At 36.5% G+C, this 244,834-nt stretch overlaps 12 protein-coding genes across 26 annotated transcripts; 7 read left to right on the forward strand and 5 right to left on the reverse strand.

The window, feature by feature from the left end:
* The first annotated feature begins 3,830 nt into the window (after window positions 1-3,830).
* On the forward strand, window positions 3,831-8,436 carry LOC121380137. 4 transcript variants are annotated; one of them, XM_041508919.1, is made up of 3 exons: window positions 3,831-3,897; window positions 4,956-5,109; window positions 7,150-8,436. In XM_041508919.1, exon 3 carries the CDS (start codon window positions 7,303-7,305, stop codon window positions 8,314-8,316), a length of 1,014 nt encoding a protein of 337 aa, XP_041364853.1. In that variant the 5' UTR covers window positions 3,831-3,897; window positions 4,956-5,109; window positions 7,150-7,302; the 3' UTR covers window positions 8,317-8,436. The 4 variants fall into 4 exon arrangements, with proteins under 4 accessions (XP_041364853.1, XP_041364854.1, XP_041364855.1 ...); XM_041508920.1 differs by lacking the exon at window positions 3,831-3,897 and adding an exon at window positions 3,934-3,988; XM_041508921.1 differs by lacking the exons at window positions 3,831-3,897; window positions 4,956-5,109 and adding an exon at window positions 3,944-3,988.
* Window positions 8,437-14,600: 6,164 nt separating this feature from the next.
* LOC121379001 (serine/arginine repetitive matrix protein 2-like) lies at window positions 14,601-36,540 on the reverse strand. 2 transcript variants are annotated; one of them, XM_041507433.1, is made up of 4 exons: window positions 36,405-36,539; window positions 32,613-32,740; window positions 29,863-30,379; window positions 14,601-18,567 (listed from the first exon to the last, which is right to left on the reverse strand). In XM_041507433.1, the coding sequence occupies exons 3-4, from the start codon at window positions 30,365-30,367 to the stop codon at window positions 16,169-16,171; spliced, it is 2,904 nt and encodes a 967-aa protein (XP_041363367.1). In that variant the 5' UTR covers window positions 30,368-30,379; window positions 32,613-32,740; window positions 36,405-36,539; the 3' UTR covers window positions 14,601-16,168. The 2 variants fall into 2 exon arrangements, with proteins under 2 accessions (XP_041363367.1, XP_041363366.1); XM_041507432.1 differs by lacking the exon at window positions 32,613-32,740 and having other exon boundaries at window positions 36,405-36,540.
* Window positions 36,541-45,474: 8,934 nt separating this feature from the next.
* LOC121378352 lies at window positions 45,475-55,011 on the forward strand. Its single transcript, XM_041506481.1, has 4 exons — window positions 45,475-45,611; window positions 46,139-46,374; window positions 46,832-47,037; window positions 54,497-55,011. Exons 2-3 carry the CDS (start codon window positions 46,140-46,142, stop codon window positions 47,011-47,013), a joined length of 417 nt encoding a protein of 138 aa, XP_041362415.1. The 5' UTR covers window positions 45,475-45,611; window position 46,139; the 3' UTR covers window positions 47,014-47,037; window positions 54,497-55,011.
* Window positions 55,012-58,258: 3,247 nt separating this feature from the next.
* LOC121378883 (WD repeat domain phosphoinositide-interacting protein 3-like) lies at window positions 58,259-74,303 on the reverse strand. Of its 2 annotated transcripts, XR_005958770.1 has the most exons (11): window positions 74,183-74,303; window positions 73,041-73,115; window positions 72,019-72,120; window positions 71,290-71,377; window positions 70,860-70,954; window positions 69,585-69,775; window positions 66,678-66,763; window positions 66,068-66,169; window positions 62,610-62,731; window positions 60,674-61,460; window positions 58,259-60,598 (listed from the first exon to the last, which is right to left on the reverse strand). XR_005958770.1 is itself a non-coding variant. In XM_041507240.1 (10 exons), exons 1-10 carry the CDS (start codon window positions 74,247-74,249, stop codon window positions 61,354-61,356), a joined length of 1,035 nt encoding a protein of 344 aa, XP_041363174.1. In that variant the 5' UTR covers window positions 74,250-74,303; the 3' UTR covers window positions 58,259-61,353. The 2 variants fall into 2 exon arrangements, 1 of the variants encoding a protein (XP_041363174.1); XM_041507240.1 differs by having other exon boundaries at window positions 58,259-61,460.
* A 188-nt stretch (window positions 74,304-74,491) lies between these two features.
* On the forward strand, window positions 74,492-85,077 carry LOC121378856 (enoyl-CoA hydratase, mitochondrial-like). Its single transcript, XM_041507198.1, has 8 exons — window positions 74,492-74,616; window positions 75,729-75,923; window positions 78,362-78,489; window positions 80,030-80,129; window positions 81,689-81,793; window positions 83,154-83,273; window positions 83,664-83,731; window positions 84,175-85,077. The coding sequence occupies exons 1-8, from the start codon at window positions 74,502-74,504 to the stop codon at window positions 84,238-84,240; spliced, it is 897 nt and encodes a 298-aa protein (XP_041363132.1). The 5' UTR covers window positions 74,492-74,501; the 3' UTR covers window positions 84,241-85,077.
* Window positions 85,078-89,858: 4,781 nt separating this feature from the next.
* LOC121380172 lies at window positions 89,859-97,235 on the forward strand. Of its 2 annotated transcripts, XM_041508973.1 has the most exons (4): window positions 89,868-90,074; window positions 90,731-90,804; window positions 92,798-92,947; window positions 96,904-97,235. In XM_041508973.1, the coding sequence occupies exons 1-4, from the start codon at window positions 89,945-89,947 to the stop codon at window positions 97,204-97,206; spliced, it is 657 nt and encodes a 218-aa protein (XP_041364907.1). In that variant the 5' UTR covers window positions 89,868-89,944; the 3' UTR covers window positions 97,207-97,235. The 2 variants fall into 2 exon arrangements, with proteins under 2 accessions (XP_041364908.1, XP_041364907.1); XM_041508974.1 differs by lacking the exon at window positions 92,798-92,947 and having other exon boundaries at window positions 89,859-90,074.
* Window positions 97,236-102,843: 5,608 nt separating this feature from the next.
* On the reverse strand, window positions 102,844-177,013 carry LOC121379210 (tuberin-like). Of its 6 annotated transcripts, none has more exons than XM_041507710.1 (39): window positions 176,906-177,013; window positions 176,004-176,171; window positions 169,395-169,563; window positions 167,922-168,008; window positions 165,471-165,581; window positions 165,015-165,094; window positions 157,905-157,969; window positions 156,384-156,516; window positions 155,944-155,998; window positions 155,383-155,508; window positions 153,972-154,045; window positions 152,964-153,090; window positions 150,242-150,385; window positions 148,257-148,400; window positions 144,720-144,823; window positions 142,381-142,462; window positions 138,541-138,696; window positions 138,207-138,341; window positions 136,423-136,545; window positions 134,923-135,035; window positions 134,386-134,512; window positions 132,575-132,700; window positions 131,575-131,715; window positions 131,035-131,224; window positions 130,343-130,436; window positions 129,814-129,916; window positions 129,451-129,566; window positions 127,765-127,917; window positions 125,730-126,145; window positions 122,035-122,340; window positions 121,106-121,146; window positions 119,350-120,288; window positions 118,639-118,725; window positions 116,617-116,800; window positions 116,021-116,160; window positions 112,214-112,292; window positions 111,192-111,224; window positions 103,865-103,956; window positions 102,844-103,327 (listed from the first exon to the last, which is right to left on the reverse strand). In XM_041507710.1, exons 3-39 carry the CDS (start codon window positions 169,524-169,526, stop codon window positions 103,127-103,129), a joined length of 5,559 nt encoding a protein of 1,852 aa, XP_041363644.1. In that variant the 5' UTR covers window positions 169,527-169,563; window positions 176,004-176,171; window positions 176,906-177,013; the 3' UTR covers window positions 102,844-103,126. The 6 variants fall into 6 exon arrangements, with proteins under 6 accessions (XP_041363644.1, XP_041363643.1, XP_041363646.1 ...); XM_041507709.1 differs by having other exon boundaries at window positions 176,811-176,915; XM_041507712.1 differs by lacking the exons at window positions 176,004-176,171; window positions 176,906-177,013 and adding exons at window positions 171,851-171,909; window positions 172,634-172,708.
* Window positions 172,796-182,246, forward strand: LOC121379213 (thiosulfate sulfurtransferase-like). 3 transcript variants are annotated; one of them, XM_041507718.1, is made up of 2 exons: window positions 172,796-173,505; window positions 182,054-182,166. In XM_041507718.1, exons 1-2 carry the CDS (start codon window positions 172,929-172,931, stop codon window positions 182,062-182,064), a joined length of 588 nt encoding a protein of 195 aa, XP_041363652.1. In that variant the 5' UTR covers window positions 172,796-172,928; the 3' UTR covers window positions 182,065-182,166. The 3 variants fall into 3 exon arrangements, with proteins under 3 accessions (XP_041363652.1, XP_041363651.1, XP_041363653.1); XM_041507717.1 differs by lacking the exon at window positions 182,054-182,166 and adding an exon at window positions 176,918-177,329; XM_041507719.1 differs by lacking the exon at window positions 172,796-173,505 and adding an exon at window positions 178,197-178,507 and having other exon boundaries at window positions 182,054-182,246.
* LOC121379214 (P2X purinoceptor 7-like) lies at window positions 182,152-185,708 on the forward strand. Its single transcript, XM_041507720.1, has 3 exons — window positions 182,152-182,281; window positions 184,859-185,104; window positions 185,445-185,708. The coding sequence occupies exons 2-3, from the start codon at window positions 184,874-184,876 to the stop codon at window positions 185,559-185,561; spliced, it is 348 nt and encodes a 115-aa protein (XP_041363654.1). The 5' UTR covers window positions 182,152-182,281; window positions 184,859-184,873; the 3' UTR covers window positions 185,562-185,708.
* On the reverse strand, window positions 185,642-190,832 carry LOC121379856. The gene is made up of 7 exons (XM_041508509.1): window positions 189,292-190,832; window positions 188,342-188,410; window positions 188,058-188,120; window positions 187,761-187,880; window positions 187,429-187,497; window positions 187,160-187,218; window positions 185,642-185,910 (listed from the first exon to the last, which is right to left on the reverse strand). The coding sequence occupies exons 2-7, from the start codon at window positions 188,374-188,376 to the stop codon at window positions 185,642-185,644; spliced, it is 615 nt and encodes a 204-aa protein (XP_041364443.1). The 5' UTR covers window positions 188,377-188,410; window positions 189,292-190,832.
* Window positions 190,833-193,691: 2,859 nt separating this feature from the next.
* On the forward strand, window positions 193,692-210,305 carry LOC121379211 (3-mercaptopyruvate sulfurtransferase-like). The gene is made up of 3 exons (XM_041507716.1): window positions 193,692-196,006; window positions 200,710-200,868; window positions 209,402-210,305. The coding sequence occupies exons 1-3, from the start codon at window positions 195,430-195,432 to the stop codon at window positions 209,533-209,535; spliced, it is 870 nt and encodes a 289-aa protein (XP_041363650.1). The 5' UTR covers window positions 193,692-195,429; the 3' UTR covers window positions 209,536-210,305.
* A 7,402-nt stretch (window positions 210,306-217,707) lies between these two features.
* Window positions 217,708-242,433, reverse strand: LOC121378511 (acyl-CoA desaturase-like). Of its 2 annotated transcripts, none has more exons than XM_041506714.1 (5): window positions 242,263-242,433; window positions 230,954-231,184; window positions 230,306-230,436; window positions 226,455-226,660; window positions 217,708-225,748 (listed from the first exon to the last, which is right to left on the reverse strand). In XM_041506714.1, exons 2-5 carry the CDS (start codon window positions 231,165-231,167, stop codon window positions 225,328-225,330), a joined length of 972 nt encoding a protein of 323 aa, XP_041362648.1. In that variant the 5' UTR covers window positions 231,168-231,184; window positions 242,263-242,433; the 3' UTR covers window positions 217,708-225,327. The 2 variants fall into 2 exon arrangements, with proteins under 2 accessions (XP_041362648.1, XP_041362647.1); XM_041506713.1 differs by lacking the exon at window positions 242,263-242,433 and adding an exon at window positions 241,972-242,148.
* Window positions 242,434-244,834: the final 2,401 nt, after the last annotated feature.

Below are 244,834 nucleotides of genomic sequence, written 5' to 3' on the forward strand. Positions count from 1 at the left end.
TTTTTACTGTTAGAGCCGGGTTTTTATCATTGAATTTATACATTATTTGCATTTTATTGTTTAGAGTATCCATGTCCGTACATCCAAAGTGTTTCTGGTCATCTTACAGGGTATTTTACCGTTTCAACATCTCTGACTCTCGCCTCACGCTGTTGTAACTTTATCCACCATGGGCGTACATAGGATTTTGAAAAGGGGGGTTCCAATACATAGGATTTTGAAAAGGGGGGTTCCAAAATAGATTGCAGAGATATTGGGCATATATTTCTATGTTGAGTAAATATAATAATGTCAGATATATTAAATTATAAAAAAAAGCGATTTCGGGGGGGGGGGGGTGTTCCGTCGAACCCATCGACCCCCACCCCCCTCCCCATGTACGCCCATGTCCACATGTGTTACAGAGTTCATTTTCACAGGTTGAAACTGCGACTTGAATAGCCTTGAATAACCAACTGTCCAGTAACAACGCACTCAGGATGGTCATTATAAAGCTCATCAGTGAAATATGTCCGATAGATGTGCATTATGATTAGTATGAAAGGTGATGCATCTTTGGGCTGGCTATTGTCCGCGGTAAGCAGGTGTCCATTATACACAGATCAGTTAAAGAACAAATACACTGAGCGGATTTTATAGTTGCTGTTATGTTCAGCTGGTCGTTATTTCAGCCTTGACTGTATATTAATAAATGTTGTACTGTAGTTAATTAGCTAGTTGTATACTGATAATTTTATTATGTATTTTAACCTACGTACGTTTCATCTTTGTTATTGTTATAACTAGTTGTATGTTCACTTGTATTGCGATAATTTTTCCATAACCAATGTAACCATACAGACGTTAAAATAAATGTATTGTATTGATTCTTGTACTTGAATAAAACAAACCATTTATTTGTACAAGTGAAAATATTGACGGATAAGTAAATTTCTAGATGCATTTGTCCGCTGGACTAGTAAAACAATTCTGCATATTTCTGTCACTGGGTAGTATAAAATTATATCCATGATGTTTATGTCGATTGATGCGCTGCAGGTAGGATCTTTAGCCACATATATTATGCTACTATTTTTGTCTATGGAAGTTGATTTGGTGGTATACCCCCTTTACCACTGGGCTACGTCTCGCGTCTATAGCCACCAACGCCTTTTCATTCAAATATTGAACAGTGATTGTTTTTGAAAATGAATGCACGTCTGTTAAATATTCACAGGTCTTGTATATGGCCTCAGATTACAGTTATCTTCCCATTTGGTTGTCCAAAATCCGGAAGTTTCACCGCGCAAGTAGTCTGCTGTTTGACTGTGATTATTTCATGGCAGACAGCTATGAAGTGGCAACTGTTTGACTGAAGTGACAGGGGATAGCATGTAGTTTGTAAACATGTGTAACTTGTTGACATTGAAGACTTGTTTGTGGTAATTCCGGCCCATGCAAAAGTAGTGCTTTTTGTGTAAAATGGGTGTACTCCGGCCTGGTTTAGAGGGTGTGTCTGTTTAAACCAATATGCTGGGAGAAAGAGCTGGACAACAGGGGTTGTCCTTTTCAGGGTATGTGTCCCCCATGCAGGCAAAGGTACATACAAAACTTCACGGGCCTGCTGATATTAATAAAAATGTTATAGCCACTAAGGCTATATAGAAACATATAGCGAAATTAATTGTGGTCTGAGGCCTGATATAGTTCACACATTACACCGGTTAAATGCTTGATTCTGATGAAAGTATTATAACCAGAGAGGTGAAATTACACAGACTGATTGTGCATACCACAAGGAATATGAAAACTAATTTATTTATTTTCTAAATATTTTATTAAATTAAAAAACATTTTTTTTGAATTTATTAAAAATTAAAATTAAAATTTTCAACTTTTAAATTTCAGTATCCTCCAAAATAGCATAAGATGACCTCTGATGTTACTACAGGTTGTTGCAATATTTTTTAACAGTTTTGAGCTAATAATTTGGTAAAAAAGAGCAAAAGTTGGATTTTGTTAGTCAATATTGAGATTTTAATTTTTTTTACATATTGAATTTTAATGAGTTTCTCAATTATTGCAATTGGACAGAAGATCTAAATATAATGAATATATCACTACTAAATGTAATTAAACACTTTAAATAAATAGTATACAGTTTTTTAACAAGATTAAGTACTCTAATAATACATTTCACCTACATTTATGTAAATTACACACTTCAGTCATTTTTCAAAAATGGTCTTTTATCCTTAGAAAATCTAATAGGCTAATATTCTATGCTGTCTGAATGTATTTATTGTGTTCAGTAATCAGATGCTGGTATACTTGTCAAGTTTATTGCAGAAAATGTGCCAAAAAGGTTAACATTTGGCTTGTAATACATATGGCAGAATAATCCATAATGCATATTCAGTGGTCATTACTACAAACATCCTTCCAATCAAGAAATACTACACTGAGGTATCCCAGACACTGGCACATGACTACACTTATTAACAGTTATCACTGGAAACTGAAAAATATGGTGCAAGTACCTCTTGGTAGGATTTATATCAGCATTTTGTGACAAAATCTTCATTTTCAAAGTAGTCGTCAACAAAAAAAATATTATGGTGTATACCTAAGTAATATCTGTAGGGCATATTCATTTAATATGCATTTATATGGACTGTTTTGCCTTTTACAAAGTGGCTACATGTCTAATACAGTAAATGAAGTAGATTAAGTAAATACAGCAGGTCAAAATTGAATATGAGGCCTATCATGTCTAATTTTCCCCTGAAATTAGTGTGTAAACATTTGTTGCAAATGGCCCCAATTTTGTGACTTTCACCATCCCTCTGACACATTTCTAATAATGTATCATGAATTCAGTCACCATATCTTTACTAAGCCTCCACTTATCATATCTAAAATGCAAAATTTTACAGTTTTAGATTTTTTTGTTTCTCAAAAATTTAAATTTAAGTTTAATATTTAATTAAAAATGAAGTAAAATCTAATGATTGATTTTTTTTTCCTATAAATATTTCAAAATCTTTCCAAGACAACACTGTGCAGATAGAACATATGTAGAAGAAAAAATAGCTGCTCATTGTATGAAGAAATTCCAAAATTTGATAAAGTTATTACATTTTGAAGTTGGTGTCCCTCAAGTTTCCATTGCTAAAATTGGCCATGGCAAGGCACTGTGGTAGGTGTTTTAACACAGCCTCTGTATACTCTCAGTTTAAAGGTGACATACCGATACTTACCGAGCATTGCTTTAATATGTATATCATTGGAATGCATTAGTGTGGGCCAGTTTTTAGGGGAAAAAAATGGACTGATAGGCCTCAGATTACAGTTATCTTCCCATTTGGTTGTCCAAAATCCGGAAGTTTCACCGCGCAAGTAGTCTGCTGTTTGACTGTGATTATTTCATGGCAGACAGCTATGAAGTGGCAACTGTTTGACTGAAGTGACAGGGGATAGCATGTAGTTTGTAAACATGTGTAACTTGTTGACATTGAAGACTTGTTTGTGGTAATTCCGGCCCATGCAAAAGTAGTGCTTTTTGTGTAAAATGGGTGTACTCCGGCCTGGTTTAGAGGGTGTGTCTGTTTAAACCAATATGCTGGGAGAAAGAGCTGGACAACAGGGGTTGTCCTTTTCAGGGTATGTGTCCCCCATGCAGGCAAAGGTACATACAAAACTTCACGGGCCTGCTGATATTAATAAAAATGTTATAGCCACTAAGGCTATATAGAAACATATAGCGAAATTAATTGTGGTCTGAGGCCATATGTGTGTAATAAAACCCAGGCCATTATCCGAGTATAACCTCGACCTGCCTCTGGGTTATCGATCGATAGTGCTCAGTGTTGTGCGCGTGAATTCTCTATCAGCACGAGTTTCCTGTTTTCATATCAGGTAATATTAATGAATTATAGTATTCACACGTGGCAATATTTCTCTACCTGTTTACATCTCAACGTCGTTTCTTTACCCGTTTATATATCAGGTAATAGCAATGGTGTATACTATTCACACATGGCAACGTCTCTCTACCTGTATACATCTCAACGTTTCTCTACCTGTTTACATCTCGGGTAATATTAATGAATTGTAGTATTCACATGTGGTAACATTTCTCTACCTGTTTACATCTCAACGTTTCTTTACCGTTTAGATATCAGGTAATAGTAATGGTGTACAATATTCACGTGGCAACGTTTCTCTACCTGTTTACATCTCAACGTTTCTCTACATGTTTACATCTCGGGTAATATTAATGAATTATAGTATTCACACGTGGCAACATTTCTCTACCTGTTTATATCTCAACGTTTCTTTACCGGTTTACATATCAGGTAATAGTAATGGTGTACAATATTCACGTGGCAACGTTTCTCTACCTGTTTACATCTCAGGGTTTCTCTACCTGTTTACATCTCAATGTTTCTCCACCTATTTACATCTCAACGTTTCTCTACATGTTTACATCTCGGGTAATATTAATGAATTATAGTATTTACATGTGGCAACATTTCTCTACCTGTTTATCTGAGGTACATATTAGGTAATAATAATGAAGTACAATAGCACGTGGCAATTTTTCTCTACCGGTTTACATCGCCCAATTCCACAAAACATCGTAATCCTAGTTTTGGACGTAAATGTAAATCTACGACTAAACCACAGTTCTTGTTACTATTAACAATACAACAAATACAGTTTGAAGTACACATATTTAAAAACAATTTGTCCTTATAATGCTTCATCTTCCGTAATGGTGGAATTGTCTTCGGTAAACAGATGTCAAAAACTTGGAAACATTTCCCCAGTATAACTGATAATAGCAGTCGTAAACGTACGATGTTTTGTGAAACTGGGACCAGTCCTATCTTTAGGTGTGTTTGCGATAAGATTTATAATCCTCTGTATTGAACGCAGCACTGTTGAGTCGAGCTTGCTTTCATTTATATTAGCACCGTCCGTCCGTCCGGCGACATCAGCGACGCGACAAAGAAGAAGAAGTTATATTAATTATAATATCTACACCAGATGCGACAAACAGGCAGTAACCATTGTTGTCTGCCATTTCTCAGAATTATTGTACAACAAGTATATCTCGTAATCACTGTAAGTACATGTATGTATTAAATAGTGTATTATAATTTTGTGATAATCACCAGTTTATAGTTGTCAGAAGAACTTGCTAATAAAGGCTTATATAAATATTACTATGGCACTGGAGAACAAAAACAAATTGTGAATTGAGAAGTTTAACTGAATCTTGCGAAGTTTAAAAATATACATGTATATTGTGAAGTCAACTGCATGTTGCGAAGTTTAAATATACTCTTCAAAAAAGTAGGGGAACTCTAATAAGAATTTACAATTGCCAAAATTGTAAGGTATATTAGCTGTGGGGAATGGTTATATGATAATAGTGAATTAATTGGGCAAACATTACAACCAGTAGTTCAGTATTACAGTAGGTTTTATGACCACCAAAGAAAGATCTTGAAGAACAATTGGGGTCAGAAGTGAAATTTGAAAGTTGACGCTTTTTATCAGTAAATCGCAAATTCAAACAATAAAAATGACTAAAAACAAAACAATAACAACTGTATGATCAACAGAATGAAAAAGATTTACAGAAATAATGTTCCACAGTGATTAATCGACCTTCCTGGAAATTGTCAAAATCGAGAATGACACCCCACGCACGTGTACGGGGCAACTGTGTGATGCACATGCAAACTATGGAATGTGTTTCGGTGTGTTGATAAACAGACCTGAGCGTTCTTTACTAGGATGTATGTTTGGTCTAATAGTTGATATTAACAATATATTTCTGGTTCCCCATCTTTTTTTGAAGAATATATATACCTTGTGAAGTTCAGACAGGCTTTCGACTGCTATGGGATGCCATGAAGGAATGATAAAATTGGCTTGCCATTTCTACGATATGATGTAATTTATGTCAACTACACAGTGGTGTGGCGATGGGGGCCATGGGGGCCATGCCCTCCCCCCCCCCCTCCCCCCTCCCCCACCAGTTAAACCTTTTTTGTTAGTTTTTCCTGTATTAAATTTTATAAAATCATACATACATACATACATACATACATATATGCATACAATATACAATCCTGGCTACGTCAGTGCAACTACATTACCCACTAGACGTCTCTCCAGGCAAGTCATCTACAGTAGACCGGTATCTTTATATTAATTGTTTTATTGTATTATACCTGAACTAGATGGGCTTCTTTTTCTTGACTGGTCCGTTTATGTTTGTCGCCGACTCATGTCTCCTCTGAAAAATAGTGTGCACAGAAAGGGTTAACCAGTCCGGGTTTCCCGGGGATTTCGGAAGATAAGGCAGGTACATACAGCATCAAACAGGCATTGTATTTACAGAGACGGCAATATTCGGCTCGGCATGTGTGCAAGTTATATCATACATCGATTAAAACTTAAATAATCACGCCCAGTGTTACGGATTTGATAGATCACAAGTGACACAGCAACTAGTAGCAAATAGTTTTAACACACATCGTGAGTCATTCATTTCATTTCGTTTTATTTTCGTGCTTATATCTAATTAAGTTTGAAGCACGCTGTTCTGTTCTCAGCTATCTGGGCTGTCTGTCCAGGACAGTGGGTAAGTTATTAGTAGTTAGTGGTTAGTGAGAGAGAAGAGTGTAGTGGTCTTACACCTACCCATTGATTCGATAAAACTCGCTCTGGGTGGGAGCCGGTACCGAGCTGCGAACCTTGTACCTATCAGTCTTATGTCCGATGGCTTAACCACGACACCACCGAGTCATAAACAATAGTACACATGTAAATCGCAACAGGTTTATTTGTTTTGCGACAGGTGTGCAAGCATCTACCTGTCCAGAAAAAAAAAACCCGTCATGCACACACGTTCATACATAAACCCATACATGTACACACATGCATACATATACAAATTGTATAAATTTATACACACATATATACATACATGCATGTATACATACATACATATATACGTACGTACCTACCTACCGACCTACCTACCAACATACATACATTATTTAGTTATTTGTTATAATATTTCAGTGTTGATTTTGTTCATAGTTTACAGCTTTTGTCACCGAGCATTTTTCCTTTTCTCTTCCTTCACAGCCACAGTTTGCCGCACACCGCCAGTACTGCGGCCATATGCAAGCACAGACTTCAGACCTTTTGAGAGAAAACGAGGATAGACTTCAGAATTAGCAAAATATTTTTTATTTGCCCTGAATTCTTTTAACTTAGGAATTCGTACATTCGTTTGCCATGCAGCGTTTGTCAGTTTGCAAATGGCGGCCCTTGTTACTATTTATAGTTTTAATTGTTGGTGTTCTGTTGATTCTACACTTTTGGAGTATGAAGATAGCCGACAACAACGGGTTAGCGGCCTGGAGTCGGACACTGCAACTCATCGAGGACGATATGTCATCTTCACAAACACAGTCTAATCATTGTGGCTGCACTGTTCTTGTCCGACGCGACGCAAAATGGCAAGACAAGAAACTAGGTTGTCCTAGGAAGGACACAACTGTGCGAGTCTATCTGAAAACTCCAGCCGGGAGTGTCCCAATGTATGTGTATCCTAAAATAACTGACATATGGGTTTCGAAATCCATAATAGAAAAGAACGAGTGGGAACCCAAGCTGACTAAAATAGTGACTGATATCATGTCAAGAGATGTCACGCTTGATTTCTTGGACGTCGGGTCAAACGTAGGCGCCTACACCATGACACTAGCTAAGATGGGACGAAGAGTAACGGCCATTGAGGCACTTCCTCTAACCGCCAAGCTGCTTTGTAAATCGGTACAAGATGCTAAATTCCCGAAGCCTGTTCCAGTAATAATTAACAATGTTCTTTCAAATAAAAGGAGCCAGTTTCTGTTTAGATTTGATCCCAACAACATTGGTGGAACTTACGTTGTGGAGAGCGAAAACAAAAGCGCCATCTTGAAAAACGCCGTCGACTCCATTCTGCTTGATGACGTGTTGGAGATATTTCGACCTAAAAATCTGTTTATCAAGATGGATACTCAGAGACACGAACTAAAGATCCTCGAAGGGGCGAAACAATTTTTCAGAGACGTCAATGTGAAATATATTCTCATGGAGATGATGTTTATTACAAAAGACGACTTTGTCCGAGCCAGCCAAGTCATTCAGTTCCTGACAAATCAAAACATGAACCCATTCATGCCCAACAATTTGGATGTGCCAGTTGATAGCGATATTCTGATAAAAAGCACTCGAGAACAAAACATCTTATGGAAAAAGTCTTAAAGGCATACTGTCACGGATTTAAGGACCTTATTTCTCTAAAAATGAATAATAAATAAAAAATACATTAATTGTTGGAAACCAAATCTAGCTATCGCATCACCGTAACTGAACCATGATGGAGTGAAATCCATGCCAACCCTCTCGGCAATTTTAGGTTTTGAATTATGGACCATTGCCATAATTCAGTTATTTTTACGAAATATCATTAATAAATGGAGTATGGTGGTTATGAAGATGGTTGAATAAAGTACATTTAGGGACAAATCAAATTATTTTTGTTCAGGTAATACTTTATTAGGTCATTAAATAGGTCAGTGATTTGTGATAATATGCCTTTGACAGTCACAATCACTCGCACGCATTTATAAACGTATCCACACGCACATAGAAACTGGCTGTGTGCCGAGTTAGTGATGAGAGGGTGCTGACAAAAAGACAAAGAAAATACAGAACAAGAAAGAATGTGGAAGAGCGAAAGAGGGAAAAAGGGAAGAGCAGTAAAGAGACGGAAGGAGAAAGAGACAGAGAAACAGAATGTTACAAAGAGAAAAGAGATGGACGGGCTGGGGAGTCAATGTAGTGGTCTTACACCTCTTCATGAGCCGGCTTAGACTGGATACTAAGTCAATACCTACAGAGTAATCATGAAACAACTACCTTACAGATTGTGCAGCATTTGTAGTGCCCAACGTCGTCAAATAAAACATGCCTTCCATCATTCCTTCATTTTTAATGTCCGACGTTATATATAACCGTAATTAAAGGTGTTGAATGCGTCGTTAAATAAAACATTCCTTCGGTCATTCATTGTCATTAATAATGTATTAATTTATACTTTTTGTGTATCATAAAATACATGCCCTCAGGCGGGCCCCAAGACATTTTGCTATCTCCTAAGTTCAAGGGTCATAACTCTGTCAAAAATGGGTATAACACCATGGAGGTTAAGCTTGATGTGTAACAATACATGATGAAACTATACACAATATTTCAGCTCAATATTATGATGCATTGTGAAAAAATCCCGGAATTATATACTATGGGACAGACAGACATAGACAGACAGACGGACGGATAGATACAAAACCTATAATTCCCTACTGTTGAACCGATATGGGACTAAAATGAACACTGTTAGCTCAGGGGAGTTGGGGTGGGTGATACTGGTGCTTTAGTTTGGTGTTAATATATTGGTCAGTTGTAAGCAGTCATATATTCGTCGGAAGATGCCGCCATCTGGGCGTGGTAGGTCAGTTAAAAACCAATTTGCTTTTCAACCGAGGCGAGGCAACACAATGTTTTTTTTCAAATATGTATTGGATTATTACATATAGGTTCACCTGTGGTATTTGAATAAGCCATTGTTTTGAAGTTATTTGTTATTTTAGGGTTGGGTTTTTTTAAAATGAAAACAATGCAAATTATATGCTACCACGTATATAGCAGCAAAATGAGACGGCGTTTTGGGTTTTTTTTTAAAGGATACTCCAGTCAAATATGACCCTCATGGGTTGGAAATATGCATACCCGGACCACCATCACATACTGACAGTTTGACAAATGAAAAACGCGTATATCATATTCGAAATGATTTTCCCCCCAATTAACTATGCGTAGCCATCTTGTGTGTTCCTTGTCGACTCCTCGCACTCCACCTTTACTGGAAGTTACGTCACCTTCTGTATTGGTGACTTACTTGTGTAGGTACAGAGTAGTTAACGCGGTACAGAAAGAAGTCACTAAACAAGGATGGAGTGCGACTGCGAACACGACGCATAACGGTTATTCTCACGATCACACTTACTAGAACTAGAACACATTGATTTACTGACCATCTGCTATTGGATGGCAAACATTTGGTAACTTTAAAACATAGTCTTAGAGGAAACTCGCTACATTTTCCCATTAGTAGCAAGGGATCTTTCATATGCACCATCCCACAGATAAGATAGCACATACCACGGCCTTTTATATACCAGTCATGGTGTACTGTCTTGAACGATAAATAGCCCAATGGGCCCACCGACGGGAATCGATCCCAAACCGACCGCACATCAAGCGAGCGCTTTACCACTGGATTACGTCCCGCCTCACCACACGTAGAGATACACATCTGGGGCCTAATTCACAAAGGCCTCTTAGGCTCTGCTAGACAACAAAGCCGCCTCTTTGCATCTTTTTTTGCACTGCACTGCGAGATGGCAAAGTTACGAGAGTTTAGGCCCCTGATCCATAGCGAGATGACAAAGTTACGAGAGAAATGAGGCCCCTGATCAATAGCAAGACGAACGCGGGGTGTTTGAATCAGCACACCTGTATCGATATAGATCTGTCTTATTCACCTACAGTAACGTGGCACACCTGTTACATTATGTATTGTTAGGTGTTCAAACGGTCATTACGTTGTGGATTACAGGATAAAATGATGGGTGGGGCAGATCAATTCTTGGAACGAACGAGCATGAATGGCGCAAGATATTAGGAGGTCCGGGGACATTTTTAAATCTAGAGGCTCTGAAATACCATTTTGCAGACATTTAAAACGCCAATATCAATAACCAGCAAACAAACAAAATTGGGGGGTGGGGAGGGGGGCTATGGTCCTGATAAAATGTTATTCTGTCTTCAATTTTTGTTGTTAATAAAGACATCTTACGCAAGCCTTTGTAGTCTTATTTGAAATGTTTATGCTCTGAAAACAACTACAGTTGTTGATATAAGTAGACAGGAGAGGATCACGAAGGTACAACAACCACAGTAAGACAAAACAGCAAAGAACACCTAACACAAATAATTGTGTGTGTGAGCGAGTTTTAACGACTCAATGGGTAGGTGCAAGACCACTACACCTTCATCTCTCTCTCTCTCTCTCTCTCTCTCTCTCTCTCTCTCTCTCTCTCTCTCTCTCTCTCTCTCTCTCTCTCTAAACAAGTGAAAGTTGTTGAAGTTAAAACTATAACTACAGTGATGATCAATAGTTGCATATGCCTAATCACTCATGCTTAATGCCCGTGTCACGAACAACAAATGTAGCATAGTTGCGCCCGCGACGTTACTAGTATTTGTGCCCAATCATTTTGCATATGCAATACAATGTGTTTTCAGTCAAGCTATTTACATGTATAACAAAATGTATTTCTTTACAACACCCTTCACTGAACGATTTCGCCATAAAGATTACACAGAGGGACTAGCAAGCAGATACATGCTATTACAGGCCTATTGAAAACAAGACTTCCGTGAAATTAAATGTCTCATTTAATGTTACTCAAACTTGCATCCATGTGAATGTTTATCTGACTGTGTGGGGTTTGGGGGGTTTAACTAAACAATAAAATAAAATGTTATCAATTATATAAAAGCAATTTGTAATGTCCAACTCATTATTAATCTCGTTCAATCGTTTTCGCTTTAAAAAATATTTTTTATAAATAACAATTCAATTTACTAAATTACTACAAAAACAAATGGGGACGAGACGTAGCACATTGGTAAAGCGCCCGCCTGATCCCAGTCGGTGGGCCCATTTGGCCATTTCTCGTTCCAGCCAGTGCACCACGACTGGTATATCATAGGCCGTGGTGTGTGCTATCCCGTCTGTGGGATGGTACTTATGGAAAAATGTAGCGGGTTTCCCCATGAAGACAATATGTAAAAACTGCATCGCCCTACTTTACATTAATGTTGCCTACCATCATAACCACCATTTGCTGCAATTTGTAACGGGTTTCCGTTTAACAGAATCAAATACTAAAATTATTTAATACGTGTATCTTAAATATATGTTTTTGTTTAGAATGTGGGTGTCCGTGTATCCAACGTGTTTCGAGTCGTTTTAGTGTTTGTAGTAGCTCAAACTTCATTGTATTTTCAATAATATACGTTTTCTTGGAAACGTTGAGAAATGTACGTATAAGATTATCATTAGCGTTGTAAAAAGGTTTAAGTATAGATTATTAGCGTTGTAAAAAGGTTTAAGTATAGATTATCATTAGCGTTGTAAAAAGGTTTAAGTATAGATTATCAGAAGCATTGTAAAAAGGTTTAAGTATAGATTATCAGAAGCATTGTAAAAAGGTTTAAGTATAGATTATCATTAGCGTTGTCAAAAGGTGTACGTATAGATTATCATTAGCGTTGTAAAAAGGTTTAAGTATAGATTATTATCAGAAGCATTGTAAAAAGGTTTAAGTATAGATTATCATTAGCGTTGTCAAAAGGTGTACGTATAGATTATCATTAGCGTTGTAAAAAGGTTTAAGTATAGATTATTAGCGTTGTAAAAAGGTTTAAGTATAGATTATCATTAGCGTTGTAAAAAGGTGTGCGTATAGATTATCATTAGCGTTGTTAAAAAGAATACGTATAGATTATCATTAGCGTTGTAAAAAAGAATACGTATAGATTATCATTAGCGTTGTAAAAAGGTGTAAGTATAGATTATCATTAGCGTTGTAAAAAGGTGTACGTATAGATTATCATTAGCATTGTAAAAAGGTGTACGTATAGATTATCATTAGCGTTGAACGATGTACGTACGGACCATTCTCAGCAAATGACGTCGAAGTTATTACGTTGTAAACACTGAAACTACAACGCAATCACTAAGGCTTGTGAGGTTATTAATCATCCAGCAGTTGTTATTCTCCAAACGGCAGTGTATATTATTATTACTACTACATGTACTGGTAAGCATCGCGCATCGCTTTGTCGCCGCATTTAATACTAAACCAGAGTCGTAGCTGGGGGGGGGGGGGGGGGGGGGGGTAGGCGGCAAGGGGGCAGATGCCCCCCAACAAAAATAATCTTTAACTTTTTTTTTTTAACCGTTTAAGGAGTTTTAGACTATTAACTACTCAGTTGATTCCCCCCCCCCCCCCCCCAAAAACAATCCTAGCTACGGCCCTGTAATCAGCTGGTACATGAACAATCCCGACGATACACTAGCAGCTAACATCATTCTGATAAGCAACAACAAGCGAATACCACAAGTGAAGTGAACAGCACTTCTTTGAACGCTAATTCTGATTATTGTGGATGCACTGTTCTCGTTGGACAAGAAGGCAAATGGCGAGACAAGAACATAGCTTGTCCTATGGGTAATATCACTGTTAGAGCCAGTTTGAAAACACCGAGCGGAAGTTCCAGTATATGTATATATCTAAACATGTTGACGCTGCAATCCCAGGTACAATAACTGAACAAGGTGAGTGGGAACATTATTTCGTTAACGCAGGTAGTCCAGTGGTAAAGCGCTCGCTTGATGCGCGGTCGATTTGGGATCGATCTCCGTCAGTGGGCCCATTGCGCTGTTTCTCGATCCAGCCAGTGCACCACGACTGGTACATCAAAGGCCGTGGTATGTGCTATCCTGTCTATGGGATAGTGCATATAAAAGATACCTAGCGGGTTTCCTCTCTAAGACTGTTTGACATCCAATAGTCGACGATTAATAAATCAATGTGCTCTAGTAGTATCGTTAAACAAAACAAACACTAAACTTCAGGATATTACTACCACTGAGTTCCATGACACAATTTGACAATATAGACCGGATTATAATTTTATTTTTTACATTTGTTGGAAGCTGGTTTTAAAAGCTGCAAGTTGGACAATTTTCTATTGACATGTGCTATCACAGCAGTTTGATATGACTGAATTATGACTGAAAAGATAAAATTAATTTACAAATGGCGTTCCATTGCTGGAGTGCCCACTTGTTTAGATAACTTTAACGACTGGCATATATTTCATGGTTTAAATGCTACTGTATCAGTTTTATAACATATATTTCATGGTTTAAATGCTACTGTATCAGTTTTATAAATATAATAAAATTAAAGTTTGCTTTGTTTTTACGGCAGCACTAGAGCACTGATTAATTAATCATCGATTATTGAAAGTCAAACATTTGGTAATTCTGACACAGTCATCAGAGGAAACCTGCTACATTTTTCCTAATACAGCAAGGGATCTTTTATATGCACTTTTCCACAGACAGAAAAGCATATACCATGGCATTTGACCAGTTGTGGTGCTATGAACAAGAAAACACTCATTCAGTTGAATGGATACACCGACACGGTTCGATCCTGCAACACAAGAACCTCAAGCGAGCACTCAACCGACTGAGCTAATATTATAAATCTCTGTAAAATGTCATGTCTATCATTCACGATAATCAAGGTAGATTAAAAAGCTAGAGAAGCAAGCAAGCTATAAATGGAGAAATCGGGAACACTCGATGTGAAATGACTTTGTTAAATTAAATCAAACAACAACAGTGTGGTCATTATTTTTATGAAATAACACAGATGACAAAGATTTGAACAAAACTAACAAGAACACCAGTGAGGTCGAGTATTTGGTTATTATACTTCCTTGGTGTTTAAAGACAAGCCATCACCAATGTGACAGCCTAAACTAAATCTGTGAGAGGTCGAGTATTTGGTTATTATACTTCCTTGGTGTTTAAAGACAAGTCATCACCAATGTGACAAACTAAACTAAATCTGCGAATCACTACCCCTGCTGGGGCTAAAGTCAAAACCTGTAACAGTGAAATATTCCTCAATTAAAAACCTGTGATAAATTCTGCAACAGGTCTACTAGTACCTTTCAAAATTACATGGACCACAACTCCCAACAATTCCACCCTGCATGAATATATATTTGCAGATAAATTGAAATACTTTCTTTAATTTTACGATAAAGCATTAAATAAAATTTCTTAAAATGTCACATTCAAAGTTCACAATTTCTAAATCTGAAGATAGTGAGACCTTTAATAATCGTATAACATTTTCTATGATTTCAAGTCTTCATAGTTTAATAATGGTACAATGTTTTCTTGGATGTCAAGTCTTCATAGTTTCCAGTAATAATCGGTTTTGGCGACAGATATACAGGGCGACATGACTACACCACATGACTACGTTTATCAAACAGACTCGAGTAATGTTTTAAAAGGTGAACATACTTAGGTTAAAATGTTCAGCAAAATGGTATTTAATTTGTCTCGTATCTGGTTTTTAAATTTTTATATGTTTATTTATTATTTTTTGTTAACTACGAATCTGCTGTCCAGCTTCTGTCAGACTCGCCATCGTCGACCATTTCATCAATGATCTGCATCAATGGTTTTGGTACCTGAACCTCGTAACTTGAATCCGACCCACTGGAGTCGTGATCTGACAGAGATACATCGGACTCCTCGTTCAGACCATCGGGAGTCCACGAGGTGTCACTGTCTTCGTCCAAGAAGTACGACGGAAGGGCTGGACTGCAGCGTGAATTACATGGTTTTGCTTGTCGTCGGGACGATCTCCTTGTACCTTCTCTGCTAGTTTCTGGAGGTCTATCTGAACACTGAGCTAACACCTTCTCTATTGTAAACCTCCTCAGTGAATAAGATCGAGATAGATTTGATGGACTATTTGTACTGCTAGAAACCTGCTTTGTCACATTTCCTAACATGGTAGTCTGGTCTTCATTGCTTGGGGAGTCCAAGGCATTATTACTTTCATTTGTTTTCTGGGTACATTCGTTTGACTTTTTACCTTTAACATCACTGGAACATTTTGTTGATGAAGGCAGACAATTTGTCTTAGTGATAGATCGTGATTTTCCAGTACTAACACTTGATTGTTCAAGACTTGAGGCAGATGACTTGGCGTGCAATTCTCCAGAACAATTTAACAATGAAAGATTTTTTTCAACATTCACTTTTTTAGTATCACCAATGTTACATTCATTCTGTATAGTTAACCCTTTCACTCTTTTCGCTTTTTTTGCTTCAGTTAAATCATGATCTATACCTTTCTTATGTTTTCTTGGATTACTAATGGCTGGTTCAATATTTTTTGGCACAACTAGTGAATTTTTGGCAAACAATGAATTTTTTTTTTCCACAATTTATATTACTGTGTAACGGTTCTGTTGTTGAAGTTACTGTTGCGGGATGACTATTTTCAATAAGACCAGCAGTAGTTAAAACAGCAGAAATTCCTGGCAAGTTTCTATTTGTATTCACAGAATCATTATCAGAAATGTTGTTAGTGTCAGTGATAACATTTGTGACGTTTCGAGCAGATTTTTTCTTTGAATTAGAAGGCAAAACTTTCCTTGCAGACTTGTTAGAATTCTGTGAACTGGGACAATTTTTCAACAGGCAGTTTGCCAATTCTGAAAGAGAAGTTTTCAAGAATGGAAGGACTGACTGCTGTTTTGTAGATTTTAAAGTCTCCAAATTTTGCCTGGCTCCACCAGATCCCACATTTGGTGACAGACTTGATCCTACCACTGTGCTGTTGTCAGAGGAGGAAGAACTACAACCACGTTTCTCAGACCTGTATGGTTTTTTCTCGGACCTGGAATTGTTACTGGAATTTGACTTAACATCAGATGCAGATTTCCAGTTTCTGCTATCTCTTCTTAGTGCTGACCTAAACCTTTTTTTAAAGCATTTTGATGACAGTCTGCTACCATTGGAACTGGATTCTGATGAACTTGAATCGAGTACTGTCCTTGAAATCCTTCTACGTTTATCTGGAGAACGAGATCTACGTTTTGCAGAATGTTCAGAATGGAAGGATCTGGACTTAAATTTGCTGGAATTGTCACACTCAGACCTGCTCCTACTGGAATATTCTGACAATGACTTGGTCCTGCCAGAATACTGAGATCTGGACCTGCTTCTTGAATAATGTGACCGGTACAGTTTTCTATGAGAAAGTCTCGATGATAGTGATCTGTTGCTGGTATTATCTGATAGATTTGAGTTTTCAGATAGCCATGACCTTCTCCTGTCAGAATCTTCCGACCTAGATCTGCTTCTTCTACGATGAGACGATCTGTACATGTTTCTGCCTGAATGTTCTGACAATCTCGATCCACTCCTGGTGTCCGATTGCCGTGATAAGCTTTTGTCACTACATTCAGATGACCGTGACCTGCTCCTATTCTTCAAAGATTGTAACCAACTCCTAACAGAATGTTGAGAGGATCTTGACCATGAATGTTCAGATGACTTAGATCTGCTTCTTGTAGAACGTTCAGACCTCTTTGATCTGCTTCTAACTGAACGTTCAGATGACTCTGATCTACTTCTAGCTGAATGTTCATATGATTCTGATCTACTTCTAGTGGAACGTTCATATGACCTTGATTTGCTTCTGGAAAAATAATCTGATGACTGTGTGCTACAAGACATAGATCTGCTTCTGTCACCATTTTCCGACGACTTTGTACCACTGTGAAAAGAATGTTCCAACGATCTTGACCTATCTGACTCTGCTCGACTTCTGGCATCAGATTCTGATGATACTGATCTGCTACTAACAGAGCGTTCATCTGACCGTGATCGTCTCCTTGACGTACGGTCTGATGATCTGCTAAAATAATGTCGATTCAACGAGTTCCTACTTCTTTCTGATGACCTGGATCTACTTCTTGAGTGATGGACCCTAAAAGGTGATATATAAACAGAGTGTTCAACTGGTGACGATGGATTACTTTTAAATATGGTGTGTTCAACTCCAGCAGAAGACCCAAAGGTTAGAATCGTACCTCTTGGTGCGGATGGTGCATTCCATGCTTCATTCACAGATTCCTGTGGATGGCGAGACTGTGGCACACTCTGGGCACTATTACGAAATGCTTCTTCCACAGCTGTCCCAAAACTGGTGTACACGTCAAGAAATGATCTGCCTTGACTGGTGTCCGTGTGTGGTCTTTCACTGACGAGTCGTTGATTCTGTCGCCGCCTGTGTCTGTTCGAGTTGTCACTGTTCTCCGAGGCAGAAAGCGTATCATCCTGAGAATGGCTGGTCATCACTCTGGTATTGGTAAAGCTTGGTAACACAGTGGTGCTTGTCGACACAGAAATGCTGGGTAACCCTACATCAAACACATCTCTATTCAGGGTGTTGCTCCGAGTGGTCGGAGTGAAGCTGGAGTTGAGACCGAGAGGATCTGAAGCATGGAACATAAAGGATGGGGATGCGGATGGTAACAGATGAAGATGTTGGAACGGACTGTTGTCCTCTGCATTAATAGACCGGTCATCGTCGCTGTATGTGTAACTCCCACTGAGGTCTGTATGAGAGTCCCACGACTGCCAGCTCGAGCTGCTGTCCCAAGAATCATCAAGAGCATGCCATCTCTGCTCCTCCAATTTCTTAGTCAAGTTGCTGACCTCTTCCTTGGAGGCTTTTAAAACTTTGTTTAGTTCCTCTATAGTCTTCTTGAGTCCTGAAGAGAGAGGGAGAGAGAAACAAAATAAGGTTCATCCACAAAAATAAACTGTCTAACAATAAACCAGAACTGTCCAAGAAAAGTAAAAGTTTTTTAGGTTTTTTTAGCAGGGCTTGTAGATGATGGTAGTCCCACTACCATGGTTAGAGATATCAATGTTGGGCTAGTAAATAACTACTACTGTCATGCCCGACAGGTAGTGAAAAGAAGGTATTCAAATGCTACATTTAAGTCTATTTTGTAAATATGAATATCTTGCACCCAAACCCTGCCATCTTAGTGTTTTTAATCGCTCCCTCTTTAGGTAACATATCTGATTATTACTATTAGTAAAATTGTATTAAGTAAAGTAGGGCTAGTAAATTTTTAATCATGGCTAGTAATTTTTAAAATCACAGATCCCATGGCTAGTGAATTTTGTAAAAATTCTAGAAGCCCTGTTTTTAGTGTCCGACAACCCGTTATATTATGTTACATATAGACATACATCGTAGGTAAATATACAAAAATCTTTAGATTGTTATTGTATGATTTGGGAATTATCAAAAATGTATACCCGGTACATAAATAATAAATAAAAATAGAATATATAAATAATAATGATAATAATAAATAAATAATGAGGGGAATGTAAAATGTACACTACGAAGAAGAAAAAATAATAATAAATAAATAAATGTGCCACTCAGAACAAGCTATATTTAGCAAATAATTTTCAATTAAAACGATTGAGCCAGTGTCCATTTTTTTATTAAAAACTTCATAATTACAATTTTTATATAAGATAAACCTTTCTATTCCAAACTTGTTTCGCTATATATTTTTAACTCCACTGATATTTTTTTTTAAAATTCTGTACTTTCATACTATAAGTATAATATTTAATATTGATAGTAAACCAATTTATAAAGTTACTATGTTTATTAAATCAATCATACCGAACATAACAATATCACAGCTGAAACGGATATCAATTCCAGTTTCAGTCAATATCCAAAGTTGTATTGCTTCCCATATGTTGTTTGCCTCATTATTGTCAAAGAATAGATGTTGTAGTGTGCCAGAAGAATTGTTGCTTAAGTCACAAGCATTAGAATGTACATAATGTATCATGTGTAAAAGTGTATTTGGAGTAAGATTCTATGCACTATTGTGTATTGAAAGCATGGTAGATTTGTGTCTTTGACACCGAGAAACGTCAACGTTACACCTGGGCTACATCCCTACCCTTCAATCAGATAAAATGCTAAAAGTTTGTTTTGTTTAACGATATCACTAGAGCATTGATTTATTATTCATTGGCTACTGGATGTCAAACAAATGGTCATTTTGACATATTATAGTCTAAGAGACCCTCTTATGATCTTTTACATGCACAATACCACATACAGGATACCATGGCCTTTGATATACCAGTTGTGGGACAGGGATTGATCCTAGACAACTGCTCAACAACCGAGCGCTTTCCAACTGGGCTACATCCCGTCCCAGATAAAATGAAGTGTTAATATTCAAATTACATTACTATGCATATCCATATATAACTTGGCTATGACACTTTCAAATTACATTACTATGCATATTCATATATAACTTGGCTATGACACTTTCAAATTACATTACTATGCATATTCATATATAACTTGGCTATGACACTTTCAAATTACATTACTATGCATATTCTTCAAATAATAAATAACTTGGCTATGACACTTTCAAATTACATTACTATGCATATTCTTCCAATAATAAATAACTTGGCTATGACACTTTCAAATTACATTACTATGCATATTCTTCCAATAATAAATAACTTGGCTACGACACTTTCTGTATAACAATGCTAGAAAACTTTCAGTGTAAAATTGCTACTAAAAACTTGTTGGTTGATGATTACAATTGCATAGCACCACATATAAAAAATACTGCAATTGGAAAAGTATACCATTTACCAAAAATACTGAATTGAAATTGCAGTGCGACATGTGATTATCTGTTTATGCTTGGATGAAATGTTTCCATTCTCAATTTTATTTTACTTTACTTATTTTTTATAAATTCATAAACCTTTTTACATTTAGAAATCATGAAATGGAAACAAAAATGGTGAAATGGAAAACAAAAAGGACATGAAAAGCCCAGAACCTGTAGCAGAACTCGGATTGTACACTTCTGACTTTTGTTTTTAATGTACCAGAATTTTTATTTCACTTACTGGTGTATTCAGGCTTAAAACTGGGTACACAATATGCAACAGTTGGATGGGTATGTAAGGTCTGTAACCACTCACCATGCTAAATATTAAACCAATTTAATTTGTATGAACATTCAGGTATTTAAAATCACCCGGGACCGAAAACTAACAGAGGACTGATGTACACTGACACAACTATTCAAGTAAAGAGAACTATGGTGAAACCACGTTGGTTCATCGTTGTCTATTTTTGTGTAATTTATGGATTAGTGCAACTAAAATATTTTAAAAAAACAATGAAAAAACAAGCATTCTGAGAGTACTGCTGGTAGCACTAAACCAAATAATTTCTGGCTGGTCAAAGTTCAAGGTGCACCGAACTTTTGATAGAGAAATTAACACCACAAGTCCTGTGATTGGTTATAAATGTGAGTGTGTTGGTTGTAAAAAAAAATAGTTTCATCTGGACTGAAAATGTATGCAATTTTATTTCATCTAGTCCCACTGTGTCAAGTAGCCTTGTGCTTGGAACATGTATGGGGTACCTGCAAAAAAAAGTACTCAAATTTTGTGCGAAACTAGGGGTGTTGTAAAAACATCTGGTTATACCGAAAATGAGCCATGAAAGGTACAGGGGTGCACAAATATGAAATTCCAATAGTTGCCCAGTGGGCAACCAGTAGCTGAAGTTTGGTTGCCCAACATCATCTCTTGGTTGCCCACATAGTATTTCATAAAAAGTTTTATGAATATAATTTTAAACGGTCTTTAAAATGAAACTGAAATCTAAAATGTTTTTATTATTATCATTACTTATCAGTTTAGTTTTATTTCTTTTTAAACATTATTTATCTACAGCTCATCTTCGCTTAGGCTGAAAAAAAGTTTGTTTTGTTTAACAACACCACTGGAGCACATTGATTAATTACTCATCGGCTATTGGATGTCAAACATTTGGTAATTCTGACTCGTAATCATCAGAGGAAACCCGCTACATTTTTCCTAATGCAGCAAGGGATCTTTTACATGCACTTTCCCACAGACAGGAAGGCACATACCTTAGCCTTTGTCCGGTTGTTGTGCACTGGTTGGAACAAGAAAAAACCTAATCAGCTGAATGGATCCACAGAGGTGGTTCGATCTCGCTTGGGCCGTCACAGTCATAATACTTTAATGAACTCAGGGCTTATCCAGGATAAAAAATACCTGTAGCCTTAAAAATTTCCAAATGGGATTTTTATTTGCCATAATGAAAATGTTTTAGCCAAAATTGTTTTGTGTAGTACTGTTTAGATTATTTATATATGAATATGAAAATGTATCTTTTTCAGCTAATTATGTACAAACTGGAATACATCTGAATAACAAAATTACCCCCTGATCAAAATCAAAGACAGCAATGGGGGTAGGGGCAGTTAATATATTACTTTGATTTTTCAGTGGGTGAAGGAGATATGTAGAGTTGGAAGCCAATGCCCTCTGCAAACACACCACAAATTCTAAGGCCTATGGCATCAATAAAAATCTGAGAGCCAATACTCTTCTTTTTTTAAACAGTGCTCATTATTTCTGTAAAATAGCAATCTTTATTTTGGTTTGAACTGCTTTTAATTGTATTTTAAAGAAACCCATCTATTCCACACCCCAACAATTTCGTAATTTGCGCCATTTTGTTGATTTCCGCATTGTGTTCAATGCTTATTGTTGATTTCAGCTTGTACAATATGTAGCCTAATAATGCTGACTTCACGTTATGACTTCTATCCATTTAGGTCAAAAGGTTTTGATTAAAAAGATTATGAATTAAAATTTTACAGTCTTTTTAAAATATAGCTAACTTTTGCGATGTCACCTCACAGTCAACAAATTTATATAATATTTTGTCTAACAAATATCATGATTCTTTTTAACTAATTGTATTCAGTGTACGTTTAACCACAATTTGTATAAATACTGCATGTTCCTTTCCCGCGATCACGAAATGCATGAGTGCGAAATTAACAAAAACAACGGAAATAAACAAACGAAACAGCAATTAAGTATTCATTGACGTGAACAACTATTTTGTGGTGGGGTTGTTGTTTTTTTCTCAAAAATCTACATCAAGATTTACTTGCGTGTAATCGTATTATTTAATGTCTGCAACAATGTCTTGTGATACGTGCAACAGTCTCGGCTGACTGTCAAGCGTGACCTATATGCACACTGAGAACTGCCAACGAACATTTTCCAAACGTTTGCGAACTATGTGATTGGTTCCCGACGTGGACATTGGGTTTAATGTGAAGTGCATAAACCAGTTTAGCAGACATTTTTTTTTTTGGCTCAGTCTAGCTGAACTCGGCCCTAGCCTACTTGTCTTTGGCCCTGAACTAGCATGTATATTGAAACTGACACACAATTTCGGTCCGTTTTTATTACTTTGGCTCAAAGACTTTACAGAGTTAAAATAACACGCTACAGATTTTTCAGACTTTTCTTGCATACATGTTGCCATTAAAATTAATGACTGTGATTATTAAAATAAGCAAACATTGTTATGCTGAATTCTTTTCTTTTTTTTTCATTTGAATATTTTATTTTCATTTTTTGTCACATTTTCACAGTATATATATATATTTTTTTATACATACATACACAGATCAAAATTAATATACTATGAAATAAAACAACAAATCTATTGCCAACACGTCATTGAACCTCGCTCAGTACTAAACACTCAACATTTTTGTATACCGTATATCTTCGCCTGTAAGTCGATCTCGGCTATAAGTCGAGTCCCTAATTTCAAGCCCTGAAAACGTATTTTTTTATTGACCCGTTTATAAGTCGACCCATGAAAAACAACTTATAAATATTGAAATATTTCTTATTTTCAGCACATGAGAACAATAATGTACAATATTTGAACAAAAGAAAATTATTTTACAAACTTCGGTTTTCACGTTTTGTACATCGCAATATAATCAGACTATTCCAATCAAACTATCATTATTACATAGCATCAAAACGAAATATTCTCTTAGTAGAGAGTGAAAGCTGTTTGACTGTTACTGTATGGTACTGTACAGATGGTTTTGTGCACAGACAACAACTTTATTTATAAACACTGCCAACAGATCACTACGATAAAACTGAAAGTATCACGTTTTGCCGCCATATTAATACATGTAAGGAGGATAACTCTGGAAAGTACACTGGTTTTTGTACCAAATGATGTGTGTCCCTATTGCTCTAGATAGTGAACTGCAGAGATCAGTCTATTTTAAGGGAAAGCTCAGTAATATTCATGAAGTTAATCACCGCCAAAACATTGTTTGAACAACCATTAATGCCAGTGACCAGATTTCAAAATAAACTCAGGCAACAGGTAGTTAGTATTGTTTACATTTTTACTATTAGTGATGACTGTTAATTTAACTAAGTGGACTGTTGTCTTGGCATGTGAGTGAGATCGTACGCCTTTTCGCATAACCAAAACCGTTCTAATGCCAAAAAAAAAAGGTTAGAAAAAAATAAATGTGTCAAATTAACATATTTGAGTATAAATACATGGCATACTTCAACAATAAAATTTGTTAAATAATCCCCAAAACAGTAATATTTTTTGGTGAATTTTTTTTACCCTCTTATAAGTCGACCCCCCAAGTTATAAAATAATTTTTGGGTGAAAAAAATTCGACTTATAGGCGAAGATATACGGTACATGTATATATATGGTAATAAATACTTAAGATACTGTCAGTGATGGATGACCTAGAGATATTTATTCAAACAACTTATGGTATACACTCCATCTTTTAATAAATTCATTATATTTGATTTTATTGGAATACATTTTTTTTTCTAATATATAATAAGAATGTATATGAATTTTTAATATTTTAATATCTAGTGATTTCTTCAGAAATTTTGAACTATATATAAATTGCTTTGCAAAAGAGCAATAATGTCAATTATGATATTGTTCTTTGAGTGGCCAAGAAGAAAACTGGTACGAGAGAAGCTAACTATAATGTCTGCCGATTCTTTTATCCATTGCTCGACTTGTTTAATTAAATTTTGGACGTGTACACAATCAAAAAATAAATGCGTATACGTTTCAATAGACGCATTACAGAAGCTACAATTTGGGCTGCTTATCATTTTAATATTATAGAGAAACTTGTTTGTAGGGAGAATTCTTTGGATTATTCTATATTGGAACCATCTTAATTTGGTATTCTTAGATATACTGAACACATTGCTGTTGATACTTTTCCACCAATTGTATTCTTGTTTAAAATTTTATTCTCTTCCCATTTAGATATATTTTTTGGTGGAAAAAAAGACGACTTTATATAGGTGTTATATATATGTTTTGACCCCTGTTTGTTTTGTATTATGGTATATATATATACTTAGGCCAAAATAGAAAGTCAGCTGAAAGTGGTTTGGTGGATAAAAATGGCCATGTATGTAATATTGCAGCCTTTAGCCCTTCAAATGTAGTAAATGGTGGATGAAAGCCATAAAATTCACAAAATCCATCATATTTAAATAAGTTGCCATCTGGGTCATACATATCATGTACGTTTGTTATACCTATTATATTCCAATTTTGGTAATGAACAGTTTTGTTACCAATTTTAATTAGGGAGTTGAACCACAGTGGTTCAGAACTTACATCATTTTCGTTAAGTTCCACTTTCTTTTTGAATAATGCTAGTATATTGAATACCTGTTTCCAGAACATATTTGTAATTTTTTTCCCACACAGTTTATGGTAATCATCTCCTATATTAGTAAATAAAATATTTTTGTTTGGGAGGTAACATCTAAGGATATGATACCATAATGAATTATGTCCATTTATCGCTCTTCTAATCCATGTTAATTTTAAGGAATTCATAAAATATTCTAAGTTTACCATTTTTAAACCACCATTTTCTATATCCTGCATTAGCGAATTCCGAGAAATTCTATCTATGGAACTCTTCCAAATATATGAATAAAAGATCTTGTTGATTGTTTTTATTATGCCCTTGTCTGGATTGGGAATACTGAGAATAAGGTGAACAAGTTTAGATAGAGCCAAGGATTTGACAACGGTAATTCTACCCAGCATAGTAAGATGACGTTTAGACCAGGTATTCAGTAACTTTGAAATCTCTTCAATTTTGTCAGTATAGTTTAATTGTACAATTTGATTTAACTGGACACTAAATTTAATTCCCAAGAAGGTAAAATTCTTTTGTGACCATTTTAAGATTTTATCTTTACATAGATTATGAGTATTATTTGAATTTGATCCGATCCAAATAGCAATAGTTTTTTCAATATTTGGTTTCAATCCTGAGAATTTAGAAAATTGATCTATTAAATTTAATGTGTTCCTTAGTGAAGCTTCTGTCCCATCGAGTGTTATAGCTGTATCGTCTGCATACTGCATTATTTTATATTCTCTTTTTTCTATTACTATTCCTTTAATTGACTCCTCCTTTCTAAACAAATTTCCCATGATCTCAGCACACAATATAAAAAGATACGGTGCTATTGAATCACCCTGTCTACATCCCCTCCCTACTGGAAATTTTTTTGTGAAAACACCATTTTGAATTACAGTTAACATACAGTCCTTATTTAATATATTGACCCATTTTATAATGTCCTCGCCATAGTTAAAAAAAATTAAGGTTTTGTTAATAAATCCCTAAGATACTGAATCAAAAGCTTTCTCAAAATCTACTAACAAAAGGAGTGCCGGAATATTATTTTCACTAGTGTAATGCATCAGGTCATATAATAATCCGGTATTTTCGGCTACACACCTGCCTGCTAGGAAACCCTTTTGATTTTCATGAATTAATTTATCTATAGATTGCTTTATTCTATTGGCTATACAGCCAAAAATGATTTTATAAGTGGTATTTAGTAAAGATATTGGTCTCCAGTTTTTTAGAACATCACGGGGTTTATTTCCTTTTGGCAACAGAGTAATAATGCCTTTTTTTTTTGTTATTGACAGCTCGCCAATTTGAAACGAATAGTTAATGCTTCGAAGTAAATATTTTCCAACGTCCTGCCAAAAGAATTTTAAAAATTCGACTGAGAACCCATCTGGCCCCGGCGTTTTATTATTTTTCATATTTTTTAATACATACAATGCCTCACTTGCTATTATTTGACCTACATATTCGCTAACATTTTCAACTTTGGGAATATTTGTATTTCTAAAAACCTCATCTAAATCAATATCTATTAGATATTCTTCCTGTGACATATATAGTTTCGAGTAGTACGATCCGGCTTCTTCCAATATTTGATTTTGTTCAATAATAATGTCACTATCCTCACAAACAAGTTGGGTTATTGTTTTATTTACATAGTTTCTTTTTTCTAGATTTAAGAAATATTTTGATGGCTTTTCTCCGTCTTCTATCCACCTAGCTCAGCTTCTCAAAATTAAACCCTTCATATATTCTTTTCTATCTAATTCCTCCTGTTTTTTCTTTTCTTCCAACCATTCAACAAATATCTTTGATTCAGGATTTTTAACCCACTAACTTAGTTAAAAAATTAATTCAATTTTCCAGTTGTTTTCTTTTTAATTCCTTTTCTTTTTTAAGAGCTGCACTAAAACTTATTGATATGCCCCTTATTTTTGTAAGGAGGATTTCCAAAAATAGATGGTCACTTATCATAAAGGATATAAGATATGGGTCTGCAGACAACAGGTAATTTCTATCATAGGGAAGTAAAGCATACTCCTCTATTACTGTATAAATAACCGATTTCAAGCGTTCGACATACTGAGTATTATTTAATAGGGAGTTGTTAAATTTCCAAAAACCTTTGCCTTTAGTAAATTCAGAAAGATTTATAAAGATCTCTATGGCATTATGGTCTGTTTTATACCCTGGAACAATACTAGTTTTTAAGATACAAGATAATAATTCTTCCGTTATCAGGAAAAAATCCAGCCTTGCTTTTTTTAATGGTGATTTCCTTGACCATGTATATCGTCTACTTTCTGGGTTATTTATTCTCCATGGATCACATAAATTAAATGTATTCATAATTTTTAGTATCTCATTACGGGCCTGAGGGTTATTTCTGTGTTTATAATTATAAGTATCCAACTCTTGGTCAAGTACAAGATTGAAATCCCCACAGACAATATTAAATTCATTATCAAATTCTTCAACAGATTCAGAAACAGTTTTATAGAAATCAGGAGTGTCTTTGTTTGGGCCATATATATTTACAATAGTTATTCTGTAGAAGCTCATTTCTATTTCAATAACTAGTAAATTGCCCTTATCGTCACATTTTGTTCTACCAATTTATATTCAAAGTTAGGCTTTAAAAGAATTGCTACTCCCCTGGAGCTGCTATTAAACGAATTAGTAAGGCATTCATAACCCCATTGTGCTCTGATATATGCTTTTTGACTGTTTTCGAAATGTGTATCTTGTAAACAAAAAATGGAAGAGTCTAGTTTTCTAAGATAATTAAAAACATCTCTACGTGTATCCAGGTCACAAAGTCCCTGACAATTGATTGAAAGAATTTTAAGAGCCATGGCTAACTTTATCTAGAGACATGGATACAGAGTCTTTACCTGAAGATAGGCTATACTTGTAAAAGTGAGGTAGTGTTCCAGTGAACAGTGTGTGTATGACAATTTTGATTTTGAAGTCACATGAGATCTCAGACGTGTTGGCATGAAATACTACTATTTGTACATAAATAAAATATTCGTTTATGTGAAAATGGGGAAACCCCCAGCATAAATGCATAAATCAAGCTAATTCTCACTCAGAATGCTGAATTCTTGATGACACCGCTTCTCGTTACTGTCGCGAGATCCCTGTTAATATTTGGTATTATTATTATATGTTAGGTATCGGATAGATTATGTAACCGATTGTTCACATCGGAAGATAGAAAATGTCACAGCCAAATTTTTCGCTCAGACTGGATGCTTGTTGGTGTAGTTTGTGGCCTTTCACATGTCTTGTGCCCTTTGCTAATAGCCACCATTCTGAAACGTATTTGTCTGCATTGAACTCGTCAAAATCATGCACGGTGGACGCTGAGAGAATGGCAGCGTTAGGATGGATATTTATATCGCCTGTCAGTTATCAGTTTTGTTTTTCATTTTACTTGTTTTATGATTTTCTTGGTTGCCCGTTGGGCAACTGTTTGACAAAAAATGGTTGCCCGCAACATATTTTAGTTGTCTCGGGTGCGCGGACATTTTCTTCAGTTAATACTATGAGGTAGGGGTTGTAGTACTGATATTTATGGGCCATAGTTTGTTGATATATTGCATATAGTGTTTTTAAACACAAATGTTAACATGGTCACCTATGGGATTTTATTTGGTATAGTCATACCTGCTAAAGCAATACATGTCCCCTACTTACGTTCAAGGGCTATAACCCTGAAAAATTGGTAATCGCAATAAAAATTATACTTGGTCTGTAACAGTACACGATAAAAAATTTATATATACAAAATTTCATATCAATATCTTTAAGCATTGCTAAAAAAAAGTCTGAAAAACACATTTTCTTATATCCTAAGATCAAGGGCCATAACTCAGTGGAAAACAAATGTGTCAATTGCCATGAAAGTCAAACTTGATCTGTAACAGAACACAATAAGTACAAAATGTCAGCTCAATATCTTGAAGCAATGCCAATGCCAAAAAAACCTCTGAAAAACTAGGACAGAAACCTATAGCCCTCTCTGGTTGGCCCGGTACGTTACTAATAACACATGTATACACATAATACAAATTTTTCACACGACCTTTTCAATCCACAAATTTAAGTAGCCAATGAAATGACAGGGAATATTTTGTTCAGTATCGTGTCATGATTTGCTATGCAAGTTTGACAGATCACCACACAATTTTAAACATTAAACAGTAGTTGCTATCTTATACATTTTCAGTTGACTAGAAATATTGCTAATCAAAATTTTTAAAACAAAATGTTCCCTGAATGAGTATTTTAACAAAACCATGAAAATTTAAGTCCACTGAAATTAAGGATTTCACAGTAAATTAAAATTAATTTCACAGATTTCTATTTTTGCTAGGAGCATACCTTTCAAACAGGTCTTCAGTGCCACAACACAGTCATGTACGTGCATCTCCTTGACGGGGACGTCGAGTTGACACGAGGAGCAGGTGATCTCCTTGAAGTCACAGTCTTCGTCCTCGTGACTGCGGATGTCTCGCTTGAGGAGTCGCTTCAGACAGCGGTCGTACCGGCACGTGACCATCTCGAACTCGCACTCCCTGATGTGTCCGTCAAACTGCTCCATGTTGAGCACATGGTCACAGCCATTCTCTTTGAAGTCGCACACCATGGTGAGTCTGTTGAGCATGTTCCTCACCAGGGGCAGCACTGGGCGCAGCTCGTCCTTGGTGAGGCGGGTCCGGCAGGTGGGACACGTCTTCTTGCGGTCGAGCCAGGTCTGGATGCACACCTTACAGAACACGTGCTGACATGGACTCACCAGGGGCTTGTCGAGGATACACGTACAGATGCAGCACACAAGATCGGGGTCAGGGGTCGGATTAAACTTGTCAACATCATAACGCGACATGGTTGACAGTCACTGAAAAACAAGACAAAAAGAAATTACATATATACATTACAGGCATTAAATTTGGGGATTTTGTTTTAGGATTCTGCCAGAATCGTAAACATGATTTAGTATAGATATTTTTGGGATTCCCTCTTATTATCTTTCGCTTCCGACCCAAAATCTAGGATTTGCGAAAGCACAAATTCCTGACCTGCAATATACACAACTGTTCATTTTTGGGGAATAATTATTTTGTATTTTGTTAGTGTAGACTTAAAGTGTACCAGTGACATGAAATGTATAGTCATACCAGCATTAAAATACACAAATTGTAATATAGAACATAACCAACTTCTTTTTAAATAATAATTTTCTGAAACAGAGCAGTGTTAACAAAATCCTGGTCACCTTTTTAATAATTATAGTGTGTGAAAATTCCAAAATACTTTTCATGTATAAAACAACTTACTTAGAATTTGGTTGCCCTGATTTCATCCCTGTTTTGAAAATAGTTATATAAAATTTATATTCCAATATAACAGCAACCAACAGGTTTGGAATTAATATGTTGTCACTGTAAAATGTAATATGTACTGTCTGAAATAAATACATCACTTTTTAATATTGTAAAAGGTTTTATATTAGAAATTTAAAATTTGGAAACGCCAAATTTTTGGGAATGATAATGACCAGAATAAAATTCAAAACACACAATTGATCCACACATCAGTTCTTTTTTTGTTTTGTAAGTCCAAATGCGAATTAAAAAACAGAAGAGATAAGGTGGATGAATCCAAAATGGAGTCTGATAAAAGAAAGCACTGGGTACTGAAACATCAAAAGCAATGTCATCAACATTAGAAACTGTCAACATTTATAGTTATACTTATATATTATCAGTTTTGTCTGATTCCACATAAAAAAAATTGTAGTTATACACATGTACACATAGGCCCTAATTGCTTAAGATTTTTGTGATTTGGTGGCAAGTCAGCTATTTTCCAATTGAATGCACTAGAATGTTTCCTATTCAGAATACTTCAACCGATTACGATTTTTTCCATTGTCTCAGAGAATCAGCCGAGGAGTTCCAAGTGGCAAACAAACCCATGTGATTTTGACTGATGGACACTTTAGATATCGACAGTTTAAAAGCGATTGTGGGCAAGGAAACTGCACATTATTATGGGACACAACTCGCTGTTTGGCGTAAAAAAAAACGTTAGTCGTCTGATGGGCAACTAGTATCATAGAATTAAGTTGTCCGACTAAATATTAGGTCGTCATGGACGACCGGATGACCGTAAAAATTGAGTGCTGGTGTTACTAATGGCCATTGGTGTTACTCAGTATCTGGCAACACCAATGACAAAATGAGTAAATCATTAATTCATGCTTTCTAAAGAAACAGATGAGAAAAGTGAAATGTTCTTTATACATGACAGTGCCAAAGGAAAGTACTACCAAAAAAACCAACAACATTAAACAAATTATTTTGGGATTAGGAGATGGGTGGAGGTAACGACTCGGTCATTTGTGTACCAACAGACCAGATGGTCTGTATCCTAAACAATCGAATTCCGTCCCATATCACTTCCGCACTCTTTCTAATCACACTGCGCAAGCACGAACTTTAATACCACTGCATATGTATCAACTAACCAAGCCTCGATCAATCAACATTGAAAATGAGGATGGAAAATGGTAAGATTTTTATTCTCTCCCTTGTACAGTACCGGTGATTCTATTATTGCATGCACGAACCATATCCAAAGGTTATAATATATTAAAACATTTATAAATGAAGAGACTAGATTTGACAGATCGGTAATGACTGTCGTCTGCATGAGTTTTGTCTATATTTATTAACAAGTCACATGACTGACACTCTAAATTCTTAGTGTGTGTGTGTGTGGGTGGGGTGTATGGAAGATAGTTTGTGTCTGATCCACAATTGTTACTGAGAGACAACATTAGTAGATTTTTTACTGTTTGTAGAAGGAAGCTTTTACTTCTTTTTTCAGCCACCTATAAACGTTGTTACCACAAGAAACCTATTTTCCTATATTCATGAAAATTTATTGACTACTTGAAAAGCCTTTAAGAGGCATGATCTTTTACAAAACATCTAAAAAAATTCAAATTCTAAAACAAACTCTAAAGAACAAAAAAGCAAGGGGAACTTTCGAATCTCGAATACAGTGGTGTTGGTCGACAACCAATGTTCACCAAATACATGTAGATATTTTCATAATTCATTTACATTTACTTCGTTGACAATCTGTTGTGTTGTTGTTCCCTCAATTTTATGATGGGTGTGGCCTTTCATACATTCCACGTTTGTGAAGTTCACATGGGACGGATTACAGGTGATGCGCCAGTTCCGGATCACTTCAAACAAAATTGTGAATTCTGTCAACATGCGTGCGTATGACTTTAAAAGAAATTCTTGGTAATAAAGATAACAAACCATATAAATAAACAGTGATATAAAATGTAAATTTAGGTAAACATTTGGCACCAAAAATAGTGTTGTTCGAGCTGGCGTACTTACACCAGTTGCGGATCACTTTGTCCAGTTCCGGATCACTTTCGAAAAATAGAGGCTTACGCCTTCAAAAACACTATTTCCAACATGTTAGCACTTTCAGCACGTTCGTGGATCCTGCCGGACATATTTTATGATCATTTGCAACTCCATGGGGTTCCCACCCCCCTGATTACGCCCCTAATTAGCAATTTCTAAAATCGATTGAAAATCAACGATGGCGCCCCATGACGTCAGATATACGGGGCGTGTGTCAAAAGTAAAGGTGTGCGATCCTTATTATTTTCGTTGTGTACTTTCATTGTTTCAACAAGTTGAATTATATTTGATTTCTGGCATTCTAGTATATAATAATAATAATTAATATTATTATTACTAATAATAAATAATTGTTTTCATTTATTATCGTATATATCAATAATAATAATAATAATTATTATTATTATAATTATTATTATTATATTGATGACTTTTAAAACTGAAAGGAACAAAGGCTTGAAAATAGAAAGAAATGACATATCAGCAAAATATAAACTTTGGGACTGTTTAGTATTTAACATAATACAGGGGCGAATTATGCTTTAGGTTGGGGTCCGAAACAATATGTAAATGTTTATAATTTGAAATTATAATTTTTACAGGTTATCTACGTGGTGGGGGTGGGTTTTTTTTTTTTAGCCGGATATAGGCTAATCTGCCCCTGTTTAAATATTAAAATCAAACAAATAATTTTGAAGCAGAACGGTTAGACCCCTTGTTAATAATGATACATTTTAATATAGTGACACACACTAAACAGTCACAAAAATGGATCATTAATTATTATTTTTGACGTGTTGTTCCATTTGCCCTTTTCTGGTTAGTCTCCCACCCCCCGCAAAATAATTCCTGGATCTGCTCCTGAAAACAGAATTATTTTCAACGACGGTGTAAAGGCTAGGGCTAGCTCAGATTGACCGTGTGAATACACAGATCAGTGGCCGACTGACTCCTGCATCAGAATGCGATTGTGTAAAACAAAAATTCCACTGAAAAAAATAATCCACCCTATTGTGGTACAGGCTGTTTAAATGCGAATTATAATTAAGCCGAATAAGAGATTTTCACTTCGTTGACAAAACCAAATAGAGGACCCCTTCCCCCTCTTTCCCAAAGTCGAGCATGCGAAAAGCACGTGCAATGGCACATGCGAAACAGACCACTGGCGGTGGCATGGTTTTATAAAGGTCCTCATGTCAAACTTGTCTAGGGCTACTATGACATGGGCCCCGAGACATACAGAGTCGAATTATTATGAACTAGTGGTTAAAATGACGAATCAAGAGAGGTTTAAGAAGAAAATAATAATAATAATTATTATTATATTATTATTATTATTATTATTATTATTATTATTATTATTGAGAAAAAAATTCCACCGTGTTCAACGTTTTTGAGTCTTGAGATAAACCCTGTGTTCATCGCCCCATCTAGCGGCAATTACAACGTAAATACCTCCGTTTTGCGAGATATCCGCAACTGGCGTATCAAGTGTGTCCCCTTTGAGGAGTTACAGTAAGTCGTTTACAGCATCACTTTTCATAAAATTAGTCGTGCACAATCTATATATGTTTCCCCTACTCTAGTTCATCAAGATTAACTTTGGCTACAAGTGCAAGCACTACCAAAGGTTAATCCTGGGGACGAACAACGCCATTCCGAGCAATTTTGCTCGGAACGGAATTCAATCCGAATTGCGGTCAAACTAAAAGAAAAACGACTGTCATCACGTTTCTCCACCCAAATCGTGTACTGTGATCTATTTGGAGCATATGGACACTAAGAAATACTTACTTTGAAACGATCTTCACTTTGAATTAAAGGAAAAACGACCGACTGTATGACTTGTTTTTAAAACGCGCAGTGCATTATGGGAGGAAAATGAAACTCGGAACAATCTTGTATGTGGAAAAGGATAGGTGAAGTCATTTCTCGTTTCATAATGAATAAAATAAAAACCATAAAACTAAAAATTAATTAAAGTTAATAAAATAACTTAAAAGTAAAAATAAATTAATGTTAATCAATTAAAATAAAATAAATGAAATTAAAGTTAATAAAAAAAAAAACATTAATTAATTAATAGAAATTAAATAAAAATTATGTTTTACACACACACGCACATATATTATATATATATATATTTTTTCTTTTTTTAAAGAAAAAAACAGTTCATTGATGTCTCTAAAAATAACTAAAACATAAGTACTAAGTTTTAAACTTACTAACCTGTCTTTTTTCTGAGTTTTCTTCTAAAATCGTCCGGGTGTGTGTGTGTGTGGGGTGGGGGGGGGGGGGGGGCAATGAAACATATTTCTCTCTTGTTTGCCAGTACGTAAAAACGTTACTGTTGCCCCTTGCTCGCCACGAGGAGGCCAGAGAGTTGAACAAGATATACCAAATTTGATGTGTGCCCTGTTCAGGATTTTACATAAGTTAAACAGAAATGATTCCTCATTAAAAGGAGAGAGAAATATGTTTCATTGGCAACCCCCCCCCCCCCCCCCCCCCCCCCCCCCCCCCACACACACAGACACACACAGACACACCCGGACGATTTTAGAAAACTCAGAAAAAAGACAGGTAAGTAAGTTTAAAACTTAGTACTTATGTTTTAGTTATTTTTAGAGACATTAATGAAGTTTTTTTCTTTAAATATATATATATATATATATATATATAATATGTGTGTGTGTGTGTGTGTGTAAATCATAATTTTTATTTCATTTCTATTAATTAATGGGGTTTTTTTATTAACTTTAATTTCATTTATTTTATTTTAATTTATTTTTACTTTTAAGTTATTTTATTAACTTTAATTAATTTTTAGTTTTATGGTTTTTGTTTTATTCATTATGAAACGAGAAATGACTTCACCGATCCTTTCCCACATACACGATTGTTCCGAGTTTCATTTTCCTCCCATAATGTACCGCGCGTTTTAAAAACAAGTCATACAGTCGGTTGTTTTTCCTTTAATTCAAAGTGAAGATCGTTTCAAAGTAAGTATTTCTTAGTGTCCATATGCTCCAAATAGATCACAGTACACGATTTGGGTGGAGAAACGTGATGACAGTCGTTTTTCTTTTAGTTTGACCGCAATTCGGATTGAATTCCGTTCCGAGCAAAATTGCTCGGAAGGGCGCTAATGGCGTTGTTCGTCCCCAGGATTAACCTTTGGTAGTGCTTGCACTTGTAGCCAAAGTTAATCTTGATGAACTATCCCCTACTCGTACTATAAAATTTCAAAGGATATAAAAAGAAAAACATCAAAAACTTCATCTCTTTTTAAACGTCTTCTTTTTTTCATGTCGTCTGCTCGTGTAAAGTTTTAATAGTGGTTATGTATCGCCGTCGGACGGAATTCGATAGGTCCAGGATATACGAAATTACCTGTATATACTAATAAAGTTATCTGCCCTTTCCTGTTTCAACTTTTACAAGCAATCTGTTACATTTAGTTTTTACCTGTATACACGTATTTGACCTTAGATCCATACAACGAATACCGATATGAATAGTTTGCATACACGCGGTCATCTTTTTCTAATCTCTATGTGAAATGAGATTAATAGAGCTTCCCGAATGCCAATCGGAATTTGCATCCATTCAGAATAGAAATAGAGTGACTTGCCCTTGCCTAGGGTATCAGGTCGTTTCGTAACCATACCGGTTCGTACCATACCGGTTCGTACCCAAAAACATACCAGTTCGTACCCAAAGGCGTACCATTTCGTAACCAGAGGAACATCGGCATACCAGTTCGTACCCACATTTGTACATGTTATTTAATGAAAAACAAAACAAACAAAATCCAAGCCAACTGCATTTTAATAATTAGCGATTAGAAATTGTCACGAAGAATCATGTCAAGCGAAGTCAGCTTATTTGTTGATATATTTCAAACACATTATGATTACTTTCTACGTCCTTTGGGACTAAGCAAAAAGCAGATTGGACGTGTTGCGACAGATACTAAATATGTGCTAAAGCAAATGGATAAATTAAAACAAAAAGTTGTATTCTTCTATCAAAAATGTATTATATCGGACAATGGGTATGCGGTCAAAACGGCCCCATGATGAAACGGCCCTGAACATGTAAGTCAGAACGGCCAAAGAAAAAAGTCAAAACGGCCAAACAAAAAAGTCAAAACGGCCAAAAGAAATGGTCAGAATAATTAGTAATCAATATAGCCTATATCACAGGCAGTTCAAAAATATGTATAAAAACAACCAAAACAAAGGAATCCAATCAATCAAATAATTTATTTCCATATATGCATCATACAGAAATGTACATAAACATAAACTAGTAGTGCTAATAATCAATCAAATCATTTATTTCCATATATGCATCATACAGAAATGTACATAAACATAAACTAGTAGTGCTAATAATGATACTACCATCATGAACATGTTATAATGTTACATAAAACTCTAAAATGAATTGCCTTTATGCATGAATATAAAATAACATACAGATATAAATGCATACATGAAAGAGAATAAAAGTATAGTTATGTGGTTTTGTTTTTAATTTGTTCTAGACTGTGGTAGGGGGTCTAGAGAGTTCTGTCCTTCTGTGATTTAACATTTCATAGCACGTCTGACCTATTATTACGGATATATTCCCTGGGCAGTCTAAGAGAAAAAACGATTTCTCTTTGTTGGTTAGATGTTGAAAGTCTGGGCAGAGTTGTTGTATTTTATTGTATAGGATATTTCGTATGTGGGAGTTTGTGGGACATGTTGTCAAAAAATGTATTTCGTCTTCTACTTCTTGGTTACACAGTCTGCAAAGTCTGTCTTTTCTGTCAGTGTTCCTATATCGTCCAGTTTCAATTTCAAGTCGGTGAGCGCATATTCTTAGTTTTGTAAGTGCCTGCCTAAAGTTTACATTTTTAATTTGGTTTAGATATTCGGCTAATTTATATTCATCTTTAATATGTTTGAATATTTGGAGTTTTTCAGATTTTTCTAGTTTTATTGTAAAGTATTCTTTGAAATTGTTGTTAAGGGTTTCAGTTATGGCTTTTGCATTTCTTTTCATGCAGTTTTTGTTATTTTTTAGTTTAAGTGGGTCGATATTGTTAATTTCAAACATACATTTGCAATATGCATGCCAGCCTATGTTGTGTTGTGACTGTAGTTCTTTACTGCATTGTATTGCGTCATAGAGAATTGTTCTCGACATTTCTATGCGTTCTAGGTATGCCCAGTATTTATATATATATTGGTGTGTATGTTATTAATCAGTGGATATCTCCCAAGTTCGCTTTTGCATGCAATATTGGTGCTATTCTTTCCGACTTGGAGGTTTAACTTACAAAATTTTGTGTGTATTTTTTCATATGGCTCGTTTTCTAATGTGTCCAAAAATGTGTGTTGGTTGTGCTTTTTTAATCTGCCGTAGAGTTCGCTGCCCCATACCTCACAGTTATATAGCAGGATCGGTTTAATAAGAGAGTCAAAAAGCTTATTATAAATATATGGAGGAGGGTTTGTCCCTCCGAAAGTCATATGTAATTTAAAAAGGGCCTTTGAGCCCTTCTTGCTTAGTTCTAGTTTTGTTTGTGTGAAGTTTCCGACAGAGTTTATGTTGCATCCTAAGTATGTGTAGTTGTTTGTTTGAACTATTTCATCTTGTTCCAGGTATAATTTCAGATTAGTGGGGCTTTTTCCTTTTTGTATTATCATAGAATTTGATTTTTCTGGGTTAATATTAAGGTGCCATGATTTGCAAAAGTTACTAAGCGTGTTGAGGCATTCTTGTAGACCGTTGGCGGTTTCAGATATAAGGACTAGATCGTCGGCCCATAGCAAATGTGATATTGTTTGTTTCTGGAGCGTTACTGGTGTACATATATTTGTTGGAAAGGTAAGGTCATCTATATATATGTTAAACATAGTAGGACTTAAACTATCCCCCTGTTTTACTCCAATGTTAGAAGGGAAGTGGTCTGATACCCCATTTGAAAATTTTACTGCCACTTCTGTCTTATTGTACATGGACTTGATAATGTTATAAAACTTTCCGCCAAGACCAAGCCGTAGTGTTTTGAGAAGGAGTCCTTCTCTCCACACCGTGTCAAAGGCTTTTTGGAAATCTATAAAGCATACGTATAGTTTCTTGTGTTGCTTTTCTACATATTTATTTATAATAGTTTTTAAAATGAAAATGTTATCAGTTGTTCTTCTGTCTTTTCTGAAACCTGATTGATTATCTGATAGCAGTTTTTTCTCTTCTAAATGACTGGTTAGACGGTTGTTGAGAATGGTAGAAAACAGTTTACCTAGGCAACTTGTTATAGTTATTCCTCTATAATTTTTGGGGTCCATTGGGTTTCCCTTTTTATGTATCGGCGTTATATATCCGTTAGTCCAGCTGGATGGAAATGTCCCCTGTGTTATATACTGCATTAAACAGTTTGGCTAATGGGGAGCTTATTATGTCATGGCCAAATTTAATCATTTCATTGGAGATGGTATCAGGGCCACATGCTTTGTTAAGTTTTAGTGTCTTTATGGCTATTGTTATTTCTTTTGTTGTGATGTGACTATCTAGGCATGTCTCATGTTTTTTATTTTCCAGTGTTTTGAGTTCTTTAAGCAATTCTTGTGAGTTACTGTTTGAGTATGAATTAAGGTCGCTATTGAGTTCCTTAAAATGATTGGTTAAATTATTAACCATTTCATCAGGTAGCTCAGCACTGTTAGATGCGTGTTTATTGGTCATTTTATTTATTATGTTCCAGTATTCTTTTGGGTTGTTTTCATTTAGATCTTCTAATTTTGTATATAGTTCCTCTTTTAGTGTTCTTTCAAGTTTTTTATTGCTTCTATGTAGTTTTTTCTTTGTTTTCATTAATGTGTTACGTAGTGTTGTATTATGTGGATTTATTTTCAATTTTCTTGCCAAGCTCCGGAATTGTGACTGGAGTGCACTTATATTTGTTGTTGTTTTTTGTTTTTTCCTTTTGTGTTTTGTGGTTTTGTGTGTGTGATGTATGGGTGATACTTTAGATGCTGCCAACAGCAGGATATTGTTCAGTGTTTCAACACTATTATTAATATTGTCAGCAGAGATGTTGGAATTCATAAAGTTTTGTATTTTTTCCAATGATTTTAACGAAAGGAGCTGTTGTTGATAGGCTGTTTTATTTTCTGTGTTGATTCTGTGTTTTGAATTCAGTTGTTGTAGTTTAGGTGGCTGTACTTTATTGTGAGATACTTTGCCTTTAATGATCACTGATATGGGGGAGTGAATGGAATTTGGGGTGATATTTTTAACGTTTAGGCTGATGATATCGGACAGATAATTACTCTGACAGATGATATAGTCTACTGCACTTGTGCCTTGGGTATTGAAACAGGTTAATTTTCCTAAATAGTCGCCAGGAGTTCTTCCATTAAGTATTCGCATACCGGTCGTTATGCAAAAGTCTGTTAGTTTTCTGCCATGTGTGTTAATGGTTGTGTCCTGTGATTTTCGGTTGCGTGTGATATAGTCTGGTATATAGTCTGTTGGTAAGGGTATGAAGTCATTTGTGTCATGTGGTATGTAATCATTTAGTATGGTAGTTTTGTCTGCTGTTCTGCCATTTGTGTCTCCCATTATGAGAACAGACCCTTTTATGCTATATTCAGCTACCTCAGCTTCTAAAGTGGAATACTGATCTTGGAAGTAAGGCGAGTCTGATGGTCGAATGTAAAATGAACATAATAAGGTGTCTTTGTCCCTCCCCAGTACCTGTCCAGAGATTCTCAACCAAAGTGTGTAATCGTTGTTGTTATTGATTTCAGTTATATGTTGGTGAAGCTCGTTTTTATATAGGATAAGCAGACCTCCAGACCCTCTACCACATGAACGCTTCGAGTTTTTCTGACAATGTTTTATTTTAGAGGTATACCCTTCTATCGTGGTTGTAACACTACCTATGTCTATTTTGTGTGTGTTTGTGTGGGTCTCCTGTAGACATATAATATCATGTGTGGAAAGTTGTTCCATTACTAGTGGGCAATTTAATTTGTGTTTTAAGCCATCAATGTTCCATGACAATATTGATAGCAATTTAGCTGGGTTTACTGATGTGCCTTTCATAATATGGGGAGAAAGAGCTATGTTTGCAAGGTAGACGAGAGAAAATCCAACATAGATGAAGTCACCCTAAACTTGTAGGTTTGTATGGTGATGTGAGTGAACAGAATGAGTTGAGTTGATTTGTTACATGTTTAGTTATTGTTATTAGTTAATATAATTATATCGTTATAGTAAGATCAGTAGATGTATAAACATATATGGGTAGTACAAGTATAATAAAAGTCATTTTCATTTAAAATACTACAAATAATACTATATATATATACATGTCCACACCTGCACACACACACCCACACACTCACACACACACACACGCACACACCACATACACATACACCCACTCATTCACACATATAAAAGTACAGTGATGCATACACAATGTTTCTATAGCACCAATATGCATGGGTTAGTCTCATTAGTCATATAATATAGTTAAATAGCACATGAATAATAACATCAGATATGATGTACATACCTGTTTGGCACAAAAACCTGTATGGGTGTTATCCTGATACAAATGGCTGGAAGTATACTAGTCAAAATGGTTAAGTAAATATTGCATAGTAAAGGGTACAATATTAATACATATTCAAGCATGGTTAGTTGTTAACTGGATATGACACAGAATCTTCTTCTAGAGATTAAACAAGAGATTCTAGTGCCTTGAAGTAATTGGAGAGTGGTATGTTGAAGTCTGAGTTACGCCTAGGGTGGGGTCCTTGTGCTTGATTTCTGTTGGTCGTATTGTTGTTGATTGTATATGATTGTCCTTCGTGTACAGATTGTTTCCAAATTGGTCGTGTGTATTGTAGCTGGGGTTTTCTATAATAGTTTCTTCTCCAATCATCTTCTTGGTCTTTGTAGTGTCGTGTAGGTGGCAAGTATGAAGGTGAATGTGATGTGGAGGGTGAGTATACAAGGCCAAATTTTGGGAAGAGAATATGTTTGTACACTGATATCACCCTGCTGATACCCAATGAGTTCAGATGTTGAGGGTCACCTTGAATGAAGTTGTTTTTGTTTGTACTCACTGTAAGCATGCTTGCATATGTGACTGAGCTGTGTGTGCATAGTGTGTGAAAATGATCGTCGAGGCTCCGTTTTTTCGATTCAGGGATGTTCTGGTGAAATGTTACGCTGATGTATCCTTGTGTATTTTTCAAGTTTTTCATTGAGCTTATGAGTTCTTCAAATTCCTTTAATAATGATGCTACCATCATGAACATGTTATAATGTTACATAAAACTCTAAAATGAATTGCCTTTATGCATGAATATAAAATAACATACAGATATAAATGCATACATGAAAGAGAATAAAAGTATAGTTATGTGGTTTTGTTTTTAGTTTGTTCTAGACTGTGGTAGGGGGTCTAGAGAGTTCTGTCCTTCTGTGATTTAACATTTCATAGCACGACTGACCTATTATTACGGATATATTCCCTGGGCAGTCTAAGAGAAAAAACGATTTCTCTTTGTTGGTTAGATGTTGAAAGTCTGGGCAGAGTTGTTGTATTTTATTGTATAGGATATTTCGTATGTGGGAGTTTGTGGGACATGTTGTTAAAAAAATTATTTCGTCTTCTACTTCTTGGTTACACAGTCTGCATAGTCTGTCTTTTCTGTCAGTGTTCCTATATCGTCCAGTTTCAATTTCAAGTCGGTGAGCGCATATTCTTAGTTTTGTAAGTGCCTGCCTAAAGTTTACATTTTTAATTTGGTTTAGATATTCGGCTAATTTATATTCATCTTTAATATGTTTGAATATTTGGAGTTTTTCAGATTTTTCTAGTTTTATTGTAAAGTATTCTTTGAAATTGTTGTTAAGGGTTTCAGTTATGGCTTTTGCATTTCTTTTCATGCAGTTTTTGTTATTTTTTAGTTTAAGTGGGTCGATATTGTTAATTTCAAACATACATTTGCAATATGCATGCCAGCCTATGTTGTGTTGTGACTGTAGTTCTTTACTGCATTGTATTGCGTCATAGAGAATTGTTCTCGACATTTCTATGCGTTCTAGGTATGCCCAGTATTTATATATATTGGTGTGTATGTTATTAATCAGTGGATATCTCCCAAGTTCGCTTTTGCATGCAATATTGGTGCTATTCTTTCCGACTTGGAGGTTTAACTTACAAAATTTTGTGTGTATTTTTTCATATGGCTCGTTTTCTAATGTGTCCAAGAATGTGTGTTGGTTGTGTTTTTTTAATCTGCCGTAGAGTTCGCTGCCCCATACCTCACAGTTATATAGCAGGATCGGTTTAATAAGAGAGTCAAAAAGCTTATTATAAATATATGGAGGAGGGTTTGTCCCTCCGAAAGTCATATGTAATTTAAAAAGGGCCTTTGAGCCCTTCTTGCTTAGTTCTAGTTTTGTTTGTGTGAAGAATCACTGGTAACAATTTATTAGCCTACACAACGCAATTTACTATTGTAATTAAGACCACCAATTAACATTTTATTTAACAACACTGATAGACCGACCCGGCCGTGCCCCTCCCCCCCCCCCCCCTCCCCCGGACGAGTTCCATGTGGCGCTACTCGTCGGGGTGTCGTGCGTGCCCGCCCTGTAATTCATTATTTTAATAATTCAATCTCAGAAAGGGAAGGGGGGGAGGGGTAGTGGACCATCTAGGCTTTCCGGGTGAGTGCGTATCGTCTGAACGAGTTCCTAGTGGCGCTGCTCACCCGGGGGCCACAACGGGCCTGTTCCCCAATTTACTAATATAATTAAGACCACCAATTGACCTTGTATTTGAAAAGACCGATAGACCGATCTTTGATACCGTCATGATCAACACACATCCTTATTTTGAAGGACGCATCAAGTCTCTCCTGCATTTCTCGACACTTGTGTAGATGAAATACATTTTTAAAGTATTATATCTAAAGCTGTCTTGACTTTTTTCAAGGGCCGTTATGACTTTTTAACTTTGGCCGTTTTGACTTTTGTTAAGGGCCGTTTTGACTTTTTCACTTTGGCCGTTTTGACTTTTTTCGGGCCGTTTTGACCAATTATTGTTAAGGCCGTTTAGTACTGGGGCCGTTATGACTACGATCCGGACAATGTAGGCATTATTAGACCTAAAAAAAAGTCCACATTCCAAAAACATGGGATATCAGATCTTATTATATTTTGTTTTATATGTGCGTGCGTGCGTGTGCGCACGTAAGTACGTGTGCGTGTATGAATGTTTTTGTTTTGAGCATATATACGTACGAAGAGAGGATCGGTCTTGCGAAATATTCCGATCGATATCTCGGAACGGTTATGCATAAAAATAAACACCATCGCTGCATGTGGAATCGACACCAAATTACAAGACACAATAATTGCTCTTTGGCTACGAAAAGGTATGCTTTTTGGTTACGAAACGGCATGCTTCAGTGATGCACAGCACATAATTGCTCATTTAATGCTTATAAAAGATACTGAGTGATTATTACAACAAATGTTTTGCTAAATGTTACAATATGTTTGTAATATAACATTATAATTGTGTATTTAAAAATATATTAATGTTAGGTGTAATGTATGACATTAATAAATTGGTTACGAACTGGTATGCTAGTGGTTACGAAACGGTATGGTACGAAAGGGTTTGGGTACGAAACGTCTAGAAACCCTTGCCTAGTACTGTATTCAGTACTATTAAATCTGGTGTTTGCTGGGCACAGTTGAACCGCCTAGTCTTACTTGTGAAATTTGTTTTAATGATATATTAGTTTTGTGAGGTAGCGATATTTGGAGGGGCACAATCTCTAATGTGGCTGGTACAGACTTTAGTGGGGAGGGGGCCATTTTTATCTTTATAGAGTAGAACCAACAAAAAAAGACACGTATATTTTCGTCTTCAGGCGGCCTATTCCTAAGCGCTTGGTGTATTGTCCTTCATTCCCTGTTTTGGTTCCAGATATCCCTTTGTTTTTTATCATGTCTGTGGGAAAGTGCATATATAAAAGATCCCTTGCTACTAATGGAAACGTGTAACGGGTTTCCTCTCTAGACTACAGATATATATTACAATTACTAAATGTTCAACAAATGATGATTAATAAATTATTGTGCTCTAGTGGTGTCGTTAAAGAAACAAACTTTTAACTCTGTTTTGTACAAATATATTATTTTGCACAAGGCAAGTGTGTAATGTCTGAATCCTTATCTAATATCAACACTCAGCCACTGTACCAAGTCATTAATGATACTCTCCCCCCCCCCCCCCCCCCGTCTCTCTGTCTCTGTCTGTCTCTCTCTGTCTCTGTCTCTGTCTCTGTCTCTCTCTCTCTCTCTCTCTCTCTCTCTCTCTCTCTCTCTCTCTCTCTCTCTTTCTTTCTTTCTGTTCCAACAGTTCCACTAACGGTATTAATGAGCCATATACGAATGTAGTTGAGATTAGTACGTTAATAATTGACCCTGACCTTCACTAGCGACTCGACTGGTGTACTGATTATGTCTGTTGTTAGCGCAATACGAAAGAAATATTTGTTGGTTAAAGATTAGCAGAAGAAAACTAAAAATTCCTGTGTTAGAACATTTTATATAGTTCAAACTGGTTCAGAACACAAGGTAAATACTAGAATTTGGGAAGAACTTTCGTTTGGCGCCGTCACTAACCCTAATCCTAACTATTTATGATAAGTATTTATAATGTTCTTTATATGTGACAGTGCCAAAGGAAAGTCCTATCCTTAAGACTTAACCACACTTACTACATCCTAAAGGGTAGTCCATGAAGTGGGGGCAGCTGGCTTTTGTAAATGTATGTGTGATGACAGTATCAGTAACTGGGTCTGTGTGATAGCTTTAGGCTTGTGTTCTGTTAGTGCAATTCCTCTTGTGATTTCTCATGCACACATCCATCCACAGAAATGTGCATTTTTCCATTTGCATACCTGCATTTTCGCAAATGCATTCCTTGTATTATTGGATTTATTATTGTTAATAAAGTACTCATTAGGTACTAAGAACCAATGCCCTCCATGTCCCTTTTCCCAGACGTTTTCTTCTATGTGTTGGTAACTTGGTTATTATTACTATTTTATTTCTGTGATCCCTATGTATAATGGTAACAGATGTCAACTACTACTGTTTAGGATGCCGGTCTGTCAAGACGGGGAGGAAGATATCTCCACCATGGTTCGGTCGCTAAGTGAATACCTGGAGCTGGACAAGAGAGCAAGTGCGGCCAAGGATTACGCTCTCGATCATCCAGTCATAACAGTGTTCTGGATTGTCACCACGGCGATGTGTGGAATTCCGATCATCTGTTTTTTCACATTTGTGTTTGCTACTATCTTGTTCTCTGTGGCCGGGTTTGTCCTAATAGAAGGTAAGTTGTGGGGTTTTTTTTCTTTTTTAACTTAAATGTACACTTCCAGTAGTTTTACAGTCGGTGACAAATTTTGTGCTAGTGTTTTTATACAGAGGACTCCGACAAACGATGTCAGAAAAATAGAATACGGTACACAGGCCTCTACAGAACTACATGTGACATGTCCATTCACCTTAACTGGTACACACACACTCCACCTAGTAATACAATGACATGTAAATCATAAAATGTGTGACACCCTTTACCTTTTATACATGGATAACTTTTGTATGGTCCATGAGACCAATAAAACAAATTTCATTATATTGTTCAGAAATGTGGTTTTGCATTTTGAAGATCCTCATAATTTTTGCACCCATAATGATGCAGTTATTATTTATTAGATGTTCGGCATAATTTAATGTTTATAGCAACTAGTTAAAACTATTTAATTATTATACTGCATTATTTCCAGGTACCATAGTGACAATTGCAGCACTGTTGCTAGGTGCAGCTCTGTTGATTGCTGGCTTGCTCTCCCTGGGCTTCAGTCTGACAATCGTCATGGCATTCCTTGCCATACAGTACAGCCAGAAACTACTGGAGCAAGTCAACAGTAGAGTGAAGAGTCACAAACAACTGGCAACCAGTGAGTGAACGAGTCGGTGTTCTCTAAGATTGGTTAGTACGTCAAGAGTTACCAGCCACCAGTAATACGAACAGGAAGACAAGAGCTCACCATGTCATTAGTCAAGTTACAAAAGTCTGTCTTTAGAATGATTATGGTCTATTTTAACAAGTCAACAATCATAAGACAAAATTGTGGTTCCTATGGAGCTTGCATAAAATCAAGAATAATTTAATTGAGAAAATGTGTTAATATTTAAAAACATTTGGTAATAATGAAGCCACGAAATAGATCTTGTTATAATAATTAATATTTTTATGAAGTTATAAAAATGGCAAAAGTTGTTGCTCCGTTGTTAATGTTTGTATATTTTTTATTGCGGTGTGGTGATTATTTTGTGGATATCCAACACATCGATAAGTGTACTAAAGAGTTGTGGATCTGTCATTGATAATTGTATAAAAACACACTATTTGTAAAACAATACAGGGGTAACAATTGAAAGACAGATTTCCATTGGTCTTTGGAACTGATGACATGTATAAAAGTTATTAAGTCTCCAGAAAAATTACACTTCCTACAACTTGAGATGTTTGCATGCCAGGCATAATTGATTCAGCATTATCAAAGGGCTTTGTTATATTTTGGTCTGTAAGTTAACCATGTGTTGATGTCAGCACATTAAAAATAATATCTTTGGTTTCATCACTTGTTTAAAGGACAAAGCACAAAACATTGTATTGCTTGACGTTTTGTTATTTAGCATTAATAACGTGTAATCCCTGTGAGTGTGCAAAATGTGTGTTTTTGTGTATTTTTAATATTGCACAATACAATGCAAATATGCATATACAGGGTGATTGAAAAATTGCACATTCATTTGACTAGCACTCCAAGTGCTTTGGAAAGAAATACCTATCAAAATATATTTGTTGTTGGTAATGAAGGAGAGGCAATAATTTGGCAAAAGAATGTGTTCATTGAAATATTCCCTAGTCATAACTTTTATCATCAGACAGATGCATTTTGATGCACATCATGGCAAATAGAATTTTTAAAAATAATAATGACACCTATATAAAAAATAGTTTTTTCACAACTATCTCTGAGTCAGTAGAATTTGCAGCTATCAAAATAAACAGTCTGATATACAGTATTAAATGTGATGCAGCTGTTTGATATATTACATGTAATTCCGCTGTTTGATATATTAAATGTAATGCCGCTGTTTGATATATTACATATTAGTGATTGCCCTAGAAATTTGGCAAGGCATGGTAGACCAAACACTTTTGGGGCATTTTCACCATTTTCAGGGCACTTGTTTTTCATTAAAAATACACAAAAATTAATTGAAATAAACATTAATGTAATTTATGTGCTTGCTTTAATAAATGAATGGCAAAAGATATAAAAGGCATATTTTATTAATTAATAATACCTTTTTATGTGTTTTATAAAGACAATTTTAGAATTAATTACTGAAAAATGCTTGTTTAATCTCAGGGCAGCATGGTGCTGATTAAGGCAAGATGGTGCTAGATTATTGAGGCTTGGTGCTGCACCATGCTAAAACAAGCTAGGGAAAACACTACATATGATGCAGCTGTTTGATATATTAAATGTGATGCAGCTGTTTGATATATTAAATCAGTGTTTCTGCCAGAAAGAAATATTTGGGTATAACACTATGGAATTGAATGCAGCCACAGTCAACAGGTGGTATGGGGGAGCCTCCCCCAGAAAGAAAATGGGCTATGTTTAGGGTTAGGGTTAAGAAAATTATACAGTAATTATGAGTCATTAATTTTGTCAAAAGGTGAACTTAAAAAAGTAAAATTGCTAAAACGTTTGCGTATGGCAGAAACCCTGCAAATATGATGCAGCTGTTTGATATATTAAATGTGATGCAGTTGATTGATGTATTAAATGTGATGCAGCTGTTTGATGTATTAAATGTGATGCAGCTGAAACATGCTTTAGACTGTCCACATTTTGTCAGTGTTACTAATTATCTTAATTTTGAGATGATTTTGATACAAATTCTTGGCAAGATTTCTATTGTTTCAAATTTAGAGATTTAAGCTGTCATTTGTCAACTATTGATTGATTTTGGAAAATGTATACATGTCAAGACTAAATTGTCAAGAACTTAAATTAAGAATTAACCTGTTTAATGGACCTTTATTTTATTGCATTTGTTTTGTCAAAACAACTTAAATTAAGATTATATTTGCAAGCTCAATATGCCAAATAATGATATTTTTTTGCCAGCATAATTGTTTGGGGTTTTTGACAGCTTAACTCAACAAATTGTAATAATAGATACCAAGCTCTCAGTGATTTATTTTGTTTTAGGTTTTAGTAATGGTATATGTTGGTACATCATAATGTACAGAATTTGCAGGGCCATAACTAGTGGGGGAGTTGCCTCTTGCTTAGAACAGAAAATATAAAAATATTCACTTTTAGTTTAGAATTGTCTGTTTTCCTTTTTGGAGACCATTTGTTATAGTGCCCCTATTTGTTTGTTGTAGTTGGTTGGGATTTTGTTTTCTTTATATGTGACCCGTGTTTTTAAGGCTAGTTATGGCACTGATTTGTAATTGGTTTCAATGTTTACCAATGTACCACACTGATGGTGTTGTCGAAAAGAATTAAGAGTGGATTTGGTATCCACTACTTCTATCCAGTGTATCATGTTTAATATCATTGTTAAGTTTATTTCTTTTGTGTTAGTTATTAGCTATGTTAACTAATTTGCTGCAAATAGTGGAATCATATATTTTTGGGTGAACTTGAAATAGTTGTTGGTTGTAGTTGACAGCAGATATTGTCAGATTTGTAAATGAAAGATAAATACTGCGTATGTTTTATCTATTAAATAATAAATTACATGCAGCAAGAGAATGTTTGTCATTTTCTTATACATGTAGTTATATCACCAGCCTCGGTGTTGTCTTTGTTAAATCATCGGACACAAGGCTGGTAGGTACAGGGTTTGCAGCCCAGTACCGGCCTCGGTGGTGTCGTGGTTAAGTCATCGGACACAAGGCTGGTAGGTACAGGGTTTGCAGCCCAGTACCGGCCTCGGTGCTGTCTTGGTTAAGTCATCGGACACAAGGCTGGTAGGTACAGGGTTTGCAGCCCAGCACCGGCCTCGGTGGTGTCGTGGTTAAGTCATCGGACACAAGGCTGGTAGGTACAGGGTTTGCAGCCCAGTACCGGCCTCGGTGGTGTCTTGGTTAAGTCATCGGACACAAGGCTGGTAGGTACAGGGTTTGCAGCCCAGTACCGGCCTCGGTGGTGTCGTGGTTAAGTCATCGGACACAAGGCTGGTAGGTACAGGGTTCACAGCCCAGTACCGGCTCCAACCCAGAGCAAGTTTTAATAACTCGCTTGGTATGTAAGACCACCACACACTTCTCTCTCACTAACCAACTAACAACTGTCCCTCTCACCTGGACAACAGCCCAGTTAGCTGAGGTGTGTGCCCAGGACAGCATGCTTGAACCTCAATTGGATATAAGCATGAAAATAAGTTGAAATTAAATTAAAATTTAGTCCTAACATTATATTCATAGCTAAAATGTACTGGTATTGCATATTAGATACTAACGTTAATTTTTTTATTATTATTTAAAGTTTTTTATTTTCATTTTTAGTCACATTTTCACACAGTATATATATTTTTATACATACATACACTTATTAAAATTAGTTAATATAAAATAAAACAATAAACCTCTTGCCAACACGTCATTGAACCTCACTCAGTACTACACTCAAAATGTCTTCTACTTATGCATGATACTAATATTAATATTCTCTGTAACCGATAGGATGCTATTTACAGAATATATCATTATTCTCATTTTACAGCTGTATAATATTTATATTTATAAAATATACATTTACACAAATGCATGTCTTCTGAGTTATTATTTCAGTAAAGTAATAGCTGTCCATGAAACATGCAAACCATGACATCCAAACATTAATCTTGGGTGAAGGCATGTATATGTTGATTAAGAATTCAAATTGTTTTCAATGTTTATTAGGTCTGAAGGACAGTTCATGATGACCACTATTCCAGTGTTGTTATTAATACTGTACACAAACCATCCTCTAGTAGAGAATGGTCTGTATGGAACACAGTCACAGTTCAGTCAAACCCGTTTTAAGCAGTCACCCAGAAGAGCAGGAAAATATTTGTTCTAAGTCAGATGGCTGGATAATAAAAAAAAGAAAGTTTGTTTGTTTTGTTTAATTATACCACTAGAGCACATTGCTTTATTTATTAGATGTCAAACATTTGGTAATTCCGATATATTGGAAAGGAAATCCGCTGTTTCCATTAGTACCCAGGGATCTTTTATATGCACCCTCCCATAGACAGGATAGCACATACCACAGCCTTTTATATACCAGTCGTATAGCTCGGGGATCGATCCTAAACAGACAGTGCATGAGGTGAGCTCTTTACTACTGGGCTGTGTGCCTACCCCTGGATAAAACCAAGACTAGGAGATGATTCGACAGAATAGTACGGTAGCTCTTTACCACTGGGCTGTGTGCCTACCTCTGGATAAAACCAAGACTAGGAGATGATTTGACAGAATAGTAAGGTGAGCTCTTTACCACTGGGCTGTGTGCCTACCCCTGGATAAAACCAAGACTAGGAGATGATTTGACAGAATAGTAAGGTGAGCTCTTTACCACTGGGCTGTGTGCCTACCCCTGGATAAAACCAAGACTAGGAGATGATTCGACAGAATAGTGAGCTGGTCTTATGTGTTGAACAGTATAAACTGTTCCAGCAGACATATTTTCATCTGTGATAATATTTTGTTATTATGATTACACAAACATTCTTATGTTACAAATTATTCAAATCTTTTTCTTTTCTTCCAAATATAAGGTATTTTGTGAATAAATTTTTGTGAAAAATATATTTTGTTTGTCTTGCCTTGGAACCTGGTTGGTGTGTCATGTCAATAGAAAGAAAGAAATGTTTTATTTAACGACGCACTCAACACATTTTATTTATGGTTATATGGTTAAGGACCATACAGATTTTGAGAGGAAACCTGCTGTCGCCACTACATGGACTACTCTTTCTGATTAGCATCAAGGGATCTTTTATTTGCGCTTCCCACAAACCATGGCCTTTGTTGAACCAGTTATGGATCACTGGTCGGTGCAAGTGGTTTGCACCTACCCATTGAGCCTTGCAGAGCACTCGCTCAGGGTTTGAAGTCGGTATCTGGATTAAAAATCCCATGCCTCGACTGGGATCCGAACCCAGTACCTACCAGCCTAACCACGACGCCACTGAGGCCGGTTGTTTTGTCAATAGATCTATATGTAAAATGTATCTTAGCTGCAAATTGAGAACTAATTATGGGTGCCATCTTGCAATTAGGACTATTCCACAACTGATTAAATGGGATGGTTGGGAGGCACTTCTTTTGTTTGCTTACCAGTCGTAAAATAACATTTTATTCATAGTGTGAAAAAGCATGGAATACTAATCTTGGTGTGTCCCGTCATAAGAGGTTCATTCTGGTATGGTTCTCAGCATTAATAAAGCACATCAGTGGACAATCTAATGCAGTTAGAACTATTCTCAGAGTTCCACCAATTAACAAAATTTGAACAAAAGCCCAATTATTTGTTATATTTAGTAGTTTTGGGAATTGGTTGCAATTTCATAATCAATCATCGGTTGTAATCAGTTAGCACCAATCGATTGACTTTCGATTAGAATGTATAGGAACTTGGAGAGGATTGGACAAATTCGGAACTATGCATCTATTTAAAAAAAATATACAAGTATATATATAAAATGTCTCCAGTAGTAATTTTTACTTCTAAATGTTACATTTCCCAAACAGATATCTTTTACATGAGATGTGAATTTTGTTGCAGGTTTGTAGAATATTTTGGGGAACAATCCTTTTATTCTTTATGGCAAATGCGAAAATAAATAAATGTCAATGAAAAAAAAAAAGATGTTTTATTTAACAATGCACTCAACACATTTTATTTACGGTTATCAGGCATCTGACATGGTTAAGGACCACACAGATATTGAGAGAGGAAACATGCTGTTGCCAGTTCATGGGCTATTCTTTTCGATTAGCAGCAAGGGATCTTTTATATGCACCATCCCAGACAGGGTAGTACATACCACGGCCTTTGATATACCACTCATGGTGCACTGGCTGGAACGAGAAATAACTCTATTGGCCCACCAACAGGGATCAATCCCTGACCGACCGTGCATCGAGCGAGCGCTGTACCAATGGGCTACGTCCCGCCCCAAATTTCAATGAACACACAGATTTACCAGTACATAGGGGCATAGTCTTAAAAGGTTAGAAATCAAGAAACGTACACAATAATAGCCTACAAATACTGGATTTGATGAATACAAATTCTGACAATGAGCAAGGAAATATTTACTTTCAAAATCGATCATCACATCGCTAGAGCCACAACCGATCAATCTTCAATTATAGTCGATCATCGGAACACCACTAACATTTAGAGCCCTGCATAAAGTGTGTAAAACCCTGCTTTTGCATGTGCATATGTATATAACATCTGCTTGTGAATACAGCTTGCAGGTTGGAAACTGTCCGAATCACGTCGTAATGAAATTGTGTGTTCCGTTTGGGATTCCATAATTGTCAAATGATGACGACTAACATCTCGAGCAAACTATACTCACTGACCTAGATCTCCCAGCCCATCTTTTTAAAGAGCAAGCGACTAGAAAAGTGTTCCTTACCCCGTAGTTGTGTTCTTAAGGTCCATGGCACACCTCGGCCATCAGAGGGTTAGTTGTTCATGGTTAGTGAGAGAGAAGTCTGTATAGTGGCCTTACACATACCCATAACAGTCATTAAACACTCTGTACCTACGAGCCTCATGTCTGATGGCTTAACCACAAGACCAGAGGATCGATTGATTTGTCACTTTACATTTCAGAACCACAAGACCACAGAGGATCAATTGATGTGTCACTTTACATTTCAGAACCACAAGACCACAGAGGATCAATTGATGTGTCGCTTTACATTTCAGAACCAGAAGACCACAGAGGATCGATTGATGTGTCACTTTACATTTGAGGACCACAATACCACAGGATCGATTGATGTGTCACTTTACATTTGAGGACCACGATACCACAGGATCGATTGATGTTTCAGTTTACATTTCAGGACCACAAGGCCACAGAGGATCGATTGATGTGTCACTTTACATTTGAGGACCACAATACCACAGAGGATCGATTGATGTTTCAGTTTACATTTGAGGACCACAAGGCCACAGAGGATCGATTGATGTGTTACTTTACATTTGAGGACCACAATACCACAGAGGATCGATTGATGTTTCAGTTTACATTTCAGGACCACAAGGCCACAGAGGATCGATTGATGTGTCACTTTACATTTCAGGACCACAGAGGATTGATTGATGTGTCACTTTACATTTCAGGACCACAGAGGATTGATTGATGTGTCATTTTACATTTCTGGACCACAAGACCACAGAGGATCGATTGATGTGTCACTTTACATTTCATGCTACGTTTTCAATCACATAAGAGTCATTTGAAGCACATATGAAACTAACCATGGGCCAGCGGGTAAGGTAGGGTCCAAGGAAATGTCAATTTGTCGTCACTTCTCTGTGGCTACATTTTACTGAATCAAATACAAAAAACAACTGAGAAATAGTTTGTCATACATTAATTTTATCAACTGTCACTGGCATGTTTGCGAGTTTGGACAAGGACATACATTTTGTCCATTACAACATAAACAACAATGCATATATTACAAATATTTGACACCTGTACAGTATGTTATATAAAAAACAAATCAGTTTAATTGCCGTTTCTGAATGTGTAGCACTGAGTGAGTTTTCAACTGTTACAGGGTGCTTTAACTGCATGGTTAAAATATATTGTCTACATGCCAAAACTTTTGTTTTTCTTAGCTAAACAAACTGCAACAAAGAAATGCTCAGTAAATAAGATAATTCAAAAATTTGCTACATGTACTTACTGAATTGTTTATAGCACTCGAGTGACTGTCATCATTAATTTCTTATACAAAACACAGAAGCACATAAAAGATAATACATTTATAATGACTACAAAAGCCTTGAGACAGTCTAATATAAATAAGTTCTCCATTCTCTATGTCAAGGGGTTGGATGAGAGGGGCCCACATGATTGTTTTTAAAGGTAAAATATCAGTTACAAGTGCCATATTTGGCTAGTGGGTTTTTCCATTTATTTGTGATAAATAACTACAATTTTAGTTTGTTTTGTTTAACAACACAACAAGAGCACATTGATTTATTAATCATTGGCTATTGGAAATAGTCTTAGAGAGGAAACCTGCTACATTTTTTCATTTAGTAGAAAAGGATCTTTTATATGCACCATCCAACACAGGATAACACATACCACATCCTTTGATATACCAGTTGTGGTGCACTGGTTGGAATGAGAAATAGAAAACTACAAATTAATTGAACCCACACATAATCTTTGTATAAATAACAAACTTGTCAAAAACATGAGCCTAACATAAAAATATGAAGTTTCTGACTAAATGAATGCACTCAATTCCATCGGTCATTCATTAAGATTCTTAAATAAAAAAAATTCTCAACTAGTAAATAAAAATGTTTGCTTCAAATCTTTTATGGGTATATAGTTGAAATCTTTAATAAGTCATTTTTGGGGAAACAGCCATTAGTAACCTTTAAGCATGTGAACAAAATGATAATACTAAATAGTAACATGGTTTGTAAAATCAAACTTGAGATGAACACAAAAACAAAACAGAAAACTGCGTGGAGGGGGGGATACTAGGCCTTATTGTTCATAAACTTGGGGCACTAGACTTCTTTATACAGCAGAAGTTTTAAAACAATTCTTACTAGTATTAAATCTTTATACAGCAGAAGTTTTAAAACAATTCTTACTAGTATTAAATCTTTATACAGCAGAAGTTTTAAAACAATTCTTACTAGTATTAAATCTTTATACAGCAGAAGTTTTAAAACAATTCTTACTAGTATTAAATCTTTATACAGCAGAAGTTTTAAAACAATTCTTACTAGTATTAAATCTTTAAGCACCATTAATTGTAAACACTTACAGGGACATACCCTAGTTTTTAAACACTAACGCATATGTCGGACTATTATAAAAGTTTTTGGTAACTTAAATCATACTTTACTTAGATTTTATTGTTTATATTATCAATTTCCGTACATTCGAAGTGGTTTTGGTCATCCTGGTGTTTTTATTATCACAAAATGAATTTCTCGTATTTTTAAAAACGCACGTGCGTTTGAGAAGTAACAGTTATGGAGTCGAGTTTTAGTCTATTTTTAGAGGGTATTTCACCATTTCAAAGTCACAGACTCATGTTTTACTCAATTGTAACTTTATCCAAATGTGTTACAGGTTTGTAGATTAACTAAACTTAGTGTTAATTTTCACAGGTTGAAACTAGGGTATGTCCCTTTAATATGAGCAGAGAATGACTCAACTCTCCTATAAACTTTGATCGGCAGTCTAGACCTTTCTGTTGAAATTCCTGCACATTCGTCTGTTTATAACACACTTGCATAAAATTACATTTTTTGTACAAGATTTTTGATGCATTTGTATCATACTTTCAATCATCTTCCGATTTTTTCACCAGAATTCTCAAACTTTCAAACCACCCATTATCAACAGGTAGGACTATATTGAAAGTTGATCAGTTGGGAAAAAGAAGACATTTTCATTCTAGTTCAACTAACTGGTACAAAGGTGCTAGAAAGCCATGCTAGCTGCAGTACATATGACAATTATGCTAAAGAAAAAAAAAATTGCTGCAAGAGAGAATACTGGCAATGAAAGACCAGTAAATGTGACGAAGCATAATCAGTTTCCATATGCAAAACAAATGTGTTACTAAATTAACATTGGTGGGGCTTTTACTTTTGATTATTTTACTGGAGTTTTATAAAGTAACTAAGGTACATTGGCCAAACGTTGATTTTCCGAAACTGTTGATAAGAATTCACCGAGAAACTGACTGCTGAAAGTCAGTGTCGTTGACTAGTCCCCAGTGGGCTGTCTGGTCAATGTGATGTTATCTGAAGAATTCACCGAGAAACTGACTGCTGAAAGTCAGTGTCGTTGACTAGTCCCCAGTGGGCTGTCTGGTCAATGTGATGTTATCTGAAGAATTCACCGAGAAACTGACTGCTGAAAGTCAGTGTCGTTGACTAGTCCCCAGTGGGCTGTCTGGTCAATGTGATGTTATCTGAAGAATTCACCGAGAAACTGACTGCTAAAGTCAGTGTCGTTGACTAGTCCCCAGTGGGCTGTCTGGTCAATGTGATGTTATCTGAAGAATTCACCGAGAAACTGACTGCTGAAAGTCAGTGTCGTTGACTAGTCCCCAGTGGGCTGTCTGGTCAATGTGATGTTATCTGAAGAATTCACCGAGAAACTGACTGCTGAAAGTCAGTGTCGTTGACTAGTCCCCAGTGGGCTGTCTGGTCAATGTGATGTTATCTGAAGAATTCACAGAGAAACTGACTGCTGAAAGTCAGTGTCGTTGACTAGTCCCCAGTGGGCTGTCTGGTCAATGTGATGTTATCTGAAGAATTCACCGAGAAACTGACTGCTGAAAGTCAGTGTCGTTGACTAGTTCCCAGTGGGCTGTCTGGTCAATGTGATGTTATCTGAAGAATTGCTATATGTACCAGCAACTTGATTTTTCACACACAGCTCTCATGACACTTTGATTTTCTTTGTGTGAACACTTTGATTTTCTTTGTGTGAACACTTTGATTTTCTTTGTGAACACTTTATTGCATCAAAAGGATCCTATTTCAACTAAGTCAAAATACAAAATAAATAAATTGCACTGCAATTAGTAAGGTACCACATTGTTGATATAGTAATTAACAGACTCGTAATACATGTATTATTATACATATTAAGTACTACTAGTAAGTGCAAAACAGATATGTCTTAATTGCATATGCTTGATTCCATCCTTCACTTTAACTAAAGTTAACATAATGATAATAGTGAAATTTTAAATAAAGCTTTATATATTTTTTTAAAGGTATACTGGTACAATATTCACAAATTACTGTTTTTTTATTTTATTTATGTCAATTTTTTCAAAATGATAAACAAAATAAATGTATACAAATATAATAGAACGATGTACAAACATACTTAAATCAACAGTTTAATACATTTCATCAACATGGATACATTCATTCATACAATATCCTACAAAAATAGGTTTACAAAAAATATACAGGCATAATCACAAATGGATCCAAAAAGCAGCCATTTTGTAACAACAATCTATGCTTGTTCTCAGATACTGTTCCCCCATGAATGCCCATGAAATGTACAAGTGGACAAAGAATTTGATTTTAAAACTTGAGTATTGTAATTTGTCCATATTGTACAAGTCATGTATGAAATGTCATAAAACTCACTACTATATATATCAGCAAACTAATAGGTACAGAAATTTAGAATTTGCTTAATATTTAAATAATAATAATAATAATAATAATAATAAAAATAACAATAATTATAATAATAATAACAATAATAATAATAATAATAATAAATCCTAAACAAAGAGTGTCTAAAAACCCTCTTAACCAATTCATACCATTTGGGGAAAGAGGGGGGGGGGGGGGGGGGGTATGAAATTATCTCGCTATTATTGTTGTAGGAGTGTTGAAACAAGTTTATTAAAAAAATGTGCTAGAAGTAATACCCTGAATGTATACGTTGTTGTATAATCGTAGTAGCTACTTCTGCTGCTAAGTTATTCTTTGAACACAAAGAGGGTGAACATTTTAAAATTAAGCCAAGAAAATGTTCAGCACAGAAACTTAATATTAGTGTAAAGTAAAAAAAAAAAAAAAAAAAAAAAAAAAATAAATTAAGGAAAGGAGTACAACTATTTTTAATTTATTAAAGAGCCACAGTAAAGGCACATTTTTATTAGATGCATGCAAGGAAATAGTCTTTATATTATTATATCACATAGTTAATTTTAAAAAATGCGACCCATTTTCTAATAGTAAATTTAATGAAAAATACAAAACAAATAATCATGCATGAGTGAATAGTGGAGACAGAAGTACAGCAATGTTAAACATATTATTTTTTTATCCCTTTGGCTGAAATTTCTATATTTCCATAAAATACACTACAACTGTTTTTAACTCTCTGTAATAGGTCATCCATTTCTGTCATGACCCCAATAAATCGATTCAAAAACAACTATGTCTTGTGATAACTGACTCACAACTTCAATTTTTAAATTAACGAGGTAAACACCATGACATCATACATGGAAACTTAAAGCGGTCAAATCAGCTGACCATTAAAATTTCCAACAGAAGCACCATATTTATCAAATTAAGAATTTTGTAATGTAGTAGCTAACAGAAATTTTATGATGTAAAAACATCAACACCAAAATCAAGAACAAAAATGTAACTTTATGTCCAGTTTATTTGGTCTACTGTTATCAAAAGTCATTTCCCGTAACAAACTCTTGTGCAGTCAATGCATGCAAGGTTTCCATAAATATCAAACAGCTTGGAGAAAAGTTAGCAGAATCATAAAGATCCAGAAACAATAACCAATGATTAACATAGGAGAGAAATGTTTTAAAATAAAACTACAGAAGAAATTGCATCCACTGTACATGTATATGGTGAGATAACAGCCGAATTTATAGAACTTGTTCTTAGACGCAAGGTTTTTTTAGAAGCATTGTAAATGTGTGTTGTTACACACTTGTAAAACATAAATAGGCTTTGTATATTTGGTCCAGTCTGTTTAAAAACTAAATTTAAACCGACACCTTGCTAAATAAACAATACCGGGTAGTACAGTTAAGCCTGCTCTAGTGGGCACAAGTATTAACCAGCCACCTGTGTTAAGAGGCCACATTTGTACTCTCCCAAGTCATCTAATGCAGTACAAACTGACCTGTATTAACCAGCCACCTGTGTTAAGAGGCCACATTTTTTCTCTCCCAAGTCATCTAATGCAGTACAAACTGACCTGTATTAACCAGCCACCTGTGTTAAGAGGCCACATTTTTTCTCTCCCAAGTCATCTAATGCAGTACAAACTGACCTGTATTAACCAGCCACCTGTGTTAAGAGGCCACATTTTTTCTCTCCCAAGTCATCTAATGCAGTACAAACTGACCTGTATTAACCAGCCACCTGTGTTAAGAGGCCACATTTTTTCTCTCCCAAGTCATCTAATGCAGTACAAACTGACCTGTATTAACCAGCCACCTGTGTTAAGAGGCCACATTTTTTCTCTCCCAAGTCATCAAATGCAGTACAAACTGACCTGTATTAACCAGCCAACTGTGTTAAGAGGCCACATTTTTACTCTCCCAAGTCATCTAATGCAGTACAAACTGACCTGTATTAACCAGCCACCTGTGTTAAGAGGCCACATTTTTACTCTCCCAAGTCATCTAATGCAGTACAAACTGACCTGTAGTAACCAGCCACCTGTGTTAAGAGGCCACATTTTTACTCTCCCAAGTCATCTAATGCAGTACAAACTGACCTGTATTAACCAGCCACCTTTCCTAATTAAGCAAAGTTTCGATACTCCCTTTGGTGTCTTCTTAACACTGTGTTTGACTGTGTATAACCGGTATAGCTAACTGAAAACAATGTTCGTATTAGTACTATACTTTAAACAGATAAAATATCCTACTGAAATTCATGTGAAGTAAAGCACAGTATCGTCTAACACTACGGTCAAACTGCTTCAAGTTAACTGCATATATTTAGAGGCTCCTCACACAACAACTGTATAATGCTCCTGTATAATGCTACTGCACAAGCTGAGCTATGACATTATTTAACACATGATTGTACCAACAAATATCTACAATGCATACAGTTTAATTTGCCAGACAAGCTGAAAATTTCATAACAATATTTTGTAACACATTTTCCCTGAAAATGCTTACAAAACTGCACCAGTTTCTAAAAATATTAACTTAACATGTCTGAGTTTATTCTGTTGATACAATATTTGCGCACACAGAACTCATTGGCAATATGCACATAAAAGTATTGTTGTTGTCGACAGTTGAAGAAAAACGATTGATGCATATGTTCTTTAAACTGTTACACATTTGACTTCCAACCACTTAACTTCCTCCAGCAAACAAAGAACTGCAGTCGCTGTAAAAAGACTCGTCGGATGTACGACAGGAAGGTACCCGTCTACTGCGTGAGTCTATCACAGATTATCATGAGCGGTCGTCTGTCATCTCCAAGAACTGAGCATACACATCTCTCGTACACTCGCCCTTTGAGTTGAACAGGAATTTGTAGTAGCTACCATCAGCACAGATAACTGAAAACAAAAGCAATCATATTATTCTGTTAAGAAATCAATTACAGACTTATTTTTGCATTCAGCATCAGATGTATTCCAAGCCAATAAATATGAGTTATACATCAAACTGAAAACACTATTATTGCATTCAATACCCTATTTATATATATACACACACATACACACATATACATCCATCCATACATACATATATATATATATGTCATTTTACAGAAAGCATCACTTTTCAAAACACTAATTCCAGATCAAACAATTAAAATATATATAGTTTTATTGTTAACTTTTGAAAACTAGAAGAACAAAAAAACATAAAATCATTTATTACCCATATGGTAAAAAATATCTTCATACATATCAAAGTAATACGTCCCACTAGAACGCCAAGTGGGACGTAACACTTCATCGATTGGCGCACTACAGCCTTACAGGATCATTAACCAAACGAGTTCAGTGATATAAATTAAGATCGATTATGGGTAATAAATAGGATATTAAACTCACTACCATTTCGTATCATGTTTATGTCCCTCGTGAAATAATTTTCATTGTCAATTGCTAAAGCTCGTGACAACTGAAAAGTATTTCACTCGAGACATAAACATGATACGAATTGAAAGCTTGTTTAATATCCTATAAATTTGGCCACGCATCACTGTAATCAGCCCTGCACGTGCAGACACCTCTTACTCCATAAACATGTCACTGAACATGTGGTATAATTCAGTAGTGTGATCCAACTGGTTTATAGTGATCAACAGCACATGGATGTGTTATTTAGGTGTTCAGATACTAAAATTTAGTGTAGAAAAGTGAATTGTGAACAAAGTGGAATCTTGTCCAAACTGGCGACATTTCACAGTACCGAATGTTCTAAATTTTAAACTGTGACTCTCTAAACACAGGATCCTGTAGGTCATCTGCATGATCCGGTTTAAACAGGTTTCACTGTATTTGTGTGCCTTTATTTCTTTCATCAGTATGTATCCTCCAGCAAGTGCTGAACTATAGTAACATGTACTGTTTACCTGCATCATGTAGCACTAGAGTTTAATAAGTGGATGTCTCTCTCACAAATCACGCTCACACTACAATACTGACTTCCATCACTCATGATTTAAAATCAGAATATTTAAAAATAACACTGACCAATCACAGCGTTCGGTTCTGTTCCAAAGGCACAAACACACTGGGCTCCACCGGGAACTTGGAACTTGGAAAAACTCCAGTTGGAGCTGAAGTATTTTGGAAGGAAACCAGCAGACGCAAGGCTAGAAGAAATCAAATTGAGAAAGCACTAATAAAGAAGAGCACCAGTAAATGTAATAAACAAAAAGAAAACTGGTTGGGATGTTTTTGAACCAATCACATGGGGAAGTGGGAGGCAACATACTGGTTACTCTGTGTGTGTGGCAGGTCTTCTGTAATATTGGTTACACAGGGAACATTTTGTTTTCACAATCTTCATTAGCAATATTTCTGGTCAACTTAAAACTGATTAGCAACTACTGTTTAATGTTTTAAAATTCTGTAGCAATCTCTGTAACTTGTGTAGTGAATCGTGACGTGATACTGAATAAAAGTTCCCTGTTATATGCATACTTGGTTCAATTAAGTTATTTGTATTTGTGGATTGGATTCAATCTGACAGGTTTCGACCAATGCAGGGCTAGTTCTGGTCAACAGAAAATTTCACCATATTATCTTTTAAACTTCCAAATCTTATAGATACCTAGATATTTTGTAATAAAAAATCGTTTATTTCATGAAATTATTTTGCCAATTGAAAATAAAATTTGCCAATTGTTTTCAAAATTCACAACTGGCGAATTTGGCAAGTGCCAGAGCTAGCCTTGCAATGGTTTACAGACATCATCCTAATACAGACTTCAACACAGCCCGAGTACTCTCAATGGTGTTGTTAAACAAAACAAACACAAAGTTCATCCTAATACAGACTTCAACACAGCCCGAGTACTCTCAATGGTGTTGTTAAACAAAACAAACACAAAGTTCATCCTAATACAGACTTCAACACAGCCCGAGTACTCTCAATGGTGTTGTTAAACAAAACAAACACAAAGTTCATCCTAATACAGACTTCAACACAGCCCGAGTACTCTCAATGGTGTTGTTAAACAAACACAAACACAAAGTTCATCCTAATACAGACTTCAACACAGCCCGAGTACTCTCAATGGTGTTGTTAAACAAAACAAACACAAAGTTCATCCTAATACAGACTTCAACACAGCCCGAGTACTCTCAATGGTGTTGTTAAACAAACACAAAGTTCATCCTAATACAGATTTCAACACAGCCCGAGTACTCTCAATGGTGTTGTTAAACAAAACAAACACAAAGTTCATCCTAATACAGACTTCAACACAGCCCTAGTACTCTCAATGGTGTTGTTAAACAAAACAAACACAAAGTTCATCCTAATACAGACTTCAACACAGCCCAAGTACTCTCAATGGTGTTGTTAAACAAAACAAACACAAAGTTCATCCTAATACAGACTTCAACACAGCCCGAGTACTCTCAATGGTGTTGTTAAACAAAACAAACACAAAGTTCATCCTAATACAGACTTCAACACAGCCCGAGTACTCTCAATGGTGTTGTTAAACAAAACAAACACAAAGTTCATCCTAATACAGACTTCAACACAGCCCGAGTACTCTCAATGGTGTTGTTAAACAAAACAAACACAAAGTTCATCCTAATACAGACTTCAACACAGCCCGAGTACTCTCAATGGTGTTGTTAAACAAACACAAACACAAAGTTCATCCTAATACAGACTTCAACACAGCCCGAGTACTCTCAATGGTGTTGTTAAACAAAACAAACACAAAGTTCATCCTAATACAGACTTCAACACAGCCCGAGTACTCTCAATGGTGTTGTTAAACAAACACAAAGTTCATCCTAATACAGATTTCAACACAGCCCGAGTACTCTCAATGGTGTTGTTAAACAAAACAAACACAAAGTTCATCCTAATACAGACTTCAACACAGCCCTAGTACTCTCAATGGTGTTGTTAAACAAAACAAACACAAAGTTCATCCTAATACAGACTTCAACACAGCCCAAGTACTCTCAATGGTGTTGTTAAACAAAACAAACACAAAGTTCATCCTAATACAGACTTCAACACAGCCCGAGTACTCTCAATGGTGTTGTTAAACAAACACAAACACAAAGTTCATCCTAATACAGACTTCAACACAGCCCGAGTACTCTCAATGGTGTTGTTAAACAAACACAAACACAAAGTTCATCCTAATACAGACTTCAACACAGCCCGAGTACTCTCAATGGTGTTGTTAAACAAAACAAACACAAAGTTCATCCTAATACAGACTTCAACACAGCCCGAGTACTCTCAATGGTGTTGTTAAACAAAACAAACACAAAGTTCATCCTAATACAGACTTCAACACAGCCCGAGTACTCTCAATGGTGTTGTTAAACAAACACAAACGCAAAGTTCATCCTAATAACAAAACAAACACAAAGTTCATCCTAATACAGACTTCAACACAGCCCAAGTACTCTCAATGGTGTTGTTAAACAAAACAAACACAAAGTTCATCCTAATACAGACTTCAACACAGCCCGAGTACTCTCAATGGTGTTGTTAAACAAACACAAACACAAAGTTCATCCTAATAACAAAACAAACACAAAGTTCATCCTAATACAGACTTCAACACAGCCCGAGTACTCTCAATGGTGTTGTTAAACAAACACAAACACAAACTTCATCCTAATAACAAAACAAACACAAAGTTCATCCTAATACAGACTTCAACACAGCCCAAGTACTCTCAATGGTGTTGTTAAACAAAACAAACACAAAGTTCATCCTAATAACAAAACAAACACAAAGTTCATCCTAATACAGACTTCAACACAGCCCGAGTACTCTCAATGGTGTTGTTAAACAAACACAAACACAAAGTTCATCCTAATAACAAAACAAACACAAAGTTCATCCTAATACAGACTTCAACACAGCCCAAGTACTCTCAATGGTGTTGTTAAACAAAACAAACACAAAGTTCATCCTAATACAGACTTCAACACAGCCCGAGTACTCTCAATGGTGTTGTTAAACAAACACAAACACAAAGTTCATCCTAATACAGACTTCAACACAGCCCAAGTATTGAAAACATGCTATTTCTACCTACTGCCAAGTAGATAAACCTTCCAGCTATACTATAATAAAATCCTATGTTTGACATTAAATACCTTTACATTGATAATTTTTGAGTTTGCTGATAACATATATTTTACATATTATATCACAAATAAACACACTACAGGAAGAACCCCGACAACATCTCCTGTAAAACATGTTTTGGATCTCCTGGAATTTAAACAAAAAACATTAAAACATTAATAAAAATGTTTAAAAAACCCAAATTATCTCCTTTTAGAATGTGAATTTATATCAACATACTATTATCTTAAATGGTTCCCCATAATCTAAGTGAAGGGAGCAATTAATTATTCCCCTAAATGTTTATCCTCATCTGCTGCCACATACCACCCACTCCTTCTTTTTGGAAAACCGATAACGCCACACTCACCTAGACTGTTTGTTTTTCTTTGGATCTTCTGTTGAGAAAATGTGAACAGTTCCATGATCACTTGACACACATATCAAAGACGAATCCGTGTTGAAATTGATGCTGTCAATAAAAAAACAAAATAAAACCATGTGATTGAAAAAACAAAAACAAACAATGTTTACCAAAGATGACCGCCAGGCTAAGTGATGTAGTGGCTAAGCTGCCATTTTAATGTTGAGTAACACTATTAAAAACTCCATGCAATGCAATACAATTTCTATGTCAGAATATATTCAACCCCATGTGATTTTTTAACGGTTCAAGGGTTGGCTACAAGACCACTATGCCAACTTCTCTCTCAACAACCCCTAACCCCCATCACCCCCGTCCTGTACAAACACCCAAGATAGCTGCAATATGTGCCCAGGATAGAGTGCTTGAACCTTAATTGGATATAAGTGAGAAAATATAATGAAGTGAATGAAATATATGTCAAAGAGACTGAAAACAATTGTAATTATGTCAAAAGTTTTCCTAAAAAAACTGAAACTTTCCATTGGAATTTGTTCGATTTAAGATGGAGTCAAAACAAAATACTGGTTTATCATTTAAAAAATGTGTGACCTACCAGTAGATGTTAGCACTGTGGGTTCCTCTCCGTAGCTCATGTAACCGAACTCCTGAACTTGTGTCAAACACACGAATCAGTGTTCCCTGAAAATGTACACTATTAAGTGAGAGAAGTGTTCTACACAACACACTGTAAAGAATTCCCAGTAAGTATTCAGAAGGTGACAACCTTGTAACTAGAGGGTGGGAAGATCGGACCAAGGACTGATATCTAGCACATCTCAATAATATTACCAGCACATTCATTTTTCATCTCTGACTAAACCCTGTTTGGAAAAACCATCCATGTGGTCATGTTTGTACAGTGAAAAAAAAAGGAAGAAGTTTGTTTTGTTTAACGACACCACTAGACTACATTGATTTATTAATCGTCGGTTATTATATGTCAAACATATGGTCATTTTGACACAGTCATAGAGGAAACCTGCTATACTTTTCCATTAGTAACAAGGAATCTTTATATGCACAATCCCACAGACAGGATAGCACATACCATGGACTATGATATACCAGTCGTGGTACACTGGCTGGAACAAGAAATAGCTCAATGGGACAACTGACGGGGATCAATACTTGACCAACCGCACATCACTGGGCTTCATCGTGACACTTGTCTGTAGGGCCCAAATAATGGCTTTACGACTATCAACATGTCCTGTATGGGAGATCAATACTTGACCAACCACACATCACTGGGCTTCATCCTGACACTTGTCTGTAGGGCCCAAATAATGGCTTTACGACTATCAACATGTCCTGTATGGGAGATCAATACTTGACCAACCGCACATCACTGGGCTTCATCCTGACACTTGTCTGTAGGGCCCAAATAATGGCTTTACGACTATCAACATGTCCTGTATGGGGGATCAATACTTGACCAACCGCACATCACTGGGCTTCATCGTGACACTTGTCTGTAGGGCCCAAATAATGGCTTTACGACTATCAACATGTCCTGTATGGGGGATCAATACTTGACCAACTGCACATCACTGGGCTTCATCCTGACACTTGTCTGTAGGGCCCAAATAATGGCTTTACGACTATCAACATGTCCTGTATGGGGGATCAATACTTGACCAACCGCACATCACTGGGCTTCATCGTGACACTTGTCTGTAGGGCCCAAATAATGGCTTTACGACTATCAACATGTCCTGTATGGGGGATCAATACTTGACCAACCGCACATCACTGGGCTTCATCCTGACACTTGTCTGTAGGGCCCAAATAATGGCTTTACGACTATCAACATGTCCTGTATGGGGGATCAATACTTGACCAACCGCACATCACTGGGCTTCATCCTGACACTTGTCTGTAGGGCCCAAATAATGGCTTTACGACTATCAACATGTCCTGTATGGTGGATCAATACTGGACCAACCGCACATCACTGGGCTTCATCCTGACACTTGTCTGTAGGGCCCAAATAATGGCTTTACGACTATCAACATGTCCTGTATGGTGGATCAATACTTGACCAACCGCACATCACTGGGCTTCATCCCGACACTTGTCTGTAGGGCCCAAATAATGGCTTTACATCAACATGTCCTGTATGGGGGATCAATACTTGACCAACCGCACATCACTGGTCTTCATCCTGACACTTGTCTGTAGGGCCCAAATAATGGCTTTACGACTATCAACATGTCCTGTATGGGAGATCAATACTTGACCAACCGCACATCACTGGGCTTCATCCTGACACTTGTCTGTAGGGCCCAAATAATGGCTTTACGACTATCAACATGTCCTGTATGGGGGATCAATACTTGACCAACCGCACATCACTGGGCTTCATCGTGACACTTGTCTGTAGGGCCCAAATAATGGCTTTACGACTATCAACATGTCCTGTATGGGGGATCAATACTTGACCAACTGCACATCACTGGGCTTCATCCTGACACTTGTCTGTAGGGCCCAAATAATGGCTTTACGACTATCAACATGTCCTGTATGGGGGATCAATACTTGACCAACCGCACATCACTGGGCTTCATCGTGACACTTGTCTGTAGGGCCCAAATAATGGCTTTACGACTATCAACATGTCCTGTATGGGGGATCAATACTTGACCAACCGCACATCACTGGGCTTCATCCTGACACTTGTCTGTAGGGCCCAAATAATGGCTTTACGACTATCAACATGTCCTGTATGGGGGATCAATACTTGACCAACCGCACATCACTGGGCTTCATCCTGACACTTGTCTGTAGGGCCCAAATAATGGCTTTACGACTATCAACATGTCCTGTATGGTGGATCAATACTGGACCAACCGCACATCACTGGGCTTCATCCTGACACTTGTCTGTAGGGCCCAAATAATGGCTTTACGACTATCAACATGTCCTGTATGGTGGATCAATACTTGACCAACCGCACATCACTGGGCTTCATCCCGACACTTGTCTGTAGGGCCCAAATAATGGCTTTACATCAACATGTCCTGTATGGGGGATCAATACTTGACCAACCGCACATCACTGGTCTTCATCCTGACACTTGTCTGTAGGGCCCAAATAATGGCTTTACGACTATCAACATGTCCTGTATGGGGGATCAATACTTGACCAACCGCACATCACTGGGCTTCATCGTGACACTTGTCTGTAGGGCCCAAATAATGGCTTTACGACTATCAACATATCCTGTATGGGGGATCAATACTTGACCAACCGCACATCACTGGGCTTCATCCTGACACTTGTCTGTAGGGCCCAAATAATGGCTTTACGACTATCAACATGTCCTGTATGGGGGATCAATACTCCATGTAATCTTCCTACCATTTAGCTAGACACTGCTTTAAATCAACAATACAGACCCACATCTTTTTAACACACACACACACACAGAAGACAAGTAGAAACATTTTGAAGAGCAAACCTTCTCGGAGGCAGTTGCAAGTCGCGTTCCTTGAGTATTCATGGCCATGCAGCCGAGACTGGCCTCGTGTGCAGCCATGTCGAGAGGAGACTTCTCGGTATCGGCAAGGTCCACTATCTGGACGTGTCCAACCTTGCGGCCGGGAAATGATAACAGTGAGTTGTTGCTGTTTGGACACATTACACATAATCCTGGAAAACAAGAGTGTCAAAACTATATACATGTAGTATTAGTAACATTGGAAAGCAATATTCATGTGTAGTAGTAGTATTATTATACAAAGTTTGTTTTGTTTAATGATACAGTCATCAAAGGAAACCCACTACATTTTTCCTAATGTAGCAAGGGATCATTTATATGCACTTTCCCACAGACAGGAAAGCACATAACACAGTCTTTGACCAGTTGTGGTGCACTGGTTGGAACGAAAAAAACAAATCACTTGAATGGATCCACCGAGGTGGTTCGATCTTGTGATGTAAGCATCTCAATAAGTATTCAACTGACTGAGCTAAATCGCCCCCCCCCCCCCTTATTATTACACATGTACATGTCGTATCAATGTATTATTAATCTTGGGTCATAATACAAATAAACTGAAAAACAGCACTGTAAAAATCATAAAGTGACATGGTATGTTCATTTAAAAAAAAAAGTTCTATGGGTATTGTAAAGATGTGTTGTATATCAGTGAAGCACAAAATAAATTGTGATAAAGTTGGGTTTTTTTTAATGAAATTGGACGTGGTTACCTAGCAACATGAAAATAATATCAAATTATGATGATCAAAATGCTAACTATAAACATGATACTTAGGTCAGGTCATAGAACTTAACGTGCACATTCATAGCAAGCTGTTGTAGTGCACGCCTGTTATAGGCGCTGGTGTCGACCCATGCCAGCTTCTCCGTCCAGGACAGGAAAGGGTTTGGGTTGGGAGGGACCACCCGTGCTGGCAAGTGCAAGAGAGTACCAGCAGCCTGACCAGGGTTGGTAATGGGCGGGGGCATTTGTGGCGCTACTGAATTTCAAATATCAAGTAGGATTAAGTCTAAAATAGAAAGATTATGCAGTTTTCATAAGGTAATTGGCACATGAGAAAGTGCTACTTGAATTAATTAATGGTTGTTAAATTGCAGTACTGATATATAAATTATTATGTGTATGACCAGCCTCTTTAGGATTACTGCAAAAATGTAAAACACATACTACACACAGTTACTGATACAATATAGCACAGATATATAAACAAATTGCTGCATGTATGACAATACCTTTAGGATTACTGCCTGTCTCAAACACATGGAGTTGCTGTGGATTCTGTGTGAATGTATAAACCTTAATCATTGTGTCTAACACAACCACAATCCTGAAATAGTAAACATCAGATCTTAACAACACAAATAAAACTATTACATAACTATGAAGCTACTAAATTTGTTAATTGTGTACAGCATAACCACAATCCTAAAATAAGAAACATCAAGCTTTACCCCCCCCCAAAAAAAAAAATCAGGGGGGGGAGAGGTTCCTAAAATTATGGATTTTTAATTTTTTAATTTTGGAGAGGGGGTATTTTATTCCCCAGAGCTATATACATTAATAATATTCGATTTGGTGTCCGGAGATGAAATCTATAGTTCCGTCTGGTTGGACTGGCAGGGAACCAATAACTGGTTTATTCAGTTATCTAACAGCACTTACCTATCTCGCCGTAACCGGACACTTCTGACATCACTGGAGAACTCCAGTTCTATGACGTTCTTCTTCTTCAGGTCGTCCCACACCATCACTGGAAACACAAATAAAAACAGTCTGTTATAGAGATGATGGTCACTATATATCACATCTCATCCTGAAATTGGCCACTGGCAATGTCAGAGGCCCAATCCGGTATAGGCGTGCCTGAATCTATTTTTGGATATGGATGCGTAAAAAGAATTCCCATACTATATATCACATATCACCTTTTTATGAAACAAAAATAAAACACAATTCCACTTAACAAACTGAAACCAGATAATGTTTTAGTAAATCTTCTAAATTTTGAAGAAAAAATCCTGTAAGGTTAGATTTTATAACTATCCTGAAACCATTAGGTATTTAAAATTAGTCCAGGGAAGAAGATACATGCCAAATCTGACATTAAAAAAACAAACAAAATCTGACAACTGTACAGAAAAGACAAACAAATCCCTCAAATTGACAGTAGCTCAGGTGATTTGTAAAACGTATACATATGAGTGGGGCCTTTTAACCATCAGTCAACTAGTACTTTTTAATGTTATAGAAAAATATACCCAATTTTTTTAATTAAAAGAGTTCTTTTCAGTACCTATTAGAACAAGCACAAACCCTGACAGAAAAGAACAAAGTTTAGTTTTTTTTATCAGAAAAGAAAAAAATAAGTTCTGTTGTTAGTTTATTACTTACCTTTATTTGGAGGATATTTGGGGTTCTTGCCGCCACCTACAAGAGCAAGATAATTGCAGCGGAACAACATTTCAATGTGTGCAATTCCTCCATCTGTGAAATCTGTCATTTAAAAAGAAAATGTTTTTATTGTGTATTGATAAAAGTAAATATAAACTAAAATAGAGATGTAATTTCATACAATAACATTTCAATAACATGACCAATCTGTACTATAAATACATATAGGAAGAAATAACATTTAGTTAGTTAATTTGTTAGTTATTTAACTTGTTTGAAAAATTGTAATTTGGTAAATCTTTCAACAATGAGCTAACAGAAACGACCCAGACCAAATTTATTGAAGGTATTTATCTCTTAGTAGTAAAACTTCCCTAAATGATTTTGTATATTTAATAATTTATGATAAATGCACAGGTCTAACCATGTCCATATGTTGTCTATATTTAAGATTTACACACATCTAAAATAAGCACAGATTGATCCTTTCATAAATCCGGTCCACCGCAAAGTTCTGTTTATTTATAATAAAACAAAATAAATAAATTTAAATTATTTGTAACTTTGGAAAAAATGCCAGTCTCAAAAATGTTTATATATATATATATATATAATTACGGTACCACAGGAAACATTTTGTTTCAGAGATCACTACACAATTTTAAAACATTAAACAGTAGTTGCGAATCAATTTTTAATTTACCAGAAATATCACTAATCAAGTTTTGAAAACAATATGTTCCCAGTACCACAACTAAAGACAGAACATATACGAATTTTGCTTTGCTATTGATCAGTCAGTAAATCTTAATTTTTTTACTTTTTAGTGAGATCCCAATATACATATAACATATAACAATAAATTTGTAACTGGTAGTGAAAAACTATTATATATTACATTACCTGTATGCAGCGCATGTAAAACATATAAATATGTTGGTCAGTTGCCAACACACCACGATTTTTGCTCACCCATTTTATTAATTAATCCAAAACAAATTATTCACAATTAAAAAAGATACCTTGTCTTTCTTTTTCTTTAAGAGGATCAGCATTATAAACTCTAAATCCTGTTTCCATTCCACAAGCAAAGCAGCCTGCAAAATAAATTGTTTAAAAATAGTTACATTTGTTAAGGAATACTCTGAAATGGTGCAACTAGGAAAAAGGCTATTTTTTTTGTTTGTATGGAAAGTAAACTAGTAAGACCCAACAGAGATGTCAGTTTTTATGTATTTTTCAACTTCTTTTATAACTAAAATTGACAACCCATTTTTTGTCTGTCCAACTAGATGATATATACTTCTCTCCTATAACCACCCATGGAGTGCTACACACCTCAGTGACCTGTCACTTAACTGTAGAGTTTGCAACATGGACTTAATTTGGCCACTTAAGTGTGCTTAGTGGTAACATCTAACACTACTAAAGAGGCATTTGTAATATCTATAATTCTCACATATGTACCATTAACAATCATTGTATGTACTTTGAGCAGTAGAGAAGGCCTATTATTTAGCAGACGGTGAACAGGAATTCAAGTACCGGTGCAAATAACTGCACACAGATTACACCTGTGAGGTTATTAAAGACATGAGAATTGGTCATGTTCTTTTATATTCAAATGCTGCACATAACTGATGATGACAGAGATAGGGTTTATCTGTAGGCAACAGGTGGCAATTCACTGTGGTCAGTTGATATGATTAACATAGCAGCAGAGAGTGATGCCAATTGTTGCAGGACTTGGAAGTTGAACCATCTGTCTTCAGATTGAGAGTTTATGTCCTTCATATTGGACTTTACATATCATTTCCTACAAGGCTGTCAAACAGGAACATGCAGCATAAATATTAAATGTGAAAATACTTTCATAATAATGATAATTATGCCTCCTCTGGACAAAGAGACCATTAACTTACACAAATTAAAGCCAGCTGTGTACTAGTGCAATATATACATGTTAACATTTAAAAATTTGATTACTTAACAATTTGTCATAAAGAAAGTGACTTAAGTCTTAACTGACAATGATAATAATAAAAGAAAAATTATAAAGTGTTTTTACATTGTTTAATTTTAGGGGGAGGGTCCACATTGACCAAACTACTCTCGCGTCAAACATGCTAATTGCACACACTAAAACATTCAGTAAGAGAAATACCTTGGTCCTGGTTCCACCCTGCGTACAATAGGCCATTTCCATAACCATGGGAGGAAGCTAAATTCATGTTTTGTAAATAAAATCACAAAACACATCAACAACAATTTCTTCCAACTCGAATACTCTCCATCCCGGAAGTAGAAGTGTCATAGGTTATAATGATCTTGCTTTTGCAAAAATAAATAATTAAAATCCATAAGGAATATTTAACTATTATTTTAGTACTTTAAATTGTTGAATACTTTATTTTTAATCACAATTGCTTTAAAACCATATAAAAGTGACATGCGGAGTTTGAGGTTATTTTGAAGAAACAAACATGGCAGCTACCAGCAGTAGAATGTTTCGAAGTTTTTGCACAAAACTTCTTACACAGCAAACAAGAACATGCTTAATGTCAATGTCTGTTGTACAGACGCGACTTATGTCTAGTGGTGTGTGCATTGTTTCTATTTATTTTGCATGTCATATGCTTAGGAACTGTAGCAATGCTGTTTCAGCTGGGGGAGGTCCATTTTATCTGGGCATATATTGTATTTTCTATTTGATGTACAGTTAATTTATTTTTGTGCTCCAATTTATTTTTGCCAACACGTTGTTTTGGGGACACACACGGTATAATATCCGCCTGGTCCCCCCTTTATTATATTAGGGTTAGGCTTAGGGAAGGAGGGACTGGGCAGATATTTTTCCGGGCGATCAATCCAGCAACTTATCTGACTTTGAGCAAACTCTCTGTAAGTTTGGAAAAATATCCGCCCGGTCCCCCCTTCCCCTAACCCTAACCCTAACCCTAACCCTAACCCCAACCCCAACCCCAACCCCAACCCCAACCCCAACCCCAACCCCAACCCCAACCCCAACCCCAACCCTAGTCCTAACCCCAGCCATAACCCTAACCCTAACCCTCAACCCTAACTAAAAATAATAATGGAGGGGACCGGGCGGATATTATACCGTAAGTTTAACTGAGATACATTACAGTATATCAGTTAGAAAAACTCTACTTGTACCTGTGCTTTTGCAGAATGGGGCCAAGTTACATAAATTAATGGGGATGTTCAGCAGTTGTGTAGTACTAGTGTACATATTAATATGTATGGTAAAAGTTAGCCCTCCCCTTATTGATAATGATATTTAGGGGAAGGCAAGAGGAAACAACCAACACTACATGTTAAAACCTGACGCCCCTATAACCTGCACTACTTTCTTGTGATGATGTATAGCAAAGTGTGTATCTTCATGTAGCGTTGGTACTGTTGACAACATGTAAGTTTAATGTCATGACTGGACTCGAGAATAATCAAACTTAAGCTCTGTGGCATCAGATTTAGTTGTCGAGGATTGCTTTAGCATTATGTACACAAAGTTTCCTCTAGCCTTCCCAAACATATCAGTATCGATAAAGGGGAGGGCTGGAGGTGACTCGAGCTAGGTAGAAGTAAGTTTGTTTTGTTTAACAGCATCACTAGAGCACATTGATAAATTAATCATCAGCTGTTGGATGTAAAATATTTGTTAAATGGATGTTTGTACTAACTTACAGGAGGATATGAATACCTTATTGTTGATACAAAAGGCGAGAAGAAGAACGTCGGGTATATTCAGCTGAACCGACCAAAGGCCTTGAATGCTCTGTGCGATGCATTGATGGTGGAAGTGACGAGAGCTCTCGATGAGTTTGAGAAAGATAAAACCATTGGCTGTATTGTGCTCACCGGCACTGAGAAAGCATTCGCAGGTCAGTTTATTATCTATACATAATGTTAGTGATGGATATTCTATTAAAAATGGAGCTGTATTTCTGTTAATGCTCAGTGAAGTAATGGCTGAGTCAGGGCTAGTTGAGGGCAGGTGGTGTAGCAACGTGATATTGGACAAAATGGTTCCCACAAAATAAGTTTTATAAGAGGCAAGCTGTGTTAGGGACAGTCCTGAGTTTACAACCATTGTAAAATGTTTCCTACCAATAGAGCCTTTTCAATGACGTAACATACAAATTAAATACATTTTCTTGTTTAAAATATAAGTGTCTGTATTTAAAAGGTTGCTTGTAGTAGCCCAAACTGGATTTTACCTCCCAATAATTTTGTATGTACCAAAAAATATATATAACAAATTAAAGTAAAAACTGAATGCTAGTGCTACAGATCTTAGTATACGACCGCAAACACATTCGATATACAGATACTGGTATTCTAAACAAGAAAAGGAGTGGGACATAGCTCAGTGATATAGCACTCTACTGGTGCGCGATCAATCCATTGGGCTATTTCTCGTTCCAGCCAGTGCTCCACAACTGGTGTAATAAAGGCCATTGTATGTACTACCCTGTCTGTGGGATGGCACATATAAAAGATCCCTTGCTGCTAATCGAAAAGAGTAGCCCAAGAAGTGGCAACAGCAGGTTTCCTCTCTCAATATCTGTGTGGTCCTTAACCATACGTCTGACACCATATAACTGAAAATAAAACATTTCCTTCATTCTAAACAAGAAAATATATTTAGTATGAAATTGTAGTTGCCAACAAGGCTCTGTTATCGCAAACATCTTACAATGGCTGCAAACTCAGGATAGTCCCGTAAAGATATACTTGTCTAAACAGTTTGTAATGTATATAGCATTAATACCAATAGTGATATAGAAACTGTTATCATTTAGTTACTGTTACCGGAAGTGCTATTATAACAATGCCTGGAAGTGTATCCTAGGGATATGGCATGGCCAAGCAGACGACTAGTCTATGTTCTCAGTATGAATAAAAGCCACTATCATTTATGAAATGAGTTTGTTGAGCCAGAACGTTATTCAGTTGATATTGGCAAATTGTTTTTTTAATTATTACATCTGTTTCTGGTAATTAGTAAGTATCTGAAATGACAACAATTCTTCAGTTAGCCATTGGGTCCAAAGTCCAATTCAAACTGGTATTGATCTTTATTCTGTCACATTATACCAGGAACTGATTAACAGTTGATGATTTAATTTATTTTATTTTTTACAACTAATTGATATTTTCTGTTAAGCCAGTTTTCAGCTATAGTATAGTATTTTCTTGAAAACGATTAAAATGTGGTTAATTTAAGGAGTATTTTATTAGCAAAGACTAAATTTATATTGAAGCAACTAAAATTAGCAATGTGTTTCTTTGGCAGTGTACATGGTGAGCACTGTGTATCCACAGAATTTTGTTGATAAAACATTTTTATGTAAAGTGAAAATGAGGGGTTAGAATTCTTATAATAGGGGTGGCATGTAGTCCAGTGGTAAAGCGCTCACCTGATATGCAGTCAGTCTGGGATCGATCCCCGTTGGTGGACCCACTGGGCTATTTCTCGTTCCAGCCAGTGTACCATTACTGGTATATCAAAGGCTGTGGTATGTGCTATCCTGTCTGGAATGGTGCATATAAAAGATCTCTTGCTACTAATGGAAAAATGTAACAGGTTTTCTAATACTATATATCAAAATGACCAAATATTTGATATCCAATAGCTGATGATTAATAAATCAATGTGCTCTAGTGGTGTCGTTAAACAAAATATACCTAGATAAACTTATTTCTGTTTCATTTAATGTATTATTTTTACAAATGAAAATTAATGTAAGGTTTCGGTTTACTCAGGTTTTCCTTGTTCTTCCAGCTGGGGCAGATATTAAAGAGATGCAGAACCAGACTTTCGCTCGGGTTTTTGGGGGAAACTTTCTAAATCACTGGACAAGGCTGGCAGACTGCAGAAAGCCTGTTATTGCTGCTGTCAATGGTTTCGCTGTATGTAATACATGTGAACAGTGTCGTGTTCAAACGTAATCCATTAATCAGCTTGCAGAGCCATGATGCCCTTTTACAAACGGCCGCAGGGAACAGAAAGTAATCTTTTTGGTGCAATCACTTTACTAATAATCAAAGATGATAGGTTTCCAGATTTTTCGTCTATTCAGTATTTTTAATTTTTTCCGATGTTTGTCCAAAATTCTCAAAATTCTCCATCCAAAACTTACGACATGTGCAGGCCTCACGATTTGGCCAGTCTTTATACCAGAACACCAATGTTGATTTTTATTTTATTGTCCAGGTTTTTTTTCCTTTTCAAAACCAACTTCCATCTCTGAATAGTGGTATTCACATGACCTGTATTGCACTGCACTGAAGGTGTCCACTGTTCGTGTCATTTCAGTTGGTGCTGACATTGAAGAAATGAGACACAAATCATTCAGAGATCTTCTTATCACTGATTTCCCTTCTGCTCTGTCCGTCGTGGCCTATGCCAAGAAACCTGTTATAGCCGCCGTCAATGGATATGCTGTATGTAGCTATACGATGGTCATTGACTGATGTCACATTTAATACTTAACATTCTCTCCATTCGTGGAGATTAGTGTATATGTCAATGGATATGCTGTATGTAGCTATACGATGGTCACTGACTGACGCCCACATTTAATACTTAGCATTCTCTCCATTCGTGGAGATTAGTGTATATCTGACGTTCAAGGACAAGTTGTCAATTTGTCTCAACTTTTATAATGTTCAAGTACTAAAGCAGGGCTTGAAGACCTCACAAAGTTTAGAGGTGAGATTAGAAGAATTAGTTATATGCAAGTGTATGGGATATTAAAAGTTTTGCCTGAGGTGGTAGAAACTTCATCCCATGGAAAAGATTTCCCAAGGCCCCAGGTCAGCATTTCATAAACCAAACAAACCCCATCTCCCTTCTGCAGGGTTGGAAACAAACGTGGGACACTTGAGCTGTTCCCTGTGTTGTATGACAGAAACCGATTTTACTTTTCCAGCCGCAGAAATGGCATTAAGCTTTGCTTTTAGGTCTAAATTACCTTATCCCTGTTTAGCACCATTTCTCGTACACCAAGTCCTATATTAATAAAAAATCTAGTTTCAATCAGTTCTTTTTAATAAATTATTTAATTTTTATTAAAATTATTTTTATTACTTAATTTTTAGACCCCAGACCAGATTATGGTAGATGATATATTAAAACATTTAAGTTTACAGAATTCTTTATTACAGTTATGTTGTTAAAATGAATTGATTTATTTATGACCTAATTAAGGATATGCTGGAATTTTTGTGTCGCCACAATGAAGGAATTAATTTATGTTTAATGAATGCAGTGGTCATTTGTCCTGAAGTTTTGCCTCTTTTTTTTTTCTTCTTGTTTTTTTGAAGATATTGGCATGCAAGTTTATTAATGGATTACGTTTGCTCTGTAGACTCGAGGTAGACGGAGACCTAGTGTTTTAAGTTTTAACTAATACCCAGTATTTTATTCCAGTGGGAGATGACATTAAAGAAATGCATCCACGATGTTTTCATGACGTTTTTCAAACTAATTTCCCGTGTGGTTTGGATAGTATATCACACTGTAGAAAACCGGCAATTGCTGCTGTAAATGGATATTGTGTGCGTTCTTATTTCTTTCAAAAATATTCCATTAGAAATGTAAAAACTTGAAGTGTGCACTTCTTAAAAAGAAATCACCAGCATGTACCAGGTGTTTGTATTGCTAGGCTTCTACAAAGGTAGTCACACAAAAATTATATTATTGAATTTGTGTTTGGTATGTTAAAAATTGATGCAAATTGAAATTAAAAATAACTATTTGATTATTTGGTAATCATCAATCATGGCACACAGTATTATACTTATTGCTCAAAGCTTTTTAACATTTTGTTTTTGTTGTGATTTTTCATAAATATACCAGATTATTTCTACACAATCACTGTGAACACTGAATATTTAAAATAGTGGTTTATAGGGGTGATTGTTTGTTGGACCATAAGTTAAACAATAATTATGAATGAAAAATTGTGCATTTTCGTTTCAGTTAGGTGGAGGGTGTGAACTCGCTATGATGTGTGATATTATATATGCTGGAGAAAAGGCCAAATTCGGACAACCAGAAATACAGCTGGGAACCATTCCAGGTTAGATTCACTTGTTACTAGTCCCTTTCCAGTCCAATCAGAGGAGACTATAGGTTTTGTGTCTGTTGATCTGTCAGTCTGTCAGTCATTTCCAAATATGGTTTTCTGGACTTTGTTTTCGTAGTGCCTCAAAATAATGAGCTGAAAATTTATGTATATTTTTATCGTGTAGAGTTGCAAATCAAGTTTTTTTTAAACTTTCATGGGGATTTGAATATTTGTAACAGAGTTATGACCCTTGAATGTAGGAGATTAGTTTGCCCAGTAGGAGACGTATTGTTTCAGCAATATATGGAGAATGCTTATTTTTGCACATACAGTTCTGCCTGTGTGATATCATTTTACTTTTCATTAGTCTGATTTAATGGAGAATGTTCTTATTCCACAACTGGGTTACATTGGGATTGAAAGAAAAAACATTACTGAGGTAATTTAGAACAGCACATGAAACAAATTCTAGGTTTTTGTCCCCATTCATTATAGGAATAAAGGCCACCCTCGTATGTTTGAACCCGTGTAAATTAACACTAAGTTTAGTTAATCTACAAACCTGTAACACATTTGGATAAAGTTACAAGTGAATGAAACATGAATCTGTGACTTTGAAATGGTGAAATGCCCTCTAAAAATAGACTAAAACTCTACTCCATAGCTGATAATTCTCCGACACACGTGCGTTTTTAAAAATATGACAAATGCATTTTCTGATATTAAAAACACCAGGATGACTTAAAACATTTCAAATGTACGGAAATTGATAATCTAACCCATAAAATGTAAGTACAAAATATAACCACAAAAAAGCCCCTTTGAACAGAGACAAAGTTAAGATTGTTTGTATCACAGTGTCGTGCAATATGTCACAGAAGTAGGCCATTAGTTAACTGAATATTAAATCGGTAATCAGAGTTTACATTGTCAGCCTTGAAGACATTTATTTTCACTATTTCATAAAGTGTATTGTGGTTACGTATTTGTTTGATTATTAATTTGTCAGTGTACTAAGGTTAGTTGATACGAAAAAAAGAGAGAAAAAAGTTTTATTTAACGACACACTCAACACATTTTATTTAGGGTTATATGGCGTCAGACATATGGTTAAGGACCACACAGATTTTGAGAGGAAACCTGCTGTCGCCACTACATGGGCTACTCTTTCCGAATAGCAGCAAGGGATCTTTTATTTGCGCTTCCCACAGGCAGGATAGCACAAACCATGGCCTTTGTTGAACCAGTTATGGATCACTGGTCAGTACAAGTGGTTTACACCTACCCATTGAGCCTTGCGTAGCACTCACTCAGGGTTTGGAGTCGGTATCTGGATTAAAAATCCCATGCCTCGACTGGGATCCGAACCCATTACCTACCAGCCTAACCACGACGCCACCGAGGCCGGTCAGTTGATACGAAGAACAATTGTTTTAACAACTTGGACTTTTTCTAGTTAATTATTTTCAGATACTAATAATGAGTTTTTTCAAATGCTTTTTAAAATACTTTGTAGTACATGTACCTGTGATAAATGTGAACTGTATGATATATTTTGTTGTATTTGTCAGGTGCTGGGGGAACTCAACGACTCATTCGATCCATTGGAAAGTCAAAAGCAATGGAGATGGTGTTAACTGGAAACATGATAACAGCCCAGGAGGCTGAAAAAGCAGGTTTGTATTTATAATAAAAAAACATACATACATACATACACGTGCGCGCACACACACACACACACATGTATATACTCCATCACAGATGAAGATATAAAATTGGTTATATTCCATCCAAGTGTTTGGTTTCATTTCATGTTAATTTGCTCATTTGTATTTACATTTTACATTACAATGTATTATGCACTCCAAATATTTTCTTTCCATACTAATCAGATCTCTCACCATAAGCATACGAGACGGGGGCGGAGGGGGCAACTGCCCCCTTGTGCTGGAGCAAAACCTCAAATTCGGACAAAAATACAGATATTCGGGCAAAATATGCTAAGTGCAGTAAGTAAGAGGTTAGGAATAGGGATAAATGTAGTGAGAGGTTAGGAATTGGGATAAATGCAGTGAAAGGTTAGGAATAGGGATAAATGCAGTGAAAGGTTAGGAATAGGGATAAATGTAGTAAGTGAGAGGTTAGGGATAAATGCAGTGAGAGGTTAGGATTAGGCATAAATGCAGTGAGAGGTTAGGAATAGGGATAAATGCAGTGAGGTTAGGAATAGGGATAAATGCAATGAGAGGTTAGGAATAGGGATAAATGGAGTAAGTGAGAGGTTAGAAATAGGGATAAATGCAGTGAGAGGTTAGGGATAAATGCAGTGAGAGGTTAGAAATAGGGATAAATGCAGTGAGTGATAGGTTAAGAATAGGGATAAATGCAGTAAGTGATAGGTTAGGAATAGGGATGCATGCAGTGAGAGGTTAGGATTAGGGATAAATGTAGTGAGAGGTTAGGAATAGGGATAAATGTAGTGAGAGGTTAGGAATAGGGATAAATGCAGTAAGTGATAGGTTAGGAATAGGGATGCATGCAGTGAGAGGTTAGGATTAGGGATGCATGCAGTGAGAGGTTAGGAATAGGAATAAATGCAGTAAGTGATAGGTTAGGAATAGGGATGCATGCAGTGAGAGGTTAGGATTAGGGATAAATGTAGTGAGAGGTTAGGAATAGGGATAAATGCAGTAAGTGATAGGTTAGGAATAGGGATAAATGCAGTGAGAGGTTAGGAATAGGAATAACTGAAGTGAGAGGTTAGGAATAAATGAAGTGAGAGGTTAGGAATAGGGATAAATGCAGTAAGTGATAGGTTAGGAATAGGGATAAATGCAGTGAGAGATTAGGAATAGGGATAAATGCAGTAAGTGATAGGTTAGGAATAGGAATAAATGCAGTAAGTGATAGGTTAGGAATAGGGATAAATGCAGTGAGAGATTAGGAATAGGGATACATGCAGTAAGTGAGAGGTCAGGTTAAGTATTAATGAAAAGAAACGGTGATCAAAGCCTTCTATTAATTGATGATTTGCAGGTCTGGTGAGCAAAGTGTTTGAGCCTGCCAGTCTGGTGGACGAGGCGGTGAAGACGGCAGAGAAGATCGCCAGTTACTCTAAGCTAGTCGTGTCCATGTGTAAAGAAGCTGTCAATGCAGGTAAACAGTCAGACAATTTAGGTCCCGATTAATCTTGTATTAACTGGTGGAGGGGTGGGATATAGCTCAGTTGGCAAAGTGCTCACCCGAGGTGCTTGGTTGTACGGTTGAACCTTCTCGGTGGATCCATTCTCGGATATATCTTTTTACCCCAACTAGTTCTCCACGACTGGTATATCAAAGATCATGGTATGTGCTGTCTATTGGAAGGTGTTTATAAAAGATCCCTTGTTACTAATGGGAAAATGTAGCAGGTTTGCTCAGAAGACAAGAGTTAAAAGTTACCAAAAGTTTGATATGCAATAGCCGATGATTAGAAAATAAACACAAAGTTTTTCACTGATTTAATGCTTTATTTAAAAGTTTTTTGTTGTTTTTCCTTCTTTTCAGCAAATGAGATGACTTTGAGAGAAGGACTGCACTTTGAGAAAAGAATATTTCATAGTTCGTTTGCAACTGTAAGTTAGAGTTGTTTTTACATAACCACATTAAGATTCCTTGGGTTGGTTCTTTTGTGAGGCAAGGTGTCTTTCTGAAGTTTGTAAAGTGAAGATTAATCAGTAATCTGCTTTTAACTACCATATGCACATCCATCTTAAAGTGTATCAAATACCTGCATTGTAACTTGAAAGAGATTTAATGTTCTTATTACTAGCCACAGTGGTGTAGTGGTTACACCATCAGACATAACTAAAGCTGGTAGGTACTGGGTTCGCAGCCCATTCAGAATGACTTTAACAGATGAGTGGACGGGTGCAATGACATTATTCTTCTCTCACTAACATTCTGTCCTGGACACACAGTTCAGATATCTCAGGTATGTGCACAGGACAGCGTGCTTGAACCTTAATTGAATAAATGCTGTTATTTAAAATTAATTGTTATCCTATTTTATTTTCAGGAGGATCGTAAAGAGGGCATGTCCGCATTTATAGAAAAACGTCCGCCAAATTTTAAAGATGAATAACACATGACATTCTCATATAACAACAAACCTCGACATTGATGTAAAGATGTACTGGAGTGATTGTTATGTGTGTTATAGTGACAGATTATTTCTCAAGTAACAAGAAACCTTGACATTGATGTAAAGATGTTTTAGAGTGATTGTGATGTGTGTAATAGCGATAGATTATTTCTCAAGAATTCTCACAGACCTTGTGTTGCTGCTTCTGGTGGCAAAGTTGCTAGCAACTTGTGGCAGTTGTCAATTTAAGATGAGTTTTCACGGTATAAATGTTTATATAGTCTAAAAAACATTGTGTAAGTCTTGCTTCTTCTTTGTTTTTTTGCTATCTGGATCTATACATTTGGTTTTGAATTTATCTTAGATTCTTTCGGACTATTAAAGCTACTTAGCCAAGCATCGTATTTAAAGACATGCGTAATAAATCACTTGCGTGTATGATGGTGTCCATTTTTTTTAGCATTTTGGTCCATGTACCATTTCTGTGGTCAATTTTTGTTCTTGCAAACTAAGTGCTATCTCAGTCTACAACTTCAATATATGAACCAAGGAAGATCAATGATGTCCTGCTTATATTTATTACAAAATGTGACGAGCAATACATTCTACTGCAAATTGTGTTATCCTTGAACTGTTGGAAGTTATACGACAAACAAGAAATGGCTGCTATGAATGCTGAATGTGCTTAGAACATTGTATTTAGTGACAGCATTATTTTAAGATGATTGAGTGTGTTATAAAAATAGATGAAATGTTAGCTTTTCAAGTGACTGCTAAATATTTATACAAGAGTGCATCAGTTAATGCCAGAGTATCAAATAAATGTATATACGTGTCTATCTTTGTGGAGAGGGTTTTGTGTGGTTGCTTTGTAACCAGTGTTACAACCAGCAGAGATCAGGGTGGGGTGAAACAGATGAGGTTACATTTCTAAATCCACAATCATTAACAAATAGTCTTTTCAATATTTAATTTTCTTTATTATGACCAGTGACAAAAATGCAAGTGATCTGATGATGATGTGTCCATCACATGTAAGCCACTTCATGATCAAGAGAGTTTGTTCCAAGGGTTTGATTGAATATTGTTTAGTAGTAAATGCTCATTCTACACTATTTTAAATTGGCTTTTGTGTCATTTTGCAAGACTGGTAATTAAGAGAGGGGTCATGAAATCAGAATAGCAGGGCATTTTTGTTATGATTTAATGCTCAAAACAATATTACATTTATTCATAAAGGTAAATGCAGCAAGTTATAACAGTTGTTTTTTCTAAATATAGAATGCCACATTCGTGTGTTATTGAGGAAAACTGTTGAAAGATTAATGTTGAAATGTCTACACAAAATCACCTGAATGTTCAATTGTCTCTGTTCTTTCAGTGTCTTATTGTGAAAATACCTGTGCAGGTTTAGATTCGTCTAGCCACTGTAACCAATCTTGGGAATGGCAGTCCTACAGGCGAAGTGGGAATCTTAAATAGTCTTGGGAATGGCAGTCCTACAGGCGAAGTGGGAATCGTGAATAGTCTTGGGAATGGCAGTCCTACAGCGAAGTGGGAATCGTGAATAGTCTTGGGAATGGCAGTCCTACAGCGAAGTGGGAATCGTGAATAGTCTTGGGAATGGCAGTCCTACAGGCGAAGTGGGAATCGTGAATAGTCTTGGGAATGGCAGTCCTACAGCGAAGTGAGAATCGTGAATAGTCTTGGGAGTGGCAGTCCTACAGCGAAGTGGGAATCGTGAATAGTTTTGGGAGTGGCAGTCCTACAGCGAAGTGAGAATCGTGAAGTCTTGGGAGTGGCAGCTCTACAGACAAAGTGGGAATCGTGAATAGTGTTTGGGAATGGCAGTCCTATAGGCGAAGTGGGAATCGTGAATAATCTTGGGAGTGGCAGTCCTACAGGCAAAGTGGGAATCGTGAATAGTCCTGGAAATGGCAGTCCTACAGGCGAAGTGGGAATCGTGAATAGTCTTGGGAGTGGCAGTCCTATAGGCGAAGTGGGAATCGTGAATAATCTTGGGAATGGCAGTCCTACAGGCGAAGTGGGAATCGTGAATAGTCTTGGAAATGGCAGTCCTACAGGCGAAGTGGGAATCGTGAATAGTCTTGGGAGTGGCAGTCCTATAGGCGAAGTGGGAATCGTGAATAATCTTGGGAATGGCAGTCCTATAGGCGAAGTGGGAATCATGAATAGTGTTTGGGAGTGGCAGTCCTACAGGCGAAGTGGGAATCGTGAATAGTCTTGGGAGTGGCAGTCCTACAGGCGAAGTGGGAATCGTGAATAGTCTTGGGAATGGCAGTCCTACAGCGAAGTGGGAATCTTGAATAATCTTGGGAGTGGCAGTCCTACAGGTGAAGTGAGAATCGTGAATAGTCTTGGGAGTGGCAGTCCTATAGGCGAAGTGAGAATCGTGAATAGTCTTGGGAGTGGCAGTCCTACAGGCGAAGTGGGAATCTTGATTAGTCCTGGCAAGTGGCAGTCCTACAGGCGAAGTGGTAATCTTGATTAGTCCTGGCAAGTGGCAGTCCTACAAGCGAAGTGGGAATCTTGAATAGTCCTAGCAAGTGGAAATCTTGAATAGTCCTGGCAAGTGGGAATCTTGAATAGTCCTGGTGATGAAACACATGGCTGTGACCTATGGGAGCAGTTATACTGTCTTTTGAGTCTGCCTCGTGTAGTTACGATTTTGAAAATATTGACAATTTTGTCTGTCAGAATAAAGGGCGAAGGGAGTAAACAAGTTAAATTACCGATTTGAAGGTAAGCGTAGACCACTAACTAGATAGGGTTAAAGTTAGTCTAGTATTCGACGACTCGTTCTACAGGCTGGTTTCGGATCCCAGTCGAGGCATGGGATTTTTAATCCAAATACCGACTCCAAACCCTGAGTGAGTGCTCCGTAAGGTTCAATGGGTAGGTGTAACCACTTGCACCGACCAGTGATCCATAACTGGTTCAACAAAGGCCATGGTTTGTGCTATCCTGCCTGTGGGAAGCGCAAATAAAAGATCCCTTGCTGCTAATCGGAAAGAGTAGCCCATGTAGTGGCGACAGCGGGTTTCCTCTCAAAAATGTGTGTAGTCTTTAACCATGTCTGACGCTATATAATTGTAAATAAAATGTGTTGAGTGCGTCGTTAAATAAAACATTTCTTTCTTTCTTTTATGCGAGAATACGACAAGAGTACAAGTACACACTGTGTAATCTATTGTCCATTTTCGCCAACCAAGCGGTTGCCAAAACTGAATTAGTCCCTATATACTAGTCGCAAATAGTTACGGGACACATGGACAAAGCGTTCAAGAGGGGTTGCCCATTCGCTGTGCCAGTGGTATGGAAATGTTCTTGCAGTGGCGAAATGGCTCACTTGTAGGCATCTCACTACTGGTTTTATTAATATGCCATCATTCAGACATGGCAGGGCTCCACCACAGTCCAGAATGCTCACTTTACATTTTTGGTGGCATGGTTATCCGAAACCAGATTACAAAGAAATTTATACCCTCCCAACCCTAATCAAATATCAAAAGTGTTGACATACAAAAGGAAAATCACGCACACAATGTTGTTTTCAGGCAGGTGCCCTGCTTAGTCGGAAAAAAACTAGTTTTAAAAAGTCGAACAATCTTGGTTTTTTAATGCATTTGCCATACGCTTTCTACCGGCTACCATACAAGATGCAAGTAAACGGTTCATGAACATGCAATCTGAAATGCTTTATTCAAGTATATACCTACTTTTTATTACCTATCACAACCCCTGATTATTATTATTTTTTTTTTTTTTTTGGGGGGGGGGGGGGGGGGTAAACATTCGATAGTCCCCCGTAATTTGTTATGACTAGTGTTATAGATATTACACCATATACCTTTTCTTTGATCCTTTTCGAGTTTACTTACAACAATAAACTTACCTTTTGGTAACTAGCACAAACGCTACTGAAAGAAAGCCGACACCCCTATCCGAAGCAGGTTGACTGTGTTTCGGATAGGGGCGTCGGGTTTCGTCATCAGATCGGTGTATGTACTTTAAGAAACTGCATTTTAGACGCAGTACTGTGGTCGTCAAAATTGACAGTTTTAATACTCTAGCGCATTCGGACGTATTTTCTAAAATCTATAACATAGACTTAATATGCAAGGCCTTTTTAACAATTTCCGATCGTTTTGGTCGGTTCTCCTCTAGTTTAAACTTGCACTTTTTGCGCTCAGGTCCAGTCGACTATCATACACGCATCGTGTTAAATATGATGTATAAAAATACGACCCCAATGGAAGCAGCCATCTTTGTGACTCACCACATTAGTGGCTATATAGGCCTACAATGTGGTCCTGTATGTAGCCTCGACTAATGAGGCTGGCCATCTACACAGCGGTTGTATTTTGGGAGGAAAGCCCAGTGTGAGACCACACTCCATCTAACTTTCTTGTAGGCCCTACAGGCGTCAGAACAGGGCCTGTGTCTTCAACGATTTAAAGTAGCCAGTAATATATTATTAACACGGGCGTAGGAAGATGCCAAAAGGTGTCTGTGGGGGGGGGGGGGGGGGTCACAAATACATGTAGGGTATGTATGTATAAATATATTTTTTTAAAACATCGCTGCTGCTACAAAGTTGGGGAGCATATGCCCCTCCCACCTTCCACTTCCTACGCCAGTGATTAATTGGCCTTCCAACAGTAGGCCTACAGGTTTGAATGTATTATCACCAACACCGCTTCTAGATATATATGTTCTGTACCAGGGGTGGATGCATATTTGTTTTCTAGGGAGACAATGTAACGTTTAAAAGGGCTGGCGCGGATTCAGGCGAGTGTCCAAGACCACCATCCTTCCCCAATTTGTTGTCAAACAATATATATTACAGAATACCCAAACAATGCAAACATATCCAGTCCACTGCGCCTGAGGACACCTACAATATATATTCCAGGGGCGTAGGTTAGGGGGGTTCGGGAGGTTGGACGAACCTGAAGCAAATGGTCCGCTTTCATAACTAAAACATACAGGTTTATACATATGGAGTTTCTGGTGGTGCAAAAACAAAACAGAAAAAGGTCCACTTGGTTCATATTCGAACCCCCCCCCCCCCCCCCCCCCCAGGTCCAGATCACGCTATGCCCTGTATTCAGTTGGTATGCGCAACGTAGCCTGTAAAAAGAGCCCCTATTAAAGTATTCAAAAGTACACTAGCATGCCAATCTGATTAAAATTAGCTCTACTAATAGTAATTAACCTGTGGAGCTAATTTTAATTAGATTGACTAACATGTATTATCTATATATACAAACCTTCCCAGAAACATTAAACTGACCACGATTTTACGTTCCTCACTGAAAACAAAAAGTGAACTGAATGATAACACTGAATTTTTCGGGGATGGGGGACTTCGAATTTCGGGGAGGCAGCCCCAGCGCCCTCATCCTAGATCCGCGCCAGTATATAGTATATTATAATTGTAGTGCATCAATATAAACCTCGACATTGATAAACTTGTAATAATTCGTTGATTCGGTAGAGGAGTTTTGAATGTTTTTATTTTGTAAGAATTGTGTGCCCGATTGCAAAATGATTTTCGCTGAATGACGTACAGGTAACGAAGAGTATTATGACGTCACGACGTACAATTAACGGTCGTTATTGGGACTGTTATGCATCACAAAAATATGGTTTAGCTAATGATTAGTACCGAGTTGTCATAATGCAAGAAATTTCAGAAAAACATGAGGTTGTAGCGGCAGAAGGTGATGAAAGTGGAAACTCAACGGAAGAGAAAGCAGGACCCGGTTCAGCCCGTGCAACACAGTCCGATTCTGGAAATGATGTCCAAAGTACGTGCAGTTCATGAATTTGGTGTTAACTACTTTACACCCAACCTTCGCACTATTTTATTTCTAATATTTATTTTCTAGTTTATTTTAATTTTGTCAATACCCCCCACTTTCTGGGATTTCTCGTTTGTAGTTTAACGTGAGAAACAAAAAGCAAAAGGAAAAAGGAAAAAACAGAAAGAAATCCTCTCAGCAAAAACAGTAAACAAACACAAATAATCAAACCAAAAAATTAAATAAGTATAAAATAAATAAATACAAGTACATGAACTTAATATAATTATTAACGCTAGTCCACTTCAAGATAAAATGATACATGTTAGATTCGTGAAAAATAATTCACGTTAGATTCGTGAAAAATAATTCACGAACGCCATAGTTGATGGGGTTTTTTTATGGCTCTACACTTCTGACAATATTTGCTTTTACCTAAATATTAATATCACTAGTAATAAGGCTTAAATTACTATGTATTTGTTGATTCAGATGTTTGTTCATGTAATTAATGTATATTTATGTTACTGTTACTGCAGATAAATGTATATTATATTGTTATTTTTGCTCTGCCCACATTCGGGTGTTATGCAAATAAATTATTCTTATTCTTATCCAATAATTACAGGATTACAATAGACTCCAATTATTTTTCCCCACAGGATTTTTGATGATAGATCATGGTGAAGATATTATCAAACAGCTGAATGATGTTAGCCGGGAATACAAGCGCCAGGTATTTCTCATTTAGCCTAAACATTCAAGGACATATATTTTGATCCAATACAAAATGTCAGCAAATTATTTCAAAAGAAAGTTCTTAAAGACCTCATTGCAAGTTTTAACCTACAATTTGGGATATAGGCCTTCTAACGATGTGAAATGCATGTATTAAATTAGCTTATCAGAAGTCAGCAATACCCCAGGATGTAGCCCAATTGAAAAGCACTCATCTGATGTGCAGTCAGTCTGGGGTCAATCCCAGTCAGTGGGCCAACTGGGCTCTTTCTTGTTCCAGCCCATGCACCATAACTGGTATATCAAAGGTCATGGTATGTGCTATCCTGTCTGTGGGCAAATGGAAAAAAATGTAGTGGGTTTTCGCTCTAAAACTGTAAACATTACCAAATGCTTGACATCCAATAGCCAATGATAAATAAATAAAGGTGCTCTTGTGGTGTCATTAAACAAAACAAACTTTTTCTCACTGTTTGCAAACGACCGATAAAATATTTCTTACAAATAATTTCATTTTCTCTTTATTACCATTAAAAATACATGTAATGTATGTACCCTACTTCAAGGTTTATTTTACAGTAAAAATATATTTTGCATAAAAAAAAAAAGGATGGCAATGACAACGGTTTTAAAAATAAAACAAGATTTTCCTTAATAGCCTACAATGCTTATACAGTATGCATAAAAGCTACAATAAAAAATATCAAATTCAGGCATCACTAAAGTAATAAAGCCTGTTTATATTAATTAATTGTTTTGTTTTTTTAATTGAAAATCAATGCTCAAGATTTATATGTAGATCAAGAATATGAAAGTTAAAGTTTGTTTTGTTAAACACTACTCGAGCATTGATTTATTAATAATTGGATGTTAAACATTTGGTAATTTCTACATATGGTAGCAGACCAGTTATTTGTCAAATCTACAGCTGAAATTTATGCATACCAGCCCATGGCATTCTAAATGTCCACCTATGGTTTAAAAAAAAAGAAAAAAAAAGTTATTTTTAGTTTCAAGGAAATTACAAAAAGGGTCATAATTATAAAGAGGACTTATTTTAAATATTTTTAGTTAAATATTTGTGTTACTTTCATTATAATGTGTCCAAACTGCATTATTTTGGGTGTATTTTTGTCAATGTTCACACTCGAGCTGGAATTGGCGGATATCACACATATATTTATGGAAACTTTGCTCATCAAACCTTACAAAAACCCTCATTTGAATAAAGGTTTAGCTATTAAATTTGTCACAAGGAAAACCCTGTGTATGAATACCAAGCCTCATTACAGCTAAACCGTTTGCACTGCTGGTGACAAACCAATAGTCATTTAAAAAAAATAACTCCTTGGCTATCACTAAGCTTAAGAATTTTCTTCCTATTCCAAATAATTAGCCTTCAAACATGGATCTGTGAAAAACCAACAAGCAAACTCTTTGCGCACCCGGGTACACAATGGAGCTAACTGTATAATGCTACCTATAGTCTTAGAGAGGAAACCCGCTACATTTTTTCCATTAGTAGCAAGTGATCTTTTATATATGCATTATCCCACAGACAGGATAGGACATACCATGGCCTTTGATATACCAGTCGTGGTGCACTGGCTGTAATGAGATACAATATGAAAGAGAAAGAAGCCCAGTTGCGCGAGACTACAAAATATACGCAAGAGTTGGGTTGTCTCATACCTATAACCCCTCCCAACCTCCACCTTCACATGCACAATGAATCAGGGGTGGGAATTGGTGAACTGTAAAAAAAAAAAAATCTTGAGAGGTCCTGGAAATTCTTGAAATCCTAGGTTACAATCTGTGCCATCGGACACATTTTGGAGGAAAAGACAATTACAATGCGAGGAAACGCAATGTTCCATGAGAGGAAAACCGCGGATCCAAGAATTCCCACCCCTAAAGTATGTAAATGTATAATTGTATGTATTGCATGGATCACTGATCTGAAGTGAAATGTATCATCATCGTTGTTTCAGGTGGGTGAGTTGGCCCAGGAAGTGGATCTGTTGTGGCATGTGCTGCGCACGTTCATGATGATGTTCGGACCCCTGCTGGTGGGCGTGGTCGTCCTGATCATGGCTAAATGCACGCTACCCAAGGGAGGCCATCAGCTGATCGATTTAAACGTGCGTCGTTATAATAGAAAGAAAGAAATGTTTTATTTAACGACGCACTCAACACATTTTATTTACGGTTATATTGCGTCAGACATATGGTTACAGACCACACAGATTTTGAGAGGAAACCCGCTGTCGCCACTACATGGGTTACTCTTCCGATTAGCAGCAAGGGATCTTTTATTTACGCTTCCCACAGGCAGGATAGCACAAACCATGGCCTTTGTTGAACCAGTTATGGATCACTGGTCGGTGCAAGTGGTTTACACCTACCTATTGAGCCTTGCGGAGCACTCACTCAGGGTTTGGAGTCAGTATCTGGATTAAAAATCCCATGCCTCGATTGGGATCCGAACCCAGTACTTACCAGCCTGTAGACCAATGGCCTAACCACGACGCCACCGAGGCCGGTTCATTATAATAGAAGCATTTTCACAGTCATTCCTGAGTTTGCTGCAAGTTTTAAGATGTAATCAACTGACAGACTTTTTAACGATTGTAATTATATATCAAATATATTTTTCTGCATAAAATATTAGTGGCTGTATATTAAATGTGTTTCTGATCGTTCTAATATTTGTACTAGGTTAAATGTAATTTTATTTCCTAAAATAAGTTTTTTCGTATGTACAAAAATATTTGAAGACAAAATCTAGTTTGAGCTTCTTACAAATAATAAGACGATCAGAAAAACATTAAATATACAGACACTGATATTCTAAACAAGAAAATATATTTAATATGCAAGTTTAATCGTAGAAATATTTTATTAGTTGGAAGCATCTTACAATGCAGCAAACTCAGGAATGTCCTTTAAGATCACATTTCATAGGCCCATTCCAGCTTCAGAGTTGGGGTTGGGGGGCAGGGAGTATTCCCCCTCCCCAAACTCTGAAGCTGGAGAGGTCAATGTATCCCTCCCCCGTTAAATGGCGATCTAAATATGGATTTGAAAGAACATTTTTCTCCTTTTTTTTTTAAACTCCAGGGCCCGTGCTTATAAAACTTAGTCTAGACTTTAACGTAATGCTATTTGAATGGCGTTGCCATGATGTTAAAGTCTGAATTTGATTAAAGTCTAGACTTTAAGGTTTATAAGCATGGGGCCAGATAGTTCACAAGAATGTAATTCATAATTCGTGAACCGACGCCTATGTATTTAACGCCAATTTCCGAATTGTTGGTCACATTTGTATTCAAGCATTTTTTGGTTGATAGGTTCCAGTCCACTTTGTTAATGAAAGATTCTTGAAGCACTTGGGTCAAAGTGTTCGATACTACACCCCATCCCCCCAGCCCCAAATTTGTACCAACATTTAATATTTTTGTGACAAGGCCTTTTTCAGAATAACACACGACTCGCCCACCCTCCTCTCATTGAAAGAATTTGTGCATCTTTAACATTTGTCAGGGACATAACCTTGTGGATTAAGGGGTTCAAATGACCTTCCACCCCCACTTTACATTTTACACACCCTACCCCCATTCACAAATGAAATGTTTCAACAGTTGACATTTTAGTATGTTTGAATGATCAAGATGAAATTTTAGTTATCATGTTATGGCAATGTTTCAACCAATGTGGAAATGTTTTGGATGTGGTATAAACATTTAAACGTCTGGAGATTTTAACATCAATGCATTGCCAAACCAACCGAATAATGAATGTTTTGTCACCAGTTTTCAAGTGCGACGTAATTTCCATTCCAAAAAGACACTGCATCAAATATTCTTATAGTCATTTAAATATTGAGTAATGGCTGTATAGTTTACAAAAACTAAGCTCATTAAGGTCTCACTACACAGATCACTTCCAGGTGAGAGTTCATTCATGACGGTCCACTATAGTTCCTAATTGTGTTATGGTTCACATATACTAAAACGCAAAAGAAACGCAGGTCCTGAAAATGCGAAAGAATTGCACTTTGTAAAGCAGTATCTTTGGTGGAATTGAACCTCAACTGTGTTAAAGGACATGGCACACACCCACACCGCAGTCCCACCTGCGTGTCAATTTCATTACCTGTGTGACGTCACGAATTCTCAAAACACGTTGTTTGCACGTGCTGGATCATCCGTATCATGAATCCAGTGCAAACACACTCATTGAAATGCTTATAAAGCCTACACACCTGGATTTAATCGCATAAATTCAATTTGAGTAGTGACAGACAACAGAATCACATTTTAAAAATGCCGCGACTGACGCAACTCCAGCGAGGGATGGCCATCGGGATGTTGCAAGCCGGACAGACCCGTACTGCTGTAGCCAGACAATTGGGATGTCATGTTTCGACAATCGCACGCCTTTCTCAACGTCACCAAATCACTGGATCTGTGAACGATCGACCACGCACCGGCCGCCCGATGGTGACAACCGCAGCCCTAGACCGGTACATCCGGGTGACCCACCTTAGGAATCGGATGCTGCCAGCAGCTAACACCGCTCACCAGGTGCGTGGTCCACGTGGTCCAGTGTCCGCCGTCCTTATGTGGGACCAATATTGACCCCTCGGCACCGCCAACAACGTCAACAGTGGGCGCAACAACATCAAAGATGGCGACGTGGCCAGTGGCAACAAGTTCTGTTTACTGATGAGAGCCGTTACAATGTTTCCAACGCTGATGGCCGAATCCGAGTATGGCGACGTCGACATGAACGTTACTCCGACTGCTGCGTTCTGCAGGCCGACCGATGGGGCGGGGGTAGTGTGATGGTGTGGGGTGGGTTCTCATTCAACCACAGAACACAACTTCATGTGTTAAGACAACGCATTAATGCCGCCGTGTACCAAAATGACGTCATCAACAATCACGTCGTTCCCTTCTTTGCCGCTCACCCACGTGTGCGCTTGCTGCAGCAAGACAATGCCAGGCCGCACACTGCCAGGGCAACACAGGCGTTGCTGGCTCAGCACAACATCCCAACGTTGCCGTGGCCAGCCTTATCACCGGACATGGCGCCTATCGAACACGTCTGGGATGAAATCGGACGTCGCCTTCAGGCTCGCGGACAACCTCAGAATATGCAGGCGCTGGAGGCAGCATTGGTCCATGAATGGAACTCACTCCCTCAGGCATTCTTTCAACGGCTTGTCAACTCAATGAGGAGACGTTGCACTGCCTGTTTGAATGCCCAGGGTGGTCACACGCGATACTGACTTTGACAATGCTACAGGTCGTCTCTTTCACATTTTTAACATGGACCCCCACCCTACTTTATGACATGAAACAATAGCCAAAAAGGAATTCAATCAAAAATTTCCAACACCAATGTGTGCCGAATTGGTGTAGCTCCAAATTAAATGTTGAAATCTTCATTTCGTTTTGTTTTTTTAATATTTTATATCCAATTTAATGAGAACCTGCGTTTCTTTTGCGTTTTAGTATATTCATTTCTAGGAAATGGTGAAGAATTAAAACAATATGTATGTTTAATGGTAAGCCTTCTGGCTGTATTTTGCCCATGTTATTTTGTAATATTGTGCATCAACCTTTTGGGACATGGGTATATAGCGCAAGTGACAGCCGGAGTGAATCGGTTAATGAACCACCTTTTCGGACCGGTACTACAGCCAGATGCGGTCATATAGCAAAAAACTGAGACGGAAATGTTCTCAATTTTGGAGTGAAAATAAATGCTTATATAATGTATGTTCGCAATGGTGTATGTTGTTAGTGCCAACGAGAACCTGTTCTATGGGCAATCTTCGCTTGAAGTTGGGCAGTTTAACATGGGTTTCAATGGCAGATGACATCTGTGTAGTGAGACCTAAGCTTGAGATTATATGATAATGAGATTATTACCTTTGTGTGTTTCAAGATCATCAGTATCATATATTAGAAATAAAAATAATGTATTATGCTTGCAGAATACAATTTTTATTCCTAATATATGATATTAACAATACTGAAACACACTGTGATAATAACCTATTATTTTCTTTCTTTTTTTTTAATTTTAGAATATCGTGACATCACTTTTCGTTGGAATGTTCACCGTCCTGGTCAGCATCCGATACCGCCCATTCCACTCGGCCATCGAGAAGTACCTCACCTTCAGGAAGTCGAAGCGCGCTGCCAGCAGTGATGTGGACACCACAGCTCCACAGACTGAGGCGCGAACCTCGGACAGCGAAGCATCCACGGTCCAGGCCACCGAGGAGAAGGAGGAAAGCAAAAACACCACGCCAACCTCACAGGAGGTCGGGAAACCCAAGTCAGAGTCCGAGTATTTCGATATGCTGCCAGATCCAAATACTCTTTAGGTCGGACATCAGTAAACTGGTCAAAGTTCTAAACTTGTCTGTTTCTTTTATAGATTTGTTGGGATTTCCCCACACACCCCCGTGTCTTTACCGTTTGAATATCTGTGGGTGGGTGTGGGTTTAAAGTACATGTATTAATAAAAAGATTACATTTTCAAGTACATATACATCAGAATGAAAATGTGTTGTTTTTAAACTAACATTACTTTAATTAATAACCAAGCTTTATGAGAGTGTTAGACAGTATTGGCCCAACAAATTTTTGTATCTCCTAAATTGAAGGGCCATAACTCTTAACAAAAATGGTAAAATTGCCATTAAAGTCAAACTTGATCTGCAACAGTACATGATAAAACTATACATAAAATTTCAGCTCAATACCGCGAGGCACTGTAAAACAAAACATCCAGAAAACAAGACAGACGGACGGATGGAGATGAAACCTATAGTCCCCTCCTGTTGAACCAGTTGGGGACTATTAACCAAATGTACTGTAGCCACATGTGGTGCTCGGGGAGGAGGTGGAGGACGAAAACAGTATTTATAGATGTCCTTTCTGGACTAATTTACAATTTAAAGTGACAGACCCTAGTTTTTAAACACCACAGCATATTTTCCAACATTGGAGCCGTTTTGGGGATTGAAATTGGACACTACTTAGATCTTATTACATACCTATTCAGTCTTACTATAGTGATAAAGACATTTTGAAACCATGTGATATATTTATTTTGTATCGCACATAATAATTATATGTGCAATATGGACTGGAACTTTTAAATGGGGAATTCCCTTTTTCTTTTTTCTGCAGTTAGCACCTGGTAGTTACGTCATATATGATTAACAAATGACATCACATCGTATTTGAAACGTCACACAAGGTTGCCGCAGAGTATGATTGTTAACGTTAAATGAATCCATGAAAGGAGTTTTTATCATAGATTTAACAAAGTGTTGTTATGACGTTAAATTAAAAACAGTTTTTATAAAATATAAAAGATGGTATGTAATAAATACAGAACTTCACATGCGTAGTTTTCGCTTCTTTTTATTGCTACGCGGTCTCGTGGTATATATTCTTGCGCAAAATAAACTTGTGCAATAAATAGGAAGCGAAAACAACACATGTGAAGTTCTGTATATGTATTGTTTTGATTATCCATTTTTCTACATCTGAACTTCCAAAGTGTTTTTCGTCATCCTGGTGTTTTTCATATTTTTAAACACACACACCTCTGAGAAGTAAAGGTTATGGAGCCGAGTTCATAGTCAATTTTCTAAGGGTATTAATTCTCTCTGTTTCAACGTCATAGACTTGTTTCATTCTATTTTAACTTTATCCACATGTTTTTAGATTAATTGGATCCAATTTCACGTATTAAAACTAGGATGTGCGACTCTAAGATACAATGTCACACTAACTTATATAAGAACTAACTGTGATAACATTCATGAAGAAACTAAGATACAATGTCACACTAACTTATATAAGAACTAACTGTGATAACATTCATGAAGAAACTAAATGTCAATCTCAATTGTTATGTAAATATGTAGGTAATTAATTGTGAACTAACTAGTAATCTTAGAGACACAACAGAGTATATAAATAATTAAATCTCAATAGCAGTTTATCCAAGTGTATTGCATTTATTTTCATTGTTCCAGTATAAATCTGGATGTCGCAGGGAGGTAATTATTTCAGCACATCAACATTATCTCAATGCTGATAATATCATCTTACGTCTGATTATACTGAGCCGAATTTACAAAGCCTGTTTTAGACTTACATGCGTACATACATTTACAATAGAAAAAACCTGCCATTGATACGGCCCCTGTCCTATGGCAATCATATTGCAGACTGCCATTCAGTTAGAGACCTGCCATTGATACAACTCGTGCATCACACTGACTAGAATCACATCACCGCACTTCTGCATATTCATGAACAATTTAATGTAAAACAAACAATTGGGTTCCAAAATGTATATGGATATCACAAAAAGATACAAAGATGCTTAAACTAAAAAATGTGATCTTTGAAGACACTGTTCAATTAGATCTGTACAGCTGTGTTCACGCTTACACAACTAAACTATGTGATCTTTGAAGACACTGTTCAATTAGATCTGTACAGCTGTGTTCACGCTTACACAACTAAACTATGTGATCTTTGAAGACACTGTTCAATTAGATCTGTACAGCTGTGTTCACGCTTACACAACTAAACCATGCTTACACAATTAGATCTGTACAGCTGTGTTCACGCTTACACAACCATGTGATCTTTGAAGACACTGTTCAATTAGATCTGTACAGCTGTGTTCACGCTTACACAACTAAACCATGTGATCTTTGAAGACACTGTTCAATTAGATCTGTACAGCTGTGTTCACGCTTACACAACTAAACCATGTGATCTTTCAAGACCCTGTTCAATTAGATCTGTACAGCTGTGTTCACACTTACACAAGTTAAACTGGTTTAACTACACTGGTTTAGCTAAAACACTTTTGGTTGGATTGGTTGAGCGTTCACACATATAACAGCTATGCCAGTGGCGGAAGTGTAGTTATCCACAAGACACCAACTAACAATTGACTACGAGTCTGTTAGCATGTAGCTAACACGCTCGCTGCTTATTCTGGCTGCAACATCACAGTCACTTCCGCCTTATTCAAGTTTAACTAAAACAGTTTGTTTTCACACTTTAAATGGTTTTAGTTATATTACTTTAAAGGAAACATGTCACGTAAACCATATTTGGCACCAACCATGTACAATTAATTATAAATTGAATCACCTAAAAAAATTTTTTATAAAAAATTAATTACTTAAAATATCTCCATAAAAGAACCCCATATACGAGCTCTTAGCGGAAATTGCCGATCTTTAATGAGCAGGGCAATCACGAGGTCCGTGACGTCAGAGACGCGTCGCTTGATCTGAAGCCTTACACTTAAAAGCATTAGTCCGTACCACTCATAAAGAATCTAAGACTTGCACAGCTTACCAAAACAATGAGTGTTCGTTCGCAAAACGTTTTGCCGTATCAATATGAGCTGTTAGTAAATGAAGAAAGACACACATTTACTTACAACAGTGATACTGAAGAAAAAACGGATAGCGAGTCGGAGGGTGGAGAAACTGATGGTGCCAGACCAGACCGGTCGACCAATTTACAGCCCGGAGCCCGAAAGTAACCCGGAGACAAAACCAAAACTCGGATGCTAATGCCGAGGTGTATACTGTTCATATTTAGCATAAAGATACACCTCGATATGATGTATTTAAATATGTAAAAAATATAAATGTAGGACAAACATTTTTGGGTTTGTTTTTTTATAGAAAATATCGCATTTTTTATGTTCGGGCTGTACATAATGAAATCTGTATGCACAGTGTAAACAAACGCTCTAATTTACGACAAGGCGCTTCACTTTCATTAACCTGGCTTGTAAAACAACATAAATGACTTGAGAGTATAATCAACTTTTAAACTAAATATATTTCTATTTGCATCAATAGAACGAAATGGGATTATAGTATTTTTCTCTCATAAAAAAAAGTAGCATATTATTAGGCCTATTGGTAGGGTGCGTTAGAGTAAAAACGACCACTCACGATACCCAAGTGATAATTTTCTTTTCTTTGGTACTACGTAATTGGTCAGTTTTGTAGTTTTAGATGGGAAAGTCTACTTAATCAAGGGTTTTACAGCATTATTTACAGTAATGAAGCAGGAAGCAGGGCGGCTGATAATGTACATTAACATTGTACTATAGTCGCGACAGGTTACGCCACAATACCCTGTGATCTTAAAAAAACTGGCACGTATTTTGTACGCATGTCTAGACCGTGGTAATCACTTACCTGGTCGATACCCTGCAATATACACCTGCCAATCAGGAATCACATGTGCAGGCCACGGAAAGAAAGGACCAATTAACTAAAACAACACTCCGATTCTCAAGTCAGCCCGTGGATGAAACATAATAGTTATTTCGACACCGACAGTAGTGGGTTTTTTTGTATTGAACTTCGTGTTGCTTTGGGGCTTCGGGCGATGAGGAATGTTTTTGTGACTTATTCAGCCCGAAGATTAAAAACATTATTTAAAATTATTATTGTTTTCTACACGTGTTTTAAAAACATATTTAAATACATCGTACTGAGATGTATCCTCATGCCAAATCCCATGTTTGTATATGCCATATTTAATTACTTATTGACGTTTCCTTCTTCGGACGGTGAATACAGATTTTGTTATGTAGGCCTACAGCCCTAACATGAAAAATCTTTTTTTTTCCAAAAAAATAAATAAATAAAAAATTCTACATTTTTGTTTTAACATATATAAATACATCATGCTGAGGTGTATCTTTGTGCCAAATATGTACAATGTACACCTCGGCATTCGCAACCGAGTACTGTGTCTCCGGGTAACGTTCGGGCTCCGGGCTGTAATTAGGCGGACACCAAAGTACTATGCGGTGTTGGTGTCCAATCTTTTCTTTTGCGATAAAATACACGCGTCTTTCTTCGGATACAATCCTTTGGAAAACCATAAAAAGACAATCTCGATCGTTTAAACTGTTTATTTTTACACCCGAAGGCCGCGCAGTACGGCACTGTTGGACTGAAAAGATCGTAAGCCCCTTACTCCATATATAAACAGTTAACAACAATGGAAGAGTACAGCGGCTCTGACGTCACTTCCCTTTTTTCCGAACGCTCACGAAGAAATATGCATAAATCGTACTTTGATACTGGTTAGCGTAATTTCTTCATTTTAACTTAACTACACGTATTTTATTGTTATAAAGTTATTTGTATATTATTTTTATATCATTTTTCTTTTAAAATGAGCTATAATATGGTCTCGTGTCATGTTTCCTTTAACTAAACCACATACCGAAGTGTTTTAGATATACCGATGTAGTGAAAAGACCGCATTCAGACTTACATCTTAAACTGGTTTAGTTATACCAGTTTACTTATATACCAGTTTACTTAGATTTCAAAATAGGTCACTTGTAATGTATTTCACAGTGTTTACACTCACCCATCCAGTATTCTTTCAAAGGTGAATCTGATATATAGAGGTTATTACCAGAGTATTTTTCGGTATCGTCAATATCATATATTAGGAATAAAAACTGTATTATGCAAGCATAATACAGTATTTTTATTCCTAATATATGATATTGACGATACCGAAATACACGAGGGTAATAATCTTTATCATATAAGCTCAAGCTTAATACAACATGTTTTTGTAAACTGTAAACTCGAATGACGTCATTTTGGATGTCCTTACATCAAAATAAAGTTATGCCTAACTTTTTTTGTTTTCTGAATGCTGGACAGCTTTCAGTGTCAAATTGCCATTGAAATGTTTTTATTTGATGACTATGAATGCATACGTCAATCATGGAGTGTCACCCATGTACGTTTGCTTAAATGTCAATAAACCTAGTGCCGAGACCTCAACTAATTTACATCTAATTTGCAAAGTTATCAAATTCTTAAAGTATGTGATCTGAAAAATATCACATACTTTGATTGCACTGAAAATGTAAGATATTACATGATAAATCTAGTTAGCACAATACAATCCAGATGATAACAATAATTTTTGAATAAAGATTCATTTATGTCCCAAGGTTAAACAAAATGTGTCCAAACATAGGATTTCAGAGTAATGAAAATAGAAAAATATTTTCATAACCCATCAGTTGGCCATTAATCGTTATCCCTTTTCCAGTTTATTCTCAAACAAGGATGTTTCCTGAATTGTTGGAGATGTCTTTATAATACTGACAGTAACTGTACACTGAATGGAATACTGAATTCGTAAACATCCACTGTCATACGAGACCAGAGACTGCTGGTTGTATAACGTGACTGTCCTCGCTCACACGTAGTCTGTGAAATCCTCCATGAAGGAGCGCGTGTGGAGGCGAGACTTGGGACTGCTGGTTTTTCCGTGGACAGAACTCTCCTCCTGCTGAACCTTCTGGTGGATGCGTTTGATCTGCCTGAGTCGCTCCAACCAGTTTGACGCGAACGGATCCTGGGGCTGAACCTGCTGTCTTTGGAGAACGAGCGACGCCAGCTGAAAACAGATCAAACCATTTCAAAACATTTCTTTTCTTTAACTTTTTGCCTGCTGCCCAGTGTTAGGTCTTCCTGGACCACTGCTGGCAGAATTTGTCGTGTCGTGAAAGCCCCTTATTTCAATCCAAATTTATATTAGTGTCTCCCGACTATCATACTAATAAATAAAATCATGAAACCAACAGGGTAGGTATCTTTTTTTTCTTCAGATTTTTAGCAGCAAGCAAATAGTTCAGCATTCTAACAGAACTGCTACAGCAAAACATGTCCCCTACCTAGCCCTACAAATATCCTACATTCAAGGGCCATAACTCTGTCTAACATGGATAAATTCCAATTATGGCCCTTCATTAAATTCATATGAAGCTAACTATGTTTGAATGAATGCCTGCAGATGTTTAACAAAGACAAATTACAATGTATCCCACATCTTATAACATGTTGGAATAGCACAAAACTGATGTTCTACAAAATAAAAGCACTGATTAATTGACAATAAAGAAGTAAATAATGACAAGAATACGGTCATACTCACATTGCAATGCATGGCTATCTGTCGTACCAAGAGGGCCAAGTTGGCATCAGAAATTATTTTTGTATCAGTGTGACCCAGAATTTCAGCAATATCTAAGAAAGAAAAGATTATTTTTTAAAATGTTACGTCAAAGACAAAGGAACTTAAGTATAAAATGCTACTGATATTCAAATTGTCTAACTGAATCTTGATGGATGTGAATGTGATTGGACTGAAATGGATGGGATTATCAATAACTCATCTGATTGATCATCAACACCTTAATCGGATCATTACTACAGTAAATAAATCTGATCATTACTACAGTAAATAAATCTGATCGGATCATTACTACAGTAAATAAATCTGATCGGATCATTACTGCAGTAAATAAATCTTATCAGATCATTACTACAGTAAATAAATCTGATCATTACTACAGTAAATAAATCTTATCAGATCATTACTACCATAAACAAATCTTATCAGATCATTACTACAGTAAATAAATCTTATCAGATCATTACTACAATAAATAAATCTTATCAGATCTTTACTACAGTAAAGAAATCTGATGGGATCATTACTACCGTAAATATCTGATCAGATCATTACTACAGTAAATATCTGATCAGATCATTACTACAGTAAATAAATCTTATCAGCTCATTACAACAGTAAATAAATCTTATCAGATCATTACTACAGTAAATAAATCTGATGGTATCATTACTAATCTGATTGAATGATTATAACCTAAATATGACTGTTTCGTTACTAACTCAATCGGACTGGATTATAATCAGTAACTCGACCTCATTAAATTACAGTAACTCAATCTGACTGAATGCTGGTCAACTCGATCTAAAAACCAACCCGCCCTCTACCAGCTCACCCCAGTGCTTGGTCAACTCGCCCCAAACTACTGTCCGTAAATAATTGTGACAAAATAAAAAATGGACGTCTACAACTTTGGTGTCATTGTATTTATTAATATTACAGTGAAACTGCTATTATGACAACTTATTAAATGGTGTTATGTTGCGAAAATCCTAATATTGGATAAATAATCATCTATTACAATAAACTATCAAGCCTATTTTAACGACGTTTGTGAGTTTGTCCCTTATTTCCTTAAAGGAATAATCAGACAAGACTTCTGGACTCCGACTGGTGTGCAAATTCAACAATATTTAATGCACATTATTGATTAAAAAATTGGTATATTAATTAATAAAATGTTAATGATATGAGTTGACTAAACAGTGTGGGGCGAGTTGACCTACTCCTGGGGTGAGTTGGTTTTGAGGCAAGTTGACCTGCTCCCATCTGACTGAATTATTAAAACAAATTTCCAATTAGCCTATTGCACACAGTGACACTGGTGAGCACACACTTGATTGTGTCAGGGTTTACAGATCACATGCATTTACTAAAACATGTCAGTGTTCACAAACTAACTCACAAGACTCGGGCCTCTAAAAAATTACGAGAGCGATAGTTTCACTTGCGCGTCACTCGTGTAAGTATAGTTTGCGTAACCCATTTTTCGTTAGCGCATTGAATTTATGACATCATTTACATGGTCATGATGGGTTACCTAAAAATAAAATGGGTACCTGAATTTGTTTTTGCGTAACCCAGAAATGATTTGCGCAATATTCACCTCTCAGAAGCCTGAGACGGATCAATAAATATTGACTAAACCACAAAAGTACATCTTTGCATTCATCAGCTGGGTGATTATCGTAAACAATAAATACTGACTACAACACAAAAAACGTCTTTACATTCATTAGCTGGGTGATTATCGTAAACAATAAATACTGACTACAACACAAACGTCTTTACATTCATCAGTTGGGTGATTATCGTAAACAATAAATACTGACTACACCACAAACAAACGTCTTTACATTCATTAGATGGGTGATTATCATAAACAATAAATACTGACTACAACACAAACGTCTTTATATTCATCAGCTGGGTGATTATCGTAAACCATAAATACTGACTACAACACAAACGTCTTTACGTTCATCAGCTGGGTGATTATCGTAAACCATAAATACTGACTACAACACAAACGTCTTTACATTCATTAGCTGGGTGATTATCGTAAACAATAAATATTGACTACACCACAAACAAATGTCTTTACATTCATCAGCTGGGTGATTATCGTAAACAATAAATACTGACTACAACACAAACAAACGTCTTTACATTCATCAGCTGGGTGATTATCGTAAACAATAAATATTGACTACACCACAAACAAACGTCTTTACATTCATCAGCTGGGTGATTATCGTAAACAATAAATATTGACTACACCACAAACAAACGTCTTTACATTCATTAGCTGGGTGATTATCGTAAACAATAAATACTGACTACAACACAAACGTCTTTACATTCATCAGCTGGGTGATTATCGTAAACAATAAATACTGACTACAACACAAACAAACGTCTTTACATTCATCAGCTGGGTGATTATCGTAAACAATAAATACTGACTACAACACAAACGTCTTTACATTCATCAGCTGGGTGATTATCGTAAACAATAAATATTGACTAAACCACAAACAAACGTCTTTACATTCATCAGCTGGGTGATTATCGTAAACAATAAATACTGACTACAACACAAACGTCTTTACATTCATTAGCTGGGTGATTCTCATAAACAATAAATATTGACTACAACACAAACGTACGTCTTTACATTCATCAGCTGGGTGATTATCGTAAACAATAAATACCGACTACAACACAAACGTCTTTACATTCATCAGCTGGGCGATTATCATAAACAATAAATACTGACTACAACACAAACAAACGTCTTTACATTCATCAGCTGGGTGATTATCGTAAACAATAAATACTGACTACAACACAAACAAACGTCTTTACATTCATTAGCTGGGTGATTCTCATAAACAATAAATATTGACTACACCACAAACGTACGTCTTTACATTCATCAGCTGGGTGATTATCGTAAACAATAAATACCGACTACAACACAAACGTCTTTACATTCATCAGCTGGGCGATTATCATAAACAATAAATACTGACTACAACACAAACAAACGTCTTTACATTCATCAGCTGGGTGATTATCGTAAACAATAAATACTGACTACAACACAAACAAACGTCTTTACATTCATCAGCTGGGTGATTATCGTAAACAATAAATACTGACTACAACACAAACGTCTTTACATTCATCAGCTGGGTGATTATCGTAAACAATAAATACTGACTACAACACAAACAAACGTCTTTACATTCATCAGCTGGGTGATTATCGTAAACAATAAATACTGACTACAACACAAACAAACGTCTTTACATTCATCAGCTGGGTGATTATCGTAAACAATAAATACTGACTACAACACAAACAAACGTCTTTACATTCATTAGCTGGGTGATTCTCATAAACACAAATATCGAACAGTACTTAACTATTAAGCTTTTACACAAACCAATGTAGCAGAATAAAGTGTTACTGATTATATTAATTCCGGGATACCTACATCATCAATATTAGTTATTAACACAGTGTCACACTCAAAATGCACCGAATGTCAGGTATTATGAATACTTGCTAAAACAATTGTTATGTTAAAAAAGAAAAGAAATCAAAGACTGTTTAATGCTTAGGCTATGGATTTAACCACAGCCAAACTATAGATACATTTCAAATCGGGCATACTATAAGAAATATTTATCACATGAAGTATATTAACTGGAAACTAATGTCTTCAGTGTTGTACATTATTTGTGTCTGCAGGAAATACACTAATTAAACAGACTGAAAAACAATAATATAAATTAATGTAAACAAGTTGACCTGTGTTCAAAAGCATGACAGTGTATAAAAATACTATAACAAACAGCAGCATTCAGATAGACAAAACATTTTGTTTTGTTTAAAGATGTTCCAAGAGCACATTGATTTATTAATTAATCATCGACTATTGAATGTCAAACTTTTGGCAATTCTGACACGTAGTCATCAGAGAAAACCCGCTACATTTTCCTAATGCAGCAAGGGATCTTTTATATGCACTTTCCCACAGACTGGATAGCATATACCACGGCCTTTGATATACCAGTCGTGGGCTGGAACAATAAATAGGCCCATCAATGGGGATTTATCTCCAACCAACTGCGTATCGAGCGAGCGCTTACCGATGGGCAACATCCAGCCCCCTTCCCCACCGAAAGTGCAGCACATATGACAACTTTAATATATCAGTCATGGGGTACAGGTTGGGATGAAAAAGAAAACAATTTTAACAAATAGGTTCACTGAGGGGATTTGATCCTATACTCCAAGCACCTCTGGTGAGCCTCTCTACCCACTGAGCTACATCCTGCACCTATCTTTCACATGTACAAAACGGTCATGACGTCAAAATATGTATTTGCAACAAAAAATAATACAAATAAAATTTAATAAAATAAATAAACTTTAAAATAAAATAAAATAAATAATGATGTCGTTCATGTGTAATGTAACGAGTGAAGCACAGATTGCAGGATGTCGTTCATGTGTAATGTAACGAGTGAAGCACAGATTGCAGGATGTCGTTCATCTGTAATGTAACGAGTGAAGCACAGATTGCAGGATGTCGTTCATGTGTAATGTAACGAGTGAAGCACAGATTGCAGGATGTCGTTCATGTGTAATGTAACGAGTGAAGCACAGATTGCAGGATGTCGTTCATCTGTAATGTAACGAGTGAAGCACAGATTGCAGGATGTCGTTCATGTGTAATGTAACGAGTGAAGCACAGATTGCAGGATGTCGTTCATGTGTAATGTAACGAGTGAAGCACAGATTGCAGGATGTCGTTCATGTGTAATGTAACGAGTGAAGCACAGATTGCAGGATGTCGTTCATGTGTAATGTAACGAGTGAAGCACAGATTGCAGGATGTCGTTCATGTGTAATGTAACGAGTGAAGCACAGATTGCAGGATGTCGTTCATGTGTAATGTAACGAGTGAAGCACAGATTGCAGGCAAGTACGAGAAGGTGCAGGAGAAGAAAACAAGTCTCAACAAGGCAATAAATTATACAAATAAAAAATTCCAAAAATAAAATTAAAATTTTAATTAAATTTAATTTAATTATTTATTTTCTTATGCATTTTTTAAAATTTAATTTTAATTCACCATTCGTTGTTACAAAGGTCTACTCCCTGAAAACGGGGTGAAAACGGGCCAGGTGGCCAACAAGACCAGGAGCTTTTCACATGCTATTTAACAAACATCTATAGGTGCAACAACAAACTAAGTTTCATTGATATAGGACTGCCCTGGCCACCGCTGGAAAAGTGATGCCTATATCTTGCCATTTTACTTCATAATAAAGGTGGAATAAAAATTGAGAAGTTATCACTTAACTATATTTTGCATAATTACAAAATATATTACTGCATTAAATAATTACATTATTATTTGTTAAGAAACAATCTACATTATTATATACCCACAAATTAAGCCATGCTATTATTTGACTATATACATTTCAGGGCACAAAATTACCACAAAAGCTATTGTTTGTAAAAACAAAATGCAAAATAAAATAAAGCCACAAAAACGTACAGCTTATTAAAACAAATATATATATAAAAGAAAACAGTATACACATTACAAGCCATTTCCTACATTCAGCCATCTACATGGGTATACTGTTGATAAGTGGACAAGCAAATCACCATAATATCTGACAACTGTTACAGTAACGTTGTGGTAATACGAAAAGAAAATATTCACTAAATGTAGGGCTCAAACTTAAGAATTTATTACCGACATACATTTTGAGCCTGCCTACAACAATTTTAAATCAGTAACTCTGACAAGAAACATAAAAATCAAGGAACAGTCTTCAAACAGTCCCTTCAACTGACGGCAATCATTTTTATCCATCGGCAGAGAACTGCAGTTGGTCAATGCCCTGACTGACGGCAATCATTTTTATCCATCGGCAGAGAACTGCAGTTGGTCAATGCCCTGACTGACGGCAATCATTTTTATCCATCGGCAGAGAACTGCAGTTGGTCAATGCCCTGACTGACGGCAATCATTTTTATCCATCGGCAGAGAACTGCAGTTGGTCAATGCCCTGACTGACGGCAATCATTTTTATCCATCGGCAGAGAACTGCAGTTGGTCAATGCCCTGACTGACGGCAATCATTTTTATCCATCGGCAGAGAACTGCAGTTGGTCAATGCCCTGACTGACGGCAATCATTTTTATCCATCGGCAGAGAACTGCAGTTGGTCAATGCCCTGACTGACGGCAATCATTTTTATCCATCGGCAGAGAACTGCAGTTGGTCAATGCCCTGACTGACGGCAATCATTTTTATCCATCGGCAGAGAACTGCAGTTGGTCAATGCCCTGACTGACGGCAATCATTTTTATCCATCGGCAGAGAACTGCAGTTGGTCAATGCCCTGACTGACGGCAATCATTTTTATCCATCGGCAGAGAACTGCAGTTGGTCAATGCCCTGACTGACGGCAATCATTTTACTCATAATCTATTAATCTAAAAAAAGCATTCTGTTGGACAAAAGTAAACCATCTGAACTAGATTGATATACAAATTCAAAATATATATATATAATTTATGAAGAATATACAGTTTAACCAGCTGAAATCCAAATGTTTAAGTTGTAGGACTGAATAACAGAATGCCAAATACACTCAGGCTAGATAAGAATCAAAATTGTAAACTGGCTGGAGTGTGTTCTGTATTGTGATTGGTTAATTACATTTTTTTTCCCAGGATCAAATGACAATAACACCTGGAAAGCTAATGATGTCATTATAAAGTGGCGGCATTAGCAATTGGTGCAGGCGAAGTTGACGATTCAAGGGTCTACAATTAGATTGTAGCCAGGTATTTTTTTTCAAGAAATGCCAAATATAGTTAGTTCTGTAGAAAAACGATTCAGTTTACAATGGACATAACCATATGGAGTTTTTACATTTGTGAGTGTTATTGTCTATTTGATACCCACAAATGTTTAATTTTTAACCTCAGGCTAACGCCTTCGGTCAAAAATTACATTTGCAGAATCAAATAGACAATAAGACACGCAATTCTAAAAACTCCATATGGTTATCTCCTAATTAAATAACTTTGTCCAAACAATTTTAACAACTGGAGCAGAAATAATTTCAAAGAATATTTACTAGATAGTATCTAAATAGTTTTAGCACAGAGAATGAAGTAATCTTTTTTTCAAACTTGTATTTAATAACAGTTGTCAAATATCTATGGTGTCAGTAAAATATTTTACCTGTAGTTATTCGTTGTTTGAATTCTATGGGCACTACAAGTAATTTACATATGATATAGTTTCCAGGTACCAACAAGAGTGTTATCCCTTCAACAAATCCTCATTAAAAACCAAACTAGACCATACAGCTGGTCATACAAAGGTTGGCTTAATTAGTTCTCAAACCATAGTTAACATGGTTAGTGCCATCAACCATCAACCTTACAAAGAAACAAAGAAAGAAATTTTTATTTAACGACGCACTAAACACATTTTATTTACAGTTATATGGCATCAGACATATGGTTAAGGACCATACAGATATTAAGAGAGGAAACCCGCTGTCGCCACTTCATGGGCTACTCTTTTCGATTAGCAGCAAGGGATCTTTTCTATGCAACATTCCACAGACAGGGTAGTACATACCACAGCCTTTGATATACAAGTCGTGGTGCACTGGCTGGAACAAGAAATAGCGCAATGGGGCCACCGACGAGGATCGATCTCACACCGACCTCACATCGAGCGAGTCAACCTTACAAGCCCAAGGCTTGAAATTCATTTTGTTGAACGGAAAGCAATCTTCGTTTCTCAAATTTCAACATGGAAGCAAATGTTAGCAAACTTGACAAGCAGTTATAACAGAATAATGACTAAATGACCCAAGTCTTAATCATGGTGTTAGTGTTTAAATTATTTACAATAAACAGAGTGCTCCAAGCAGGAACTTGTTCTCTCTCATACTCAAGTATATAGGACAGGGCTATCCCATGAAAGAAAGCTATGAAAGAAATTTCTATGTTACATGACCACATATGATGAAGTCTTAGACTTAAATATATTACTATACATATATAAATAAAATTGTATAGTGTTAATATGTTACTAGAACAGGGTGACAGTTTAACGTGTAATTTTCACAAAGGAGTTACTTTTATGGAGTATAAATGAACAACAATCACCAATATTTGTCATATATTCTCAGCCATGTAGAGACAATACACCCACAAAATATAACAACACAATAATAAATATTAACAAACCTTCTTTGGTCTGAAGGGTGACAGCATTTGTTTCATAATCTAGAGGGCGAATCACAATGTTCACATAGTTGAACTGACCCTGTAATGTAATTATTATATATTTAAAAACTTTTTTCAAGTGAGTTAAATAGAAACAACTAAATAATTCTATTGCTAATAAATAATTAGCTGCAAGTCTCAATAGTTTTCAATTGATTATTTAATGGATAACAGCTTGGAACAAATTGAGCAAACACGAGCTCTTATTTAGTATATATATATATATATATATATATATATATATATATATATATATAGAGGTTATTACCAGAGTGTTGTTCGGTATCAGCAATATATATTAGGAATAAAAATTGTATTAATACATTATTTTTATTCCTAATATATGATAATGACGATACCGAAATACACAAGGGTAATAATCTCTTTATCATATAAGCTCAAGCTTAATACAACATGTTTTTGTAATCTGTACACGCAACTTTAATTCCAGTCCACCATTACTGGATATTCAAATGACGTAAGAATATGTGGCGCAGTGTATTTTTGAATGGAAATGACGTCAAACTCCAATGACGTCATTTTGGATGTCCTTACATCAAAATAAAGTTATGCCTAACATTTTTAGTTTTCTGAACGCTGGACAGCTTTCAGTGTCAAATTGCCATTGAAATGGGGGGTTTTGATGACTATGAATGCATACGTCAATCATGGAGTGTCACCCAAGTACGTTTGCTTAAATGTCAATAAATCTAGTGCCGAGACCTCGACTAATTTACATCTAATTTGCAAAGTTATCAAATTCTTAAAGTATGTGATCTGAAAAATATCACATACTTTGATTGCACTGAAAATGTAAGATATTATATGATAAATATTTATCAATTATTGACCGTCATTGAGGGCAATATCATGTTTTATGGACCGAAGAAATTGATATTGACCGAGGCCGTTGGCCTCGGTCAATATCAATTTCTTTGGTCCATAAAACACGATATTGCCCGAAATGCGGTCAATAATTGTTTTATTACATAATGTCATCCATAAGACTCATACATTCCTGCTTTGTTTATCAGAATCGAAATACGCCAACGTTTATAATTTCCCGCAATGCGTTAAAACTGATGGGATTTAGTGACATCACGTCATCCTATGACATTGTATGACAGGCAGAGGAATGCTGAAATAAACAGTTGAAACATTACCAAGAAAGAAAAAAAATTCAAATTCGAGATATTATAACCAGCAAGAGTGCCAAAATCATATTAATAGCAAAATAAAAAACAAACTGTGACAAATCTGAACATACATTTATACTGAACAGTTACCGATTACCTTCAAATGCATTTTTTATTTGTAACATAAAATCCTGAGTGTCGATTCCAACTGCATTTTGATGTATTTTGTACGTTTCTAAATCTGCGATATTTTCCATACACAATTTGACAATTACTGACCTTGTTTTTGTCGTATTTGCAGAAATAAAGTCGGTATGACTAAAGATGTTATCTTTTTGCTGAAGGACAGCAAAGCGTTTTGTCACAAGTTTGTGCTTGTTTACACTGGAATTAGCAGTTGACTTTGCGTTACATTACCTACTCATTAATTGGATAGAAATTTGTCTCATCTTTATTTTTATTGGTCAGGGCAATATCACTTTTGATGGACCGGTGAGACCGTCTCAGGGCAATATCACTATTTACGGACGGTCATGTGACTGGTTTTTGACCAATAAGAATACAGATATATTTTCATTATGTAATAAATATATATATATATATATATATATATATATATATATATATATATATATATATATATTAAATAATATTAAATAATTCCAGACTTCAGTAGTTCTTCATCGTTTTATTGCTACAGCTGTTTCGTATGGTCAAATAATGACCACACTCTTCAGGCAATATTAACGAATACTGTTAAAAACGTTTGCAACTGATGACGTCACAACATCAGTTGATGTATGACGTAATATCTTGACAACTATGTCGCGTCACCAAGAAAGTTTTGAGAATTCAGGTCTTATGCTGGCGCTTGGTACAGTTAGGTGACATCGGTGTTACTGATGTTTTTGAGAACGAATTTATTTCGGTGGTGGCATGGACTTGCTAATTCATTGCGTTTGTTCAGGCTGCACAGGTGTTTCTGACATATTATGATAAACTTTTCGTAAAGGCATAAGTCACATTTCTTATTTATGTTACTGTAGGGTTGGCATTTTTTTAGTACCTTCCACTTTATGTGGAAGGATTTGTTATTGTCCTTCAGGTTCCATATGTGTTTTGACAGCTCTGTTTCATTTCTTTTGTTTTCATGTTGGAAGGATGCCGTGTGGTTTCTGTATCGTTCTTTGAAATTGGTTGCTAGCCCTATGTATGATTCTGTGTTTGATTTTGTTGTCACTGTTGCTTGGTACACCACGTTGTATTGGAGGCATTTTCTGTCGAGTGGGCATTCGGGTGTCTTTCTACAGTTGCACTCTTTTTTTGGTTGCTGTGCTGGCGTCGTTGTTGCATCAGAGAGTATTTTCTTGTTGTGGGATGAGATGGTGTTTTTTATGTTTGGCATGCATGAGTAGCTAAGTTTGAGTGTATGCCTGTTAAAGATCTTGTGTAATGGGTAGTTCTTGGTGAAGCATTTGTCGATTGTGTTTAAAAGCTTTTTCCCGATGTTGCTTTTGACGTTAGAGTCCCACGGAGGATTGTACCATGTGATGTTTCTTTTTCGATTCTTTCGTCTTGAAGGTTGATTTGGTTGCGGGTTGTATGTAAGTTTGTAATCGTATCCACTTTCTGTGATTGCTTTTTGGTAGAGGGCTATGGCTTCCTTAAATATTTCTTCACTAGATGAGATGCTTGTTAGTCTCTTGCTGATGTTTGCTGGGATGTTTCTTAGTATTGTCGGAGGATGGTTACTTTGATGGTGGACGTATAATAATTTGTTGTTGGTTTTCATGTATGGTTTGAAGTGCCCATTTGTGAGGTCGAAGGTTATGTGTAAGAAGTTTACGATTTTCTTGTTTGCTTCTATTGTGATTTTTAGGCCGTTTGATTGAAATACTTTGTTGACTTCTTGTTTTGTTTTTTCAATTTCTTTTGGGGTGGCTTTACATACTGCAATACCGTCATCGCGATATAGTCCTATTTCATCTTTGAATTTTGATTTGCAATCAGCGACAGCATGTATGTACCTATTAGCTCACAGGTTTCCGCTCCGTCATATAAACCCATTGTCACATCAAACATGTTGTTTGTGTCTTTCTTTATCCATGGTGAGTCTTTGTGGTACAGGAGTGATCTTTTTGTGTGGATAATAATTTCCTGGTCCTGTTGTGTAATATTAGTGAATGTTGATGCATAGTCGAGTGCTTTTCTTAGGAGATCTTCTGATATCGATGGGTAGAAGTTACACACATCAAAGGTGATAAATGCGTGTTTATGTTTTTCTGGGATATTTTTGAACCATTCTATGGCGCTGCTGAAGACCTGAATTCTCAAACCTTTCTTGGTGACGCGACATAGTTGTCGAGAATTACGTCATACATCAACTGATGTTGTGACGTCATCAGTCGCAAACGTTTTTAACAGTATTCGTTAATATTGCCTGAAGAGTGTGGTCATTATTTGACCATACGAAACAGAGCTGTATCAATAAAATGATGAAGAACTACTGAAGTCTGGAATTATTTAATATTATTTAATATTACTGCTCCTGACAAGATGAGTGCTCTTTGTAAAACCATTCATCAAAGTTAAATTTATATATATATATATATACAAAGTCGTTTGAATGTACCTTGATAGTGCCAATAGTATAGTCCTCCCCGCTGTCGTTGTAGACAATAGTGACGAAGTCGTTGCCGATGTGCAGCTTCTTCGCATTACAGTTGGGGTCTGACTCGCGATTCGGCATCAGAGTCGCAACATGAAATATAACTAGAACACAAGAAATAAAATATTATTAAAAAAAAAATCACAAAAGACTCGCACAAAATATAGTTAAAATATGACTTAGATTAATGATGTTTGTAATACATTGTTACACAGATTAGTTGAAAAAGTGTCCTGTCCTGTCGTTCAAATTAAGTTAACTCCAGTTATATGACCTAGATTAATGACTGCTTAATCATCAGCTAATGGATGCCAAACACTTGGTACATGTTGACATAGTCTTAGAGAGGAAACCCGGTATATTTTTCCATTAGTAGCATGGGATCTTTTATATGCACCATCCCAATGACAGGATAGCACATACCACGGCCTTTGATATACTGGCTGGAATGAGAAATAGCCCAATGGGGTGCTGGTTGAGATGAGTTTCACTGTAGTGGCTTTGTTTGTATACTGTGTATTAAGATCGGCAGGCAGGCGAGACAGCGGTTTTCAATTTACCTTGCATCGACTCGTCTTGCCAGCTGTATGTGAACTGTCCGTCAGCCCCGAGCTCGAGTCCGCCGAGAAACACACGGTTCTGATTGACGTCCTTTAGACTGATGAGGTCACCGAGACGTTGGATGAAGCTGACGTAACGCTCTGACCCATACATGTTAGACAGGATGGCCTTCTCATCACTCGTCTGGTAACAGAGAAAACAAGACAGTAATTAACAATCATAAACTGATGTATTTTTATATTCATATGGATGAGTTCACCGAGACGCTGGATGAAGCTGACGTAATGCTCTGACCTGTACATGTTGGACAGGATGGCCTTCTCATCACTCATCTGGTAACAGAGAAAACAAGACAGTAATTAACAATCATAAACTGATGTATTTTTATATTCATATGGATGAGTTCACCGAGACGCTGGATGAAGCTGACGTAATGCTCTGACCTGTACATGTTGGACAGGATGGCCTTCTCATCACTCGTCTGGTAACAGAGAAAACAAGACAGTAATTAACAATCATAAACTGATGTATTTTTATATTCATATGGATGAGTTCACCGAGACGCTGGATGAAGCTGACGTAATGCTCTGACCTGTACATGTTGGACAGGATGGCCTTCTCATCACTCATCTGGTAACAGAGAAAACAAGACAGTAATTAACAATCATAAACTGATGTATTTTTATATTCATATGGATGAGTTCACCGAGACGTTGGATGAAGCTGACGTAATGCTCTGACCTGTACATGTTGGACAGGATGGCCTTCTCATCACTCGTCTGGTAACAGAGAAAACAAGACAGTAATTAACAATCATAAACTGATGTATTTTTATATTCATATGGATGAGTTCACCGAGACGTTGGATGAAGCTGACGTAACGCTCTGACCTGTACATGTTGGACAGCATGGCCTTCTCATCACTCGTCTGGTAACAGAGAAAACAAGACAGTAATTAACAATCATAAACTGATGTATTTTTATATTCATATGGATGAGTTCACCGAGACGTTGGATGAAGCTGACGTAACGCTCTGACCTGTACATGTTGGACAGCATGGCCTTCTCATCACTCGTCTGGTAACAGAGAAAACAAGACAGTAATTAACAATCATAAACTGATGTATTTTTATATTCATATGGATGAGTTCACCGAGACGCTGGATGAAGCTGACGTAATGCTCTGACCTGTACATGTTGGACAGCATGGCCTTCTCATCACTCGTCTGGTAACAGAGAAAACAAGACAGTAATTAACAATCATAAACTGATGTATTTTTATATTCATATGGATGAGTTCACCGAGACGTTGGATGAAGCTGACGTAATGCTCTGACCTGTACATGTTGGACAGCATGGCCTTCTCATCACTCGTCTGGTAACAGAGAAAACAAACCAGCAATGATTTAAGATCATAAATGACACTGCTACAGCACACTAATTTATTAATTAGCGGCTATTGGATGTCAAACATTTGGTAATTCAGACATATAGTCTTAGAGAGGAAACCCACTACATGTTTCCATTAGTAGCAAGGGATCTTTTATATGCACCATTTCCCAGACAGGAGAGCACACACAACAGCCTTTGATATTTTATTATAGTAAGGATTAACCTTTCAATGAATAAAAGTGTCAAACTTAAAACATTTTCCCCACAAACTAACTGGAATATTCTTCAAATTTACTCTGTATTTGTTACATATGCAATAGTTCTCAACATAATAATGCGTAAGTCTTTTCGACGAGTCTAATTGTTTGCATATAAATAAATATTAGAAATAAAAAATAAATTCTTTATCATTTTTAAAAGTTTGCTGGTCAACTGGAAAAAATCTGGTATCATGATTTTTTTCTTTTTGAAATTAATTATTATTTTTTTTTTTTTGTAATTCTTTGGCTTAAACAAATTTCAGGGTCACTGCATAAAATTAGGATAGGTTAGGAAACCTGAAATACATATATATATATATTTGTTTTAGGCTTAAGACAGACTTGCTAACTAAGAAGAGTAAAAACAACCTGTCCATGTCCCACATAGATGACACCGATCTTGTGAGTCTCGTAGGGATGAATGTGATCCAACATCTTCACAGCTCGGTTGATTGTCTGAAAAACAAATGATGTCAAGGAAGTCCTACAAAAATTCTAATAGCTGTAGGTGTGTTTATGTGTTTACAATTCTGTGTGCCTGTCTGATCTATGTGCGTGTGTGTGCGTGTGTCTGCATACCTCTGTCTGTGGCAGTAACATGGGCGGCTGGTCATGTGTGTGTGCATGCATACCTCTGTCTGTGGCAGCAACATGGGCGGCTGGTCGTGTGTGTCTGTATGTGTGTGTGTTTGTGTCTGCATGCATACCTCTATCTGTCTGAGCATGCATACCTCTGTCTGTGGCAGTAACATGGGCGGCTGATCGTGTGTGTGTGTTTGTGCGTGTGTGCAGGTGTGAGTGCACATACCTCTGTCTGTGGCAGTAACATGGGCGGCTGGTCATGTGTGTGTGTGTGTGCATGCATACCTCTGTCTGTGGCAGCAACATGGGCGACTGGTCGTGTGTGTCTGTATGTGTGTGTGTTTGTGTCTGCATGCATACCTCTATCTGTGGCAGTAACATGGGCGGCTGGTCGTGTGTGTGTTTGTGTCTGAGCATGCATACCTGTCTGTGGCAGTAACATGGGCTGCTGATCGTATGTGTGTGTTTGTGTGTGTGTGCAGGCGTGAGTGCACATACCTCTGTCTGTGGCAGTAACATGGGTGGCTGGTCATGTCCCAGGAGGTGCGAGTGACTGTGGAAGAGCTGCAGGAACACAAAACTCGGGTTAATTCCTCCCTGCTGGTCTTTACCCAGGCTCCGTTTGTTCTTTGCATCAGCAGCCTGTTGCTGGGCAACCTGCGCCGGTGACATCACCGATATCGTGTGACCTCGCTTCTTGACCGCTGGGAGCTCAGGTACTTCATCCTGTAACCACGACCCATCGGAACTATCGGGAGTTGCCTCGAATCCCGTTTCCGTCTCTACCTTTAAACTTTCTGTCCCTGTTGCTTCGGGGACGACTTCTAATGCATGGGAGACTACTCCTGCTGAAGGGGAGACTACTCCTGCTGAAGGGGAGACTACTTCTGCAGTCTCAAACACTTCACCAAAATTATCAGATTTTTGTGTCCTTTCCAACTCGGCTTCACATCTGTTACAGTTGTCTTTATCTGTGGAAGAGTCCATTTGTTTTATCACACTTGTGCCGACATCCGTTTTGGATGAGTTACCACACTCCATATTTCCATCAGTGAGTGCTTTTTTACCTTTGTCATCAATTCTGACAACAGAAGAAAGCATCTCTTCTTTCGTTATTACTGGAGCCATTTTTGGAGGTAGTTTATCTTTCTCCGGGTCATGGAAGCTGTTACTTCTTTTCCTCGTGAGCACACTGCGGACTTCTCTGGCTGTCGTGTCACTGTCTGCGTTGTCACAACTCTTCTGGACAGACGAGCCTGAGCTTGACATCTGACTGACGGCCACGTCGGACAAAACCTCCTTGGGCGACGGACTGTCTGAACAGGATGTCAGCAGCGATGGAGATGAATTACTTTTCCTCAGTGTCACTGGACAAGGATGCGACAAGTCGGGTAATACGGCAGAACCTTCCAGTCCCGGTTTTGGCAACTGGCTAGGCTAAATCACAAACAGAACACAGAGTCAAATTAGTGTTGGGAATCGGTTAGAATTTCATTATAATTGGCTGTCGACATGCAATTAACTTCCAATGACATAATCGGTTAGAATTTCATTATAATTGGCTGTCGACATGCAATTAACTTCTAATGACATAATCGGTTAGAATTATATGAACATAAGAAGGTTTCAAATTATAATGATCATATACCTAGTGTCGTTTTCACCGAGATAGACCCAAATAAATCACAAGTTTTACCTTTAATAACTATTTAATATAATTTTTTCTTTCTTTATGTACACATGAAAACAAACTCCAAATTTACTTCAATTCCATCATGTAAACTGGAGGAACAATTACAATTAAAATTTCCCCCACAATCAATTATGGATTTTTATAATCGATCATCACACTGGTAGAACCAAACCAATCAATATTTGATTATAATCGATCACTGGAACATCACTACATTAAATCAAAGTGAATTACCTACCTAGAGATCTGAGGTTTAATCCACTAACTCTCGCGACTTTGCGAGCTCGAAGCACACTGCAAAAAGACTTGCAAGGACAATGTGTTGTTGCTAAGCAACACTGGAAATTAACCACGGCAATCGGCAATGCCCGGGAAATTTCTGTGTTGCTTTCAATTGTTATTCTTCTCAAATAACTGCAAAACTGCTGTTAAAGTTGACAGGAAGTGTGAAATCTCCTTTAGATTCATTGTTATCAAATACCAGAGATGGGCAGATAGATGGACAGATGGATAAATGGATGGATGAAGAGAAAACAAAAACAATGTAACAAGTCAAATTACCTTCTCTTGTTTTAATAGCACAGATGGATCTTCTACGGTATCTACAAGAAATCAATGTTAGTTGTAAGTGTACTGACTTCTTTTTAATTCAGAATATTATTCATGGAAACTAAATCAACTAAAGAGTTACTCTGACTATTTTCCAGGCACTAATCGAACTGGTTCTTTTTCCGCCAAAGTTGGCTCAAGTTATCGAGTTGGATAGCAGTAGTCAGAAGTTGAAGTCACAATAATAGTTTGGTCCCTTGTTTCACTGATGCGTGACTGGACATCAATGCAATAATAGTTTGGTCCCTTGTTTCACTGGTTTGTGACTGGACATCAATACATGTCACGCCTAATGAAGGTGATCAGTCATGCATTATTCAATTCTCAGCCATAATTATTTTACTGATGAAAGTAATAATCAGTATTATTAATTTTAATATAACATTACACATTAACAATTTGTATCCTGCAACCTTTTGTTTCTAATGGCCAATTATGATGACTGATTAAAGCAAAGAAATAAACGCGTACTAGCAGATTATGACTTTTAACATCATTCGTGTGACATAACATGCAGATAGATTTCAAAATTGTTCACTTACCTCTAGGTCATTGTACTAGGTAGGTAAAATAACAGAAATAATAGTTTTTCCCTTTAATGTTTGATGCATTGCAGGATAAAAATAATCACTAGTTAACGATGCAAGATATCGGCTTTATCCTGTTCTTACCTTCACAGGATAAAGTTGATATCGTACATCAATAACTAGCCATTCTCTATGTTAATATCAATTTTCCTGAACAAATAATGAATTAAACAGAAAACATGGAGAGAACTAAGTGAAAGACGATCACTCATATCAATTTCTAACCAGATCATTATCATTATGGGAAAACAATTCTGGATTTGAAACAGAAAGCGGTCACATCACACTGCTAACCTTCTGGGAAGTGCTGGGAATACAACGACTCGTACTCTGCCTCTCCCAGACTCTCGCTGTCGATCTTCGCCGAACTGTCAACCACATCGGCCACAGGTTTCTGCCGCAAAGGCGCAAACAGTAGCGTGAGGTCGGGCAGCGTGACATCGTGTTGGCTGGAGAAATGTCCCACCTCGTTCTCGATACGCATCATCCATGAGATGTTTCCACTCGGCCCGCGGATGTGGATCTCTGCCCAGCTCGTACACCAGCAGTTACACTGGTTCGTACAGAACACTCGCTTGTCCTGACTCTGACTCTTTATACCTGGAACACAAACACAGCAGTTACACTGATTTGTACAGAACACTCGCTCGTCCTGACTTTGGCTCTTTATACCTGGAACACAAACACAGCAGTTACATTGGTTTGTACAGAACACTCGCTTGTCCTGACTCTGACTCTGTATACCTGGAACACAAACACAGCAGTTACACTGATTTGTACAGAACACTCGCTCGTCCTGACTTTGGCTCTTTATACCTGGAACACAAACACAGCAGTTACACTGGTTCGTACAGAACACTTGTCCTGACTCTGGCTCTTTATACCTGGAACACAAACACAGCAGTTGCACTGGTTTGTACAGAACACTCGCTTGTCCTGACGCTGACTCTTTATACCTGGAACACAAACACAGCAGTTACACTGGTTCCTACAGAACACTCGCTTGTCCTGACTCTGGCTCTTTAAACCTGGAACACAAACACAGCAGTTACACTGGTTCCTACAGAACACTCGCTTGTCCTGACTCTGGCTCTTTATACCTGGAACACAAACAGGGCAGTTACATTGGTTCATACAGAACACTTGTCCTGAATCTTGACTATACCTGGAACACAAACACAGCAGTTACACTGGTTCATACAGAACACTTGTCCTGACTGACTCTTTATACCTGGAACACAAACACAGCAGTTAGACTCATTTGTACAGAACACTTGTCCTGACTCTGACTCTTTATACCTGGAACACAAACACAGCAGTTACACTGATTTGTACAGAACACTCGCTTGTCCTGACTCTGGTGCTTTATACCTGGAACACAAACACAGCAGTTACATTGGTTCGTACAGAACACTTGTCCTGACTCTGACTATACCTGGAACACAAACACAGCAGTTACACTGGTTCATACAGAACACTTGTCCTGACTGACTCTTTATACCTGGAACACAAACACAGCAGTTGCACTGGTTCGTACGGAACACTCACTTGTCCTGACTCTGGCTCTTTATACCTGGAACACAAACACAGCAGTTACACTGATCTGTACAGAACACTTGTCCTGACTGTGACTCTTTATACCTGGAACACAAACACAGGGTCTGATTAGTGACATCTCAACACAAACACAGGAGGAACATCTGATTAATGACATGTCAACACAAACACAGGGAGATTGGAACAGTAGGGGTAACTGGAAACTTTTCATCAAAATTTACAGACAGAAACAGTTTTTTGAAGACAAGTAGTATGGACAGGAATAATTTTTCGAAGCCAAATAGTATGGAAAGGAACAATACTATTACAATTCAGGTTTGTCATCCCTCCATTTATCAATATTAGATTTAGCATGTTTTTTGTCAAAATTATTTTGCAAAACAAATGCTAATAATTATAACCGTTAGATGTAAGATAAACAGAACTTAGGATCAATATCACAAAATATCATGAGTCTAGTTTTGTGTGTAATTAAAACACTATACTAGAAAAATTACCATAATCAATTTCATATATTGATAAGAAAGACGATTTAAAATGATGACCTTAAATGTAAACGTGTATTTTTGTAAAATTAATTCATATTCTCTCACTCGTACATTTGTGTGTAATTAAAACATACTAGAAAAATTACCATAATCAATTTCATATATTGATAAGAAAGACGATTTAAAATGATGACCTTAAATGTAAACGTGTATTTTTGTAAAATTAATTCATATTCTCTCACTCGTACATTTGTTTTATTTACGGTTATATGGCGTCAGACATATGGTTAAGGACCACACAGATATTGAGAGAGGAAACCCGCTGTCGCCACTTCATGGGCTACTCTTTTCGATTAGCAGCAAGGGATCTTTTATATGCACCATCCCACAGACAGGATAGTACATACCACAGCCTTTGTTACACCAGTTGTGGAGCACTGGCTGGAACGAGAAATAGCCCAATGGGTCCACCGACGGGGATCAATCCTAGAATGAACACGCATCAAGCGAACGCTGTATCACTGGGCTACGTCTCACCCCTCAACTGTCAGATGCAGTATAAACAGAACGTGTCTTCGTACCTAACAGTAAGGATGTAAAGCGGTATTTTGTAACATTATCTCATGTTCTCTTTCAGATGCAGTATAAACAGAACGTGTCTTCGTACCTAACAGTAAGGATGTAAAGTGGTATTTTGTAACATTATCTCATGTTCTCTTTCAGATGCAGTATAAACAGAACGTGTCTTCGTACCTAACAGTAAGGATGTAAAGTGGTATTTTGTAACATTATCTCATGTTCTCTTTCAGATGCAGTATAAACAGAACGTGTCTTCGTACCTAACAGTAAGGATGTAAAGCGGTATTTTGTAACATTATCTCATGTTCTCTTTCAGATGCAGTATAAACAGAACGTGTCTTCGTACCTAACAGTAAGGATGTAAAGTGGTATTTTGTAACATTATCTCATGTTCTCTTTCAGATGCAGTATAAACAGAACGTGTCTTCGTACCTAACAGTAAGGATGTAAAGAGGTATTTTGTAACATTATCTCATGTTCTCTTTCAGATGCAGTATAAACAGAACGTGTCTTCGTACCTAACAGTAAGGATGTAAAGTGGTATTTTGTAACATTATCTCATGTTCTCTTTCAGATGCAGTATAAACAGAACGTGTCTTCGTACCTAACAGTAAGGATGTAAAGTGGTATTTTGTAACATTATCTCATGTTCTCTTTCAGATGCAGTATAAACAGAACGTGTCTTCGTACCTAACAGTAAGGATGTAAAGTGGTATTTTGTAACATTATCTCATGTTCTCTTTCAGATGCAGTATAAACAGAACGTGTCTTCGTACCTAACAGTAAGGATGTAAAGTGGTATTTTGTAACATTATCTCATGTTCTCTTTCAGATGCAGTATAAACAGAACGTGTCTTCGAACCTAACAGTAAGGATGTAAAGCGGTATTTTGTAACATTATATCATGTTCTCTTTCAGATGCAGTATAAACAGAACGTGTCTTCGTACCTAACAGTAAGGATGTAAAGCGGTATTTTGTAACATTATCTCATGTTCTCTTTCAGATGCAGTATAAACAGAACGTGTCTTCGTACCTAACAGTAAGGATGTAAAGCGGTATTTTGTAACATTATCTCATGTTCTCTTTCAGATGCAGTATAAACAGAACGTGTCTTCGTACCTAACAGTAAGGATGTAAAGCGGTATTTTGTAAAATTATCTCATGTTCTCTTTCAGATTCAATATAAACAGAACATGTCTTCGTACCTAACAGTAAGGATGTAAAGTTGTATTTTGTAAAATTATCTCATGTTCTCTTTCAGATTCAGAATAAACAGAACGTATTCTTATACCTAACAGTAAGGATGTAAGGATGTAAAGTTGTATTTTGTCAAATCAGATCATAACTTGAGTGTGTTCTCTTACCTAGCAGTAACGACTCGAGAGATTCGTTCTCTAGCCACGACCCAGACAACGACGACCCCGTCTGAACCCCGACCTCATCCTGACCCAGACCAAACAAATCCTCCGACGGAAGACTCATGTCATCACGTGACCACCGGGGACGTCCAAAATTCTCGTCGCTACTGACAACCGAGGGAGACAGCTGTGTGTGACTCATACTGACACAGGCAGCGGACTTGTGTCTGCGTCGATCGTGTCGCGCCGGCGGTGGAGGTTTCGACTCGTACGATTCCTGGTACAGAACCAAACACTTCTCACAAAGGCCTGTGTTGCCAACCTTTGTACCACCTCCACTTGTTGTTATGGTGATGATGCGGTTTCCATGCAACCAAGTCTGGCTTTGTCCCCCAGACAGCAGGAACTGGACAAGGTGTGATCTGAAAATGCAGTTTGAAATCACAATGTAATAAGACACATTGTTTGCAACTCTTTCAGTTATAATTACAAATAAGCTCTACATCCTGCATCTCTCTCCCCCACCTTCCCTCTTTCTCTCCTCTCCCTCTGTCTCGCTCTCTCTCTGTCTGTAAGGCATGGCCGCGAAGTATACACACAATATGTTTACTGATCTGTGAGGCATGGCCGCGAAATATACACACAACATATTTACTGACCTGTGAGGCATGGCCGCGAAGTATAGACGCAACATATTTACTGACCTGTGAGGCATGACTGCGAAGTATACACACAATATGTTTACTGACCTGTGAGGCATGGCCGCGAAATATACACACAACATATTTACTGACCTGTGAGGCATGGCCACGAAATATACACACAACATATTTACTGACCTGTGAGGCATGGCCGCGAAGTATAGACACAATATGTTTACTGACCTGTGAGGCATGGCCGCGAAATATACACACAATATGTTTACTGACCTGTGAGGCATGGCCGCGAAATATACACACAACATATTTACTGACCTGTGAGGCATGGCCACGAAATATACACACAACATATTTACTGACCTGTGGGGCATGGCTGCGAAGTATACACACATTTACTGACTTGTGAGGCATGGCCTCGAAATATACACACAACATATTTACTGACCTGTGGGGCATGGCCGCGAAGTATACACACAATATGTTTACTGACCTGTGGGGCATGGCCACGAAATATACACACAAGATATTTACTGACCTGTGGGGCATGACTGCGAAGTATACACACAATATGTTTACCGACCTGTGGGGCATGGCCACGAAATATACACACAACATATTTACTGACCTGTGGGGCATGGCTGCGAAGTATACACACAACATATTTACTGACCTGTGAGGCATGACTTCGAAGTATACACACAATATGTTTACTGACCTGTGAGGCATGGCTGCGAAGTATACACACAACATATTTACTGACCTGTGGGGCATGGCTGCGAAGTATAGACACAATATGTTTACTGACCTGCGAGGCATGGCCGCGAAGTATAGACACACGTTTACTGACCTGTGAGGCATGGCCGCGAAGTAGACACACGTTTACTGACCTGTGAGGCATGGCCGTGAAGTAGACACACGTTTACTGACCTGTGAGGCATGGCCGCGAAGTATAGACACATGTTTACTGACCTGTGAGGCATGGCCGCGAAGTAGACACATGTTTACTGACCTGTGAGGCATGGCCGCGAAGTATAGATGCAACATGTTTACCGACCTGTGAGGCATGGCCGCGAAGTATAGACACATGTTTACTGACCTGTGAGGCATGGCTGCGAAGTATACACGCAACCTGTTTACTGACCTGGGAGGCATGGCCGCGAAGTATACAGATGTTTACTGACCTGTGAAGCATGGCTGTGAAGTATAGACACATGTTTATTGACCTGTGAGGCATGTCTGTAAAGTATACACGCAACCTGTTTACTGACCTGTGAGGCATGACCGCAAAGTTGCTGAATGTGTTTACTGACCTGTGAGGCATGGCTGCGAAGTTGCCGAACGTGTATCTAGCTGGGTTGAAGTATACACACATGTTTACTGACCTGTGAGGCATGGCCGCGAAGTTGCCGAACGTGTATCTGGCCATGACGTCCGTGCAGGTCTCGGTGAGCTCCTTGTGGAACTGCGACATCTTCTCATCCATGACGGGACGGCGGTCACGCTGCAGCATGGAGGCACCCGTCGATCTCCGGAATCTACAAACAACAATCAGTGATGTTCAAACACAACTACTTATACTAACAAACCAAATCAAGAAAATCCTATTTTTAACTATTTGGAGAGCTGACAACTATCTGACTATATCCAAAATCATGGAATTTGGAAAAACATGGTTTCAGAAAAATTGCAAAAGAAGGCATTTTTATTTACATTTTTAAATTAAATAGCTTTGCATCATTCCTATTAAATGTATGTTAATGTGCTCTCTACTTCTATACAGTAAGTGGCACAACTGCTGCTGTGCCCATTAAACAAAGAACTGGGGTGCTGCAACTTTTTATCTTAAGCTGACATGAATTGTTAATTATTTTATCAAACAGACTAGAGAAAAACATAGAGTTTTCACTATTGTTGAAAGCAGGAGGCTGTTTGAGAAAAATAGATGGCTATGTGAGCTAACTGCAGCGAAGTCCATTATTGTAAGCATGACCTCTCTGGTCTAACGTGTGATGAAAGACCACTCACCTGCTTTGAGCTCCCTGTGTACTAACCAGACCGACTTGACCTCTCTGAAAGACCACTGATCTGCTTTGAGCTGCCTGTGTACAAACCAGACCGACTTGACCTCTCTGGTCTAACATGTTATGAAAGACCACTGACTTTTGAGCTCCTTGTGTACGAACTAGACCGACTTGTCCTCTCTGGTCTAACGTGTGATGAAAGACCACTGACTTTTGAGCTCCTTGTGTACGAACTAGACCGACTTGTCCTCTCTGGTCTAACGTGTGATGAAAGACCACTTACCTGCTTTGAGCTCCCTCAGTGTACGAACCAGATAGACTTAAATGCAGCATTTGACCAAAAAAAAATCACTAGCCGTTGGGCACGGTGATAGTTATTTCTCAGCCCAACATTGAATATCACTAGCCGTGTGATGAAAGACCACTCACCTGCATTGAGCTCCCTCAGTGTACGAACCAGATCTACATGAACTCTCTGGTCTAACTTGTGATGAAAGACCACTCACCTGCTTTGAGCTCCCTCAGTGTACGAACCAGACCGACTTGACCTCTCTGGCCTAACATGTGATGAAAGACCACTGACCTGCTTTGAGCTCCCTGTGTACGAACCAGACCGACTTGACCTCTCTGGCCTAACGTGTGATGAAAGATCACTGACCTGCTTTGAGCTGCCTGTGTACAAACCAGACCGACTTGACCTCTCTGGTCTAACGTGTGATGAAAGATCACTGACCTGCTTTGAGCTGCCTGTGTACAAACCAGACCGACTTGACCTCTCTGGTCTAACGTGTGATGAAAGATCACTGACCTGCTTTGAGCTGCCTGTGTACAAACCAGACCGACTTGACCTCTCTGGTCTAACGTGTGATGAAAGACCACTTACCTGCTTTGAGGTCCCTCAGTGTACGAACCAGATCGACTTAAATGCAGTATTTGACCCAAAATAAATCACTAGCCGCTGGGCACGGTGACAGTTATTTCTCAGCCCAACATTGAATATCACTAGCCATGAGAGTGGGCTACCATGATCTAGAAGTCCTGACTCACCTGCTTTGAGCTCCCTCAGTGTACGAACCAGATCGACTTCGATCTCTCGAGTCCTGATTTTGTAAATGTAGCATGGAATTCTCTTCAAACTGCTGAAGCACATTAGCTTTCAAACTCTGCAAATAAATGTGATAAATAAAACATCTGCAAATGTTTATAAAATGAATTAACAATAGATCAAAATTTTAAGTAAATTAAAAATAAAATATAACCAATACATATAATCTTAATTATACCATAAAATATTGTTATCACCAATAAATATAATTTTATACACTATTTACTTCACGAAAAAGTTAACTTGTTGTTATGACAATGTAAGCAATAAGTAAACAAAGACATCTTTTAACATAATAATTTTACCTTCTGAATAAATTTAACGAAAGCTTTCCTAAATGGCAGACGACACCGTATGAACCAGATGGCTATGACGTGGTGAGCGAGAGAGACGGTGTAATGACTGAATCTGAAATACATGCAAATAAAACACATTCAGCGCATTTTAAATATAAAACAAACCATTACTTAAAAATAGGTTACATCCTTACCATATTTCAAAACCCAACAGTGGACGAAGAAATATCAGTGATAATAACCAAACTAAGAAACACTAACATTCACTAAATTTGTAAAAGTAAATTTAAATCTCTTGCTCTCAGAAAGAAAAACAACATTTGCCAGGGCCCAATATTTAACACAAGCCACTGTTCTGTTCACAGGTCAGTTAGGATAATTTAAATTCATGAGAACTGCTATGCTTTAAAATTAAGAGTTGCAAATTATTTTTTACAGATTTTAAGACTGAATTTGGACATTTGAAAATCAATTTGCTTAAAATACATTTGAAAATCTGTTCCAAACGACAAAGAAAAGATACTGAAGTGTAACTTACTTAAAAGGGTTTGTGTACGGAAGAGCGATCGCGAACACACTCATATACTGATCTTCCACAAAGTTGACATACAGATTCTGTAGTCTCACAATACCTGAAAAAACCCACAACAATAGTCTATACAGACTGAACCTCATACAACACCTGATTAAAACATGGACATGCATGAATATCAAACACACAAGATGAACAATTTTCATTATGAGGGGGTTAATAACATTGATAAAACACAATTGGCTGAATTTATGTACAGTATTATTCCTTAAACACATCACATTTATAAAGAGCTGTGTATATTTAATAATTATGATGTTATATGTTAAACCTTAAAGCACAAATTGCTGAGGTAAGAATTGAACTGAAACAAAATTTGATAACAATATCTCATCATGTTGGTTTAATAAAATATACCTAAAGACATTCTTTTACATGTAAAAGTTTATATTTTTTACCATAAGATAATGTACACATATTAATACATTAAACAAGAAAGCAGACATAAAACAAAGAAAAAAAGGAAATAAAGAAAGAAAAGAAAAGAAAAAATAAAGAAAAGAAAGGATGGAAGGATGGAAGAAAGAAAGAAAGAAAGAAAAGAATGAAATCAAGAAAGAAAATGAAGAATGGAATTTTTAAAATCTTAACGTGTGGTTGCAATGTTTTTCATATCTAAAGCTCGTACTGTGACTCACTTGAGAGAAACGCGAGGACGGGGATGGCCATGGAAATGGTTGCGGAGATCTTCGACAGGGAGAGTAGGACGGACGGCAGCTGTCTCATCATGACGTCCTGCATCTCGAGTGACGATATCCGCAGAGCACTGACGCACACCTTCGCACACTTTGACACGAGGCCAAACTCCAAACACTTGATCAATTCACGCTGAAATTAAATTATATAAATAAACTACATCCATGGAAATTAAAATATATGAAACAGATATTAAAATAATTTCAAACATTTTCTATGCTATGTGAGGTCAATGTGAAAACACAAATGTTTGATATAACACTGCCAACTCATAAAAGAATCTTCCAAATTAATTTTATTATTACTAAAAAAAATTTAAAACAAAACAAATGTATACTAAAATGATAACGACAAGTTTTAAAAAAGAATAAACTGAAAGACCTATTAGATGTCGCCAGAAAAAAATGTTTTAAATTATTGGCAAACCAAAACATAAGTTGACACTTTTGTTGATTTATTAATATAAAATATATGATACCGACCTGTCTGTTTCTGTCAAGGTAATCATGGTAGGTTACCATGGCAGCCAATACAGGAAATATATAGGTGTGGAAGTCCGAGCGGGTGAACTTTGGTGGTAAACTCTGCAGCTTCTCTGGAAATCCGAGACACCTGTCGTTTACCTGCAGTACAAAACAGATTACAAAACATAATGGTTTGGTTTGTTTAACAACACCACTAGAGCAAATTGATTCATTAATCATTGGCTATTGGATGTCATACATTTCGTAATTTTGACATATAATCATCAGAGGAAACCCGCTAAATTTTGTCTAATGCCGAAAAGGATCTTTTATATGCATTTTCCCCACAGACAGGATAGCACATACCACCACCTTTGATATACCAGTCATGGTGCACTGGATGGAACGAGAAATAGACAAAACATAAAATCTTATGTTACAAAATATAGCTTAGAATCAAAAATATAATTTATATTAACAGACTATACTATTATATTAGATTATAACACATATCTTACATTATAAAATACATATTGAGTTATAAAATGACTTGAATGACACAATTATACATCTCAAACTATAAAATACATCTTGGATTAAAAAATATATTTTCAATAAACAATATAACATGCTTACAAATAAATGCTTATATTACATTTCCCTTCAAAAGCTATTAGAATGGCACGTAATCAAGATATAATTGCTATGATGGAAGAAAATACTGTCATTTTTTTAAATTGTACTATTTTATGAATTATGAATACGAAGTGAACTTACAGTAAGATAGATTTATTGCATACAAATAAACAATGGTGTTGAAATTGTCTGTCATTGACATTAATAGACTGGAGAAAACTTGGAGTGTTTTCTCTTTTATAGATACATTACCTGTCCTTAACAAGTGCACCTCCCCCCCCCCCCAACAAGTGGACCAGACCACTTGCATGGTGGGTGGGTGGGGTGGGGGGGGGGGAGGTGTTGAGGACAGGTAATGTTGAAAAGAAAAACTTGTTTTTACCATTGAGCACAATCTGTGGCAAAGAATGTCCACCAGGCAGTGTTCGGCAGAGAGGATGAGTGTTTTGTTCTGCAGGACTAAAGGCAGTTTCTCCAGAACACATTTCAACACATCCCAGTCAAATTCCTAAAACATAATCAAATATAAAACCAAGTATAACCGTTACAGGTATAAAGATTAAATCTATTCATCTTGTAACAAACAATACTTTAAAGTCATATGGTTTTTAATGTTATAAAGAGACAGGGCAAAGGGAAGAGAAAGAGACAAGTAGAAGATATACATACATACATACATACATACATACATACATACATACATTCATTCATACATCAATACATACTAGCCAGTGCCAGGTCTGCCCACTGTTTCATGCATGTAAGCTGGATCGACCGCGTAGATTGTAGGCCCCATGCATATGGTTGAGTTAAAGAACTTTCTTTTTCATGGAAGCTTCGATAGCTCAGAGCACATCGTGGTTAGTCTTGCAATTTGCGGGCGAATTGGTGCCACAGGTTCGAGTCCCAGCAACGGCATGGGACAATTTGTGAGGCCAGAAAGGATTTAATTATCCCCTGCGCCAGTGCGTTAATATCTATGTATGTAACAGTCAACCTCGACATACATGCAATATATAGATATTCATACATCAATACATATATACATAGAGGTTATTACCAGAGTGTTTTTCGGTATTGTCAATATTATATATTAGGAATAAAAATTGTATTATGCGAGCCTCTGGCGAGCATAATACATTATTTTTATTCCTAATATATGATATTGACGATACCGAAATACACAAGGGTAATAATCTCTTTATCATATAAGCTCAAGCTTAATTAATATGTGTTTTTGTAAACTGTACACACAACTTTAATTCCAGTTCGCCATTACTGGATATTTAAATGACATAAGAATATGTGGTGCGGTGTATTTTTGAATGGAAATGACGTCAAACTCGAATGACAGCATTTTGGATGTCCTTACATCAAAATAAAGTTATGCCTAACGTTTTTTGTTTTCTGAACGCTGGACAGCTTTCAGTGTCAAATTGCCATTGAAATGTTTTTATTTGATGACTATGAATGCATATGTCAATCATGGAGTGTCACCCAAGTACGTTTGCTTAAATGTCAATAAACTAGTGCCGTGACCTCGATTAATTTACATCTAATTTGCAAAGTTATCAAATTCTTAAAGTATGTGATCTAAAAATATCACATACTTTGATTGCACTGAAAATGTAAGATATTATATGATAAATTAATATATTATACATACATACATACATACATACATATATATATATATATACAGACACACACACACACAGAGAGAGAGAGACAGACAAACATAGAGACAGAGAGAGAGAGAGAGAGAGAGACAGAGACGGAGACAAAGACCGAGACCGAGAGACAGAGACAGAGAGAGTAATAGAGAGAGAGAGAGAGAGAGAGAGAGAGAGAGAGAGAGAGAGAGAGAGAGAGAGAGAGAGAGAGAGAGAGAGAGACGAGACAAAGACCGAGACAGAGAGAGAGAGAGAGAGAGAGAGAGAGAGAGAGAGAGAGAGAGAAAGAGAGATAGTATATGCTGTCACATAGGCTACTCTCAACATACAGTGAATCGGTTTAACCCTGTCATGCTGCTGGGGACCTAATACTTTTCCGATATAGATAGGAGTCGGTGTTTAGAGGGTTGCATTTTAGAATTTATTAAATTCTGGACCATGAAATTTGTCGGGTTTTGACAGGATTCCATTTTTTCAGTGTCCTGTTTAGACCGGTTTCTCTATATATAGATGAACGTACATGCTCCAGACACATGATAAACAATTTGAAGGCCTCGTTGTAGCTAATGACAGAGGGCGCTTGATACCACGGACAGGAAGTGGAACTAGTTGTTGGACTAGCGGGAACTTCATCGTCTTTCTCCTCACTACAAAATATAAAGATTGCTCAAATGATGAAGTGATGTCAAGTAAGTCATCAACTAGTATAAGATAAGATGAGTGCATAAACAGATTCAGTCAATGAAGGATGGATGGATGGATGGATGGGATGGATGGATGGATGGATGGATGGATGGATGGATGGATGGATGGATGGATGGATGGATGGATGGATGGATGGATGGATTTGGACATGTCTGTCATTAGCACAAATTTTTCACATTTATCAAGTACAAAATAATTTGGTAGTCACATCAGCTTCTCTTCTTTTTCTTTGTATTTCCTATGAAACATATTTGCCAAATTCAACTTAATTCACATATAGCAAACAAATGTTTAAACAATCAAGTTTACCAGTGAAAATAAATGAAATTTGATAAGCATCCACACAGCATACCTTTCTTTGCACACAATGTAGCGAGTGTATGCAAAATGAGCATCCGACCCACGGTCAATCAGTCCCAGCCTGTGTAGACTGTCTGATCTCAGCTGCAGCAAAGCTTCAATCACCTGTAATAAAAAAGACTCATCATTCTAAACAAAACATTAAAATGCCATGTAAATAAAAATTATTATCATGTATTAGCTAGCATATCCAGTGTAACCAAAGTATGTGATAGTTTTCAGATAACATACATTCAGAATTTGATAACTTTGCAAATTAGATGTAAATTAATCAAGGTCATGGCACTACGTTTACTGACATTTACACAAACGTACTACAGTGACATTCCATAACTAACATATGCATTCATAGTCAAACAAAAACAAGTCAGTAGCAACTTTACACTGAAAGCTGTCCAGCATTCAGAAACAAAAAAAAGTTAAGTACTAGTTTATTTTTATGCAAGGATATCCAAAATAATGTCATTCAAGTCTGACATCATTTCCATTTAAAAAGACACTGCGTTACATATTCTTACTTACCTTTAACCTTTTCGGCTTAAGTCATTAACAACTATTGTTTGTTTGGTCTTTGGTCTTTTTTCCTTTTTTCTTTTTGTTTTGTTTTCTTTTAACTTTTGTTATTTTATTATATATGTCAATATACATATAACGTGTATACATTTTGTTATCTATCAATTAGCCAATACTCAACAAAATTGAAAACATTAGCTAAAAAACAAAAAAACTCCCTGTCATGGACAGGACTCTCTGGCAAAGTCAGAGGCTGTGCCCAAGACAGGTGTGCTTGAACAGCTCTCTGATGGAAGCATGCCAAAAATTGCCCACATCACACTCACACACATATTCTTACGTTATTCAAATATCGGGTAATGGCTGACTGGAATTAAACTTGCATATACAGTTTACAAAAATTATGATTATATGATAAAAAGATTATTACCCTCGTGTGTTTCAGTATTGTCTATATCATATATTATGAATAAAAATAATGCAATTTTTATTCCTAATATATAACACTTACGATACCGAAAATTACTGGTAATAACCTCTATGTATCCAGATTCCCATTTAATGTATAGACAGCGTGAGTAAAACTTCATCAGTTATTTATGACAATGTCCGACTTTCAAACTAGAAACAAGTATTTAATTACTGTTACAGATTGTAGTTAAACACAGTTTTGGAAAAACCTTATGACTGTCAGTTGATAATTATTGACTTTAATTAAATGTTGCATCTGAGAACTGATCTCTCACCCAATTAATGAAGTTATCTTTGCTTTGTGTGAACATGTTATTTCAATCTCATATGAAAAGGTTGAGAGAAACTAAAGTAATTCCACAATATTAGTTTCAGCACTAAGGACTCCTATGGTTTGAAAGAAACTAAAGTAATTCCACAATATTAGTTTCAGCACTAAGGACTCCTATGGTTTGAAATGTGCTGAGTGCATCATACAATAAAGCGTTTTCTTCGTTGGACTACTCACAGCTTTGCGCACAGTACAGGCGGAGTGGCTGACGTACTTCTGGGAATAGTGTGTGACCATGTGATCAATGAGCAACTCGTACACCTTCAGACAGTGACTGGACGGAACCTGGTACAACTTGCACTACAACAAAACAACAACATTCTAGGTAATAATTCAAGTGTTATTTGCAACTACCCTAGAAAAACGTTAAAAAACCCTCATCCAAGTATGTAATAAACAGAGATTATTATACGAGCGTGTGTCGTACGGATTTTATGAAATGAGTTCCAGGATTTTTGTATTGCCCAAGCGAGAGCCACTGTTTCATAAAGTCAGTAAGACACACACACGAGTGTAATAATTTCTTTATTATCCATATTATTATTGTTATTTTATGAAATGAGTTTCAGGATTTTTGTATTGCCCAAGCGAGAGCCACTGTTTCATAAAGTCAGTAAGACACACACACGAGTGTAATAATTTCTTTATTATCCATATTATTAGTGTTATTTTATGAAATGAGTTTCAGGATTTTTGTATTGCCCAAGCGAGAGCCACTGTTTCATAAAGTCAGTAAGACACACACACGAGTGTAATAATTTCTTTATTATCCATATTATTAGTGTTATTTTATGAAATGAGTTTCAGGATTTTTGTATTGCCCAAGCGAGAGCCACCGTTTCATAAAGTCAGTAAGACACACACACGAGTGTAATAATTTCTTTATTATCCATATTATTGTTGTTATTTTATGAAATGAGTTTCAGGATTTTTGTATTGCCCAAGCGAGAGCCACTGTTTCATAAAGTCAGTAAGACACACACACGAGTGTAATAATTTCTTTATTATCCATATTATTATTGTTATTTTATGAAATGAGTTTCAGGATTTTTGTATTGCCCAAGCGAGAGCCACTGTTTCATAAAGTCAGTAAGACACACACACGAGTGTAATAATTTCTTTATTATCCATATTATTATTGTTATTTTTTATGAATAACAAGGACCGTCTCAAAATATTTCAACCACAACTACAAGGAGATGACGAAATGATGTCATATTTCACATACAACAGTCGGAACCTGGACTGGGGAAGCAAGTCATGTTATTATGTCGCTTCCCAAAATTACGTCATTACACTTGTTATTACATGTGTGCTTCGTATAATTATTAACTTGGTTATGTTGCATTATGTGGATAATAATACAAATGTTATGTACAGTTTACACCAAAAAAAACCCCAAAACATTTGACCTAATAATACAAGTGTCTTATACAATTTAAACTAGACAAAAATATATATTTACAATTTTTAAAATGTGGTTTTATTTACAAAAGTATATTGTTGCTAGTGGTAGGTGAATAAAACAAGTGCATTCACCACAGGTGTCAAGTCATCCTACATAAGATTGATGCACCCATGATTCGAACTTTAATTACATCTCCACCTTTTGACTTTTAGAGTAGTAACCTTGATGTAATTTTTTCCTATTTTCATTTTAACACTGTATATACAATAATATATACTCTACTTTGTTAAGAAACATCAATACAGAATTATCTTTCCTCAGCCTGATTTACCAAACTCTCCCATTATTCAATGTTCAAAATGTTAACATAACAGGTAAACTCTGTGTAACGATCTATTTTAAAATGTTCTATTTCTGGAAACTGGATATATTACCTGGCTCATTATTCCATGATCAATATGTTAACGTAAACAGGTAAACTCTGTGAAACGACCTATTTTAAAAACTTCCACCAGTTTAACAACTGCCATTCTGAAACTGTGAAATGACCTACTTTAAAAACTTCCACCAGTTTAACAACGGCCGTTCTGATGTCCACGATCTGGCTCTCGTCTGTCCTGCAGACCACATCGGCTCCGTCGGCAGTATGAACCGCTGCTGCTTCACCAGTCATCGGGCGCCGTAGTAACTAAAAAACCAGAAATATTCAAAATCTCATTCAGTTTGAACTGGTGTTAGCATCATCTATTAATCACATTAGAACTGATAGTATTTCCTTCAGTATTCAACACATTTTAAAGCCGAAATGACTAGATATTAAACTTGAAAAAAGTAACAGTAATTTGACGAAAAACACTATTATAAAAAAAGAAAGTTATTTGTCATACCTTTTCAACAAGTACAATGATGTCCATGAATTCTGCAGTGTTACAGTCATTGGCCAAAACTAGGAGCATCTCCACGGCAACACGTCGTACTTCTGGATCAGGATCATTTTCAATGTGTCCCAGTTGTGGAATAACAACTTTCTCCATTAAATCGGACTGTAAGAGAAAGTAAACTAATATCACTGAGGCAGAACTGTATGTGAATATAGAAACTAATACACGAGTACCTGTTGAATACAGCTTACCTTACGAGTGCTTTGCCAAAACTATCTAACAAGCAGAAGCGAGTTAAATACTGTTGCAAACCATGAGTTGCATTATTCTATTTCTTACACAACTGGTGGAAGTTTCTTCAAAGGTCATTTTTAATATAGTTTAACGGAGAAACACTAAACAAAAAGCCTCAGCATTAGGTTGAAAGTATGATGTCATAGATATAAATAATGCACACAAATATGATCATCCATTTATGGTTACTTGGGACATGGGTCATGACTTTGGAACAACCAATCCCAAGTCTGAGAATTGATATATTACATATGATGAAGAAGATATTGATCTACAATGGGTCATCCCTTACATGGGTCATGACTGGAACAACCAATCACAAGTCTGAGAATTGCTATATTACATATGATGAAGAAGATATTGATCTACAATGGGTCATCCCTTACATGGGTCATGACTTTGGAACAACCAATCCCAAGTCTGAGAATTGATATATTACATATGATGAAGAAGATATTGATCTACAATGGGTCATCCCTTACATGGGTCATGACTTTGGAACAACCAATCCCAAGTCTGAGAATTGATATATTACATATGATGAAGAAGATATTGATCTACAGTGGGTCATCCCTTACATGGGTCATAACTTTGGAACAACCAATCCCAAGTCTGAGAATTGATATATTACATATGATGAAGAAGATATTGATCTACAATGGGTCATCCCTTACATGGGTCATGACTTTGGAACAACCAATCCCAAATCTGAGAATTGATATATTACATATGATGAAGAAGATATTGATCTACAATGGGTCATCCCTTACATGGGTCATGACTTTGGAACAACCAATCCCAAGTCTGAGAATTGATATATTACATACGATGAAGAAGATATTGATCTACAATGGGTCATCCCTTACATGGGTCATGACTTTGGAACAACCAATCCCAAGTCTGAGAATTGATATATTACATATGATGAAGAAGATATTGATCTACAATGGGTCATCCCTTATATGGGTCATGACTTTGGAACAACCAATCCCAAGTCTGAGAATTGATATATTACATATGATGAAGAAGATATTGATCTACAATGGGTCATCCCTTACATGGGTCATGACTTTGGAACAACCAATGACAAGTCTGAGAATTGATATATTACATATGATGAAGAAGATATTGATCTACAATGGGTCATCCATTACATGGGTCATGACTTTGGAACAACCAATCCCAAGTCTGAGAATTGATATATTACATATGATGAAGAAGATATTGATCTACAATGGGTCATCCCTTACATGGGTCATGACTTTGGAACAACCAATCCCAAGTCTGAGAATTGATATATTACATATGATGAAGAAGATATTGATCTACAATGGGTCATCCCTTACATGGGTCATGACTTTGGAACAACCAATCCCAAGTCTGAGAATTGATATATTACATATGATGAAGAAGATATTGATCTACAATGGGTCATCCCTTACATGGGTCATGACTTTGGAACAACCAATCCCAAGTCTGAGAATTGATATATTACATATGATGAAGAAGATATTGATCTACAATGGGTCATCCCTTACATGGGTCATGACTTTGGAACAACCAATCCCAAGTCTGAGAATTGATATATTACATGTAATGAAGAAGATATTGATCTACAATGGGTCATCCCTTACATGGGTCATGACTTTGGAACAACCAATGACAAGTCTGAGAATTGATATATTACATATGATGAAGAAGATATTGATCTACAATGGGTCATCCCTTACATGGGTCATGACTTTGGAACAACCAATGACAAGTCTGAGAATTGATATATTACATATGATGAAGAAGATATTGATCTACAATGGGTCATCCCTTACATGGGTCATGACTTTGGAACAACCAATGACAAGTCTGAGAATTGATATATTACATATGATGAAGAAGATATTGATCTACAATGGGTCATCCCTTACATGGGTCATGACTTTGGAACAACCAATGACAAGTCTGAGAATGGATATATTACATATGATGAAGAAGATATTGATCTACAATGGGTCATCCCTTACATGGGTCATGACTTTGGAACAACCAATGACAAGTCTGAGAATTGATATATTACATATGATGAAGAAGATATTGATCTACAATGGGTCATCCCTTACATGTAAGAAAATAACATTCTCCTTTAAATGGAACTGTAAGAAAAACTAAAATAATATCACAGATCCAAAACTGTAGATCATACAATCACAATCATCAATGGAAGGAATCCTCTAGTCTATAAATTAAATAACTAACCTGGTCAAAACTTCCTTCAGCTGTGTTATGCAGAGATACAATTTAAAATAGTTAATAATTTTGTTGGGTTTTTTGTGTGTGTGTGGGTTGTTTTTGTTTTGTTTTTTGTTTTTTTTTGGGGGTGGGGGGGGAGATTGTGTTATTCTCATGTAATAGACTAGTTGTGAAGCACTGGTTGGAACAATTTAAGTCTTCGTTAACAGCAAGTGTATTTGCACTTTCCCAGAGAAAGGGCAATATATTCTTCAGCCTTTAACCTTTAGACTACTGGATTAATGTTTGATAAAAAAGTTTATAATTTTTACTCACATATATTCACTTAAATGTTTTATAAATACATAAAATAAAGTTCATATTTGAATCGTTAAGTATTATTTTTGTGTGTTTTTCAAATTTGAATGGTATTTTAGACCAGTTAATGTCGAATAAAATTCGGCAAAAAATCGAAAAAGTCACGTTTATTTATAGGCATTTGTGGCCAGCTATCCAGTATTTACGTCCATTATTCATTAACAGTGGCTTTCTGACCAGAATGTTTTTTAAAAACAAACTAAGATTCATATTCCAATATTTAGTGATTTTTGTTGTTGGTAAAACAATCAAATGTATTATCAAATTAGCTGTCACAATCAGCTATCAATCCCTGAAAATTACCATGACATGCCGCCATTGTTGTCAAGCGAAAATACTAGCTGAAAATCACTTTTGGAACTACAAATTGCAAGGTATTTTTCATTGAAAACCAAAAAACTACAGCTGCCTTACTGTCAGTCAATCTATTTCCTGTCTGATATTTGTATTACCGGTGAGTGCCGTGTGCAAAATGGTAGGAAATATGAATTGGTGACAGTATGTTGACTGGCACAACATCGGGCAAGATATCTCGCCTGCATTAGTCAGAAGGTTAATATACTAGTTGTTAAGAATAGGTTGCAACAATAATTATGAGTAAACAAGACACTGGTGTGACATCGGGTGAGATATTTCGCCTGCAGTAGTCAGAAGGTTAATATACTAGTTGTTAAGAATAGGTTGCAACAATAATTATGAGTAAACAAGACACTGGTGTGACATCGGGTGAGATATTTCGCCTGCAGTAGTCAGAAGGTTAATATACTAGTTGTTAAGAATAGGTTGCAACAATAATTATGAGTAAACAAGACACTGGTGTGACATCGGGTGAGATATTTCGCCTGCAGTAGTCAGAAGGTTAATATACTAGTTGTTAAGAATAGGTTGCAACAATAATTATGAGTAAACAAGACACAGATCCTGATTCAATAAGAAACCTTTGTATGTTACCTCATAAACATGTTTGTTTATACTCAGTATGAACGACAACACGTTCAGAGACTTCTTCCTGATTTCAGTCCTCGTTTCCTGTCTGTAATACAGATGATTATAAAGATCAACATCATAATTATAACATTTATCAAATACAATACATATTATACATTTGCCGGAGTGGATCTAGGTGAGACTTACATGTGCAAATACAACCCTTGAAAATGCACTTCAGAGAGGTTATAAGACCCAACAACGAGTTCATTAAAAAATGAAAAACAAAACAGAAAGTCCACATAATTAAATATCTCACATACAATAACCATATTCAATGTCACTGATAGTTTCATCCATCTTTGTTCATCTCAATACGACATTTACACCATCCGACCACAAATTGTTGTGAACAAATGTACATCAATGTTATTCTGTTCATTATACCAAAATTCACACCTTCCGACACCGACAGAGCAAATTAGGAACAAATGTGCATCTGACGTCTAAAAACACCTCTTTACAATGACATTACATAATCATAGATGCCATAGTACGTTGGCAGTATACACAGCCATTTGGTATCCTTGATCTCGTCGCACGCCGAAAGTGTCACATGTTGTCCGAGTTACCTATGTCGGCTAGATCTGTAGACATGTACTGCTTTTGAAAATAAGTGTCTAGTCTCATTCAATTAAAGGATTAACTTCGAATAATCAATTCTACTGGTTTTTATGGTTTTTGTAAACAAAGTACGTACCAAGGTACCAATCGATTAGATTGTCAGTTAATGCGCTTTGATAATAATATACTTAATATATAATATACTTAATAGCCCATTCGGCTGTTTCTCATTCCAGCCAGCGCACCACGACTGGTATATTAAATTATGTGGTATGTGATATCCTGTCTATGGGATGGTGCATATAAAATATTCCTTGCTACTACTGACACCCAATAGCTGACGATTAATAAATCAATGTCCTCTAGTGGTGTCATGAAATAAATCAAATTTTTATAACAATTTCAATATAACGACAAAGTGACCCAGGCACAAACATGGTCGTTGTAACGAGGTCTGACTGTATATAATCAAATGTGATCATTTTGACCGTTGCTATTTTGTTATCCGAGGAAATGTTGAATTAATTTTGGGCTTGATTATTTGCAGTTTTAAAACATTACATGTCCTTCTAGTCTATTTCTAGTAGTATACTGTAGAACTACTTAACCTCCTACAACTAGACCTCACCTGAACTTCACCTCCTACAACTAGACCTCACCTGAACTTCACCTCCTACAACTAGACCTCACATGAACTTCACCTACTACAACTAGACCTCACCTCCTACAACTAGACCTCACCTGAACTACACCTCCTACAACTAGACCTCACCTGAACTTCACCTCCTACAACTAGACCTCACCTGAACTTCACCTACTACAACTAGACCTCACCTGAACTACACCTCCTACAACTAGACCTCACCTGAACTACACCTCCTACAACTAGACCTCACCTCCTACAACTAGACCTCACCTGAATTTCACCTCCTACAACTAGACCTCACCTCCTACAACTAGACCACACCTGAAACTCACCTCCTACAACTAGACCTCACCTGAACTTCACCTCCTACAACTAACCTCACCTGAACTACACCTCCTACAACTAGACCTCATCTGAACTACACCTCCTACAACTAGACCTCACCTGAACTTCACCTCCTACAACTAGACCTCACCTGAACTTCACCTCCTACAACTAGACCTCACCTCCTACAACTAGACCTCACCTGAACTACACCTCTACAACTAGACCTCATCTGAATTTCACCTCCTACAACTAACCTCACCTGAACTACACCTCCTACAACTAGACCTCACCAGAACTTCACTTCCTACAACTAGACCTCACCTGAACTTCACCTCCTACAACTAGACCTCACCTGAACTTCACCTCCTACAACTAGACCTCCCCTGAACTTCACCTCCTACAACTAGATCTCACCTGAACTACACCTACAACTAGACCTCCTACAACTAGACCTCACCTGAACTTCACCTCCTACAACTAGACCTCACCTGAACTTCACCTCCTACAACTAGACCTCACCTGAACTTCACCTCCTACAACTAGACTCACCTGAACTACACCTCCTACAACTAGACCTCACCTGAACTACACCTCCTACAACTAGACCTCACCTGAACTTCACCTCCTACAACTAGACCTCACCTGAACTTCACCTCCTACAACTAGACCTCACCTGAACTACACCTCCTACAACTAGACCTCACCTGAACTTCACCTCCTACAACTAGACCTCACCTGAACTTCACCTCCTACAACTAGACCTCACCTGAAGTATTTATCTAAAATCGCACTCAGATTCTGGATCCAGTTTTCTTTTCCTGGGTGGATCGACTGTGCATGATAATCGATCAACATCGACACAGATTTCTCCTAAATGTAATAAAATAGTAACATTAAACATGTCGTTTCATAGCTATTAGATTGGAGATACTGCTATTCTTTTGAATTACATTCTAATGCTGGTGAGTGAGATACACCCCTTTGTTTTAACATCGGTTACCTCTTATGGTATCAAGATATTTTAATTGTCTAAATTAAATTATTTGATATTGCCAAATGTAATAAATGTGGTGCCGAATGACTGCAACTAGTACTTTATTACGACTCATGTGGTTGTGGAAAAATATCTTGTGAAACAATATTTAATCAAAGCAAACAAACTATAATACTAAATTACAGTTAAACCGGTGTTAATACAGCCACATAAAGAACTATCAAAATGTAGCCTTTAAAAACAAGTGGCCACTTAATACAGGTCAATATCTATATGGCATGGGGGGACTGTAACATATATAATTAAGTGTTTAAAGTGGCCACTTAATACAGGTCAATATCTATGTGGTATGGGGGGACTGTAACATATATAATTAAGTGTTTAAAGTGGCCACTTAATACAGGTCAATATCTATGTGGTATGGGGGGACTGTAACATATATAATTAAGTGTTTAAAGTGGCCACTTAATACAGGTCAATATCTATGTGGTATGGGGGGACTGTAACATATATAATTAAGTGTTTAAAGTGGCCACTTAATACAGGTCAATATCTATGTGGTATGGGGGGACTGTAACATATATAATTAAGTGTTTAAAGTGGCCACTTAATACAGGTCAATATCTATGTGGTATGGGGGGACTGTAACATATAGGCTTACGTGTTTAAAGTGGCCACTTAATACAGGTCAATATCTCTATGGTATGGGGGGACTGTAACATATAGGCTTACGTGTTTAAAGTGGCCACTTAATACAGGTCAATATCTATATGGCATGGGGGGACTGTAACATATAGGCTTAATACAGGTCAATATCTATGTGGCATGGGGGGACTGTAACATATATAATTAAGTGTTTAAAGTGGCCACTTAATACAGGTCAATATCTATGTGGTATGGGGGGACTGTAACATATAGGCTTAATACAGGTCAATATCTATGTGGTATGGGGGGACTGTAACATATAGGCTTAATACAGGTCAATATCTATGTGGTATGGGGGGACTGTAACATATAGGCTTAATACAGGTCAATATCTATGTGGCATGGGGGGACTGTAACATATAGCTTAATACAGGTCAATATCTATGTGGTATGGGGGGACTGTAACATATAGGCTTACGTGTTTAAAGTGGCCACTTAATACAGGTCAATATCTCTATGGTATGGGGGGACTGTAACATATAGGCTTACGTGTTTAAAGTGGCCACTTAATACAGGTCAATATCTATATGGCATGGGGGGACTGTAACATATAGGCTTAATACAGGTAAATATCTATGTGGCATGGGGGGACTGTAACATATATAATTAAGTGTTTAAAGTGGCCACTTAATACAGGTCAATATCTATGTGGTATGGGGGGACTGTAACATATAGGCTTAATACAGGTCAATATCTATGTGGTATGGGGGGACTGTAACATATAGGCTTAATACAGGTCAATATCTATGTGGTATGGGGGGACTGTAACATATAGGCTTAATACAGGTCAATATCTATGTGGTATGGGGGGACTGTAACATATAGGCTTAATACAGGTCAATATCTATGTGGCATGGGGGGACTGTAACATATATAATTAAGTGTTTAAAGTGGCCACTTAATACAGGTCAATATCTATTTGGTATGGGGGGACTGTAACATATAGGCTTACGTGTTTAAAGTGGCCACTTAATACAGGTCAATATCTATGTGGTATGGGGGGACTGTAACATATATAATTAAGTGTTTAAAGTGGCCACTTAATACAGGTCAATATCTATTTGGTATGGGGGGACTGTAACATATAGGCTTAATACAGGTCAATATCTATGTGGTATGGGGGGACTGTAACATATAGGCTTAATACAGGTCAATATCTATGTGGCATGGGGGTTCTGTAACATATATAATTAAGTGTTTAAAGTGGCCACTTAATACAGGTCAATATCTATTTGGTATGGGGGGACTGTAACATATAGGCTTACGTGTTTAAAGTGGCCACTTAATACAGGTCAATATCTATGTGGTATGGGGGGACTGTAACATATAGGCTTAATACAGGTCAATATCTATGTGGTATGGGGGGACTGTAACATATAGGCTTAATACAGGTCAATATCTATGTGGTATGGGGGGACTGTAACATATAGGCTTAATACAGGTCAATATCTATGTGGTATGGGGGGACTGTAACATATAGCTTAATACAGGTCAATATCTATGTGGTATGGGGGGACTGTAACATATAGGCTTAATACAGGTCAATATCTATGTGGTATGGGGGGACTGTAACATATAGCTTAATACAGGTCAATATCTATGTGGTATGGGGGGACTGTAACATATAGGCTTAATACAGGTCAATATCTATTTGGTATGGGGGGACTGTAACATATAGGCCTCCTAATGTTTTTTAAGTGGCCACTTAATACAGGTCAATATCTATATGGCATGGGGGGACAGTAACATATATAATTAAGTGTTTAAAGTGGCCACTTAATACAGGTCAATATCTATGTGGTATGGGGGGACTGTAACATATAGGCTTAATACAGGTCAATATCTATGTGGTATGGGGGGACTGTAACATATAGGCTTACGTGTTTAAAGTGGCCACTTAATACAGGTCAATATCTATATGGCATGGGTGGCCACTTAATACAGGTCAATATCTATGTGGTATGGGGGGACTGTAACATATAGGCTTACGTGTTTAAAGTGGCCACTTAATACAGGTCAATATCTATATGGCATGGGGGGACAGTAACATATATAATTAAGTGTTTAAAGTGGCCACTTAATACAGGTCAATATCTATGTGGTATGGGGGGACTGTAACATATAGGCTTACGTGTTTAAAGTGGCCACTTAATACAGGTCAATATCTATATGGCATGGGGGGACAGTAACATATATAATTAAGTGTTTAAAGTGGCCACTTAATACAGGTCAATATCTATGTGGTATGGGGGGACTGTAACATATATAATTAAGTGTTTAAAGTGGCATTCTTATTATGCGATTAGTCGCACCAACTTGTCGTATGCAATTTGTCGGCCCTACAAAATCTTGTTGTATAAGACTAAAGTCATTCCGATTTAGGTGTTCTCACAGTACGATTCGACTGCTTGTGACAAGTCGGTGCGACTAATCACATAATGAAAATGCCCCTTTAAGTGTTTAAATGATGCCACCAGCAGGTTTTAATAGACTTTATAAGTTGGAACCGACTGATCGGTGCAACTAATTGCATATTGAGAACTTCCCTTTAAGTGTTTAAAGGATGCCACCAGCAGGTTTAATAGTTTGTAAGTTTGCACTGACCGATCTGTTGTTGACGCAGATCTCGATGAGGTTGAAGAAGCGAGCAACGGAGCCCATGAAGTGGCCGCGCTCATGCAGCTCCTCGACAGTCGTCAACACGTCATGCACCTCGCCCTGCATCCGCGGCTCACGGCTCGGCTGAAGCTGCTCAAAAACAACAAGAACTGTGTCAACGTTTCACACCATCAAACGGATTTTGTGTCGGTTTCAACTGTCAATGTTTAGTATTAGTAGTACAAGGCTGCAGCTGATCAAAAACAACAAAACTTTGTGAATGTCACACCTCATTAAACTGATTTTGTGTCGGTTTTAACTGTCAATGTTTAGTATTAGTAGTACAAGGCTGCAGCTGATCAAACACAACAACTGTGTCAACGTTTCACATCATCAAACTGATTTTGTGTCAGTTTCAACTGTCAATGTTTAGTATTAGTAGTACAAGGCTACAGCTGATTAAAAACAACAAAACTGTGAATGTCTCACCTCATCAAACTGATTTGGTGTTGGTTTCAACCACTGATGTTTAGTATTAGTAGTACAAGGCTATAGGTGATTAAAAACAACAAAACTGTGAACATCTCACCTCATCAAACTGATTTGGTGTTGGTTTCAACCATTGATGTTTAGTATTAGTAGTACAAGGCTACAGCTGATTAAAAACAACAAAACTGTGAACATCTCACCTCATCAAACTGATTTGGTGTTGGTTTCAACCACTGATGTTTAGTATTAGTAGTACAAGGCTATAGGTGATTAAAAACAACAAAACTGTGAACATCTCACCTCATCAAACTGATTTGGTGTTGGTTTCAACCATTGATGTTTAGTATTAGTAGTACAAGGCTACAGCTGATTAAAAACAACAAAACTGTGAACATCTCACCTCATCAAACTGATTTGGTGTTGGTTTCAACCATTGATGTTTAGTATTAGTAGTACAAGGCTACAGCTGATTAAAAACAACAAAACTGTGAACATCTCACCTCATCAAACTGATTTGGTGTTGGTTTCAACCACTGATGTTTAGTATTAGTAGTACAAGGCTATAGGTGATTAAAAACAACAAAACTGTGAACATCTCACCTCATCAAACTGATTTGGTGTTGGTTTCAACCATTGATGTTTAGTATTAGTAGTACAAGGCTACAGCTGATTAAAAACAACAAAACTGTGAACATCTCACCTCATCAAACTGATTTGGTGTTGGTTTCAACCATTGATGTTTAGTATTAGTAGTACAAGGCTACAGCTGATTAAAAACAACAACTGTAGGAAATTAATGTAAATTGATTTTGTGTCACTCATTGTTAATCCCATCGATGTTTAGACCGTGTATTAGTAGCCCGATGGTAATGATTTCAACATCTTCTGCTGCCATCTCCGTCTACCTTTCGAGTTATAATATACATCTCTCTGCTCAACAGATATATTATTATCTACTTTTTTCAGCTTCCTACATTTAAAAGGAATTAACACTATGGATGAATATTCATCTCAATGCATGCTTAAACAGTAAATAAAATAATTGTAATTAAATTCATACTATATTTCCTATTGGCCCATATTAGCTTTTCCATGGCCTCTTATAAATATTGGAGGCGAAAAATGTGTTGCTTAATGACATCCCAGCATGCTTTAAATTAAGGTTAATATTTGGTGTATCACATTGAATGAGAAAACACACCCACCTCCACCACACAGCTTACTCATACTGATAAAGCGGCAAAGGATCTTTCCCTCAGGACAGTACATACCAGACATACAGCAGTGGTTGAGACCAGATTCAGGACAGTACATACCAGACATAGGGCAGTGGTTGAGACCACTCAGGACAGTACATACCAGACATAGGGCAGTGGTTGAGACCAGACTCAGGACAGTACATACCAGACATAGGGCAGTGGTTGAGACCACAAACACTTTCCTTTTGAAATTCTGACAAGAACACAGAGTAGTTCAATTCATATTTCAGATGTTATCTTTACCTCCAGTTGCTTTAGCAGAGTTTCAACAATATCAAGAATAATTTCCCAGGTAACATGGTGGACATCTTTCCCGTACTTTTTAACAAGTCGCTGAATTGACAGGACCACCTCGTATGCCACTATTTCATTTTGTGTCGACAGTGCCTAGAAACAAACAAAAACAATTATCTATTTAAGATATAACACAATAATTAAATATCCATTACATTCATTACAACATAACGTCATTCCATTGGTCCAGACGTAGCAATGGAAGTTTGTTCAATTCTCAATAAACCTAAAAATTAAGTCGTCAGTGAACTGATGACGTCATGTTATATGGGCAAGTTGTCTTACTGAGCATTACTGTTTATCGACCAAAAGTAATTTAAAATAAAGTATGAACTTTTAGTGTTATTATTAGCAAGTATGATTCTAATTTAATCATAAGGTTATCTATTATTTCTTTTACATTCATCTGGGTATGAACAAAAAAATAATCTGCAAACTTATGTGAGAACGGCTTCACTGATTCAGTTTGTGGACGATTGTTTTTGTTCATACCCCAATAAACGTAAAAGAAATAACAGACAATCCTTAAATCTATATCAGGGCTTGAAATATCAAGTAAAATATGACCTGCTGTTCTCTTTTCAAAACAGCACGTCACAAGAAATATGGTCTGCTAAGAAACAAAAATATGGCCTGCTGAAAATAAGACATTATTGGTTTTGGGGATAGTGTGTGAAAAATTACCATCTCTGAGGTGTATTTCATAGCAAGATGGAATTAAAATATAACAGAATCTTAAGCTAAATGAGTTAATATGTAAATCTTTTCTCTTGAAAAAAGACCTGCAATTTGTTTTGTGGTATTAGCAGTGGAATTTTTATTTCATCTGCTAGGTCTAAAAATTGGATTGCCTTCTTCTTTTCGCAGGCCACTATTTTGAGTCCTGTATATTAATATATGTTTAATATGAATAACTAGACAAGACATACTGAACCATCATTGTATCTTCTGCTCAACAATAATTTCTCTTAAATCTTTACATTTTAGAGGAAAATTTAATCGGATCTGAAGTGAATGCCAAGAATGCAAAACAATCATTACAGGCCTTGATATTTTGTTTGAAAATCAATGTCATGTTACACTGGAATTCAATGTTTTTCCTTCTCTTCCATACACAACATGTGTCTTACCTTTCCAAGCATTCTATTTTCTTCCCATCTTCTTTTACTATTCTATTATATTTTGATTTTAAGTTGAATTATATGTTATACATTATCCCTATACGTGTGAAATAATAATACAGTAATAGTAATGGTAATGATGGTAGTGGTGATGATAATAATAATAATGATGATATTTTCTATTTCAAAATTTATTCTTTAAATTAATTTACTTTTTCTTTACTTCAAAATTTCTTTCTTCTTTCTTACTCTCCTTTTTTCTCTTTATTTCTATCATTTCTAGCTTCTCTGTTTACCCCATAAAACTATAAACTATGTCTTACATGTATCTATGTCTATTATTACTAGCTTCTCTGTTAACCCATAAAACTATAAACTATGTCTTACATGTATCTATGTCTATTATTACTAGCTTCTGTGTTAACCCATAAAACTATAAACTATGTCTTACATGTATCTATGTCTATTATTACTAGCTTCTGTGTTAACCCATAAAACTATAAACTATGTCTTACATGTATCTATGTCTATTATTACTAGCTTCTGTGTTAACCCCATAAAACTATAAACTATGTCTTACATGTATCTATGTCTATTATTACTAGCTTCTGTGTTAACCCCATAAAACTATAAACTATGTCTTACATGTATCTATGTCTATTATTACTAGCTTCTCTGTTAACCCCATAAAACTATAAACTATGTCTTACATGTATCTATGTCTATTATTACTAGCTTCTCTGTTAACCCCATAAAACTATAAACTATGTCTTACATGTATCTATGTCTATTATTACTAGCTTCTCTGTTAACCCATAAAACTATAAACTATGTCTTACATGTATCTATGTCTATCTATGTTTATTATTTCTAGCTTCTCTGTTAACCCCATAAAACTATAAACTATGTTTTACATGTATCTATGTTTATTATTTCTAGCTTCTCTGTTAACCCCATAAAACTATAAACTATGTTTTACATGTATCTATGTTTATTATTACTGTTCAATTAATGTGCTATCTATATCCGTACTATTCAATTATGTACAATGTTTAACATATTAAATGACTGTAAAGTAGTGATACCAGGGCCCCAACTCTGGCACGACTATATTTGTTTTCTGGGGTCAAACTTTATTTTTTTTAAAAAGAAGAAAAAAAACCCAAACATGTTATGCTGGAACTGTGTGTAAATAAGGAAAAACAGATTAGGTTAATCAGTATCACTGTTTATGCTGTGGTTGTTTAGTAGGCAAATGGTATGTGTGTGTGTGTGGGGGGGGGGGGGGGGATGGGGGTTCACAAAAATACACCCAAGTACATGTAAATTTGACAAAACAAACTACATTGTCTTAAGCACACTAATAATGTGTGCATATCAATTTCATAGCTTGAGTTTGGGCACTAACAATGCAAAATCCATAAGACATTTTTTTTCTTTTGGTTTACAGTAGTCTACTCCAGTTGATTAAAAACAAAATGTTTTACACATACATGCCACACAGTGCAATGTATACCCTAGTTGGAATGTGAAATGTGTTATATACAAACCTGAAGGAATGAAGGAAGAACGGACGCAGGGGTGTGTTTCAAAGAGGTGACAAGTCGAGAACCCCAGAGAGCCATTCCTATGAAGAAAACGGCACCTCGGAGAAGCAGCGGGTTAACCAGTGGACATCTGAAAACATTGAAATAAACATCTACTTTATGGTGGCCGGTTATACAGCATGAAACATCACAAAAACCACACATCTGTACTTTCATCAATCAATCAGATTTAACACAATGACCATCTGGAACATATATCTGAGTGACAAATGTGTAAAATGTTAACCATGTGACCTACTAATAGCAAGTTTTCATAAAATATGTGAAACAATTACACTAGTTTTAAAAGATTAAATTCTAACTAAGATTGTAATAATTATTAAATGACAGGACCTACATCAGTTACATTATACAGTTAGGATTCTACATGGATTCAAACAAATTGGTAAAAAAGTGAAGATGAAACAGTATGTAATACAAGTAAAGCTGTGTCTGTATGTCTGTGTGCCTCTATGTCTGTATGTCTGTATGTGTGTCTGTGTGTATGTATGTCTGTGTGTCTGTGTGTCTGTATGTCTGTGTGCCTCTATGTCTGTATGTCTGTGTGCCTCTATGTCTGAATGTCTGTATGTCTGTGTGTCTGTATGTCTGAATGTCTGTGTGTATGTATGTCTGTGTGTATACGTGTCTGTGTCTGTATGTATGTCTGTGTGTCTGTATGTCTGTGTGTCTGCAAGTCTGTATGTATGTCTGTACGTGTGTCTGTGTGTGTCTGTATGTGTCTGTCAGTGTATCTGTATGTCTACATGTGTGTGTCTGTGTGTGTCTGTATGTCTTTGTATCTGTATGTCTGCGTGTCTGTATGTGTGTCTGTGTCTGTATGTGTATATGTATGTTTGTGTCTGTATGTCTGTGCGTCTGTATGTGTGTCTATGTCTGCATGTATGTGTGTCTGTATGTCTCTGTGTCTGTGTCTGTGTCTGCATGTCTGTGTGGCTGTACAACTCTCACCTGTCTTGCAGCATACAGCACATAGTGTAGATACTGCTATGACCAAGATGTGTTCCCAACAACTTGCGCATCAGCTGACAAAATGCAATAAAACATTGTTATAAATATTGTATTTAAATAATTTTGTTTAAAACTAATTTTCTCCACTAAATTTACAAAATAAAATAACTTCCATAACATATTAAAAATAAACTAATATTATTACTGTTGGAACATCTGTTACAAATTTAGTGGAAATTAAATATTTGTTAAAATAATTCTGTTAAAAGTTATATTCTTTTCACTAAAATTAAATTTACAAAATAAAAAAAAGAAAGAAAGAAATGTTTTATTTAATGACGCTCTCAACACATTTTATTTACGGTTATATGGCGTCAGACATATGGTTAAGGACCAAACAGATTTTGAGAGGAAACCCGCTGTCACCACTACATGGGCTACTCTTCCGATTAGCAGCAAGGGATCTTTTATTTGCACTTCCCACAGGCAGGATAGCACAAACCATGGCCTTTGTTGAACCAGTTATGGATCACTGGTCGTGCAAGTGGTTTACACCTACCCATTGAGCCTTGCGGAGCACTCACTCAGGGTTTGGAGTCGATATCTGGATTAAAAATCCCATGCCTCGACTGGGATTCGAACCCAGTACCTACCAGCCTGTATACCGATGGTCTGCCACGACGCCACCGAGGCCGGTTTACAAAATAAAAATAAATAACTTCTGTAACATAATGAAAATAACTAAAATATTTCATCATTACTGGAACATATGTAATAAATATAGTATAAATCAAACATGAACTTGAAGAAATATAGTGCAAAGAAATAATAAAACTGATTTAACATATATTTAATTCACTGACTTGCAAAATGTAATCATTACTGTAATTATTATCTAAATTTGCAAAACATTCACAGACATTACCTTTAATCACATTTGGTACGGCAGAGAACATTTTGTTTATAAAATTCTGATTAGCAACAATTATTGTTCTTTTAAAAACTGATTTCCAACTAGTATTTTAATTGTTTGAATTGCACAGTGATCTGTTAAACTAACATAGTGAACAAAATGTTTGTTTTGTTAGACACCACTAGAGCATATTGATTAATTAATCGTTGGCTAATGGATCTTAAACAATTGGTCATTAGAGGAAACCCACTACATTTTTCCTAATGCAGCAATGGATTTTTTATATGCACTTTCCCACAGTCAGGAAAGCACGTACCACAGCCTTTGTCCAGATATGGTGCACTGGTTGGAATGAGAAAAAACCCAATCAGCTGAATGGATCCACTGAGGTGGTTCGATCCTGCGACACGAGTACCTCAAGCAAGCACTCAGCCGACTGACCTAAATACCACCCACTTCCCTGTATGAAGTCTAATATTAGATTACAGGATATCTCACCTCCCAGCTTTCTTCACAGAACTTGGGCTTGTTTACCATGTGGCACAGAGCAGCAATGAACGGGTGCAGGGAAGATGAAGGGAGATAACTGTAACTAACGACAGCATCAAGGACTTCAAGACAATGCTGAATAGAAAACGACTTCATTAAAGCAGCAATTTATTTCAAATTTTAACAAAGTTTTTACAGCTGACAGACTAAAAAAAAATTACTTTTTTTTTAAAAGAATGGATAGCACAGAAAAGGATGGTATATTTAGGTTTTTTTAAGTCTTCCTCATTTGCCTTTGTCCTTCCTCCATGGCCATGGTGTCCCCTCCTTTGCCTTGGTACTAAATATTTGCTAAACAGTAGCACAGGGGATTCTGTACAACCCACAGGTTACTCCTACAAAAATCAATGTCAAACCACAGGAAATTAAAAAATAAATTGATGCGCAAGGTCAAAATTGACACACGCTGACCAGAGACCAGAAATTTATTTTGTTTGGCCTTAGATAAACATTTATTGACAACTTTTAATAAATTTCTCTACACTAATTCATGCAATAATCTCTACATACTTTTAAATTGCGTTCTTCTTGAGATTTAGCTTCATTAGGAATCATGCAGGTTTGTCTGAAAATGACAAAAATACTTCTTGTGATTACAATTTTTAAACAAAACTGCATGAGGTACCATGTGCAAGTAATGAGAATTATGTAGACTATTTTCATACCATTATCAAACTATGTATAGAATTCAGTATTTAGTTCTGGCGTATGTACAAAAAGAATCCATCATGCACTAACATGTGGATAATAAAAGCAAATGAACAGACAAAAACAACTTTATTATGAAAACAACTCAACTTACTTTAAAGAATGAATAAATGCATTTTTATAGACTATAAAGTTAAATACATTTCACACGTTAGTATTTTGGCCACAATGTGTAAAAGGAATTGTACAATAGAATTCACTTGTCAGTTTAATACTAGTACTGTTCTACAATGTGGTCTTACTGTACTAAGCTGGCCACGACATCTTCATCTAAATAGGCTGCATTGAACTTGATCACTTGAACGAGAAGATGGAGAAATTCTTGAATTTGACCTGCAGCAATAACATCTGGCATCCAGTTACACAGAAATAAACCTGAAAATGTAAGCAGATTACACCTACATGCATAATTAGAATGATGAACTTTAAACATTATTCATTCATTTGTCAAAACCTATTTCAACGGAGTACCAGAATATACAATAAAGTACACTTATATTGAACACGCTCAGAACAAACTACTGTAGAGAATGAACTGATCGTAAAGTCCCATTTTAGCTCCCTATAGATTAAAGGGACACACCCTAGTTACGTTTATTTGTTAACCATTACGGCGTTGTTTTTCGCTATTAAACCCCATTTTTCACAAATAAAATTGCACTTTACTTACATTTTATTATTTAGAATACACATTTCCATTCACCTGAAGTGCTTTTTGGTAATCCTGATGTTTGTAAAACCACGAAATGCATTTTTTGCATTTTTTCACAAAACGTGTTGTCGAGAAAAAACCGTTAAGCAAGCGAGGTCCAATCTATTTTTAATGTCACAGACGTTGGTATATCACGTGACCGTTATCATTTTGGTTCGGTTTGTTTTCTCGTGCACGATTCGCGCAATCAACATCCGATTTGTTGTTGTTCATTTGTGAGATTTTTCTTCACAGTTCGTGAACATTTTCAGTAACAATAAAGTTCAGACAAGTAAGTGTCTCAATACAAAACGTTACAAACCCTTAAAACCAATAATTTTGCTAAGTCTTACGATATCTGGAGAGGGGATACAACCAGGACAGAACAGTTGGAACATGTCCAGGAGAGGTGAAACGAACGCACCCCAAGTCTGTGAAATTTGTCATGACGTAGGCATTGTTGTGCTTCTACCGGTGACATCAGAATACTAACTTTCAAAATTATTTCAAGCAATTGGGACATGGGGGTTCCCATGGTATTTATCGATATAAAACCTGCTTTTTCACTCCATTTGATAAAAACGTGATCTAAGTGTGTTACAGGTTTGTAGATTAACAAAATTATAATTTATTTTCGCTGGATGGAACTAGGGTGTGCGGCTTTAATAACTTATGCAAATGTGTACAACAAATTACTACTATAACGAACTAACTATCATGGTCCCTTCCCATTCGTTATAAGAGTACTTTACTGTATCACTAACCCTAATGAAAACAAAACAAAATGGCTGCCCCCAATTAGCAGGAATAATCAATTTTTTTTATTAATTCTAAAATTACGCGTTTTTTATTTCTTAAAGTGTCAGTATGTGTTGGTGGTCCGGGTATGCATCTTTCCAACACACAAGGCTCATATTTGACTTGTCCTCCGTCCTCACTAAGTATCTTGAACATTTCCAACACACAAGGCTCATATTTGACTTGTCCTCCCCTTTAATTACATAACAACCTCAAGGACTACAGTGACTTTAGTGCTAAGATCGCTCCATAAAACAGGGCCCTAAAAACCAACCTGTTTCTTCTTCGAAGTCAAGTAGATTTCTACCGTCCTCACTAAGTATCTTGAACATTTCCAACCTACAAAAATGGAGAAAACTTGGAGTGTTTTCTCTTTTATAGATACATTACCTGTCCTCAAACAAGTGCACCTCCCCCCCCACGCAAGTGGTCTGGTCCGAACATCCCAACAGCCAATGGGATGGCCTAAATTCTTGTACTGCATACTGCTCTCTAGTTCCGGTCACATGACTGTAACTTCCTTCTTTTTCCCTGAGCGCATCGCACGGAGAACAGGAAGCGGGGAGGACAGGTAATGTATCTATAAAAGAGAAAACACTCCAAGTTTTCTCCATTTCTATAGACATTACCTGTCCTCAAACAAGTGCAGCATTCAACAGATGGTGGTGGGTGCCGAGATCCGTAGATGCTTGTGATAACTCCCCAACCGGAAAGAGGTTGACTAGTGGAAGAACCTCCTGGTCCCTATTCTGGGAGCCGTACCTGCCACATCTCATGCTGGTTCTGACAGGGTGGGAAGTCGTAGCCACCAGGGATGCAGGTGTTAGGTAACCCTCACGTATTGAAGTGTTATAGTTTTTCAATAACAAGCGACAACCTAATGAGGTGCATCCGTCAGAACATTGAACAAAACAAGACCCCCGAGTGTTTTCTGTCTAGTACACCAAAGATCTGTTAGTTCAATAACGACAACTAATAACCACATGAAGTGTAAAGGTTATCGAGACAAAAGTTCCGGCACCAGTACGTGAACTGTGCAAAAGAACAAAAGTCTAAGCAATCCTCATCTGTCGATTCGATGGACATCTCGGTATGCAGCCTAGAATCAGACAGACATCAAAGGCGACAAGGACGGCTTGTATTCAACAGAGTCTGTGCAGCAACAAACGAACCCAGATGATGGAACCCCTCAACGTCTTCTGTGGAGACATCCCTCAGATAATAGTTGGCGAAGATGGAGTCCGTAGCCCAGAACCAACCAGTGATAATGTGCTGAATGGGTGTGTTGCAGTGCAGGGACATCGTGGCAGCCAAGGCACGGAGTTCATGCGGATTAGAAGCAGACGGAGCAGGTAAACCCTCCTTCTGATAGGTGGTCAGGATAGAAGACCGGATCCAGGTGGCCACCGTGTTCTTGGTAAGATCCCTCAACCGACTGGTTACAGGAGAGGAAAAGTCTTTTGCGATGTTGTCGAAAAGATCTGGTCCTCTCGATGTACTGGTGCAGGGCTCTAACAGGGCACAACGCCAAGTCCTCAACGTCCGCTGGACCAACGATAGAGGAGAAGGCCTGCACAGCATACGAACGAGGCGCTTGGTCTGGTAACTGATTCTTTGCAACAAAGTTCATGAGTAACCCCAAGTTGACTGCACGCTGATCTCGGTGAAAACGTACCAAGTCTACATCAAGAGCATGGAGTTCTGAGACACGGGCAGCTGTGGCGAAACCGAGTAAAAACACTGTCTTCCGCGTCAAGTCTTGCAGGGAAGAGGATTTGATCGGCTCATAAGGTGCGGTCGATAACGCTCGTAACACCAGATTCAGGTCCCATCTTGGTGGCCGAAACCGGTGTACTTGATCTTCAAGGCGAAACCCTTTGATCATCTTATGGATCTCAGGAATACCCGATAACTTCATTCCAGTAGTGACATCATGAACAGTAGCGATGACCGAAACGTACCCAGCGATGGTAGACCCCTTCAATCGTAAAGTGGTCCGCAGATACAGCAAAAAATCAGCAAGACGAGGTATTTGAATCGTCCGAGGGTTGAGTTTTTGCCGGACACACCATCAGTGAAGACAAAGCCATCTGACGTTGTAAGCCGCAGTAGTAGATGATCTGTGCAGAAATACCTTTCTTCCTCAAACTCTTGGAGATACAGTCCACGCGTGCAGTTGGAACAACTGCTGATGTGGATGGTATAGTCTTGACGTGGGATGCAGCAACAGATGATCCCAGTCTGGCAGCGATAAAGGATGTGGATCGGCAAGACGTATTAGATCTGGATACCACATCCTGGATGGCCACATCGGAGCAATGAGTAACAGGCGACAGTGGTACAGCTGAAACCTCTGAAGCACCCTTGGAAGGAGGATTGGTGGAGGAAAAGCGTATGCGTCCATCTGTTCCCAGCTGATGGCCAATGCGTCGAGATCCAGAGCTTCGGGATCCGGCACTGGAGACACGTAAACCCTCAGCTGATGGCTGAATCGTGTGGCGAAAGGATCGATGTTTGGTGTGCAAAGTCTGTCGCATACCCATCGAAACGCTTCGGGATGGAGCATCCATTCCGTCGGATGTGGAGACAACGGCCGAGACAGTGTGTCGACTAGTACATTGGAAACCCCTGGAATATGGCGAGCCCGAAGTTGCAACGAAATCTCGTCAACCAGCTTGTAGAGACGATAAGTCAACTGCAGCAGACTGCTGGAGTGGGTTCCGCCCCGACGGTTGATATAAGCCACTGCGGTGGTACTGTCTGTGGCTACCATGAGAGAGGCGCCTGACGGCATCTCTCGCCAATGAAGGATGACGTAACTGCCAACATCTCCAACAGGCTGATGTGTAGATCGGCTTCATCTGGAAACCACAGCCACCAACAGGGACTGGACTGCAAGGCGACTGGTAACCGGATCAGCAAATCTGCGTTATTGTACTGAATGCATGGATTCAGAAACAAACTGGATACCGCGACCTCTAAGCGTCAAATGTTGCGCCGACATCAAAATTACTCTTGCAATGATACTTCATGAAACAGTAATAGAGTGATTCAGGAATCAAGACATCGGAAACAGCGACCCCGTGATACAGGCAAGAGCCAAGACAGCGTAGCAACTCGCTACGCTACATGCCCGATATACCTGGAAGTGAAGCAACGCAAAACAGCAACCGGTTAAAATCCACGGTCGTCACACCACCCGGTGCGAAACAGCAGCAGAGACCATCTAGACAGCATCAGTCACGAACTCTGGCGGTAACAACAGTGAACGTCAGTGAGTTGATAAGCCACAATGATCCCCGTACCACGCGATGGCAACTGGATAACTTCCGGAACCAGCGGAAGTGGCGACTGTCTTGCATCGCCACAGGATATAGAGAACGATCTGCCGAATGTCGCTGAACCTTCCTCGAACATCGGTGCACGGGATCTCAACACAAGTGACCGGACCAGTAGACTGTCTTCGTCACCAACCCGGAACGCTTGTAACGTCGAACCCCTTCACGGCAAAGAGCCGTATGTAGACCACAGGTCTGCCAAGATTACCGGCTTGTGCTGAAAGTCGAGAATGGATCGCTTCAGGCAAGTCGGTTGACGATAGTGTGCAATCGTAGTGCACATCGACTTCACGGAAGATATAAGGTAGACCAACATCAAAGTCGACGGCTGGAACAAGGCATATCCTCTGGCATCCTGCACATGAGGAGTTATGGTCGCCATGTACATGTACGCTGAACTGAAGCCATCGACAGGACATGCCAATCTGTAAGTTCTAGGAAGACGTCTGGTCCCGCCGGAAACAGCGTCATCCAAAGCCAGCGCCACACCGTTGAAGGATAGGTTGAAGACGGGAGACAATCAGTCACAGCCATGTGGGTCACTGCGTCCGGATCTTCTATAACGGAAGGTGCCGACGCATCATCTGGAAAATCAGTCAGTAACCTGGCACAGGCACTTCGATCCAACGTACTGGCTGCAATCAGAAACACGGACCGTGGACGGTCCCGTCAGGAGCCGGTGTAAATCCTGAACGCCGAATCAGCTGCCGACTGGTGTGGACTCTTCTTTCGTCTGGTCCCGCCGGAAACAGCGTCATCCAAAGCCGGCGCCACACCGTTGAAGGATAGGTTGAAGACGGGAGACAATCAGTCACAGCCATGTGGGTCACTGCGTCCGGATCTTCTATAACGGAAGGTGCCGACGCATCATCTGGAAAATCAGTCAGTAACCTGGCACAGGCACTTCGATCCAATCTACTGGCTGCAATCGGAAGCCGGTGTAACCCTGGACGCTGCACCACTTCGATCGATCACGGGACGACGGTACCGAACGGTGAGCCGATGACGCAGCAATCTTCCAGTTCGTTACAAGGCTCCATCTGCTTGCTGGAACAATGATCCGCACGGGCCGGTTACTGGTAGCCGTGTAAACCGACGGGGGCCTGTGGCATCCAACGATCGAAAGCCGACATCTGCCGGTGGAACCTCCGTGGCGATCATCGAAACCGGACCCTTCTTGGCTGAAACAGGTGGATGGGCCAGCGGCGGTAGCATATCAGATATGACAGCCAGACAATCCCTCAGTGACAGGTGGTCCGCCGCATCCAGATCTTCCAGCACCGCAAGAACCGATACATCATCAGAAAGTCACGTAGCACCCGTGAACAAGCCAGTCGCTCTGGTCATGGCCCGATGGAGATACCGGAGAACCGGACTGTGGGCGGTCCCGTGTGGATACCAAGGAACGGATGACCACATCGTCGTTGGATGTGGCAAGGACGGCAACAAATCCCTCATTGTCATATGAGGCCGCCAAGCAATCCCTCATAGTCATATGGTCCGTAGAGTCGGGCTCTTCAATGACAGATGCCGCAGGTGCTTCATCACCCAAGTCTCGTAGAACTCGAGCACAGGTCAATCGATGTACCGTAATGGAAGCCGCCGGTTAACCGGACCGTGGATGGTCCCGTCTAGCCCTGACGGTTGGCGCTGACGATCTGTGGAACCCGTAGGGAGCCATACAGGTCATGTGGAACGGCTACGGTCCCGGCTCCGATGCGCCGAAGAGGACTTCCCCGCCGAAGATCGGTGAGCCTTGGAATCCGTGGAGCGTCTATCTGAATGAGCCGGCTTCTTAGAGGGCTGCGTAGAGACCGCAGGCCTGTCATCCGAAGTCTTAGGTATCGGTGGAGCTGAAGAAGCCGCACCCCCTGAAGAGGGGACTGGAACCGGACCTGACCCCGAACCCGCCGGTTTGGGTAAGGTCGCCATTGACGCCATTGTTTCTTCCAGCATGGTCGGTAGAATTGAACATAACACTTCCGCCACGGAGTCGGCAATCGAAGGCGAAGATTCCACCTTCTTGGTCCTCGAAGATTCCACCTTCTTGGTCCTCGCTGACACCACCTTCAGGTAAGCCGCGAACTCAACATCAGACAAGCCCGCACAAAGGTCGCATCTAGAAGTGAGGCCACACGAACACGACAACCTGGACATAAGTCGTGTGGGTCGCCGCCGGCACTAACTTCTTGCAGCGTAACACGCTCGAACTAGTCGCCTGAACATTATCAGATATGATAATAGTAATTTTTCAATCTGTGAAAAGAAAGAAAAACAAACCATAACACAAATACAAAGCCGGTAAATAAAGACGCCATTTTGCAAATGGCATCCGACACGACAACCGGCGATATAACAACATTTCATGTAATTAACACTTGGCAAGTCAAGCGAAATATGTGAAAGACATACGAAAGCTAACGAAAATTAAGGTGAAAAACATTTCACCCAAACACGAATACAAAACCAAAGGTCTTATAAAAAAGTTGACTCCAAACAGAGCCAAGCAAAAGGACGTCCAGACCCTTTAGCGAAGAGAAAAAGAAGGAAGTTACAGTCATGTGACCGGAACTAGAGAGCAGTATGCAGTACAAGAATTTAGGCCATCCCATTGGCTGTTGGGATGTTCGGAGCAGACCACTTGCGTGGGGGGGGAGGTGCACTTGTTTGAGGACAGGTAATGTCTATAGAAATGTAAAGTTTAAAGTTTTTTTTTTTTAATGACACCACTAGAGCACATTAATTTATTAATCATCCGCTATTGGATGTCAAACATATGGTCATTTTGACACATTTTGACACATTCAGAGAGGAAACATACATTTTTCCATTAGTAGCAAGGGATCTTTTACATGCATCAACCTATAGAAAGGATAGCACATACCACAACAAAAATTTAATACACAAGTGTATGGAATCAAGTTTTCAACTGAAGTAGCTAATCATAAATAATACACAGAAGAATGCAGATTTAAGTCAACATATTTTATGTCACCAAGTCGTATGAATTCAGATAAACCAAAATTAAATGAGAATAATGCAATTTTATTTTACTTTTTAAGTAGCTAACAATATTATTGTTTTGAATATGAAACATTATGATTCTGTTATGGTTTACAGTATTTATAAATTTACATTAAAGTGACATACCCTAGTATTTAAAAACGCATGTTCGTCTAAGATTTAATGATTAATGAGACAAGCTATAGTTATTTTTGATGGTATTTCCCTGTTTAAACATCAGACTTTAGCTTCTCTCTGTTATAAATGTGTGTTGTAGATTTGTGTATTAACTAAACTTAGTGTCCATTTTTTACGGGCTGAAACTAGGGCATGCACCTTTAAGTATATACTGGTGTTAATATGCTATTTCCAATTTTATTCAATAAAAATGCATATCTTAGTAGATAAGATTAGACTAAGTTAGTTTAGAAATAGATCAGTACTTGTCTTGCAGATCTTAGTAGATAGGATTAGACAAAGTTAGTTTAATAATAGATGTGTTCTTGTCTTGCAGATCTTAGTAGATAGGATAAGACAAAGTTAGTTTAATAATAGATGTGTACTTGTCTTGCAGATCTTAGTAGATAGGATCAGACTAAGTTAGTTTAATAATAGATGTGTACTTGTCTTGCAGATCTTAGTAGATAGGATCAGACTAAGTTAGTTTAATAATAGATGTGTACTTGTCTTGCAGATCTTAGTAGATAGGATCAGACTAAGTTAGTTTAATAATAGATGTGTACTTGTCTTGCAGATCTTAGTAGATAGGATCAGACTAAGTTAGTTTAATAATAGATGTGTACTTGTCTTGCAGATCTTAGTAGATAGGATGAGACAAAGTTAGTTTAATAATAGATGTGTACTTGTCTTGCAGATCTTAGTAGATAGGATGAGACAAAGTTAGTTTAATAATAGATGTGTACTTGTCTTGCAGATCTTAGTAGATAGGATTAGACTAAGTTAGTTTAATAATATATGTGTACTTGTCTTGCAGATTTTAGTAGATAGGATTAGACTAAGTTAGTTTAATAATAGATGTGTACTTGTCTTGCAGATCTTCCGGGCAGGTGAGTTTCTGTATGACGCGGAAAAAATGTCCTCGCAGGATTCCCAGGTTGTTCAACTTGTAACACAAAACAAAGTGTCTTAAATTATACATTACAAACAGTTCACTGTTGCTATAAAAAACAAAAACATGTTTTACAGTCTGTCAGGTAAAAACAATTATTGTACGTAGCAGGTATTTCTTACTGTTTGCTGGCAACAATTTGGAAATGTACAGCAAGCTATTATGTAATATATATTAACCTGACTAAATATAAATTGTTTAATGTTTTTTACAATATTTTTAAGCTCACTATATATACAATATTGTTATATCCAGAATAAAATATTATTTAAGTTGCCTATAAATAAGTAGTATTATTTAAAATGACAAACATCTCTAACCTGACTAAAATAATTTTATTTAACGTTTCTGAGAATGGAATCACCATTACCTGTCCCTCGAGTAGACTGCGCAGGAAGTGCAGAGCAACATGGCGGTTCTCGGCGGGAACGTGCGGAGGTAGCAGATCGCATATAGCCGCCCAGAGCGCTTCCATGGCATTCTGAAAATCAACCAAACGTTTGTTTTGTTTAACGACACCACTAGAGCACACTGATTCATTAATCATCTGATAGTGAATGTGAAACATTTGTAATTTCTAATTGTAGTCTAAGAGGACGACTGCACTACATTTTGTGATTTTCTACTTGTAGTCTAAGAGGACGACTGCACTACATTTTGTGATTTTCTACTTGTAGTCTTAGAGGACGACTACATTTTGTGATTTTTTACTTCTGGTCTTAGAGGACGACTGCACTACATTTTGTGATTTTCTACTTGTAGTCTAAGAGGACGACTACACTACAGTTTGTGATTTTCTACTTCTGGTCTTAGAGGACGACTACACTACATTTTGTGATTTTCTACTTGTAGTCTAAGAGGACGACTGCACTACATTTTGTGATTTTCTACTTCTGGTCTTAGAGGACGACTACACTACATTTTGTGATTTTCTACTTGTAGTCTTAGAGGACAACTACACTACAGTTTGTGATTTTCTACTTCTGGTCTTAGAGGACGACTACACTACATTTTGTGATTTTCTACTTGTAGTCTAAGAGGACGACTACACTACAGTTTGTGATTTTCTACTTGTAGTCTTAGAGGACGACTACACTACATTTTGTGATTTTCTACTTGTAGTCTAAGAGGACGACTACACTACAGTTTGTGATTTTCTACTTGTAGTCTTAGAGGACGACTACACTACAGTTTGTGATTTTCTACTTGTAGTCTTAGAGGACAACTACATTTTGTGATTTTCTACTTGTAGTCTAAGAGGACAACTGCACTACATTTTGTGATTTTCTACTTGTAGTCATAGAGGATGACTGCACTACATTTTGTGATTTTCTACTTGTAGTCATAGAGGATGACTGCACTACATTTTGTGATTTTCTACTTGTAGTCTAATACGAGGATTTTCTACTTGTAGTCATAGAGGATGACTGCACTACATTTTGTGATTTTCTACTTGTAGTCATAGAGGACGACTGCACTACATTTTGTGATTTTCTAATTGTAGTCTTAGAGGACGACTACACTACATTTTGTGATTTTCTACTTGTAGTCTTAGAGGACGACTGCACTAGTTTGTGATTTTCTAATTGTAGTCTTAGAGGACGACTACACTACATTTTGTGATTTTCTAATTGTAGTCTTAGAGGACGACTGCACTAGTTTGTTATTTTCTACTTGTAGTCTTAGAGGACGACTACATTTTGTGATTTTCTACTTGTAGTCTTAGAGGACAACTACATTTTGTGATTTTCTACTTGTAGTCTTAGAGGTCGACTGCACTACAGTTTGTGATTTTCTACTTGTAGTCTTAGAGGATGACTACACTACATTTTGTGATTTTCTACTTGTAGTCTTAGAGGATGACTGCATTTTGTGATTTTCTACTTGTAGTCATAGAGGACGACTGCACTACATTTTGTGATTTTCGACTTGTAGTCATAGAGGACGACTGCACTACATTTTGTGATTTTCTACTTGTAGTCTAATGGACGACTGCACTACATTCTGTGATTTTCTACTTGTAGTCATAGAGGACGACCGCACTACATTTTGTGATTTTCTACTTGTAGTCTAAGAGGACGACTACACTACAGTTTGTGATTTTCTACTTGTAGTCTTAGAGGATGACTACACTACAGTTTGTGATTTTCTACTTGTAGTCTTAGAGGACACACTACATTTTGTGATTTTCTACTTGTAGTCTTAGAGGACGACTACACTACATTTTGTGATTTTCTACTCGTAGTCTTAGAGGACGACTACATTTTGTGATTTTCTACTTGTAGTCTTAGAGGACAACTACATTTTGTGATTTTCTACTTGTAGTCTAAGAGGACGACTACACTACATTTTGTGATTTTCTACTTGTAGTCTAATGGACGACTGCACTACATTTTGTGATTTTCTACTTGTAGTCTAATGGACGACTGCACTACATTTTGTGATTTTCTACTTGTAGTCATAGAGGATGACTACACTACATTTTGTGATTTTCTACTTGTAGTCATAGAGGACGACTGCACTACATTTTGTGATTTTCTACTTGTAGTCATAGAGGACGACTGCACTACATTTTGTGATTTTCTACTTGTAGTCTAAGAGGACAACTGCACTACATTTTGTGCTATGGAATTTGGAATGTCCCATAGGATTAATGCCAAAGGGAAAGGGGAAGACTCTTCATACCTCCTCTAATCTCTTTGTTCTCACTATTTCATTAAGCTACATGCCAGTAGTTGAACAATTAAAACCAAATGTTGTATGTAATGTGTAGACAATATAAATATGTAATCGTTACCATACATTTAAACTATCCTCATACCTCCTCTAATCTCTTAGTTCTCACTATTTCACTCAGCTCTCGGATTGTCTTTATCCGATTGTTTAGGGGGCCATCAGGTCCAATTTCCTATTTATAAAAAAAAAAACATACAGTAATAATTAAAATATTTACAGAAGTCGTCTCCATTTTCTTAAGATTTTTACAACATTATAGAAGATATTGGTACCATTAACTCAAAATCAATATCTTTAACCAACTAGACATGCATACATGTGTGAATGTACTTCCAATTATTCAAAGCTGTGAAAAACACCACACAAGCAGCTATCGACTTTGATGACATCGCGGTTAACCCATCAGCCTTACTGGTTCACAGACTCTTACCCTGACTGAGTTTAAAATGAATGGCTCAGTAGCAAGTAAAGGTGTAAAGTACTTCAACAACATCTCTCTCACTAATCACCAACAACTATGCACTAACAATAAACCCGTCCTGAAAATCCAGCTTTGATGAATTATGTGTGTCCAGGACAGCAGTCTTCAATCTCGATGATCATAAGAACAAAAATCAAGTTAAAATGAAATACTGCTGTTGTCAATCCATACAGTGATAGTTATTCATATTAATACTCTAATATATAATATGTATAGTCAAATATACTTTTGTAGTTTTTATTACTAACAAAATGTTCCAAACAGGAGATAACCATATGGAGTTTTTGGATTTGCAGGTGTTATTGTCTATTCAATCGTGCAAATGTCGTTTTTGCCCGAAGGTGTTAGCCTGAGGTTCAAAATGAAACATTTGCAGGTATCAAATAGACAATAACACCCGCCAATCTAAAAACACCATATGGTTATGTCCATTGTAAAGTGAATTATTTTTCTATGGAACTAACTGTATATTTGGTATTTCTTGAAAAAAATACCTGTCTACAATCTAACTGTAGACCCTTGAACCATCAACTTGGCCTGTTCCAATTGCTAATGACGTCATTAGTTTTCCGGGTGTTATTTTCATTTGATCCCAGAAAATGAATGTAATTAACCAATCATAATACAGAACACCCTCGCCACCCAGTTTACAATTCTACGTATAGAAATTAAAATTAAGCCACATGCACATTACCTTTAAAAGCTCTGATGTAAATATTCTACGTACAGACATTAAAATTACGCCACATGCACATTACCTTTAAAAGCTCTGATGTAAATATTCTACGTACAGACATTAAAATTAAGCCACATGCACATTACCTTTAAAAGCTCTGATGTAAATATTATACGTACAGACATTAAAATTACGCCACATGCACATTACCTTTAAAAGCTCTGATGTAAATATTCTACGTACAGACATTAAAATTAAGCCACATGCACATTACCTTTAAAAGCTCCGATGTAAATATTCTACGTACAGACATTAAAATTATGCCACATGCACATTACCTTTAAAAGCTCTATGTAAATATTCTATGTATAGAAATTAATATTACGTCACATGCACATTACCTTTAAAAGCTCTGGTGTAAATATGATTTCTTTTGTCTGTGTTCTCGGGATTGTTAGCGGTGTTGATGGTTTGTTGATGCCAAGTAATTTCCGTATCTTTTCTTTAAAGTTGTCTGGTTCTTTTCCCGACATGACCGAACGTTTGAACTTAGTATCTTCTTAGAAACTCCTAAAAACATTCAACAGTAAGCAAATACACTTCATAAGAATGTCAAGAGATTATAACACAAGTCCAATAGCACAGAGGAAACCGGTCTCAGCTAATGTACAAAACTAAAAACTATTTTAATTTATGAATTGGATAATAATGACAAGAAGCAATCTGAGAGTACTGCTAAAGCAATACATTTCCCCTATACCAGGCCCAACATATTTTCTATCTCTTAAATTCAAGGGCCATAACTGAGTAAATCACCATAAAAGGTAAACTTTATCTACAACAGTACATGATAAAGCTATATATAAAAGTTCAGCTCAATGTCTGAAATTTCAGACAATAAAAAATCTAGAAAGCAAATTTTCATAGATCTCTTAAGTTCAAGGCCATAACTGTCAAACATGGGTAATTCCAGGTTGAAAACTAGTAGTCTGGTATCCAACCCTATCATTCACCAGGGAAGTCGAACTTGATCTGTAACAAAACAATAAAAAATGTGTTTTGTTTAACGATACCACTAGAGCACACTGATTTATTAATCATCGGCTATTGGATGTCAAACACTTGGCAATCTTGACGTATAGTCTTAGAGGAAACTCGCTACATTTAATCATTTGTACTGAGGGATCTTTTACATGCACCATCCCACAGACAGGATAGCACATACCACATACCGATCAAGTCGCAACTAGCTGCAAAATGTTAAGGTATTTTTAAATCCAAATCACCTCATATTTAACACGTCAAGCAACATAATTTGATAATACCAGTGTCAGTGACAGCCTGAATATTGATTCAGTGTGTTTAAGTATGAATTAATATATTATAAGTATTAATAGTATGTATAGTACATGCATAATCAGGGCTCGAAACTCGTCAAAAAATATGGTGGCCCAAAAATAATAATGGATGTTGGTAAATTAAAATAAGCGAACCATGAACCACGAGCAAGATTTTAATATGGATTAAATATATGCAATACAAATATTAATAGTGGTTCATATGTTATAGTTCTAAAGAAGATCACCCAAATAATATTATTTGGGCGACTAACGCCATTATTTTTTAATATTTAAGTCACCCAAACGGGACATTGGTCACATTTGGCGACGTGGCTACAGGCCGTTTCGAGCCCTGCATAATTATTTACCCACTACTAAATTACCAAAATAACAAACCATAATGTTATTTTAACTCCAAATTATTACAAAATATGGACCACCTGAAACTTCAAGGGACTATATGAAATTGAAACACAGTATAAAGAACTGTGCAAAAGATACAAATATCACAGATAGGTAAAATTTAAATTTATAATAAAATTCATTATCATGAAGAAATTGCCACTGGGTGACATCGAAATGATTCCATCACATTTCTTATACCAAATATATTTTTTCTAGTTTCCTTTTGATGACTGCATGTCACTAAAATGTGGCGATTCCCCTCAAATGAGGTTTTTTTCTTATTGGGTCAAGTTTACCAAATATTGGGCTAGTTGATAACATTTTTGGGCGAGTTGACTAAAGTCTGAACCAAAATTACTACACTACATTGCTCTCCTACTTTTATTTTTCGTTAGATTTTAACCACATTTTGTCCAGACAGAAATCTTGAAAAAACCATTACATTGACACAGATTCCACATACTAGATGATAACCATGTCAGCTATATCGACTTCACTGAGATCGCATAGCACAAAAAGCATGTAATTTTGTTCAGGCTGCCATTTTGACTTTTTATAGAATATTCTCCAAGAGTGGTGAAAGGATATGACTTAATCTAACAACGTCATAACATGTTATGATATAAAAGCAAACGTTATGACTTTATATTAAAAAAATTTTTTAGTAGTATTTGTTTGTTTAAAGATACCACTAGAGATCATTGATTTTATATTATTTGTCACATACTTTGGAGGCTTTCACCCCTCTTCAAAAGTATAATCAGTATTCCATAAAAAAAAAAGCAAAATGGCAGATGGCAGAAAACTGCATGTATTTTGCCCTATACAATCTCAGCGAAGTCGATACTGGCTACATCGTTAATCTCACATATGGAATCTGTGTCACTGTAATGGGCTTTTTTCACAACTTATGTCTGTAAAAATTTTGGGGAAATGTAACAGTATTTAAAGGTAGGAGAGTAATTTATTGTAGTTGTTAACAATTTGGTTCAGACCATTGTCAAAGTGTTAAAATAACTGTATTATGTTTTGTACATAAATTAACCCACATACTGAAATAATAATCGGAGTGTTTTCTTAGTTAATTGGTCTTTTTTTTTCGTGGCCTGTACCTGTTGTTCCTGATTGGCAGGTGTATATTTAGATGGTCCCCAGACACTGTGTATAGACACTAAAAAGACATGCCTCTTTTATTAAGATCACAGAGTATTGTGTGTTAACCACACAAACACCCTTCTAATCATAATCGATCAGCCGTCTTGCTTTATTACTGTAAGTAATTCTGTAAAACCCTTGATTAAGTAGACTTTCCCATCTAAAATCATAAAACTGACCAATTACGTAGTCCCAAAGAAAAGAAAATTATCACTTGGGTATTGTGAGTGGTCGTTTTTGTTCAAAAGTAGCATACCAATAGGCCTAATAATATGCATTTTTTTCTTTGGTTTTTTAAAAAAGAAAAATACTATAACTCCATTTCATTTGTTTACACTGTGCATAGAGGAGATGGACAGAACTGACGTCACTTAGCCCCAAGCTATACCACCGGACGTCACAAAAACGAAACAAAATGGCTGCCACCAGTTAGCAGGAATAATCATGGGTTTTTTTTATTAACTCTAAAATTACGCGTTTTTCATTTGTTAAAGTGTCAGTATGTGTTGGTGGTCCGGGTATGCATCTTTCCAACACATAAAGCTCTTGTTTGAGTTTACTCTACCTTTAAACAGTTTGGGACGAGCTGACCAACCACTGGGGCGAGTTAGTAGGGAGCGTTGGTTTGGGGGCAAGTTTAAAGTTAACCAGCATTCGATTATTTTATCCCCACGGCAAGGCAATATATCACAAATATTATAAATAAATGACTGAATGCATAACATTCTATAAACCCCCACCTATTAATACCAAAGCGGCAAGCAAAATTCATAAAATAAATTGTCAGCCCGTTTTCAATCTATCTATCAAGCATGGTATCCGTGTTTGTTACGTTTGTATTAATACCAGTCAACACGTCAGTCGCTCTTTGGTATTGGAGATAATTGTACTCATCACTTCCTGGTGTTAGAATGATTGACATTGAAACGTTTTTTTCTCTCAAATTCTTTCAAATCTAATGTCAAGGTAACGGCTATTTAAGACAGGTTGTAATTTGCAATAAGAGGTGCAACATACTTATTTTTCAGCCGCAAAATGAGTCGTGTCACGTCTGTTGTTTCTGTTAATTGGTTAAACAGTCGGTTGCTAACGCCAAACATCCGAGTGATTGATGCCTCCTGGCACTTGCCTAGCACCGGCAGAAAGGCACGTGAAGAATATGTCAGCAAGCATATCCCAGATGCACAATTTTTTGATATTGATGGGTGCATTGATAAAGCATCACCGTATGTTCACATGCTGCCTAGTACCAAAGAGTTTGAAGAATATGTTGGAAAATTAGGAATAAACAATCACACACATGTTATTATCTATGACAACAATGAGAAGTTTGGAACCCTTTCAGCTGCTCGAGTATGGTGGGCATTTAAGGCTTTTGGACATCCTATGGTTTCCATACTGGATGGTGGACTTCCTGCATGGTGCCGGGAGGGAAAACAAACAACTAACAAAGAGTCGAAATGTTCTCCTGAAACATTTAAAGCTACATTTCATTCTTCAATGGTTAAATACTATGATGATGTAAAAGAAAACCTTTTGAAAAAACAGTTTCAGCTGATGGATGCAAGGCCTCCAGGACGCTTTATGGGGACTGATCCTGAACCTGTAGCAAGTATACATCCTTTTTTGTAAATTTAGTAGTTTAATATACTTACATAGTTTGTGATTGAAACATTCTTTGAAGCCATCAGGTTGCTAGTCAATTAACCTTTCTGTACGATGCGATTGACAACCGGTCTGAATCGATAATCGATTGCGTTCACAGACTCAGGACGCAACTTTGTTTGGCGACCATATCCTTAGACAAAACAATGTGACCAGTGTGTAATGTTTTTGTATTGTTAGCGTTAACATAACTGTCTGTCCCAAGTGAATCATAATCATAGTAAACAAATACATTTGCTCACGTGTTAATAGCGATAACAGATGTGCAGAGCCTATGATACACATAAAATAAGTTTGTAAAAAAACGTCACATATTTGAAAAAAAAATTTTTTTTGTATTTTCACATACTGTAATACATCGCTACCCAGTCTAGACCTCCCCCATGTAACTATCTGCACATGTACCCAACTACTACACCCCCCTAAAAAAATGGTACTCTTTCTTATAGCACCCCCTTGCATTTCCTGCCTCAAAAACATGTACACCACTGTTTTAAGTACTAGTAACTATAAGTCATGGTCATTTCCACACCTTCTGTTCTCTTGCTCCTCGGCATATCAGGATTCTATTATAAAAATTTAACACCAACCAATAAAATATAGATATTTTAATTTATCCCACCTGATAAGAACAATTAGCATAATAATAGATAATATAATAATAATAATAGATTTTTATTTCAGATCAGTAATCCATAGAACATATTTAAACATCACATACAAAACTGATTACATAATATACAGTAGCTTGTGCCAGTGGTTTACACATACAGATCAGATTTGAGTACACATTTGTACACCGCAGGTGAACAGGTAGGTCGGTCGTCTGAAATGTTTTCGATTCTGCTCTTCAGCGAATATGCTGTTGAGCAAAGTAAAGTGCCAAAGTGTTTTACTTGATGACTGACAAACATCTTGCTGGCACTGTATGATCGTCGTTGTCCAATCATCCATCAGTATGCATTATTATAACATATGTTAAGATCTTTCATGGTATTGTGTGTAAATTTCACCCATAATGCACCCACATACAAATTACTACAATAACTCATAAATAATTGTTTTAACAAACGTCGCCCGGAAATAAAACCAGAGCCCGGAAGTTAATACCGCGGTGTATATTGTTCATATTTGGCACAAAGATGCATCTCGGGATGGTGCATCTATATATGTTAAACAAATAAATGTAGGAAAAATATTTTTTCACAAAATTGCATTTTTCATGTTCGGGCTGTACATAACGAAATCTGTATTCACCGCCCGAAGAAGGAAACATCAATTAATCAATTAAATATGGCATATACAATCATAGAATTTGACATAACAATACCTATAAGTGTCATGTATTTAAATATGTAAAAAAAAAATAAGTGTACAAAACGAAAATAATTTTTAATAACGTTTTTCATCTTCGTGCGGTGTACGTCACGAAAACGTTCCTCACAGCCCGGAGACGAAACCAGAGCCCGTGTGGTAATGCCGTGGTGTACATTGTTCATATTTGGCACACAGATAAAAAATAAATGTAGGAAAAATATTTTTTCACAAAATTGCATTTTTCATGTTCGGGCTATACATAACGAAATCTGTATTCACCGTCCGAAGAAGGAAACATCAATTAATCAATTAAATAAGGCATACAATCATGGAATTTGGTATAGCAATACCTATCAGTGTCATGTATCTAAATATGTTTTTAAAAAAATAAGGGTACAAAACGAAAATAATTTTTAATAACCACTGCGCCACCGAGGCCAGTAATACTTTAGAAGGTCTGGAGAGCTTTGGAGTGGTAATTTCAACTTGGCAAATGTTGCATTTCCAAAGTGTCGGAACACTGAAGCACGAGACACGAGGGTAGAATTCGACCCTGCAACGATGGAGCTGGTACCTGTTGGTATTCAATCCACAAGTTCAAGGTTTGCATACATTTTAAAATTATTTCTTTCTTTCTTTTCTTTTCTTTTCTTTATTTCTTTATTTATATTGTTCATGTTTTCAGCATTTTGGTGAGTATGATTTTTCCACTAGCCTAAGCGTATTGAGGTGTGTGATTTTTCACTCGCCATGGTTTTTCCAAAGCCAAAGACATCCTTGGCTTTGGAAAAACCATGGCGAGTGAAAAATCACACACCTCAATACGCTTAGGCTAGTGGAAAAATCATACTCACCAAAATGCTGAAAACCAAGCATGATTAATTTATGAAGTAAATGTAGACATGTTTCAAAAATGAACCAATAAACCAGTAACATTTTCTGGTTCATTCTAGTGTAGTCTGCCATCTTTTCCCTTTCACTGTTTCAGGATTGGAGTTATTCTAAATATTTCAGCAGTACCATAGACATATAATTATGGCACAATTATTAAACAATTTATGAAACAATTTTATTTTTTAATTACAATATGTACAATTCAAATAATTAGATACATAAAATTATAGATACCTGTTCAGTGTTCAATGGATTGATGAATGTGCAGCTAAACATATGTAGGAATCCATCTTGAATTTCATCATTATGTACCACAAAGATGATTAGGATAGTTGGGATGGTGGATATGACATATCCCTTGCTACTAATGGAATTTCATTTGTACCGAGTCGTTGTGTCCCCCTAAATAAATAAATATATTATAGGTAGAGTTTTAGCACTCCTGGGTTTTTCAAAAACGAAGGTCTGCAAATATAGGTAATTCTCTGTCTTTGGATATTTATGCCTTATCAGCTGTTTACATACAGTACTGTTCTGGGTATGTAGTATATTTAATAAGAAACGACAGCACGTCAGTAGTAAGTGTGGTGTTTTCATTCTGGCAGAGACATTGAAAAAAATTCATATACAGTTCTATAAAATACTATTATGGGTACACAAAGGAACTTGTAATGTTTTTGTTTATAGTGGATTAGGACATTTCCCAATGCAAATTATAAGAAAATTACGGATAAAGCTGCGTAACACTAATGACCGTATATTAACATTACTTCTATTTATTCAGTATAGTACTATTCGATTACATGTATATTTTAAACTAATAATATTAATACATGTGTCTCTTGGTATACTTAATAATGACTTATATGTATTAAATAATATAGGACAGTTCCACGTTTACTCGCGTTAAATTTTTACCATACTTTCTTACATTTTATTAGTTAAATAATCAATGTATATAAAAAAAGGAAAATGGAAATATGATGATTATTTTTCATACTCGCGTTACCAAAAAAAGGACATAACAAAAAATGAACACACTTGAAAATCAAGTCTCCTCATACTGTAACAGCTGTGATAAAAGTGGATATACTTTGTTGCACATTGTATTTTTTTTCTCTCTGTCTTATATGTACTTTTTTTTCCAGCCAGTGTAGAGTCAGCGCCGAGCCATTGCGTGCTCTGCAAGAAAACGGGGAGACGTTGGAGTTTTACTCCCAACACTCGTTGGTGGACAACCGTGGCAAGGTGTTCTGCCCAGTACTACGACAGTACGTCTGCCCAAACTGTCACGCGGCCGGTGACTAGGCACACACCCTGCGCCACTGCCCTATATCGAAGGGAGGAAATGTGGCGGCAGTATATAACACTCCCAGAAACAGTTGCGCGATGCGGAAGTATTAAGCCTTTTAGCTGTTGTAATTAAACATTAGAATTCAATATTGGTACTTTTGTTGTTGTTTTTTCTTTTGTTTTACGACAAAAGTGTTATAGTGTTTATTATTTTACAATGAGAACTGTTTGCTTTGTTTTGTTTAACGACACCACATCGATTAAAGGGACATTCCCGAGTTTTCTGCATTGTAAGATGTTTCCGACTAATAAAATATTTCTGCGATTAAACTTACATATTAAATATATTTTCTTGTTTAGAATATCAGTGTCTGTTTATTCAATGTGTTTCTGATCGCCTTTATATGCACTATCCCACAGACAGGAAAACAACAATAAAATTAGTTATACTGGTCTTCCAGTAGATCTAACAGCATTGCGTAGACTACCATGTCCAGGTGTAAATAATAATTTAAATATCGACCAATCACACTTCTAAAAATATCGGGCGATAGTAGTCATTATAGCGAACAATACCAATACGTATGGGATCGGCTATCAGTCTTCAATTTTACATTACAAATTATTTATTTATTAAAAACCCAAATAAATTAGTCTTCAGTTTTACATTACAAAGTATTTATTTTATAAAATAATACATGTAGGCATTCGTAATTCACATGAAACATGTCGTGTACCCTCAGGATAATACGGAATGTTTTAAAGAAAATGTAATCACTGGCATGATTCTGCTAGTAAGGTTTTGATTGGTGGCCATGGAAATGAGCTCCAACGGGCTGCTGTTAGATCCACGTGTAATTAGGGGATCACTTTACAAAAAAATCTTTATTGTTTTTCATACATCTTGAAATCTTTATCAAACTTAGAATAATATTAAAACTTTGATCGGTTCAGCAAAACGAATGCCCGTGAATGTCAGACCGACAGCATCTCCGGTTCAACTAACGGTACATAAAACTTAAAAAGATGAGTCAGCTTGTGTAACAGCATTTGATTTGTTCCAAAACAGACGACAAACAGCTATATGATTCAGGACAATGGCATTTTATTCAACATCCTACATAAGGTATTTTTAAAACCCTGAAACAATCAAAACATTAAAGCTGCTATGTCTGGTTTCAGTCTTATAAAATCAAGTTCTACGTTCAAATACAAGCATAACTGCACTTTTAATTCGCTCGCGAGTTGTCACCATTAACGCATATCGTCACATGCTTACTACGCACTTTGAAAAATTATCGCCATTTTGGAATGCAACAGTCGCTAAACCGTGCTATTTTTAGCCGTATTTGACGTCACGCATGTGAAAGGCTTTCCTCAACCAAAATGGAAGAAGCTTGGAAATGTCGTTTGGTTTCGGTCAAACAAGCGGAGAAGACAATCAGGTAAGATCAAACAAGATATTATGTACGTTATTTACTTTTTATGTTGTAGAGAGATATAACTGAGGCTATTAAGCTAATCCAATATTAGGTTGGTGTATTAAATAGCATACATACAATGTGGCCAGTGCGGTTGTACGTATTGCCGTGATAAACCAGGCTATTGTGGGTATTGTCCTTCCCAGTGTCCATGAACGTTGATTTTTTGTAAATAATTTCAGTTTGATCAGACATTAGAAAAAAGTAAAAGTGTTTTAAAATAACAACAACCCCTTCTCCCATTTTTGTGTGCAATAAAAACTGTTTATAAATAAATACAATTGTAATATAAACATTAAATATAGTATCATTATGAAGATTACGTTCACTGCTAGGCACGGGGGGGGGGGGGGGGGGATCACGGGCACTACTGCTGGTGAAGCTATAAATAGTATAATCCACAGGAAAATTCCTGTTTTTTCTAATTGAATTTATACAAGTTATTTATTTCTAAGCCAATTGATTTCATAATTGCACACAATTTTCTTTTTCTAAAAACTTTTAAAATTTTACTTTTCTTCTCACATCAAACCCAAATGAAATTATTTACAATAAACATTTTTGTAAGAGGTTTAGAGTTTATTGTGATAAACCCCATTGAAATATTGGTAGTCTAATTACCCAAATGAAAGTTAAATTGTTCAAAGATGAACATTAAATGTTGTTGTAGTTTTATTTTTTTTAACTTATACTTGAGTCTAGGGATTTATCTACATATCTTGTGGGTACAGGACATCTAGGCCCTTCCCGAAAGCAAGTGGCACTGAAAATTTCCAATTTGACATGTGAATATTTTTTTATTATGTCTACTCTAATAAATCCGTTACAATGGTGCATTGCATCATTTAGTAATCTAAATGTCCCAGTTATGAACAAATTATGCTTCTTTTCCCAGTTCCATAAAATGTAGGACCCTGGTAAAGAAAATTTGTGATAAATCCCTGGAGTCAATGTAATATTTATCATTAATGTCCCTAAATGCGTTAGGCTTTAAATTCCGTTCAGTTTGTTTTCTTGTGCATATTTCATGCAATTAACTAACATCTGATTTGTCGTCATCTGTTAGTAATTAATTTGTGAGGGTTTTTTTATTTCATAGTTTGGGAACATTTCTATGAACAGTAAGTTTTCAGCCAAGTAAGTATTTATAGTCCGTCCCATCCTACATAAACAATTTTCATGGTTTCATGTGAGAAGAAAATTAAGTCTTTTGGAAATAACAGATGTTTCATATTTTTGTGTGCAATTTAGGAAAAACATGGCTCCTGAGATGAAGAAATAAATAGCTTGTAGTAAATTCCATAGTATGAAAAAAAAGGCATTCCCTATGCAGGTTTACTGCAAGAGGGTAAACCATCCCTAAATGTTATATTTTTAAACTTAAAGTTAATTTCACAAAATTAATTACTATATTATTTTCTTAACACTAACCCCTAAACGTAACCAATTCTGGGGGAGGCCCCCCATACCCCATTGACTGTGGTGGCATTCAATTCCATAGGGGGTGGGACGTAGCCCAGTGATACAGCGCTAGCTATTTCTCGTCACAGCCAGTGCACCACGGCTGGTATATCAAAGGCAGTGGTATGTGCTATCCTGTCTCTGGGATGGTGCATATAAAAGATCCCTTGCTGTTAATTGGAAAGAGTAGCCCATGAAGTGGCGACAGCAGGTTTTCTCTCAGTATCTGTGTGGTCCTTAACCATATGTCCAACACCATATAACTGTAAATAAAATGTGTCGAGTGCGTCGTTAAATAAAACATTTCTTTCTTCTTCTTTTTTAATTCCATAGTGCAATACCCAAAAATTTCTTTCTGGCAAAAACACTGCTATGGGAAGGACTATAAATTCATTTCAACTTTACAAAAGTTATAATAAACAAGTTAATTTTATTAAATCGTTATTGTTTATTTCTTAATTTACTACTACCAGTCCACTTGATTCATAGATATGGAGTTAAAAAATGGACCAACATTTAGTTATAAGTTTCATAAAATTATATTCGATTTGCAAAAGGTATGCTGCATTTTTGTGAGCCTACTGTAGAAAATACTGAACTAACTAACTTCCAGCTGGGTCAAAGTTCGAGGTGCACCCAACTTTTGATACAGAAGTTAATGCCACAAGTCCTGTAATTGGAGATAAATGCACTTACCTACAAAAATGTGTTTCATATTGCAGAGTTCGACAAATCCGCTAGCCCGACGCCCGTGGCTAGTGGTTTTTAAGTTCGGGCTAGTGAGAAACGCAAAACCACTAGCCCCTGCGGGCTAGTGGTTTCCCCTCTCCTCTCGTCATCGCTCGATCGTGGTTTTTATTTTCTTCTTTCTTTCTTTTTCTCTCGGCTGAAATTTCGTTTAATAAATTTGATTGCGACGTTTGTCATTGAATAATATCAACAACACAATCAGTATATAATAATAATCCACTTGACCTAGGTCTGCAAACTGCAGTAACATGCTATCTCTACATCGTCACAGTTACAGCATGCATTGTTTACCTTTCCCTTTCAAGTTTCTGGCACAGGAAATAAAGTCTAATGACATGCGTGTTTTGATTGGTTAGACACGTTACGTGGTAGTTAATCTTGCACATATGTTTTAGGCTAAGAACTTGGAAATCACCAATCGCGACGACAGGTTAATCTCAATCAAGTAAACCCTAGCCATGCTTTGAATTTCAGTGTTTGTTTTATTTACCTATTGTTTTCTAATTTAACACTTCGCTAACATGTGGTTATCGGCAATCAGGAAAACAATTTACTTTAATGGTAACCACATATGCAATGACTCGGCTTGGCCTATTACGTGTAGCGGTTTGGATAATACGTCACAGCTGCCGATACAAGATAATACCTTTTTTGTTCATCAATTAACAACGGATTAGATGTCGCCGTTATATTCTTTTGATATCGGTCTGGCACGGGATAATGCCCTGTATTTGGCATCACCGTTCCTGGCAACATAAATAGTAGGCCCTAAATATATAACCAACTACCAAATACACTGAACCATCTATTACCGTGTGTCACACTGTCGTACCCTCATTTAAATTTAATTATTTTGATAGTGTGTTTAGATACCAACCAAGAGTTTGCTCAATTATTTTTCCCCGGGGGGAGGGCAGAAACGAAAACGGGACAATGACGATGGATCACACTTGACAAAAGACAAAAAACGTACGACACGACAAAAAACTGAAAGTTACAACATGATTTAAGTGTTTGTTTTATTTTACTGTTATACTCGTAAATGTGTAATGTTACAAAAATTATATAAAAATCCAGTTATAATTGATCAGGAATTTGGGCTAGTGCTTTATCTTGGTGGGCTAGTGGTTTTCACAAACCCACTAGCCCTATGGGTAGTGACTTTTCAAAATATTTGTCATACTCTGCATATTGTGCTAATTGGTTCTTCTTTACCAAAAAAAGTACATTGTGTACAGTATATCAGCCATAGGTTATTAGGGAACACCAGCATTTAGATTTGTTTTTTAAATATTTCAGTAAAATTCTGACGGTGATGAATCACCAATCTATACAGGCAAGGGAAAGGGCCGTGGAAAGAATAGGAGTGGACAAAGAGGAAGAGGGCAGAGCAATGGACGAGGGCAGAGCAGGGGACGGGGGCAGAGCAAGGGACGGGGGCAGAGCAAGGGACGAGGAAAGAAACTGTCCAAATGTGATGCAGAACGAGTAAAGGAACAGTTTGAAAACAGGAAAACAAGGTTAAAGGTATGATTTTTATTGTACATAATCGTATAATTGTATATGTTATGAAAAGCACAGGAAATAATGTCATGTTATCCATATTCAGTATTTCAGGTCAAAAATACATAATGACATTAGGCTTATTCCACCCAAACTTATCCTGGAATGCAAAAATTAAAATTCATCTTATAAATTCAAAAAGTGCTTTTTTAATATTATGCAGGGGTTTCCCCAGGGCCGTTAGGCGTCACGGCCCGACATGCCTTGGTCCGTAAATTAAGCGCTTTGACGGCATGGAAGCGCCTTAAATCAATTGCTGCTACGCCTTGATTTGAAGTACTTTAGAACAATGAACATGCAGTATTTTACAAGCAGACTTTACAACAGGCATTTAACACAATGCTGAAATCAACAGCAACAACATGGTGCAAATTATGAAATTGTTTGGGGTGGGGAATTGATGGGTTATTTTAAAAAAAAATCCCCATCCCCTCCCAAAAAACCCACACAAAAATAACCCCAACATGATATGATTTGATGGATTCAACCCACTACTCCCACTTCTTTTGGCTTGATTTGTGTTATAATGATGCTAAATATGTAAGCGCCTTAAACAAATCGCTTTCCAGACGGTTCGTCCACTGGACAATTCGTCCACAGACAATTCGTCCACTCACCTCGGACAATTCGTCCACTCGACTGCATTTTTTTCAAACATTAATAGTTATTTCTTTGACAATGTAATCGTTTCTTAACATCATTTTATGGTATACTATAACCAAAAAAGTAAAATAGAGTTAGAATTCAACATTACTATCCAGTTTGTATTCATTATCATGCGGATGATTCGTCCACTCGCTCGTACACGATGTGGTAAATAGGTAATGCAAGTCTCCGCGTCGGAAGACTTTATTACCCCTCCGTCCATACACCCCTGAGCGTGCTGTAACCTCACTGTGGTGCAGGGGTGTAACATTCTCTTTGAGAATGGCCAATACAGCACAAATTGAAATTTTGAGTAAAAGTCCGTATCTATCTGTGATATTTGTATTTTTGCACAATTCTTTACAGTGTTTTTATTTAAATCTTGAATTTTTATATTGATGTTGATCATCACCTTATTTGTTTGCATTACCATAGTTTGACACCCAATAGCCGTGCTGGGGTGTCGTTAAACATTCATTCATTCATTCATTCCATTCATAGAGGTAGTTAGCGGTGCAGCTTTGAAATAAGGCGTGTTGTTTTAGACGCTACTGGATCCAACTTGGTGAAACAAGCTTAAGCAGTAATGAGCCTGCATTGCTAATTACTTCACGATATCACAATAGAGTACACCTGTACACTTAATTGGTAAAGCAAACAAGTTGAAAGGGAAGGGCTAAAGATTATCTTTACTGGGCATATTGTACTAAAAACATCCTACGACATGTAGCGTGAAAGGCGTACATTATAGAAACAAATAATAACCGAATAAATAGAAACACCAAAGAATTATGTCTGCAGAGCATTGTTACAAAAACATCTACCAAGCGTAATCTAATGCAATATCATTTATTTTCACCTTTGTAAATTTATGACACAGCAAAACAAAATACGGGGTAAAATATATCAATTTATTTAGCCCCCACGTACATGTAGTACACATTATTTGGGCCGTGGACGAAATGTACTGGGGAAATAAAAACCCAGTGGACGAATCGTCTCGAGTTCCTCAGTGGACGAATTTTCAGTGGACGAATTGTCCAGTGGACGAATCGACTGCATCCCAACAAATCCTGGGGAAAGGCCTGATTATGGATATGTATATTTATGTTAAATAACAAACAAATCATAAACAGTGAGATCATTTTGTGTGTGCCACTATTTGAAAATACAACACCTGCAAAGAAAACAAAACACAAAAAAATAGAATACCTAACGTTTCTGCTAAAAACATTATCAACAGTCAGTAAAAACAAAATCAAGTAAAATTAATTAAATTTGTTTTTGATAGGATGTTCAGTTTCTCGAATCAGACATGTAACACCTAACACATTTATGTAACACTACATTAATGATTTGGATTTTTTTCTTTTTTGACTTGAGTAATGAGATTATTCTTTTGTGATAAATATTCACTTACATTTTGGTGATTAAAAGCAACATACCAAATTTTATTATCACTTGTAAACTCACAGAAGTTTGGCAACTTTCAGATATAGAAAAAACATGTAACGTAATCAAATGTAAGCCATTACAAATATCTGTGAAATTTAGCCAATGTTTCTTGTTTTATTTTGTGAAGTAAAGTAGGATTATTACTAATCGGTAGGTTACAACAGAAGCCCTTTCATAAATTTATAATTTACACACATTTTCACCTAAAGCGAGTCTGAAGTGAAATACACCTTATGTGGAATGAGCCATTACAAAATTATTTTATTCAGAAAAAAACCCCATTTCCAGTTACTTCTTTTGCTAGTCATTAATGAATATTTGCCCATTGCTATATTAATTGTTTATAATTTTCCAAATACCTATATTACATATCCACCCCTCCAAATAATGAACACACAGTATTAATTTTCAACATGTATTAACCATTAGTTATTATTTCAGGAACTTATATCAGAGATGCCGAATGATGAGGTCAGAAACCTGTGTCTGCAATTGGCAGAAAGAGAGCCAGGAATGGTGTTTGACTTGTGTGAGGCAAGTGCATCACCATCCCCTTACAGATACCATCCACCACCAGGACAGACCAGTCCAAGTTGGTGTAGGTGTGGCAATTGCCGGGAGATGCCAACAGAAATCGAGAGGAAATGCTGTGACAACCTTCCACGGAACTGCATCTCCCAACAACCAGTGGGTATTCATTGTAATCACATGTTAATTATCATCATTAGAAGCTTCAAAAAGACAATAATAAAAATTGAATGTTTAATAGTAAAAACATATTTTTATCAAGATATTCGAAGCAGATAATGGGAATAAATCAAATGGTCACTGTAAAACCGGCATTAACATCCACAAATGGTCAAATACAACATTGTTATCCCATAATTATGTTGGGATAATTTATGAAATTTATCAAATATTTCATTCAACCCAGATAAATATTCCAAGGTTTATTTGTGGTGGTTTCAAGTCATTAGTATGAAAGATAAACATGACATATTAACTGCACACCAATTTTCTTTTACAGGAAATGGACATCTTAGTACTGGAGGAGCAAGGTTTGAGACTTGCATACACCTACAGAAATGACATTTTGGGACTCCACAATTTGATGCTGGAGGATTATAACACCAATCAGAGATAAATTTCCAGACCCATTGGTGTGATAGACTGGCTAAGTACCATATGTCCAGCAGCGTATTTATTTGAAGTGGTTCTAATCAGTTATTGGAATCGACTTCGTTTCTTGGAAACCAGAACTTCTGTTGACTCTGGTTCAACCTCTGCAATGGTTCTGGATATCCTTCTTGGGTCATCCTGTGACATTGTCACTGGACATTGCATGGTCAAATATGCCTCATCTATTCTTTTCTGCAGGATCTGTGTCAGTAATTCTGGAATGTACTGGTACAATTTCTTCTCCAAAACGGGCACCACACTCCATGTCTTACTCCGCTTGGAATATATTCGATGATACCTGAAATTAATGAAAAATATTGACAATTAGTACATGAAATCAGGGCTTGTACAATTGTTTTTAAATCCATTAGCCATGGGATCGGTGATTTAAAAAATTTACTAGTCTTACCCAATTAATACAATTTTACTAAATATTAGTAACAATCGGATGTCAGCTTTAAAGCACTAACATTGGGGGTGAGGTGGGGGGCATTTTATTCATATTTACAACATAGACTTGAATGCAACATTTGACCAAAACAAAATTCAATAGCAGTCGGGCATGGCAATTGTTATTTGAATATCACTAGCTATGGGAGTGGAGCTACTATAATCTAGAAGCCCTGATAAAATAGATGTGTGGAAGGTATTATTAACATTTATTTATGCATTCCACAAGATGGAACCATTTCACCGATTACTTGTGTATATTTACACAAAAAATATATAAACCAAATCTGGTCTGAATTGGCTGCAAATAGTTGTTGAAAGACTTCTATAACAGGTCCACTTTTCAATAGTGATGTTCCACAGTTATCATGTTTGACGCCCAATAAGTATCATGTGGGCATTATCAGAAACTCAAGTCATGTATATTATGAACATTTATTTAAAAATTATGTCTTAGCAGGCCTATAAAAATGACAACAATTATTGGTTCTTTACCATAATCTCTAAATTGAAGACAACATTTTCATGGACATAACAGGTTATACAAAAAGAAAACTGGTTACCAATTATATTTTTACCCTACAAATTGGGTACACAAAATTAAATTTTCATAGGCCTAAATAAGTAATCATTGGGCTATAACCCCATGTAAACCACAAAAAATAAATAAATCCTGATTACATTTGATTTCCTTCCTGGTTCCATTTTGGTTGTCTTTGTGACCGGCCTCTGTGGCGTCGTGGCAGGCCATCGGTCTACAGGCTGGTAGGTTCTGGGTTCGGATCCCAGTCGAGGCATGGGATTTTTAATCCAGATACCGACTCCAAACCCTGAGTGAGTGCTCCGCAAGGCTCAATGGGTAGGTGTAAACCACTTGCACTGACCAGTGATCCATAACTGGTTCAACAAAGGCCATGGTTTGTGCTATCCTGCCTGTGGGAAGCGCAAATAAAAGATCCCTTGCTGCTAATCGGAAGAGTAGCCCATGTAGTGGCGACAGCGGGTTTCCTCTCAAAATATGTGGTTCTTAACCATATGTCTGACGCCATATAACCGTAAATAAAATGTGTTGAGTGCGTCGTTAAATAAAACACTTCTTTCTTTCTTTCTTTCTTTCTTTCTTTCTTTGTGCTATGGCGGCTAGGTAGTTTCTTGTTTTGTAAACAGGATAGCTATAGTAGAAAACAAAACAAAAATTAGCCTTTTGTTTGACCACACTGTATTGTCTACTGGAATCAATACATTTATTACTGTAGGGTATTATTTAACATTTATTAATTATGACTTGATCCACCAAATCAACAAAAAGTAAGATATTTTGAAATGGATATGAACATCATAGATTGATCTTCACAATTCAATAACAGACTATTTAAAATTACCTGTATGTAAATCTCTTTGAGGCATACATGAGAATGAGATTGTGAAAAGATTCCAGTTCACCAGTGTGCCTGCAAATGAATAAAATAAATGAAACGTACATTACACATTCTAAAAACAAAATAAAATTTCAAATAAATGTAATTGTAACACCAACCTTTTTGGGACATCCCAAAAATTTAACGAAACTGTTATTCTGGTAAAAAAGAAATTAATACATCAATATTGAAACTCATACTATAAAAAAAGGTCTGTAATGTACAGATGAAACTCGTTCAGTTTTTATAGTGGATGGTTTCAAGAGTATATAACGTAGGTTAGCATTTGCACTCACTCGGACTCGGATGAAGACGGCTCTGTCCGTGTTTCATATGCTGGAGTGGAATGTTTAACATGAACTCCGGAAGGACCTGGAAACTCGACCAATTCACCAAGTTCAATAGATCTTTTACCACTGAAAAGAAATTGCATGGACCTTACATAGTAATAATATATAAATATATATAAATATAAATATATATATATATATATATTGTTGGTATACATGTGCAATAATGCAAATAATTACTGAAAAATTATCTGAAAATTCAAGATTAATAGCAAGCAAAATAATGAAATAAATAATACGTACACTGAAGAATGTTGTTTTATTTCTGGTATTTCAGTTTGGCTCTTTCTTTCTGTTTCTTCATACCTGTTATAAACAAATGAATAAATAACAGAAAAATTTCAATTTCATACAATCTACATACCTTAAACAAGCAATCTACAGACTGAGCTAAATAACACTCCTTCATAATTAAAAAAAAATCATTTAAAATATATAATAGAAAATGGCTTAATATATAAAAAAAATTGGAGAAATAATGCAAAAATGTAAAAAAGAACAATATGGAAATGCAAGGTAATATTTACCCTAGCCCTGTAGAATGTTCCTCTGTATGCAGCATTGTAGTACGACTTTCAGCTTGTGGTTCTTCATACCTATGTTAAACAAATCAGTCAATACATACACATCTATACACATGCACATAAATAGTATTTTCCCCCGACCTTGTTTTAGCATGGTGCTGCACCATGCCTCAATAGCCTAGCACCAATGGTGACCATCATACCTTAATCGGCATCATGCTGCCCTATGATTAAACAAGCCTTTTTCAGTAATTACAATTACTTCCCTAATATTCATATTAACACCTCAGAAACAGTTAAAAGTTTCAATCAGTTATTAATGATACTATTGATATTATGTATGATACGATCACTAAATCCCTGGGTACTATTACAGGCCTCGTATTACACACATCACTTAAAATGAACCAGTCAGTGTAGTCACTTCGTACCATCCATTCCACAGGGTTTGTATAATTGTTATAAAATTCACTTCACTTAACTGCAACATTTGACCCTAGTCATTTCATACCATTGGATAAAGTGGAATATCGAATAGTAAAAAATTCTGCTTGTTTCCATTCACTGTTAGTGTTACAATCATATAATGTCAACAACAAAAAAAGGGGGGGGGGGGGGGGGGAGGAAAAACAGTCTGTTGCAGATATTTTTGCATCTTATGTAGGTTTCAAATGCAATGTTATTTCGTAAAAAAAAAAAACTACCTGGGTGATATCATGTCTGAAATTATGAAAAAATTATGGTAAAAATTGCTTTCATTTATGGTATAAAATGACCACGGTTATGGTACAAAATGACCAGGGTACGATATGACCAAAGACTTTGGCAAAGTACGAAATGACTAGCAACCCTTAAAAATAACGCTGTTTAATGTTGTTGATAATGATACTATTACTAGTAGTAATAAAAACTAATATTTATTTCAGACTGATTCGGTGAAAGGAAAAACCTACCATTTATCAAGCAGTACTTTAGCAACATCTTCATGTCGTCTGCCTGCAATGGTGGCTTTTAGTTCGCACCAGCGACTGTATTCGTTTCCTAAACTCACTCTGGCAATACTCCTTATAGCATCGCGACGTTTTTTGTGCCTCTTTGCAGATGATGCTGTCAAACGTTTTGTCGAAATTCTTGTCTGGTGTCGACGCCATTAATCACGTGTGAAATCTTGTGTGATCTTTAGTAGGGAATTCTATGATTGCGATAAGCCAATGAAAACAGAAATCGGTAGGAGCCCGGCAAAAGTGTCCCACTTTCTAAATACTGGATTTATTTTTAACTTGGAAACGCCAGCGTAGCAAATCCAATGCCGAGTGTGGTGTCTTATATGCACCAAATGTGACTGGATTAACTGTTCTAAATGCTTAAATAATAAAAATATTCCAGACATAGCCGCTTTAAATTAAATACAAGAATATAAATTATAATACATGACATTACGATAAGAAATACATGTATATGAAACATGACATTTCCTAGACTGTCATAAATAATTCAACATATGTATCGAATCACATATCACTAATACATGGTTCCTATCAAACAATACATTCACAATACACATGACATGACACCATCTGTTATTCCTTTATACAATCCATATTTTCCTAATACATTCACTACTAATGTTTAACACATTCATATACATTACAATGTCATAAAAATATACACATATAACAACACAGTCATGTACATACCAAGTGTGTGTAACTAAGGTTGTCAGGAAAAATATCCGCCCGGTCCCCCCTTCCCCTAACCCTAACCCTAACCTTAACCTTAACCTTAACCCTAACCCTAACCCTAACCCTAACCCTCAACCCTCAACCCTAACTAAAAATAATAATGGAGGGGACCGGGCGGATATTATACCGGTTGTAACACCTGGCCGGTAACTGACACATTCAGAAATAGCGATCTAAATAAAATAATACAACGCACTAAGTATCGTACAAACACTATAATCCAAAGTCCATAATTATATTAATAGCAATAGTCATAGATAAAATAAACTCTCTTCTGAGATAATACAAACTGTGCAAACATCTTACTCTCAGTAAACTATCACACCATAATTAAATGTTAAAACCCATTAGTATTTCGTGATAAGAAATAATAATATTAATTACATTACCATTTAGACATTAGACACTTAATTTAATATACTTTATCTGTCATTTAATTACTTTAGATAAATATATTTGCAGAAGAGTTATTTTACGTATTAATACATTATATTATAATGTACCGACTTAATCCGCAAACATTAATTTACATTTAGTACCTGCCTGTAAACAAATTCACTAGATAAGAAACATGAACACTACAAATAACAAATACAAATAACTAACCTTAGAAATCCTCTAAGCATACGACATCACCGCAGTAGTGACAATATCATTTCCGGGAACTGGGAAACTTTTTACGTGCCCCTATCCACAGAGGTTCAGGCACGCCCACCACGGATTTAGCCTCTGACTTCGCCAGTGACTAACTCCGGAGCAGGGGGGGGGGGGGGGGGGGGGGTAAGTTTGAGGTGGGCGGAATTTGGAATAAAGCCATTTAGTAAGGTCGACGCGAGCGCGGACCAAATAGCAGACACTTAGTAAACTTGAAGTACACCGAGTGGGAGCCGTGCTCTGATTGGCTGAATTTCGATTCCTCGGTGAAGCCTGTATTTTACCTAAGTCTACAAAGAGTAACTGCATCCAAAACATGTCCGGACTCTAAAATTTAACCAAAAATAGTTAAGACTGCTCAGCCAAAAGGTTTTTAAGGTGATTTTGAGCAATTGAACGGGCGCCAAAATAAAATGCGTTAGACTACTTATAAAAAAATAAACATAAGAATTTAGAACTGCTTCCAAAACGTTTAAAGTCTAACTAGCCCAAAAAAAGAGGTTGTTACCTGTCCTAGGAAAGGTTGTTAGCGGGGATGTCGTCACGGAGAGGCGATGAATAGGGACGAGTCCAGATGGGTGAGGGCGTACCGGTTTTGCGGACTTGGCGATGCTCTCGGTGATTGGACGGTAGTCATCCCCGGCAACGGTCTTGATGACGCGGTGGATGGTCGGGTTGTCCATTTCATCGAGAAGCATCCCTTGGTTGAAAAGTCCCCTCCGGCGGACGGTAAGGCAGATCCCTCGCCCATCGTTTATCGTGATCCTACGCACCGAGAACTCTCCCTCAGTTCGTGGCAGAGGTTGGTAGGACTCCGGAGTCGGTCCACAAAGGAGCTGACGGACATCCCCAATGTTGGTCTTGACCAGCCTGGAATAGCGTGTTGGGAGCTTGTCGGCCTGCAGTGACCAAGGTTCTTCAGGGGGCTGGTCCTTCACTGGAGATGATGTTGGTGGGGGCGGTTGTATCGGCGGACTTGGCTTGGGTGTCTGGTCGCCTGGTGACACCATCGTCTTTCGTTTTCCAACGAGTACCAGTCGGGCCTGGGTCTCTACAGCGCCACTCTTCCTGGGTGGGGGTGGCATCGCTGGAATCCCGGGGGTCGAAGTAGTCGGAGTTGATGGTGGCGACTCCATCTGGGCCTGGTTAGGGACCGTGTCCGCCACTGGCGAGTCGACGACTGTATCCTGTAAAGCTGGATCAGCTGGCCTCGCTGGTATTGACTTGGGCTTTGGGGGTTCAACGGGAAAAGTCGCCGCCGGTAGTTGAGCTACCGGTTTTGACCTCCCCCGGTCCGCCCCTGGCGCGTCCGTCTTCCTCCTCCTTCTCCTCCTAGTTGGTTTCTTTACCGGGTCGCCGTACACCAAAGTCACGGTTGCCCGTGACCCGGTGTACGCGACGCGGTATTCCAGTAACGTCCCGTATGAAGCAATGAGTCCCCCCCCAGGTGGGAGGGGGGGGGGGGGGTTAGCTCGAGAGAGAGCAGGCACACACGTCCTGCTTCATCTTTGCTAAATTTCGGAATGCGATATCATTTCCACACTGAGAACAAGAGCTCTCAGTATTTATGCTGAAGATTATATAACTAGAAGCTGGACAGAAACACCAAGACAGAATACCAGCTTACAGTAGACCCAAGCTTGAAAGTTTAGAACAAAGGATAGACACAGTGCAAGAATGAAAGTGCTATTGTTAGGTGCTTGTGCAAGATTCATGCTTGTGTTTTTAATCAACATATCACCAGTTAACAAGCTGACTGAAATATAGCACCCGGAATAAAGAAGCTATATTAAAAGTAAATAATTAAATTAAAGGAGCACTATCCTTTTCAGAATTACCTGAAAGAGACATTGGATTAATTAGGTATAGTAAACATTAAAAACATAACATACAATGACTACCTGTAAATAACAATAATTTAATTAGTTACAGGAAACATTACAAATATTATAAAATACTATTATATAGAGATAAAACTCGATATTGCCACACTTGTATTTAGTATCAACTTTTTTGTACCAAATACCGAGGGTGCAAAATTAGGAGTATGTCTTTCCACAAAGTCGACCAACACACAACACTATATGGTAACCAAGCTTTCCCTTTTTTCTTTTTTTTTGAAGCGTGGGGTATTGCACAGCCACCCTCCTTTAATTTTCACCCAGCAAGAACGCTGTTGAAGATCTCCTCAGGTCAAATGTTTAATATCTGGAGCTAGGTGGCACAATCTCCAGCGGAGGGACAGTCTAGTGGGGTGGGGGGCACAAGCCATATTTGAAACCATATTTATATAGAGTAGTTAAAAACACCTTACATTTGTGTCCTCAAGTTGGGATACAGCACGCACGCAGACAAACACACACAACCTCTCAGTTGCTACTGGCCTGAGAATGTCGAGAAATGTAATTGTATTGCATGTACATATATTTATATTCCAAGCAAGAATATGTAACCTAAGAAACATATACGTTTTATTTTTAAGAGATTATACTAGCCGATAACTTCGTAATATGGCTACAAACTCAGCTACTCACAACTATTGGTCATGCCCCTCAAGCTTTTGAATAGTCTAATTTTGCACAGTTGGAATGTGAAATAGGTCTATTAAAAGTATATATACAATTTGGTGAAGAGTATTTTTGACATTATGTTTTGTACATGGCTTTTCAAAATTTACCTCGCCTCAATGATGCCCAACTCGTCCCAAACATTTAATAGGAGACTCGTGTAGTGGGAAGGAAGGAAATGTTTTATTTGACGACACATTGAACACATGTTATTTACGGTTATGTGGCGTCACACATATGGTCAAGGACCACACAGATATTGAGAAAGGAAACCCGCTGTTGCCACTTCATGGGCTACTCTTTTCGATTAGCAGCATGGGATCTTTTATATGCACCATCCCACAGACAGGATAACACATACCACTGCCTTTGATATACCAGTCATGGTGCACTGGCTGGAACGAGAAATAGCCCAATGGGCCCACCGATCCCAGACTGACCGTGCATCAAGTGGACACTTTACCACTGGACTACGTCCCACCCCTCATGTGTTGAGAATGCTGGCCACCATTTTGTATGAGGAAATACACATGTATGCAGAGTCTGTGACATCTATACCAGTCCTGATGTGCTGTCTGAAAGCTGATAGAAGGTGGTTCAACTGTTTGCAGGATCAAGTGTTGGCTCCTAGACAATTCTGCCTTGTCTGGTCGAGACCCGTGTACCTGTTGCAACTTCAGTTGGTCCCTAGGACAGTGATAGTGTGTTGACGTAATGCATTGTTTACAAGATGCCCTTCTTCACGACTTAATGCTAATTTCAGCATATCAGAACAAGGGCGATGCTGAATGGAATAATTGGTACTTCAAAGCGCAGTTTGTCAACAACATTGTGAATACAGGCAGTTTCTCTGAAACATGCGTTCCTGTAATGTGTGTATTAGTGATTGATATGTGAAATTTATTTTATCAGGAGCTCGAAAATTATCAATATTTAACGACAAACACAGGCTTGCTGTTCCGTTAGAGTGGGAATCTTTTACTACTGTTTGGGGACGGGACCGAAAAAACACCATCTGTGGTCTATAGATTTGCATACAATTTAGTACAAATGTAGATAAATATATATATATTAGTCTAATTATGTTTCAATGAAACTAGTTACTTCCTTTCTGGTAAAGCATGGATGACTTTGATGACCAAAAACTTTATTGAAATATTTTTCCCACTTCTAGTACATCCAGTGAAAAAATTGGATATAGGGCAATAGGGCACACACCCAGTCATGCCTCGATGCACAAGATCAGGTATCAAGGCACAACAGCCTAGAGGGATAAGTGGGTCATTCCCACGTACCTACACTGGGTACATCAAGTCCCTCTCTCTTAACATCAGAATACTGGGTCTATCAGAATGCTAGTTATTGTAAAGAGATACAAAGTGATGTCATTGAAATGCAAAATTAGCTATATTATTACAATGCTTCACCACATTAAAATAAAAACTGGCTACTAACCATGACCCCTGTCAAAATTATGAAAATAATTATTTGATTCAGTTTAAACAAACGCCACACTTTGTCATTATTTATTTTTCATACTTTTAGAAACAAGGGTGCAAAAAGTGAGTATAGTCGACTTTAGATTCACGGATACACCGGACAGACTGTATACATTTAAAGATTGTTATTTGTTTACGTCCATCGGGGTATGAACAAAAAATATTATCCGCAAATTGTGTGACTGAATCGGCGAAGTAGTTCACTCATAAGTTTGCGGTAGTTTAAATAGTTACGAAAACTTTCGCTTATGTCTCTATTATTTCTTTTACGTTCATATGGGTATGACTGAATGCATAACATTCTATAAAGCCCCACCTAGTATTAAATACAAAGCGGTTTGCATAACTCTGTCATAAAAATTATTAGGCTTTTAACCTATTTATTAAGTATGGTAATCGTCTTTGTTGCGTTTATATTATAAGTGTTACATTAAGAAAATACCAGTCTAAACGTCAGTCGCTCTTTGGTATTGAAGATAATTTTACTCTGCATTTCCTGGCACGAAACTAGTGACATTGAAACGTTTTCTTTCTAAAATCATTTCACATCTAATGTCAGGTTAACGGATATTAACTACACGTTGCAAATTTGCTTTCACAGTGCAACATACTTATTTTTTAGCCTCAAGATGAATCGTGTTGCTTCCATTGTTTCTGTTAAGTGGTTGAACACTCGGTTGTTCTCTCCCAATTTGCGAGTTATTGACGCCTCCTGGCACTTGCCGAACACCGGCAGAAACGCACGTGAAGAATATGTCAGCAAGCATATCCCAGATGCACAATTTTTTGATATTGATGAGTGCATTGATAAAGATTCACCATATATTCACATGATGCCAAGTACCAAAGAGTTTGAAGATTATGTTGGAAAACTAGGAATAAACAATCACACACATGTTGTTGTTTATGACAACAATGAAAAGTTTGGGACCCTTTCAGCCCCTAGAGTATGGTGGGCATTTAGGGCGTTTGGACATACCATGGTTTCCATTCTGGATGGTGGATTTCCTAAATGGTGCCAGGAACACAAGCCAACAACCAGTAAATTGGCAACATGTTCTCCTGAGAAATTTACAGCTGCTTTTAATTCTTCAATGGTTAAATACTTTGATGATATAAAAGAAAACTTGTCAAAAAAACAGTTTCAGCTGATGGATGCAAGGCCTCCAGGACGCTTTATGGGGACTGATCCTGAACCAAGACCAAGTATACACACATTTCTTTAAATTTAGTAGTTTGGTTACTGTACTTCTAATATAGTTTGCAGTGCATAATATTGCTAGTAAAATACTTGCCTAAGCAAGTGAAATTCTGCTACATGGAGAACAAAATTCTTTTCTTTTGGTGAGCAGAATATTTTGTCACGCATGTATGGCTGTCATGACATAATATTATTTTACAAAATATATATCGGTCAGATGACACATGTATTAACAATCAAAACTGTATGTATAAACTTCGGCATTTTGGATTGTGTTGCAAGTCACACATGGAAGATATTTTAAGTCATCCGAGCTATTCCAAATGGGATATCAAACATAAAAAACATAGACATGCTGTTCTCCTTAAATAATGTGATATCATTTTTATTTCTTGATGATGATAATGTTTTGTTCTGCAAAATTAATGCTTTCCTTTTAAATAAAGTATTTTATAAGGTACACTACTAAAACATGTAGCAATTTAGATATATTTATGATGATAATATTCAATTGTTAAATTTTTACTTCGAGTTAATCTTCTGGTGAACATGTCTGTCCGAAGTACATACTAGTACAGTCAGCTAATATTCACAAACTATTTTATTGGTTCCCAACTTAGCCATTTGGTTTACTGTGAAGCACATAAACCAGTATAGCAGACGTTCTTCTGCTCTGTTTGGCTCAACTCGGCCCTGTTTTTGCAGCTTTCCAGACAGTTCGTCCTCTGGACGTTTCGTCTACAGACGATTCGTCCACTGTACAATTCATCCACCCACCTCGGACAATTGGTCCACTCGATTACAACATTTAGACCAATAAATCTAAAATGTTATTTCTTAGCCTTTGAAATGGTTAATTATTTTCGTTTTGTGGTAACCTAATAGTATACATGTGAAACAAACAAAATTTTAGTGGCACTATCGACTTGTTGTTGTCTGTCTGTGTCCATTATAGTACTTTATAGATATGCTGTTATTCAAATTGCTCTTCAATTACACCTATAATTCTGATATACTATTTAGAAAACAAAGCTAGTAACTAAATCCTTGTTAAATTACCATTTCTACATTGTGATTGCTGTATTACCATACACATTTCGTCCATAGGCGCGTATTTGTCCACATGCTCGTACATGATTTTCGTTGTTTCTACTAGGAAGTGTGCGTCGGAAGATAATAGTCAATGTGCACCGGATGAAAAATACCATAACTTGACGTCGTTCGAAGTAACCAACCAATAAACAACGATATTATCTCCATTTCACTATCAAATTCCAGCCAAGTTACATCCACAAAATCACAAGAAATATATGGTAAATAACTAATGCAAAAAAATTATAGTTGAACAGTGGACACATTTTTGGTGGACGAAATGTCCAGAGGACGAATCATCTGCATACCTTTTTGCAGGGATTTTATAACCAACGAGCCCAGTGGGATCGATCCCCGTCGGTGGGCCCATTGGGTTATTTCTCGTTCCTGCCAGTGCACCACGACTAGTACATCAAAGGACGTGGTATGTACTACCCTGTCTGGGATGATGCATATAAAAGATCCCTTGCTGCTAATTGAAAAGAGTAGCCCATGTAGTGGCGACAGCGGGTTTCCTCTCTCAATATCTGTGTGGTCCTTAACCACGTCTGACACCATATAACCGTAAATACAATGTCTTGAGTGTGTCGTTAAATAAAACATTTCTTTCTTTTTTTATTACCAATGATGTAATGTTTTTTAATTCTGCTAAATCAAGGTTCAAATGGTGTTTAAAATTCTTTCATTCATGATTATGTTGCCTGGCAAGTAGCACTCCCAAGTTGGCTAGTGATTTTGTTCGTTTTCTAGCCAGTTGGCGAGTAAATATAAATGGATACTTTGTGTCCTGGTTTGTGATTGAAACATTCTTTATTATTATCAGGTTACGGTCAGTTGACCTCTCCTAATGGCATGATTGACAACCGGTCTGGACAAATCATAAATGATTTTAATAATCGATTGAGTTTCACAGGCTAAGGATGCAACTTTGTTTGGCGGCTATATCCATAGGGCCGGGAATTTTTTTTTTACTTGTCTCCTATTACATGCTGGAAAAATATAGGCTAGGTAGGTAGGAAAAACATTTTATTTTGGAAAATAATTTTATTTATGGATATTAAATAAAGGTGTTGACTACCGATATCCAAAATAACCTCTGCATGTATAGAAATGCATTATGCAAACCAACAATACCATTCATCACAGTGTTTTCCCTAGAAATGAAGTAAGGCATGGTAAAGTGACGTTTTGGGGGCATATTTTATGTGCAGTTTTAAATATAAGGGCTTTTTTTCTTCCATTATACAATTTTCAAAAGGACAAAAACCTTATGGCCATTTTATTTTCTATATCTATTTCATAACTTAATTAAAAAAAGGAAATATGTAGTACTATCCACATAGGTGTGTTTAAAGGCTTCTTTTTACATGGGCAACTTATTTTCTTTTTTTTTTTTCCCCCTTTTTTTTTTGCGTTGCCTTTTTTTTTTTTTGTTTTTTTGTTGTTTTTTGGTTTTCTTATAAATTTATAAAAGGCAAGGCATTTTGATTTTGAGTGCAACATGGTGCTAACCTATCTGTGGGAGAGTACATACAAAAGACCCCTTGCTGTTTAATAATAGGCAGAAGGTTTACTTAACTTCTGTACTGGTCCAGGACAGACTTGGTTGAACCTTAATTGGATAGAAACCAGTAAATAAGTTATAACAATTTCTTTTAATGAAAACTGAAAAGAAGGGTTCTATATTTATTTGTCCAACAATAACATGATTTTTTTTTTTTTATGAATATTATTTTTCCTAGTGTATCTAAGAAATGGCAGACTTACCAATTTTATAATTTGCAATGTTAGTTTTATTCTGTATGCATCCAGTATTAAAGTACACACTTGGTTTGAAGCAATTAATTGGTCCAATGAATAGAAATGCAGTACAAATGCTCAGGTAGCTCAAACGAATGTTGAAAAGTAAAGTTTGTTTTATTTAACGACGCCACTAGAGCACATTGATTTTTATCTTTAATATCATCGGCTATTGGACGTCAAACACATGGTTATTCTGACATTGTTTTTAGCGGAAACCCGCGAAGTTCCCAGTGACCACTTACAAAAAATAACGAAACACATCAAGATCTTACTCCATCAGTATCGGTAAACATTCCCTCCCCTAGTTTATCAGAAGGTCACTAAATTTCTACAAGGCCAGTTTGTCGCTGGAGTAAATCATTAAATATAGTTATTATTATTATTAATCGGAACACCTCGCTACGCTAGATGTAGAGTAAATTGGAAAAGATCGCATATATTTGTGAAAACAATTTTCTGACTCTTCGCCTGATATCTCACGAAAGTTACCAAACTTCAGTTTGAAGCGAAGTAACTCCATCAATCAATTGTTAGAAGAAAACATTTCGTGGCTAACGGGTCGCCAATAAAACTAAATTTGCGACAGTAAAACCACTGATATACGTACGCAAATTGGAAAACACAGTAGGGTTATCCTCTAAATGACACCAAATTAGTGCTTGTGATAGTTTTGGAATGTTTTCGTGGAAATCTTTGTTATATTAAAAAAAACATTTTTGGATATACAAAAAAAAGATTTAGGGTCGGCAGCTTCAAATTAGGGTCGGTCAGGTAACCGGAAACAAACAATATTTTATGATATGCCTAGACAAAACGGTGTGATCAGTCTGTAATATTTTTGTATAGTTAGAGTTAAAATATGTTAAAATAATTGTCTACCCCAAGCGAATCATAATCATAGTAAACCTATACATTTGCTGACATGTTAATGGTGATGACAGATGTACAGAACGTATGATTCACATAAAATCAGTCTTTTCCCACAAAACACGTCGCCTAAATAAATATCTGCACATTCGGCGGTGTCATTCGCATACTTTGGTAATATGGGCACAACAGTTGCTGTTGTGGCATTGGGTTTTTTTTAGAGAAGTTTATTTATTAGGAGTGTTGTGTTTTGTTGTTTGTTCTGTTCTGTTTTGAACACAGCAAAGTCTTTTTAAGCACAGTAATATTATTAACAGATGTCGAAGATTTGTAGAACCAAAAAATGTATTTCATGTTACTTTAAAATAATTAAAGCCTAACATTTCACTGGTTTTGAGGTAGCATCTTTACATTTATTCTGAACATGCTCATTTTAATTATACATGTACAATTTTTGGGCACAATGTTTATCATCTCGATTTTGGTGCAATCAAAAGCCCTGACACATACGACTGAAGCTAGTAGCATATGTAAAAAAAAACACCCCAAAAACCCAACATTTTAGGTAGAATTATTATCTTGGTAAACTTGCTTAATTTTTATTTAACCTAACATTTGTTAACAAATAAACTAAAGTGGTCACCAGGCTTTTTTTTCCATATTCAATCGTATCTCGGTGTCTATATAAACATGATATCTTTCAAGAGTCAAATAATCACTAAATTGTATTTATAAGTTTATGTTAGTCAGGCTATGGTAGTAATTTTGAATTTCAATGTGGCCATCATGCTTTTTAATGTTTCAAGGTCAGTCAGTTGTTACAACTTTGTTTCTATATCACTTTTAATTTTTGCATAAAGTTACATGTGGATTATGGACTTACCACTTATCAGTACGTGGTATTGAATGTAGCATGATACTTTACATTTTTCATATTTTCTCGTAGGTATCAAGCCAGGACATATCCCAGGTAGTGTGAACATTCCTTTCTTTTCCATCATGGATCCAGACAGTAAACTACTGAAAGAGAAGGACGGTCTTCAGAAGATGTTCACTGAGGCAGGGATTCACCTTGACAAGCCTGTTGTTGCATCCTGCGGATCAGGTTTGTTGTATTTTTCAAGCAAATATTCTCCTCTTTTTTCAGTATATGTTAGGGAGGAGGGGGAGCATGACTCAACCCCTCTCTAAATTTTGCTCATCACAGTCTAGACCCCCTCTTGCTAAAATTGCTGCACATGCGTCGGACTCTGTACAACTTATCTCTGTAGATCTCATTTCTTTTTATGAACAGGACTCTCTGGAATAATAACTAATCATTGTAATTATTCAGGGCTCGGATCACCCAGTCCGTTGCCAGATTAGTCTTTAGCTAATAACATATTCCTTAAATTAATCACATTTTAATACATATATATATATATATATATATATATATATATATATATATATATATATATTCTCTTCAAAAAAAGAAACTTGACATTGATTTTCAAAGTTTAATAATAAAAAAAACAAGCAACCAAAGATAAAGACACCATGGGAAGAGGATTACTCTGTACATGTCCGAAACAGTATCTCTTGGAATCCATCTTAAATGTGTACACAGGAATATGTGCAAAATAGGGGTGGGCAAAATGTCAGTATCGGTTATGACCACCACGAGCTCTGATGACAGTTTGACAACGGCGACGCATGGAAGCAATCAAACGTTGCACAACACGTGGAATGGTTTGCCACTCATGCTGCAGTGCCGTATGAAGTTGCGGAAGTGTCTGGGGTGGTGGATTCCTCCGTCGCACAGGCTGAACCAGTGCATCCCATAGATGTTCTATTGGGTTTAAATCCGGCGAACGGGCAGGCCAAGGTAATATCTGGACGTTGTGGCGCTGCAAAAACTCCTGACTAACACGTGTTGCAGGATCTCGTCTTAATATCTGATGCCCGTCGGTGCACCTGTCACATGCACAAGAATCATCCTACCACCATAATGGATTCCTGCCCACACCATGACACTGCCACCACCAAAACAGTTGACTTGTTGCATGCAGTTTGGAGCATAATATTCCCATCAACATCTATAGACACATCTGTATCCATCAGCACGTGACAGTAGAAAACGAGACTCATCTGAGAATAAAACAGTCCTTCACCTGGCAGGTGTCCATCTCACCCTTTGCTGACACCACTGCAAACACTCTGCTGAGTGACGTGGGGTCAAAACATTACATTGCACTGGTCTTCTAGGGAAAATTCCTACCTGCGTTAGCCGATTACAAACTGTCTGGTCAGAAATTCTGCGTAGTCCAGGGATTTTTGTCGCTGTTGCTGTTGTGGTTCGATTTTGAAGATGTATCGATCTTGAGCGGCAGTCACGAGTGGTTACTCTGGGACAACCTGACCGTGGCCTGTCATTAACACTTTAAGTGGTGTTGTACCATGCTCATAAAGCAGAGATGGTGTGTCTCGAGACACCAAAGTGCCTTGCCACAGCTTGTTGAGTTGCCTCTGCTTGCAATCTCCCAATGGCATTATTGCGTTGAGCTGACGTCAATCTTGGCATTATTGCGTTACCTACAGTGTCGTTATGCAGTCTGTTTGAATCACTGCTGATGTGGCCTTTTATGCCCTACCAACAGAGGGATTGACATGCAAACTTACAGAACTTCATGATGCACGTGCTTCTCTGAGGATTGCGCTTTTGCATTTTAGTACAAACGCTGACAATGGCTACGTTTATGCGAATCAAATGTGTTTTCTAGTGTTTTTGCATCACCATTTGCTCACTTACTCGATTGTCTTACAATGTCTTTGATTCTGTAAAAATAATCTGATAGCATTATTTTTACCAATGTCAAGTTTGTTTTTATGAAGAGTGCATTTATCATATAATGTTATACATTTCCAGTGCTATCAAAGTATGTGATATGTTTCAGATCACATACTTTAATAATTTATTAACTTTGCAAATTAGATGTAAACTGCACTATGAGATAAAACAATTATTAGGCTCCAGGTTAGAAATTGTAAATAAAAAGAGAATAGTGCAATCATATTGCAGAGTTTGACAAATCCGCTAGCCCGATGCCCGTGGCTAGTGGTTTTTAAGTTTGGGCTAGTGGTTTCCCACCCCCTCTCCTTATCGCTCGATCGTGGGGGTTTTTCTTTTCTTTTTTCTTTTTCTCTCGGCTGAAATTTCGTTTAATAAATTTGATTGTGACGTTTGTCATCGAATAATATCAACAATGCCATCAGTATATAATAATAATCCACTTGAACTAGGTCTGCAAACTGCAGTAACTTGTTGTCTCTACATCGCCACAGTTAAAGCATACATTGTTTACTTTTCCCTTTCAAGTTTCTGGCACAGAAAATAAGTCTAATGACATGCATGTTTTGATTGGTTGGACACGTCACGTGGTAGTTAATCTTACACATATGTTTTAGGCTAAGAACTTGGAAATCACCAATCGCGACGACAGGTTAATCTCAATCAAGTAAACCCCAGTCATGCTTTGAATTTCAGTGTTTGTTTTATTTACCTATTGTTTTCCAATTTAACACTTCGCTTACATATGGTTATCGGCAACCAGGAAAACAATTTACTTTAATGGTAACCGCACATGCAATGAATCGGCATGACCTATTACGTGTAGCGGTTTGGATAATGCGTCACAGCTGCCGATACAAGATAATACCTTTTTTGTTCATCAGTTACCAACGGATTAGATGACGCCGTTATATTCTTTTGATATCGGTCTGACACAGGAAGGGGCCCTAAATGTATAACCCACTACCAGATACACTGAAACGTCTATTACCGTGTGTCACACTGTCGTACCCTCATATAAATTTAATTATTTTGATAGTGAGTTTAGATACCAATCATGAGCTCAATTATTTTCCTCCAGGGGTAGGGCAAAAGCAAAAACGGGACAATGACGATGGATCACACTTGACAAAAGACCAAACGTACAACACGACAAAACTGAAAGTTACAACATAATTTAAGTGTTTGTTTTATTTTTACTGTTATACTCGTAAATGTGTAATCTTACAAAAATTAGATAAAAATCCAGTTATAATTGATCAAGAATTTGGGCTAGTGCTTTATCTTGGTGGGCTAGTGGTTTTCACAAACCAACTAGCCCTGTGACTAGTGACTTTTCGAAATATTTGTCATACTCTGCATATTGGTTCAAATATTGTCGGTGCTTGAAAATCTGTGTGACCTATTGGGTATTTCAAACTGCACATTCAACCATTGTCAGGTACTTCAGTTAAACATATCTTGGTACATATCAAAGTGATACTTCCCACTAGAACGAGTACGCCAGTTGGGGCGTAACACAGGGCTTCTCGAATTTTTATAAAATCAACCAGCCGTTGGATCAGTGATTTAAAAAATTTACTTGCCATGATTAAAAATTCACGTTAATACAGTTTTACTAAATAGTAGTAATAATTGGATATGTGGCCTAAAGAGGGAGATAGAGCTTTAAAAATACTAACATTTGCGGGTGGGGTTGGGGGCAGGATATTCATATTTACAAAATAGACTTGACTACAACATTTGACAAATATTTTTTACAAGTCGTCACATGATAGTAGTAGTTATTTACTAGCCCAACATTGAATATCACTAGCCATGGGAGTGGGGCTACCATAATCTAGAATCCCTGCGTAACACTTTGACATCACACGATGATGTCATCGATTGGCACACTACAATTTTGCAGGACCGTCAACTAAACAAGTTGAGTGATATAAGTAGGATATTAAACTCGCTACTATTTCATATCATGTTCATGTACTCGTAAAATAATTTTCATGAAGCTTGTTTAATATCCTGTAAATCTTGCATATTTCCATAAAACCAACATGGGTGAGGTATTCTGATTGACACAAGTGTAACCTTCTTTTCTGATTCATAACTTGAAAAATATTAATGCCAGAATAATAATTATTTGCTCCTGTAAATGCGAATTTTGTGGTACAAATTTCAAGTCTATAGGTAGAATGCCTTATAAATAGTGACAGAATCAAACTTAGATGGTGCAAGTCTCATGAGAAGTAGTGTTTCACTGTGATGCTATTTGTTACCCTTAAGTCAAATGTCAACTGTCATATGCAGGTGGTCTATCGGATTATGTTGTAACCTATTTTCACTGGAGAATCTAATAGTACTGACTACTCCCAAATAATTTTCAAAATGGTGTTCAGTGACCGTGACCAAGCTATCATGGAAGCGTGTTTTGCTGAAAAACGATGGGGAACAAAACTAATACTGAAGGAATTTTCTAGAAAAGATTGGAAGATTAGTTGTGTAAGACTAGATGTGTAATCTATCTTATCAAGAAGAGGCGTGTTAAAAACCATTGTGGTATATGAGCATGCTAAACTGATTACCTATACCTATCAAGAAGATTAAAGACACCGGATCAGCAAGAGACTCAAGTCAATGTGTCAACAGGTCAGGAGCAGCGCATTGATAAAATATTTTAAAGTTAAATAAGGAAAGTTAAACTTGAATCACCTTTGTGGTATTATATCTTTTGACATGCAATCTTGATACAGTCACTAAAGTAGTGTCGGAAATAGAATAAAAATGATTTTCGTCAATTATATCTTCCATATTAAACTGACAAGTAAATATTTTGTAAATACCTATTTAATGATACTCTACCTAATTTAGCATTTACTTGTTTGGGCTCTCATTGATGTACACGGTGGTGTTTACTCTTGAAATTAAAATAAAGATGTCGATAAACAGGAGAGTTGTGACCTTTATTGAAACAGACTATAACACATGTTGATGGATATGTGTCAATTTCATTTACCCTTAAACAAACTTTTAATTTAAAACTGCAAGATAACTGATTATTTTCAATTGCAGCATAAATTATTAATTTTGACCAGCATGATAAAGTGCTATCGGAAATAGAATAAAAATTATTTTCGTCGATTATTTCTTACATACACATGTATTAAACAGACAGGTAAATATTTTGTAAATATCTATTTAATTATAGTCTACCTAATTTAGCATTTACTTGTTTTGGCTCTCATTGATGTACAAGGTGGTGTTTACTCTTAGAATTAAAAGAAAAATGTCAGTAAAACAGGTGATTTGTGCACTTTATTGGAACAGACTATAACAAATTTATATAGACATGACATTGTGTCAATTTCATTGCTGTTGCAATATGTCAGGGATTGTCTCTGATGACATTTACCAATCCCTCTCCAAAACAAAATAGTTGTAAACATATCTAAGTAACTTTTGAGCAAAACTGTCAAGAACCATTTTGAGTGTGTGATCTATTATGTCGGTGTTAAAGGTGCTATGTATTAAAGGTGCTATCTCCAAGTTGCATAATGACAGCTATTGCAAACAAAAAATAAATAAATAAATTTTGCTTTAAAATTTAAAGACTACACCTTCAACTATATACCCATAAATGATAAACAAAATAATGTTATCTTCTGGTAGAAAATACATGCTTATTGGAGAATATTTATCACAAACAGACGCTGATATATAACTATGATATAGCACCTTTAAGTGGTTGCAAGATTGTGTAAATTTCTAATGTACTTATATTGAATTTATATTCACTAAATATGCTGATCATAATTAATAATTTCTGCAGCAATTCAAAATACTCAGTTAACTTGCAGTTTTAAATAAAAAGTTTGTTTACAGGTAAATGAAACTGACACATGCAGATCAAAATGTGTTATAGTCTATTCCAATAAAGTACACAAATCACCTGTTTACCGACAACTTTCTTTTAATTTCAAGAGTAAACACCACCTTGTACATCAGCGAGAACCCAAACAAGTAAATGCTAAATTAGGTAGAGTATCATTAAATAGATATTTACAAAATATTCTATTTCCGACACTACTATAGTTAAAAGACATTCATCCTGTGTACGTGATCTTTTTAACACAAATGGGTAATACCCATGTGAATGTAATATCAGGTTAACTAGTTAAAAGACATTCAACCTGTGTACGTGATCGTTTTAACACAAATGGGTAATAACCATGTGAATGTAAAATCGGGTACAAAATATTACCATCTTGCTGTAAATACTTTCAAAGTTATTAATCAAAGTTATTAATAAATAAAGAGGCATTTAGAGCTTTTGTTTTTGTGCCATGGAGAGTGAAAAATCGCACACCACAAAATGCTTAGGCATGTGAAAAAACACACTCATCAAAATTCTAAGGCGAGTGAAAACCAAGCATTACTAATTTATAAAGTAATTGGTACATGTAAATGTAGAGACATATGTTGCAAAAATGAACCAATAAACCAATAATGTTTTCTTCTAATTTTATCTTGTTTGGTTCATTAGTGTAGTTGGACTTCTTTTTCCTTTCAAGAATGGAGTTATTAAAAAATTACAGGAGCAGTGCTATAGAAATATAATTATGACATACACTGATGCAAACAATTTGATTTTTTAATTACGATATGTACTACTCAGATATTTTGATGCACACAATTATAAATACCTTTTTAGTGTTAGATGATTTTATAAACGTGCAGCTAAACGTGTAGGAATCAACTTGACTTGAATTTCATTATAATGTATAATGAACATGATCAGGATGGAAAAAACCCACTGGTTCTGAGGTGGTGCACTTAGAACTACAACTCAAGCATCTTAGGTGTGCACTACCGCTAGAATTAGATCCCTCACATATTTATTTTAATTTTTTAAATAACTTGTTAAATGTAGGCCTACAATTATTTCAATATTGACATTCACGTAGCATTTTTAATTCTACAATTACACAACCAGTCTCCCTCCCTCAACATTTTGTAACACGTCATTTGACCTACCACTGCAAACAGCTCTGACATCTATGTCAAGTTAGCGGACATAGCGTTACGTTATTGATCTAGAATGGATTTTGGGTTAAATTGTGTGAATTTAAAAAATCTCCTGCTTTTTCAACACACACCTCCTGCTTTCTCTTGACTAAAGGTTGACAGGTCTGATGGTCTGTGATTTTCTAACATAGGTATTGAAACAAGCAACAATTAAATAGTCGGCTATGATTACTGTTACTAAAGTGTGTACATATATACATAATATAAATAACAGATGTACCTTCATTAATCTCTGGCTGAAATACAAATACTAGTCTTTAAATGAAGTTTTATTTGATTTTGTTTAAAAAAGAAAAATAATAGACGTAAAAAAATAAAAAAAACTTTTTGGGAGTAAACGACACCTAAGCCTATTTTTACTTATCATTTCTTTTCATTTTGTTTATTATTCCATCTACTTTTGAATTGTCTTTGTCTAAATTTCATTTCTTTTTCAAAGAAAGTACAAAGTTACATTCTTGCAATATTCGGGACCTCAGATAAGCTTTGTAGGCTAACAGTTATGAACTAATCGAGACAATTTTACCAACTTTGCTGATTTCCATAACGAGTTCATTTGTGTATGCTACAGAAGCCACTATTTAATTCAATTCCTTTTTTTCTTTCATTACTATATGAACAGTATAAATGAGTTAGCCTTATCAGACATTGTGATCTATTACCTTACAAAAGTGGACTGTTTCTAATTAATAATAAATTAAATAGGCAAAGGAGTTCTGATCGGATTGGTACGTCTTCGAAGATGTCTATTAAACCAGTGTTTTTTCCGATTTGTATAGCAAAGATAAGTACCAGTCATATGTTAAAAGCTTGCATGGACACTGCCATTCTCGTCATTTTTTTGCTGGTATTATGAAACAGGTCTTTTTATCAGCTACATACAGTAAATAGTGGCAATCGGTATACAGAAAAAAAGAAAAAAAAGGTGTAATATGGTACATTTACTCACAATACTTGTACTACCAATATGGCAAAACATTAACCGGATCATATACAAAACTGTTCTACTTTTAAACGGGTGTTATTCACAGGAGTAAATTTTTGTGATATTGAAAATATAGCTATCTCATGGTTCACAACATATTTCGAGGGCTGCATCAAAAATATAAATTTTTAAGGAATATTTTATATTGACATTTGTTACTTGTAGTAACCTCTCACCCACTTCTAGGGAGGTTTTCCCTTGATTCGGACTTTGAATCGAGGATGAGGTTGATGGTCTACATATGCGCGATTGTACCCTTGAACATCCTGCAAGGGAAGACAATTCTGCAGTGGAGGTTTATTACTCACGTTGTATAGCATATTGGTTGTGCTAGCACTAAAGTCCGAACCAAATTGTTAACAACTACAATAAATTACCCTGCTACCTTTAATTACTGTTGTATTTTCTCCACTTTCTGTCCAAACGAATAGTGAAAAAGACCTTGAAGAGTATTCCATAAACAAGCAAAATGGTAGATGGCAGAAAACTGCATGTATTTTGCCCTATGCAGTCTCAGCGAAGTCAATATCAATGACATTGTTACATTCTCGTATGTGGAATCTGTGTCACTGTAATGGTTTTTTTACGATTTGTGTTTGGACAAAATTTGGGGGAAATCTAATAGTAATTAAAGGTAGGAAAGTAATTTATCGTAGTTGTTAACAATTTGGTTTGGACTTTAGGTAAGTTAAGTAGTAATGAAAATTAGCTACATATTTTCTACGTATCGCCATGTTGTTTCAGGAGTGTCTGCCTGCTGCCTGGTGCTGGCCGCACATCTGTGTGGGAACGACAATGTGCCCGTCTACGATGGTGCGTGGACCGAGTGGTTCATGCGATCCAAGCCGGAGGAGAGAGAGGCCTGCCCGGAAAAATGAGTGCTCTTAGTGTTCTCCAGACCATATTTATTGAAAACCTTCACTGTGTTTTTTTAACCCAACCCTCTTATAGTGTACGCAATATTTACTGTCACTCTACCCAAACGGATCGTTGTTACAAGTGCTATAATTTTTTATATTGTCAATTGTCAATTTGACATCATTGTTGTAAATTCATCACTTTTTAATAAATGAACAGTTTAATTTGTTGCTATCAGGGTATCTGCCAGAGGGTACGGAGGGTAAAATCACGTACCCTAATATCGTGGAATTTAATGGATACATTTTTATAATATTTTGGTACATTACAATTAAGATAATTGCTGTTTACAATTATTTTAAAGAACATGAAATACTGTGTCCAACTTTAACCACCTAGTATGGGCACATTTTCTGGCAGAAAGATTGGTTATTTTTTAACTTTTTGACCTTTATTGGATATTACTTTGGTGTTTGTGGTATTGAGTAATATGTCATATATTTTATGTGCTGTAAAAATATACATATTGTACACATTATTTTATCCAGCTTGCCTTGTGTATAAACTTGTATGCTTTGTCAGTGAACACTCGCTTCTGTGGCCTCCAGTGATAATAGACATTTCCCTGCAGTTTTGTGCTATAAACTAGATTCACTAAATAGTGCATACCGTATATCTTCGCCTGTAAGTCGATCTCGGCTATAAGTCGAGTCCCTAATTTCAAGCCCTGAAAACATATTTTTTTATTGACCCGTTTATAAGTCGACCCATGACAAACTACTTATAAATATTGAAATATTTCTTATTTTCAGCACATGAGAACAATAATATTTGAACAAAAGAAAATTATTTTACAAACTTCGGTTTTCACGGTTTGTACATCGCAATATGATCAGACTATTCCAATCAAACTATCATTATTACATAACATCAAAACGAAATATTCCCTTAGTAGAGAGTGAAAGCTGTTTGACTGTTTACTGTATAGTACTGTACAGATGGTTTTGTGCACAGACAACAACTTTATTTATAAACACTGACAACAGATCACTACGATAAAACTGAAAGTATCACGTTTTTGCCGCCATATTAATACATGTACGGAGGATAACTCTGGAAAGTACACTGGTTTTTGTACCAAATGATGTGTGTCCCTATTGCTCTAGATAGTGAACTGCAGAGATCAGTCTATTTTAAGGGAAAGCTCAGTAATATTCATGAAGTTAATCACCGCCAAAACATTGTTTGAACAACCATTAATGCCAGTGACCAGATTTCAAAATAAATTCAGGCAACAGGTAGTTAGTATTGTTTACATTTTTACTATTAGTGATGACTGTTAATTTAACTAAGTGGACTGTTGTCTTGGCATGTGAGTGAGATCGTACGCCTTTTCGCATAACCAAAACCGTTCTAATGCCCCCAAAAAATAGGTTATAAAAAATAAATGTGTCAAATTAACATATTTGAGTATAAATACATGGCATACTTCAACAATAAAACTTGTAAAATAATCCCCAAAACTAATATTTTTTGGTGAAATTTTTTTACCCTCTTATAAGTCGACCCCCCAAGTTATAAAATTATTTTTGGGTGAAAAAAATTCGACTTATAGGCGAAGATATACGGTATATGTAACAAGTAGACCCTGATTGTAATGTGAAATATGTTGTTAACTGGTAAATAATCTGTGTTTTTGTAGAATATTGATTAGTAAAATGTCATGATGTGATGTAAAATTAAATACATAAACTTGGTGATTATGTCATACAAATATATTACTATTAAATAAACTTAGTGATTATGTTGTATAAAAAGTACCAGTATTAATGAAAAAACTACAACATGGTGATTATGTGTATTAAAATGTACTGGTAGCTAAATTTGGTGATTATGTGGTATAAAATGTATTATTTGTAAGTAAACTTTGTGATCATGTGATATAAAATCTAGTATTACTGGTGAGTAAACTTAGTGATTATGTGCTGTAAACATATCGGGAAGTAAATTTGGTGATTATGTGGTGCAAAATGTTAATGTATTGAATACATTTGTTGATTATGTTGTAATCCGATTTTGTGTAAACATCTTTCAAGGTGATTTCATGGAGATTATTTCCGTCCATTTGCTGTGAAAATTTATAATAATCAGGTCAGTCAATAGCAAAGGCTGGACATTCTTTAAATGTTATTGCAGCCATTAATAGCTTTCATAATTTCTCAGGTTGTGCATCCAGTTTTGGCTACAAAACATCTACAGGCCAAAGCTTTCATGCATCAAAATGCCTTTTGTGAAGTTCTTATCTTGTAATTGAAAGGAGATAGAGTTCCTCACTGTAGCTCTTGTATGATTTAGGATCCTTGTGTTTTAACCAGTGCATGAAAAAGTGAAGAGGAATAGTACAAATCAAGGAAAATCCTTTTGACTACATTTTCAATAAATTGCTGTTTTGTGACTGTACGACTTGACGCAAAATAAAGAAATGGGAAATATGTGAGATAAATTAAACATATTCCTAGCATTCTAGCTTCTTTTATTTAAAATTGTGGCATCACCTGATAATGAGTAAATACATGTGAATAATTATCAATTTGCCTTGGTTTGTTTGAAACCTGTAAAACTGGTCTTTGTTTAGCTGATATAATGACAGCTGTGGTCATGATTTTAATTGCTAGATTACCTGTCTGAAGTCGCAGCATCAGCAGTAGTAGGCAGCTACAGCTATGATGGAAGTGTGTAGGGGAGGGGGGGGGAAGCTGGTCTACTTGAAACAAGTCTACCAGCAATGTTGAATATCCATACAATTCTTTGACATCACTTTTGATTGGCTGAGAGGATATATGTACATATGTCGACAATTGGCTTAGTTTGCTTGAAATATGCACATATAGAGTATGATGTAAGCACCAAATGTAAGATTTCTTTACTAATTTACTTGGTTAGTAATATATGGGCATAGTGCTAGTAATAGATGCTAACAGTGGCCATTACTCACTTTTGACCAAAAATGAATTTGCCTTGATCTGCAAGAATGATCTTCAAGTTACAATCTTTAAACTGTTTTAATTTAATTTTGGAATTTTAATATTGAATTGGTAATCATGCATGTACTTCTCACACCCAACAGCAGGTGGGTTCTTCGTGCTTGGGCATTGTTGATCAGTCTTTTATTCATTCAGCTGATAAAATTGGCTGATAATTTGTTTCATGTCAGACTGGATCACTGTTAATGGCTCAACTGTGTGTTATTGCAGTGGATGATATATAGAAGACGGATCATTTTTCTCTTTTCATGAATACTTAGCCTGACCTCAAACTAATGTAATTTTTTCCCTATTACAAGAGACTGGTCTCAACATCCCGACAGCCAATGTTTTTGTGTGTGGATTGAATTTATCCATGCTTGTTTTTATTAATTATTAATTTATTTGTTGTATTTTTTGTTTAATATGAGTTATTATACATGTGTATTAGTTTGAGGTCGGTAAGTTGAAAAAGAAATTATCTTTGAGGATGTTTCATTTTTACACTGTCTTTCAACTCAAATTTCCAGCCAGTGCATCACGACTGGTATATCAATGGCCGTGGTATGTGCTATCCTGTCTATGGGAGGGTGCATAAAAAAGATTCCTTGCTACTAATGAAAAAATGCAGCAGGTTTCCTTTTTAAGACTATATTTCATAATGACCATGTTTGACATACAGTAGCCAATGATTAATAAATCAATGTGTTCTGGTGGTGGTGTTAAACAAAAACTAACTTTTTCAACTCAAATTGTTATTAGTCTTTGTAATTTGTTGTCAGAGCTCAAAGTGTTGTGGTGTTTAATATGAATATATCCTATGATAAATATCTTTTATATGAGCAGTTTTTTATATATATTTTTTTAACTTTTGCAATGGTGCAATGTAAAATAATGGAGCAGAAGCAATTCTGACTTGTTTTTTTGTGGGTTTTGTTTCATCCATTTTCACCACATGCAAATGATTAGAGATATCGTCTATCTTTGGCAGACATATTGCTCCAATTTCATGTCGGGATTTGTCTTGAAGTCACAACATATTTAGACTGCTCAATTTGCCAATATAATCCGTCTAGTTTGGCATCAACCAATGATCGTAGTGAATATAGAACAGTTGTAAGCTTTGTAAGAAAGTGTCTGGACCAATTCAAGATACATGTGTCCCTGTATACTTTTTAGACATCCAATTTATTTGTATGACAAAGAATCAAATTTTGGAAACTCTTTGACACAGCAAGTATCTGTACTGTATATGTTTATATAAATAAGAATTGTATAAAATCGTGTAGGATAGTGAAGCGATTTTATACTAAATTTGTGACTTATACATCGATAAATTCACAACGAATGTCGAACAATTTTATAATTACAAACAACACAACCTATTTAGTTAAAAATACACATAAATCAGTTTCAAACCCCTGTTTTACGTAATGACATCTCATTTGACATAATGATGTCATTTTCCGTTCAGTTTTTAGTGACATCGTCCAATCAGAATAGAGTAGTGGGAAGTTCGTACCATAATTATTTTGTTATAGACTTGCTGAAATGCCATAAAGATTGCTAAAACTCCCTGTATTGGTGTATAATTTTAACCTTTTACAAAGTTCAATGAATTTTATTTACCTAAATACATTAGTTCCTTTCTTATAAATGTTTCTTCCTTGAAATTTACCAAATTGTTATTCTACACACTATTTGTTTTTTCAGGGCTAGCTCGGAGTCGGCAGAAAATTTCACCAAATTAACCATCAACAAAATATATTTCTGGTCTTTGGTCGGTGCACACGTTTTTACCTTGCACGTCAATTCTTTTTTTTTTTTTTTTTTTTTTTACTACACACAATTTCTCACTGTTACAACTACATCATCCAGAAATAATGCAGTGCTGCCTCAGATAATAATATTGTGACATACCATGACATTTTGGGTCCAAATTACGGCATTTGGGGGAGGAAGTCATAGTCGTAGAAGTTGCCTTGGCTACCGGTATATGGAAAATATGAAGGAAAGCATTAAGGACACCATGGCAAATGAGGAGCCAACAAGTGACCAAGGCAGATAGGGGGGAGGGGGGTAAAATAAAATATATAAACTTTTCTGTGCAATATATGCTTTTTGGAGAAACAAAAAGTAAAATTTAAATGTTTTAATAAAACATTGAAAAAAACAACAAAACCTACATTGCTGCATCAATTCTGGAACTTACAATTCTGGAACCTACGTGTCAAAGACCAACTATATATTTTCGGGGACCTTAAAACTTCAAAAATTGCAGAAACCCACTGTGATTTTCCACCAAAATTAGAAATAAATTTGCCAGTTTTTAAATTTTCCAATTAATGAATTTGCCGAGTGGCCCGAGCTAGCTCTGATCAACTTCACTAATACGACCTCATTTAGCCTTGTTTAAATTTGTTGAATTTCTTAATCTGTATTACTGCATAATCTACTGGTTTTTGTTTATATATTTTTTATATTGTTTTTCACTAATGTTATATTGGTTTGAGTATACAGTTTGTATATTGCTTCAGCTAGAAATAATAATAAAGAAATAAAAATGAAAGAAAATGTAATGTGGTGTTGTATGTTTTAAGTAAACTCCGTGATTATATGGCTTGGTGGTCTTGTCCACAGATATATTGCCACAACACAGTTAATGCTATATTTTTGTATAAAAATGCCATGCAGTCGATTGCTTAGAGAGTTGGGAAAAGATGCGATGAGTCATAGGCTTGATCCTTCAAGATGACCCCCTGACCCCCCCCCAACTAATGCTCTGTAACAGATATTAGACAAGCTGCGACAGGTTTCTTTGTTTGTTTAACATTTCCCGTCCCAACTAATGCACCACACTTAGTACGCCTTGGTATGTGCCATCTTGTCTGTAAAAATGTACATACATGTACCTTGCATGTTTCCTCTTAAGACTTGGTGTCAGAAATGAGCAAATTTTTTACATTTAATAGAAAGAAATGTTTTATTTAATGACGCACTCAACACATTTTATTTACGGTTATATGGCGTCAGACATATGGTCAAGGACCACACAGATTTTGAGAGGAAACCCGCTGTCGCCACTACATGGGCTACTCTTCCGATTAGCAGCAAGGGATCTTTTATTTGTACTTCCCACAGGCAGGATAGCACAAACCATGGCCTTTGTTGAACCAGTTATGGATCACTGGTCGGTGCAAGTGGTTTACACCTACCCATTGAGCCTCAGGGTTTGGAGTCGGTATCTGGATTAAAAATCCAATGCCTCGACTGGGATCCGAACCCAGTACCTACCAGCCTGTAGACCGATGGCCTGCCACAACGCCACCGAGGCCGGTTTGACATTTAATAGATGATGATTAATAAATCAGTGTGCTCTAGTAGTGTAATTAAACAAAACAATCTTTTTTTTAACTTCGTTCGACAGCACATTTTTAACTACTTCCGTTAAGTGATCTAATATATGCTTAATTTTGGGAGAAAACACACCACCCGCACACGGGCATCTTCACTATGGTACCATTTCCTATGATTCGAAGTATACTATACAGAATGGTCCTTTCACTTGCAAAGGGCAGGACAAAGCCCAGTGGTAAAGCAATCGCCCGATGTACAGTCAGTCTAGGATTGATCCGTCGGTGTGCCCACTGGGCTATTTCTCATTCCAGCCAGTGCACCACAATTGGTATATCAAAGGCTATGGTATGTGTTGTCCAGTCTGTGGGACGGAGCATATAGAAGATCCCTTGCTACACTAATGGAAAAATGTAGTGGGTCTCCACTCCAAGACTGTTGAAACTGACAAATGTTTGACATCCAATAGCCAATGATTATTAAATCAATGTGCTCTCTACTGGTGAAGAAGCTACAAAGGCTATTCCTGAAAAGCAACAAGGGATCTTTTATGTGTACTTTCCCTCAGACAGGATGTCCATATTTATAGGATATTTTAAACAAGCTTCTATTTCTTAACATGTTTGTCCAGAGTGAAATAATTTTTCAGTTGTCATGAGCTTTAGCAAGTGACAACGAAATAATTAATTTTCATGAGGGACATAAACATGATATGAAATGGTTAAAACTTTAATATCCCATTTATTGCCCATTATCGATGAAATTTATATCACTCAATTTGTTTGGTTGATATTCCTGTACGGTTGTAGTGCACCAATCGGTGACGTCGAAGTGTTACATTCCACTTGGCGTTCTGATATGTACGAAGATATTTGTAACCATATGGGTAATAAAGCCTTTTATGTTGTTGGGTGCCGATTGGAATGGGGAAAATGTCTACAGAGGTCAATCAATCCTACCAGCCAGCAGCCTCCACACAGGTGCTCTACCACCTGGGCTATACCTCATCCACTCCTTGTTTCGAAAATCCTTGTTGTTACTTCAAAGGTCTGTGAAGATCTTTTCACTTATTCCTGGACCCGTTTCTCATTCCAGCCGGTGCACCACGACAGGTGTATGTGCCATCCTTGCCTGTGGGATGATGGTGCATATAAAAGATTGTTCACTTTACTAATAAAAAAAAATGTAGCAGGTTTTCTAAGACTACTTGTAAAAATTATCAAATGTTTGACGTCCAATAGCAGATTATTAATAAATCAATATGCTCTAGTGGTGTTGTTAAAACAAATGTGCACTGGATTTTGTGCTTTTATGAAAGCTACCTACACTGCATCAGAACATTTGTGAAAAAAATGTACATTGGGAAATTGGGTTTACAAATAACTGCAGTACTTGACATTTTATTGTTCAGGTATTGTTAAACATTTCATATTTAACAAAAGTTTTGTTTTGTTAAACAACACCACTAGAGCACATTGATCATTGGCTATTTATTATCATTGGCTATCAGATGTCAAATACATTTTTCCATTAGTAGCGAGGGATCTTTTATATGCATCACATACCATGACTATTGATATACCAGTCGTGGTACACTATCTAGAGCCAGAAATGGCCCAATGCCCCCCCCCCCCCCCACCCCCTATGGTTTTGATCCCCATGCATCAGGCGAGTGCTCTACCACTGAGCTACATCCTATATATTAACAAAAATCAGAATGCCTAGCCTTTAATCTTTCCTAAATGAAAAACCATTTCTGCGCTTTGATTAATGTTTCTAAAGTATATAATTATACAAAAAAAAAAACTTATTACCAATTGCTCTTGCATTTTATTAATTCCAAATAATTTTAACCAAATAACATTCATTTTCAGATAATTGCTTGTAAATGAAACAAAACAAATCTTTCAAACATTTCCATTCTACAAAATATTGCTATGAACAAGCATACAACCAAAGTTTGCAAATCAGTTTCAATAATCAAAACATGTAGCACATTCATTTTAGCGAATAAAAATCAAGAATTAAAAAGAAACAATAATGTTCAACACTGCCAACATACTGCAAGCTGGATTTCACTTTAGCACTGTCTGCGTTAATCGTATGTGTGTACTATTACCGTGTAAGATTATATAAGAAATTAACAGACTGATGGAAGATGGAAGATACACACACAATTTGAACAACCTGGCAGCACAAACTTATAGGCCACAAACAAAAACCGCACTGAACAGACCAAGATTCCCAAATCAGGAGTATTTGAAGTAGAGAGGTTTCTATATACGCATATTGCTTATTTTCAGATCCACTTCATCAATGAACAGAATCATTTCAAGGGGCCTTTAAAGAAATATTTCACTTTGTTACCTCCCCTTTTTACATCAACCAAAATGTTTTTTAAAAGAAAGTAAGTGTTACTCAATTTAATAGTTCATAAAATTTCTTTTATATGGTATTTGAATTTACGGTGTATTGCAGTATGTAGTATTGCTGTGTTACATGTAACACTAGAATATATAGTTAGATAACAAACAAAATGCTAAATAATATCTTTCAAATCTGTTGCATTAATGCCATAGCCTCAAGAAAGTATGTTGTTTTCTGACATTTTTAGTACCGTATTTAATAGTTAATTACGAAAGACTGGGACTTGCCATCTTATTATCTCACCAACATCATATAACCTGCTAGTCTGTGTGAATGTGAAAAGCATTTTACACAGATTATTACCATGACAACCAGGACAAGAATATGTACTGAATGTACAGGTTATTAAAAGTACTAGCAACATGTGCATATTTATGGAATTCATTTAATTAGTTAGCTAATGTCATCTCGCATCTGTTAACTGTTTACAGTGTCAGACTGGTGTGTACCAATCTAGTGTTATCACGTCACAATAAATTCTGATATAACAAGATTACTCAGAGAATCAATATAATATAAAATGTGTACAGTATTTATATAGCACCCACTGATTTGGTATGAGAAGCATTGATAAATCATTTAATATCAAGTACTCATCACCATAGATCGCTACAAAACCCAGTATGAGATTGGTGAGAATTAGCAGGTTATTAACGGGGAATATGTATTGTTAAAATAGTAGATTCATGTGGCATTAAATGATATAGATTTTTAATCAGGGGATATATTCAGTATGTAGGTTCTGTTGTTTTTCATTAAGCACAAAACCCTGGCTAGCAATCATTTAGAAATGTCACAAAGCATGTGTTAATCCAGTGCAAGAAAGTTCTTTGAAATTATACTCAACAACATTAATTAAGGGCCAGTACTTTCTGGTGAAGTTTCTTTTTCAAGTGTAATGTTAGCAACATTTGATCAAAGATGATCAAGTATATTTTGACAAGTGATGTATGCAAAAATCATACTCTCATTGCGTTTTTGTATGTTGTATACCAGTATATATATATATAGAGAGAGAGAGAAAAATGCAGAAACCATTTACTAGCCCTTAATTATTTTTGTTGAGTATAAATCAAAGCAATATGCCTTGTTAAATTAAATAAAATGTCAAAAAGTTACCTGTAATTAATTAACGCAGGCTAGTAGTTATTTCAAAAATATAATACACAAATAAATCTTTATAATTTGTTGCTGTGTACTTGAAATCCACAGGTGTCTATTTGGTAGGGGAAAATCGTCAGGATCTTGTTGATTAGGGGTAAGTGGGGAGACAAAATTAATCTATTGTTAAATTCACCAAGCAAACAAAACAAGCTTTAAAACAGTGTTAGAAGTACAATATTAATATTCAATAAATGATGCACACACATACACACAACATGTACAGTCAAACTTTCGACAACTCAAAACTGATGTGGACAGAGAAATAGTTCGTGTTCAGAGTTTTTTAAAAATTAGTATGGGAAATTCAAACTGCAAAAAAAAAAAAAATGAGACTTCGTTTTACTGTCAAAAAGGTAATTTCCTTCCTATTGTAAAACCAGATAAATAAAAAAATAAAAGACAACTGAAATGAACTTGACTTACATACATAGATATATATAAATGTGTTTATTGCCTGTGACAGATGAAATAAAAACAGGCACAAACATATGTACGTATAAATAAGGGGGGAAATAAGTTGTCAAAATATTTTTCCGATTTTAGGACATGTATAAATCAATTCTCTTTCATAGTGTTATTAATATTAATCAGAATGTTTACGGTTCAGCAGGTATATGTTTAAAGGTAGCCATATGGTGTCTGTAATAAATAAAGAGAACCTAATAGATAGACACACACATATTTTGATCCGTCAAGTTGATGATGTATTATTCTGTAGTCACTACTATATTCCACCAGAAGCATCGACTGCCAAGACTTAATGCGATACACACTTGTCACATGGCAGACAATTCATTCTTATGTTGCCATCAACAATAGTTTGATCACTCCTCACAATCAGAGTTGTGGAAGTTTAATACATATTTAATCTGTATATTGGATAAGAAATTACGCTGAGAGGTTTTGAGTTTTCGAGGTTTCAATTTTTTAAGTGTATTATTACTTATTTATATAATAATTCAGCCTGGACTAGCACATTAGTTTGAGAGATCGAACTTTTTAAGAGATCACATTCGAGTTATCAGAGTTTGACTGTCTATAAAAATCAAAATAAAAACAAAAATGGATTTCATTTTTTCCAAAATTTGACTTAGCTCGGTATGTGATGGTAACAAATTTTGATTTCTCTTTAACTAGTCACAAATGGCAATATTTCAGTCTTTGGTATCCCACACTCATCTCAATATCTCCATATCACATTCTGATCCATTTGTTAAGTATTTCACAGTAACTTTCACAGATATGATACACCATGCTACACATCCATGCTTTATATATATTACTGTGTATTGATTTACAAAACAATGACTGTACTAACATACTAAAGCTATATAAGTGCACTGTATAATGTGATTCAGTTTTAACAGTTTTTAACTATTGGAACATTTTTATATTAATTGCCAATTTAGCTCATACATACACATAAATAGATTATACTAAACCTAACTTCATCTTTCTTGTAGAACAATTTGTTTCAATTAATAGTATTGTTGGTAATCAGACCAGAAAGAAAACTGGAAAAAATACAATTTTTAAAATGTGTTGCTGGTCGTAACTCAATACCTTCAACTACATATGATTGCATGTGTCAAATTTATCAACTACACCAACATACAGTCATACATTTAGTGCAACTAATTTCATTGCAAAGTTGCAAAACAGTCCCTCAACCTCACTGTAAATCTATCTGCCCCATCGTCAATCCTGTCTTTACCATTAATTGTTTGCATTTTTTTTAGGATTTCAAGTTTTATTTTGTTAGTTTTTGTTACTTGTTTATGGAAGATGAAGACCTTATCGTTGGTGAATGTTAAACAAATACAGAAGAATCACCATCCATTGGCCAGTACGTCACTTCACGACCCAGCTCCCCTCATAGCTTTATACTCACTCCAACTATTCACATCAACAAAAACCAACAACAAACTTCAAAACAGCATGTAATAATTAAAAAATAAAATTTGTAAAGCAATTAGTACACAATCACCGGTGTAAAGCATCATTAATATGTGATCACCAAGTAACAGTTAAAAAACACAACAAAAACCTTACCAACCTGCAGTGTATGTACAGAATTATTCTTTCGACAAAAAATATTTAAAAAACCCCAAACATTCTAAATACTAAAATAAACCTAGGAACAAAAAATGTAGCACTAAATAGGCAAACCTGCACTATTATTGATTCACAACTCTGACAAACTAGGTCAAAACAAAAATAGTGGATCATGTCCATTCCACATTTATACTAACAACTGAACCACACAAACATGGCAAATCACCGACAATAGTTTTAATCCAGTGTCACTGGGTTCTACATCTTCTCTTAATAAAACCATGTAGTGATCCAATGCATACTTTCATGAAATTTACAACACAAACTGAAGGTTTTCCATGTGTATCAACAACCCAAGCTCCGTTTTAAACCTGATAAGTTTTACTCTGATAACACTGGATTCTAGATTGTCTCCACTCTAATAAAACATATGGAATTTAAAATAAAACATTACAAGTTCTCCTCAATGTTATATTCACTCAGTCTACTTTAGCTGGAACTGCAGCACATTTTAATCAGGTGTAACAATTTTACTCCCAACAGACTACAAACAGGTATGTCAACTTTTCTTTAAAAGTATTTCGTACTTTTTTACATTTTTTAAGTTTAATGGTTCCTTTATGTTAATACATGTGTACATGCATCATTCATAACAAATTAATAATAACAAAATAATAATAATGAAAATGATAATAATAATAGTAATAATAATAATAATAATAATAATAGTAATAAAGTATTCATAATAAGAATAATGCTATATAAATGGAACTGGGTGGAAGACAATTTACCCCTCAAGGTTACAGATAAACCCTGATGGAATGACTAGATTGGACTTCAACCATCTCGTGTCCGAATTATCAAGTGATTAATGTTCATGGGAGTTAATATGTCTTAACTACATCATCTATTAATTAAATCAGAATTACAAACAGTAAAAAAATATCCTCTGTAGTGTATAAAATGCTTTAATTTCTAATGTCGTATATCCATTTACTTTCAAACCCAAACTAGTTTACAGAATAATGCCACAGATTTTCATGCAGCAGTTTGTTATAATGTTGCTATTTCTTAATTTATAAAACAAATTATAATGCCCTACAACATTAATATTTATAACACACTCACTAATTTGTACCCAGATTAGTTTTAGCCGAGCATATAATTTATACGTCATTTTTCATTCTTCAAATTTTATGGAATGTTACAAAAGCAATCATGGAAGTTTCAAAAGTATTATTTTAATTGTGACTATTGAACAGACATAGAGAGATTAGTAAGCTGTAATCACCAAGACAAATCTATATCTTGTTAAAGTTACAAAAACAATATACAATGTGCATACATGTATAAGGTCAGTAAAACAATTGTTTTAACCATTCTTGAGATCACATTGTTGAAGTATCTTTAAAGCATATCTTTGAAACAGCAAGAAAACTGTACACCAAAAACAGCCTATATGTTTAATACATTTACATGTCTATTTATTTATTTTTTTTACTTTCATTTCTTCATAGGTTACATTTAGATAATGTTAAATACAAACCATGCTTTTTCCACAGACAATACTACAAGTTAAAAACCATTCATATCTCACATGTAAATAGTCTGCAGACATTATAAATTGTAGATTATTAGACCAGTCAAAATGCAATCATAACCTTACTCATCTGTTATATCTCATTTGGAAAGGTTGCATGGAAAACAATCTTCAGATAAATCAAAACAATAAAGGACTACAAGAATATAAATGAAATATATTCACAACAAATTAAATGTAACATTGTTAACTTGAAACACACAAATACAATACAACTTCACAATTAGAAATGTATTTACAGGATATTAATGTGCCAAATCTTGTACAACTAAAACTAAGGGTAACACCACCACAACACAAAAAGGTTATTTTCAAGGTTCTAACTAGGAGGGGGTAAATTAAATATTGAAGGAATTAGCTTGAATTCGATAAGACAGTGGATTCATTTCTGCCCTACAGGCCCAAAACCTGCTAAAAAAATTAAAAATTCAAGACAATCCCTTATTAAAAAAATAGAATTTCTATACCAAAACAGTTACTCGTGTTAATATACTTAATATACTTTACATCTAATATTAGAGTGAAAAATAGAAATATAATGGCAATATCGCAGATTCTGAACACTGCAACCACAAGTCAATATAAGAACCCAGTCACAAAATTTGATTTAGAATTATGTATCACAAGGTACCCAACACCTAGACAAACTCTATATATTTAAATGAAATCACTAAAAATGTGAAATTAGCAAAAAGTATGAATGTCATGGCACCACTGGAAACATTATTTAACAATTTAACGGTGTATACAGTTAACACCTAAATAAATGCACACTGATCCCACAATTTCCAAAACAATTTTCTGAAAAATAAATGTCTATGTCGAGTCATTTTATTATTTTTATTTGGCTTTGACCAAATGTTGGCATAGTATTTTTGTTTCATTGTAAGACCAAGGAATAGAAATATCAATCATGTGACTATGGGTACTTTGAAAACAATTATACTATAGGCAATGTTACAAAAACGGTGATAATATTAAAACAAAATATGTTGGGACTACATGTACAAAACATAAAAGCATGGAAATAATTAGTCGCAATAAACGGAGCATGTGTAACTTGAAAGTCAGTCTTTGCCAGGAAAGGTGAGTGATTACTTAAGCTCCCCTCCATGATCGCCTCGTCAATTTTACAAGACTAGACTAGTACACGGATCACCTTGCAATAAAATTTATAATAATTTTATTTCAAACTCCATGTGATCGCTCGCCTAGCACCATTTCGCCTCGATGTTACTCATGGAGAAGACTAAAAGTTGCATATTTTAACAGTGTTAAGAAAAATAATAAATCACTTTTGCATGTGGCAAAACAGTAACGAAACAGATAAGACTAATTATAGTCCGTCCCATCCTTCTACAAAAATGTATTTTTTTGTAAATAATTTCAGTTTGGTTTGACAAAAGTATTTATTTTGGAAATAACAAAAAAAACACCTATTTTTGGGTGCAATTTAGAATACAATTGGCTCAGAAATAAATAGCATGTAGTAAATTCCATAGTAAATTCCATAGTAAATTCCATAGTAGGAAAAAAGGCATTCTCTGCAGGAAGGATTATAAGGTAACATGCCATGACTTAGCTAGCGTTGAACTAAAATATTTTTAATTTTACAAAACATTTAAAACATATGACAAAGAGGCAGTCATTGTTGAAGACTAAAGAAATTTTGCTCTTAAAGAAGAAATATTTTCTTTTACATACTTGCTTTTTCAAGTAGTTTTATTGTGGTTGCAGTGACTGAAAATATAATTTCTGTTTCCTTTTTCAGATGTCATCTCTTGTCCTTAACACTGCATCTTAGGAAAGCTTAAGTTTTGAATTCTACTTGGAAATATTCACTATGAAGAAAACAATAATATTTGTCATTTAATAAGCACTGCATAACTATTTTATATACACATTTTGTTCTCATAGTTTTTATCAATTTTAAATAAGCTAGTAATATTATTATAAAATATTTAAACCAAAAACAGTTTCAGCAATATTATTTAGAAGCAAAAGAACTTTAGCAAAAATGCATATACCCTAAGCAGCAATGCATCTAGGAATGTTATTTTCTCGATACACGTTTCAAATAAAACACTTCAAAGTGCACATTTTAAGAGAAAGCATACAAAAAAAGCTAACTTAAAATCGTATCAAATCTACCAAAATGTTTTCTGACAACTTTGGTTTTAAACTTCCAGCTAGAAGGAGCCATCACCCGTTCTTTCTCGTCTCTTGAGTACAATATCCGCTGGGATTTTCTTCCGGTCATACGCCTGGCCCACGTAAGCAGCAGCATCAATGAAAAAGGTTGTTATATTGAAGCGCCAACCGAATTCACTCGTACAGTAGTCCTGGGGGAACACGTGGTGGTAGTTATGGAAACCCTCTCCGATGGCGCTCAGGGCAACACTTGGGTTTTCCCTCGGGTTGATGCGATTGTCATACGGTCGCATGCCCCACATGTGGGCCACACTGTTAATCATCCAGGTGGCGTGCAGCAGGAGACAGAATCGAAGTAGGTTCAAGTAGGCGGCGACGTAGAACTGCTCACCCCACATGTACCACGGGACCAATGTTGGTATCACGAAACAGACCACCAGAACTAACGGCTTGTAGAGTCTAGCAACAAATAAATACAAATTGTATGTATTATAATACTTGTAGAATCATTCGTGACATAAATCAATATATTATACTGACAAATTTTTTTTAGGTGTCGGGTCCAGATTTTCTAAGGCATCTTCTGTTTGGAGTATCATGATGGCAGAAGGCAAGTGTGGAGATAGACAGGTGATTGGTAGCCTCTAGTACAGTTGTGGAGCAGGGTCACTTTAATGGTTTGGGATGTCTTTAGAAGGCTGTACAGAACACTTAAAATCAACAGTTAATAAGTTAATAACTTAATAAATTGTAAATTGTGGGAATTTATTACTTTCTTTTTAACCGAAGACTCACATCAGATGAATTATTTTAATGTGATGTTTAAATAGAAATAAGAATTCTGTGGAACTAAATATCTCTTCTGCTATAAAACATTTTCAGTGCAGTGTGAACATTCATAGGTGCAACTATAAACCATGTTTCACTGACACAGACTGATGTAAAAGTAACTTTTAACATTAACACTTTTAAGCAAAAACTGATGCCGTTTGCAAAAGTAACACCTGTATCTCTTCTTTTCACTGCATAAATGCAAGACAGAAACTGTTAGCTAGAGACCTTAATATAGGCCTTGCCTGTTGGTCAATCCAAGATATCAACTTTGAAAACTTATGTTTTTAAAAAGAAGCAGTGTGTCGGTGTGAAATTCTGTTGATTAACAAACCTCCTCTGGAGCCTGCACACCGGGTCTCTGTAGAGATCGGACATGTCAATCTGTTTGCCCTTGGCCGCCACCTCCGGGTGTTTCCTCACCAGCAGCCAGCCCATGTGTGCGAAGAAGAATCCCCTCTTGGCGTTGTGTGGGTCGCCATCAGTCTCCGAATACTTGTGGTGAACTCGGTGGTCCCGTGCCCATTCAATGATGTCATTCTGGTAAAGAGTCAACACAAGTCACAGATCAAACATGAAGCGGTCAGAGTTTTGGCAGTCAACATCACCAGAAGCCAGAAGATATTTTTGCCTGCCGTCCCGTTAAGATAGGAAATTATTTTGCATTTATACTTAATGATGATGATTGGTCAGTCAGGTTTTCATTCAGTCTGATAGAATTTAAGTTCATTTCAACCCCTGATATGTGTGGATATTTATAGAATTCTGCTTTGTTAGTCCTTACTTTTCAAGACTCGGTCCAGGTAATCTTCAAACTACATTTTTAGACCAGAGAAAATTCTTCAGCATTTCATTTTATTTATTTCAACTTGTCCATCATAATTTTCGTTCACAGGCATCGAAATAAGCAATGTGTCTGGTAATTCATGTACAGATTATCATAAAATACACACCTGGTATTCTGTAGGTTTGGACATATTAATATTACTATAAAATCCCAACACAATGAATAACAGACACACCGATACTTTGTTGCAGATTCATGTCACTGATCTCACTCAACTCATAAATATTTAGGTGCTGCCGTTTTAGTTTAATAAGATTTGTTGGAGAATGAAGTACTATACTCTGTCAAAAAAGAAACGCATAGGCGAAATATTCATGGAATTATCTCTTTAATACAAAGTGGCATAATTTCGTTATTTATGATCGTATCACAGTAAAATTTGATATGAGTATGTGACAATGTTCTTACTATGGACTGAAATCAGTACCCTGTGTGGCCACTAGTTACGGTATTGTAACGGAAACTTTCGCCTACGTCTTGGTTACCGCTACGGGATATGGATGCCATTTCTTCATAGTAGCGCCACCACAGATCACAGCAGCACGTTTCCCGTCAATATTATCGCACGTTTTGTTCAAATAAAGTTGTAGTTGTATACATATTTAAGTTTCTTCACGACTGAAACGCACCAGGCGCCATAAAGATGTCTTATGTATTGGTAAGCCCTTAAAATTCGCAATGTACAATATCGTCTGGCTATTCTTATCCCTTGACTGCCATGTTGGTTGTAGTAGTTTCCTCCGCTATCTTCTTCGGAGCACCGCAGATTTAAAACCATATACTGTCCGAGATAAGCTCATGAGGAATATTTGGCGATCACTAATAGTAATACAGTGTTAATAATAACAATAAATTGATTAATTAAAGTCTAAGACTACACTACTAGCTCAAAGTTGCACTGTAAGTACTTTAAAAATGACTACGGTCGACGACGGTCACTTTTCACACCCTTATTTTGGCTTTGTACACAATAAATATCCTACAGTAATGTCACTTGAAATCCATATTTCATAAATAGTACAGTTTTTTTTAATCACAAGATTTTCTTCAGAGTGAAGTGCATTAGTAATGTTTAAAAAAAAAAAATAATAATAATAATAATTTAAAAAAATTCTATAGCAATTTTGTATTGAAATAATTTATTTCCAGCGTTCTTAAAACGGAAACGTCATTCACCCAGTTTATTGTTCTTGTAAAGATGTAAAGTGACGTCATGCAAAAAAAGAAGTAAGAAAGAAAAAAAAAAGAAATCTATATTATTACAATGCTTCGCCACATTAAAATAAAAACTGGTTTACTTACCTTGACCTGTCAAAAAAGTTCCGAGAGCAGACAATGCAGTTTAAATGTCGGTATGTTTTTATTTTTTTAATAATTTTAGACAAACTATTAAGTTTAAGTTTCAAAAGATAAAAGAAATTTAAAAATACATTTCGTCAAATATATCATAAAACAAAAATTACTCTAGTAGATTATATATTTTCATGTAGGGATATTTCACATTCTCACGAGATTCTCGTATTATCTGTCATGGCTGCCGAAGAACGCTTTTAGTCTTGATAATTGTTAATCTGCATTGTATTAATTATATTTGCAACAACAATTCATTTAATATATATCAACGATATTGAGTAAGTGTTTCCAACAAAGTGTGAATGTTTTTTTTACAGAACACTGAACTTTGTTTTTGCTACACATGGGGTATATGCCTCATCTCGTAGCGCTGAACAGAAGACTGTCGATGTCAGCGCTACGTTATCGTATCTATGTGGCCACCAGCAACAGTAATCACTGCGCGACATCTCCTTGGCATAGACTGAATGAGTCTCTGAATCCAGGCATTCTTCCTGTAGTGCATGCGACAGTTGCGGAAGCGTCTGAGGCTCCGGGTCATGCTGGCGTACATGTCTGTCCAGGTTGTCCCATAATGTTCAATGGGGTTGAGATCTGGTGACCTTGATGGCCATGGCAGCACATTAATATTTTCATTCTGTAGGAAATCCGTATGCGGCCTTGCATTGTCCTGCTGAAAGAGTTCTCTCTGTCGATCCAAAATGGGAAGCATGTGATGGTGAAGAATTTCATCCCGGTAACATACAGCTGTCAGGTTGCCTTGTACTAATACAAGTTCACTTCTGCCAGTGTATGAGATGGCTCCCCACATCATGACACTCCCTCCACCGAATCTGTCAAGTTGGACGATGCAGTTATTGGCAAAACGTTCACTGCGGCGTCTGTAAACACGTTGTCGTCCATTACGTCGCTATAGAAGGAAACGTGACTCGTCGCTGAACCATACTCGCCGCCAGTTTCCCAAATTCGACCCCAGTACATTCGCGCACCAGCGAACATGTAAATGTTGATGTTGACGTCGCAGAACGAGGCCAACATAGCCCGTAAATCAGCTTTTCGAAGTCGGTTCTGAATGGTTTGTGCAGACACCTTTCTCAAACCAGCAGTGTTCGTTGCTGGGCCAGTTCGGTGACGCAAGTGCAGAACATGGATTTAGCAATCTTGTGCTGCAGTTGTTATGCGAGGTCTTCCACTTCTGGGCCAGTCTTGGTGCTCTGATGGACGTTAATGTGGCGTGCAACTGCTGACTGCGATTCACCTAACTGAAGGTGCCTATTGCAATGTTTCGATTTGGCAGGCTTAGTCTTGGCATCTTGTAACTTGTCTACGTCGAAATGGAAATGAGGCATCATTTCGAGCATTGCAGCTTTAAATACCCATCACTACCCCAATCTTTTCCCCCCGTTTCACGTGCATTCGCCAAAATCTGACCATTTCACGCCGATTTCCTGCAATTGTCGCACAACGTGCGTTAAATTTGTTTTAGGGTGCATTTGGGCATGCTGTCCCATTCCAAGAACATTAACAAACATGGTCATTCAGCAGCATTGTACGAAAAAACTATATTTTGTAAAATCAAACACTTTTTTTCTTTCCCCATCACCTATGCGTTTCTTTTTTGACAGAGTATATTTTCAATCTTTTTTTACATGTGGTAACCTCTGAACGGTTCACCGAAATATAAAGGGGAGCTATGTATAGTTTGAAATTAGTTTACCTAGAGAGTAGCTACCGGTAGTTAATTTTTCCATTAGTAGTAAGGGATTTTTCATAGGCACCATCCAACTGACAGGACAGCACATACCACAGCTTTTGATACACCAGTCTTGGTGTACTGGCTGGAATGAGAAATAGCACAACGGGCCGACCAATGGGGATAAATCCTAGAACGACTAAGCATCAGGTGAGCACTTTACTTCTGGTCTAAGTCCCGCCCTCCACAAACCTGCATACACACACCTGCATGCACACACCCACACACCTACCTGAAGCGCACCAGCCTGCATGATTGCCAATAGGATTCTCAGGGGCAGCTTGGCCTTGTAGGATCGGTGTGACCACAGTCGGTGGACTCCTGCAGTGATGCCCAGGGCACAGAACAAGTACCATGATATTACTGGAAGAAATACAACAGATGTCTCTATATCAAGCAACATGATTTCTAAAAGACCTGGCAGTATGTGCAGACATTAACAATATTTCCATTCAGATATGTTTTTATAGTTTGCCCAATATTGGTAATAATAATTAGTAATTAGAAATTATTAACACTTTAAAATGTACTGAAGTACCATAAAACCGACACTCTTTCGCATACCACACACAAATTTATTTCAAACATGCATTGTTATATTAGAAAATTCCAAACTACATTAAAAAATCTATAAAATATTTAAATATATATATTAAAACCTCGAAAAAACTAATTTGAAAATACACAAAATGTCATGTAAAAAAAACCCCAACAGAAACAAATTGGTCAAATGGATCAATTATCAATACATCTATAGCAAACAAAAAAAATTAAAATCATAATAATAATAAAATATCAGGATACTGTGAATTAAGATTTTCCAAAATATTTTAATTAACATTTCCAAGGCAAGTTCAGCTCATCTAACTAAACTACTTACACCAAGCAAATGTTGCTAGTTTTGCCTTTGGGATCAGCCACAGTGCATATAGGGATCCGATGTGAAACAAAGAGTAAACAATAATATTTCTCCACACCATCTTCATGGGAGGTCTTTTCTGTGCATGAGTCGCTTCCGTTATTACCGGCTCAACTTCGTCTTGGGCCAGCAGAAAGTCATCCTCAGAGGCGTCAATAATATTACGTGGTGCCATTGTTAGGGCTGCAGTTACTGAAAGAAACAGACAACTCTTTTTTACTTCAAGGAGAACTGAAGTAAGCAAATACATGGTTTAACATCTAATATTATGGCTAAATCGTTTAAAATATGTTTGGATCTTGTTCACTGGGTAGAGTGCCCACCTCATCTGAATCTGAGGTGCTTTGATGGTAGGATCAAACCATCTCAGTGGCCCTGTCGGTTATTGGGGGTTTTCCTGTCCCATATAAAGGTTGTGGTATGTGTTGTCTTGTCTGTGGGAATGTGTGTATAAAAGATCCATTGTTGCTAATAGAAAAATATAGGGTTTTTTCCAAGACAATATTTCAAAATTATCAAATATTCAAATCAGTGTGCTCCAGTGCTGTTGTTAAATAAAACAAACACATGTACACATATATATGAAAAAATCTTACTCTTAAAATTTAATTTTCACTCTTAAATTTAATCTAACATATATAAGTTTTTGTTGCTTGTTGTGGACATGCAATAACAGTAAATGCAGCCTAGTTGCATACAGTGAGTACAATAGTACATGTACCTGGTGTACAGATACCAGATCAAATTATAGTGTTAATGTGATGGCCTGATAAAACAATGCATTACAATTGCTGTATCAAATGCTCTGTGTTAGTAGCAAAGTGCACTTTGAATTTTGACCAGGTGAAACACGAATTGTTACGACGCTGTTCTGAGGCGACCATGCAGACATGCACGTTGAATGAAAAGAAATGCATGCCTGGCTGCCAACAAGATGTAGAAGCTAAAACTGAACCAACCTTTCTTCTGGGTCAGCCGACAGATCCTAACTAACCTTTGTTTCAACTACATAGGAAGTATTTGTTACAATTTACATCAATGTAGTCATCAGCCTTTATCTACCAAGTCATGAACTCTTACTAATAACCGCATGCTGACAACAGGAAGCGATGTAATACTAATATTATCAAACTTATCAAACAATCAGAATGTAGCAATTACGACATAACTCTATACTAACTCAAAGTGCACCGTCAAAGTAGCAGCTTCCAGACAAGTATTTAACTTTTGCTTTGAAATGTAAACATAATGCCTTCTACTGTATGTCCATAACCAATTAATTAGAAGAAAAAGTAGTTAAGTGTTAGTGTTGGGAATGTGTTGGGAATCTGTTGGAATTTCATCATTGGTTATAATCGGTTCACAACATCCAACCCACTTTCACACTTGTAATCAGAAACAATTGTATTAACACAAGACAGATTTGAAGCATAAAACACCATGCACCTATCCTCATATTCACTGGTATAGACCCTACATATAGTTAATTTTACCGTTAACAATTATTTAAATAATTATTTAAATAATTGTTATTTAATATAATTGTTCTTCATGCACACAGGAAAATAAACACCAGCCCCAACAATGATGTTATCATTTAATCTGGACAGACAATTACAGGTAATATCTTTCCACAAAATCGATTATATCGGTAGAGCCAAGCCGATCAGTTATTTATTATTATAATCAATCATTGAAAGATTGCTAGTTATAGGTATATTATCATGGCAGAAAGTGCCACATTTCACTATTCTTTCATTTATTTGTGATTATGACACAAAATACCTAACAATATTAAAACTATAATACTTTTCCAGTGGGCATAAACAGTAGTTTCCCCAAGAACCATACAAAAAATAAATCTGCCAGAAATTCATGAAAACAATAGCTAGTTTTTCACAATAAAGGAACTACAGTAAAACACTTTATTACACACCAGTGTAATATTGGCACGTGTAGAGTGGCGTGGGTTTTTTTTTACTTAGAATGATGTCGGTATTCGAATGACGTTACTTTGCATCTCTGTGCAATAAAATAACTGAGTGCATGACACGTCCTTTTTCAGAATTCTGTGTAAAACTGCTGGTAACGTATCTAACTGTGTTTGTATTAAATAGTGTAATTTAAGTGTACCATTAGAAAATATGGCCATGAATTGAAATTGCATTAAGATAGGCTGTTATATTTGAGCCTATTGTATACGAAGCCAAAGCGATTTTGTGGGAAGTGCCTGCTACTCTTTTTTTTTTACGGTTTTGTGTACAAAATGTCGGCGTCACATATGGCCAATCCCATTCACTCAGCTTAATCTTTGCTGGTCCGATCAACAATTCAGTTATTATTGTGAATTTCAACACCTCATTAACTGACATTTAATGCAAGCTTCACGCTAACATTTAAACTGTACGCACGCCAACATTTAAACTGTACATTGCTGACGTCTCGTTGCTCATTGTGACATCATTTAAGTTTAGGTGTGACGTAGATCACTTGCTGACCCAATTTGTTGAAAAATAACATGTAGCAGGTCTCAACATCTGCTTACTTCTGCGTTGCGGTTTGTTTGCAGTAAATAAAATAGTAAACTATCATGCCTCTCATATTTTTATGAAACTCATGAACAGTGTTGGAATTTGACTCACTTTTACCAAAACTGTTCACTCGTTTTATAAAAATGGAATGACAGGCAAGCTTGTTTAGTATTCTATGGGTGTCTAACAATTATTGATGTTGCACGTTTAACCTTTTGGACACCATCAATAAAATAAAATAAATATTAATTTGTTTCTACTTGTAATCAATCATAAAAGGTCAACTTTACAATAAAAGTTAAAACCAGACAATTTTTTTTGGGCCAAATTGTAGTGAAAAATAAAGTTTGTTTTATTTAACGATGCCACTAGAGCACATTGATTTTTAATCTTATCATCGGCTATTGGACGTCAAACATATGGTCATTCTGACACTGTTTTTAGAGGAAACCCGCTGTCGCCACATAGGCTACTCTTCTTTACGATAGGCAGCAAGGGATCTTTTATTTGCGCTTCCCACAGGCAGGATAGCACAAACCATGGCCTTTGTTGAACCAGTTATGGATCACTGGTCGGTGCAAGTGGTTTACACCTACCCATTGAGCCTTGCGGAGCACTCACTCAGGGTTTGGAGTCAGTATCTGGATTAAAAATCCCATGCCTCGACTGGGATCCGAACCCAGTACCTACCGGCCTGCCACGACGCCACCGAGGCCGGTAAATTGTAGTGAAATACCAGAAGATTACATTAGTAATATATATCCTATATTGCCGTGTATTAGCCGACTCCTTGTATAAACCGACTTCTGAGTTTGACCCTAAATATCAAGTACAAAATCATTGGCCTCGTGTACAAGCCGAAGTCACCTTTTGTCCAGTTGTACATTGTATTGATTTCAATAATACTGTCAACAAATAAGACTTTTCTTTTTCGTTATATTTTCTTCCCCTTTAATTATTACAGACATGGTGCTTGTTATCGCAATGTTAAGTCTTCCATGCCATGCAAAAATAATTTAGCACCAATAAATCATAACAAGAAAATAAACAATTCAAGCTGTAGCTATATATCACTGCATATAAGTAATTAAATTATTCACTGGACAGCAAATAATAAACTCATTAAGGCATGTTTAATCCCTGTTTTCCCCCCACACAGAAAGAAACCATTCTGTGGTCCATGGCAGTTGTTCACACAAAATCGTGTGATCCAATCAAACAAGAGCTTACAATACAATATATACAGATGTATCAAACAAAGATGGCGGAACATGTTTTTACCATTGAAATGACAATAAAACAATTATTATTATTATTATTCAAACTATTAATGCATTCAAGAACAAAAAATTACATAATATTGCATGATGGGGTGTTTTATTTATAATGTGCACAAATTACTGTTACATAAGATGTAAAAGGCTGTAAGGGTCTGATCAAAATTTATAAGTCAGTGTTTTCTCTCGACTTCAAAAGTCGGCTAATACATGGCAATATATGGTATATATAATTATCTTTTCATTTCCAATAAAGGCCATTTCAATTTTATATAAATTTTATATAAATTGTGACATAATTCATAATATGTTCTCTTGAATGGTGACGTATATGATTTAATGTATACTGTATTGACACAAAAATAAATATCTAGAGAGACCATTAAACAACATTTATCTCAGTAAGTTATTTGAAAACGTATCTAGGGATACCGATTTTCCGCGATCACGGAATCGCACGCTTCAGTGTCACTGTTGTGCAGTTGACAAATACCAATTAAGGGATTAATTAACAGCTTTGATGTTTAAATAACTGGAGGAAACACGTACTCCCTTTATTCTGAGCTTGATTGTTACACAGATTAACTTATGAATTTGATTGAGCTCCTTTTCATAGCCTACACGTACGTCTCACGATTACCGCAAGGAACAGCAAAGCAAGTAGGAATTTAATTCATTTTTCCAATTGTTTGAACCCTTTTTTGTTGTTGTTTTGTTTTTTATCTTTGCAAAGTTTATTTAACAAAATAAAGAGTAACCAAGAGTAAAATTGTTTGGCTTGGTTTTGTGGAAAATTTGTCAACAGTGTTTCATTTTAGTATTTACTTTGGACATGTCCAGCGAAATGCTGCCATGTTGAATTACGCTTGATGATAAACTTAAAATAATTTGAAATTTCGAAAGTGTACCTGTTTTATTGGCAGTTTTATCAGTAGAGAACACCAACCAACAAACAGTTTACCTCAATACTGAAACCTCTGTAAACCGATACTCCTCAAAACTGGACTTTTTCCTTGTTCCCTTGGCTGTCCAGTTTTGAGGGGTTTCACTGTACATATATATATGTATTAATACTATGTGTTAATTATATAGAGGATAATAAACGAGTTACCAGTTATCAAATTTATGTCCCGAGTGAAATAATTTTCAGTTGTCACGATCTTTAGCGAGTGACAAATGAAAATTATTTCACTCGGGACATAAATTTGATAATAACTGGTACCAAGTTTGTTATTCTATTTATTACCTCAGCTATTTTTTCTCTCTTAAAGCCTTTAAAATTATTTCCACACGTATGCATGTAGGTGTATAGAAATTATGTAAACCACTTTACGCACTGTTCTGAGTATTGCTATAACTTTGTAATTTAATGGATAATATTTGAATAAATGAATGTTTGTTTAATGACACCCCTGCACAAAAATACATAGCGGCTATTGGGTGTCACAAAGGATAATATTTGAAAACAAAAGTTCTCTTTATTCTGCTAAAAATATCTATAACGAATTGCATTAAAATTACATTTTGTTATAAATTTAACAAGCAAACGAGAGCCGTAAATGCAAACTCCATGACGTCATTTTGTGTCTTTGCCAAATCGTGGAAACCAGCCTCGGTGGCGTCATGACAGGCCATCGGTCTACAGGATGGTAGGTACTGGGTTCGGATCCCAGTCGAGGCATGGGATTTTTAATCCAGATACAGACTCCAAATCCTGAGTGAGTGCTCCGCAAGGCTCAATGGGTAGGTGTAAACCACTTGCACCGACCAGTGATCCATAACTGGTTCAACAAAGGCCATGGTTTGTGCCATCCTGCCTGTGGAAAGCGCAAATAAAAGATCCCTTGCTGCTAACGGAAAGAATAGCCCATGTACTGGCGACAGCGGGTTTCCTCTCAAAATCTATGTGGTCCTTAACCACGTCTGACACCATATAACTGTAAATAAAATGTGCCAAGAGGCTGACGCCTATATTAATTAAGGTCCTCTTCGAGCATTTTACAAAAATACAATTTTTTATATGCACCATCTGACAGACAGGATAGCATATACCACACCTATGAATATCAGTCATGAGCTATGTCCCGCTATTTCCAAATAACAAGGTGTTACAATTATACTTAAGGCATACCTATATAAGATAGATAGTACAAGATACACTGTACAATGGACAATAGTCTTCACATCACACACCTAGTTATCATTTGTGACAAGCTGTTCTGAGGCGATGACAGATGGGTGAACAATGAAGATAGCTCAATTAACGCTGTTCAAAGTTCACATTAGTCAGATAACAAAATGTTTATATGCAGAATGAATATCAAATGATTGTGTTGGGGTTTTTTCCGGTTTTAGCCAGCTACATGATTCACACTAGTATTATCTGTGTAGACCTTCACATAACAAAACCAACCATGACCTGTAGGTTATAACAGCCTAATTCAATATGATTTTAAAGACAGATTACATCAATTCAAGTGTGGTTATATTGTTATCTCTCACTTTAAATGTGATTCCACTTAAAATTTTAGTTGCCTACAATAGCTCTGGCTCATCTAATCTCTATTCATCATGAAGACTATCACATCTTTTTCAACTTTATATAAAAAAAAATCTTATTTTAAATTGGATTTTCAAGCTTATATCAGAGATGCCAACCCTAGTTGGAGTGTCATAGGAATCCAGGCCTTCAAAAATCGAAATTCAACCCCACAAAATAGGAATGTTATCAGTGATGGCACAGGAACACGTTTTTCAACATTTTGGTAAAGTCAAGTTCAAGGCCGTAAGGTACGGCTAGTATAACTGAAGTACAACCCCAATTATGTTTAGAATTACTGTGTTTGTTTTATTTATCTATTGTCTTCTAATTTAATGCATCGCTTGCTTAGGGATATTAGCAATCAGGTCATGCAGTTAAAAAAAAAAAACTAAATTATTAATTTATTTTTTAAACTTCATTCACCTGTACAGGTCAAGATAAATTTTCACTAAATAATACTAATACTAATAACACTAAAAAAAATATATTTTAAATAAACATAAAAACAAGGAGAAGAAAACAGGTCAGCCATTCTTTTAGGTACTATAGGGGTTGGGTTCCTTGAAACATTGCTTTTCAGCCCTATATAAAGTGTGTTGTAATTGATCAGAAATTTGGGCTAGTGCTTTATTTTAGTGGGCTAGTGGAATTTACAAACCCACTAGCTCTGTGGGTAGTGACTTTTTAAAACATCTGTCACACCCTTACATACCCAATCGGCAAACATTGGGGCTGTTCGGAAGATCGATCGCTAGACTGGTTTATTCTATATCGCCACGCTTGCTATGCTCGCTATTCAGAATCCATAAGTTTAAAGAACAAGGCAGGAAACCAATCTACGATTGTTGACAATGAAGAGGGAAAACGTTCAATTTCTCCGGTGTATAACAATATTTGTGCCTTCCAAAATACAATCTGACGCCAAATACACGAAATTACGATTTTCTTTCTAAAAATTGGAATTTTGAACAAGACAATCGTAATATCGTAATCTATGCTTTAAATTTGCAATGATTCCGCCAAATTCGTAATGGTTAGCATCTCTGTTATATCCAATTATGGCCAAGTACATCTGGGCTGTCTGGGCTGTCTAAAGACCATTGGTTACTGATAAAGGAAAGGAATGACACCTTGATTGATATTTTTTACATTACGGCTATTTGGTGTGTAACAATGCATCGTAAAATTTTAAAACAAAATGTTCCCTGAGAATATGGTTATATCGACACATGATCGAGAGAAAGTAAAAAGAGAAAAGTTGCTGCCACTATACAGACTATCCCTAACAAAGCAGTGCTCAAGGGATCTTTTATATGCATTTTCCCAAAGACAGGATGGGGTAAAAGTCCACATCGCATCTCAGGCATCCGAGCTATTTACCTGTTTGGCAATTTTAGTCTCTGGGCCCTTATATTTGGTATTAGAGAAAACTGACTTTTCACTGATGAAAAAAAACAAATGATAGTTGTAAACTGACGGCGAGTGTGTTCTGTACTGTGACTGCCGTCTGATGGGTACGACCACGCCCACACCCGTATAGCATCTGTAAAACATATTTCTTGGTGCGAAAAAATGTTTCCCTTAACAAATTTGCAAGGTGAAAATTTTATACTATAAACTTATATAATTTCTGAGGAATTGAAACTGAAACCAAAAGCTTTCGTTCAGAAAAAGAAACAGCGGTGTCTTCATCAACTGTTTTCATTGGATGTATGTAAGCGGAAGATGTATTGTCGATCAGAATATTTCTATCATTCGGAACACTTCGGCCTATTTCTATTCATAATCAGTCGAGGTGTTCCGAATTATTACAAATTTGCAGAATGGGCGGGCGAGGTGTTGCTTTTGAAACAATCTGGCAAATTAATTGTAACCAATGTCAAAATAAAACGATATTTCTATGTTTATTTACTTGTTCACTCATTAGTAACTCCCTGTTATATTTAATTATCGGTTTTACTTTCAAAATGTTCGCATGTTGTCAGGGGCTGGAAATTAGGCAGTACTGGGTCAGCAGAAAATTTCACCAAATTATCTACTAAACTTCAAAAATTGAACAAAACCAGTTATTCTATCAAAATATCTATTATTTAATGAAATTATTTCGCCAAATTAAAATAAGATTTGCCTTCTTTTTTTTAAACTCGCAACTGGCGAATTTGGCGAGTGGCAGAGCTAGCCCTGTTACATGACAGTGATTAAATTAATATTTGTTTCATGATTATTAGTGGTAAACTTGTTAATAGGACTAAAATGAAAAGTAAGGATGGTTAGTATAATTATAAATGACAGAGAAACATGAACAGATATTAATTTTATTGCTGTATATTATTATCAGTTTGGAAATGGAAATGGAAATGTTTTATTTAACGACACACTCAACACATTTTAATTACAGTTATATGGCATCAGACATATGGTTAAGGACCACACAGATACTGAGAGAGGAAACCCACTGTCGACACGTCATAGGCTACTCTTTCCGATTAGCAGCAAGGGATATGCACCATCCCACAGACAGGATAGCACATACCATGGCCTTTGATATACCAATCGTGGTGCACTGGCTGTGACTAGAAATAGCCCAATGGGCCCACCGATGGGGATCGAATCCAGTTATCAGTTTGGAGACATTTACATTTTAACAATTAAGTTATGTTAATATCTGAGGAGAGCAACGACTCTCACAAACAAAATTCAGGAGAGCTTTTTTCAGCTCCTGAAAATTTCACAACTGGCAGTCATTGGGTTAATTACATTCTTTTTCATGGATAAAATAAAAATAACACCCGGAAACCTAATGACATCATTAGAAAGTAACGTCATTAGCAATTGGAATGGGCCAAGTTGATGATTCAAGGGTCTACAATTAGACTGTAGCCGTGTATTTTTTTCAAGAAATACCAACTATACAGTTAGTTCCATAGAAAAACAATTCAGTTTACAATAGACATAACCAATGTAGTATTTAGATTTGCGGGTGTTATTGTCTATTTGATGCCTGCAAATGTTATGCCTGAGGTTAAAAATGAAACATTTGCAGCATCAAATAGACAATAACACTTGCAAATCTAAAAACTCCATATGGTTATCTCCTAAATATCACATTTTAGACATTCTGTTAATGGACCAGGAAGTGTTGTTTTAATAATTTGTTGATAAATGTGATGATATAGGTTTGCACATTCTCGCGAGCTTTAGAAAAAAATTAACATTCGCAATCATTTATGTGCCCAATTATTGATTACTCTACAACAGGCCTATATAAAAATTTGAAGAGAACGACCTACAATAAGGGCGAATAAATTAAGGTTTAATGACATGCCAGCACAAAATACACATCGGCTACTGGGTGTCACAAAATGTAAGTACAGTGAAACCTCTCAAAATCGGACCCTCTGTACACCGGAATTCCCTCAAAACCGGACATTTGTCACGGTCCTTTTTTAAAATTCAGTACAGAACTTAACCTCTCTAAACCGGATACCTTTTAACACCAGACATTTTACTTGATCCTGAGGGTGTCCGATTTAGAGGGGTTTCACTGTATATGGAAATATTATTTACATTAAGAATAAAATGTATTTAATTATGTAAAACCAGTGTAAAGAGCTGTGGGGTAAAGTATAATAGGCCTACAATAAGGGCAAAATGACCTGGAATGAACATGACTAAGGGCGAAATGACCTGGGGCAAAAAGGAATACGGGTGAAATGACCTGGGGTGAACGTGACTGGGCGAAAAAGAATAAGGGTGAAATGACCTGGGGTGAACGTAACTAATGGCAAAATTACCTGGGGCAAAAAGGAATAAGGGTGAAATGACCTGGGGTGAACTTGACTATGGGCGAAATGACCTGGGGCGAAAAGGAATAAGGCCAAAATTATTTTGGGTGAAACAACCTGGATTCTTCAGGGATTTATCCAGTTCCAATATGATGGGGAAATCGGATTTATCCAGTTCCAATATGATGGGGAAATCAGATTTGGGCTGTTTTTGAAGGACAATGAATGATGCAATGCACCATTAATGGCATTATTAAATACATTTATTAAAAGGGATCTAATTACACAAATATTTTCACATCAGACTGGGAATTTTTAATGCCACAAAGTCTTGCAAAATGTCTGAATAAATGCAACATTTTTGTTTTAAAAAATAATTATTAAAAAATTAAAAAAAATTATAATTTTGTTTTGTTTTTTAAACTATATAAACTGTACATTGGTATGGTTTTAAAAATTCTGGTAGAAGGTATTAGGTCATTTTAACCTCTTTTATGTTTTGCTTTGCATTTGTTTTGTTTTCTTTATTTGTTGGTTGGTTGGGAGTTTGGGGGAGGGGGGGGGGGGAATTCAGACCCAAATGGTTTAATATTTATACATTCACTTGTGTTTCACTATTTGGTAATTTCAAACTAACCTATAAAATTATAAATTAAATAATTATGCAATGACAACAAATGTTCTAGGAAAAAAACACTATCATTTATCACAGTATTGCTGAAACAAAAATAAGCCTGTAAAATCATAAACACTTAAAACAGGAATACAATTAAAAATGAAATAAATTATGCAATGACGGACACTTCTTTAAAATAAATCAATACTGCAGAACATAAATAAATACCTGCAAATGCGCTGAAATATACCAAAATTAGAGATGTGATCGGACTACCACCGTTTTGTTGATGATGCAGGACGAACGTCGAAGCCAAGTGTGGCGTGATTCGCTAATTATGGCGTGATCGCCTCAAAACGCACGTACGAGTCAAAACTCACGTAACAAAACGCGATGCACGTTTCTAGGACGTAGCTAAAATAGTCTACTCCGTAGCCTTCCGCGCAAGAATTGAAACCCCCAAAATTATGATTTTCTGCCTTTTAACAATAGATTATTAAATAAAAAACCAAAACTCACTTTCCCTGCAAAATCGTTGTCTTCCGAGTTTCCTGCCTCCGTGCGTCAACGTGATAGGCTCTCAATCTAAAGTTCAAGTTGCACGCATCCATGTTATACTGATGGGAAAAAGTTAAGACTCGGCCGTTACATAACGTGATCTGTTTAAAATGAAATATCAACATCGTTTAGTACACACTTGTGTCTAGTAATTTTATCAAACTCTTTCTTTGTTTTTGTTTGTATTGTTTTATTTAGGTTTTGTTTGTTTTTTTATTTATTTATTTATTATTTATATTATTTTAATTGTTGGGGAGGGTGGGGGGGGGGGAGGATCGCGGGTTGTTGGGCTTTTCTGTTGTTGTTTTTTTTCTCACCAGCAAGCATGTAGGAAAGATATCTCAAATGCTTTAAAAAATAAAACATTAATTTTGTTTACTTGCTGAATTTTTAGTGTTCATGGCATCTAAGAATGTTTTTGTTTTGTATTATTATTATTTTTTAATTTGTTTACAAGGATCTTTGAATATTAAAAGAAAGGAAGGAAATGGTTTATTTAATGACACACTCAACACATTTTATTTACAGTTATATGGTGTCAGACATATGGTTAAGGAATACACAGATTGAGGGAAGAAACCCACTGTCACCACTTCATGGGCTACTCTTCGATTAGCAGCAATTAAGGATATTTTATATGCATCATCCTATAGACAGGATAGCACATACCATGGCCTTTGATGTACCAGTCGTAGTGCACTGGCTGGAACGAGAAATAACCAAATGGGCCCACCGATGGGGATCGATCTCAAACCGACAATGCATCAAAGAAAGAAATATTTTATTTAACGACGCACTCAACACATTTTATTTACGGTTATATGGTGTCAGACATATGGTTAAGGACCACACAGATTTTGAGAGGAAACCTGCTGTCGCCACTACATGGGCTACTCTTCCGATTAGCAGCAAGGGATCTTTTATTTGCACTTCCCACAGGCAGGATAGCACAAACCATGGCCTTTGTTGAACCAGTTATGGATCACTGGTCGGTGCAAGTGGTTTACACCTACCCATTGAGCCTTTGCGGAGCACTCACTCAGGGTTTGGAGTCGGTATCTGGATTAAAAGTCCCATGCGTCGACTGGGATCTGAACCCAGTACCTACCAGCCTGTAGACCGATGGCCTACCACGACCGGTAATAATGCATCAAGTGAGAGCTTTACCACTGGGCTACATCCCGCCCCCTTGAATATTAAAAGATGTGTGTTTGACATGGGGCAATAAGTGACTAGGTGATCCTCCTTGGTTACCCAACCACCACAAGCACATGCACTTCAATTCTGCTTATTAAATGTACATTGTTCATTACACCATCATATTAATTTAGATCTTAACATGCATGGATATGAGTTTACAGTTTTTTTGTAATTTCTTTTCTTTTCTTTCTTTATTTTATTTTTATAATACATATTTCAGTGTCGGATCAAAGGGGGCTACGGGTTTTAACTCCTTACTAGGTGCCAAGTAACAAAATAAAGTCTACCCTCACTAATATTCTCAATCCCTCACCTCATTCAAATCCAGTTATTTTAAGCACTATTCAAATAATAATCAGTTTTAAGATATACCTTGTTGTTGATTTTGATGTGTTTGTTAAAATAATTATGATGTATTGAGTTATCACTGACTCAAGTTTCTTAACAAATTGATTTAAATATTATTTATATATTCATAATATGTGCTATTGTTCCTCATGCTATTCATATTACATGTATGTTGATGGGGTTTTTTTTTAATGTATGTATGTATAATATCATGTATAGATTAGAGAGGGCCTCATGGGAGACCAATCACTTTGTACTGAATGTGTTTACCCTCTGAAAATAAAGAATTTTATTATTATTATTATTATTATTATTACTAAGGCACCAACACCCTTCCATGTTGGATGCATACAGTGCAACATAACATTTTCAAGAGTGCTTGGTATCTGTCTTTGTAGGTTTTGCTGGTGTTATATACAGATTGAAAACCTTACTTATTAAACATACCCCTCCCTCACAATCTTAGATCTGCCCCTGCATATTTTATAGTATTTTGAAATCATTTCTTTGAGAGATTGACTTTTATTCTAAATTTTATTTTGATCTATCTGTGATACTAATATGTTTTTTTACACAGTTCTTTACCCTGTGTTTTTATTTGACTCGTGAATTTTTATGTTGATATTGATCATCACTTCAAGTTTTGACTTTACCATAGTTTGGTACCCAATAGCTGATGTATTTTTTGTGCTAGGGTGTTGTTAAACATTCATTCATTCATTGTGTTATTGTTAATGTTTACTGCACATCAAGTACAAACCAGTTATTTCCAGAGCTGGGTTGGCTTATTTTTTAATAGAAAACAAAATATTTTAAAGCTATAATAAAGTAAAATATATTTACCTATATTTATTTTTAATCATCCATTCATCTTTCCATTGATCCGTCCATCCATCCATCCATCCATCTTCCATCCATCCATCTTTCCATCCATCCATCCATCCATCCATCCTTCCATCCACCAACATACCATTCCCACCCACTC

This window comes from Gigantopelta aegis, chromosome 8, assembly GCF_016097555.1.
Source record: "Gigantopelta aegis isolate Gae_Host chromosome 8, Gae_host_genome, whole genome shotgun sequence".
In the NCBI taxonomy this organism is placed as follows: domain Eukaryota; kingdom Metazoa; phylum Mollusca; class Gastropoda; order Neomphalida; family Peltospiridae; genus Gigantopelta; species Gigantopelta aegis.

What these genes read in the sequence shown, in the direction of transcription:
- LOC121380172 (XM_041508973.1), top strand. Translation starts at nt 89,945, where the DNA reads ATGCAAGAAATTTCAGAAAAACATGAGGTTGTAGCGGCAGAAGGTGAT. An exon ending in TTCTGGAAATGATGTCCAAA is followed by an intron (nt 90,075 to 90,730) that starts GTACGTGCAGTT and finishes TTTTCCCCACAG; the next exon opens with GATTTTTGATGATAGATCAT. An exon ending in ATCAGCTGATCGATTTAAAC is followed by an intron (nt 92,948 to 96,903) that starts GTGCGTCGTTAT and finishes TTTTAATTTTAG; the next exon opens with AATATCGTGACATCACTTTT.
- LOC121378883 (XM_041507240.1), bottom strand. Translation starts at nt 74,249, where the DNA reads ATGAATTTAGCTTCCTCCCATGGTTATGGAAATGGCCTATTGTACGCA. An exon ending in GACAGGCAGTAATCCTAAAG is followed by an intron (nt 69,776 to 70,859) that starts GTATTGTCATAC and finishes CTTGTTTTCCAG; the next exon opens with GATTATGTGTAATGTGTCCA. An exon ending in TTGCAACTGCCTCCGAGAAG is followed by an intron (nt 66,764 to 69,584) that starts GTTTGCTCTTCA and finishes GTACATTTTCAG; the next exon opens with GGAACACTGATTCGTGTGTT.
- LOC121379211 (XM_041507716.1), top strand. Translation starts at nt 195,430, where the DNA reads ATGAATCGTGTTGCTTCCATTGTTTCTGTTAAGTGGTTGAACACTCGG. An exon ending in TGATCCTGAACCAAGACCAA is followed by an intron (nt 196,007 to 200,709) that starts GTATACACACAT and finishes ATTTTCTCGTAG; the next exon opens with GTATCAAGCCAGGACATATC. An exon ending in TGTTGCATCCTGCGGATCAG is followed by an intron (nt 200,869 to 209,401) that starts GTTTGTTGTATT and finishes ATGTTGTTTCAG; the next exon opens with GAGTGTCTGCCTGCTGCCTG.
- LOC121379001 (XM_041507432.1), bottom strand. Translation starts at nt 30,367, where the DNA reads ATGTCGCGTTATGATGTTGACAAGTTTAATCCGACCCCTGACCCCGAT. An exon ending in ACTGAAGACCTGTTTGAAAG is followed by an intron (nt 18,568 to 29,862) that starts GTATGCTCCTAG and finishes CTCTCTCTTCAG; the next exon opens with GACTCAAGAAGACTATAGAG.
- LOC121379210 (XM_041507710.1), bottom strand. Translation starts at nt 169,526, where the DNA reads ATGTCGGGAAAAGAACCAGACAACTTTAAAGAAAAGATACGGAAATTA. An exon ending in TCGTTAAATTTATTCAGAAG is followed by an intron (nt 129,567 to 129,813) that starts GTAAAATTATTA and finishes ATTTATTTGCAG; the next exon opens with AGTTTGAAAGCTAATGTGCT. An exon ending in TGCTATTAAAACAAGAGAAG is followed by an intron (nt 120,289 to 121,105) that starts GTAATTTGACTT and finishes TTTGTGATTTAG; the next exon opens with CCTAGCCAGTTGCCAAAACC.
- LOC121379214 (XM_041507720.1), top strand. Translation starts at nt 184,874, where the DNA reads ATGCCGAATGATGAGGTCAGAAACCTGTGTCTGCAATTGGCAGAAAGA. An exon ending in ACTGCATCTCCCAACAACCA is followed by an intron (nt 185,105 to 185,444) that starts GTGGGTATTCAT and finishes TTTCTTTTACAG; the next exon opens with GAAATGGACATCTTAGTACT.
- LOC121378352 (XM_041506481.1), top strand. Translation starts at nt 46,140, where the DNA reads ATGCCGGTCTGTCAAGACGGGGAGGAAGATATCTCCACCATGGTTCGG. An exon ending in CGGGTTTGTCCTAATAGAAG is followed by an intron (nt 46,375 to 46,831) that starts GTAAGTTGTGGG and finishes CATTATTTCCAG; the next exon opens with GTACCATAGTGACAATTGCA.
- LOC121378511 (XM_041506714.1), bottom strand. Translation starts at nt 231,167, where the DNA reads ATGGCACCACGTAATATTATTGACGCCTCTGAGGATGACTTTCTGCTG. An exon ending in ACTAGCAACATTTGCTTGGT is followed by an intron (nt 230,437 to 230,953) that starts GTAAGTAGTTTA and finishes TATTTCTTCCAG; the next exon opens with TAATATCATGGTACTTGTTC. An exon ending in GTGTGCAGGCTCCAGAGGAG is followed by an intron (nt 225,749 to 226,454) that starts GTTTGTTAATCA and finishes ATTTGTTGCTAG; the next exon opens with ACTCTACAAGCCGTTAGTTC.
- LOC121378856 (XM_041507198.1), top strand. Translation starts at nt 74,502, where the DNA reads ATGGCAGCTACCAGCAGTAGAATGTTTCGAAGTTTTTGCACAAAACTT. An exon ending in CCGCCGTCAATGGATATGCT is followed by an intron (nt 78,490 to 80,029) that starts GTATGTAGCTAT and finishes TTTTCGTTTCAG; the next exon opens with TTAGGTGGAGGGTGTGAACT. An exon ending in ACAGCTGGGAACCATTCCAG is followed by an intron (nt 80,130 to 81,688) that starts GTTAGATTCACT and finishes TGTATTTGTCAG; the next exon opens with GTGCTGGGGGAACTCAACGA.
- LOC121379213 (XM_041507717.1), top strand. Translation starts at nt 172,929, where the DNA reads ATGAGTCGTGTCACGTCTGTTGTTTCTGTTAATTGGTTAAACAGTCGG. An exon ending in TGATCCTGAACCTGTAGCAA is followed by an intron (nt 173,506 to 176,917) that starts GTATACATCCTT and finishes TTTTTTTTCCAG; the next exon opens with CCAGTGTAGAGTCAGCGCCG.
- LOC121380137 (XM_041508919.1), top strand. Translation starts at nt 7,303, where the DNA reads ATGCAGCGTTTGTCAGTTTGCAAATGGCGGCCCTTGTTACTATTTATA.
- LOC121379856 (XM_041508509.1), bottom strand. Translation starts at nt 188,376, where the DNA reads ATGCTGCATACAGAGGAACATTCTACAGGGCTAGG. An exon ending in CCGTCTTCATCCGAGTCCGA is followed by an intron (nt 187,498 to 187,760) that starts GTGAGTGCAAAT and finishes ATTCATTTGCAG; the next exon opens with GCACACTGGTGAACTGGAAT. An exon ending in AGCACAAAGAAAGAAAGAAA is followed by an intron (nt 185,911 to 187,159) that starts GAAAGAAAGAAA and finishes AATTGTCAATAT; the next exon opens with TTTTCATTAATTTCAGGTAT.